The sequence below is a fragment of the Lynx canadensis genome, chromosome A1 (assembly GCF_007474595.2).
Source record: "Lynx canadensis isolate LIC74 chromosome A1, mLynCan4.pri.v2, whole genome shotgun sequence".
NCBI classification, from domain to species: Eukaryota; Metazoa; Chordata; class Mammalia; order Carnivora; family Felidae; genus Lynx; species Lynx canadensis.
In genome coordinates, this window is record NC_044303.2 from 128041020 (window position 1) to 128329377 (window position 288358).

At 37.7% G+C, this 288358-nt stretch overlaps 1 protein-coding gene and 1 pseudogene across 1 annotated transcript; one reads left to right on the forward strand and one right to left on the reverse strand.

Moving 5' to 3' along the window:
* Nucleotides 1-11549: 11549 nt before the first annotated feature.
* On the reverse strand, nt 11550-182900 carry LOC116737743 (cAMP-specific 3',5'-cyclic phosphodiesterase 4D-like). Its single transcript, XM_032593193.1, has 2 exons — nt 182769-182900; nt 11550-12155 (listed from the first exon to the last, which is right to left on the reverse strand). Exons 1-2 carry the CDS (start codon nt 182808-182810, stop codon nt 11922-11924), a joined length of 276 nt encoding a protein of 91 aa, XP_032449084.1. The 5' UTR covers nt 182811-182900; the 3' UTR covers nt 11550-11921.
* LOC115526536 lies at nt 83880-83978 on the forward strand (annotated as a pseudogene).
* Nucleotides 182901-288358: the final 105458 nt, after the last annotated feature.

Consider the following 288358-nt stretch of genomic DNA (forward strand, 5'->3'; position numbering starts at 1 on the left):
AAGTTTTTATTATAACTGGAAAATAATTACAGCTAAATATTAAAAAAAAAAACCCAGTTGTTTAACATAGAATAATACTCTGACTGAAAGGTAAGACACATTAAAAAAAAAGATCAGATCCTTCACCATACTCCACAGCCTATATCTAGGACACAGCTGAGTAACTTGAAAGACGCAAAATTCCCCCAAAACCACAAGCTGCTGCTGTTTCCAAAAGATGAAAGTCCTGAGAAGCAGTGAACGCCATTGTGGACCTGATCATTTGGAGTATGACAACCTCAGTGGCCTTTCCCAAAAGATTAGTAACTATGCTACACTTCTGCTTCCCTGAATCTGTCAAAGGACAGCTGGACAGATTCTTGAATGCATTTTGGAATTCAGCTATAATAATCAAATAGTCAGAGAACCACCTGAGATAGAAGATCTTCTTCTCTCTCTGTGTTCTTCCAGTTCATTATCCTTACACTGCTCTATGATTCTCTCCCCCTGTTCAAATGACTATTCTTGTTCTTCACAAGTATTTCAATTTTTCTAGAAACCTCTTCCATGGTAAACAGACTTCCATTCATTTTCAGCCTCACTGATGACAGTTGCCCTACATACTGCCTTCCTCCCAACTTGGTTCTTCACAGAGGAGGTCACTTCCCTGCAGTGCAACCACAGAGAGGCTGCTCTTGTTTTGGGGGCCCAGTGCCTTTCCCCGAGATGGGTTCAGTGCTCTCCTAGATATTCACGTTAACTTACTGATGTTACTCTTCCTCCCTTTTGTGAAGCCCTGCTTTGACATTCATGCCAATCAACTCTGCTTCTCAATGCCTTCTGCCAGTCTCCCTGGTCACTATGTCCCATTGACTGAAAAGTGTCTAACTTTTTAGCACTTTGACATCCTGAATCTTGCTATTTGACCTCAGTGTCCATGTGGAAGAGTCACCTCATGTCTAAGTCTCTCAGTTCCTCAACTGTTTCTTTCCCACTGCAGCACTCTCTTCCCTAGCATCCCCCTACATCTTGAAAACATCTTTAATTACCCTCAACATTTAAATCTTAACGTTCAAACATGCTGTCCTCCAATCTAACTTCCCATCCTTTCAGCCTGTTCAGTATTCTAATTTCACCTGTTTGGTACCACAGGGGCCTCAAGAGACCTGAACTCTTTTTATATCTACACCTTCTTATATTCACTCATTTCCATTTCCAGCTTAGTTGCCACAATTCATCACTTCTTCATTCTCATGCAAATACCCGCAATTCCCTTTCTCTATTTTTCAAACACTGCATCCCCACTTTCCAATTTGGGTCAAACCAACTCCTAGTTGGCACCTATACTTGGATGCTCAGTACTACTAGAGAATATTCCAAACACTCAGATGTTGGTTACAAGAAAAATTAATGGTAATGATTATTAACTGCAACCTTCAATATGACGAGCTTATCTAACCATGCTAAAGATTTAGTTATCTGAATGCAAACACTGCTTCCCTCTTGTCCCTAGACTGTGTCCCTACTGTTCTCCCTGCTGGGTACCATCTCCTTTTAGATCTCAGCTAAGGTGTCAGTTCCTCATAACCTACATTAGTTTGCTCCCCTATGATACCTCATATTAGACCCCATGTCCTCAGTCATTTTGTGTTTTATGTCTAACAAACAGGATTGTAGTTACCTATTTTCTTGTTGTATGCCCTACTGGTTCTAAACCCTATGAAGGAAGAGACTATACTGGTCTTGTGGAGCTTCTCATCTTTAGTTCATAGCATGGTGTATAGCAAAGTACAGACACTAGCTATTTATTAGATAAATGTATAAGTGTATACATAAGTACATGACTAACAGATGATTGCATAAATGAACATATTCATCAATATAACTCGTGGTTATTCTTTTATATTTATAAAATTAACTTGATTCTATAACATGAGTGTGAATATATGGCTTCAAGAAATAAAATTAATGTGAATTAATCATATTAGGAAAAAAAAGAAAGCCAAAGTCAAACGTTAACTGGTTCAAAGGAATAAAGAGGGAGAATACTCTTGACAATATATGACCAAAAAATGGGAAAGTTCCAGAAAGTCAATTGTGAAATATAATATTTATTTATTCTAAAATGTATATTCTAAATTTTATTTATACATTGTAAATTAATATTTTAATTATTTATTTATACTCAAGTTTTGAATATCTGTATATAGCCTCCACATAACAAGGGGTGTGTGTATGTATGTGTGTATGTTTATTTACTATGACATTTAGCATTAACTGTAATTTTTTATAGGAATCACATTGGAATATCAGTCAGAATATCCTGAGATAGAACTCATCTAGAAATGGTGGGCAAAAGTCTTACCTTTCCCAGGCTCAAACCTACCAAGTGTAATATAAATGATGTTAATCCACTAAAGCAAATACATCATCCAGATAAATTACATAAATGACATCAAACAACTTAACCAAATGGCATGCTACTTTAGTTGAATTCTACAGATTTGGAATACTCTAAAAATGCCTGGCATTGTCTACCTTCTGTTAAATGGATATAAGATTCTAAACAAATGAAATAAATAGGTATGACAAATGATACCTAAGTCTTAAATTGTTAAAAAAAAACAACTTCTAACCATCTTGCCAGGATTTTCAGCAAAACAAACCAAGCAAACAACAACAGAAACACAGATCATATGTTTCCTAGTTCCTTTCCTATATACAGTTTTATTTTAATGAAATCTCTTTGATCTTTGGTAGTGCTCATTGCGGGGGGGGAGGGGATATTTTTATATTTTGGTCCTTTCCTAAATTTTAGCTGAACACATGTTCTTGTTCTGGATTCTCAGAGTAGTGCTCTGCAGTCATTATTAAATTTGAATCAGTGGATACATTATGCAGTAATACATAATAATTAAACGAATGTCACTAAGAGTGTTTTCACCGAGGTTTTTTTTTTTTTTATGAACACAATATTGCAAGTCAAAAGAATATGACCTTTTAAAGAATGTCAACTCTCTCTAAACACTTCAATGATGAATAATTCTGGATTATGTAAGAATGGTCAGGCAGGGGGATGTTTATTGGAAACAAGCTATCTGAGGAGCTGAAAATTACAATTCCTGAACAAAAATAAAGTGCTGTTATTCAGCTCTGCACTTTGCAGGCCATAGTACTGTGTTCTTCAATCAACTTTTCATAGCAAAACGAATACTTCACTGGGATCATTTTGGGGAAATACAGAATTCCCAACCAATCTATACAATAAAACAAGTAAAGTTAGCATAAAAAGGTTTGGAAACACGTGCAAAGTCAGCACCCTCTTTAGTGTTTTTAAGAACGTGAGAGCCTGGTGACATAGAAATTTGACTATAAACATAAACCCTTCCTTGGTACATGTTACTTTAGTGACATACATATATAGAGTAAAATACTGTGGTACAGTGTCAGTCCATTGGGGTATCTGTAATTAGAATGCCAGGAAGTACTACAAGAATGAAAAGGTACTATTGTAGTCCTGAAAAGAAATTGGAGTTTGATAATTATCTTATTCTTTTGTAAATTAGGGCATGACAGACTTCATAAAACATTCAGAGATTCTATGATGTAGGAGGAATAAAGTCAGTGTTATTTAGCTGTTTATTTTAGGTTAGATCCAAGAATTGCTACTGATTCTGGAAAAAAAAGATGTGGTTCCTCAAGATACTATATATTAAAGATAAAGTGTTCTATCAGTCTTACAGTCTAATTTTAATCTTGAAAATCACCAATTTCAAAGCAAAATAAAACCAGATTTAATTACACAGAGCAAATGTTTCAGAAACAAAAGGCTTGCAATATTTTATGGGTGTTCTGGGAAGTTTTGACAAACACTATGCCCATAAATTACACTTGAATAATCAAAGACAAAGGAACCCAGTTTCTTTCTCACAGTATCATCAAGACTCTTGGAAGTATTGCTTCCCAATTTCTTTGCATTCATTACTTTTAACTCCAAATCTAGCCCAAGAAACTGTATTTCTAAGGAATATTTCACAATCACAATTATGTGTGCCCATTTTCAATTTGAAAAGTTTTGCCTATAGATCTTCCACACAGCTTTCAATAAGAACTTACCAGATAAATGTCTCAAAATTTGAGCACAGATCCAATATGAAGGTGCAAGTCTTGTGGGTACACTCTGAAATACAGCCCTTTAGCTTCTTAATTCCTTAGATTCAAAATATTCCAAAGATGGAATGTCCACTGTTAATACCTTCTTAAATTAAGATCAAATTTCAAAGATAAGATATGTCTCCTGAACTAGGCTTCTGTTTTTCTTTGTTTGGATTTCTTTTGTTTTCTGTTTTCCTTTGTTTGGATTTTGATTCAGTAACAAATACAGAAAATTACCTTTTTTATGTTCACTCTAATGTACTGTGTGTACTCAAGAACACTAGATGATAGGTAGTTCATCCGAAAATCAATGTTTAACTAGCATCTGAGACCAGCTCCTCTGCGAATAGCACATACTCATGTAAGTATTTCTAGAAGATCCTTGTAAATGAACCCTTATTTGACTAAAGTAGTCTTTCTCCCTGTGTTGGTGAGTCTGTTTTATTTCTAAGAGTGACCACTTCTTCCCTTAAATTCTTTTCTTTTCTTTTCTTTTCTTTTCTTTTCTTTTCTTTTCTTTTCTTTTCTTTTCTTTTCTTTTCTTTTCTTTTCTTTCTTTCTTTCTTTTTTTTTAACACAGCAATACAAATGCACACAGAGTACTTCTCTAGACAGGTAATCGGACACTAGTGATGAGAAATTGTTTCTAATATTCTCTACTCACGCATATTCCTGCATATGCATCCATCCTAGGGATGTGTCATCATGTCACAAGGGTTAAAACTTGCTCACTTGGTTCTCATTTATTATAGCTGATGCAGTAGTGAAACACAGCTAGAGAGATTTAACACTACTCCCCCGTACTAGCCCTCTGCTCCCACAACTTCTTATCTGTGTGCAGGGAGCAATCTCCACAGGTATGGCAAGCTAAACCCTCCTCAAAGTATCTGGAGGAACATGGACCACCCAGGGAAAGTTAAGTCAGGGGTGAGAGATGCAACCAGCGAAAGCTCTAATCTTGAGGTTGCTGGCCAGAGAAATATGTAGAAGGCAGTAAGGGTTGTTACCCAATTGAAAGCAAGTAAAAAGAAGAGGAAACCAACAAATGCAACAAAAACAAACATGATCTCTTCTAATATTTTCCTAAATAAGTGTAGCAGTAGCAGTAGCTGATGTTATTACATATTAGGTACTTATAGTACTAAGTATTTTATCCTCACAGCAAACCCATGAGGTAGGGACTTCCATTATTTCGATTTTCCCTTGAAATATACAAAGTTGGAATGGTTAAGTAACTTTCCCAAGGTCACAGAGGTAGTAAGTGGTGAGGTAGAATGCAAATTCAACCTGTCTGCATCCTAACCACTTACTACTCTGCCACCACAAAAATGTCATTTACATTCTCCATGTTTCTGTGCCTGCCCCGTTAGTACATTAAGATGTCCCATTTGCTACCATCCAATGTTCAAGGGACAACTGTCCTTGTCTCTAAGTAAAACTTCCCTTCAGGTTAAGAGTCCTTCTTATCACCTGTTTCCTTTATTAAGCTGTGTCCCATTTCCCCTTCCATTTTCCTCTCCACCTTACACACTGCCCTCTTTTCCTTTTCATCTTTTCACTTTTCCCCTTCATCTGCTTATTCTCCTTTCTCCTTGGTCCCACTCCATTGCCATCTCTCTTATCCTCATTCCTTGACCTCTCACTATTACACTTTGCCCTACACACACACACACACACATACTCACACACATGTGCACACATTTCAGAGGTCCTTACTGTTACCACCATTAGAAGTAAATAGAAAGTAAAATGGAAGCAATGGTCTGAGAGAAGATATTTTATAATGCATATATTCAACAAAGGATTCTAGAATATATAAACAGCCCCCAGAAATCAGTAAGTGAAAGAAAAGCTGGATAAATTTTTAAATGGGCATAGCATAAATACGTTATTCTAAGTTAAATAAACTATTAGTAGCTAAACAATACTACCTGTCATCAGATATATAAAGCATAGTAAGATACTGTAAGATAATATAAAGCATAGTAAGATACTGCTCACTACACATTCACCAGAACTGATAAAAATGAAACATTAAGAACACCAAGTGAGGTTGAGGATGCAGAGCAAATGGAACTACCACACATTGCCAGTGGGAGAGTAAAATAGTATATCACTTGGAAAATTGTTAGGCAGTAACTAAAATAAACATATGCTTACCTATGACTCCGACATTACGCCCCTAGGAATATACCAAGAGAAATAATTGCGTATGTCCACCAAAAGACTTGTATGCAAAAGTACACAGCAATTTTACTCATAATCATGCTCCCCATACAAGAAATATCTCAAATGTCCATCAATAAGAGAGTGTGGATAATAAGTTATGGTATGCTCACACAGTGGAATACTGCACTACAATAAAAAAGAGCAAACTATTGATACATACACCAACATGGATAAATATTCAAAAACCATTTTTAAGGTTGATAGCAGCCAAACACAAGAATGCTTACATACAATCCCATTTATATGATGTCCAAGAAGGGGCCAAACTAATTTTTAGTGATAGGAGTTAGCAAACTACATGGTGATTACATGGGTGTATAATACATAAAATTTATATCGAGATATATACTTAAGAGTTGCATATTCTACTGCGTGTAAACTATCCCTTAATAAAAAAAAAATTTTTATGGCGCATCTGGGTGGCTCAGTTGGCTGAGTGTCTGACTTCAGCTCAGGTCATGATCTCATGGTTCATGAATATTTAGCCCTGCATCAAACTCTGGGCTGACTGCTTAGATGGAGAGGGAACCTGGGTGGCTCAGTCAGTTCGAGTGTCCAATTTCAGCTTAGGTTCATGATCACAAAGTTCGTGAGTTCAAGCCCCACATTGGACTTGCTGCTGCACTACAGGAGCCTGCTTCAGATCCTGTCCTCCTCTTTATTTGCCCCTCCCCCATTCATGCTCTCTCTGTCTCTCTCTCTTTCAAAAATAAAATCTAAACATTAAAAAATGTAAATGGAGGAAAAAACACTTAAGAGGAGAAATATGAAAATCTATGACATTCCAAATTATTTCTTTGCCAAATTCATAGCATTTCTTTTTTTTAATATGAAATTTATTGCCAAATTGGTTTCCATACAACACTCATTGCTTATACCAACAGATGCCCTCCTCAAAGCCCCATCAATGCCCATCACCCACCTTTCCCCTCCTTCCCACCTCCACCCATCAACCCTCAGTTTATTCTCAGTTTTTAAGAGTCTCTATGGTTTGGCTCTCTCCCTAACTTCTTTTTTTCCTTCCCCTCCCCCATGGTCTATTGTTAAGTTTCTCAGTATCCACATAAGAGTAAAAACATATGGTATCTTTCTCATATGACTTATTTCACTTAGCATAACACTCTCCAGTTCCATCCACATTGCTACAAAAGGCCATATTTCATTCTTTCTCATTGCCAAGTAGTATTCCATTGTGTATATAAACCACAATTTCTTTATCCATTCATCAGTTGGTGGACATTTAGGCTCTTTCCATAATTTGGCTCTTGTTGAAAGTGCTGCCTGTAAACATTGGGGTACAAGTGCCCCTATGCACCAGCACTCCTGTATCCCTTGGGTAAATTCCTAGCAGTGCTATTGCTGGGTCATAGGGTAGATCTAGTTTTAATTTTTTGAGGAACCTCCACACTGTTTCCAGAGTGGCTGCACCAGTGTGCATTCCCACCAACAGTGCAAGAGGGTTCCCATTTCTCCACATCCTCTCCAACATCTACAGTCTCCTGATTTGTTCATTTTAGCCACTCTGACTGGTGTGAGATGGTATCTGAGTGTGGTTTTGATTTGTATTTCCCTGATGAGGAGTGATGTTGAGCATCTTTTCATGTGCTTGTTGGCCATCTGGATGTCTTCTTTAGAGAAGTGTCTATTCATGTTTTCTGCCATTTCTTCACTGGATTATTGCTTTTCAGGTGTGGAATTTGGTGAGTTCTTTATAGATTTTGGATACTAGCCCTTTGTCTGATATGTAATTTTCAAATATCTTTTCCCATTCCGTAGTTCATAGCATTTCAAACCATTAACCGATGTCCTTCTTCTGTGAGAGTCAATACACAGCCCTGAAGTCAGAGTGACCCTATCCCATATGGAAAGCTAACTGATGGATACATGAAGGTTTTCAACATCTCAGATCTTACAATTCTGTTTTGTCATCCTTGAAAGTTTGTAAAGGTTGCTTAATCACAATACACAAAAGCTCAGACACGTTATAGAGAGTTGTTAGACGGCATACATTTGAACACATTTAAAGCACCTGGTCAAACAACCCAAAGTAGAACTGTGGAACTGTTCATTCTAAAGGCTCTCTCAATTCAGTATACTTGACCCAGGCACTTCATTAGGAAGGTAATAGCTGCAGGCCAAAGTTCCCTTCAAAAAATAGTTACTCTTGGGGCCACACTGTGTCTTTCTAAAGGGGTTGCATAAGCCTCTAGACCCACTGTGTGATACCTGACAGAGCAAGTTTCTGGTGTGCTGATACACAGGAAGAAAGAACAAAAAATTATGATGTTAAGAAATTAAGGAAAATAAATCCAAAGGACATGAAAAGCCTCCTTTCCCATCAAAGATTTACAATTACCAGTGTCTCAGTGTAGGTTGATGAAGAGACCTGGTGGCAGGCTTACCTTCAACAACAAGGAACTGAGACAACTTGGCTAAAATAGTCTCAATTCCCCATTAGCCCTTTCTCTGAAGGAATCTGGGGGTTTGGTTAACTGAAGTGGCTACAGGATGTAAGCCCTAACTTTACCTTCTGCTTCCCTTCCAAAGCTTAGATATTCCAGAAAATTATACACCTGATTTTTATAGGTCTCAAATACTCAATTCACAAATAATTTTTGCCTCAGAATGTAATAATAGTCCCTTTCATACATTCTTAGTCTTTGTTTCTTGTTGGTCACGCTTGTCCATGGTTTCTCCTGGATGACTTCATGTACAAATTACCCTGGTTTCACCTTTCTAAAAGACAAACTCTTTCCTCCAAAATACTGAATAAGTTTGCAAATGGTAAGCACAATTTCACTTACACTTGATTCTTAGATTCTTATTAAGAAGGAAACAAACTTTGAACCAACGTAAGTATAACCATACTGACAATTCTCTATTTGGCACTTAGAGACTATTTGTTTTTAGCAACACATTTAAATGTAATTAATTGAGTTAGGTTTTTACCTAAGAATTTTAATTATATACATGGCCAACTATATAGAGATATATTAGATCTATTGCATTATTTTCTTTAATAGCAGATATAACATGAGGTTTGAATGAGAAATCATGGTTAGCCATCGAATTCTTTTAAATTTTTTTTTTCAACGTTTATTATTTTTGGGACAGAGAGAGACAGAGCATGAACGGGGGAGGGGCAGAGAGAGAGGGAGACACAGAATCGGAAACTGGCTCCAGGTTCTGAGCCATCAGCCCAGAGCCTGACGCGGGGCTCGAACTCACGGACCGCGAGATCGTGACCTGGCTGAAGTCGGACGCTTAACCGACTGCGCCACCCAGGCGCCCAACCATCGAATTCTTTTAGATATCAAAGTTAAATGAATGCATCACAGCTGAAATTTATTAAATTTTAACTATATTCTCTTCTTACTCAAATGTAGACAAAACAGATAATGATTCTAAGATAAACCTGCTGTGCAGAAAAGAGTTAACATCAGTCCTGTGACATTATCTTCAGAAAAGCCTGTTTGAAAGTTTGCCCTTGGCTGGTATCTAGAAACTGGGATTTCAGGAGACTGCCCACCATTCCCTAAATGGTAAGACATTCACTGTGTCTAACCTGGTTCTAAAAGAGAAAAAAAAAAAGTGGTTTGTGCTGAACAACTGCTTTCCCTCTGGGAATCTGAAATTTAGGCATAGGCTGGATAGAGGGTGCCTAAGTGACCAGCCCCCAGTAAAAATTCTGGTCACTGAGTCTATTTTTTATTTCCTGGGTTTTTATCTTGCTTTTTTTTTTTTTTAACTGTGGTAAGAACATTTAGCATGAGATCTCCCCTGACCAATTTTTAAGCGCACAACACAATGTTGTTCATTATAGGCATAATGATACAGATCTCTAGAGCTGATTCATTTTGCATAATTGAAATGATATACCCATTGAATAGCAATTTCCCATTTCCCTACCCTTAGCCCCTGGCAACCCCCTTATCTTTCTGTGAGTTGCACCGTTTCACATTCCTCATACAAGCACCAAGTCTTTCAGAGGTTTTTCTGGTATAAGACTTTTCCGGTGACACATTTCACAGGTGTTGTCACAGCTCACTTCTAGAGGAATTAAGGGCATCCTGTCTGACTCTACTGTAATTGGAGACTCTAGGAAGCTTCCGGCTGCTTTCCTCCAGATTTTGCCCATGTGCCTTTCTCTTTGCTGATTTTGCTTTGTGTTCTTTGGCTGTAATAATCTCAGCCATGAATAGGACTATTGGCTGAGTCCTGCGAGCTCATCTAGCAAATCATGGTATCTAGGGGAAGTCTTGGTGACCCCTGACTCAATCCCTGATATCTGGGAATCCTGCCCTATACACAGATGAACAGTAGTAGTTCATCTTTGATCCCAAAGAGAGGGGAAATCAGTTTTTTGAGACAGTATTTTTCAATGTTCAGGTCAAGCTGCCATATAAAATTCCCACTGCTCAGTGTGTTTGATCAATAAGTGTACAATCTTCCTTACATACATGGTTCATCAAAAACAAAAACCAAAGACAACTAGACACATATTTCCACTTTCCATTTCTTTAAGAATTTGGTATATTCTTACTTACCTAGTAGTAATTTCTTCATACCTTTTAATAACACAAGTCCTTTGAACTGGTCTGTAACAATTCAAACTAAACTCAGTATCACAGAGGGCAGTTACTAGCAAAATTTCTTCTAATTACAACTTTTCTAACAACTTCTAGGAAAATCCAGAAGCACCTTTCCTAGACATGCCTTCAATTTGGCGGAGAATGGGAAGAATCACATTTGTCACCTAACAAATTGCTTTGTTCTCATAATCTTAGCGAATGCTCTAGAATCTTTCCAAATATGGGCCACTGGCTTCTTCCTTTCTTTCCTATTCAATCTTCTTATAAATGCAGCTGACCAAAACAGCAAAGAATGGATGTGCCCATTATCCATACTTTCTTTCTCAATGTTTACCTGGCAACATTGCTCTTAAAGAGTAAAATCTCCATTGCTAAAGAGCAGAGAAGAACAAAAACACAACTATTCTGCAAAGTCAGCAATACAAAAGTTATTGAATGATGGAGACAGTGACTGTGCGTGATCCTTCCATAACTAACACTATATAAAACCACCTCCTTTTGGGAATTGAAACAGTATTCTGGTAAGCAACACCTTGATGTGTCAAAGGCCAAATTACTAGGCTCCTGAATATAATTGCTTATTTCCTTGGATTCTTATTACATGACAATCTATTCTTGATTCAAAATTCATTTTGTACCAGTGAACATGACCTACTGTTTCCAGATATGTATGCCTATGTATTAATGTGTTAATTAGTTCTCATGTATTAAGAATTTTTTTTATTAAATCACATATGACCAATATTAATTTTCCAAGTCCAAGTCTCCTTTCTTAGATGTTTATTCTCATTCACCAATACCTGTTCAACTCCTCTGTGTAAAACCGTTTGACTAAAACAGCTTCTCCTGTAGAGGTAGAGACATTTTCCTCCCAATCAAATCAGGCAATGAGCCACAAAATCTCAAAAGACCAAAGATAACATCACCATCCAAAATATAAAACGGGAAAATGTTGCCCAGAGGCACTCACCCACTGGAGTCTGCAGAAGTGATAGCAATCAGTGGTAGAATCTTCAGAGGGAGGCTGGTCGGTCTGGGAATGTTCTCTGATTCACTTTTCAAGTCTGCTTGTTCCAACTGTCTGAAGGCAAGAGGGGGAAGCTGAACATTGCGGCAAGAAAGTCTCCGTACAAGATAGGGTTCCATTCCTCGGAAAGGGTCTTCCTCTTCATTACTGGAATGCAGTGTTTCCTCAGAAGCCTAAGGCAAAAGGTGAAGAAAGTACAGTACTCAATAATGATGGCTTTACACTTTTGGAGAGAGAAATTAAGGGAAATTATATGTGAAAAAATATTTATTTTATTTTTTATATTATATAATTTGTATTTTATTTTGTGTGTGTATATCTATATATAACATTTATTTTGTTATATATATAACATTTATTTTGTGTGTGTGTGTATATATATGTGTTATATATATATATAAAACAATGAAGCAACAATACTAACAGAAATATTTTATGAAAAGATCAGAACTAATAACTGAAATCTAGATTTATTTTCAAAAGAATAAATTTGTTCATCAATATATTTAGATAAGGATCAGTGGTTGCAGTTAACTGATCTCCAATAATATTAGAATTTATTAACTCCGTGCATGAATTCTATAAAATCAAGGGCAAGTCAAAATAGTTTTCTACCTTCTAAAAGATGACTTATAGAAAATTAATATATACATATCTTCACATATGACATAGGTATACATACATGCCTATGAAGAACAAGGGAGAAAATAAGTTATATTCTTTTTCTTTTCATACTTAGGGCCATAGTTATAACACATATTTTCACACGTTATGTGTCACTTGGATAAATATTCTATGCAAAGTTTTATAGTAAGATTTTTTAAGGGGAATTAAAAAAAGACATGAAAGGAAAGCTGAGAGCCCAGCAGATCATAGCTGAATTTTGCAAATTAGATCCTTATTATCCATATGCAGAGGCAAATCAAGCTTAGAATAAAGTAGAAAACTTATTATTTTGATGCTAGTTGGAAAAAATATAATGTTCCATGAGCAATTCCCAGTGGTTGGAAAGTCTACTCGAGCAATGTTTATTATATCCATGTATTCAGAATGACAGAATCACCGACTGTTACCAGATAACATGCTGGGTTCTAGAGTCTTTGTGTTGCCACATTCTCCTCATATTCTTAGAGTACTGCTGAATCTCCCTGTGTTTTCTGTTTCTTTATTAGGAACATAATAAAGTATATTGCTCACTACCTGCAATGTGATACACAATCATAAATAGCAGTTTTGTTTCCTTCTGAGTTTTACAGGTAAAGAAACTCTTCCTGGGAATCAAAGTACTTTTCCAAAATTTAGGCTGTCCATTATATGTTAAAAATGGACTTTGGAGGCACCTGGGTGGCTGAGTCAGTGTAGCATGTGACTCTTGATTTTGGCTCAGGTCATGATCTCACTGTTCGTGAGCTCAAGGCCCACAGTGGGCTCTGCACTGACAGCGTGGAGCCTGCTTGGGATTCTTTTTCTCTTCCTTTCTCTCGGTTCCTCCCCCACTTGTGCTCTCTCCCTACCTATCTCTTTCTCTCAAAATAAATAAAAAAAATTGTGTTTTAATAATTGACTTTGAAGATGTGTCTGGGTAGTTCAGTCGGTTAAGCATCCAACTTCGGCTTAGGTCATGATTTCATGGTTTGAGTTCAAGCCCTGCATGGGCAATGTGCTGTCAGCACAGAGCCTACATCAGATCCTCTGTTCCTCTCTCTCTGTGCCCTTCACCAGCTCACTCTGTCTCTCTGTCTCACTCAAAAATAAATAAACATTTTTAAAACTTGACTTTGGAGAGCCCACCCCTAATTTAGAGTTACTGTTGCACTTCTTATTATACTAATACCTTTAGATAAGTAAGGTCCATTGTCCTGTTGAACACAGAGGATAGTGATTTTTACCACTCAAAGTTATTGTCTGGACCAGAGATACGAAGTATTTAAAGCACCAATAACTAGCGCAGTTTGCACTCAACAAAATGGCAGCTAGTATTATTATAATCCAAGCTAATTTCCTTTATATTTTCAGAGCACTATACTGCCTTTGATACTTTATTTCCATATCATTTCCATATAGAGAATTTGTCTGTTTCTGGTTTAGACCTTGAAAAAGGTGAAAAGATAGGCAATAGCGTACTCTGTTCACCCATGGATTTTATTATCTAATTTTATGCGTCAGTAGAATAAAATAAGGGCAACAAGAAGGTCAAGAAAAGGTCTAAGCTAAAATCAAAGTTCATTTGTTCAAACCTAGATATGAAGATCCAGATTCTGCGAATCTGTGCTTTGAGGACTCTACTTGCTTTGCAGAACAACATTAATAATAATAATGGCCTTACAAAGGAGGCAGTCTTGCCATTTCTAACAACACAGATGCACCTTGAAAGCATTATGCTAAGTGAAATATGTCAGAAAAAACAAATTCTGTATGATCTCACCTGTATGTAGAATCTAAAAGAAAAAAAAAACTCATAGAAAACAGAGGTCAGATTTGTGGTTACCAGAAGCAGTGCAGGGAGGGGAAATTGAATGAAAGAAATCAAAAGGAACAAACTTGCAATTATAAGTAAGTACTAGGGATATAATGTACAATGTGGTGAGTTTAGTTGATATTGCTATATATATATATATATATTATATATATATATATATATATGAAAGTTGTTGAGAGTAAATCCTAAGAGTTCATTATGAGGATTTTTTTTTTTTTCCTTTTAGTATCTATTTGAAATGATGCCTGTTAACTAAACTTATTGTGGTCATGATTTCACATTTGTAAGTCAAATCACAATGTTGTTAAACTTATGTACTTATATATGTATGTCAATTATAACTCAGCAAAACAGAGAACAAATTTAATAATAACAATGACCAATATTTACTGACTCCTTATTAAATGGTACTGTGTTTTACATATACCAACTCATATAAATTTTATTGAAATTTTCTGAGTTGGGTCCTATTACTTTTCCCATTTTACACATAAAGAAACAGAGACCTATAAAACAGCATACCTTCAGCCTATGATTAGTAGGATAACCCTTCCAGTTTGCCTGGCATTGTAAGTTCCATGTCTGCAGAAACCCCCCAGTCCCAAACTAGGATGGTTGAATACCCTACAAGTCAAGATCCAAAACCAAATCTCTTTCAGTTAAAGGTGCAACTACTAACAACTATGTTTTACTACTTCTAACAAGTATGATATGGCAGGGTGCAGACTACCAGAAAAGAACATATATGCTCATCGACCAAAATTTAATAAGCCTCACATTTTCATTAAAATAATAGTAATAGTAAACAACAACAACAACAACAGAACTGAAATCAGGACAGCCTATTAATAATAACCCTTGTTGGGGCACCTGGGTGGCTCAGTTGGTTAAGCGGCCGACTTCGGCTCAGGTCATGATCTCGCGGTCCGTGAGTTCGAGCCCCACGTCGGGCTCTGTGCTGACAGCTCAGAGCCTGGAGCCTGTTTCAGATTCTGTGTCTCCCTCCTCTGACCCTCCCCCATTCATGCTCTGTCTCTCTCTGTCTCAAAAATAAATAAACGTTAAAAAAATTTAAAAAAAAATAATAACCCTTGTTGATTAAATCATGAGATAGAGTTTCCTGGCCCAACTTTGCCATTAATTACTTTTAGGCTGTTCAGAAGTCACTGAAGCTGTTGGGCTTTAATTTCCTTAGACATAAAATTGAGAAGTTGTACAAAATGACCCTTAAGACCACTTTCAGTTTTGAATACTCTGATTTTAAATCGCCAATGGCAAAATCAATGTTTAGGGAGACGGCGATAACAGAAAACAAAGAGAAAAGGTATACATGTAACATTCTTAGCTTTTACATTGAGAAAGTGAGCCTCTGTGTGTTTGTGAAGTTCTGTGTGTTCATCTAAGGACACAAGTGCAGAATGAACCCACATTCTGGGATTGCTAACAGGTCATAATCTGCCTTACACATTTCTCAAGAAGTTAATGACTGAAGTGTATAGATACCCTTCTTCAGGATGAACACAGAAAAGAACAAAGGATGAGTCTAGCAGAGCTGAACACTGAATGCAACTGGCCAAAGCTAATATATTTTTATAAGTGCTAAACTACCCACTCTGATAATAGCATTGCTACTGCAAAAACACTCTATATAATCCAGGCTATCTGATTAAAGACTTAATGTTTGTGACATTGTCTTTTAGATAAAACCACCTCAAGAGGTAACCTCTTTTGAGAGAACAACCTATATTAAAAATAAAGTGGTGTTTTTATCTTGACAATAAAAATGATAAAACAGTATATGCCTGTATCCTAACATTTCCATTCAAAAACAATATGACAAATGTTTTTTTAAAAATTCCAGATCCATGTGCATCAATGATCTTTCAAAAATAAAAAGAACAACTTTATCGGGTAGAAGACAGGAGATTAAGTGGCCTTATTCTGGAAAGCAATGTAAAACTGACTACTGGGACAACATATATCTTATTGCTGGAAAATGGCATTTTTGCAAAGGCTGAATGGATAAGATAGTATTATAATATCTCTAAGCAATCACTTCTTAAAATGTGGTGCTCAAACCCCCTGCATGAAAATCACAGACAGTGCCTGTTAAACTTCAGATTCCCAGGCCCTGTTCCAGATCTGCATAATGAGAATCTCTATGACTAGGGCCTGGGAGTCTCAATCAGTCTCAAGGATGATTCCTATGAATACTAAAACTTGGAAGCAATAATTTTGCATTTTAGACATAGTCCAATAAGAATGGCAAAGATCCAAGTACAAAGATGTTCACTCCAGCTTATGTATAATAATGAACAACTGGATGTAATGTAATTGTTGTATTGAAGGATTGGCTTAATAAATTTTGATTTATCATATTATGAAATACTAGGAGGTTGTTAAGGCACAAGCATATGTGATTATGGTTATAACATTGACTAAGAAAAACAGATTACAAAGTGATATTATTTTTGTAAAACAAGGCTCAAACAAAACAATAAAAATTTAACATATAGTATTCATAGAAAATTATGGACAGATATATCCCAATTTTCTAAAATGGCTTTTTGAGTGACAGTATTGGCGGTGATTTTCATATTTTTGTTTATTACCGCCTCTTATATTTTCCATCAAAAATGTAATATTTAGGGATTAAAAGTATAGTGAAAGTCTCAGTAATAAAATAATATTTACCTTGTTATTGATTCAACTCAGAAATATCACTTACTTAGCTTTAAGATATACAATATCAAAAGAGAAAAAACACTACAATGTTTGAATGAGTTTAATGCAAACCTGTTAAGTTGTAATAAAATGAAATTCCCTTTGGTAATTAAACAATTTATTTGAAATAGATTTAAAAAATAACTTCGAAATAATTCTTTTCACTGTTAGGACAAATATGCCTCTGAAAGGCATACCGAAAGAAAGCAAGCCCATAATAATTAACACTTACAATAACTGAGTGAACATTAAATATGTTGTTATTATTATCATTTTATTATTTTCTTCTTTGTTTTCTTCAGCTTCTGTGCAGAGTATTTAATTAATTTCTTTGTTCTCTTTTTCCATCCCAAAGTAGATGGCAAATCAGTTTGCAACGCCCTAAGAATGGGGATCTACACATAACTGGTGTTAAATAAATTGCTATGATTGCTGATAATCTCATAGTTTTTGATAATTGTTTCATTTGTGTATATAAAAATGAAGTTTTCTAAAGAGAAATTACAGTAAAATGTATATACAGTGGCATTGGAGGACAGAATGTTTCTTTCTGGGCACACAGCTACATCACATTTCTAGACTGGGTTGCAGGTAGTTGTAGAGGTATCGATGGTGTTATATGACATGCAACAGTTTACACAAGCCAAGGAAATGTATGCCACTTTCACATCCGGCCCATAAAAACTGTGAGAATAACCCTTCCTTTGTCTCACCATCTGTAATCTCTTGCCATATACTGAAGATGGTGGAGACAAAAGATGGAAGTCACGGTTCCTAAATCCCTCTTCACAGGAGAGTCACTTGACAATCAAAAACATTTAATGTGGGCTACATGAGCCACACATAATTTTTCCATCTAGGAAGCCATTAAAATTGGGGGTTTCCTTATTACAGCTAGTGTTATATGTAGAATCACATCTTTATTCTTTGAGTTCAATTTATCTTAATCATGACATCATCCTTTCCTAGTTAAATTCTTGAATTAAGAACTGATGAAGTCTCTACTACCTTCCATGTTTGTGTAGGGAGCTGGAAATACAGTTGAGTGAGGCACTTCCTCTCCCTTAAGTGCAGACATTCATTTAGGGAGAGAGATAAATAGACAATAGCCAGTAGAATGACAGCTGCACAGAAGTTAGGGCCCTTTGGGGATACAGAGGTAGGGTGACACTTTTGCGAGTGAAAGAGGTTTCTAACGCAAGTAGAAAAGTCAGACTTTCTGAGGCAAACTGAGCTCTACGATTCTACTTCCCCAAAATGTTTGGTTGGGGGATCTTCTGTCTCTTACATCTTAGCAATGCCCTAAGGCACTCTCTTTCCACAGTCTTTCTCCACATCTGACATACTGCTGGTTGAAAACCTCAGGAGTTTCCTGGGTGAATCTGAAACTGTCCCCACTCACAAAGAGGGCAGGGAGAGAGAAGCGGGAGACACAGGTCCTCCCCAGTTAGCAGGACACAGGCAGACCCAGCCCGGGAAGTTACAGGAGGTGGGTGGTGAGCGCTGCCAGCAGCCGTCACAATCTCGAGTTTATGCAGACGCCTCACCTGAGCTCGGTCACAGATACCCCGAAGTTGTCAACAGCACATTGCTCCCTCAAGGTTGCGCCCTTAAAGTCAGCTCCTGCTGTGGAAAGCATGTGTGGAAGGTACCCATGGGGTGAGGAGCCTCTGAGCGCCCGGATCCAGCCGGCGGGTCAGCTGGAGGTCACGACCTCACCATGACCTCCTGGGACACTGCACCGGTGGGGTGGCTGTCATAACCTCTCACACCCTCTTCCACAATGAGCCCTGAGCAGTCATTAAGGGGTTCCCCTCTGAGGGAGGCAGCCTTTTGGCGGCAGCTGCACTGGGGGCAGATCACATAGCAGCAATTTGGCACGTCCAAGGAAGACACACATTAAGATGATTCCCAAAATAAGTTTTTCTGTCAAGAGTCCCATTATCCAAACCACTGATATATTAAGTCCTCTAGACTGGGGGTCTGATCACTCAGAGCATTTACTTGTGTCCTCATGTGATTTAATAAAGATGATACATTGGTAGGCCAGTCAGATATAAACACAGATTTTGTTTAGATAATGGCACAGGTGTCTCCTTAGTAGGCAGTAATAATGTCCATTCTATTTTGGAGGACAGCTTTCCTCATTATAGATAGTTCAGTGTTCACAAAAACCAGACCTTGTGACCATCATTTAAGTCATATTTGGTAAATTTAATAAGGGCTTTTATGTGTGTTTATAATGTCTTCTGGGCCAATGGAGAGGACAAAGACAGCAGGCAAATGATCATACAGGTGGAAAACAGAATGTGCCCATCTGGCCTGGAGGAGACAGAGGTTGGCAATTTGTGTTACTGTGGTGTGGATTATCCCCTGTGGCCAGGGAAAACCAGTGTGCAGCAGCCCAACCACTAACGTGGAAGCCACAAAGATTGTGCCATACAACCATTGGGTCCCAATGAGGGATATCCAAAAACACCTTTCCTGCATGATTAGTCAGTGCCAAACCAGTCACTATCCTTTAATGTGACAGAGTAACTACACAGCTTTGGTAATATCCATCCCATATCCCTGAAATAATTGGGTTGGTTCTGTGTAGAGTGCTATTTCTTTTCCTAACGTAGGGGTGCCTAATGTCCCTAAACCGGGGTGAGCCAAATGAACCTATCCCAAATCTGAGTACAGGCATCCATGGCTTTGATGGTGGTGTTTTTAGGACCCTTCCAGTCAAGAGTCTGATAGGCTGTCTATACAGTTTGAATGATTAACAAAAAGAATACCCATGCCCAGTCTTATTGATAATGTGTGCCACAGGCCAGGATTTTGGATCAGTATTAGTAATATCAGATGAATTGTAAGTAAGAAACCTAGGTTGTTCTTCCTTAATATACTGCTTTAAGTCCCTTCAATCCCTGTTCTAGAGTGGCTATACCCACCATAATAATCCTAACAAGCTAGAGAGGGGCAGTTGCCCACATACCCAAAAGTTGGGTTGATTCCTTTGCCAGGCATACAAGTGGGCCAATAGAAGTAACGTATTTCCATCAGGTGTCCATCTTGTGACCAGACATCCAAGGAAACAAAAGTGCAAGGTTGAAAAGACAGATATGTAGTAGGAAATTGTATGGGAAAATATTCACCTTGTATAAGAATTACATTTGTGCCCTGATCATTAGATGTTAATGTGGCTGCAGCTTCAGGAATTTGAAATGGTTGTGCTTACCCTACATGTAGGCCAGCGGAAGACAGCACTGTTAGGTAAGAAGAAATAGACTAGGAACAGGATGCACCAACCCAGGATTTCCATCTTTTTATTTCTTTAAATGGTATGTGTTCCATTCCCATTATAATGCATTTCAAGAGATTCAGCTTGCAGCAGGACAATGGGGGTACCAGTTGATCTTATGTAGCTCCTCCTCACTCAAAGGTCAGAGCAACTCACCCATCCTTGTAGGATATTCCATTGCAAATTCCAGTAGAACACACCTTTGTCAGGCATGATGAGGGTTGCTGTCCTTAGCAGCACAGAATGTTGATCCTTGATGAGAGTCAGGGCAATAGCTGTCTCCCACAACTGTCATAAATGTACAGTATTAGGTGTTTTCACAAGGGTCCCCCGTCAGGCAGATGGGGCAATAGGCCCTAGAGTTGGTAATTCAAATGTTTTAAAGCCTGGGACAGTACTTTAATCCACCCAAAGTGGTTTTACCGGTTAGTAATTTAATTGCTGCTTTAATATTCCATTTTCCCTTTATACCAACTGTACTGCTGGGGTTGAACCTCTATTCAGTATCATGTTCCACATCATCACCTTGGAAAAGTGACCCCTGATAACTGTCTATTCAATGATGGTATCCACTGAGCTTCTCTAATCCCCTAATACTGACATCGTGGTTTGTACAGCAGCAGAGGAAAGCTTGGGTTAGGCTAGACACAGTGTCCATACAACCAACGCATAATGAAAACCTTTTCTTGGAGGAGGCGGCCAATATAATCACTTCGCCAATCCCTCACTGAATGGGAACTTCTGTGCATGGTTCAACATTCATTGGCAGTTGCCTTAGGCATTATCTAGGACACACAGGACAAGGTGTTAGTGCATAACTAAGTTGCTGTATTCCAAAGGTAATCTGACATCCTTGGCAAAATGCAATCCCACCCCGGTGCTATAGTGGCCACTCTTTCTATGACTCAATCCGCTATATCTACTAAAGGGTCAGTTGCTAAAGTTTGTACCCTAAGCTAGGGCATCAGCTTCCGGATTGCCAGGGGTTGTCATTGCCTTGAGCCATAAGGTGAAAGACCTTGAATACTACCACAGGCTCTTGTAGAAGAGCCCAAATATCTTTCCACATAACCTGACCCTAAAAGGGCTTAAGCATAATCATCTACTTCTTGGCTTCCCACTGTCCATGCTGTAGGGTTAATCCCTTTATAATAGCCCAACTGCTTATGCAAAGGGTTAAAGGTTAGGGATCATAAGTGATCACCAGCCAAATCACTATTAGTTTAGCCCACTGGCTTCTGGACTTGTTCCTGTTTTCATCCAGATGGTGTCAGTGTTGGGCTGAATAGTTACTGTAGCCCATGTGGGTGGGTTGTCCATCTTTATATCAGGCATTAGCAGAATTTCCCCCACCCCATTTTTATTGGCCATCACAAGAATAGGGGTAGAGGCATTTGAAGGATCCACATACTCCACTGGACCTAGGAGCACACATATTTCTAGTGAGAGCGAGCTATCACATTCCAGGTATCATTCTGTTGCAAAAAGTCTTGCCACTTACTCACTGTGGGAGTTTGAACCATGGCAAAGGTGGGTGGATGGGACATATTATCAACCCCCCTTAAGAAGAAAGGGAGTACTCACCATGATATACTTTTCCTTCATGAGAGGCTCAACCTAGAGGAGTACTGCATACAATCCTAGGAGCCTGTTGCTCTATGGGGCTATTTCTGTTCCCTTCAGAGGTGGGACCAAAATCCAGGGGACATTCTCTCTTCTTGTTGTCTCTGCCACAGTGTCAAACCCACACCTTCTGGAGTCACAGACATATCTAATTCAAATGGTATCTTTGCTTGGGAGATGTCCAGAGCTTTAATCTACTTCACTAGTACTTGTGTATTCTCAAAGGCAGCTTGGTGTTCTGATCGCCAGTAACATATGTGCCCTTTCTTTATCAGGCAGTCTGAGGGACAGAATCACTGTGCCAGGTGAGGAATAAAAGTCCTATGAAATCACAAAATCCATACAAAATATTTTTCAGGTTCTTAGGAGTAGGATACACTCATACCTCATTAACCACAGCTTTTGGGACAATGTGCAACTTACCCAACAACACAATTCCCAAAACTTTACAGCAGTGTCTGGGCCTTAAATTTTCTGTGGGTTCACTGCTCATCCTCTCCCTTGCAGATGTTCCAGCAAAATCTGCAGAAGTCCTGCAGCAGAGGCAAGTCTTCACATCTTAACACGATATCATCATAAGTGTAAAGAACCCATTTTTCAAATGTGGGGAAGGAGAAAAGAGACAGGTCTCAAGCTACCATCCCATGACATATTGTGGCACCACGCAGATAGCTTTGGAAAAACACTTTAAAAGTCCACTGTTGCCCCTGCCATACAGAGATATATTGATCTTATGACTCAGTGGCCAGGAGTACACTGAAAAAAAGAATTTGCTCAGTCGAGTACAGCATGAGACACTCCCAGGACTGTGGCCCAAGTATCTAAGATAATGGCAATGTTGGGCATAGCCCCATAGACGAGGGAGTACCACCTTGTCCAATTGTGCATAGGTCATGGTCATCTACCATGAGCCATCTGGCTTTTTATCATCCATACCAGACTGTTGGAAGCACTATGGGCAGGGAATACAATACCCTCTCAATGCAGCTCTTGAATAGTTTGTCCTATTTCCTTATGCCACCCACTCAATTTATATTGTGTGACTGTTACCATCTTCACAGGGGTTGACTGGTTCTTCGTTGCTGTTTCCCTTCAGCACAGGTTTCATTATTCTAACCCAGAGACATAATTCGCCAACAGAGGTTATAGATTTGGCTTTGTAGGATGTTAATAGCCAATATGTTCCCTCATATTAGAGAGATAAAAATCTCATATTCTTACAGGTATGAATACCCAATTTACAGTGTCAAAAGGACCTTCCTCACCCTAGCCATTTGTCCCCCATAACCACTGATGGCACTGAGGGGGCAGAAGATTTCTGAGGGTCACCATGTATCAGAGTACACTCAGCTCCAGTATCAACTGGAGCAATCACTTATATTTCTGAAAGACCAGTGAGGAGCTCCATGGGAGGCTCCAATTGTCTCTAATGGCCCTCACCTGGATGTAATATTGGCTTTCATCTTTTATCTGGGCCTTGTGATTCACCTACCATAGATAGGAATGTAGCCCTGAGGCCTCTGCTCAAACAGACAGAGCATCAGGGATGGTAGGTGCAGTCCCAGCAGCATGTGGTTAAACCATATTATTTCTGGATTACGTTTACTGGGACCTTTATAGCAGCCTGAGATAGCCATTTGTGAGTTCCTGTTACATCTCAGGTCTTTCCAATAACCCTTACTCATTCTCAGAATTTGTCAGTTTTCCCCAGATCAGCAATAGATCATCTGACATCATAAATGTCATGTCTCATGATTAGGCTCAGACTAAGTATCAGCATTTCATACTAGGTGCCTAGAGTATCTTAGCTTTCATTCCTGCACTGAATATGCACCAATAAAAGCCTTCAAAGACAAGGACACAGATGGCCTGTCTCATTCCCAACTCCTTCATAACAATTTATTTTATCTTCTCTATAGATTTCTAATGTTTCGTGTGACCAGGGAGAGCCCCATCATTGGGTCAAGAATGCCTGTAGACGAGAACAATTATATCTGTAAGGAAGTGAGTTCCTTAAACACCCCAAACACCAGGAAGGAGCTGCTGCTGGAGAAAAGGGTATATGATGATGTTGCTCATTTTCTCTGCCTCCTGCTTAGTCAGAGAACTCCAGAAGCTATCCCCTGCACACCCTCCCCCAGTCTCATAGCCCTACAAACCATGCCTGGATACTTCCCTGGCCTTTTGCTGAAACTTGGCAGCTCTATCAATAAGCTCAGTGGGCATGCTCTCTCATCATGAATGTTTCCTGAACTAAGGGTTGCCCTGCTAGCTGGAGTTGTAGCTAGGGTTGTTGCTGTTCTTAGTATTAGGGGTCAGACACATGGGGTTTTTGGTCGGTTTCATTGTCACTTGCCACAACATCCTCCTCCTTGCTCCTCTCACTTTTCTATTAATTCCATCTTTTAGCATCCTAACCAGGTTTTGTCACAAGTGCTAAGACCTTAATTCTAAGCAGCTTGTGCCCCACCTCAGTTTTGCAAAATGGAACCTCAAGGACTCCAGCTTATCATCCTGCTCTCCCACCTTGTCCTCCAGCCCCAAAGCTAGCAGAGTAGTACACACCTGAATGTCCTTCTCTTACCTCAGCAATTCTTCTGACTTGCTAACAGGAGCTTCAGCCCCTAATTGGGATCAGTGACCAAATGAACTATCCACCATAGGGACTGGACCACTGTGGCACCCAGTCATTTCCCTTCACTGATGCAGAGCACTATGCATGAGTCCTCAAACAAGTATGCCAAACCATAGAGCATTTTTAGGGTATTCCCATATTCATGTGGTAGCCCACAAACATCTAAATATGGGCCAGTTCTCCCCAAACAAAGATTGATGACCAACTTAAGATTTCCCCTATAGATGCCTCCTTCCTAAGACCCATTTATTGAGTCTTCTGGCTGCTTTGCTAATTATTGCTTCAAAACCTCAGGAGCTTCCTGGGTGAAACTTGAAACTGTCCCTTGTACACAGAGAGTAAGGAAAGACCAAAGAGTCTACTCCAGATTGGCAAATGGAAGGTTTAATAAGCAAGGGAACTTACATAAAAGTCTTGTCTTGGGTGGCTGCAAAAAAAGTAGATCTCTTTATCCAGCCACAAGAATCTTAAAAGTTTATAAAGAGGTCTTAGCTGGGGCGCCTGGGTGGCGCAGTCGGTTAAGCGTCCGACTTCAGCCAGGTCACGATCTCGCGGTCCGTGAGTTCGAGCCCCGCGTCAGGCTCTGGGCTGATGGCTCGGAGCCTGGAGCCTGTTTCCGATTCTGTGTCTCCTCTCTCTCTGCCCCTCCCCTGTTCATGCTCTGTCTCTCTCTGTCCCAAAAATAAATAAACGTTGAAAAAAAAATTAAAAAAAAAAAAAAAGGTCTTAGCTGAGTTCAGTCACAACTGAGAGTCTTAAGAACACATTGTTCCCTCAATGTTATGTCCTTGAAAATACCTTCCACTGTGGGAATGGTGGGCAGAACATACATTCTAAGGACAGGGGCATGGAGGAGAAACCTCCAACTGCCTAGATCTGACTTGCGGGTCAATTGACGGTCATTTTCTCTGTCAGTGACCTCCTCCTCAACATGTTTAAAGTATTATCCAAGACTATGAAAACAAATAACTCAACCTTTTATTACCTTAAGTCAGACATCAGTCTGCCAACTATAGTGAAATGATTTATGTGTCTAGTCCCTTCATTAGCTTGCACACATCTGGAAAGACAGGATGCCTCCAGCACGCAGCCAGTGCCTGGGATAAAAACATATGCTAAATAAACCTTGTTGGAAGAATCAGTGAAGAAAATAGATAAACCTGACTCTATTCCTTCAACTTCAAGAAAGTAGGAAACGAGGGGAACATCTGGGTGGCTCAGCCAGTTGAGCATCTGACTTCAGCTCAGGTCATGATCTCACAGTTTATGGGCTTGAACCCTGCATCAGGTTCTGTGCTGACAGCTCAAAGTCTGGAGCCTGCTTCAGATTCTGTGTCTCCCTCTCTCTCTGCCCTCTCCTTGCTCATGCTCTGTCTCTCTCACTCTCAAAGATAAACATTTAAAAAGAAGAAAGTAGGAAATGAGAAAACAGCATTAGACATTGGTATTAATAGTGTTGTGTTTATAGGTATTCATATAAGTTAGGTTAACAACTGTTACCTTTTGCAATGTAAGAAACATATTCACATGTTGTAGGGGCTCCTGGGTGGCTTAGTCAGTTAAGCATCTGACTTCAGCTCAGGTCATGATCTCGCAGTCTGTGATTTTTAGCCCCATGTTGGGTTCTGTGCTGACAGCTAAGAGCCTGGAACCTGCTTTGAATTCTGTGCCTCCCTCTTTCTCCTTGTTCACGCTCTGTTCACACTCTGTCACTCTCTCTCTCTCTCAAAAATAAACATTAAAAAAAAGAAACATATTCACATGTTGTGAGGATTTAGGACACAGATATCTTTGAGTACCTTTATTCTATCTCTAGCATATATGTTCTCTTGTCCTTCCTTTTGGGGCAAATTTTGAATTATGAAAGGAGAGGCAGGAATGACTGTGATGGCTGGGATTTCTCCCTTCACTTCTTTCCCATTTTGTTAATTCAAGGACTCCCAAACTTTATGACTTCTGCTATAACAGAAATTTGACATCTATTTAACATTCACTTTTCAGTGACACTTTGTATCACTCCTTAATGTGGCTGCTTTGTCCTCCCTTAAGACTATACCTCCATGCTCCTCCTGGGACTACTATAGTTCCCCTACTCTGAACTGTGTGGTTCAGCTGAGGTTACCAATCTAAATCCTCCCACACCATAGTTATAAGCATGTACTTGTGACCCAAGGAGGGAGAAACAAACCCTTTTGGAGATTCATATATTGCTGAACTGGAGGCATGGAAACCTATTCCTAACCATTGATGGTGAAAGGCAAAATGAACTCTGGAAGAATCTGTGTCATGTCTCCCAACCATTAGAAGAAATTGGCCTGTGATAGGATAGAATGAAGCTAAGCCTCAGGGGAACAAGATGAACAAGATACATAGGAGGTTCTTTTGGCAATTTGATTCCCTGAATTTATGTGAGCTAAAGACCAACCCCATCTCTTTATTTCCCTGTGATTGAAAGCAAACACTGCCTTTGTTTGCTTTAGCTAACTTAAATTGGATTTCAATCATTGGCAGCAGAAACATTCTTTATTAATATAGTCTTATTCTGAGCTAAGTGCTAGATTTACAGTATCCCTTTAAATTCTCAAGACAACAATAAAATATAAACAACAAAATAGCTTAGTGGCTGCAACATATAAAAAGGAATTTCTCTTAAAACTCCAAAATGTTAATCATTCAAATAGCTTTTGTATCTCTACATTTGAAATTTCTTTCAAATATATATCGTTAGAATATGTATTTTCACCTAACTTTTTAAATAAACATTAAAGATTTTAGGCACTCCATGTTTCCAGAGTACCTATGCTAGGCAAAGCTCTGTAAAAGTTGGAATGTTAAACAGTTGCATGGATTTTCAGGAAAAAAACAAACCAAGCTTAAGATGTGTATCGCTTCCAATGTTACATTCCTTTTTCCTGTGTTATTCATTTCTTCCAAAATTAAGTTCTGAAAAAATACTTTCCCTGTGTCTCAATTTGCAGTATAATCAAGAAAATTTTTGAAAACTGAGCCAATGCTTTAAGGATTAAAATACAATTTAATAGGTTACTATCACAATAAATTGAAAATCATATAGTTCAAAAGGACTATATACAAACAGTAGACATTTTTCTATGTATATTGTACTGCTATGTCTCCATGAAATTGTTAATACATAATCCATTTTCAAATGGATAGTTGTAAACTGATAAAAGCACTCTTGCAAAAATGAATTCCATATAAAAATGATAATTTCCACCCCAGGTTAACACAAAGATACCAGATAGATCTCTAACATCCGCAGAACATAATACAAATATAGGCTGTGATTTCAAATTGATTAGAAAACACAGAAATTACTGAAGTCTTTTTAAAACCATCCCCTATAACTCATTCATCAAAACTTGTAAAAAATTCATAAAAGGAATAGACAATTTCTCATTCAGCAATATTCTACCATATATTCTCATCAAAAAGAAATTCTGAAACTACAGGATTCAATCAACTTTTTGTAAATAGCATTGTACCTTTCCTGGATGACCTTGAACAAGGAAACAGATCCTATTTTGTTAGCAGGGGAAGGAAAGAAAAGAATTAAACAATAATTCTGGAACTGAAAAATGCAATACCTGAATTGGACAATTCACTAGAGGAAATCAACATCAAACTTAAGCAGAACAAAGAATCAATGAACTTAAAGACAGGTCATTTGAAATTATGAAGTCAGAAGAAAAAAAGAAAAAAGAAAAAAGAATTTTAAAAGTGAGAAAACCCTAAGGGGTTTATATGTAAATTGTGAGAGTCCCAGAACAAGAAGAAAGGGAGAAAGGGGCAGAGAGCTTATTTGAAGAAATAATGTTCGAAAATTTCCCAATACCAAGGAAGGAAATGAACATTCAAATTTAAGAACAAAAAAGACTCTGAAACTCAAAGAAGCCTCAAGACACATTAAATAAGTAGTGAAAAGTCAAAGACAAAGAGAAAATCTTGGAAGCAGCAAGAGAAAAGTGACTCATCACATAAAAAAGAGCCTCTATAAGATTGCCAGTGAATTTCTCAGCAGAAATATCACAGGCCAAAAGAGAGTCGGATGATATAGTCAAAGTGCGGAAAGAAAAACACTGCGAACCAAGAATGTCATAGTCAGCAAAATTGTCCCTCAAAATGAAGCAGCTATAAAGAATTTCCCAAAAAATCTAAGGGAGTTCATCATCACTAGATCTGCCTTAGAAGAATTATTAAAGGGACTCCTTTAAGTTGAAGCAAAAGGACACTAGACAGCAGCACAAAGTCATATGAAGATATGAAGTTTTCTGGTAAAATATAAAAATAAATATTTAGACAAATACAGAATTCTGTGGTACATAAATTGTTTTAAATTCCGGTACACATTTAAAATATTGAAGCATAAAAAACTATAAACCTATGTTAAAGGATACAAAGTATAAAAATATATAACCTGTAAAACCAATAAAGTGAGGAGGATGAAAGGAGTATCATTTCTGTGTATGATGCAAACTATCAGTTTAAAATAGATACCTGTAAGTATAAAATGTCTTATGTAATCCCTATGGCAACCACAAAGAAAAGACCTATAGAAGATGCAAAATGAAAATCAGAATATTTTCAAATAATGTACCTGATAAGAGGTTAATATCCAAATTATATAAACATCTAAAACTCAACAAAAGTCAAATGACTCACGTAAAAATGAACAAATAACCTGAATAAACATTTCTCCAAAGATAATATGCAAATGAACACTAAGCAAATGTAATGATGTTCAACATCACTAATCACTGAGAAAATACAAACCAAAATCACAATGATAATTTACCTCACATGCATTAGGGTGACTACTATCAAAAACAAAACAAAACAAAACAAAACAAAATCAAAGCAAGTGTTGGAAAAAATGCAGAAAGAAAACCTGCACTATTCCAGGGAGAGTAAAATGGTATAACTGCTTCAGAAAATAGTATGGAGTTTCCACAAAACAATTATTTTGTGTTAAAAATTTTATTTAAATTCTAGTTTGTTAACATATGGTACAATACTGGTTTCAGGAACAGAATTCAGTGATTCATCACTTACATACAATACCAAGTGCTCGTCATAACAGCTGCCTGCCTTAATACCCATCCCCCATCTAGCCCATCCCCCATCCCCCTCCCTCCATTAACCCTCAGTTTGTTCTCTTTATTTAAGACTCTTTCATGGTTTGTTTCCTTCTCTCTTTTTTTTCTCCCCCATCCCACATGTTCATCTGCTTTGTTTCTTAAATTTCACACGAGTGAAATTCCCAAGAAATATTTAAAAAAGAACTATCTTATGATCTAACAATCCAACTTTTGAGTAACTATCTGAAAGAACTGAAAACAAGATCTCAAGAAGATATTTGTATACTGATGTTCACAGCAGCACTATTCACAATAGCTATGAAAATCTAGTGGTTACATCTAAAATTAGAGGAGATAATACGAAAGAAACTTTCTGAAAAGTCAGTTTGAAGTGTGCATTAATAGCATTAAAAGTCATTCAAGCCCTTTAGCCTAGTTATACCACTTCTCTGGAAATTAATCTAAGGAGGTTCTTAGCAATGCAGCTCTAAGTTTTTAATAAAGATATTTGTAACATGATTAATGCTAAAATCATTGAAACAACCAAAAATTGTCCAGGTATGAGGAAATTACCTTAAAAATACATCTATGTAATACTAAGTAGCTTCTAAAAGGAATTTACTGAAGAAATTTAGATAGTATTCTGTCAAATGAAAAAAAGTAAGAGCCAATTGGATATATATGCATGTTCTCAAAATGTCTCTCTGTCTCTCTCTGTCTCTCACACACACATACACACACACACAAACTAACAAACTAGAAGGAAATATAATGAGTATCTTAGATTGTTATCTTAGGGTTACCTAAATCACCCACATTCAAAACCAATTTCATATAACGTAGAATTTTTAAAACCAAAGAAGCAACTAGTGAACATTACTGCACTCTGAGACAAAAGGTGTGATCACTTCCCTGACTTGCGGTCCCCACACATCCCCTTGTCTCCTATCACTCTGCTCCTCCCTCTCTCCACAATATTAGCAGGAAATGTTAGGGTAAATAGGAAGGAAAAGACTCAAAGAGACAAGAAAGGACAAAGAGAAGGCACAAGAAGAAAAACAATTTAAGAAATCTAAGGAGAAATGTTAAGACTATGAAAAAAGAATTAGATGTGGTAAAACAACACTGAAAGCAGTAAAAATAGCTATGGCTAATGTCTCATGTCTCTACTAAATAAAAATTTGAGGAAAAGCTAAATTTCAAAATATATTTATGTCCCCCCAATAATGAAATGTAAGTCATTTATCAAGTCTTTAGATTTAACTACTAATTATAGAAAATTTAAGAGACAGGTGACTATGTTGAACAACACCATAGGGACACAATCAGCAAAATCCAATCTGTGAGAAACTCTATAAGATATATGACCCAGTTTTTAGCAAAGAATTACAGAGAAAGAGAGAGAAGAGAGAAAAGAGAAGTTTACTGTCTAAAATAAAACTAAGAATAATTTGATCTATTAACCTTGTTTGGAACTCATTTCAAACAAACCAAATATTATTTTAAAAGTCAGGCAATTTTGGTATTAAGAGATTATCAAGACAAATTAAAGTTGTTTTCCTGTTATTGAGGTAATTTTTTAAATCTATTTTAGGTACATACTAAAATAGTTACAGAAAAAGTAATATCATATGTTGGATTTGCTTCAAAATCATCCTAATAGAGGGAAATGTGGGTGGGGATGCAGATTAAACAAGAGTTGGCTGTGTAGTTAGAATTCCTGAAGCTGGGTAATGAGCATTTATGGTATATGCTTTTGCCCTATTTGAAGATTTCCATTATGTATATTTTTAATATAAAAACTCATAAAGATTTTCTCCTTTAAATCAAGGAAGGAGAAATAAGATGCTGTGCAAAGAAGAGGGGAACCCACAAGCAGAAGACTCATTGAAATAAAATAGTGTCTATATCACCATTTTACCTAAGGTTTGCTCTAAAACTGGGGTTAAAGCTATGTGTTCACCATGCCCTAAGAGGAAGCTGTGGAAACTAATTAAAACAAATTCATACACTGCTAAATTTTCTCAGAGATAGTAGCTGTGTACATTCAACACATGGTGATGATGATGGTGACAGTGATGGCAGTGACGGTGGGGATGGTGACGATGATGATAATGGTGATGGTAATGATGGTGATGATGATGAGGATAAACACTACAACTACATAGGAGTCTAAGGTTATTGGGTATCACTCTGTGACTGGAATCTCTCTATGATTCCTTATCTGGTATAAAACAATGATTCATAGCTCTAATCTGACCACCAAATATCCACTAAACTTTACACAATTAGGTGATGATTTTCTTTGTCCTGAAGCCAAATACTCACAGGATAATGTTATCCCTTATAAATAGCATTTTGCAAAAATCAATTACCATATTCCTTTCAAATAAACTGAAAGTTTCCCAGAATTTAATAAGCTATTGCTTTTCATAGTTAGCATACACCCCTCAAAACTGCATTCTAAATACATTCATCCCTGCCACTCAAAATCAGGGCTTTAGACTTTTCTTTCCTTCAAGGTTATAAAGTAATTTCTCCTTTTTTTGATTTTGAGAAAAGTAAAATTGCTAGAGCTTCACAATAAAAAGTGCATAGAATTTTCACAACAAAGCATTTAAAAACTAGATACTTTTTTTTCCTTTGGCACATTTTGGCCTCTAAATGTTATTTTCTGGGTTAGTTATAAGATGATTTTTCAGAACATTGCCTTCAATAACCACCCTGAACAATGAAAATTGAAATCAGGTCCCAATGGTTTGATTTATTATCTTCGTTTCCTTGAAGGAGAGAATAACAAATCACTCCAAACCTCAAGGCAACATGGATTTTATAAGTTAGATTATAAATATTAGGGGATAAAATGTATTTTTACCACATGGGAATGATTAATAGCTAAAAAGCAGAATAAACACAGACCTCAATATGGGTATGAAATGTAGTCAATATCAGAAAAATCTTAAATAATTGATTATTGCAATTAAAAAGTTCAGCAAATCATTTTATTCTCTATACTATAAATAAATAATTGGCTAACTGATTTGCCTGTCAGGTTTGTTACTAATATACACATTCTACTTTACTATTACTATGTTTAATATTTGACGTAAAAATGCATAATTTCATTCCATGTCACTTGCCTGGTAGATTCTCAGGGTTGGAATGACTTTAAATGCCATCTAGCTCAATATTCCCCTTATTCCATGACCTTCCACTATATAGATAATTGATTTTTCCTACAGTACAGCAAGTATACCAGGATTCTATCCTGAATACTTCATTCATGGAATGTACACATATTTAAGGAGCACCTACTATGTGCTTGTATGATTTAGGTACCTACATAGAGCTACAAAAAAATGGACAAAGATCTTTGCTCTCAGATAGTTTACATTCTAGCAGTTCTTGGAATGTGATTCACCATTCACATGTTTGTGTCAGAAACTCTTCTCAGCACTGATGAACCAAAGAATAAGACACAGCAAGTCTCAGGTCACTGTGAAAAAGTTATTCTATATATTGGATGAGAATGTTCTAATTATCACCAGTGTTCAGCATTCTGGGGTCACACAGATTAGGTGTAATTGCTCTGCCCTGTGAAAGCTCTTTAGATATTTGTATCTCCCCCATCTCCAACCTCAGTTTACAGGTTATGAATTCCCTGGGTCTTTTCTTTCAGGTGCCAACCACTCAGATGAATACAGAGACCAGGAATTTATCAGATATATCATTTGTGAATATCATATCCCATTCCATAAACTGCCTTTTAATTGAGAGATTCACTGGGCAGAAGTTTTTATTTTGATGAGGTCCCAATAATTCATGCTTGTTTTTGTTTTCCTTGCCTTCAGTGATGTGTCTAGTAAGAAGTTGCTGTAGCCAAAGTCAAAGAGGTTGCTGCCTGTTTTCTGTTCTAAGATATTGATGGTTTCCTATCTCACATTTAAGTCTTTCATCCATTTTGAATTTATTTTTGTGTATGGTGTAAGAAAATGGTCCAGTTTCATTCTTCTGCGTGTCTCTGTCCAGTTTTCCCAACACCATTTGTTGAAGACACTGCCTTTTTTTCCATTGGATATTCCTTCCTGCTTTATCAAAGATCAGTTGACCATATAACTGTGAGTGCAATTCTGGGTTTTCTATTCTGTTCCATTGATCTATGTGTCTGTTTTTGTGTAGGACCATACTATCTTGATGACTACAGCTTTGTAATACAGCTTGAAATCTGGAATTGTGATGCCTCCAGTTTTTTCTTTTTTCTTTTTAAGGATTGCTTTGGCTATGCAGGGTCTTCTGTGGTTCCATACAAATTTTAGGATTGTTTGTTCTACCTCTGTGAAAAATTCTGGTGGGATTTTTGTAGGGACTGCATTAAACGCGTACATTGCTTTGGGTAGTATAGACATTCTAACCACGTTTGTTCTTCCAATCCATGAGCATGGAGTGCTTTTCCATTTCTATGTGCACTCTTCAATATCTTTCAGAAGTGTTCTATAGTTCTCAGAGTATAGATCTTTTACCTTTTTATCAGATTTATTCCTAAGTATCTTACGGTTTTTGGTGCAATTGCAAATAGGATCAATTGATTCCTTGATTTATTTATCTGCTGCTTCGTTATTGGTATATAGAAATGCAACAGATTTCTGCACGTTGCTTTTATATCCTCCAACTTGGCTGAATTCATGTATTAGTTTTAACAAATTTTTGGTAGGTCTTTCGAGTTTTCTACATAGACTATCATGCTGTCTGCAAATAGTGATAGTTTGAACTTTTCCTTGCTGATTTGGAGACTTTTATTTCTTTTTGTTGTCTCATTGCTAAAGTAAGACTTCCAATAATATGTTAAGTAGAAATGGTTAGAGTGGACATCTTTGTCTCGTTCCTGACCACAGGGAAAAGGCTCTCAGTTTTTCCTCATTGAGGATGATATTAGCTGCGGATGTTTCATATATGGCCTTTATGATGTTGAGGTATGTTCCATGTATCCCTACTTTGTTGAGGGTTTTTATCAAGAAGGAATGCTGTATTTTATCAAATGTTTTTTTTTCTTCTGCATCTATTGATAGGATCATATGGTTCTTACCCTTTATTTTATTAATGTGGTATATCATGTTGATTGATTTGCAAATATTGAACCAGCCCTCCAGTCCAGGAATAAATCCCACCTGACCATGGTGAATAATTCTTTGGGATTAAATTGTTTGCTAATATCTTGTTGAGAATTTTTGCATCCATGTTCATCAGGGATATTGGCCTGTAATTCTCCTTTTTAATAGGGTCTTTGTCTGATTTTGGAATCAAGGTAATGCTGGCTTTATAGAATTATTTTAGAAGTTTTCCTTCTATTTCTATTTTTTGGAACAGTTTGAGAATAGATATTAACTCTTCTTTAAATGCCTTGTAGAATTCTCCTGGGAAGCCATCTGGCCCAGGATTCTTGTTTGTTGGGAGATTGTTGGTTTCTTTGCTGGTTAAGGGTCTGTTGAGATTTTCTATTTCTTCCTGTTTTAGTTTTGGTAGTTTGTGGGTTTTTAGGAATTTGTCCATTTCTTCCAGATTGCTCAGCTGGTTGGCATATGATTTTTCACAGTATTCTAATTGTTTGTATTTCTGTGGTGTTGGTTGTGATCTCCCCTCTTTCATTTGTGATTTTATCCGCTTGGGTCCTTTCTCTTTTCTTTTTGATAAGTCTGGCTAGGGTTTTATCAACTTTGTTAATTCTTTCAAAGAATATTCATTTTGAAGTATCTGACACTAAATCAAATTTCTTAAAAAACTCCGTGTAGGCCATATAAAACACATCTGAAGGCCACAAGTTTGAGATACAGCTGCAGATACCCTTCACATGATACAGTTTTGACTTTTGTCCATAATGATGACAGTTTTTAAAATACTGCAGCTTTTCAATGTCCTTCTTAAAGTGCATTTCCCAGAACTGACATCACAGTTCTAGGTCTGTGAGAACCAACACAAACCAAGAGAAAAATATTTACCTTTGCTGTTTTAGATCCAGTTATATTCCTGAAACCCCAGAAAGAATGAATATTTTGGGAGACTGGGGACTTGTGTCATATACTAATTCACACCTAACTTTCAACCATCTTAATCTCCTGTTGCTGTTAAACTAGTTCTCACCTCTGTCTTTACTGCTTCTCAAACAACATTAATTAGTACTTCTCTCCTTGATGTTTTAGAATTTTATGTTTTCTTTTTTTTAAGTTTTATTATATTTACTTCTCTCCTCCAGTCTACCAAATACTTTTGAATGCTGATTTTCTAAATGACGATTATTAGTTATTCCTTCCAGTTTTGCCTCATCAGTGGATTAGCTCCTTTTGTCATTAATGCCACTACGAAATTAATGATAAAAATGGTGAACAGGAGGAGCACCTGATTGGCTCAGTTGGAGGAACATGTGACTTCTAATGTCAGGGTCATGAGTTCAAGTCCCACGTTGGGCATGGAGTTTACTTTAAAAATATAATATAATATAATATAATATAATATAATATAATATAACATAAAATAAAATACTATTTTTTAAATGGTGAACAGGAGAGACCTAAAGACCAAATCTTCTAGTGAGTAACTAGAGGCCTCTCTATAAACATGTCAATTTATGAGTATAGCCAATCAATTACGGCTTTGTGTATTGGTACCATGAACTGCCTTTCTCCATCTTAGTCCCAAATTTATAAGAAAGATTTTATCAAATGCTTGCTTAAATCCAGGTAGACAGTGGACATAGCAGTCCTCTGATATACTGGTCCTACAGGAAAACGAAATAAAGTTTAATCTGATATATTCTACTATTAGTGACCTAATGAGAATTCCACATGATCACGACTTTCTTTTCTAATGGCTCACAAAAAGTTTTTTAAAGATTTATTTTAGAACTTTATCTAAGATTAATCAACTGATTGATTCATTCATTCAACAATTATTTATTGAGTGCCTATATTATGCACTAGAAAGATGTACTGACAAAAACTCCTGTGTAGAATTTCACTAGTGTGGGGGAAAAGAAAATAAACAATATAAATAAGGGAGCTATACAGAATGTTGGACAGGGTCAAGTGTTCAAAAGAAAATAAAAGATGAAAGGTAGATATAAAGTCTGAAGTGCGGGATTTGGGGTAGTTTTAGACAGGCATCTATAACAGTCCTCTGAGAAAGTTTTAAAGGAAAATTTGCAAAAAAAAAAAAAAATGAACTAAATGAAATAATAATAAGGGAACTTCTCCCTAAGGATATAACTGAAGGGAATTCACTTTCCTCCTCTTCTTGAAAATTGGGATTTTTCAACCGTCTCTAATATACTGTTATGTATTTCCTCAAAGACTCCAGCAAGTTATTGACTCTATATTTCACCTCCTTTGTGATGTGGGCATGAGAATAGTGTCCACATCATGCAGTTATCATTAATATTCAATGAGACAAAGCATGCAAAGAGTTCGCAACAAGCACTTGGCACATAAGTAAAATGTATTCTGCTTCATGTTCCTGTGTGAAAACAAATTCACAGAGAATTAGTAAATTCAAGATTAATGCCTATATGCCATAAGCATTTTTTTTTTACTCAGACAGGATTTTTACCAGTACATTATTTTCTCACGAAGTCAGAGCAGTCAAATACAAATCAACCAAGAAAGCTGTATGCAGCACACTGGGGAGGAAAATAACACTGTATATGACATCTCTTCACTATCTGTAGTTCTTCTTGCCTCATTTTGATCACATGCTCCATATTGGAAAAGCCTAGTGCATGGACCACTTAGTTATTTGTGATTTTGTTTTTGCCTTTATAGCACTAATTTTAGAGGTGTAGTAATCATATCTAAAAGTTCTTTCTATGTCATTCCATTTATATCAGGCAGGCTCTTTGGTGGGGAGTGGGTGGAGGTTCATCTAGTTTAACTTTTCTTCCTTACCATGTCTATTCTACTTTTTCTTTAAAAAAAATTTTTAACACTTACTCATTTTGGAGAGACAGAGAGAGACAGAGCATGAGCGGGGAAGGGGCAGAGAGAGAGAGACACAGAATCTGAAACAGTCTCCAGGTCTGAGCTGTCAGCAAAGAACCTGATGCGGGGCTCAAACTCACAAACTGTGAGATCCTGACCTGAGCTGAAGTCAGACGCTCAACCGACTGAGCCACCCAGGCGCCCCTTATTCTACTTTTTCTAATCTGAATATATCAACTTTGGCAAAGGGCCATTTTTATTTCCATGCCTCCAATTTTAATATGTATCATGAATAACTTAAGAAATCTCTTCTTAGATATTTGGAAACATTGCAAATGATCCCAATACTGTAGGTGATTTATGTCCTATTTCAAAATTATACATGAAGGGACCAATTATATTTTTATACTTCAATTGCAACAAGTAATGAAGAAGGAAACACAGACAGACTGTTAGAGTCCCGATTCCTTACTCTGAAGGTCAAAGAAAGAACCTAGAGAATTCAGGATGGTATCTTAAATTCACATTTCTAAGAGTGTTTAACTTTAGATAAACATCTATATAAATATACAGCTTAACCAAAAAACCTAAAATCACCGTATCTAAAGTCAACGGATTTCTTTATCAGTCAAGATTAAATACTAAAATGATCTAAACTGGAAATATCAAATGATTGAAGATCATTAATTCCCCAAACTCATATTCATCTGTATTATTTTTTTTAACTTTTGAAAGTTCATGGACTCAAAGGCAGATTTGACATGATAAAACACTGCCATTTGATAAAAGCTATATAATTTTCTCACTTGGTATCATCTTTTATAAAGACATGGTGAAATGTCATAGTCTTTTTAAATAGTATGATATAGAATGAATGTTTTTCTACAACATAGTGTAGCCAACTAATGTGCAATTTTGAGATTAATTTTTAGTTTTAAATTCTTTTTATTTTCTTGAATTTTAAGATGGTATGATTTCTTAAGCCTTCATAGTAAGCACTAGTAAAACATCCAATTACTAGTAGTATCTAAAATAAATTCAAAGTAAAACCTCTCAATACCATAATTATACAACAACAGCACAAAGTATGCTCTGTATGACACAAAGCTAAGTATATAAAAGACAGATGCTTCCTGCTGAATTGTATCATTTCACAGGAGGAATTTATCTCAACCTGCATGGAGTTTCAGGGATATACTTGTGCAACACAGTGATAATGACGACAAGATTATAATTCTGATTCCTGACTCCTGTTAACACTGAGGAAAACAGGTCTGCCAACATAAAAGTTCCAGCAACCATTTCACAAAGATGTCATTTTTACAAAAAAAAAATGGCAAACAAAAGAAGGTGGAAGCGACTCCAATCTACTGGCCCTATTGGATATGAGACTGCAAATAACACACGTCTGCTCACCTGTGGGTTAACAACCTATATAGAGACTCCTCATTTCAATACCCATTTGGCATAAGAGGAAAGGACAAGGCATTGGATTTGGCTGGTGGGCTGTAGCTTGGTAACATCTGTCTTAGACTCTTTCTGTATGTGAACAAATTATGGTAAGAGAAAAAAGAGAGCCCTATTTACAAATGGGGTGTCACTCGTGAGGGCAAGGAAAGGGGACCCAACTCTCCAAAAGTTTTCATAATAAGGTTTCCTTTTATGCATTTTTAAATGTTATGCCAAAGAAACTGTATCAAAGTTTTTATATGGCCTATCTTTTTCACTCATATGATACGTTTAAAACAAGAGTCTGTGTAGATCACTGACCCCTAATCAGTAGAAATCACCCTTCCTGCTTTTGTGCCATATGGAAGAGTTATGTATTTGTGACAGAGAATGGCCTACAAAGCTGAAAAATTTACTAGCAAGCTTGTTACACACAAAGTTTTCTCACTCCTATCCTAAAACATAAGCAGCATTGGAATAGAGTGAAGATATCTTGTTTCCATAGTGATGACTTGATCATCAAAAGCATCAGTTAGAGCAATTTTTTAAAGTTCACTCCAGTGAACAGAGTCTTCTTAGAACCAAGGTCCAAAAAGAAAATGGGTGGTAGAAAGAAAATAAATGCTGACTAGATGTCAAAAAAAATTCAACCTACATATTTAGGTGCTGTAGATCTGCCAGATTACTGATGGTTACAGTTGCCTAACAGAATCATCACTGTAACAATTGTACATGAAGGTAGGACTGACATAAATTTGGCGATGGGGTAGAAATACTTGTGTGCTCATGTGCTGCTAAATATTCTCAGAAAAACCTATAAAAATAGGTATTATACAGAAATAATAACATTTAAAAATGCCCCTATCAGTTTAATATCCAAAATCTATAACATCCCAAACTCAACACCAAAAAAACAATAATCCAGTGAAGAAATGGACAGAAGACATAATAGACAGTTTTTCCAAAGAAGACATCCAGATGTCTATATGGCTAAGAGACACATGAAAAGATGCTCAACGTTGCTCATTATCAGGAAAATACAAATCAAACCACATTGAGATAACCACTTCACACTAGTCACAGTGGATAAATTAACAACTCAGGAAACAACAGATGTTGGCGGGGATGTGGAGAAGGGGAACCTTCTTTCACTGTTGGTGGGAATGCAAACTGGTACAGTCATTCTGGAAAAGAGTATGGAGTTCCTCAAAAAATTAAAAATAGATTACCCTGTGACCAACAATAGTACTACTAGGAAGTTATCCAAAGGATTCAAGAGTGCTGATGCATAGGGGCGTATGTAACCCCAATGTTTATAGCAGTGCTATCAAGCATAGCCAAATAATCGAAAGAGCCCAAATGCCCATCAACAGATGAATGGATAAAGAAGATGTACATATAAAATATATATATATATATATATATATATATATATATATATATACTACTCGCCAATGAAAAACAATGAAATCTTGCCATTTGCAACAACGTGGATGGAACTGGAGGGTATTATGCTAACTGAAAAAAGTCAGTCAGAGAAAGATATATATCATATGTTCTCACTCATACATGGAGTTTGAGAAATTTAATAGAAGACCAAGAGGGAAGGGAAGGAAAACAATAGTTTACAAACTGAGAGGGAGTCAAACCATAAGATACTCTTAAATACAGAGAACAAACTGAGGATTGATGGGGGGCAGGAGGGAGAGGAAAATGGGTGATGGTCATTGAGGAGGGCACTTGTTGGGATGAGCTCTGGGTGTTGTATGTACTGATCATTCATGGGAATTTACCTCCCAAAGCCAAGAGCACACTGTATACTCCATATGTTAACTAACATACAATAAATTTTATTTTACAAAAAAAAAACACATTATCTGATTACAAAATAAAAAAATAAAATAATTCCTATCAAATGGCTACCATGCATTCATAATCAAAATCTTTAAAGTAAACTTAATTGTATTTTTGTGATAAGTCTAATGGTAAGAAAAGAACTATCTTTCCCATCACTTGAATTTCATGAATGTATGCTGCTATATTTAAGAAAAATGTATTTCTTTAAAATGCCACTCTAATTTTTTTCCTTTCTAATCAAAAAATGGACTTTGCCTAAACATGATTTTAAATGATTCTATTTCATTCTATCCAGAATATTTCAATGAAAAACCAAAGTACAAAATGACTTTATAAGATACATGAGCTTTCAGACTAAAATAACAATCAGCATAAGGAAAAATAAGATGTTCACAATGATTCAGAAAAATCTTGACTTCTGCAACTAACCTCAGACAGTAGTATTGGTAATTCCAATTTCCCTCTGGGTGAGAACACATTCAAAGAAGATTGCTATAACCAAAGAATGGACTATTCTGCAGTTGGAACAAAAGATGGTAGAGACAGCATCATTCTTTTGAGCCATATGGCTACTACAAATGTAATAGACAGCTTTACAGTCTGATATTGCTTGTGTGGGAGGCCTCTCCTTAGGAAAACATCATCTTCCCAAGCAGATAAACACAGGATCATTGAAATAATTGAAGGAATGAATCTCATGAAAATTTAAAAGAATGCCAGTGTTAGGTGCCACCTAACTAACCTGCACTATCCCTATTCTAACCAGATATCTTTTTGCACCTGCCTACACACTGACACCAATTTCTACTTTTGGCTGGAATAACATTTGGCATCTTTGACGACAAGAGCTTTGCAAATTACGACATTTCTCTCTCGCCTCTGGGACCCATAACTATTTGCCTAAATATATTGTCTGTATTCTGAGTCTTGGTTTTCTGGATTCCTGACCTGCCTCCCCAATTCCTACCTGATTCCCTAAGCTTCTATATCTGATTTAAATTCTATAAGAATTTCCTGACCCTGCCTTTTTGGATCACATCAAATCCTGACTTATCATCTGGCTCCAATATTCATTATCAATGTGCATTCCCATGCCACCTTGAACCTTGGTCTCACACTCCCATTGCTACCGAGGTCAACAGATTTGGCCATGAGCTTATCTTTTCTTATGTCCACTGGTCCTTCCTAAAAGGTAGTAAATATTTGTTGAGTACTGATGTAGGTCATGTGCATATACGTGTGTCTATGTCTTATACACAGTCTCACAAAGATCTAGTAATATCTACATCATATTTTTCATTTTACAGGCAGCAAGCAAGAAGCCCAAATGTGCAGCAATTTGCCCTAAGTCACACCATTTAGAAAAGGTAGAAGAAGGTGACAGATCTATTTCTTTCTGTAAATAAAATAAATATCTGGAGACTGTTACACGGATATCCTTAGTAAATACTACCCTCCTGTCATACCTGCCCTTATGTAGTCTCTCCCATGCTGATTCTTGCTTAGCTATATGAGTTGCTTTGGCTCAAGAGATACTGACAAGGGTGACACAAGCAATGGCTAGATAAGCTCTTGCACATTGGACAGGCTTTGTTCATTTAAAATACCTGCTCTTATAGCCAGCTAACATATAAAAATTATGACCAGTTTGAGTCTGCCACGCTGCAAGGAAGCCCAAGCTTATTAGATGCAGAAGCCACATGGAAGAGCTTACAGGTGCCAGGTATATGAGTGAAGCTTCTTGGACCTTCCAGATCAGACCAGCTACTGATAAAAGGCAGCCACATGAGTCACCTAACTACACCACACAGAGTAGAAGACTTTCTCAGGCAAGTCCTGCCCATGATAAATAAAAAATTGTTGTCTTAAGCCACAAAGTCCAACCCAGGTCCTGCTAGGTTATAAAATAAATTACTCATTTTCAGCCCTTGATATAGCAAAAGGTTCTCAGCATATGAAGTTGCTTCTGATCAAATACAGAGTGCTGCTCTAAAATGTGGCCTCGAGGTAAATGTCAAATCAAGGATGTGGCAGAAAGCTATCTCTTAAACCCTTGTAAGATTCCAGCCAGAAGACAAGAAATTCTAAAATCCTTAAGTATGTTGGTCCCTAGCATCTTGACTCTCAGAAAAGTGCAGAAAAGCAGAAAAGTGCTTTAAGAAATTTGTGCAAGTATCTTTTACTTACTAGTCTAGAATATAATTAACTACATGGGAAAACCACCAAGTTTTTAAAGGAAACATACATCTTGGACTAAAAGGGAGAGAAGCTGAGGAAAATGAAAAGAGCCTTCCAAACTTTTACTGGCATAAAAAATGCTGAGAAATCTACTTAGCTGCAAATATGGGCCATTTCTTGTGGAAAATGAAAGATGACTTAGAGGACAGAGCCAAGATCAATAAGAACAATGGAATAGAAAATCACATCCAAGGAACTGGGTTCCTTTCCAAGAAACATTTCTTGTCCCTAGATTTAAGCGACATGGTAACATGTTTCCAGCTGGATTTCAGAATTGTTTTGAAATAGTGACTGGTATATGCTCCCCATTTCCCTTCTTTTCAATGCGCCACGTGCATTGCCATAGAAACATAATCTCTGTCTCATCAATGTGTGTTGCAAGGGGAGAGGGATGTAAAGAGATTGTATTAATCTCTTGAGAAATCAAGTCTCTGGAACAAGAGAAGTAGTAGCTGAAGAGTCTCAACTTCAGATGTATCTCATATAGATGATATGATCCTGGACCTAAAATATGAGAACTAAATCTGTAATGCAATGAAACCTTCAGGGAAGGACATGAATCACTTGGCCAGAAGGAAGACTGTGATGCTAGTCAGCACCATTCCTCTCTTCCCTGTGCACATATGCTGCTCTTTACACCATACAATATCCGGACTTCTTCTCTGGACTACAAGCTAGACTTATGACTTGCTCTGACCAAGATAATGCAAAAGAATGATATCCTGAGACTTCTGAGCCTAGGTCTGACAGATTCTACTTCCTCTCTCTGGGAAGCCAGCTGTCATGCTGTAAAGAAGCTTGGGCTAGAGTACTGAATATTGAGAAACCACATTGAGAGTTGGATGGTGAAATTTATATAGCAACTTGACTAGGTCACATTACCCTGAGTATTTGGTCAAACACATCTGGATGTTTCTTTGAAGGTATTTTTAGATGAGATTAACATTTCATCAGCAGACTTTGAGTAAGTGATTATCCTCCATAACTGGATGGGACCCATCCAATTAGCTGAAGGCCTATAAGAAAAAAGTAAAAAGAAAAAGAAGACTGATGTCTCCGAAGAAAAAGGGAATTCTTTCAACAGTCTGTCATCAGACTCAAGAGGTAATACCAACTCCTTCCTGGGTCTTCAGCCAGGTAAATAAAACATCTCCTTTTTTTTCCAGCCACTCACTCTCCCATCTTGGGCAGGGAAGTCCAAGGGCAACCTGTAATTTGCAGTTTGCCAACTTCCAATCAGTGAAAGCACAATTTTATTCAAACCAATTATTTGGGATCATATTTAATTCTGTATAACAATCATTTGGGGATTTTTAATAGGTAGACCAGTTATGTGGTCATCTTACAGTATTGGCCTTCATTTAAAGGCCTATTTTTAAACATGCTAAGAGGGCTAAACCCAGACAAAGATACTAGGGGAAAAGGAGGCTCAGCCCTCTTACACAATAATCCATTGGCTCCTAAAGTACCCAAGTCACAGTGAATTCAGGAATGGAATCATTGGAATGCAAGACAGGCTGCCACGGGTGTCACTGAGCCACGCAATGACATGCAACAAGAATAATTGGACACAGATTTACAGCCCAAGAGAACAGTATTAGTGAATGGGCACAACCACAGAACCCTTTGAAAATCTAAGAATAATGAGGTCAATTAAATCCTGCCTATCTGTGTTCTGAGAAAATGTCACACTGTAGCTACCTTGAGACCCAGGCTCAAGGTACAGGCAGTACCACAAGATGTGACAAACAACACGAGTGGAAGCAGACTGCTGTGCAAAGCTGCTCAGAATAAAAATTCAGTGTAATTTTGAGCATGTGATCCATCTGTCAATGCAGAAAAATAACACATTTGAGAGTATATTTATGTGAATAGTACAAAAACTTGTACTCATTAGCACACTGAATAAAAGGCTGAAGTCAAATTTCAAGTCAATTTCTGGAGCTCTGTGGTAGATACAAGAGTACTAAATGCACGAGGCACACTTGTTATTAACACTTCCGTACACCTAGACATTGCCCTTCCCCCTCCAACCCCCTCACATCTGTCCTCAAAAAAGTAGCTGACTCTGTCTTTAATGTCTTTAATGTATTGGTAGATCATTTCAAGTTCATCATCTAGAAACATATACTAGTGGTGAATATTGAATACTTTCGTATAATAGGATCAAACATCTCTCCCCCTTTATCCTTGGAGTTGTATTAATGGCTGGTGTTTTCCAGCTGTGGTTTTGCTAAAGATTCTAGATTAGGTATCTAAAGTCTAGATACAATAGCTTGAAAAGTCATTATGGGACTGGCTCTGGCAGCTTCATTTCCCCTAAAAAGAGTTCTTTTTCCAAGACCAACTTAACCTAGAAGATGGAATAAAACAATTCTTGAGACAGACTCCTCTGCTATCTCCACACCTCCTAGGTTCTGCCTAATCTCTGAAAAACAATAAAAGTCACTGTGTTTATTGAATTCCTGTAACATGATAAATACTGCAAATAGGAGAAATGGGAAATTAACTGAAGATACGGAGATTGCCTAGACTCATGAATTTTATAATCTTTTAAATAAGGTCTTAAAAGTCCTTCTTTTAATGGTAATGCACTAAAAAGTGTTCAAACCCACTATAGCTGCAACTTTCTGCCATACTTACTCTCTTATGTTAAGACAGAGCATCCCAGCTAGGAAGTCACAGTGACTTATTATACCCCAACACACTCTTTCTCTTCTACTTATGGCTGCAAAGATGACAGCATCCACCATAAATGTGTTTCTTTACGTGTGCTGCCCCCCCCCATTGCTATTTGGTAATTACTGATTTCCTCCCCAAGTGACTCTCTATCACATATCACACAGTGATTATTCCAACTTAATACATTTTCCTTAGGCTTCGCTTCTGTTTCCCTAGTCCTCTAGCTAGTAAGATATTCTTTCTGTCTCTGGTGGAAGCCATTATATTGCCATACCTTCCCTTTTGAATTTCAAAATACTTTCTCTTCATGTATCCTCATCTCATTCCTTCCCTCTGATGCTGATTCCTCAGTGCACCTGTAATATGATTCTGACCCATGACCAGCTCAGAAACATTAACAGTCCATTGAATGTCCCTTTCTCTCTAGCACAGAGTGGCAGTATGATGAAGTAGTTAAGATCAAGTGTGTGGAGCTAAACCATCTGGTTTTAAATCCTGACACCATTGCCTGTTTCAATGACTGGGCAAGTTATGGAACCTCCTTGTGCCTTAGTCTCCTCACCCCAAACATGAATAATAGAAGTACATAGTAAGTAGTCAATAATGTTAACTATTACTACCTTCAACTTTACTTAAAAGCCTTTCTCTACCTCACCCTTTTTCTTAATTCTTATATGTCCTTAAGCATCTGTGCTTTTTGTCTTCATTACTGCAATGCCAATCTTCTTTTGAAAGAATGGTTAATATTTATAGTTGAACTTGCTTCCTAACTCATTAACTCCTGTTAAATTCAGCTGCAGGCCGAACAACAATAATATCCTAGAACTTGAGCTTCCAAGGAATCTATTTGTTCTTATCTTTCTTCTTTTCTCCACTGACCACTGCTCCTATTTTTTTTTTTCAACGTTTATTTATTTTTGGGACAGAGAGAGACAGAACATGAATGGGGGAGGGGCAGAGAGAGAGGGAGACACAGAATCGGAAACAGGCTCCAGGCTCTGAGCCATCAGCCCAGAGCCCGACGCGGGGCTCGAACTCACGGACCGTGAGATCGTGACCTGGCTGATGTCGGACGCTTAACCGACTGCGCCACCCAGGCGCCCCCACTGCTCCTATTTTAAACATTTCTTCGTGTTTCACCTGCATCACTCTGGATTCTCCTGAATTTCCTCTTACCTTCCAGACTTTTTTCTCTGGTTTTCTGATTCCTTCCCTCCACTCCTAATTCAAGATACTCTCTGAGATTTGTCTCTACTCTTCCAGCATCTCTGTTTCTCATACTGGGATGCATTCCAAGGCTCTGCAGTGAGCAAAAGTACATATACAGCTTCAGAAAGAAAAGGTATGTTTGAACATGTTTGAACCAAATCAAGGTGAATTCATGCACTGCCATGATCACACGTGGCATGAATATAACTCCTGACCACAGAACTGAGTAGTGCTTCTCTAAAAAAGGTCATTTTTTGAAAGAAAAAAAGTTTTTTTTTTTTTTTTAAATTTTTTTTTCAACGTTTATTTATTTTTGGGACAGAGAGAGACAGAGCATGAATGGGGGAGGGGCAGAGAGAGAGGGAGACACAGAATCGGAAACAGGCTCCAGGCTCTGAGCCATCAGCCCAGAGCCCGACGCGGGGCTCGAACTCCCAGACCGCGAGATCGTGACCTGGCTGAAGTCGGACGCTTAACCGACTGCGCCACCCAGGCGCCCCAAGTTTTTGTTTTTTTAAACAAACTAGTGTGTTAATTTCATTCTAGATTAAACAAACACACACAAACACACACACAACACCAGTGGCTCCCACCAAATGATTATAGCTCCTACCACAAATATATTTGGACAAGTGTTCTATTTACAAACATGAAACTGTGTTCAGTTAAATATCACCTTGATGTTAGTCTGAAAATACCAACATATCCAGAGATTCTGACTTTAGAGGACTAAGTGCTACTCTTCATTTACTGCTTAAAAATATATCTCTTTTAAATTATAATTTCAGTTGGAAATAGAGGTGGTCACAAACAGTAATGTTCAGACCAAAAGTTTGTAAGTAACAAAAATGCAAAAGATAACAAGGGAAATGCAGAATAATCTTGAAGCAAAAGGTGTACCACAGAGAATTTGATGGCTTAGAACATCATAGCGTAGTCCCCAACCATGACTAGGAAACTGGAAGTGAGCTGGCCACAAATTTATAAGGTGTATTTTGATGTTTATATAAAATTTAGGTATTTAATCACTATAGACATGGAAATGAGCCTGACTTGATGGGCAGCGAGTGGAAAAATCCTGAGAAACAGCTCCATGAAAATACCTCATTGAATATATAATATTTAAGACAATTTTAGAAATAGTTTGAAAGGTAAAAAGCAAGAGCGAAATCTTGGCTTTGAGCAATGCTTCAAAAGCACAATCAAACGGAGAAAAAATTGCTTGAGGTGTCATCAAGGTTAGCTTCAGAATCACCATGGGAGGCAGAGTTCCTGAGACAAGGGCAGTTTGGTGGAGCATCACATAGCAGGGTGGGTTGAATCTATTTTAATTCAAAAAGAGGCAATCAAGATGACCAAGTGTATCTTCACAAGGAAAGGCATTGTTGCATAATCAAGAATCTAAAAATAAATTGCATTTTTACCTAATATTAGGGTGAAAACACAGATATGAATGATATTAACTACTTTGTTGGTCATTCACACTGATAACATAGTCTGTCAAGGAGTGTTATTTGCCAAAGTACTTGAAGGTAGAACTGGTGACAAAATTTTCAACAAAATATAAGGATCTTAGCATGATACTAACTAAGAAAAAATGTTGGACTCAAATCTGCGTTAGGCAAATCTTTGAATCACTAATATGCATCAAACACATCAAGTCCCTACTTCAGCAACAATGATTTTATTCATTCATCAAAAAATATTTTTGAGGCCATCGGTCCAAGTGTTGGGGCCTGAGGTATCCTCCTAATCCCTCCCACTCCCAGCACCTCCAGCAAGAGACCACTCATCAAGGATTTTGTCTCCTAGGCCCAAAGCTTTGATACCCAAGATGACAAACACCAACATGGATGCAGTTGATGCTGAAGATCAAGTGAAACTGGAGGAAAAAACACAACTTACTAATTAATCAAGTGTTGGAATTTCAACACACTTGAAGATATCTCTGCAAGAGTAGGGGCAGTTAAGGAAGAAAATCTGAAACTAAAATCCAAAACCAAGCTCTTGGACAATATATAGAAAAGGGATTTATATTCTTTTTGTGTTACGGAATTGTGGCTGTTGTTTTTTTTTTTTTCTTTCAAACTTGCATAGATTAAAAAGTTATGGTACTTTTTTGTTTGTGGCTTCATTGAATATTTATAAAGATAATGTCAAATCTATGCAAAATTAAGAGCATAACAACACTTACGAATTTGTGTATTGTGTGTTAGTCTATGAAAACATGCAAATGTATTGCAGAAAATTTATAATTATAAATGCATATATTTATGAAACTTCAAAATGAATGTCTTACCAAATTTGCTTTGATTTATAGGTTTAGCACTGTCTTTTATTAGAGGCATGGTAAGAGATACAAGAAAATAACTACTGTGCTGCGAAAAGTGACCCAAATCATGTACTGAACACACAGTTTTATGTACCCTATCCACCATGTTGTGCCTCTTCTCCACTGGCTTCTTCCTTCCATTTCACTTCTTTTAAGGGAAGAAAATGGTTTCACATTTGTAAAAGTAATTTCAATAATTAATGAACTGTGACAGTAACCTGAGCTTGAATTGTTGAAACTTAACCAAAATAAGGTACTTTCTAAGTTAAGGCTTGTCATAGTTAGTAATAAGATACGATTGTTGTTTTCTCTTTAATCATTTGAAAACAGAAGCTATAAATTTGATGATTTTTCTTTGCAACTGAATTGCCAAACTGGGAAGGCTTGTTGTTAAAACTTCCTTTTGCACAAAATGACCCACTTGGTATCTAAAAAGATGACCTCTAGTTATACATTTGAAATAGAAATTTTGAGAAAAACAGTAACAGGAAGGGAAAAGTACTTGGCATATACTAGTATCCAACCTCAAATGGTCTTACTCCAGATCTGTGTGATCTGTGGCAGAGACTAGATCTTTTGGAAAATATATATATGAAAGTAGATTTAATGTAGCTAACCCCATGTCAACTACATCTAGAAGAGAACAGTCACAAAGAGTTTAATCTCAAGGTTACTTGTCATACCCAGCAAATCAACTTTTGAAAAACCCCATTAGAATACATTAGCATCAGAATCATGAATAAGATGGGGGAGTTTATATGCATACTGGTTGATAGTTTCTCAGTATTTTAATCTCACTACGACTCCCAGATTTCTGTAAACTTAACTACATGGTTGTCAGAGGTTCAGTCACTTTTCGACAGTTTCTAAAAAGTTAGTTTATTGATTCCATTTGGTAAGACAATTAGTTATCAGAAGTAATGTTAAAATGTTAAATAGGAAAAGACATCCACCAGTATAGCTTTGGTTATTAGATTTGGGCTACTTTTAATCATGGAACAATCTTGTTTGTATTGGTATAAGATTCAATGAATGACTTTAACTGGATGAATATGAATTATACTGTAAGCATTCTGCATCCCTTTGTGACCTAATTTACAAACATTTAAAATTGTGTTGCAGCTGTGCTTTGCTGTCTCATAAAAAAAAAAATTTCAGGAAAAAAAAAAAAAAAAAAAAAATATATATATATATATATATATATATATATATATATATATATATATATATTTGAGGTCCTACTGTGCCTACCTCTATGCCAGATCCTGGGGATTTCACCCTGGATAAAGGAGACATAGTCTTATCCTTAGGGTATTCACATTCACAAAGAGACTACTTCAAACATTTTGTTCTGTTTTGTTTTATTTTCCTCAGTTTTTCTCAGGGTGCTTAACAATTTAGTAAAACTAGATAATTCTGCAAAATACAGCATTTTTAATGTTCATTCTTTTAGATAAAATTGCAACACAATTAGAGGAGAATGAGAAAGCTTATACTACCACCTAGATGCATTCTTGCTCAAAGGAACAACAAAGAATACTACTCACAGAGTTTCCTAATTCAGCCATAAATTTATTTATTTCCATGGAAATAACAAAGCCTTTGCCATTAAAAACAAAGCTAAGTATTATGAGTTAATTTATTTTTCATAATTCTAACAAAATAGGTCACATGGGATTGTGTATTGAGACAATTTCCCTTCAAAGTTGGAACATCCTCATTCAACTCTTTGGAAGGTAAAAATACAGGGATGGTTTTCAGAATGAGAGAAATTATGACATGGGATAGAAGCCTGACAGTTGAATGGAGATGTCAGAATTTGAATAATTTGAAACTCACCTCATTTACATTTGACAAAAATTACAGCATCAGTCACAAAGCAAATATTTCTTCATTGAAAATGTCCTTTGAGGGGCGCCTGGGTGGCGCAGTCGGTTAAGTGTCCGACTTCAGCCAGGTCACGATCTTGCCGTCCGTGAGTTCGAGCCCCGCGTCAGGCTCTGGGCTGATGGCTCGGAGCCTGGAGCCTGTTTCCGATTCTGTGTCTCCCTCTCTCTCAGCCCCTCCCCCGTTCATGCTCGGTCTCTCTCTGTCCCAAAAATAAATTAACGTTGAAAAAAAAATTTTCAAAAGAAAATGTCCTTTGTGACTATTTCCATGCGAGTGTAAAAAAAAAAACTAACCAGTAGATCAGAGATTCTTTTTATCCCCTACTAGACCAGTAGGCAAGTGAGCCAAAAAAGCAGAGAGGAGATGAAGTCATTGAAATTTTTGGCAAGAATGGCCTGACAACATGGCATTATCTTTTCATTTGTAATTCTGGCTTTCTCCTCCTATGGGATTCCCTGTATACAGCTCATCGTGTCTTTAAAAATGATTTTATGAGTAACCACATGTACTTGTCAATTTATTTCCTAAGAATAAGTCAACACGAAGAAAAAAAGTACAGATAAGCTGAACTCAGCGTATGCGATTAGCTGTCTTTAATTCAGTCCAATTTGTACATGAAAGTGATGTAAATGAATAAAATTTCAGGCCTCATCTTTTGGTTATCACTTTTCCCTCAACACCTCCATGAATTCATCAGTCATTCCCTTCAGCTGTTTTTCCAGTTTTTACTTCTGGCCCCCTACAACCCATTTTCTACACAGCAGGCAGAGAAATCACTTAAAAATCTACATCAGATCATTAATCACTATGTTTAAAGTCCTCAATATTTTGCTGGGGCATTTAAAACACAATCCATTTCTTGGCATGGTCTGCCAGGACACTGCTCACTCTTTTAATTCATTTTGTACCGTAATTCCCTAGCCCTCTTTTTCTTCTCCATAGTAGCTTCCTCATATCCAAAGGCCTTACCTGTATGGTATTTTGCCCAGGTCGCTTGTCCCCCACTTCTCAACTCAACTGTAGCTCTTATTTATTCAAGAGCTTCTTTGATCATATCTTCTTGTTCCCCCACCACTCTTGATTTTATTATGTTTTGCTTCCATCATAGTTCTTATTTTCTGAACTATCCTGTGTATTCATGGAATTACTTGCCTATGATCTGTCTCCCTACACTGTAAGCTCCAAGACAGGCTTTGTTTCAATCATAGGCACATCCCCGGCATCTGAAACGGTTTCTAGTACATGATGGGTACTCAGTAAAGCACTGTTGATTAAATAGATGAATGCGGCAGATTCCTGCCCATCAGTGAATGAATCAGGAAGAAATTAAGTGTGATTATATCATGGAGTAGAATAAACAATCTACACAATTAAAAAATAAAATAAAACACATGATGCTAAAGAGATGTTGCACTTTGAACTAGGCCTCCAAATAACCTGGATTAAAATTTTGGTCTCCTCTGTTATTCTGCATATATTAATAAATTGGAAAATTCTGCGGATCTGTGCTCTGTATTCTTTCCCTGATAATATCATGTCCTCAACTGTCATTCATTCTGAGCAGAGGAATCTTAAATATTTCTCTTATTTTTCATGCTCTGCCTAAACACATCATCCTTCCTCAGAGACAGACCCTCTTTCTCTGCTCCTTATCTTGGTCAGGCTGGTATCCTTCCAGGAATTCTTTGCCTCTTTCCTTTATTTTCTGTGTTTCTTCCCCTTTCCTCAACACACACCTTGGCACAATTCTTCAAATCTGACCCTTTGTTCCTACAGCCACTACCTTGAGTCAAATGTCCCTCATTGCTTGCCTAAACTATTGTTAAATTTTTCAAAATGGTCTTCTTTAGTATAATTGTTTCCTCCCTCCAATCCATCTGTCCCTAAATCATAGTTCTATTCATTTCACTCCTCAACTCAAAATCTTCCATGGTTGCTAGTGATTGCAGAAAGTAATCCCAATCTCTGAGCATAAAAATGAGCACACTCCATAAAATGCCCCGACAGATGTTTCTAGTTTATAATCCTCAACCACCCACTTTCCTCCCACAAATCTTAGCATTAAAAACTCTCCATGACTCAACATTCCACAAACAGCCTCCATATTTTTGTCACCACTGATCTTTGCTCTCTATATTATCTCTATCCAGTGTGCCCTTCCCATGATCCCTGCATTCAAGGCACTGAACACAGATTGAATTTGCTGAGTAAATAAACCCCTGTCCTTCTTTCAAGGCCAAGCCTATGGCAACTCCTGCGTGAAATCTCCCCCATTCCCTCCAAACAGATTACTCTCTCCTTCCCCTAAGCTTCTTTTGTACTTGATAGCTCTATTTTAGTATTTTAAGCATACTCTGCTTTCCAGTACAATTGGTTGGGTACAGATCTGTCCTTCCCAGTAAATGATGGTTTTCTTTTAGCTAGGACAATTATTAATCCATGAAGAATTCTTCTGTAGTACAGATTAGGTTAATTGAAGGTGATTGTTGAAGTTAGGATGAGGGTAAAGTGTTTGTGGAGGTGGTGGTGAGAATTCAAGGTGGTGAGTATGTGGTAGATGAGGTGATTTGTGTGATAGTAGTGGTATGGAAGTACCAGCATTACCCTCAGTGATATAGAAATTTCTCACACCAAGAATTACAGTTTCCACTTTTGGCTACCAGAATCCTTAATCAATCCAAGCTTAGGCACCAAGATGCTCTCATACCATAAACTGAGGTTCTGTAATCATTCCAATCATCATCCATTAATATCTAAAGTGCTTGGTGGAAGCCTTCAGCAGAAATAAAGAGCAAATGATATAATTAATCCCCCTATCCTAAAGCCCTAACTATGCAGACCTCCCTTCAATAACCATGATCCAAACTATGCTCCTAGAGTATGTTAATACCCAGGTCAGAAAAACTGAAAACCGTAAATCAGATACTTGCAGCAAAACATTCATGCTTATACTCAGATGAAAAATATTTATTCACAGTGTGAGGTGTGTATAAACCAAATCTTAAACAGCTGTGTAATTTTCAAAATAAACACAGTCCATAATCATATTTTAGTTATAGATAATGTGGTATCTTAAATTCTATGCCTTTATCAAAAATGGATATAAAATAATGTTCTGTCTCATGTTTTCATGAAAATGTAATGCACAACTCAGACTCCTTCACATTTTATTTCTGAAATGAAAAATATTTCCTTATATTCAGAGATATGTATCTTCCTTGACATCTTCAGTGCCTCTGGAAATTTGAGGGAAGGGGTAGTGAAGATGACCATCCATGACTGAAGAAACTGCTTTATTCCATAGATACCAGAAGAAACCTTTCACTCTAACAAAAACAATTATGAACAAAATTTTTAAATTTATTTTATTTTAGAGAGAGGGAGAGAAAGAGCGCAAGTGGGATAGAGGGACAGACGTAGAGAGAGAAAATCTTAAGCACACTCCACACTCAGTACAGAGCCCAATGCTGGACTTGATCCCACAACCCTGGGATCATGACGTGAGCTGAAATCAAGAGTCGGATGTTCAAGGGACTGAGCTATCCAGGTCCCCAAATTATGAACAGATATTTTTTTAATTTTTAAAACTTTATTTAGTTATTTTTGAGAGAGAGAGAGAGAGAGAGAAAGAGAGAGAGTGAGCGAGCAAGCATGCAGGAGAGGGCCAGAGAGAGAATTCCAAGCAGGCTCCTTGCTGTCAGCACAGAGCCCGATGCGGGGCTCAAACTCATGCACTGTGAGATCATGACCTGAGCCAAAACCAAGAGTCGGATGCTTAATCAACTGAGCCACCCAGGCGCCCCATGAACAAAATTTCTAAATGTATTTCATGTGGCAAATAGGTCTTAGAGGAAAATTAAACATTACAGGGGCTATTTGCTTCACTTTATTTTCTCTACCCTATCAGTTCCCATCATATCCTGACATTTTAGGTAAACGGAAATAAGAGCCACAAAAACATAGTGGCCAAAAAAGTGAAAAATAAAATGGCGCAAGTCTGCAGGCTGCTGCAGAAATTCAGAACAGCAGTACTTGAGAAACCCAGGGATAAAACACATGTACATTCTTCCTCTAAATCTGTGTCTGAGTCATGGGGAAAAAAAGTTTATGTTTTTTAAATCTACCTTTTAACCTGCTGCTAAATCACTGACCTTCTAAAACTGAAGTTCCACATTTAAAAACTATGAGGTATTTATGGTCAGAAAAAACTACTCAAATACCCAACCAAATTACACCAAATCTAGATCTATAATGAGGACAGATAAAAGCAAATAGTGTGTCTTACAATAAGAGAGAGAAACTGTCCATCATTCACTACAGGTTACAATAAGTGGAATTATTTAGTTCATAGATAAAATGGTCAAACCTGATATAATCACATATATAAGAAATATTATACTATATAATATCAGGGAAGTCAAAGCAAATTATAAGAATAATAAAAATCTTTACTTTCTAGCTATAATCTTGAGAAGCTATAAGGAAGTATGTTATTATCAGCTGGGCAGTGACAGGCATTATAAATGGTCTTTTAAATAGAGCTTTGGAAATAGAATTTTATAATTCAGGGAAATACAGTAAAGTCTTATTATAGATTAAGCTACATATAAGAAAATTGATGGCTCTAATGAAGATCGTAGCCAGGAGAACTAATGACTTACTGGAGAGAAATCTATTCTTTAGACTATAGTAAGTTGACATTTACCTATTTCACTTGATCAATGTGTATAGTCACACTGAATAATTCTGGCTTTTTACTTTGGTGAAACTTACCTCATAATTTCTATTTCTCTATAATGTTCTTGTCTGTAGAATTACAATACTATTTTTAACTTCTCTCTCATGACCTCAAAACATTCTATTTTCTAAAGCATCCCATAACTAAAAAGGGTAAGACAGTGTACAGAGATTCATTCACTTGTTCTAAATAAAAAAGATGCTCATTCCTGTGATATGCTCCTTTGGTATCACATAAAATACACTGGTGGGCTTTAGAATAGTACAGACATGTGTTGAAATCCTCTTCTTCTAAGGGAAGTCATCTAACCTCTGTGAACTGAGTCCTCTGTACAATAGGGACAATTTACTGGTTAAGATAAGTGTGAGAATTAAGTGGCATAACCTATGCGCAGCACCTGCCACAGAGCTTTCCACATGGCAGTCATTTCAAACCTGTTATTCCTGTCCCCACCCCTTGGCTACTGTGTCATGAGTGCTTGTAGATGAGCATGTTAAGCAAAAGATAACACATAGGCTTGTGAAACATTGTTGCTGTCTAGAATTCCTCAAAAAGAAAAACTACATCTGTCTTTGAAATCCATGTTGCTTACTTTTGAAGAAGTGCAGCTCTTCTTGCAAAATCTTTACGTCTTTGCAGGTAGTTCGTCAGAAAACTTAACATACTGTGGATAAGCCACGGTGGTCAACACCAAATAAAACATTTCTGTATCAAGCCTCTGCCTCCTATGACAGTGCTATCATGATTAGAAATTATCTCCAGATTTGGCAAAACAAATGCCTATGTCCAAATCTGCACAACATGTCTCTCCCAGTACACTTTTAATGGAGTTTACACCTGCTGAGATCTACAGATCACTGCTAAAGTATCTCACCTTTTGAGTTTGAGTGAACCACCAATTTTCCTTGAGAGACTGGCAGCATTTCCTTTCACTGTCCAAATTCTATCTTTAGTTGTGTACTGGGAACCAAAATACAAAATTCCTCAGCAACTTATCATCAGTGTTTGATAATCACCAATGATTCCTTTCGGTTTGAAGAGCTATGCATTAGAAATTAAAAAAAAAAAAAAGACATTCATACCTCTCTTCAGAAGTCATTATTGACGCTTCTACATGAGGGAAGTTTCCTTGGTTACCCTACTATTCTTACATTCCAGGAACTCGAAACATAGTCTCAAAAAGAGTGAATAAAATGGTAATTTTTATGTTGTCCCTTTTTTTACCATAATAAAAAAAAGAGTGAATGATACTAGCTACCTCTAAAATCTCACTGTTAAAAGTCAATTAATTGCCATTAGCCTAAACCATGAATCTCAGTATTAAGTAATTTTACCTTTCTGACAGGTAGATGTGCTCTTCATTCTTGGTGACACATTAAGGACTTAGAGATTCTGTCCCTTAGTATGTTGAAAACTGGTGTGGGCTTTCTGAAGGGGAGCATTTTCACACCATCTGGATGAGTCAGAGGGTCATGTCACATCACAGTTATCCCTAAAACTTCTAGAATTCACACTGTGGAAGTACAACACAGAGAGACATTTGGCAATAGGCTTGGGGGAAAATCAAAGAGGGTTTGCTCCTAGTTTTTTCTTCTCCACTAAAAATATTTCTAGGGTGTAGTTCTTGGATAAATTAAAAATAATACATTATCTCAGAGTCCTTTTCAGGAGTTATAGAAAAAGGACTACCAGGTTTCAATGAAGTCTTAAGACTACACTCTTCACTAGCAGATTTTATCCTATAAATTCTGGTCTTCCCTCTCAGGAATAAATAAGGATAAGTAAGAATATTCTAGGTAGAGAAGGGTTATTATCTAAGAGTAATATTGAGGGAGGGGAGGAGTGAAGAGGAATAGCATATATACAAAAGTAAGAACCATGTAAGTGAAGGTGAATTTCAGGGTAAGAATTCAACATTTTTAGAAAAAGCGTTATTGATGGGAAATGTATGAGTTTCTCATTGCCTCTATAACCAATTACCACAAACTCAGTGGCTTAAAACAGCAGTTTCATTTTCTTATAGTTCTGGAGGTCAGAAGTCCCAAATGAGTCTCATGAGGACTAAAACTAAGATTCTGGCAGGCTTGGTTCTTTCTGGAGAAGTCAGAGGGTGGAATCTATTCTCTTCATCTCCCGGCTTCTAGAGGCTACTAACACTCCTTGACTTGTGGCCACATCACACCAATTTCTACTTGTGTTGTCACAGTTCCTTCTTCTGTCTCTCACCTCCTTGTCTCTCTTATATAAGGCGTCCTCGGATTATATTTAGGGACCACTGGATGATTAAGCATTCTCTCCTATCCCGAGATCCTTAAATTAATCACATCTGCAAAGTCCTTTTCGCCACAAAACATAATATATTCACAGATTCCAGGAATCAGAATGTAGACCTCCTTTGGAGGCCATTATTCAGCCTACCATGGGAGGTAATCAAAATTATGATAGTATCTATCATTACTACATGTTATTCATTACACTAGGTGCTTTACATCTATTATATAGCCATAACACCATCTCTCTCTGCCTCTCTGCAATATGGGAATGATTAAGGATGATATTTAAAATATTTAAAAACTTATACATTAGGGCACTGACCAATCATATTGGATTCCAGACATAGTCCTGGAGCCCTCATTGCTATGTAACTGAGAGAGTTCCACATGGTCCCAGGAGAGCATTCTGGAATGCCATAATGTACAAATGTGAGTCAATTGATTAAATTACCAGCATGGGTAGTAGCTTACTGAGCACCTACTAGAGGCAGGCCCTCTGTAAGGTATTTTACATGTATTATCACAATCAATCCTTACTGTAACCTTCTTGAAAAGAGACTATTATGTCTCTTCCACAGATGAAGTCAATAAGACTCAGAGAAGCTAAATGACTTTCCATGTTCATAGTGAGACTCACTGTGATAATCAGGAGCCAAACTGTGTGATTGTGACTTCCCTTTTCCTTCCATCAGGTTACACTGAGCCTTATTCAAAAATCTAATATCATAATCTAGAGGTACTTAAGGATTATCCAAACAATATAATGGTCTGTACAATGAATAGGTATTAGATTTGTGAAAATAATGTACTGAGCCCTTCTTCAATGACAGGAGTCAGTGTGGCCACCTGTACTCCTCAACGAAGAGGATCTAACATCCTCTCGAATGACTCACTCAGTTAGTTGTTGAGAGGGGCCAAGAAAGGCTCATTCTCATAACTGCACTGCCAAAGGAATCTAAGTGGTATCATGTGTGCCTCCCAAGCAAAAGGCTTGGCATAAGAAAGTCTTTGGTTGTCTAATATCACTACCATTGTCTTGTCTACCAGCACTGCATATCATTCCCCACGTATTCAATCTAATTTTTAAAGTTATGCAACAGTAAAATTAATTATACTCTTCTTAGTTTGCTTCGGCCTACAGAATTTAATAGCCGCCAACTATATAAGACATTGACTGATGAGTTTTGAAATAAAGTTTGTCTGGAAATATCACAGTCATCAACCCTCAGCATTACTTGGAAGTATCATATTCATTTTTGTTTGATATGTAACAAATGAATTCATTTATGTGAATCTGACAGATTTTCTGCTGGTTTTTGGAGAGGATAATTATTTAAAGAAACCATGAAATCAACTTCAAATTTATAAGATAAACATAGATTAAAATATTTCAAATAATAGGCTACCACTACTAATAGTAGGCACGTCCTACTATTCATGTGCATACCCTTGTATAGACACTCAGCACATGGCAATTTAACACACCAGTCAGCACCTTCAAGTTATTACCAGGAGGAAGTTCTGTTTGTTTTCAGTAACATCTGGTCCCCTGACATACAGTAATTCCTATATTTGAAGAAAAGGATATAAGCTCATCAGCAGAGCACATCACAGTAACTCAAACAGGGTGGCCGATGAGATAGGGTAAGGTGTCGGAAAATTTACACAGGCCATTATCCTAATCGTTTATTCAACTTTCTCTGCAAATTCTCATGAATATATCCAAAAAGGATATATATTCATACCTTCAAAATCTTGTTAAAAGAACACTGGGGAATTAAAACAATTCTTGAAATTTTGGGGGGTCGGGGAATGAAAATGAACACATTCTGAGTTTCTATTATGAGCTAACACTGAAATCAATATTGTTGCCTCACCAAAATAAAAGACCAGGCAAGAGCTTTTGTTACCTAATTACCCTCATGTCCTCACAGGTCTGGATGCCTACACTGTGGAAATGAATTCAATCCAGTAAATGAACCCTGACTTAGACACTTCAGGGTCTACAGGTTCTACTCAAAACAAACAGTGCTTTGTTTTTAAATGGTCTTAGAATTTCATTCATTCCTTGATGGTGGGGACAAGGAAAGGAGAGAGGGGGAGGACATGAAACACACACAAATCCTAAATGCATACTATTTCTAAGCATTTTAACTTATGACAAACATCCGTGTCAACTCTTGCTGCAAGGATGGGAATTCGCTGTGAGATGCTATCAGAGACTGAAAAATCCCATGCGCTCCAATTACCTGCACGCTACATTAATTCAGATAGGATATTACTTATGGTTTTCCAACATAGCACAAAGACAAAGCCAGAACCTAGTCATGTTAGTGCTAATTTGTTGATAGAGATGGGGAGAGAATAGGCTATTATAAAATCCTGAAGCTTAGGCAATCAGAATATACTATAAGCATTATAAGTTAAAATGTTTAGTACCTATAAATTCATTTTTAATAGATGTATAAAGTACAGAACTAAAAAGCTTAGGTGAACATTTTTCCAAACCATTCTCATAAGATTTCAATGGAGAAATAAAGGATGAGCACTGTTATTTTCATTTTAATTTTATAGGCCCTAGATCTTTGCAAAAAGTTTATACTTTCATAAATTGTCCCCTATTTGTTTTAGTTTAAAATTAGAGAATAACTTATTAATTTATAGTTGGCTCTCACTAACATTTACATCTTCTAGTTTGAGGCTGTTTATTTATTCATTGATTTACTCATTCATCAATCCTATTAATATTTATGAGTACTACTTTGTGCTGACGGCTATGCTACATCTCAGAAATTCAAGAGCGAAGAAGAAGAGTGCTCTCTGCCCTCATGAAGTTTCTAGTGAAGCAGAGGAATCATATTATGAATAATTCCAAAAACAATTGGTTAAATAAAATGAGTATTATAAAGGAGACGTACAGCACATTCTAAAAGCATATAACTCCTCACCTTTTTATGTACATTATTTCTTAACTGAAGAAATCAAAGCTAGTACTGAAATATGGAACACAAGGGGCAAGCTTTTATTCTGACAGTGTTTTATTTTTTCAAGTGATTTCTCAAGCAACACTAAAAGATCTTTTTTATTTTATTTTATTTTAATTCCAGTAAACATACAGTCCACTACAAGATCTCAAGACAACTAGTTTCAGTATTACACATATTATATACATATTGATTATACATATTACCAAACTGATACAAGATGAAATTTAGTACCAAAAATTAAACAATAATCAAAATGAAATATAAACGATATATTTACGTCACCCTCATTTTGAGGGTTTAGAGGAAAGGTTTTGAGGATTTAGGAAGAATTAGTGGGTTCCACATTTTTCTTGCAAGTCATATCCATTTTTTAAAAAGCCCATACACTACAAGCGTCTTAGAATGTTTGTCTAAGATATCTCTGGCCCTGAAACCATGTAATCCTGTGTCTTTAGTTTAATCCACACCAACATATTTGTGTATAATTTCTGATTTAAGATGATATTTGAGGCTTATCAAAACCTACAGATGTCCTTTCTTGAGCCGTAAAATTATACCCTGAGAAACTTGCACCACTGGATTGAAGCTTCTTTTGTTCTCTTCTGTATGATGACAAAGAAAACCAGTTACAGCACAATGTCTACTCAGGCAGCCACACTTAATATTCCTGAATATACTATCTGTTGTAGAAAATAAACCCTGATTACACGGTAAATGCTATATTTTATCTTTCATTTAGAAATCGATTTGGAATGCCAAAGCTACTCTATTCACCAAATTGGCAACACTTCCTTTTTTCAATACACTTAAGTATCTTTATTTCTTTTGTTGTTTGTTGTTGTTGTTGTTGTTGTTGTTTGTTTGTTTGAAGTTTTTATTTAAATATGAGTTGGTTAACACTGATTACTCAGTGTAATCATGGTTTCAGGAGTAGAAATGAGTGATTCATCACTTACATACAACACCCAGTGCTCATCCCAAGTGCCCTTAATACCCATCATCCATTTAGCCCATCCCCCGCTTATCTCCCCTCCAGCAACCCTCAGTTTGTTCTCCATGTCTTTACTTCTTGAAGTGAATCCTTTAAATTTCACTAAGTACAGCACTGGATTCATTTATCTATCTATATCTTCCACCAACCACGGGTTTCATATTTCATTAGGATCTAAGCATAATTTGCTTTTGAGTTTTTCTAATATAAAGACTTATAGCTCACCAGAAACACACACACAAAAATCAATACCTCTTTTTTGGTACAAGCATATTGTTGTATAGAAAGACTAGAGTGCTAACGTCACCAGCAGGACACAAGCTGCAGCCTGCTTTTCACCTAGTGAAGTGGGATTTTGTGATCACCTGTCTCTATCCTCTCACCCATTTTTTTCTGTTAATAAAAAGTAAATGCTATGAGCCTGCTGGGTGGGTGGAGAGTCCACTTTTTGACACAGAATGACAATATCCTAATTAAAGTTGTGTATGGCTACAGGCCATGTCATTTATTTGGACCAAATGAATTAATCAACTTTCTTTTTGATTATATCCAACTATTAATCAGAGCCTCACATTTTGTGGTATTTTATCCATCTTCTTAATCATTTAAATTGCTATTTGGTGTGTGAGTTAATACTCAAAGAACAAAATAGCCTATTATATATTACTGGTATAGGTTATATTACATGTGTGCTCATTCAAAACTAATGTCACCTTAAAATATAATGACCTACTTCTCCACAATGCCTGAGTCAGTCCCTAAGTAATATGTCAGATAATAAACACTGGCATTAACTCTCTCAGTACCTTAAATGTGTACTTTTGTTTTGTTTACTTCAAGACTTATGAGGTAATACTTTAAGCAATAAGGAGGGTTTTTTTTTTCTTTTTTTGTGTGCGTGTGTTTTTTGTTTTTTGCTTCTTTAAGATTCCTACTGACAATTGGGTGAACCTGGGGTTTCTTCATAACTGTGAAATTTCATAAAGAAGAAATTCCTTCTTATTACAAAGTAGAATACTTTAATTATTTCAGTTGATTAAAGTAAAAGCTCATGAAAGTCTCACTGACTCTGATTATTAACTTTAGTTTTATAATTCAACTCTCATTGCTAGCTCCTTTAAAAACACCAGTCATTAAGTCATAAACTGCTCTGAATTTTTATTTTGAGAAGTAATTACTGCACAAATAAAACTCTAGGATTATGAGATATACATATGGTGTCTGTACTCCACTGGTTTAAAAGTGAAAATGGTGATTCATGGTCTTGCATTTGGCTAATTTCTTCATAGAATTGTGTACCTATAATCACAGTTCTACGTAGTACTCTTAGGGTACTTTTGTCTAAAGCTTCCCTTTCTCTTGGGGAAAAATATGGGTCATTCCTTATCACGTCTCAGTCACCCTCTGAGAACAAGCCATACATAGAGGAAAGCATAGTTAATTCTTTCAGGTAACCAGAGACCCTGCCAGAGAAAAGTTATAAACCTATTACATGGAATACAATTTTAATGGTAACATTTGAAAATAACTGAATTCTCAACCAAAGGATGCTCATTAAGACCTATAGCCTTTTTTTTTTTTTAATTTTTTTTTTTCAACGTTTATTTATTTTTGGGACAGAGAGAGACAGAGCATGAACGGGTGAGGGGCAGAGAGAGAGGGAGACACAGAATCGGAAACAGGCTCCAGGCTCTGAGCCATCAGCCCAGAGCCCGACGCGGGGCTCGAACTCACGGACCGCGAGATCGTGACCTGGCTGAAGTCGGACGCTTAACCGACTGCGCCACCCAGGCGCCCCAAGACCTATAGCCTTTTAAGTTTAAGTAGTCTCTCCTAAATAAGAATATTTTGCTCTAAATCAAATGCTATTATTCCCTTACCTAGATATTTCCACCTGCAGGAAGCACACAAAACAAAACAAATTAAAAACAAATACTCTGGGGAAAAGGAATAAAATTGAACACCTAACATATTCATAGGAAATTTCAAAGTTTAACTCTGTCCAGAGTCCTACAATATTCACAGACAGCAAGAAGCAACTCAACAAACACAAAGAAATAATTACAGATGTGAAGTCAGTATCAAGGAGTAAGGAGAAAAAAATGGTTCAATCATTTAGGAAGTCACAAAGATCAATGTCATCAACAGCCATATATTCAAAATTGCGTATTACTCAGCTTTCCCAGAAGACTGGGAGCTCCTGAAGGGAAGAGACCAGACCATATACCTTGTGATTTAGCAGGATTATTTTACAGTGTATTATAGACTGCAAATATCTGTTACATTCATTTAATATCTGAAAAAAGATGTAGTATAAAATCACAAACAAATAAAACCTCATTAGTCTACAAATGAAATTTCTGTTGACACAGAGGTACTTCCCTCCAATGCTTCATATAAGCAGCAACTTTCAGAAACAATGACAAATTTGCATAGGAGTCTGCACAGAGGAGGGACAACATTAGCACTCAGTGTGGCTAATGTCTCTCAGGTGTGCACACATCTCTGTGGTTCACTTCCTCATACTTTTCTTCAAACCGAAGATAAATAAATTATAAAAAGTGGTTTAGAACAACCCAGACTATTCCTCCTTCCATTAACATTAAATAGATAAGTTGCACATATAATAAATAACACATAAATAGTATATTTCACATGATGTATTATATACAATAAACATACATATATTGTACATATAAAATACCTAGATACCATGCCTTGTTCTAACCAGTTTCATATATTTTTGTCCACCCATACAATAACTCAGGTGGTAGAAACGATTAACCAGTAAGACATAAGAAATTAGAAGAGCTAGGTGGTTTCCCCAAGGTGAGCTGATTACTAGCTGGCAGATCCAGGACTCAAAGCCAGGTGGTCTGACCACAGAGCCTGTGCTGTGAACCTCTACTAGCTCCATGTGCAATGAACACCTCAGGGTGGAGGAACCATGGAGAGAGGGTGGTAAGAGAAAACAGCAAAATCACTTGCAAGTGGGGTTGGGGGGGAGAAAAAGCTTAATCATGAAACCAAAGTCTAGGGGAACTAAGAAAGGAGACATGAGGAAGGGAAGGGAAGAAAAGTGATAAAAGACAATACACAATACTAACAAAAGAAGGAAGCACCATGAACTCCTATGTCTTCACTGTATGATTTTCTGGATGAATCTGTAGAGTGATGAGAAACTCTTCAGTGAGCACTCATTGCCTTTCACCTCATCTCAGCATAAAACCTGGGTAACTGCCGTGTCAGAGAACTCATAAAAGAAAATACCAATTTACATATGAATCATATTCCCATGTCTCTTGAACATTGCCTGATTCTTTCATTGTAAGTAAAATATTGAGACCCCCTGAATGAAGCCATCACAGCATTTTCTAATTCAATTCAGCAGCACAGAGCCCGATGTGGGGCTCGAAACCACAAACTATGAGATCATGACCTGAGCCAAAACCAAGAGTCAGACACTTAAATTGATTGAGCCACCCAGGCGCCCCTGTATGTTGTCAGGGCAGGGGCACCAAAAATTCAAAAGACCACTGGCTTATATTAAACATCTTTTCCAAATGAGTCTTGTAGGCAATACTGAGAATTAGATGCATTAACCCTTCAAAGAGAAGTTTATACTGAAAGTCCGCTCAGATTGTCTGTCATATGAATGATAAAGAGAAGCAGCACTGGTAGTGGTAAAATCCATAGAAAAAGCATGGTCAACAGAAGTGATTAGTGTGCATGCTATGTGAATTTCCCTTGCAAGAGAGCAGCGTGTTTGGCTTAGTGGATGGTGGTGTAAGTGAGCTCTGGATAATCATAGATCCTTCTTGTTCTATGATTCCATTGATCTATAATTTGAAAGCACAGTGATATATTCCAAAAGAGAAGGTAAGAAGCTCAAGCTTTGCGCTCTGCTCGCAATTTTAGGCAACTGACCTTACCTTTCCGGGCCTGAGTTTCCCTATCTTTAAAACAAAGGGTCCTTTTCAGCGTTTAGAATCTATGACTTTTCATTTACAGCTACATTTGGTGATCACCATTTTCCACATACAAGCCAGCATATGTGCACAGGTGCATACATACACACGCGTGCACACACACAAATTTCTAGCTTGATATTATTATGACTTTCTATGGCCAGGTAGAACTTATACCTATTTTATTTAAGACCAGTGTTTATCTAACCTCAAGATTTCTTTGGATAGCACACTTAACAACTAAAAAACCTGTTCCAATACCTCATGACACCAAATGAAAGGAATTTTCTCACATACATAAACAATTGTTTGAGAATTGAATTTTAGCCATATATTAAGGTGAATAAAAATAGTAGGTTCTTCAATTACTTAGATATGTAATTGAATGCCAGCTTTACATTCCATGAAACCAAAGTCTTTGCACAGAGGAAAGGGGAAACGAAGGGACATTTAGATGATAAAAGTAAAAGGTATAAAGACGTTATGCAACAGGGAAATAAACACCAGCAATCACGCCAGTAAATATCCAAAAGTTTAAAACTTGAGGAGTAACAAAATACAAGTGTTAAGATATGCTTCTCTTCACATACAGTCAAATGGGTCATCTGCAGGGAGGCATCTGAAGGCTTACGTGCCTTAGAGGCCTAATGTACACTGGTAGAATTTAGTCATGAGAAAAAAAAAAAACTTGAAAGAGGGATATGAAGTCAACCGAAATAAGCAGCAAAAATTTATTCAAAATGAAATGGAGGCTACAGATCCTGAGACACCAGGAGAGTAGTTTCTTGCTCTTTCTACCAAGAATGTTCTACAGGGCTCTTCTCCTGCCACCCATCTATTACAATTTAGTGCTCCTAGGATTCCAGCGCATCTCACTCTCATGAAATAATCTCACTCACTCTTAGGGGGTTAACAGCAGCTTATATCTGATGACTTCTAAATACATATCTCCAGCTACAACTTGTACAACCTGCATGTCTCACAGGAACCTCCAAGGCAACATGTTCAAATTTAACTCACTATCCTCCCCCTCTGACTAGAATGCGCTCCTCTGTTTTTTTTTGGTTTTGTTTTTGTTTTTGTTTTTAAGATTTTATTTTAAATAATGTCTACACCCAGCATGGAGCTTGAATTCACAACCCTAAGACCAAGAGTTGCATGCTCCACTGAATGAACCGGACAGGAATCTCTTGTTATCCAATTTTCTTATCCCCTTGACAGTACAATCATCCAGCCAGGAAATCAAGCTAGAAATATAGACATCATTCCTGACTGTCTCTCACTGTCAGCATCCAACCAGGCAGCAATTCATGCTGATTTTTACTTTCTAATTTTTTAGAACTATTTATCTTGTCTCCATCATTACTACCTTTAGACAGGTTTAAGTCCTATCTTTGGCTATTAAAGTAACATTTTAGTTGATCATTTGCCTCTTAAATTTATTCTTTGTGCAGCTAACAAAGTGATCTTTGAAAAATACAATCCCATCCATTCCTCTCCCCTGTTAAACATACATTAGAATCTTCTTTTTTTTTTAATATAATTTATTGTCAAATTGGCTAACATACAGTGTGGCAAGTGTACTCTTGGTTTTGGGGGTAGATGCCCTTGGTTCATTGTTTACATACAACACCCAGTGCTCATCCCAGCGAGTACCCTCCTCCATGCCCATCACCCATTTTCCCCTCTCCCTCTCCCCTATCCACCCTCAGTTTGTTCTATGTATTTCAGAGTCTCTTATGATTTGCCTCCCTCTCTGTAACTATTTTTCCCCTTCTCTTCCCCTATGGTCTTCTGTTAAGTTTCTCAAGATCCACATATGAGTGAAAACATATGATACCTGTCTTTCTCTGACTGACCTATTTCACTTTTAGCTTATCCCACCATTAGCGTCGCACACAGGATTATTCCCTTGGGATCTGATCCCTTCAACCAACCCCTCCAGGCTCATCTCTCATTGCTTGGTGACTTATTTGTTTTGTTTTAGCAGCACTAAAATACTTGGATTCCTCTACATATCTGACCTTAGGTAATATGTTTGTAATTTCCCTATGCATTCTTTGTCCAAAAAAAAACCCATGACACGACTCCTCTTAATCTTTTCTATATCAACCTAAATAAATCCTTCAGCTCTGCCAACACCTCCTCTCAGAAGCCTTTCCTCAGTCACTTCCTGCTCAATAACCACCTCCCCCTTGTGCTTCCCAACCCTGTGGTACTATCACTACCTTCCACTTAGAACATTGTATTGCTCTTACTTTCTTATTTCTGGGTTGGTCTCTCTCACCAGCTAGCTGTGAGATCACTGAGGTCAGAGAATATATATTATTTGACTAGTACACTGTCTTGTGGTCCATAAATACTGAGTTAAATACTGGATTCCTAACTTTAGGGTTTTGTTCACATATGGGGTTTTGTTCACAAATGAGATCTGGATATAGGTACTTATAACTAAAGCCATTTTTTCATTTGAAGGAAATAGATATTCAGAGGGAAGTTACAGAATTCCAATCTCTAGCTTTGGAAGACACTATTATAACTGACTGCAATCGTGTTGCTATAAAATGTTTGTGTAAGTATGACTGTTCTGAAAACTTATTAAGGTTATCCAAATCTGCTGCTTCATAGTTTGTTGTATTTAGATCCTCTGTTTAAAGTGTAGAAAAATGACAAGAAAATATCCTACGATTGACCTTCTGGTTAGCCAAACCCACGGAAAGCAAGGGGCCAAAAGTTGACATTTAATGGACACTTGAAAAAGTGGTGAGATTTTGAAGGCTCCTGAATGTATAACTAAAGCTTTGAGCATTTTGAGTGATGGTGATTACTCTCACTCCTGTCTCAAAATTATTAAAACTCTACCTCAGTGTGATAAAAATGAGTAGTGCAATAAACTCTGGGTGCTCTTGGTTTTATTTTTATTTATGTTTTTGCATTTAATCTGCTGCTTTTATATTAGGCTAAGAGAATATTATTCTACAAGTGGTCTCCCAAACCAAAATAATAAAAAGCAAAAAAAAACAAAAAAACAAAAAAAAAACAGAAAGCCTTCAGGGTTAAATGATAACATCCCCTTAAGAATTATTAATACTTTGCAAAATCTTCCTTCTTTGTTTTGGATCTTAGCACTGTTATTGTGAAGACTGTCTATCGAAACTTATAAAGACATAAACGAAAGTAGTATCCCTGGAAAATGCCCATCTATATTCTTAGTTTGTCTCCTGAGGGAAGTGAAGATAAAATAAACTTAAGACCTACTAAAAAGTCTTTCTAGAAGAAGCTCTTTTATGGAATGAAGCTAATGGAGAACTGGTAAAACAAAACAAAAAAAAAGATCATAAATATTGTAACACCCCAATAATAACATCTGCAAGTTTACTATTAAAATACAATAAAAGATAGTTTATACTGCCAACCTCTTAATCCCCTATAACATTTTAGAGAAAAAAAAAAACTGCAAGGCAGTATTGCCATTCATAAGATAGGTGTCATATGATAATACCATAGTAAGAAAATCCTCCTTATTCATTTTTATGAAGAAAAATCAATTCCAGGTCATAGTTATTTATTGTTATAAAATCCTGAATGGTTACCTTAACTCAAACCTTTATGTTGAAAAAAGTGTGTGTGTAGACACACACACATTTTATTGAAATGTGTGTCCAATCCTGGTGCATTGCTTCTAGCCTCTTTAGGAAACTAGAAAAACCAGTGACATTAAAAATTGTACCTATTCTGGCATTATCTAATATCTACACTATTTTTTTAATAAGAATGTGCTTCCTCTTTTCTGAATGATTCTGTAATGGCAGATACATGGCATTATGCATTTGGAAAAAAACCGTAAGTCACTGAGAATTTTGCTAAAAAATATCGACTTTCATGTTGTGGGCATCTAGAACACTAGGGGCAACTGTCTATAATCTTTGCACCTTCTCGTTTCTTAAATTTTAATAGCAGCTTTCCTGATTGCCTAACTCCAAGCTCTTGGAATAACTATGTAAGTTTATAATTACTTGTATTCTCTACTGTCCAGTGTGAAACTCCTAGAATATGGTCATATATATTTATTACCTCTCTCATCACAGATGCCACCAAAGGGGAGAAATGTACAAAACCATAATGTTCAGAAGGAACTGGAAGATCCATCAGAAAACAAATGTATAGGAGCCAAAAAAGATAGAGAAGTGATAATGAAATAGAGTAAAATAAACCACAGTTTGAAGTGTCTAGAAGGGATATAAACAAGAGAGAGAGAGAGAGAGAGAGAGAGAGGTTGCCTTGTCCAACCAGAAAGGCTCAAAATTCCAAAATATCAAGTACAGTGAAGTCAGGAAAGAGGACAGGAGTGAAAAGAGGAACTGATAATAAGAAATGCAACTGTAGGAGCACCTGGGTGGCTCAGTCAGTTAAGCATCTGACTTCAGCTCAGGTTATGATCTTGTGTTTCATGAGTTCAAGCCCCACATCAGGCTCTGTGCTGACAGCTCAGAGCCTGGAGCCTGCTTCGGATTCTGGGTCTCTCACTCTTTCTGCCCCTCCCCTGCTTGTGCTCTCTCTCAAAAAATGAATAAATGTTAATTAAAAAAAAAAAAAGAAGTGCAACTGCAGTCTCCAAATCTAGAAGCAGCCACTACCCATTCCAGTCATTATGTCTTACTGCCAGAGTGAAATATTTGAAGACTTTTCACTAAAAACAAAAACTTCATGGATATAAATAAATAATGGAAATACTAAAAGCTCCTCATGAAAAGTCTCCACAATCTGGCATGTTCTGATCCTCCATAAAACTGTTGATTCAGTCCCATAACCCTAAAGCAAATTGCAAGTCATACTGGAGTGAGGTTTTGGCCCTTGAACTTGAATAAAAAGATGACTGTGGTTCATCAGGCATCTGTAGAAAATTTGCCTTGAAAGAGAAAAAGGAAGATAAAATGACCCCAAATGAAAAGATAATTTGGAGAAAATTCATTAATACTTGCAATTACTATCCTAAAAGAGATTTAAGAAAATATTCCTTCACTATAACAAGATCAAGATGTCATGGTAATGTAACAATCAGAGAATAAGAAAGAGCTAATAAAAATTACAAACAGGATTGCTCAAATAAAAGATTCAAAGGAAGGGTTAGAATACAAATATGAGAGAAGTTTGTAAAAAGTTCTTTTTTATAGAATTTCTTTAAAAGATAAAAAATAGGGACTCGACAGGAAGATGGCGGCGTAGGAGGACGCTGGGCTCACCAGGCGTCCTGCTGATCACTTAGATTCCACCTACACCTGCCTAAATAACCCAGAAAACCGCCAGACCATTAGCAGACCGGAGTCACCGGACCCAAGTGCAGACGAGAGGCCCACGGAAGAGGGTAGGAAGGGCGGCGAGGCGGTGCGCCCTCCACGGACTGGCGGGAGGGAGACGGGGCAGAGGGGCGGCTCGCCAGCCAAGCAGAGCCCTCGAGTCCAGCTTGCAAAAGCAGAGGGGCCTGACGGACTGTGTTCCCACAGCAAGCGCGACTTAGCGTCTGGGAGGTCATAAGTTAACAGCTCTGCTCGGAAAGCGGGAAGGCTGGAGGACAAAGGGAGGGTGAGCTGCGGAGCCCCCGGTCGACAGAGCTCAGTTTGGCGGGGAACAAAGGCGCTCGCCAGCGCCATCTCCCCCGCCCATCCCCCAGCCAAAATCCCAAAGGGAACCGGTTCCTGCCAGGGAACTTGCTCGCTCTGCGCAAACACCCAACTCTGTGCTTCTGCGGAGCCAAACCTCCGGCAGCGGATCTGACTCCCTCCCACTGCCACAGGGCCCCTCCTGAAGTGGAGCACCTAAGGAGAAGCGAGCTAAGCCTGCCCCCCCTGCCGCCGTGCACCTTGCCTTCCCACCCCAGCTAATACGCCAGATCCCCAGCATCACAAGCCTGGCAGTGTGCAAGTAGCCCAGACGGGCCACGCCACCCCACAGTGAATCCCGCCCCTAGGAGAGGGGAAGAGAAGGCACACACCAGTCTGACTGTGGCCCCAGTGGTGGGCTGGGGGCAGACATCAGGACTGACTGCGGCCCCGCCCACCAACTCCAGTTATACACCACAGCACAGGGGAAGTGCCCTGCAGGTCCTCACCACACCAGGGACTATCCAAAATGACCAAGCGGAAGAATTCCCCTCAGAAGAATCTCCAGGAAATAACAACAGCTAATGAGCTGATCAAAAAGGATTTAAATAATATAACAGAAAGTGAATTTAGAATAATAGTCATAAAATTAATCGCTGGGCTGGAAAACAGTACACAGGACAGCAGAGAATCTCTTGCTACAGAGATCAAGGGACTAAGGAACAGTCACGAGGAGCTGAAAAACGCTTTAAAGGAAATGCAAAACAAAATGCAAACCACCACGGCTCGGATGGAAGAGGCAGAGGAGAGAATAGGTGAACTAGAAGATAAAGTTATGGAAAAAGTGGAAGCTGAGAAAAAGAGAGATAAAAAAATCCAGGAGTATGAGGGGAAAATTAGAGAACTAAGTGATACACTAAAAAGAAATAATATACGCATAATTGGTATCCCAGAGGAGGAAGAGAGAGGGAAAGGTGCTGAAGGGGTACTTGAAGAAATTATAGCTGAGAACTTCCCTGAACTGGGGAAGGAAAAGGCATTGAAATCCAAGAGGCACAGAGAACTCCCTTCAGACGTAACTTGAATCGATCTTCTGCACGACATATCATAGTGAAACTGGCAAAATACAAGGATAAAGAGAAAATTCTGAAAGCAACAAGGGGTAAACGTGCCCTCACATATAAAGGGAGACCTATAAGACTCGTGACTGATCTCTCTTTTGAAACTTGGCAGGCCAGAAAGAATTGGCACGAGATTTTCAGGGTGCTAGACAGAAAAAATATGCAGCCGAGGATCCTTTATCCAGCAAGTCTGTCATTTAGAATAGAAGGAGAGATAAAGGTCTTCCCAAACAAACAAAAACTGAAGGAATTTGTCACCACTAAACCAGCCCTACAAGAGATCCTAAGGGGGACCCTGTGAGACAAAGTACCAGAGACATCACTACAAGCATAAAACATACAGACATCACAATGACTCTAAACCCGTATCTTTCTATAATAACACTGAATGTAAATGGATTAAATGCGCCAACCAAAAGACATAGGGTATCAGAATGGATAAAAAAACAAGACCCATCTATTTGCTGTCTACAAGAGACTCATTTTAGACCTGAGGACACCTTTAGATTCAGAGTGAGGGGATGGAGAACTATTTATCATGCTACTGGAAGCCAAAAGAAAGCTGGAGTAGCCATACTTATATCAGACAAACTAGACTTTAAATTAAAGGCTGTAACAAGAGATGAAGAAGGACATTATATAATAGTTACAGGGTCTATCCTTCAGGAAGAGCTAACAATTATAAATGTCTATGCGCCGAATACCGGAGCCCCCAAATATATAAAACAATTACTCATAAACAGAAGCAACCTTATTGATAAGAATGTGGTAATTGCTGGGGACTTTAACACCCCACTTACAGAAATGGATAGATCATCTAGACACACGGTCAATAAAGAAACAAGGGCCCTGAATGAGACATTGGATCAGATGGACTTGACAGATATATTTAGATCTCTACATCCCAAAGCAACAGAATATACTTTCTTCTCGAGTGCACATGGAACATTCTCCAAGATAGATCATATACTGGGTCACAAAACAGCCCTTCCTAAGTTTACAAGAATTGAAATTATACCATGCATACTTTCAGACCACAATGCTATGAAGCTTGAAATCACCCACAGGAAAAAGTCTGGAAAACCTCCAAAAGCATGGAGGTTAAAGAACACCCTACTAACGAATGAGTGGGTCAACCAGGCAATTAGAGAAGAAATCAAAAAATATATGGAAACAAACGAAAATGAAAATACAACAATCCAAACGCTTTGGGACGCAGCGAAGGCAGTCCTGAGAGGAAAATACATTGCAATCCAGGCCTATCTCAAGAAACAAGAAAAATCCCAAATACAAAATCTAACAGCACACCTAAAGGAAATAGAAGCAGAACAGCAAAGGCAGCCTAAACCCAGCAGAAGAAGAGAAATAATAAAGATCAGAGCAGAAATAAACAATATAGAATCTAAAAAAACTGTAGAGCAGATCAACGAAACCAAGAGTTGGTTTTTTGAAAAAATAAACAAAATTGACAAACCTCTAGCCAGGCTTCTCAAAAAGAAAAGGGAGATGACCCAAATAGATAAAATCATGAATGAAAATGGAATTATTACAACCAATCCCTCAGAGATACAAACAATTATCAGGGAATACTATGAAAAATTATATGCCAACAAATTGGACAACCTGGAAGAAATGGACAAATTCCTGAACACCCACACTTTTCCAAAACTCAATCAGGAGGAAATAGAAAGCTTGAACAGACCCATAACCAGCGAAGAAATTGAATCGGTTATCAAAAATCGCCCAACAAATAAGAGTCCAGGACCAGATGGCTTCCCAGGGGAGTTCTACCAGACGTTTAAAGCAGAGATAATACCTATCCTTCTCAAGCTATTCCAAGAAATAGAAAGGGAAGGAAAACTTCCAGACTCATTCTATGAAGCCAGTATTACTTTGATTCCTAAGCCAGACAGAGACCCAGTAAAAAAAGAGAACTACAGGCCAATATCCCTGATGAATATGGATGCAAAAATTCTCAATAAGATACTAGCAAATCGAATTCAACAGCATATAAAAAGAATTATTCACCATGATCAAGTGGGATTCATTCCTGGGATGCAGGGCTGGTTCAACATTCGCAAATCAATCAACGTGATACATCACATTAACAAAAAAAAGAGAAGAACCATATGATCCTGTCAATCGATGCAGAAAAGGCCTTTGACAAAATCCAGCACCCTTTCTTAATAAAAACCCTTGAGAAAGTCGGGATAGAAGGAACATACTTAAAGATCATAAAAGCCATTTATGAAAAGCCCACAGCTAACATCATCCTCAACGGGGAAAAACTGAGAGCTTTTTCCCTGAGATCAGGAACACGACAGGGATGCCCACTCTCACCGCTGTTGTTTAACATAGTGCTGGAAGTTCTAGCATCAGCAATCAGACAACAAAAGGAAATCAAAGGCATCCAAATTGGCAAAGATGAAGTCAAGCTTTCGCTTTTTGCAGATGACATGATATTATACATGGAAAATCCGATAGACTCCACCAAAAGTCTGCTAGAACTGATACATGAATTCAGCAAAGTTGCAGGATACAAAATCAATGTCCAGAAATCAGTTGCATTCTTATACACTAACAATGAAGCCACAGAAAGACAAATAAAGAAAATGATCCCATTCACAATTGCACCAAGAAGCATAAAATACCTAGGAATAAATCTAACCAAAGATGTAAAGGATCTGTATGCTGAAAACTATAGAAAGCTTATGAAGGAAATTGAAGAAGATTTAAAGAAATGGAAAGACATTCCCTGCTCATGGATTGGAAAAATAAATATTGTCAAAATGTCAATACTACCCAAAGCTAGCTACACATTCAGTGCAATCCCAATCAAAATTGCACCAGCATTCTTCTCTAAATTAGAACAAGCAATCCTAAAATTCATATGGAACCACAAAAGGCCCCGAATAGCCAAAGGAATTTTGAAGAAGACGACCAAAGCAGGAGGCATCACAATCCCAGACTTTAGCCTCTACTACAAAGCTGTCATCATCAAGACAGCATGGTATTGGCACAAAAACAGACACATAGACCAATGGAATAGAATAGAAACCCCAGAACTAGACCCACAAACATATGGCCAACTCATCTTTGACAAAGCAGGAAAGAACATCCAATGGAAAAAAGACAGCCTCTTTAACAAATGGTGCTGGGAGAACTGGACAGCAACATGCAGAAGGTTGAAACTAGACCACTTTCTCACACCATTTACAAAAATAAACTCAAAATGGATAAAGGACCTAAATGTGAGACAGGAAACCATCAGAACCTTAGAGGAGAAAGCAGGAAAAGACCTCTCTGACCTCAGCCGTAGCAATCTCTTACTTGACACATCCCCAAAGGCAAGGGAATTAAAAGCAAAAGTGAATTACTGGGACCTTATGAAGATAAAAAGCTTCTGCACAGCAAAGGAAACAACCAACAAAACTAAAAGGCAACCAACGGAATGGGAAAAGATATTTGCAAATGACATATCGGACAAAGGGCTAGTATCTAAAATCTATAAAGAGCTCACCACACTCCACACCCGAAAAACAAATAACCCAGTGAAGAAATGGGCAGAAAACATGAATAGACACTTCTCTAAAGAAGACATCCAGATGGCCAACAGGCACATGAAAAGATGTTCAGCATCGCTCCTTATCAGGGAAATACAAATCAAAACCACACTGAGGTATCACCTCACGCCAGTCAGAGTGGCCAAAATGAACAAATCAGGAGACTATAGATGCTGGAGAGGATGTGGAGAAACGGGAACCCTCTTGCACTGTTGGTGGGAATGCAAATTGGTGCAGCCGCTCTGGAAAGCAGTGTGGAGGTTCCTCAGAAAATTAAAAATAGACCTACCCTATGACCCAGCAATAGCACTGCTAGGAATTTATCCAAGGGATACAGGAGGACTGATGCATAGGGGCACTTGTGCCCCAATGTTCATAGCAGCACTCTCAACAATAGCCAAATCATGGAAAGAGCCTAAATGTCCATCAACTGATGAATGGATAAAGAAATTGTGGTATATATATACAATGGAATACTATGTGGCAATGAGAAAAAATGAAATATGGCCTTTTGTAGCAACGTGGATGGAACTGGAGAGTGTAATGCTAAGTGAAATAAGCCATACAGAGAAAGACAGATACCATATGGTTTCACTCTTATGTGGATCCTGAGAAACTTAACAGGAACCCATGGGGGAGGGGAAGGAAAAAAAAAAAAAAAAAAAAAAAGGACGTTAGAGTGGGAGAGAGCCAAAGCATAAGAGACTGTTAAAAACTGAGAACAAACTGAGGGTTGATGGGGGGTGGGAGGGAGGGGAGGGTGGGTGATGGGTATTGAGGAGGGCACCTTTTGGGATGAGCACTGGGTGTTGTATGGAAACCAATTTGTCAATAAATTTCATATATATAAAAAATAAATAAATAAATAAATAAATAAATAAATAAATAAAAGATAAAAAATAAGATAGGAAAGATAAGAGACAGTGAAATTCATCTAAGAAATTCTATATCCAATATTCCTGGAAGAAGAGAATAGAGCATATTGAAGATAATATATTGTCACAAAAATACCATAAGATTATTTTGCTTATGGATCCAAGTCTGGAGACTGAAAAGACCTACAACAAGGGTAGCGGTTGCACCAATGAGCTAAGGCTGCCTGAGGAAAACTGTCAGCTATGAGAAGAAGTCACTCCAGGTATGATAATGAAGACCACTACAGCCACTGCTTTCATTTTACTCTCCTGGAAATATTTCATTCATTCTCACAAATTTAAGTACAGTCTACAGGTGTTTACTCTCAAATTCTTATCTCCAGTTGCAACTTTGATACCTCAAGACATGCCAAGTCTGCCCTACCGACATACCTTACAGGAACCTCAAATCTACCGTGTTCAAATTTGACTTACCATTCTCCCTCTTCTCCTTCTTCATTCCTCTTGTTCCTGTTTTCCCTGGATGATGTAGGGGCCAAGAGTGGCCACCCCACTTTAGCATGCAGATTATTTTAAGATGAAAACAATCAAGACCCAAAGACTTGTGAAGAAACTTTAACCTTCCCCCCTAATTGCCTAAAAAGAATTTAGATAGAGGACCTGCTCCCGTAAGACAGCTGTTACCATAGATAACCACATTACAATTTGAACTTGGGGTGGCAGACAGGGAGGAATTTAGCAAAGTCTGTTTGTTAAAATTTTTGCCTATGTTCCATTGTTTCTGACCAGTCTAGCAAACATTTGATTACTAAACATTTTCTCTTTTGCACCTTTCCATGAATTGCTTTTCTTCCCTGTGAAGTTCCAGACCCCTATCTCCTTTTCCTTAGTTCAGGATGACCTATATTCCTTGTTTTGCCTGACTGTCTTTGGAGTCTCATGTTTATGCAAATTCCCCACTCATATGAAATTACACTTGATTTTCTCCTGTTGATCTGCCTTGTGCCAATTTAATTCTGAGTCCAGCTAGAAGAATCTTGAAGAATGGAGAAAAAAAAATTTTTTTCTCTCCAACAATAAGGCAATCATCCATCAAATAGAAACAACTTGATATTTGGGAGTCACCCTTTATTCTGTGCTCTCTCACTGTCAGCATACAAATGGCCACTGAGATCTGCCATTTTCACTTGCTTTAATAAAAACTCCAATCCATCTTCCCTTTTCCATTCTCACTTGCCTTATGTAGAGTCACATAAATTCGCAGGAATCAAAGGGAGTATTGGCAAGGAACTAGATAAATTATAGAACAAAATACAGGTCAAAAACAGACCATGCAAATATGAAAAATTATCACAACAACATGGAAATTTTATGATTGTCAAGGTGGCATTTCAAGTAGATGAGGAAAATATGACTATTTTAGTCTATGGTGATAGAATCATTGGTTATCTATTTAGAAAAAACAGTTATGGGACCCTTGAGTGGCTCAGTCGGTTAAGCGTCCGACTTCGGCTCAGGTCATGATCTCACGGTCCGGTCCGTGAGTTTAAGCCCCGCTTTGGGCTCTGTGCTGACAGCTCAGAGCCTGGAGCCTGCTTCAGATTCTGTGTCTCCCTCTCTCTCTGACCCTCCCCCATTCATGCATTGTCTCTCTCTGTCTCAAAAATAAATAAACATTAAAAAAAATTTTTAAGAAAAAAAAATTATATTCCTTTATGACATTACCATAATCACAATTATAGATGGATTTAAAATTTAAATGTAGGGGCACCTGGGTGGCTCAGTCGGTTGGGCGACCGACTTCGGCTCAGGTCATGATCTCACTGTCGGTGAGTTCGAGCCCCGCATCGGGCTCTGTGCTGACAGCTCAGAGCCTGGAGCCTGTTTCAGATTCTGTGTCTCCCTCTCTCTCTGACCCTCCCCCATTCATGCTCTGTCTCTCTCTGTCTCAAAAATAAATAAACGTAAAAATAAATAAATAAATAAATAAATAAATAAATAAATAAATAAATAAAATTTAAATGTAAAAATCAGAGCTACGTAGGGCACCTGGGTAGCTCAGTTGGTTAATTGCCCATCCAACTTCAGCTCAGGTCATGATCTCACCACTCTGTGAGTGCGAGCCCAGCATCGGGCTCGGGCTCTCTGCTGGAAGCTCAGAACTCAGAGCCTGCTTCGAATTCTGTCTCCCTCTCTCCTTCCCTCCCTCCCTCCATCTCTCTCTCTCTCTTTCTCTCTCTTTCTCTCAAAAATAAATAAACATTAACAAAAATTAAAAAACAGAACTATGAAAGTATTAAAAAATAGAAGATTATATTATAAAACTTTGGATTAAAGACTTCTTTAACAGAGGAGATTAGGAAAATATAGTATGCAAATCACTGAACACAAAGCAGTATAGTCTACTATCTTTGCACTGTGGTATAACAATAAGAATTATGAAAACTGTTTATAAGCAAACTTTTCCCAATGCGTTGTTTTTCTTTGCTTCATTTATCTTTCTATACTCATCCCATTTAACTATTTTAGAACCTTGCTCTTATTCTCTGAACTTCCTCACCCGTATCATCACCATCTTGATTCTCAAGCCTAAATGCTCCAAACTGGGTCAGCCATCACCTCCATGCAGCTTCTCCTACCTCTTTGTCTACCAAAAGCAAAAACTCACAACTGAGTTATAGCTCTCCCATGTAGCACTCACTGTATTTCAGGCTTTGTGCCAAGCACCTTACCTACATCATTTTTAATCTTCACTACAACTTTTAAGGGAGTTTTTGTTACAACCATTTTGGCATAATTGCTTCAATCCCAGTCTCTTTTTCTTAGGAAAACCACTTTTCTAAAAAAAACTAATGCATACTTACCTTAATTTACATATAAGGAAAAAAATAAAGATGAAAGTAAAACGGGCAATTGTACAATTTCACCACCAAAAAGAAAGCATAAACATTAGGTAAACATGATTCCAGACATCTTTCTAAGAATGTATTATGATATATGATAGATGGTGGTGGACAGAAAGATAAATGAGAGAAATATTTTTCTAAAAATGTGAATTATATACTACTGTTATTTTTATTTAATATTATTCAATTTAACTGCAATTGGTGTCAACAGAAGAAAATAACCTGAAGATATAATTGTTAAACTTTATAAAATCACAGGACTTTTTATTGGATGGGTGCATGAATGGCTCAGTCAGGTAAGCATCTGACTCTTAATTTTGGCTGAGGTCATGATCTCACGGTTCTTGAGTTCAAGCCCCATGTCAGGCTTGGAATTCTCTCTCTCTCTCTCTTTCTCTCTCTCCTCTCTCCCTCCCTCCCTCTCTCTCTCTCTCTCCCAATATCAATAAACCAACTTAAAAAAAAGACATTATGTTGGATAAATAAGACAACTGACTCTCCTTTTTTGGAAAAAAAAAAAAAAGAGCCTCTTAGTGTTTTCACATTGTCTCCTATCCTCCCTTCCCTTCCTCCCATCCTCCTCTATCTTCTTGTAACCGTTATTCTTTCAGGCACAGTCACTCTGCAATCATAATTCCTATTGTTGTTTGTAACTCATCCTATAGATGAATTTATTATAGAGCAATTACTCTGGAATATTCCTTATAAGATTTATCACTGTTTGGAAAATTGTACATATATGTGTGTGATTATTTGATCAGTGCATTTCTTTTCTCCCCAAAGACTTAAGTTCCATCAAGGCAGGGACTCTACTTCTTTTTATTCACCACTATCACACCACACCTCACACAGTGCCTGACACAGTAAAAATATTCAATAAATATTTGTTGAATGAGAATCAAGTGTGTTAAGGGCTCATTCATCAAATGAGCACATAGTACAATAATGGGGACTCAAAAGAGGGTGAAATACTCAAGAAAAACTTTATAGAAGATGCTATCTTTGAGGAGCACTGGATTTTGTTATATGATAGTGCCACAGGTTAATCTGTGTTATTTTAGGGGTGGAATGGACTAGGAACCAGCGGGAGATTGGCGCCATGAGATATGTGCCTGACATAATTTTATGAATTATGCGTGCTTGATATACAGAAAACTGTCTTGAAGGATAATACCTAAATGTTCACTATAGTTATCTGACGATAAAGTGATTCCAAATAACTTTTTTTTCTTCTTTATTCCTCTAAAATCTATCTTTTCCATAATAAGCACATTTCTTTCATAAACAGATGAAAAATAATAAGGCTATTTTTATTTTGGAAAAACAAATATCCATGACAATTAACATCTATGGGGACTCACTCGGTGCCAAAAAATGCCCTAACATTAACAATATTCATTTCATATTTGAAACAAAATTGTGAGGTAAGGTTTATTGTTGTGCTCATTTGATGAATGAGGAATATTAGAACCAAGAAAGCTTAACTACTTGGCTCAAGGTCACACAGCCTTTAAGAAGAGGAGCTAGCACTGAAACCAAGCTATCTAGCTCTAGACTTTATGCTACTACCTGTAACTACTTCTCACAGCAGAGCAAAATTTTGATAATCTGAGCTCTCTTTGTATTATTTCAATTAGAAGAAATCCAGGCAGCATTAGTGACAGGCACAGACAACCTGCACTGTGCAGTCTCATTTTCTACTCTTCCTCTTTAAAATAGGATAATCTTTGAACTTGTTCATCTAACTCTCTCCACCAAGAACGGGCCACACGAACAGCCAGAAATGTGTCATTCAAAACCTGGTAAGATGCAGTCTCCTGAACAAGTTACACATGAAATCAAATCCCTCCCATATTATTTCTCCATCCTCTTTTCTTAGATTAAATCAATGGATAATTCATTATCTCTCCTCAAAGGGCCATTTCCAATGCCTTCAATTATGTTAGCATTTCTTACCCCAAAATAAATGTCATGCCTCATCAGGGTCACACAATGAAATGTGATGTGGTCTATTTGCCTGAGTTTTCAAGGGCGTTTGGTGACTGCTATTCTGTATACAATGCATCATTATGCACCTACTTGACTAAAAAAAGAGCAGGAACTGCAGGTAATTCTTACCCTCCAGGCAAAGTCCATGCCTTAATGTACGGTGGAAAACTAAACATACTAGTGAATCAATCCTAATAAACTTTGAACACACACTTTGCATTGTGACTTCTGGGCCTTTTTGGTTTCCTTTTTTGCTCAACTCAAAGAGATTCACAAAAGTGGGTTTCTAGTAAAAGCTTCTTTCTCCAAAGAAGTTCTTTATTCTACTATTAAGAAGTTGGGTAAGTCAAATAGAATCTATGTTTAATCATGACCCCTTAATAGTGAGGTGATTGTAAATACATGTGTGTGTATGACCTATTCTTTTTTCATGTATGAAATTTATGTTCTACATGTGCATTCTATATCTTATGGTGATTAAGGGCATGTAAGTAGTTTACATGACCCTAAAATTTTTACCAATACTTTAAAAAATATTGCATGGCCCTGTACACAGTATATTCTTGCACAGTAGTCTACACAGTTCATGGAGATGTTTTTGAGCCATCTCCCAATAGCACAGTAGTTTTTACAATCAAATCAGTTCACTGAAACAATGTAGACAGTTGACCTAGAAAATAGAAATGAAATTTCAATCCGGGGTCTAGAATCATTTAATTCAGCTAACCGTATCATTATCAGCTCTTTATCTCAGTCCGTATTATGTGATTCCTTTCTAAAGCATGAAATCACCTCACAAAAATGACCAATAAAATCTAAGATGAAACAACACGTTTTCTCATTTATGCTTTTATTAGGTGAGTCATCTCTTTTGCAATCACTACTCCGGCTTGGTCTATGCTATTTAAGTTCCTTCCTTTAACTAATCTCATTTGCTTCCATCTATGCTGATCTGCATTGTTTTCTCCTGAGACACAGTGAAAAGAAAATTGTTGTGCTTTTATCTACTCATGTGTTCTTTCTATAATCCAGCAGGGAGTTCAGTACTCAATACAGCATTTTACTGTCACACGATTACATCGTCATCCATCACCATCTATAATTTTTCCAGAGAAACCACTTGGCTCTTCTGTAATTTCTGATGCTTCTGCAATGATCACAGACAATAAAATAACAAAATAAAAGAGGAAAAAGCAATTTCACAAACAAGAACATTAAGTGGATAGCATTCTCTGCTCTCTTTTGACACAAATAAATTCAGTCCCCTGACATCTGATGTATTCACTCATATATGCCCACACTTCACTTATTCATGTTCCCCAAGTGCTAGGAAAAAATGCTGAGTTCTTGCATGCTCCATTGCTAAGCCCTACTGCTTGCCTCCTCCTTAAGGTATGGCATGTGTTCTTTTAAGTGACTCTGGTGCTGGCTTTGGCAGCACATAGACTAAAATTAGAATGATACAGAAAAGATTAGCCTGGCCCCTATGCAAGGAGGACATGCAAATTTGTGGAGTGTTCTGGGAAAGGAAAGGAAAGGAAAGGAAAGGAAAGGAAAGGAAAGGAAAGGAAAGGAAAGGAAGTAAGGGACAGGTAACGTTAGGTAAGGAATGTCCCTTTCCGTTCCTTTCCTTTCCTTTACCTTTCCCGTCCGTCCTTCCGTCCTTCACTTCCCTTCCTGCCATTCCCTCCTTCCCGCCTTCCCTCCCTTCCGCCCTTCTCATTCCTTCCTTCATTCCTTCCTTCCGTCCTTCCTTCCGTTTCCCTTCCCCCCTCTCCCCCCCCTCCCTTCTACCCTGGGCAGACAAAAACAGAGGGCAAGAAGACTGGATGGGCCCAGGCACAGGTCTCTTCACCTGGCTTTGGAATTATAAACTTGGGCTGAAAGAAACAAGGAGGAAAGTTCAACCTATTTTCTTGAAGGTCAGTAAAGAAGACACACTAGAGTTCTCTTTTATTATTATTTTCTTAATGTATGGGTTTTTTTGAGAGATAGAGAGAGAGGGCACAAGTAGCGGGAGGTGGAGAGAGAGAGAGAGAGAGAGAGAGACAGAATCTGAAGCAGGCTCCAGGCTCTGAGCTGTCAGTGCAGAGCCCAACGCGGGCCTCGAACGCACAAAATGTGAGATCATGACTTGAGCCGAAATTGGACACCTAACCAACTGAGCCACCCAGACGCCTCTAAAGTTCTCCTTTAAATATCCTTATAAATCGTTCTAGGTCTCAAAATAGTAAATGAACTGTTATTATTTGTGTAAATATAAAAACAAACCTAAAATTTATAAAACCTAGTAGAGCTTAAGAAACTATATTACGATATCACTGTGTCTTGATAGACCCCAAATTTCCAAAATTTTGAGAAGTTCAGTACCTCACTGATTATTTAATTTACTTGCATGGTTTTCCCACCCTCCTTTTTCTAAAAATGCAATAGTTTCTTTTAGTAAATGAAAGATCATTTTTATTACTTCCAAGTACCCCTTAAAGCAGATTCCTCCTTCTTCTCCTCTTTCTTCTTTGAAGCATCATATAACAAGTCAGTAATCCATGTTCTAGGCATAATCCTGGGTGCGTGCTACTTTATTATTTTAATTTTCAAGAGTTCTGCAAGGTAAGTATTGTTCATTTTCTTCATTTGCTGAAGAATAAAACTTAGTGTTGGAGAGGTTACAATAACTTGCCAAGTCCTGGCAGGTAGTAAATAATGCAGCTAGTATTCAGAATCGGGTCTGACTGGCCTGATTCTGACCAAACTTGTGATCTTGCATTCTATAAGTCCAAGGTGTATCAGCAGGCTTAACTCTAATCAGAGACCTCCCCAGTCAGTAGAGAGCTATAGCACAGAGTTGTTTACAGGTGGGATGGGATAAAGGAAACTTTCAACATTTAATGTTTGTGGGCCCTGCTCCTGGGCTCCCAGGGAAGCTACACTTTTACATCCATGAAGGTCAGAATGCCTTAATTAACCTTCAAAGTATGGGCTCTATTCTTGCCCCAAGCATACAGTGTACATCTGCTTTGTTGGCAAATGACCTAAAAGAAACATTTCAAACTAAAGATAGCAGTAAGATTTTCCCTAAGTTCTGGTCCCATACCTCTGAAACCTGCCACCTTGTACATACTAAAAGCATAAGATAAAGTTTGTAATTTTCTGGGATGTCCTTTGTCATGATGATGTGTGACTCTTGATGTAACTAAAAACATACATAACCTGGAGCGCGTGGAGGGCTCAGTTCGTTAAGTGTCCAGGAGCTCTTGATTTTGTCATGATCTCAGGTCATGATCTCATGGTTCATGACATTGAGCCTTGAGTCAAATTCTCTCTCCCTCTGTCCCTCTGTCTCTGTCTCTCTCTCAAAATAAATAAACTTAAAAAAAATATATATATATATATATACATATATATGGGATATATATATATACATATATATGGGATATATCTATATAGATATCTCTCTATATAGGTATCTATATATATAGATATAGATATATCTATATATACCTATATAGAGAGATATATATATCTATATAGAGAGATATCTATATATATGGGGGTGCCTGGGTGGCTCAGTGTTATGCATCTGACTTTGGCTCAGGTCGTGATCTCACAGTTGGTGGGTTCAATCCCTGAATCAGGGTCTGTGCTGACAGTTCAGAGGCTGGAGCTGCTTTGGATTTTGTGTCTCCCTCTCTCTATCCCTCCCCCACTAATAGTCTGTCTCTATCTAAAAAATAAACATTAAATTTTTTTTTACAAATACACACACACACACACACACACACACACACACACACCTGTATTAAACATTCCTTTTCCAGAGTACTCCCTTCTTTGTGAAGATTGAGTATTCTGGGCAGCTGCCCTAACTTAGGCTCAAATAAATTCTCTTCCTTTTTAAAGAAATTCTAAAAGGTTTGTTCATTTTGCTTCAGCAATTTCTTGAGGCAGGTAAGAGAATATTCCAGAAGGAAGGTTAAGTATTCCATATCACAGAGAAGTTACGACTTCTGTGATAACAATTATATACACTGTTGTCCTAAATGTGCCCAAAAAGGAATTTGCAATTCGGCTATTTGCTGTTGCCGCACTATATCCGTGGGTTGATTTGCACAGCTAGTTTTACTTTGGAAGGTGAGCTGGGAAGGAGATTGATGCCTTGGATTTGCAGTTGTCATGTTGAAGTGAGAGGAATAAGAAACAGGAGAATAGTAGGTGCTGTGGACAGAATTGTGCCCCCCAAATTCATATGCTGAAACTCTATTCCCCAAGGGTACTATATTTGGCTATATGGCCTTTAGGAGGATATCAAGGTTACTTGTGGTCCTAAGGATCTGGTACCCTTATAAGATGAGGAAGACAGAGCAGAACCCTCTCTATCTCCCATGTGAAGATACAGTAGCAAGGCAGCTGTCTGAAAGCCAGAAGAGATATCATCAGGAACCTGACTATGCTGGCACCATGATTTCAGACTTTCAGCCCCCAGAGGAGTGAAAAAATAAATTCCTGTCATTTAAGCCACCCATTCCATGTGATCATGTTATGGTAGCCTGAATTGACTAATACTGTAGGGGTTTGGGGAATGTCATGGTGTCTGTCACCTTTCTTTCTAAAAAATATTGGATGCCCCTAAACACAATACATTCACAAATGATAGCTTGGCTTTTAGCCCAAAAGAATAGAGGGGTTATCATGAGATGATCAAGAAACTATATTCATTAAAAACAAAACAAAACTCTGAGCACAAACAGGGTACAGGGGACAAAATACAGCATGGAGGTCAGCAAAGAGCCAGTTCCTCCATCATCTTAGACATATGGATGTCAGAGACCACAGATACGTTATCCACAGAGAGAGGGATCGGGCACCACTGAAGGGTGGCCCTGCCTAGAAGGACAGCTTTCCCATGTATGACAGCAAGGAGACAGACTCAGGTGAGGGATGGCAAGGAACACAACTGTTTACAGTGCATGTGAAACATTGGAGACTCTCAGAAATAAACGGAGGATATTGGAACAGGAAGACAAAGAGGGACGACAGGAGTGACTGAGGAGACGCAGCCATGCAAAGGAGGGGGGGAGGCAGACACAATGAATTAGATCAGGCAACACTGTTAATGGAACCTCATTGTATTCATAGGTTTTGAGTGATCTAGTGACATTTTACAATATACATTATTTGCCTTTTATATAACATATTTATCATAACAAACTTTTGAAAGTTTTGCCCGAAGTGTAGTAATAGTGTACTTGGATTCTTTTTCTTTTCTTCATTCCGTTTTATATAAGGAACTGTTTTATTACCCATGTCACTTACTTTTGCCTGAGATTTTCAGGAAAAGCTGTGACATGCTACTAAAAAAGCACAAATTCTTATTTTAACTTCCATAAATGTTTAGTTCAGTCAGACATTTCTCTGCTTCTAGAAATATGTATCTTAATGTAAAATGATCTTCCCAGGAATAAAAAATTGCCAGAAAAACATACTAACTGACATGATGCTCACAAGGCTGGTACCTCTGAGGAAAGGCCTAGAAAGAATCTGACAAATTACTGTCAGGTAGCCCATTTAAGAAACACTCACTAAACGACAGTGGAATCAAATTCCTTGACGCAGCCAGAGTCAGTTTTTACAGCAGTGATCCATGCTTTCCAGGTTATTTCATATGCTTATCTATGCCTACACTAAAGTTTATTCATCACTACTGAACACCTTAGATAAGAGACTAGAGCAGGACAAGACAATGGTCTCAGTGGCCTTTTATATAGCAGCATCTGTAAGGTCTAGGAGAAAAGAATCCCCATTCCCAGAGGGAATCTAGGTATGGGAGCATGGAGAAAACTCTGTGCTTTGAGAAGCAAGCAATGTGGCTCATGCTACAGGAAGCTAAAAAATGGCTAAGGATTCCTAGAGGAAAGATTGGCTCTACAAAAAAAAAAAAAAAAAAAAAAAAAAAAAAAAAGGAGTTGAGACCGCTGAATATGCTATCAGTTTCCGTCATCTAACTGCCCCTTTCTTTCCACACACACTTGGCAACCTACCCTAAGGGCTTCCTTGCCCTTGCTGGGCAACATGCACTCCAAGGACACTGGGTGACAAATGGGTCTGGGATTCGGATTCTTGCTTTCTGCAATGCTGCACTGATGAACACAGTGATGTTAGAGTCCCTTCTTCAGGTAGGGCATGAGAAGCTGGAGACCACAGACCTGCTTCTATTTGGGGTAGTAGGAAGCTAGGCTCTACTCAGTGCACAGGTTCTTTAATGCTCCCCAAACTTTCTTCTATTAGCTTTCAGAGACAACCAACCCTATCAGAGGCAAGGTAGGTGAGATGGAGGTAATGTAACTAAGTAAGTGAGATATAAGTAACTGAGATGGAGATGGAAGTACCACCTTCCTAGTCTCTCCCATGTCACCTTGTCATGCCATCACCTGTCTTATCTATGCAAGGATGTCCCTGCTGAATAATCTTTCCAACACAACAATGAAATATGGGGTAATTGCTTGCTTGGGGCCAAGCCCAGGCACTCCCCTGCCTCAGATGTTTGTATAAAGGAAACATGGCTAACGTGTAAGTGCAACCCATTCACTGGGGTGCAGGCCACCAGGTCTTACTTGAGGAAGAGACAGAAGGGTCCCTGCTCTGCTCATCCAGCACTAAGTCACAGTCCTCTCAACTTCTGCTCCCCACACATCTTTTTCTATTACCTTTTCACCTCCTACGGATTATTACTTATTTTTTAAAGCTTTTTAGTTTGATTTTCTTTCACTTCTTTAGTTCTACATTTCTTTTCTTAATCTTTAATTTCCTTTACATATTTATTTTCATAACATAACTCTACTCTTTTAATACCTTATCTGCTTTGATTTTATTTCTAACCTTTGGCCTCATTTGTCTCTAACTTTTTTTTTACTGATTTAAATCTAATATATTTCATCCTACCATGAATTTCCCAATCATTTGTCTTTTGTTAGGATGTTAGTTCTTTTTTTTTTTTCCCTTTCCTTTCTATTCTCGCTTTCAGCTTAAAAAAATCAAACACTTCTAACCTACTCTTCCCTATCTCTTATTTCTAAGTTGGATATATTCTCCTCTTATTTTCTTCTCTTTCTCCCATAGACTTGTCCACAGAATAGAGACCTTTCACTATGACCTGGAAGGTACAAGGCCTTTGTCCCCAGTCTTTTCCATCGTGCATCCCTCCAGATATGTATGCTCACCTTTCCAAGGACATCCCTCCAACATTCTAACCTCAAGAAATTAAAAGGACTATAGGTTAATAATTCTCATCAGGGCTATAATTCTCAATAGATTATTGTTGCTGCTAACACTTTATGCTATCAAGTCCATGCCTCCAATCTCTATGTATTTTTAGCATATCTGATGATCAAATATGGGTTTAACTATGGCTACAGTTGGCAATAGTCTCTAAGGATTTTTAGAAAGGAAGTCAGATCTGGGAAGAAACCCTCAATTGCCGGTGACGATCAAACTTGAATTTTATTTTATCTAAAATATTTTGCTCGGTTTGTTTGTTTGTCTGTTTATTGAGAAGGTGCAAGAGCTGGGGAGAAGCAGAGAGAGAGAGGAAGAGAGGGAATCCCAAGCAGGTTCCACACTCATCATGGAGCCTGACACGGGGCTCAGTTTCATCAACGATGAGATCATGACCTGAGCTGAAATCAAGACAGATGCTTAATTGACTGAGCCACTCAGGCACCCCTAAGATATTTTTGATTAACTATTATTCCCTCATATATTTTAAAGTCAAATTTATTTCTTTTCATTATAAGTTTAAATATTTGCAAAATAAATAAATAAGTAAACAAGCAAACAAATTCCAGGAATGGGCAACCCACTGTAAAATTCACATTTTAAAATAAAACTGTTAAATAACTTCCTTAAACTAAATGAAATCTAAAGGCCATGGCAATTTGGTCTCCATTATTCATTTAAAAAATTTACGAACCAATTCTTCATTAACAACCAGAAATTTAATACTGTTAACATTTCTCCTTAAACTTGTATTTCCATTCTATTTACTTAGAAATTATCAAATTCGTAATGTATTTTAAATTTTAATGCATTTTATAGCCCTATCAAATGTCTATGCAACAAAAAAGCATGTAAGTGGACATTTAGTTGTTAAAAAATACACTGCAACCATAATGCTTCAAATATTAAAATTTTCCTTTTAAATGTAGCTATCATTATAATCACACAGTTTAGTATATAATTATTCGAAACATGTTATAAGTTTAATAACTGTGAAATGTAAAAACTAAAGTTTCATTGGAAATTCATCTCTTAATGAGATAAATGGTCTTGAATTTCTCAATCTGCTCATTTGTGAGTGAATATATTTTACTGCAGAATAAATTATATTCCTATATTTAAGTTTTATAACAAGTGCTATAAATAAATACATATATGGGAAAAGGGGTAAGTTTTGGTACAAATGCATCATTAGTTGCCTTGCAACGAAGACACATGCCAAAAAATACTCCAAAACTGAGGATGTAACATCAAACATCATTCTCAACTATCTATCAGTTGTAGCCTTGAAATACATCCTCCTTCGATTTTGTTAAAAGCAAAGAATTGATAATATTTTTTTTGGCACACACACACACACACACACACACACAAAATGTCGCTCAATCATTAGAGTAGTTCACTTTTTCATACCAGTCCCAAGATAGTATTTCAAATAGTCCTTTTGATTTCTTTCAGAAAATTTTTTGGTATTTTTCATATCAATGCACCATAGTGAAATTTGGACTAGGAAAGAGGTGAAAGTTTCTTTGTCAAGTGGGAGAGGAACAATTATGAAAAGAGAAATTGGAAAAGAGAACTTGTAACTTCATCTGGATTCATTATCAGGCAGATCTGTTTCAGGAAAGGGAACACATGTTAACTGAGGGTTTGAAATGATGTTTTCAAAAGTACACACAACCAAGTAACTTTGTAATGCCTTTGCATACTGCAGAATTCATACACACAGTTTGAAGACCGCAGCTCCATGAAATGCCCCTGGGTCTGACTTTAGGAAGGCACTGTGAAGTATTCAATCTTTTCAAAGATGTTAATGGGAGAAGGTACAATATCACATTTCCAAGTGGGCCTCAGGTGTAGCTCTACACCAGGTGGAGTCTAACATCTATTGAAAGATGGGGGTCCCCTGCCTTCTTGACAGGGTCACAGGTCATGAGTTCTGCCCAAGCAGCAATGGCCTTGGGCTCCTCTGGAAATGTCCTCAGTGTGAAAGAAAGTGACTAATACTTTATTATTTATTTCTTTATTCCTATGAAGCAATTAGAGTCTCAGAAGGGTAACTACACCAAGGTCATGGGCACTACTTCACAGCCCTTCCTTCTTCACATTGAGAGCACATTAATGCCATTCACCCTCCACCCCCCATTCCAGCAGAACCTACTATGACATTACACAACATGATTTTTACCTTAATTCTGCCTCTGCAAGTGACCTTTCTCTCTTCTTCCTGACCTCTGGCTCCCTTTATGTATCACCCAACACTTCCTCTTTGTTTTACTGATAGCTAAGAAGTCCCATGCCAGTGCAGAAGTGATGCAATCTATTACCAGCCTTATTTTAGGAGTTCCTAAAAGACCAGAAAGTTATACGCATCATTTGTGCTAACAACTCCCTGGTTAGGTCTAGCAGCATGTCCCCACAGAAACACAATAGTAACTTGTGTCTGCACACTTGGTGAACTTCGCAAGGGCTTCCAAGAAGTTCTCTTTCTTCATTGCATCCCATTCTCTCTCTCTCACTCATTTTACCCATACTGGCCTTCCTTCAGTTCCTGAGTTGACCTTTGCCTGTACTACTTTCTCTACTTAGATTTTATTTCGCTCACAATTGCTGACAACTTGTCATTCTACAGGTCACTGCTAACATATTTTCTTCCCAAAGAACTTTTTATAACATCTCCCTTCTCACCATCGGAGGTAACCCCTTCTATTACTTTTTAAGCTCTCTGATCTTTTTTTTCCCCCTGAGCTCTCATGCTCACTTAGAATTATATGGAATTATATGGTTATTTACTCATCTGATTAGTTCACATCAGTCTCCTCCAATTAACTGTACATCAGGTCCATTTTGCTCATTGCAGTGAACACAGCTGATGCCTAACTTACAAATGCATAGTAAATGTTTGTTGAATACATGAATTAACCCAGGACCTTTGAGGGATTCATCTCAAGTACTTTCAGAAAAAAATTTCTCCCTCACCTGATACCAAGTGAATTGCACAATTTTGGACACCAAATATGGGGTTAGTGCTACATTTGACAAGGTATGTTGAATAGCCAAAACAAAACAAAACAAAACAAAACAAAAAAAAGGCAGGGAAAGACTCAGCTAAAGTAAAAGCATGCAAAAGGGAAAATATAAGCCACTCATGAGTTGGATAAGGTTAAAACTATTAAATTCCATATTCTTGCAAAATAAACTCAATACAATAAATTTATATAGGCAAACCTATATATTTTCAAAATAGAATTTTCAAAATAGAATCATTAGCCCCATTATGTACAATCCTTACTTACTCACTGCCTAAGCCTCAGGATTATTCTTTAATACTGTATAGCTTTTCTTTAACAATTTCAAGATCAACAGAGCATACAGCATTTGAACTGTTCAAATGAAGTGCCCCTAAAACCGCTTAAGATTCAGTCTTAATAATGGGCTTGTTCCTTGACAAATGTTTACCTCTAATAACTCTAAGGATATAGTCTGGCCTGGCTAGTGCCTAAGTTTAGACTTTACCATTGTTAAAAGAGACAGCTCTGACTCCACTTGACTTGTAAACTCCTGGCTTGTTAGAAATCCCCTCTAAATTTTAGGCTAGTTTTCTTCATTATAAATTGCAAACTGAAACTTTTCTAGCTACTGTTCTATAAAATCCGACAAGCTTCAGGCCCAATTATCTTTGATATGGAGCACTGTTTCGTACCTTATCACTCTGTGGAAAAATTCATGAGAACTAATACAAGAATATGTGTAGTTTTTACCTACGAGTTCATGTGAACCAGAATTGGTAATGAGCTAGTTAAATGAAAACAAAATAAATCCCTCATTTGATGATTAATATGACTGCAGGAGTAAGCATAAAAATGGTGTTGTAAGCATTCAATGAAGAACCACAGTCATGTGCTATGTATGATCCCACCCCTTTTTAAATGGTAGCCTAATTATTTGGCACTACTCTTATATGAATGAAGTCCCTAGGCAAGTTTTATTCTTCCCTATTGACAGAAATTATGAATATAACATTTTATGACAGTGATTTTTAACATTTCATTGGGGTGGGGCATTTGAAAAGCTGGTAAAAGTGAATGATTTTCTCCCAGAAAAAAAAAATATGCATATATCATTTATCCACCAAAATCTGCATACAATTTTAAGAGGTTTGGTGACCCATTTGAAATACACACAAGGAAAGAAAAATTAAAACAAAATAACAAGAAAACAAGCTACAGAGCAACTGTTTTCATCTTCAGTTGGTGTCCCAAACAATTCTCTTCAAGTCAGTTACTCAAAGTAATTCTCTTATGTAACCGTTAATCCTACACACTTATATGGTAACCCAGGTTGGAAAGTCAGCAATTCCACATAATTGCAAAAAATATGAAGATAGTAAGTTAGAAGTTAGTAAGTAGTTGCTGCTTTGAGTTTCCTTGAATCCCTACTGATTCAGTCCCCAAACCACCTAGGATCCTACCACTGTCCAGCAACCAGGAAAATGAAGCTTGAGTTACAGCAGGGGCCTCCAGGAAACAGTCCCGACGTGAATATCAATACCAATTCTGACTATGAAGTGCCCATGCCTTACGTAGGTTTCATGAAATATCATTAAATAACCCCTGAGTTGATTCATTTAGTTTTTCCTAAAAGCAATAATGTACCTAGAAGGACAAAAAGGACAGTACGGACTTTAGTCCACTGAAATTTTAAGTAGAACGAAGCTGTTACTTTTAAGTCTTTGAAGGGGTAGGAGACTGAAAAAATTAGTTACAGGTTAATTTTCCAGTGGAAAAGCAAGAAAGCAGAGTGGAAGGGAGTTTGGGAAGAGGACATTTGGGGTAGGCTGGGTCAAATGGTGAGTGAAATGGCATATAGCTTTAACTTGTGTAGCCAGGTGTTTATGACTGCTTAGTCCTCCTGTCCTTTGGGAAACCATCACACTCTGATTTTACATGAGTCTGGAAGGGTTTCTCTGCCTACTCTTCACTTCCCAATTTCCAGGAATAACCAGTTGTATTATCTCATTGTCCATTTAACAGTAATGTGTCCAGAGAGTGGTCATGTAATCCAACCAATCAGCCAAGCAGAATACTTCCCTATATTGACATACTGATGCTGGGAGAAAGAAGTTCTGAGCAATGGGAGGTTGTGCCACCCATTTCAGGTGGAGAGAGCCAATGTGCGGATGAAGCCAAGAAGAGGTACGAAAATGATGAAGAAAAAAAAACCCACCAACGATGAAATAAATCTCTGAGGTACTGGCTATAAAGTTATTCTTTTTTATCTGTAAGTCTTCAAATATTATTCCAGCTAAGATGGTTCATACATTGTCATCATTATTTTTATTATTCAAATTACTTAACTTACCTTGAGCTGGACTTCTTTGTAACCAAAGAGTTCTGATTAATTTAGAGGACTAGGCTAGGGGCCACATCTACCTAAAAAAAAAATGGATCTGAAAATAACGTAATTATTCTAACAAGATAAAAAATTCTAAATAGGAGACAGAGATTGCCAATATTAACACAGAGACTTTACAGCTGTGATCATTTTTAAAAGCACATGTTCTGATAAGTTTTTAATTGCTTAGCAATAATAGGGCAAGAGAGCCACCTATTATATTCATTGAAAATACTCTGCAGTTTAGAAATGCCGCTTTTATTCTGATAGCAAAAATACACAAACACACACTTACACATTTACATACTGATTAAAGGTCAACTAGAATATGCACATTTTTCTGACAGTCTATGTTAAGAAAGCCTTAAATATTTCGGGTGAAACAATAGGGAGACTGAAGTGCAATTTCACATAGATTTTCTAATAACATAGAATATGTGGAAGCTTATTTTTAAAAGAAGACATAGGCTTTCTGATAGAAAATCAAACGACAAATCATCACTTTGATTATTAACTAATTTCTTCCTCCATCTCCAAGGAGCTTTAAAAGCAAAAGAACTGTTAGATACTATGAGTCTTTCACCTATAAAATTTTCACATTCAAGAATCAATATTCTAGCCTTTCTAATAACAAAATGAGACCATGAGTACATTTTATGAACCAATACATAATTATTCCTATTCAGTAGAGAGAGTTATTAAGCTTCATAGCACTTACTAAAAGCTTTAACCATGAGAGGAATTTTCCATAAGAGTAGAAAACTTGTCACAATGATCTGAAAAGTAGATCATAAGGTAGTATAAGGACACATGACTCTAAAGTGAAAGAGTTGCAGTGATTCCATCTGCTGCCTAAGGCAGACACACAACTGAGAAACTCACGGAAGGTGCTAGAAACAGAGTCACAACCTTTATACTCCAAAACAACCTTCAACAACCTCAGTAGCAACACCACAGAAATCTCACTCGTTCTGTAGTGGAGTTCCTCTAATTCTATTACAGTGAGTGCTGGAACTAAGGCCATATGTACCATGTGAACAGACTCTAGGTCCATTATAAGCCCTGGAGCAAGACACATGGGCCTGGGCCACAAGTGACTGGGGCTACTGTAAACAACCAACTCTGCAAGTCGTAACCAGCTATGCCACTGCACCCAGGCAAGCCAGACCACCTCACCATGAAACACAGCCTGCCAGGTTCAAGCATTTTTATCAGGACTGATTCTAGCCTTACCACGGCAAAGTGTTGCGAGTCAAACCTCAAACCAATTCATTATGAGTGTTTAAATCTAATGGGCTCAGGAGAAGACAATGTTGGGCTAAGTGTGTAAGTCACATAATATAAAAAAGCACAATTGTGGGACAGGTGTGAGATATCCCTAGAGAAGCCTTGGAATCACACTGTGGTCAAACAAAAGGAGATACTCAGCACAGATCCTGTCCTCAGTTATGTGCTGGGTGTTACACATCTGACATGATTTAGGTTCTCCTGGTCATCCTCTGAAAAGATTCAATGGGTTCTCTAAATTCTGTAATAATCTAGATATGGTGGCCATGGACACAACGGTCTTCTAGTTTCTCCTTATATTTAGGAGAGTGACTGCAGAGTTTCTCCTTATTGTTGCCTCACATTTTGGGGTGGGGTGCGGGCTTTCCCCTGAGAAATATCCCAGTTTTTATATCAGTGGGAGAGGATAGAAAGAGCTGCTTATTGAAATATCTTCATGCCTAGGTAGAAGTCTAGGCTTCAGAGATGAACCAGAGAGTGAAACAAAGACAAAGTGCTGGCTGTTGCCTTTGCCCTCTCTCTGTCCTGGACCACTCATCCCTGGGGACTCTATGGTAGGAAGTAAGAACAGAAAGTTTATTCCAGGGGCAACTCTGTAGGCTTGTGCCATATTCTCTCCAAAAGAATCCAACAATGAAAAAATTCTTATTTCAAATAGTTAAAATAATTCTTCAGTAAGATTAGGGTGATTTTTAACTTGGAAGCTGATTTGATATTTGAAAAGTTTTTGACAAAGAACTTTTAGTGATACATATGTAGTTCTATAGATATAAACATATAAATTGAATTATAAAAATGTTTATACGTGTGTTCCAAAAGCTAATATATAATGACTATCTCTGGAAGGTAAAATTATATGCAATTTTAATATTCATCTCTATAATTCTGGGAGATTTTTTCCTCTAAATTTTCTTCAGTGAGTACCTGCTACATTTGCAATCTGGAAAATCAGTAATTTTTTTAGTGAAAAAGACAAATAGCAAATGAACATTTTAAAATACGATATTGTTGGCCATGCCAATAGCATTAACTTTAGAGTCAATGACACATAGAATTGGATTCCAGCTTGGTCACATTCTAACTGTACGACTTTAACAAGGCTGAGTTTCCATATATCACAAGTCTCAAAGTGCACATTACTTCATCTCAGGGAATGATCTGTCAGTGGAAGAGTGAATAATTAAAAAGAGTCCTTAATGGGGCATTTTATAAAACCTCGAAAACAAAGCTGAAGATTAACCTGAATGTTAACAAAAATGGAGAAACCCTTTTTGTATGATTCTAAATAGTTTGACTAAGAAAGCATTTAGCATCATAGGACTCCCAGGTTAAAAGGGAAAGAATGCTCATATTTAAATGGTTACTAATATGGGTTTGAATTGTTGTCCCCCCAAAATTCGTATGTTAAAGTCCTCATCTCTACTACCTTAAAATGTGACCTTATTTGAAGATAGGGTCTTACAGAAGTAATTACATTAAAATGAGGTCATTAGGGTGAGCCCTAATCCAATATGACTGACATCTTTATAATAAAAGGGGAAATTTGAACACAGATATGCATAAAGGCAAGACGATGTCAAGAGACATAGAATATGGCCTTCTAAAAGCCAAGGAGAAAGGTCTGGAACAAATCCCTTTTTCAAAGCCTCAGAAAAAAATGACTCAGCCAATACCTTGGTTTCAAATTTCTAGCCTACAGAACTGGCAGGCATAAATCTCTATTGCTTAAAGCCACTCAGTGTGTGGTGCTTTGTTACAGAAGCCCTAGGAAACTAATACAATTACTTTATTTTGATAAATACTTATATTTTGAGACACCTGGATGGCTCAGTCAGTTAAGCACCTGACTTTGGCTAAGGTCATGATCTCACAGTTCCTAAGTTCAAGCCCCTCATCCAGCTCCGTGCTGACAGCTCAGAGCCTGGAGCCTGCTTCGGATTCTGTGGCACCGTCTCTCCCCCTCCCCCACTCATGCTCTGTCTCTCTCTTTCTCAAAAATAAATAAATTAAACTATATATATATATATATATATATATATATATATATATATACACAAACACACATACACACTTGTATTTTTGTATACATACCAGTCATTTGTTTTCACCCTCATAAAAGCAAAATTCACAACGAGAAAGCTAGCATTTATGAAAACACTTGGCATAAAGCAAGAAAAGCAAAAGCTACATAACAGAATTTCTAAAAACCATTATTTAATCCAATTCTCCCAGAGGGAATCAGAATAAGCTACTCATTTTCTTTCAAAAAGAAAAAACAAAACTTAGAATTTTATAAAGTCAAATTGTTGCTCTGTGACTCAACCTTACTGTATATTAAGAATAAACACTACATTGGAACGCCTGGGTGGCTCAGTGGGTTGAGTGTCTGACTTCAGCTCAGGTCATGATCTCATAGTTTGTGGGTCTGAGCCCTGCATCAGGCTCTGTACTTACAGCTAGGAGCCTGGAACCTGCTTCAGATTCTGTGTCCCCCCCTCTCTCTGCCTCTCCCCTGCTCATGATCTGTTTCTCTCTCTCTTTTTCAAAAATAAACATCACTAAGTAAATAAACAAACAACAAACACACACACACTATATAGGATGAAAAGGGCAACCTTAAATCATGGTCCTTCTCATGCCATATATTCATTTGTATGTTACATACAGGCGCAAAAAGCTATCTAAAAAGTTTACTTTTACAAGTCACTGAATACTAATGCATAATTTTAATGAGACTAGAAATATGCTGGTCAAGGCTGAAATCCTGAAAGCTAACGACTGAGGCAATCAAGATGTTTCCAAGAGGGAATAACAGAATTCAGAGCCTTTATGGTATTTAATTACACGGCTTCCAGGCCATTAGTTTATAAGGAAAAATTGAGTTATTTCAATCTCATTCCTAAATCTTTTTTTTTTTTAACCAAGTCTCTTCTTTCTTTCTTTCTCAATGCCTGAGGAAACACTATTAAAATGCGTGTGTCTTGGGGCACCTGGGTGGCTCAGTCGGTTAAGCAGCCGACTTCGCTCAGGTCGTGATCTCGCAGTCCGTGAGTTCAAGCCCTGCATCGGCCTCTGTGCTGACAGCTCAGAGCCTGGAGCCTGTTTCAGATTCTGTGTCTCCCTCCCCTGTTCATGCTCTGTCTCTCCCTGTCTCAAAAATAAATAAATAAATAAAAAATTATTTAAAAAATAAAATAAAATAAAATAAAATAAAATAAAATAAAATAAAATAAAATGGGTGTGTCTTCATTTAGTGAGGCTCTTACTGTGCTTGTGGACCAGGTCATAGACCAACAATCTATTTTGAGGGTTTGAGAATTGTCAACTCTTATTGATATTCATTTCGACCAAATAGGATGTGATGTGTTTAGGTTAAAAATGACTGTGACCCAGTAATGCTCTTATTCTGAAAACCAGAGCCAGAGAATAGAGTTCTGAAGAGGGCAGAGAGTTTAAAATCAGTGGAACAGAACAAGTGCTTCCCAACGGCCATGTGTTACATGCTGCTTCATTGAATGCTGTGAGGTGCTGTGATCTCTATCTACAAATGAGAAAACAAGGGCTTAGAAAGATTAAGTCTTTTGCTGAAGGACAAATAGAGAGCAAGTGGGGAACTGCCATGAAGCCTTGTCCTTCTGATTCTAAACCCCATTCACATCTGAAACTATACACACAGTATCTACAGTCCAAGTAAAAAGAAATTGTGAACTGCTTTTCTGACCTTATTCTCCATAAATGTCAGATTATACAGTGTTCAGAGTATGCTTATATTACTGGACTTAATTGTCTTACCTTTTTGATATATTTTATATTAGAGTATTTGAGATGATGTAGTAAATTTGTATATAATCTAAAGTTGATACTTGCTTTCAGAGATACCTAAAATCCATAATTCCCAGAACAATAAAGTGATATTAGAGATTCAGTTAGTAGCCATTTTCCTGACTGTTATCTATTTCTTTATTTATTTGATGTATTGTGTATACATGTGTGTGCATGTACATGTGTGTGTATCTGTGTGTTACATCAAGTGTTGTGATGGGCATCAGGAATCCAGTAACATAAAAGTCAGAAAGGGTCTCTGTTCTAACGTTTACAGACCACTGAGACCCAGACAGAAATCAGATATATACTTGCTTCTATATGCTAATGGAGATAAAAAGAGACTAGAAACTTCTATTTTAGTCAATAGTTTCAACCTCACTGGATGTGAAGTATAATTACTCACTTGAGGAAGACTGCTTACTTACATAAAACAGTAGGGAATGTTTCTTACTTAGGCCCTAAATCTATCTCTAGCACCTAGTACCCAATCAATGCCTGTTACCCTTAGCTAAACTGAACTTCTTTCTCACTAAACCTTCTATCACAGGTCACAATCAGACAAGATGATTTAAGACTGACTTCCACTTACTCCTTGCCTCAGGCAAACTCGCAGCCTAAAACTGTCAACACTCAGGCTAAACCGAACAAATGTAAGGGAGCATAAACCGTCTTTGAATAATTAATTGAAACCTGAGTAGAATGTTAATTCCTAAGTAGGAAGGGTCAAGACTGATTTGTTTTCACCCAGGGCTTCTGCTTTTTCTCACTTGAGTAGAACACCACCTTATTCCACTAGCCAGTCAATTCCTCTTTATCTCTGACAAAGGTAGCTGGTGTGAGAAGGAAATAGGACAAACTACTGATATGTTGTGGAAATGAATCACAGAATCACACAATGTCATAGGTCCCCATCCACTATAAATGTGAGAGTATCTGTGGAATACGGAGGGACAGGTAGGGTTTATCCTGACAGAAGATGGCAGGAGGGAAATGAAAAACTGAGAATCTTGCTTTCTCTTCTTTACCTTTCAGCATTTTATGTCTTTAAGGAAGGGTTGCTAAGTTCCAATTCTTCTCTTCAAAACTAGCAACAAACAGAGGGAAAATCACCCTTTCCCCCTCAACACACACATGCGTACACACATGTACATGTGCACACACATACGCACAACATTTTTAGCAAAATTAGGAGACAGGAAAAAAAAACCAATATTAAATTGCCCGTAAGCATGCACCAGGCCCAACACCTCAAACCAGGCAAACTTGCAAGAGGTGGGGGCAGGTGGCCCTGAGTGCTGCATGTGTGGTGGGTGGGCAAAGGAGAGCTGCTCAGGGTCCTGGTACTGAGGTAGGAGAACATCTGGCTACACAAAGGCACCATCTCGCTGCAGAAGTGGGAGCCCTTAAGCTTTGACACTGAGGAAGCTATTCTAACACCTCCCATTCTCCTTCACTGGATCTTCCTCAAACTGATGAAGATTGAACTTATTCTAATCTAGGGTTCCATTTTAGATAGAAGATCATCACATTCATACCAAGGTACCGCTAAAAAGAGAAAAGGAAAAGATCAGCAAAACCGCCTGCAGATGAAGAAAACAAGTCAGAAAAATGGTCCAACAGCACAGAGGAAAAGTGTAACCCAATACTGCAACGTGAGTTTTTACAGTATCAAAATGATTATGAATCTAAAAGAAGTGAAAACAGAGAATTCAAGGAAAGTTTGACAGAAAAAAGGAGATGAAGTGATGCCCAAACAACAGAAGATGTGAAATGACACTAAGAGAATTCAGGAAAGAAACTGAGGCAGAATGAAAAGCCATCTTTAGAACAAAAGATTCAACTACAATGATTACCACATAAAATAAACATAATAGGAACCACATCAGACACAGAGGGAAAAATGAGAAACGTAAAGAAAATCAACAGGACTAAAGAAAGGATTTTAAAATATTGAAGTGATAGCTGAGAATTCCAGAAAACAAAGGAGATGTGAAAAATCACAATTAGAGTCACTTTAGAAGAAAGCAAAGATGATTTAAAAAAAACTTATTTGTAACTTACCAAACCTTTCCTTCCCCCAAACATTTCCCAGGTTATGTAATATACCTAGGAAAATAGATGGTAAATACTAAGATAGTCTCCTAAAAATGTTAAATCTTAAAAGTAAAGGAAGAATCCTTGAGGGCTACATAACTAAACTCTCTAGTCATAAATAAGGAAAATAGAATGAGCTTTGCCTACACTTTGTAATGTAAAATTTCAACAGCAGAAGACAGGGGAGAGGCGCCTAAAAGGCAGTCATGCAACAAAATTTTAAGCCAAGTTGTCCTTCAGTATAAAAATCATAGACAGGCAGGCATTTATGAATATCCACAAACTCAAGGAATATTGTTCCAATAAGCTATTGCTGAGAAAACTAGAAGGGGATGACTGGAGAATTTGAGAGAAGAAATAAATGATGGACACTGACTGAATTTAATTACAAAAGGAAAGGAAAGATATGATTGACAGAACAGCATACAGTTGTAATATAAACTGACAGTATGGAAGTAATGCAACTCAGAAACTGGAAGAAAAGGGGGACGGAAGGAAGACGAGTTATTCTCACTGAGATTTTGTGTTTCTCAATTATTAAAAAATAAGTAAACTGTGAGAAGACTGAAAAATAAATAATAAGGCTTATATTATAGATACATACATGCACATTAACTTATGTTCTCCAATAACAGAGAATACTCCTGCCTTTAAAGTGCTTTGAATATTCATGAAAGTTGATAACATATTAGGCCTGAAAGAATACCTCATAATACCAAGCAGTAGATGTAATATAGACATTACCTATTCACAATCCAAAAACTAGAAATGATAAAATCAGGGAACAAATCAGAAATCTCTTACACCTGAAAACTCTAAAAATATCTGTTAAATAATTTTTAGGTCAAAGCAGAAAAATGAATTTCAATTTCGGACTTTCTAGAAAATGACTATAATGAACATTTTATATATTATAGCCTATGGAAGATAGCTAATGCCTGCACTCAGAGGAAAATACGCAGTCTTTAGTATTTATGCTGATAAATAGAACAAAATAAAAAAATGAACGAAACATTTTTAGTAGAAATAAAAAAGAGAATGGGGCACCTGGGTGGTTCAGTCAGTTAAGCCTCAAACTCTTGATTTCTGCTCCGTCATGATCTCATTTTTCAAGAGTTCGAGTTCCACAAGGGGCTCCACACTGTCAGTATGGAGACTACATGGGATTCTCTCTCTCTCTCCTCCATTTCTCTCTGCCCCTCCCCTGCTTGTGCTTGCTCTCCTCTCTCAAATAAACTTTTCAAAATAATTATTAATTAAAAATAATGAAATAAATAGAAATAAATGATGGAACAAATTAGGTCTATTTATTAAGAAGAAATAGGAAGGAAGGAAGGAAGGAAGGAAGGAAGGGAAGGAAGGAAGGAAGGAAGGAAGACTTTGCTTCTTTTAGCCTAAAGCCACTTGGTTACACTAACCAATGTTATCAATTGTTTCTAAGAGCATTTTGCCACAATTCCTAGGTAGATCTAGTTTATTTGCACTGGTTTTTACTTCCCTCATACACTCTTCCTTCACAACATGAAATAACACCAATGAGTCAGCTACACATTTGACACCATTGTGGAAACATGGCTGAAAATATCCGAGACTCCTATTCCTGCCTTCCTTCAAGAGCTACAATTCTTCTCAGGGTTCTTCAGTCTCACCCTCCTTCAGACGAGAGAATACCTAAATTACAACTAAATTATAGATTCTCTTGAAAAAGGCTGATATAGCTTAGACACAAAATATTTCATCATTTATCCAGAGCACTAAAACACACACACACACACACACACACACACACACACACACACATAACACCTCTGTTCTAAGAACACCACTGTTCACACACGCACAGTGGAGCATGAGCATTTTTTATTTGTTTGTTTTTATTATTTTCTAAGTCAAAGCCTAAGCCTGTGGCATGTGCTCAGGCCAACTTCAAGGAGTTCTTGTGAGACCTCATAAGGTGGTCTAAAACAAACAACAACAACAACACAAAATAAAACAAACAAAAAAAACTTATCAGTAGGGCCTATGATGGCTCCACATATCCTAAGCATGCCCTGGACATTATCAGTGTGCTTTCCTTACTGCAGAGTAGAAAAGTATTGTGAAACTATTGAAGGTACCAGCAGAATCAGAAAGTTAAATTAAAAAAAAAAATGAAAACATTTTTTGAAGAATACAAAAAATCGAAAGAATGAAGAAGCATATTAAACTTCTGGTTGTCTAACATACTCAGCAATCTGTGAGAAGTATTTGCAAAAGGTGATTTGGAATTACAGCTTTCTGTGACTCGGAGATTTGGCAGAGACAGGACTCATGTACAAAGTGTCCAAGTGATCATGTTCCGAAGAAAATAGGATCATTAGCAATAACAAGGCCAGTCTATCTTGCATTGTGGGGTTGAGAATGATGGGACATAAATTAGTACGGCTACTTGTGTGGTCCATCAGGAAGGCAGAAGTCAGGGAATCCTCACTCTAAGGACTCCTAACAATCTCCAGGGGAGTAGGCTCTGTTATGCATCAAAAACTCAGCAGAGAAAGAGGAAGGCAACCATCCTAGGGAAATGGAATAAACACAGATCTAAAATTCAAAGCCTGGGAAATCTGACTCAAAATCTAATTGCACCTCTGCATTCATTCATTTTCAAATGAACTTGTTCATAATTGAGAAGACAAACAAATTTTTATAATGTAGACACTCCTGCTTCCATTCTAAATCTAAGGGTACAACATCTTCTATTCGTTCATTTACCTACCACGAGCAAGCCATTGTATTATAGTCTAAAACACTGCTTCTGAATTATTTTGATCACCTCCAGCCAGAAGATGGGCCGGTGAATTTTTCCTGCCAGTAACCAAGAATGAGAACTTAGGCCAGGGGGTTATATTTCCTCACGTAAAAAATAAGAGGATTTGGGCTATATGCTAAGATGCCCTAAGAAGTCTATGGTATTATTTGTATACTGTTCAGAATAAAATGTTCACATGCCTGAGTTGAACCTTGAAGTTAGGAACTGAATCCTGATCATTTAGTGGAGTAATTGTCTCTGAAAATGCTAATGGAATTTCACAAATGCTTCCTACCACGCCCACATCTTTTTCAGAGAATAGAAGATGAGAGTGTGAATTTATGGTAATAGAGCAAACACCCAACACACTGCAGTTTAATTTTCCTTATTATTATATTTTTAATTTACCTGCAGATGACTAACACTTATAGTATTCTTTTCTGCTGCCACAGACACTGGAAGCTGCTTTCTGTCTGAGTCTTGCCAAACCATGAAAGTAACAATTCTTTAAAATATACACAAATCAGGCAAGAAAACTGGGAACAGATTTTAACTGAGCTTGAAGCTACTGAAATTCTGATGTGCTTTCCATTTACCTTAGAAACCTGATCTAGATAGGTATCACAGAACTAAAAAATAATTAACTTTTAGAATCACAATATACTATAAATCACCTAACCAGGCTTTCCAGTCTAGATGGCTTTTAGTTTACCAGCAAAGTAGATCACTGGAACTCTGATTATAAACTGGGGCTTTTGAATTCAGTCTGTGGTGAAGAAATCCTTTGAACAGTCCAATGCTGCTAAGGAAAGTGTGTGTGGAGTGGGGGAAAGGGGTAGAAGTGAGGGGGGGGCGGATGGGGCATAGGTGAAAAATGTTGCATAATAATACTTATGCTTTCACAAACAATGCTTTAACTGAATCCACAGTATCACATTTTAACATGGCTGGCACCCTCCAGAGGGATCTTAAAACTCTAGGACTCGAGTGGCTATGGAATTAGCTTATCGGTAGTCACCATTTTCAGACACACCGATGGAGGGCAGACAGAGACAAAACAACAGTAACAACAAGATGGAAATGATGGCCTGAAAGGTTGAAACACAATATAGACAGAAGGTTGTCTTCAGTTCTAAGGATTACTAACAATAGGAATGACTGCCAGGGAGTCATAGTCAATATATTTTGCAACCAATATCCTTGGGCACAAACCGATGAGAAGTAAGGCCATGGACTAACCTGGGACTTTGGTTGTAAACAGCCAGCTGAATATCAGAGCTCTACAGTCCTACTAGAAAAAAAGAAACTGTCCTCACCCTAATTCCATCTTTGGCTCCATTTCTACTTGTAATCTTCATTTTAGTAAAAAACAAATAACAAAGAACAGAAAACATCACCCACCAGGAGGTAAAGGTATTTGTAGTGTAGGAAGTTCTCAGAGCAATTTTGTGCCATGGGTCTCATTCATTTATATGTCCCTGGTGGTGGGGGGGGGGGTGGGGGGTGTGGGCACTGTGACCATTACAGCTCCTAGAAGAATACTTTCCAGAAAGACAATTCAGTCAGTATTGCTCTCATTGCATAACATCATAGATACACCAGCATCAAATCAGAGCTCCTGGAGTCATGTTTCCTGGTGGCATTCAGATTTATAAGTGATGATTACTGCTTCCTCTTGCTTTTAGGTGGACATGAACTGAGTAGGAATATCAAACTTCTGAGCGCATTCAGAACCACCCCTTTCTGCTAGGCTAAACAAGAAGAGATGTATAAAAGAGGAGGACATCCAGGGATGAACTGCTTCAAGGATGAGGGGTAGTAAATTCCCATGCCCAGGTTCCTATTATGTATTACTAATGACGGATGGGATTTATTAAATAAGAACTAAGAATATGCAGCCAGGCCCCAAGCTGAACCACACTGCTATAATTCATACAGGTCTGGACACATATGGTGACCTGGCAGGCCTCCACAATTTCATTTTGTAGCAAGGAACAAGAAACTCCACAGAAGGAAACAAACTTAAGGCACAACAAAGACAATCACAGCAAATTTTGACTTAGAAGCAAGCTTTAACTATTAAAGGGAAAGGATGATTTGGAATAAAGCATTCTATCACTTTTGTTGAATTGAAAGAAAACATGGTTTATAAAATACTAAAAGGGAAAAAAATCAAATTTACTTATATCTAGCATTAAGATGAATATTGAAATGTGAATTTAAAAAACTAAGTAAAAAAACCTATTCATCAGGGTTGGTTGGTTTTCCGGAAAGGGGGAAGGGAGGGCAAATACCAAAGCTATTATTTAAAGAAAATAAAAACTATCTGACTAGGATATTTCGGGTTTATTTCAATGTCAACAGTAATATTAGTGATACTGTAAGCACTAGGCAAAATGATCCCCAGGAAATTAATTTGGGGCATTCACCCAGAAAACAAAAGTAGTGTGCATTTTGTTAAATACCTTACCTAGAAGTTCTTGTATTTGGAAACATTCCTGGGGAACTGAATAGTTTTCAAAATCAGTATTATTAGCCATCACCATAGAAATGTGTTTTATTTCAAACTTCTATTCAGAGCAAATGTTCTAAACAACACTCACCACCAACCTCCCCTCCACATACTATATGTAACTAACTAGCATAAGAACAGCATATATATATATATATGTATATATATATATAATATATATATATATACACACACAGATATATATATCAGCAATATATATAACAGCAATATATATATTTATTTGATATATATATCAAATAAGAACAGCAATATATATATATATTTATTTACTTGATAGATTTCATAACACATTTACAACTGCATTCATTTTCTAGACTGCATATCTAAAATTAATCAACTAGCCACACAGTAATGTTATTAGCTTTTCTATAAAGATGTAAGAAAACTGTATCATGTGAGAAAGCAAATTAAAATGGTAATGTTATTTAGAAAAACTAAAATTCATAAAATTGTTAGTTTTTTACCTCACTGGATCTAGGGAGGATAGATAATTGCTTCATGCATACACTGTATTTTACAAAGATTCTTTACCCAAAATATATGAAATTATTATTAATGCTAATTTACTTAATTTAATTATGAAATATTTTTACCTTCTTTTACTTCTATAATATCTACATTGATCATATGGCTACAAAGAAAGTCTAACTTATGGAAATCTATGATTCCACAGTCCATTTCTTTGTGCTTTACAAGGAGTATTCAAATAAACCTAGATAAGCCTTTTATCAATCCAGCTGCTTCAAGGAGACTTGGCTAATGGAAAAGGAGAACAGTTACTAATTTCTAAATTTCTGTGTATTTTATACCAATACTGATTAACGCTACTATAACAACACAAAAAATAGCCTGACAATCCAAAGAACCTTTCCATTCTAAAATATCAGTTATTCACTAATAAAAGTGAATACTTATGTATTCAGTTTCAAAAACTGTAACCAATAATATGCATTGCTCATTTATACTTGACAATCTTTGCCACATCTTTCCCAAACCAGTCTAGTTTGAACTCTGTGGTACTAGGTTTAGCAAAATTTAAGAAAATAATATAATAAACCAGCATGACTTAGTTCTGATTTGTTACCAAGTTGTTTGCTCACCTTGATCCCATAAGGACCATGTAAACTTTCAGTCACACTTGAGTGAGTCCTTTTATTGTGTTTTCCTACTTAGTCCAAATAGCAATCCCTGATCATATTATTTTGAAAACTATACTTTAGGGCAAACTTACACTAAACTTATAGCTAAGAAGTCAAAAAGATTACTGTGATCTTGTCATAAGATGATCTGATTATGCTCTTTTCTCAAACCATACTTTCAAGATGGGTATTTACACCCACTGCAAAGTATGAGTCAACTGAGAATTCTTAACACTCAGCGCTGGTCACCAGTGCATAAGGTATTAGGTAGAACACAGAGAATAGCTCCGGGATTCTTCATGTTAGGAAATGGAAGAGGGTAACTTGGTTTTCCTTTATTTTATTCCTCCACATCAAATCTCCAGAGCATGGTAGATTCCCTCTTTTTATTACCCTGAGTCATCTGTATACTGTTTTAGAGGTATGAGGGTCAGACATCACATCCAAAGAGATGAGACATAGGCGAACTTCACTGGAAGAGTTTTTCATTGATTACCTTTGAATCAGTGTATGAATAGGTCCAATCACATATTTGTAAATCTCCATAATTGTTTAAGTTATATGCTCCAACCATCAGTGCCTCTGTAGCTTCCAAATCACACATTAAAAAATGTAACTTTGCATCAACTAAAGTAAAAGCCTGTCCTAAGCAGAAAGGCCAACTATGAATTATTACTCCTCTATCCCATTGTGTTTCTTCTTAACCAACTATGTGCCCATCCCTTTTCAATACAACAAATAGCATGAACTTATGTAGCACCAATATTAGGACTGGGTTGAACTCAACAAAGATCAGAAAGGTGAGCATAATAGAGTTTGCCTTCAAGAAACTTTCAGATAAATTTTCTGCCATCTAGCCCCACACCTAACATTGCCATCATCTTATAGTCTTTTTGCTGCTGGCTAAGAAAGAATCATGGTAGCACCTTATCTAGGAGTCAGGCAGAGACCTAGGTGCTGAACATTTCCAGACACATCTCCTTTCATATTATTATCAATACACACTATGTCCAGTTCCCTTAGGGCCATACATGGCAAGAGCCTGAGTCTCTACCTTTCCTCCAAGACGATGGACAGGACACCATTCCCCTGATTAAAGGTGAGTCCCTTAACCTGTTCTATGTAGATTCCACTCACTTCTGCCTGCCCAGAGACCTTGCCAAAACAATCAGGCCTTTACTCTCCCTTATGTCTTCAACTTCTCCTTTTGCACAAGCATTTAAACATACAGTATTAAACAACAATGACAAGGATAAAATGATCCCTTGGCCCCATAACCTCTTTGGCCATCTAAAACTTCCCTGTTGGGGTACCTGGGTGGCTCAGTGGGTAAGCCTTCTTCTTCGACTCAGGTCATGATCTCACAGCTTGTGAGTTCAAACCCTGCGTCAGGCTTTGCTGATAGCTCAGAGACTGGAGCCTGCTTCAGATTCTATGTCTCCCTCTCTCTGCTACTTGCACACTCATGTTCTGTCTGTCTCCCAAAAATAAATAATATTAATATTTTTTTAATTTTCCTGTCTACAAGTGAACCCTCAAAGCATCAGTAGCACCTGCACATAGTTGAATTCCAATGATACACCTGGCGTCCCAAACTGTTCTGTAACATGGCAACCAAATTTACGTAATTATGGAAGCATATAGACTGCCTACTCTCTGTCCCTAACACCTATCACAGTACTTCACACATGGGGGATATTTGATAAAAGTCTGTTGAAGTGAATTTATACAATTGAACCTGTAATGGAAGTAATGGATAATCCATGAGAATAATGGATGTGATGCTCTTCCTGATTTGGTGAATCTCACATCCTCATAGTGACAAGAAGTAGGTCAGAGACTCCACAAACAATAGAAGTTCTCAACTTATTAGGTATTAATTTATCCTGTTTGCAGATTATAGCCATGTACTCATTTTTACAAGATGGCAACTTAGTTTTTCAAATGTAACTTATGTGGTAGGGCAGTCATGTTTTAAACGTAAGAAGACATCTGTGTAGGAGTTAGAAAATATAAAGCACTTTTGTAAAACTTCTCTGATTTCTAATTGACCATTATGTACTTTGTAATGTTTTAATGGCTAAGACTATATAATTCAGATTAGCTTTATAAAGATCCCACGGAGAACCAGTCAAAACATCTTCAATTTCCTTGGCCCTGCAGAACTTCATAAAATACAATCAGCTTCTCTCAGAAGATATGTTGTTTCAGAGCTGCAGAACATTATGGACTCAAGACATTATGCTGAGTATAAGCCAGAGGACATAATTAGCAAATCTGGTTCCCAGGGGTACATGGGGTGCACTGAAGAAAAATAAAGATAATTTCATAAGTTTATCCCTGATGTTGCCCCAAAATGCTTTGCTTTGGATTAAGATGAAATCTCACTCAGCTGCAAAGGAATTTGTATCTGTTATCAGTTTGCTTACTAAAATCATACCAAAATAAAATAGAATATCAGAGTAGATGAGAAACAGTAAGTAATGCAATAGAGTTACCATTATATTAATCTATATTTAAGCCTTATAAAGGTATTATATGTTTGTGTATGTGTGTATATATATGTGTTATATATAAACACTATATATATATAATATTATATATTATATTATATATATATATATATATATAATGATGGATTGATGGAGGGAGAGAGATAAAGAGGCAAAAGAAGAAAGACAGAAGGATGGGGGAAGGAGACCTATCATGGCCTCAGAAGAGTTTCTTAAAAACCATTATATAGGAAAAAGGAGAAAACTAGTGACTAGATTGAAATGGAAGATCATATTTTCTAATACTAATGTCTACAGGGTCCAGAAATATTTTGAAGAAACTTTCCCAGGGTACTGATAGAATAGGGTCCCTCTATTCTTACGTAAGATCCACCTGTTAGCATAGAAACAATTTCCTACACCTTCACCTGAGAGTAGCCATCTTTGTATGTAGTTATCCTTTGACTGCTCTAGTTCGTAGGCAACACAGTGGTGATTAGGAATCACTGCCATATTCAGAATCACCACTGGGGTAAAAGTTGCCACCATGTTGCCTCTTCAGCAAAAGGAGGTCTCTGAGTGAATCTGATACAGAAGCATCCTCAGTGGCATCACTCATGAACGAATGATTAATTAAATGTAATAATTAACTATGTAAGAGAATGAATGGAGACACTAAAAAATGATGATAATAATTTTATAAAATTTACTTATCTATTTTGAGAGAGAGACGGAGAGTAGGGGAGGGTCAGAGAGGGAGGGAGAGAGAGAATTCCAAGAGGCTCCATGCTGTCAGTGCAGAGCCCACTGCGGGGCTCTAACTCATGAACCATAATAAGATCATGACCTGAGCCAATATCAAGAGTCAGAAGCTTAACAGACTAAGCCATTCAGTTGTGCCTCATAATTATTTTTTTAAAGTTAATATTTTTGTGCAATACTATGTGCCAAATACTGGAAAAAAGAACCTCACCTTCATTATCTTATGTAATTCACAATATAACCCTATGAAACAAGTATCCTCTACTCCTCAATGAAGACCCTGAACTTATAGAGCTTCAATAAAATCTACTTGAAGAGTCAGTTCATGATAGATCTGGGATTCAAACTCCTGGTCCTTTGTATACTTTGTTTCCATATTTCTGGATTGAGGGTCTTTAATCACTTAAGATCTGCAAGTATGGAGAATAGATCAATGTAATTCCATTATATTAAATACCAATACTTATATATTACTTTTAAAAGTGATATGCTTCTTCCTACAAAAAAAAGTAAATTACTGATCAGTTCACTGGCAAAGTGATGCTAAAGGCAGAGAGAAGGATACCTCAGATCTCATTAGCTCTCTGTCCTATGCTCATCTCTATACTCACAATTCACTAGGGAGGATTTAAATTGGAAGTTATACTCTGCAGTAAATAACATATTTATGAATGAGAGACAAAACTTACAAAAGACACCAGCCATAATTCTTGTTCTAAATATCTTTAAGCCATCTCCAGAATAGGTTCTTCTTTATAGCATAGTCCCCAGCCTAGCTGTTAAAATGTAGGTCTGTGGGAGGGCAAACAATGGATTGTAGACAGAACGTGAAGAATGACACATAACCCAGCAGCCATAAGCAACCGTGACCAACCCAGGCAGTGTTATATGTGAACTTCTGCCCACAGACAAAAGGTGGAGATGCAGAGTGCTATAGGCAAAGCAATAGCATACAAAAATTCTATGTTTTTAATTCTGAGCTTCCAGAAAATGTTGATGAGGAAAATGTGCTCCTGCCTGTTGGTTCTCTCAAAAGCCACATGATGCCATCAGCACAACATGATACTTTGGAAGCCTCCCAACCGTTTCTAAAGCCGCTTATATAGGAATTTGACCAACATGTTGTCTTGGATGGGGAAAATAAGGAAAACACATATTTTTTAATTCTGTCAGTTTTACAAGTATCTAATGATGCAGAAACTATACACAGTCTGTAATTGGGTTAACTATTTGTAGGAAAATAATTGGCTTAATGAGATATTTCTTTATGGGAAAAGTTGGCTGGTGCTGCCAAAGGGAAGAAAATCAAGGACTTTAAAGATACCAAAAATTAGAGCAGGAAAAATTAGATTCTTACATTTGGGAAACTGCAGACTCAGGGCTCACAGGAAATGACATCTGGAATGCACAAATAACTTACTACATTATAATCGACTGAACAGCAGTTTGCATCTATCATGTCAATGAGCACAGCCACCTATGAAGAATGGTATGAAGAGAGCAAAATCTTTGTTAATCCCTTTTCAGCTCAACAAAAAAAATGTGGAACTAAGAGATCTGAATATAATATCTAACTTTCTACAGGGTGAACTAATGTGGCCATACTTTAAAGAGTTCTGCCATAAATTATTACAACTCTAGCAGAAAAATAATTTAACATTATACAATATTATGCAGTTCTTATAAATCATATTTCCTTCCAATTCTTACCCATATTCACAAGTAATCTTAAATAGTTATAATTATAGAAATGATAAAATTTTACGTTATCTTTTTTTTTTTAATTTTTTTTTCAACATTTATTTATTTTTGGGACAGAGAGAGAGACAGAGCATGAACGGGGGAGGGGCAGAGAGAGGGAGACACAGAATCGGAAACAGGCTCCAGGCTCCGAGCCATCAGCCCAGAGCCTGACGCGGGGCTCGAACTCACGGACCGCGAGATCGTGACCTGGCTGAAGTCGGACGCTTAACCGACTGCGCCACCCAGGCGCCCTAACGTTATCTTTAACACTATGTTTTGGTTTGATAATACATTTTCTAAGAGTGTTAGAGAGTGAGTGTTTGCATCCTCCCATAATTCCTATGTTGAAGCTCTAACCTCTAAGAGATGATATTTGAAGGTGCAGCTTTTAAGAAATAATTAGGTTTACATGAAGTTATGAGAAGGGGGTCTCACCCAAGACAGGATTAGAGTCCTTACAAAAAAGAGAGACTTCTCTCCCTCTCTCTGCCGTGTAAGGACATAATGAGAAGACAGAAGCCAAAAGAGAGCTCTCACTAGAACCTGAGCACATTGGCACCCCAAGTGGAGACCTCCAGCCCCCAGAACTATCAGAAATAAATTTCCAGTTTTAAGCCACCCCATTAATGGCATTCTGTTATGGCAAGCTCAGCTTAACTAATACAGTAACATTTTTTTTTCCAAACAAAGAAATGATTTTGGTAAAAATGGCAATACTGGTCATTTTTCTGTTTATCCTCTCACCTTTTAAATGTTATCAGTCCACTTCCTCCTACAAGTCCTACTAGCTCACCTTTTCTCTTTTAGTATCTTTTAGTGCTGGATATGTTCCAGATAACTACTTTCTTGCAAAGTCTGCAGCAAACACTTTCCTTTTCATTCCAATCCTTTGTTTAAGGTTTTCATTTCCTTACTCTTCAACCTACCATTTACTACCAAAATATTAATGTCAATATTTTGTAAATCAGTCCATATTCAACTATAAACTAAAAATACAGAACTATTATTATCTTTATTTTCCTTTTCTTTAGAGGACTAAACTAACTCTAATAAATCTGAATAAAATATCCTACCTCATTTTCCTGGAACATGATTTATACTAACTCCAAAGAGCCCCTGATTCCATAACACATGATTCACTATCAATCATCACTTTGCTCCCCTATCCTGAATATTCTTGAAGATTTCCTTATTTACCTCTCTGGTAACTAGTCTTCTCTCCCAGATGTTAACAGGGGACCTACAAACCATGAAAAATTCATTCTCTAATTTCCTTGGCAGTTACCAACTCTCTTTCTCTTCTTTTGCTTCCAAAACCACAAAAGGAGAAATATAGATAATATTCAACCTGTGGAATTCCTTTTCCCATTCCTTACTTCTTCAACAGCCCCCTAATCTAACTTCTGCTCACATCACTTTACTGAAAATCTTTCACAAAGATAACCATAAACACCAAATGGCCAAGCAATTTATCTATTCTCAATCTACATGTTATTTGATCTTTCTGTATCTCATGGCAATTTAAACACATGCTCTGAAAACCACTCAGTTCTTTTCTGCTTCAAGGTCACTGTATAGATGTCATTTCCTACCAGTTCTGTGGACTATTTCTTCCCTAGTTTCTACAAGTTGGCATTACCTAAACAAGTTTTTTGTCACAATTCTCTTATCTTCCTTGCTTGAAGCCATCCAATCCTAAAATGACCACTATTATAAACGTTGACTCAATCCACATCCCTAACGAAACTGCTCTGATGACCTCTGTTCTGATGGCCTCCTGTTAAGGAGGGTTTACTTATGCTGGCTGCCACATGGCCGATCTATGTTCCAGTTGTATCCATTTCCACCCTTGAGATATATGGTTGAGGTTCCTCCAAGGAGTCTCATGCATTTACCACCCTAGAAAGCTTCTATGTCTGTGCTTGATTGCTTTTCCTCAGCTTAATTCTCCCTGTAATATTTGTCAAGTAGACTTCACAGTTCTTAGCCCCTATACAGAAAGTTTTCCTGTTTTCAGGGTGGTTGGAGACTATGTATGTGTGTGTGTGGGGGGGTGGGTCTTCAGTGAAAATCTGTGGCTCAAATAGCCATTCTGAATTAAATTCCACGGATTACTTCCCACTAGTGTAGCTGAAGCCATTTTTACCTTACACTTGTATTAATCCCATAACCACTAGATTAGTGTTTTCAAGACACCTACATCATAATCTTCCAGTGTGGTGTTTATTAAAATGTAGTTGTGTACACTTTAGTTGATTTCTTTTTTTTTTTTTACTATGTAATTAGTGAAATTTAATAACTCTCGTTCATAATTTCAAGGACTTTTCACTTAATATTCAGGCCATGGCTATTAAAACAAAATAGAAAGTTCAAAAATATCATGTCCCCAAACTTAATGAATGAAAAGTATCTTTTACATGGACAATTGTCACATATTTTGAAAAAAAAAATTCAATATATGTCAGGACTGGCCTGATTTGCATTCATAATTAAATGATGAAAGTAGCTTTTGGATCTGATTTTTTTTATATGAAATTTATTGACAAATTGGTTTCCATTCAACACCCAGTGCTCATAGCCCAAAAGGTGCCCTCCTCAATACCCATTACCCCCCTCCCCTCCCTCCCACCCCCCATCAACCCTCAGTTTGTTCTCAGTTTTTAACAGTCCTCTTATGCTTTGGCTCTCTCCCACTCTAACCGGTCGCTTTTTTTTTTTTTTTTCCTTCCCCTCCCCCATGGGTTCCTGTTAGTTTCTCAGGATCCACATAAGAGTGAAACCATATGGTATCTCTCTTTCTCTGTATGGCTTATTTCACTTAGCATCACACTCTCCAGTTCCATCCACGTTGCTTACAAAAGGCCATATGTCATTTTTTCGCATTGCCACGTAGTATTCCATTGTGTATATAAACCACAATTTCTTTATCCTTCATCAGTTGATGGACATTTAGGCTCTTTCTATAATTTGGCTATTGTTGAGAGTGCTGCTATGAACATTGGGGTACAAGTGCCCCTATGCATCAGTCCTCCTGTATCCCTTGGGTAAATTCCTAGCAGTGCTATTGCTGGGTCATAGGGTAGTCTATTTGTAATTTTCTGAGGAACCTCCACACTGCTTTCCAGAGCGGCTGCACCAATTGCATTCCCACCAACAGTGCAAGAGGGTTCCCGTTTCCTCCACATCCTCTCCAGCATCTATAGTCTCCTGATTTGTTCATTTTGGCCACTCTGACTGGCGTGAGGGGATACCTCAGTGTGGTTGTTGATTTGTATTTTCCCTGATAAGGAGCGATGCTGAACATCTTTTCATGTGCCTGTTGGCCATCTGATGTCTTCTTTAGAGAAGTGTCTATTCATGTTTTCTGCCCATTCTTCACTGGGTTATTTGTTTTTCGGGGTGTGGAGTTTGGTGAGCTCGTTATAGATTTTAGATACTAGCCCGTTGTCCGATATGTCATTTGCAAAATATCTTTTTCCCATTCCGTTGGTTGCCTTTTAGTTTTGTGGTTGTTTCCTTGGCTGTGCAGAAGCTTTTATCTTCATAAGGTCCCAGTAATTCACTTTTGCTTTTAATTTCCCTTGCCTTTGGGGATGTGTCCGAGGAAGAGATTGCTACGGCTGAGGTCAGAGAGGTCTTTCCTGCTTTCTCCTCTAAGGTTTTGATGGTTTCCTGTCTCACATTTAGGTCCTTTATCCATTTTGAGTTATTTTTGTAAATGGTGTGAGAAAGTGGTCTAGTTTCAACCTTCTGCATGTTGCTGTCCAGTTCTCCCAGCACCATTTGTTAAAGAGGCTGTCTTTTGTCCATTGGATGTTCTTTCCTGCTTTGTCAAAGATGAGTTGGCCATACGTTTGTGGGTCTAGTTCTGGGGTTCTATTCTATTCCATTGGTCGTGTGTCTGTTTTTGTGCCAATACCATGCTGTCTTGATGATGACAGCTTTGTAGTAGAGGCTAAAGTCTGGGATTGTGATGCCTCCTGCTTTGGGTCGTCTTCTTCAAAATTCCTTTGGCTAGTCGTGGGCCTTTTGTGGTTCCATATGAATTTAGGATTGCTTGTTCTAATTTAGAGAAGAATGCTGGTGCAATTTTGATTGGGATTGCATTGAATGTGTAGCTAGCTTTGGGTAGTATTGAACATTTTGACAATATTTATTTTTCCAATCCATGAGCAGGGAATGTCTTTCCATTTCTTTAAATCTTCTTCAATTACCTTCATAAGCTTTCTATAGTTTTCAGCATACAGATCCTTTACATCTTTGGTTAGATTTATTCCTAGGTATTTTATGCTTCTTGGTGCAATTGTGAATGGGATCATTTCTTTATTTGTCCTTTCTGTTGCTTCGTTGTTAGTGTATAAGAATGCAACTGATTTCTGTACATTGATTTTGTATCCTGCAACTTTGCTGAATTCATGTATCAGTTCTAGCAGACTTTTGGTGGAGTCTATCGGATTTTCCATGTATAATATCATGTCATCTGCAAAAAGCGAAAGCTTGACTTCATCTTTGCCAATTTTGATGCCTTTGATTTCCTTTTGTTGTCTGATTGCTGATGCTAGAACTTCCAGCACTATGTTAACAACAGCGGTGAGAGTGGGCATCCCTGTCGTGTTCCTGATCTCAGGGAAAAAGCTCTCAGTTTTTCCCCGTTGAGGATGATGTTAGCTGTGGGCTTTTCATAATGGCTTTTATGATCTTTAAGTATGTTCCTTCTATCCCGACTTTCTCAAGGGTTTTATTAAGAAAGGGTGCTGGATTTTGTCAAAGGCCTTTTCTGCATCGATTGACAGGATCATATGGTTCTTCTCTTTTTTTTGTTAATGTGATGTATCACGTTGATTGATTTGCGAATGTTGAACCAGCCCTGCATCCCAGGAATGAATCCCACTTGATCATGGTGAATAATTCTTTTATATGCTGTTGAATTCGATTTGCTAGTATCTTATTGAGAATTTTTGCATCCATATTCATCAGGGATATTGGCCTGTAGTTCTCTTTTTTACTGGGTCTCTGTCTGGTTTAGGAATCAAAGTAAATACTGGCTTTCATAGAATGAGTCTGGAAGTTTTCCTTCCCTTTCTATTTCTTTGGAATAGCTTGAGAAGGATAGGTATTATCTCTGCTTTAAATGTCTGGTAGAACTCCCCTGGGAAGCCATCTGGTCCTGGACTCTTATTTGTTGGGAGATTTTTGATAACTGATTCAATTTCTTCGCTGGTTATGGGTCTGTTCAAGCTTTCTATTTTCTCCTGATTGAGTTTTGGAAAAGTGTGGGTGTTCAGGAATTTGTCCATTTCTTCCAGTTGTCCAATTGTTGGCATATAATTTTTCATAGTAGTCCCTGATAATTGTTGTATCTCTAAGGGATTGGTTGTAATAATTCCATTTTCATTCATGATTTTATCTATTTGGGTCATCTCCCCTTTTCTTTTTGAGAAGCCTGGCTAGAGGTTTGTCAATTTTGTTTATTTTTTCAAAAAACCAACTCTTGGTTTCGTTGATCTGCTCTACAGTTTTTTAGATTCTATATTGTTTATTTCTGCTCTGATCTTTATTATTTCTCTTCTTCTGCTGGGTTTGGGGTGTCTTTGCTGTTCTGCTTCTATTTCCTTAGGTGTGCTGTTAGATTTTGTGTTTGGGATTTTTCTTGTTTCTTGAGGATAGGCCTGGATTGCAATGTATTTTCCTCTCAGGACTGCCTTCGCTGCGTCCCAAAGCGTTTGGATTGTTGTATTTTCATTTTCGTTTGTTTCCATATATTTTTTGATTTCTTCTCTAATTGCCTGGTTGACCCACTCATTCGTTAGTAGGGTGTTCTTTAACCTCCATGCTTTTGGAGGTTTTCCAGACTTTTCCTGTGGTTGATTTCAAGCTTCATAGCAGTGTGGTCTGAAAGTATGCATGGTATGATTTCAATTCTTGTAAACTTAGGAAGGGCTGTTTTGTGACCCAGTATATGATCTATCTTGGAGAATGTTCCATGTGCACTCGAGAAGAAAGTATATTCTGTTGCTTTGGATGCAGAGTTCTAAATATATCTGTTAAGTCCATCTGATCCAGTGTCTCATTCAGGGCCCTTGTTTCTTTATTGACCGTGTGGTCTAGATGATCTATCCATTTCTGTAAGTGGGTGTTAAGTCCCCAGCAATTACCACATTCTTATCAATAAGGTTGCTTCTGTTTATGAGTATTGTTTTTATATATTTGGGGGCTCCGGTATTCGGCGCATAGACATTTATAATTGTTAGCTCTTCCTGATGGATAGACCCTGTAACTATTATATAATGTCCTTCTTCATCTCTTGTTACAGCCTTTAATTTAAAGTCTAGTTTGTCTGATATAAGTATGGCTACTCCAGCTTTCTTTTGGCTTCCAGTAGCATGATAAATAGTTCTCCATCCCCTCACTCTGAATCTAAAGGTGTCCTCAGGTCTAAAATGAGTCTCTTGTAGACAGCAAATAGATAGGTCTTGTTTTTTATCCATTCTGATACCCTATGTCTTTTGGTTGGCGCATTTAATCCATTTACATTCAGTGTTATTATAGAAAGATACGGGTTTAGAGGTCTTGTGATGTCTGTATGTTTTATGCTTGTAGTGATGTCTCTGGTACTTTGTCTCACAGGGTCCCCCTTAGGATCTCTTGTAGGGCTGGTTTAGTGGTGACAAATTCCTTCAGTTTTTGTTTGTTTGGGAAGACCTTTATCTCTCCTCTATTCTAAATGACAGACTTGCTGGATAAAGGATTCTCGGCTGCATATTTTTGCTGTCTAGCACCTGAAAATCTCGTGCCAATTCTTTCTGGCCTGCCAAGTTTCAAAAGAGAGATCAGTCACGAGTCTTATAGGTCTCCCTTTATAGGTGAGGGCACGTTTACCCTTGCTGCTTTCAGAATTTTCTCTTTATCCTTGTATTTTGCCAGTTCACTATGATATGTCGTGCAGAAGATCGATTCAAGTTACGTCTGAAGGGAGTTCTCTGTGCCTCTTGGATTTCAATGCCTTTTTCCTTCCCCAGTTCAGGGAAGTTCTCAGCTATAATTTCTTCAAGTACCCCTTCAGCACCTTTCCCTCTCTCTTCCTCCTCTGGGATACCAATTATGCGTATATTATTTCTTTTTAGTGTATCACTTAGTTCTCTAATTTTCCCCTCATACTCCTGGATTTTTTTTATCTCTCTTTTTCTCAGCTTCCTCTTTTTCCATAACTTTATCTTCTAGTTCACCTATTCTCTCCTCTGCCTCTTCCATCCGAGCCGTGGTGGTTTGCATTTTGTTTGCATTTCCTTTAAAAGCGTTTTTTCAGCTCCTCGTGACTGTTCCTTAGTCCCTTGATCTCTGTAGCAAGAGATTCTCTGCTGTCCTGTATGCTGTTTTCCAGCCCAGCGATTAATTTTATGACTATTATTCTAAATTCACTTTCTGTTATATTATTTAAATCCTTTTGATCAGCTCATTAGCTGTTGTTATTTCCTGGAGATTCTTCTGAGGGGAATTCTTCCGCTTGGTCATTTTGGATAGTCCCTGGTGTGGTGAGGGCCTGCAGGGCACTTCCCCTGTGCTGTGGTGTATAACTGGAGTTGGTGGGCGGGGCCGCAGTCCGACCTGATGTCTGCCCCCAGCCCACCGCTGGGGCCACAGTCAGACTGGTGTGTGCCTTCTCTTCCCCTCTCCTAGGGGTGGGATTCACTGTGGGGTGGCGTGGCCCGTCTGGGCTACTTGCACACTGCCAGGCTTGTGATGCTGGGGATCTGGCGTATTAGCTGGGGTGGGTAGGCAAGGTGCACGGCGGGCGGCAGGGGGGGGCAGTCTTAGCTCGCTTCTCCTTAGGTGATCCACTTCAGGAGGGGCCCTGTGGCAGCCGGAGGGAGTCAGATCCGCTGCCGGAGGTTTGGCTCCGCAGAAGCACAGAGTTGGGTGTACGCCCGGAGCGAGCAATTTCCCTGGCCGGAACCGGTTCCCTTTGGGATTTTGGCTGGGGGTTGGGCGGGGGAGATGGCGCTGGCGAGCGCCTTTGTTCCCCACCAAACTGAGCTCTGTCATCCGGGGGCTCCGCAGCTCATCCTCCCTTTGTCCTCCAGCCTTCCCGCTTTCCGAGCAGAGCTGTTAACTTATGACCTCCCAGACGCTAAGTCGCGCTTGCTGTCGGAACACAGTCCGTCAGGCCCCTCCGCTTTTGCCAGCCAGACTCGGGGGCTCTGCTTGGCTGACGATGGCGCCCCTCCGCCCCGGCTCCCTCCCGCCAGTCCGTGGAGCGCGCACCGCCTCGCCGCCTTCCTACCCTCTTCCGTGGGCCTCTCATCTGCACTTGGGTCTGGTGACTCCGTTCTGCTAATCCTCTGGCGGTTTTCTGGGTTATTTAGGCAGGTGTAAGTGGAATCTAAGTGATCAGCAGGACGCGCGGTGAGCCCAGCGTCCTCCTACGCCGCCATCTTCCCAGAATCCTCCACTTTAGTTGATTTCTACTGAAACAAAATCTCAGGGGATGGGTCCCGGTGTGAAGCTTTTCAGGATATAATAACAAGCTTCCTTGGGAGATTTTGACATACACAGAACCTGGAGAACCACAGCACGAGACTAGAGAGAAGAGCTCTAAAGGTCTTGACATGCCTTAAAGTTCACAAAGTGTCCACACATGGCTAACTTATTCTTCCTAAACATGGTTTGAACTTTATGTCATTCTTTCAATGCAAATTGTAATGCGGCCAGCAGCACAATAAAGCTCTCTATCCTTGTCAGGCTGCCGCTTTAAGTATTCCACAATCTAACTCTCATCTAGCCTTGTCATCATTACTTGGAGACACAACACAAACCTTATGTTCACATGTTTCATCTATGACTTTAGAGGTCTCAGTTAATATTCATATGAAAAATATGATTAATACCATTCATTTAATAGTTTCCAAATGCAAACACCAAGAAAGTTCTGTAAGATTCAGGAATTCACAAAAAGCAGTAAATAGTTGTAAAATATATCATACTTACACATATATGTGTATATATATATACACACACATACATGCGTATAGATATATATATATATATATATATATGTCTTAGGAGAGAATGCTTTCTCTGCAAGGACAGTCTGTATATCTTTACACAAGAAATACTTGCTTCAGTTGAGATTCAAAATGAGAAGAGCAGTCACTGTGGAAAACAGTATGGAGTTTCCTCCTCAAAAAATTCTAAATAGAACTACCATATGATCCAGTAATTCCACTAATGGGTATTTACCCAAAGAAAATGAAAATACTATCTCAAAAAGATGTATGCACCCCTGAGTTTACTGTAGCATTATTTAAAATAGCCAAGATATAGAAACAACCCATAGATGACGAAGAAGATATAGCCACAAAACAATGAAATATTGCTGTTTCCAACAATATGGATGGATTCTAGAGGGTATAATGATAAGTAAAATAAGTCAGTCAGAGAAAGACAAATACCAAATTATTTCACTCATAGGTGGAATTTAAGAAACAAAACAAGCAAACAAAAAAGAGAGTCCTAGATATAGTGAACTAGTAGTTGCCAGAGGGGAGGTGGGTGAAGGGGATCAAGAGTTGATTTACCATGATGAGTAATGAGTAATGTATAGAATTGTTGAATCACTATATTGTACTCTGGAAACTAATATAACATTGTATGTTAATTATAATGGAGTTTCTAAAAGAAATAATTTTTAAAATAAAATTTAAAATTAAACAAATTTTAAAAAATAAAAAGAATTTAAATAATTCTTACAGGCCCTTGTCTTGCTGAATCACGAAGTTTGAAAAACTTCCTTCAGAAGTAGATTGTCATGATTCAAATCCCACCTTTTTAATTGACATTGGATAAGTTACTTAATATCTTTGCCTCAGTTTTTTCATTTGTAATATGGACATAGTGAGAGGACTTATTAGGTTGTTGTGGGAAATTTATAAGTTAATATAGAAAATGAACAAAGGATAGTGTCTAACATCCATAGTAAGTATATGTGATATATTCACACACATACATAAAAACACATGCATATGTATAAGTAAAAGAAATACTAAACTTAATGTTATACTTAAGAAGTTGGAAGTACTTATGGCACGTTCAGATATAAAATCAAAACCTGTAAATCATAAAAGTTTTCGTATTTGGTCAAACAGAAAGAGATTTGGTGTCATCAATATATAAATGGAACTCAAAGACACAGACTTAAATGAGCTGACCCTGAGAGAAGATGTAAAGAGAAAGAATATGAGAAACTTTGGGACAGAAGCTAAAATTAGAACCCTTAGGCAGATCCAAGCTCTCTTATTTAGTGGACTTGGCATTTAATGTGACAAGCATTATTTCTGGTTCTAAAAAAATAACCTATGAGCAAAGAAACCCTTCTTAGACAAAAATAACATTGTTATGCATCTCAGTGGTGCTATATAGAGACATTAACATTATTTACACTCTCATTGTGTAGCTGTTCATCAAATCATTCCTTCATATATACCCACTGGGTTAGAAACAATTCATTTTTCAAGACAAGTTATGAAAAATAACTGATTGTGCTTCATGAAGAGCACTGATAGGCTAACAGAAAAGATGGTGCATCTGAATAACTCCAGGAAGGAGCTGGGGTCTATAAACTTCACATATCTATGGAGGACAGTGACCCAGGGTTCACAAAGTGAGGAGGGCCACTCAGTAGGAAGGCATGGCCCACAAGCCACATCTGCTTCACAAAAGTGCTAGCAATGCAAGGACTACTCCTCAGAACCAATGGGATGTGTGGACACTGGGTGAACTATAGCACCAGACCCATGTGATACTCAGAAAGATTGTTCTTTTGAGTCCACTATGCCCCTGGAAACATGGAGACAAGTAGGCAGCTTCACTCTCATGGGCAGGCTTCTGTCAGGTGGGCATGTGAATCTTGAGGTCAGGTTTGATCCATAAAGTTGTCCAGTTCCCCAGACAGAGAGCACTGAGGCCCTGACCAGGTATCATGTGTCTGCATTCCTGGCAACTAGAAGTGCTACTTGCACACCTTCCCACCTGGCAGTGTTGGTTGTGTTGTCTAGTGATTATTTTTATCCACTTTTTGAGGATGAGAAACAAGATTCATTTAAAGGTCCAGGAAAGGCTGGGAAATGCTTGACAAGCATTCATTTGAAATTATTTCCAACTCACAGAATCACCTCAGTATGAAAATGTCAGTTAGATTCAGTAACCATGGAAAAGATGAAACAGGCATTAAGACACACAAGGAGATGGTCTGAACCCTAACGAGTAAATATGGGCTAAACATACAAATTAGTCAGTCTTTGGCATATAAGCAATGATTGAAATTTGAAGCATGTAAGGTATAAGGAATAAAAAAAGAGGATCTAGAACCAAGTTTAAGGATTCCAGTGCTAATGGCCAAGCAGAGTTGAAAACGGAGATAGACAAAGAGCCAGGGATGAAAAAGAAACCCAGTAGAGAGGGATATAATTGACACCAGCAAAGAAGAGCTGTCAGAACACAAAGAGAGGAAGAGACTACATCCAACTAGTCACCCTGTGAAAGGTTTTACTTACTGCCTGGAAGTTGGAAAAGATCTGAAATAACATAAGTTAAAGTTCTGAGATTGGACTAATGTGCCCCAAACTATAATCCTGCATCAATAAAGATGACCTCAGGACCGATCAAAGTCTCCTGAATGACATTGTCCAAAAGAATAGGCACATATTATAAGTATAATGTGGATGGAACACGTTTTAAAGGAATCTAGAAAGAAATTAATTTGTATATGGCTCAGTGTCACTTGACCAGAGAGTGGCAGGGAGTCAGCAAAACCCAATCTCTCTTCCCTGGGACCACATCTAGACCACAATGCCATGCAAGGACATATGAATAAGGGAGAAATGAAGATACTCCAGCGACCAAGTAGGAGGCAACCCCCAACGGGAAATATCAACTAACTTCACAAAGACAAGAGATAAACTTCAATTTCTCTAGCTATTGGAATTTGGGGAGTTGTCTACTACAATAGTCTGTATTTTATATTAACTGATTCACTGAGGCTGATGACTTTGGGCGCTACTCACACAGACAGTATTTATCACGCAATCTACAATTACCTTCCACCCCTTGTTGATTCACTAGTGAATTGTATTGCAAAGATTAGGAACAGAATGTCCAAAGCCAAAGGGCCATAAATTTGCTACGAAGAATTTCCTTATATGTAGATGGGTCAAAATAATTTAAAGTTTTCTTTTCCCGGCAAACAGTATACTTTCTTGAAGTAAATTCTAGCTAAACTACACTCTTACCAGAAGAGGAAACAAAGTTCCATTTTTTCCTTTGGCTGACAGTTAATTAAAAAGCAAATTTTAATTTTGTCATCAATATTGTGTTATAGTGATTTAAATAGTAATTAAGCAAAATGTAGTTATCTCAAACCGAAAAAGAAAACTCCAGATTTTTAAAACATGTATTCTTTGCTTAGAAGGACACAAATTCATTTAAAATATGTGTTTATGCACTCATATGCAAAATATGCAAATGCTCATATGACAGCTTGGCAAAGATGCTGGGAATCTTTAGAGAAAACCTAATGGATATTGCATATTCTTAATCAAGACTTCTTTTTTTAAAACCTTTGGAAGGAAATAAAAGACCAGTAATGGTGTGGGGATGGGATTTGAAAAGGTGCACAGGAAAGAAGAATGTTGAATGCAAGAGAGAAAGCTTGCTAACATGATCGAGATATTTTCTGGGTTCTTAGTATTTTTTAGGCTAATTTCAATTTCAGGCTATGTGATGAGTAATTCGACGACGGTAATTTGATTTTTATCTCTCTTTTACCTAGGATCAGCTACATCATTCACAGGGCCCATCTAAGTGTGGGGCCCCATGTGAACACACAGGGTGCACAGAGCCATGAAGTGAACCTGCCCCTCTATCTCACTGTGAAAAAAATTCAAAGTAACAAACCTAGAGTCAATATTTTTCAAGTGTGGTGAATGGAAATATTGGTTGTAGTTGTTAAAGTTTTGTATTAACTATAGCTGTTAAGCCATGTTGCCCCATAAAGACTCTGATACTTGTATAAAATCCTTGGTTTCCTGCCTTTCTTTTTATTGTCATGTAGATAATAAAATGTGACTAGAAAAAAAGGTCTCTAAAACAAAACAAAGCAATATCCTTCTTTGCCCTACACTTAAATGACACATGAGAGGAAACTGCGCTGCCACACTTGCCACAGCAAGTTCTGTGGTTGTAGAGTTCAGCTGTGGTCCAGTATGAAAGAGATGACACAAACATGTGAAAACTGGGAGGTGGGATCACTGACAGCCATCTTGGAGGCTGCCTAAAACAGAATGTTTCTTCTGATGCCCATTTCCTGTTATGCTGATCATGAGGGAGGCTATGCATGAATGGTAGCAAGAGTTATATGAAAAATCTCTATACCTTCCACTCAATTATGATATGAACGAAAAGTACTCTTAAAGAAGTCTAATTTTTCAAATATCTTTTAGATTTTTGCTGCTTATTAACTTATATACCATCCTATCCTGGAAAGAGTTTACAACATGATGGATTCTAAACTAATTTAAACTAATGTAGACAACTTCCCTCATTATCAATAAATGGTAAATTTAACTATAATTATCTTCAGTGGAAAAAATAGAAACAGCACATTATAAATACTCAATTACCTGATGAGTTTAAGTAAGAATTAAAGAAAACCAGTAAACCAGACAATTATACTCATTTATTCATGCTTTAGGCACGTAATTGGGGTTCACAATCTGCCACAGATGCTTGCTGGTGAAACCAAAGTGAGGGAGACATGGTTATTGAAACGGCACATTTGAATTTCTAATATAGTAATACAAATATACTAAAGGCACAAATTTTAGTACTGGAAAGTTCATTCTTCATTACATTTAAAATACTATTCAAGTAATTTTAACTTAAGGAATAAGTGTACTAACACAGGTAAAGACACTTTGAGAGGCATCTGTTTGTCCAAACAAGTAGGAAGGGATTATATACTGTGTCCCAAACCATAATGTCTTTTATTACTTCTTTCTCCAGTTGCATTTCACGTCTACCAACAATAAAATGCATTATGTTTCCACAAAAACAAGGCATCAAAATCCAAGTTCTGGCTCTGCTACAAATTGTGTAACCTGGCACAAGTCACCTAATTTCCTTGGATTCTCAGTTCTTTCATATCTAACAAATGAAGGGGATAAACTAGGTGATCTCCAATTCTCTCACCTTGCCAATCAGCCCCCAACACTACCATCGAAACAATTTCAGTCATGAGCTAGACCTACATTTGAGGCCATAACCTACCACTTCCTAGCAGTAAATTTTGGCAAATCCCAAACCTAAACTGTCTTATCTATAGAGATAACCTCCTGGAACTGTTAAGATCTTTTAAAAATTGAGATAAGTTGCTCCTAATCCAGTGTTTGAAACCTAGTAAGCACTCCAAAGATGTTAGCTAACACGAATTAGTGTTATACTACAAAATTCTAAATTCTTCTGGTTATTCAGCTGCTGATTCTTTCCAATGATAGGTAGACCACTATTTCATGTGAAACTTCCTTCCATTTGAAGACAACTCCGTTATAGAAGTTTTTCTTAATAAGCTTAACCCTGACTCCTTGCAACTCTATGTTCTACCATTTATAGCAGTGGTTTTTAACCTGAGGTCCACAAAGATATCAGGAGGTCCATAAATATGGATGAAAAACATTATATCTATATTTTTACTACTTCTAACTGAAAAGTAGCATTTACTTCAATTATGAATAGAGTCACTAAACCACAACAGTTTGTGTGACTTTGTCACTAATGTTTTTCCATCTCATTAGAGATGCTGTAAATATTCCAAAATAAAGTATGATAGATATACTACACTTTGTTATTTCATGAATAAATATGCACACATATATCAACGTGTTTTAATATTCTTATATTTTATATTAATATAATTGTTTTCCTTTTTAATCCTATAATTTCCTTTTATATTTAAAAATGTGTTGAGAAGGCATCCATAGACTTTTCCAGTCGGCCAAAGGAATCTAGGTCACACACATATACAAACAAAAGGATAGGAACTCTACTAATTAAGTCTACAGTAACTAGAATAATTCTACTCCCTTTCTCATTGATGAAACCCTCAACCAATAAAAGATAAACATCTGATTTTCAGATGCCTTGTCTTTCACTATGCCTCTTCTAAACATTTCTTTTTTTTTTTTTTTTTTTTTCAACGTTTATTTATTTTTGGGACAGAGAGAGACAGAGCATGAACAGGGGAGGGGCAGAGAGAGAGGGAGACACAGAATCGGAAACAGGCTCCAGGCTCTGAGCCATCAGCCCAGAGCCCGACGCGGGGCTCGAACTCCCGGACCGCGAGATCGTGACCTGGCTGAAGTCGGACGCTTAACCGACTGCGCCACCCAGGTGCCCCTCTTCTAAACATTTCTAATTGAGCATGCCTCCAGGTATGTCCCATGGAACACTAGTCTGCAAGTTTATCCATGAAAAAGAAAACAGTCCTTTGCTCAAAAATGAGGGGGAAAAGATGGGGAAAGCCTCAAATACCAGAAGCAATAAGAGGAAGAAGAAAGAAAGTAAGTACCTGGAGAAAGAAGTAAAGTTAAAATGTTTTTTTGTGGAACTTGTGTCTGAAGAAAGAAGTGAAAGAGTCATTAGAAAAGGAAATAGTCTAAATAGTGGTGTAAGAGATGATGTTACAATTATAGTCCTATAAGAAGGATGAGGGGATCAAGGTAGAATCAAAGTACAGTAGTTTAAGGTGAATACAAATTATTTCAGGACACCAGAGTAGGACATTTCCTCCAGGCCTCCCTGTGAACTCACCTTGGACAGCCACAATGCATACTGGTACATTAAAGACAGAAGTAATTCCCAAAAGATGTCTGTTGAATTTGCTTAACAACTCATCCCTTCCAAGCTTCTTTGACTCCATACCTTCCCTTTTCATAATACCCATTAACATTCTAAAAAGGTGGTCTACAGGTTACACTCTGGAAAACTGCTCAAATTTATCAATGAACAAGACAATCCAGAGGTGGTCTATTATTAGAGCACAATGAGTGACTGCTAACTTTCTTGTCTGAGCAACAACATTTCACTTAAAGTTGATTCTCTGTCACAGAAAGATTCCATTTAGAGGATTTAGACAAATTTATCACACTGTCGGTGGATAAAGAACTTCCTATTAACTACTCTTTTTTATTAGAACTGTCCATACAGTAAAGTCTTTTTCATCCTATACTTCAGCTATTGTGGGTTTTTTTTATTATGTCTAAATCAGAACTTGCATTTTATTTCTATTAGATTTTGCCTTGTTACTTCTTGCCCATGGAATTCATTTGTTGTCAAAACAAAGAACTGTCACCTAGTCCTTTCAACTTTAAATACTATCCACAAAGTTGATTAGCATTGATCTTTGCCTTTTTGTTTGTTTCTTTGGTTTAAGAGAGAGAGAGGAGAGAGAGAGAGAGATGGGCAGAGGGAGAGAGAGACAATCTTAAGCAGGCTCCATGCTCAGTGTAGAACCTGAGATCTTTATCTTAAGACAAACCCCTCTTCAAAATGTAAGGGTGCCTGGGTGGCTCAATCAGTTAAGTGTCAGACTTCAGCTCAGGTCATGATCTCACAATTCCTGAGCCGGAGCCCCACATTGGGGCTTAGAGCCTAGAGCCAGCTTCAGATTCTGTGTGTGTCTCTCTCTCTGCCACTCCCCCTCTCACACTCTGTCTCAAAAACAAACATTAAAATTTAAATAAATAAGTAAATAAATGAATAAATAAAATGTTGAGCAGGATATAGCCAAGGGAAAACATTGTGACACATCAGGAACTAGTCAATGTGTGTGCTATGCTTGTTTAATCTGCTTCATACCTATATAATTTTACTGAACTACTCCCAATTTTTCCACCACATTTCGAATGCTGGTAGCCCTGTAATTACGTATCTACAGTTTCCATGATGATTACTTTTCTCTTTTTTGGAACCTGGAAATGTCTGCAGTTATTCTAAGGAATGATTTTCCTCCATATAACACTCATGGAGTGTGACACATGCAAGTTTAAGTCATTGATAATTGGTCTTTGAACTAAATACTTTCTGACTGAAGTGTGTGTGTGTGTGTTCTGTGTGTGTGTGTGTGTGTGTGTGTGGTGTGTGTGTTCTCTATAGCCAAGATATCTAGGCACTTTTTTTCCTTTTTTATTTCCCTAAAGAATTTATTGTTCAGTCATCTCCACACACAACATGGGGCTCAAACTCACAAACCCGTGATCAAGAGTCACACGCTCCACTGACCAAGCCAGCCAGGCGCCCCTAGGCATTCCTGAAATGTCGATAAAGGTGAGCCAAACTTTGCTAAACCGTTCTGTGTTGTTTGTGTAGCCAAGGTTAAAACTGCAATAATTAATATTGGTAAAAAATACTAAGAAAAATGTATCAGTATATAAGTAATGTAAGTACCTACTTCCAATTATTGGTCACCATTGTAATGTTGACATCTACATTCACACTGTCGTTTTTAATGGATCAAATAAAACTGTGTTCAGGATAGTGAAATTATGCCATTAAGGGCTTTTAATGCTGAAAGCAGTATTGTATTTTAACTTAGTAATTCCACTTCTGGAAATTAGCAGTCTCTCCATCTTAGTACAACTTGGCTCACTAAAGTCTTTGCAATGATATCTTGGAAGCTCTGACAGTTTTAGGATCAATATATTTATCCCTGAAGGTAGAAGTTAAAAACTCCAAAATGATGAAGCTGCTGTTATACACTGCTGTAGTTTCTTCATGATGTTTGGCTCCTTGTGTACAAAATACAATTCAGCGCTAAGCCAAAGGGTTTCCTAAATAGACCAGTTCACTCAAGATAATTGAAGCTTAGGTTTATTACATGAAGGATTAGTCACAAAATGGCAGGGGTACAACCATCAGGTTTTTCTCAAGGATTTGAAAAGAAACAATAAACCAGTGATTAAGGGCAATTTATAACTCTTTTAATGCACACATTCCAAGTTCTTAATGGGAGGCATTATACATTATCATACATACTAGTTTCAGTGAAAATCCCTTAAGTAGCAAGACTATTCGTAAAGGATATAATGTGCTCAGTAAGTGTAAGCCTATTCAAGGGCCACTGCCACTGACATCTACAAAATTGTAGTGCCAGATTTACTGCTACAAAAGATATTTAATGTCATGGAATACAAAGGCCCATAAAGAATAAATCAACATAACAGCTATGCATTCAAGCACGTGGGCAATTGAAGGAAGAGGAAGGAAAAAGGCTATTCATTAGAAAGTTATACAATGTTTAGGTTCAACTACCTCAGCTTTTCTCAAACTGCAAATGTTGAAGTGTTCTAAGAATAAAGTGTTCAATAACAATGTTTCTTCCAAAAAATATTTAATGTACTTAAACACACTTGTATAATTATTATTATCATATAAGAATCTGCATTTAAGAGATTGAGAGAAACCCAGGAAATTGCATCAATGACCAACACATGAAAAAATCTAAATATCAATGTTTCCACAGTATTTACCCACAATTGTACTGATACTTATTGCCTCTTAAAACCATTGCTCTTTGCTATGGAACCTGTCGTATTTCAACTATTTTCATCTTTTTAAAAATTTTCCCCAATAGAAATTAAAATTAAATTCTCTATTGAATTTGTATTATTTTGGTCCTATAAATGAGTTACTATATGAACTGATTTTTATTATTGATTGAAGCAATTAATTGTCATAGACCATTTTTGTCCTCTTTAGTTAAAGTGCAGATTATATACCCATGAGCTATTTCTGGTGTTCTATGGATAAACAATCATGTAACAAGTATTCCATAGTCAAGTAAGTCTGGGAAACGTGTATTCTGAACAAAACTTCGAGGAATTTGTAACATTACATGGTATATTCCAGAATGGGGACACAATCACTGAACTTCAAATTTTTCATACCGGAAAGGACTTGGATATGGTCTCCTCACTTAAAGCGAGACCCTGAGAAGTTAGATGGACTGGGTTCAGTTTATTCATAAGTTGGATGAAGATGTGTAATAACCAATTCTTTGTTCTTCTCTATGATATCAAAGGGATGGAAAGAAGGAAGGAAGGAAAGAAGGAAGAGGAAGGAAGGGAGGGAGGGAGGGGGAGAAAAGAAAAGAAAAAAAGAAAAAGAAAAGAAAGAAAGAAAAGAAAAACAACGAAAAAAGAGAGAGGAAAAGAGGGGAAGAAGGAAGAAGGGATGAAGAAGAAGGAAGAGGAAGGAAAAGGAAGGAAGGAAGGAAGGAAGGAAAGACTGTGTATCCACCAAGAATAGAAGAGTTGACCTAGCACAACTACTGCAGAATTGAAATACTAAGTGAAATGCGTTTACTAGGCAACCAAAGTATTTAAAACATCATAACTCTATAAATAATCAACTATGTAAAAGAGACCTTAAGGACTATAAAATACACCCTAGAGATCAAATGTAGATTCTAATGGAGAATGGCATTATGGGGACTCAACATAGATTAGTGACTCATCTTGAGCAAAAGTAAATTAGTATTGATTTTGAGAATGGTTTAAAAATTAGTTAACTCTCTCAGTTAGAGGACTGTTTGGCCATAACAAACAGAACTCTCTCATGCTAGCTTAAACTAAAAGGAGGAATTTATTAAAAAGTTACAAGATTATTTTGTAGAACTCAAAGCTAGGGAGGCAGCTAAGCTTCCTGTGGGATTACAACCCAACTGAAAAGCTGTCAAAAATCCAGGCAGCTGTAACTCTGTCTCTTTTTCACCCTGGAGTTTATAGTCTCTCATGTATGTGTCCCCAGACACATCAGTTTCACTCTCTTCCTTCTTTGGGAATTTGCCCTCCCCTGTTGAGTTCCAGTAAATAGAGCAGAATCAACGTGTCCCAAATCAAATTCAGGGATAGAACCTGTTTTTTCATCTTGGGTCATGAGTGGGAGCAAGCAATGTAGTGATGGGACTCCTGTCCCCTCGACAGCAACTATGGAAGTAGACCCTCTGCAACAGTCTCATTGGGATAATCGCTAAGAGAGTCCTACAGGTGCAGAACATAATCATTGTCAGAGGAAGCATGTAGCCTCTTTAGAAGGTAACATCCCTTGGGAAAAGAGCAACTACTGGCCATAGGAAAGTATGAATACACAGATATAAACTGAAAAGGAGAAGGAAGGAGGAATCTACAACTAGCCTCTTGCAGGGTCACTGACCTGTTCCAGTCCTAAGGTTGCAGCCATGGCAGCCTTTGCTTTAAGACTTTTAGGACTCTAAACCGAACATGAGAAGAGTATAGATGGGGTAGTAACCAGAGTTTGTTTACTCCCTTCACTTTCTGGACTGCTCTACTCAGTCCTAGTCCTTTCTTCAGAATTCCTTCTTGCCAACTTACTGCCATGTCTACATCTTGCCTTCCTGTTGCCCTAGGACACAGAATATAGTGAAAAAAATAAGGATTATCTCCAATGATAGCCACCAGGCAAACATGATCTTAGAGACAATCTAACCAATGTTGGTATACTAAAATAGCATCTCCTTTCAAATTGGAGAGGCCTGGGTTTGAATCCACACCTACTGATTAGAAGCTGTCTCACCTAAACTAGTTATCTAAGTAGACTCTTGATGTCTCAAGATTATAAAGATTTCCTCAAGTCTATCTATTTTGGGTAAATAGAATAATTTTAAATGATGGTGATGATAATTATACCACTAGTACATTAGCACTGAAACCTTTGGATTTCTGTTTGATATCTCTTCTGACCCTGATCATAACTTCTACAGCAAGTGATGAATACTGGGTTCTTTCATGTAAAACAGGTACATGAGTGCCTACATGTTCAGAGCATTACCATAAGCATTGTGTGGGAAAATGAGAATTTATCAGTCGTAGGACTCTGCCCACAAAAAAATGACAAAGTTACAATGGACAATAAACAAATAAATAAGTGGAAGGAAGGAAGGAAGCAAGGAAGGAAGAAGTTACAAAGGTAGGAAGGAAAAAGGAAGGAAGGAAAAGGTAAAGAGAAAAAGAAAGACTATGAAAAAATTGTCTACTGTGTATTGGGCTCTTTAAGTATATGATCTTATTTACTCTTCTCAAGCCACCTTTTAGGTAGATATTATTGTTCCCATTTAAAATAAGTGAACAGAGAAAGAAGGATTAAGGGACTTTTGGAAATATTTAAAAAGTGGTCTATGGGTCACCTGAGTGGTTCAGTCAGTTAAGCATCTGACTTCAGCTCAGGTCATGATCTTGCAGTTCATGGATTAGAGCCCCACCTCAGAGTGTAGAGCCTGCTTCAGATTCTGTGCCTCTCTGTAAAATCTGCCCCTCCCCCATTCACACTCTGTCCCTCTCTCCCCAAAATAAAATAAAATAGAATAACATTAAGAAAAAAGTGGTCTAGATCAAGTGTTGTAATGAGATCACAGTAGGAAAACAGTGTTTTTAGCTGTGAAGCTCATGGTTTTACAAAGGAGATGAAATTTGAGCCTTCTATGCTGTATAGAATTTGGGCATTGGCAGAAACACCTGCATGAGTGAGGGTCCTAAGAACAGGGAAAAAAAAAAACCACAGCCATGTCTGCACACATTTGCAGATAACTGAGCAGCTAAATCAGTTCTGCAGAGCTGTGCACAAATGGGAGCTGTCTTCAGAAAAAGGTCTGGAGCCAGATAATGGAAAGCTTCAATGGCTGACTGATGTGCTGTGATTTTCTGTGGGCAGTGGAGAACCACAAAAGATGAGTGAAGACATGATACCCTAAGATCCTCCAGCTAGGGGCTCTGTGTAAGAAAAAACAAGGTGGACACTATATGACAATCACCAAGGAAAAGAGAGTAAGAGTTTGATAGTGACCACGAGAATGAGAAATAATGAGCATGTAAAAGGAAATTGTAAAGTAAGATTCAACAGATCTTGCATATGACTGAATGGTCAGGAGAAGAACAGCTAAAGATGTTGTGAGTTTTGAGAATAATGGGAATGAACAGGAATCAGACTCCTCATTTCTACTCTCTGGGCTTTCTGTTTAACAGGAGGCTAAATTTGAAGCTGTTTCTATACTAACACATATGAAGCATATTGTTTTTATAAACCTTTGTAAAATCTCTGGAATGTTTGCAAATAATTCCATGGTCCCCAGACAGTTTATATGCAACATGCTTCACATTACTAACAGAGACATCACTGAAAAAATTCTATAACAAATTTATGAAGGCCATTCCTTAAAAGACTATTTTTAAAATGGAAATACATTTGTTGAAAACTATTAACAATTTGATACTTACTTACACATGAGATGTACATATATTTTCACCTACTGCAAGTCTGTGTTTATTATTTATCCTTAAGACATTTAAAAACACTGGTTGTTAACTCTAGGTGCACACTGGAATCACTTGCACAGCCCTAAAGAATGCTGATGCCTAGGGGCACCTGGGTGGCTCAGTTGGTTAAGAATCTGACATCAGCCCAGGTCATGATCTCAAGGTTGGTGACTTGGAGTCCTGAATCAGGCTCTTTGCTGTCAGCAAAGAGCCCTCTTCAGATCCTCTGTCTCCCTCTCTCTCCCTCCCTCCTCCTCTCTCTCTTGCTCGCTCATTCAAAAATAAATAAACATTAAAAAAATTAAAAGAGTGCTGATGCCTGAGTCCTACACCCAGGTTCTAGTATGATATACCTGGGAATTTTTAAAACTCTTGAAGTAATTCTAATGGTGAAGCCAGGAATGAGAAGCACCGGAAAGTAAGAAGAAAGAAATGATTGCTTATGTTAGAGACAATTAAGAAGTTTCTCTTGCCATCAAAACAGGCTATCAGCTATACTTAAATAATTTGTACACTATGGTGCCAACTCATTTTTATCCTAATATTAAATGAGGTATGACATCACACTAAATAAGAAAAGTTCTATCAAGAAGGAGGGTTTGGTAAGCTGAGTGGTCAGAATTGGGAGAATAAGTAAATAATCAAGAAAGATGTAAAATATTCTGACTCCTGAAGCATTTTGTTTATTCTTCTGACTCAGCCTTAACCCAGGAATATTACAACAGTGAAAGCTCACCTTGGCTTCTCCCTGGATCTTCTGCAAATGTAGAGTTAGGAACTCGCTGACCAAGAAAGAGACTCCAAGTTCCTCCACTCAGCATCCCAATATGGCAGCTGCACTCTCCAGGGTGCAGAGGTAAGATAAGGCTTTTGGACCCAGTGAATCTGTAAGAAACTGGAGAGGAGCTAGCTACTGACCCAGCTTCTTTGTATCTGGAGGGATGCTGAAAGCCCTACTCTTTCCAAATCCTCTCCCTCTTCTCATACACAGACTAAAATGTCAATTATCTCCTTGGCTTAAGGCATTGTCAAGAGAAATCCCATATTCAATCTGCCTAATGCCTGGGAGGAGTAAAGCATTTCCTTCTATTGCTTTTCATTGCTAAAGAAAAAACTGCTTCCCTCTCTCTGGCAGGCAGGGCTGTGAGGGAACAAGACGAGGTGCAGTGACAGCCCTGGGGAATTTCTAGGGAACATCACAGTTAAGATAGCCTCTGGCTGTGCCGAATTGCTCACCACTATTCCATTCATAAGCTTTGTTCTAGCTAGATTCTGGCCATAATGCATTTTATTGTTTTTCCTTGAAGAGCCCTTCTCTCCAATGGTCACAACTGGAATTCTATCCTTCTCTCAAATCCCACTTCACATACTCATCTACCCCTGACCACACCTATTTAAATCAATCTTCCTTTCCTCTCTCAGCTTTGGAACTGGATAATTTTGCATTTGTTATTCTTCTTTACCAGACCCCAGCACCTCAAGAGACAGAATTTTGGCTTTGTCCAAATGTATATGCCATATAGAACCAATTGCATACTTTGGGCATAATAGGGACTCAATATATCTGGTCAATACATTAACTGGATCAATTTAAAGGTCATTGCAGATTTCAGACACAACTAGAATTTTCCCAATCTTGAAATAACCAGTAAGTCAGAACATGCATGTGGTGAATGGTTCAAGAGCCTCCCCTGGAATAGAGATCTACAGAGGCATTTAATTATTCCACAAAAAATGGCCTCGCATCTGAAAGCAAACATGAATATTCTCAACTAGCTTTATCTTATGGGATTATGGTTGTTCTATCATGACTCTTTAATAGTAGCATATGTTCTTCCCTGACACATGATTTAAACAAGCTTGGTTTATGCCAAGCCGTGGTTGTCACTCTACATAATTGTACCACTGCAATCACTGTAATTCTTCGTTTAAAGAAGCTGATCTATTTTCTGCCGGGTGACCAGAGGGTCATCACTTACCTCTGAGCCTGCATGTAGCACACTCAAGAATGAATTCTCTATCTTTAGGGACTGGCAAGCTGTATGTTTATTTATGAAACCTTGATATAAACCATCCCTGCTTCCTAATTGCTGGGCAAGCTACAGGGAAGAGACTTTAATTATCAAAGTCCTCACCAGCTCTAATTTACTTAAGGGTCATTTCTACATTGCTCTCACCACAGTCTATGGAGTATTAGCATGTTTACAATTACTTTGCTTTTACTTAAGAATCTTTTTTGACCCAAATCAACTTTTTTCCTATCTGAAATTTTCACAAAATTTGGGTATTTCAAGAGTTTGTTGCCAGACAACCTGCCCCCAAAAATACCTAGCACAGAGCCTTTAAAGCTGGTACTCAGTATGGCTGGTGAAATAACAAGTGAATGAAAGAAAGTGTTTACATTTTGCCAACAGGAATACTTGAAGTCATAACGGAAGATATTTTGGCATTTGGTTCAGAAAAAATGGCCAAATCTTGTAATTTCTGGATGAAAAATCTTATTTAAAACCTACCTAAGTATCATGTAAATGAGACATTCACTTGCATTTATTATTAAGTATCCTTTGATATATGTTTTCTATCTTTCAAATGCTTTATAAATTATGGAATAATTATATTTCTTGCTCAGCACAAGACTTTACACCTAGCAATAGATGCCCTATAATGTGTGTGGTCAGTTAATATACTTCTACATTGTACAGAATTTCTCCCTTGGACTCATATCCTCACTCCCTTACCCCCAGGCCTCCAAAATAGTCTGCAGAATGAGACTGTAGTTCCAAGATCAGTAAGAGCCATTCATATAAACATAATGCCAAGGCCAGACCCTTGGGAAAATTGCAAAGTGACGAAGAATGTTCCCACTGAGTCTTTTCTTCACCATTTTTCCTTCTCCACCAAGCACTCGTTGATCCTCTACTCCAGGAAAGAATCCAATTCACTCATCGATACAAAGGTATATCACCAACTTACTATCACCCCTCACATGGCTTTAACATTTTAAAAGAGGTCCCAAGAAAAACAATGCTCAACTCAAAGAAAGAAGACTACTGATAACACTATAAGCTCAGAGATTTGTTGTGATGATGACTGTGAGGTTGGCTGACCTTAGAACACAGTCACTTCTATGTATTTCTTTCTCAGCATCAAGTGCTAACCAAATAATCACCACAGCCCTTCTGCATTCAGATACTCCGTACACTCACTAAGACCTACCTTCTACAAAAGGGGGCATGACCCTTTATTCCTTAATGGGCTCTAATGTCTACTGCTGGACAGCCAGCATGAACTCATTTGCTGGAAACTAGCTTTTGCCTAAGAGGCTCCATCCTGGTTCCCATGAATCACCAGCCAGTCCTTCTTGGTATTTTCTGGTGTTCTGCCTCAGATGGACTCGGAAACAGTCCCTCCAGTTCTTTAGCCTTGGTACCTCTTTGAGAATGACTTCCATTATCTTGAGTGCAGCCTGCTCCCTCTGCTCTGAATGCTCCCTGTCCAGGCTCATGGAAGCAACACCACTTTCCTTTTGTGTAAGGGTCCGTCGCAGTGCCTCTCTCCACTTGCTAGAAGGCCTAACATGTGCCTTTTTGGGCCTAAAAACTCTATAAGTACTGCACCTTCACTGGCTACCAGCGCCATAGATTACAAGTGCTGCTTGTTCCTGGTCACTGCCATGTGTCCAGGAACCACATCAGCCCATTCTCTGTTTCATAGACCAGTCCCAGATCTTCCTGGCAACAATGAAAGGAAAAAGCTCCTTGCTCTATATACACCACCCTGCTTCCAAATGGTACATTTCATATGGACTGGGAACTTTCTAGAATGGTTGGGAGCAAAATATGCATTCTCTTCAGGAAAACCTACTCTTTGCCTGTGAGGTATTGTCATCCTTGCCCATCCACCCCCCCCCATCATGAAATACATGACCGCCTATTTCTAAAAATCCAGATTTTATTTTTCCATAACCAAACGTTATACAACAGGGACTTTTGAGCATTCTGACTACAAGCCACAGTAAAATATACATTTTATATCTCTGTACTCCATACAGATATAAAAATATACAGATAGTTTTAAAACAACCAAAAAAATTACTTACTGTATTATGTGTTACACTCTGAAATTTTTATTCTACTTAATTTCAAAATAATATTAAATCAACTGATTAGTTGCATCTTTCACTAATGAGTCCCTACAGTTTTAAAATACTGTTTTAGAAAAATGCCCTTGGCAGCCCAAGAACTGAATCAATTGGGTTCCTAATAAAGAAGGAACGACAGTCGTAACAAGGAAAAGATAACAATTGTTGCTGTTTGGAGAATCCATCCATTTTATTAAGCTACTTTCACTGAAAACAACAGTGCTTGTTTTACTGGATATTTTGGTTTTCTTTACTCTTCCCAGTAATCACTGAATTGAGCCGTTTTCTTCCTTTATCCACTTGAGGTTGAAAGTTTCTTCTTTGCAGATTGCTACCAACACAAGCAGCATCCAAGTGTGCTACCATTTAAGCAAGCCACCACTACTGTAAACTAACAGCTGTGAAACCTACTGAAAAACTAGAAGAGACTTACAGCTAAAAAATAAAATAAAATTAAAAAATTATGTCAATACCTCCCATGATCACTGGCAAAGCATGAATTCTCTGTTGAATTGATTATGCTCAGAAGAAATACAAGATTTCCTCAGGATACATTCGAAAGCTGGTACCTTTTAAAAGGAAATAAAGAAATCCCTTAAAAGAAAACTTGTTTATTTCTGTCACAGGTTGCTCCTTGCGGTGTGGACCACAATGGGTACCTTCTACTGGCTATGAATGGGCCACAGTGCACCATTTACCAACAAGAGGAAAGGAGGAATGGCTTGCACATTCTTATTTCCAACTCTAATTTCCCAGGACTAACAGAGAAGATCAACATTTTACAAACACAACATTTTCTTCTAATCACTTTTGTTTCTATCATGATTAATCAAGGTAATGTGCATTAGGTATCTAGGTATCAACTGCTGTGTAACAAATTATCCCAAAATGTAGCTGCTTAAAACAGCAAGCATCTCACACAGTTTCTGGGGACCAGTAACACAGCAGCTGCTTAGCTAGGTGGTTGGGGGTAGGGTCTTTCAGGGAGCTTCAGTCAAGGTGCCAACCAGGGGAGCAGACATCTCAAGGCCCAACCATGGCTGGAGAAAGTTTCCACAGTCAATCATGCAGTTGCTTGCACATATTTGTTCCTTGCTGGCTGTTGGCCTGAAGTCTCCATACCTCATCACATCAGCTTCTTCATAAGCTGTCTAAAGCCTCCATGATTTGGCAGCCAGTTTCTCCCAGAGTGAGTGATCAGACAGCATGTGAGTCAACACTCAAGATAGATGCCACAGTCCTTAATAACCTAACCTCAAAAGTGACATACCATTCCTTGCTGTATTCTACTGGTCACAGACATTAACCCAGTACAATGTCAAAGGGCATCAGTAGAGACCAATTTGGAGGCTGGTTACAACAGACTGTGTCTTTAGATGTCCATTTTCTATGATGCATCCAAACAGTTTGATGTTCAAATGGCTACTTTATTGCCTCCCACCACCAGAGAGCAGTTCTGAACTTTTCTTTAGGAGAGCATATGGAGGTAAGGCCTGTAAGTCCCTTTAAGTCACCAACAAAAACTATGAATGTACTTCCAAGGGTAATGTACAAAGGCGTTATTACAATTTTGTACACCATTTCTGAGCATCCAAGCATTCCTTAAAAACTTTCCAAAGATCTCAGGTTCAAAACTACTGTCCTCAACAATTACCTTCTTCGTGCAATCATTAAGTGCAAGGACCTATCTACTGTCAGGAACTTGATACTCACAGTTGAACACTAGCATTTAACCAGAAATTCAAAGAGCTTCATATAGAACATGGCCATATTCTGAGTCAGCCATTAAAGACACTCCCAGATGCGAAATCCAAATCCTTCCTTAAGTAGCAGTCCTTGAAAGATAAATAAGTGTTAGGAGTGCTGATTCTTTCACAACAGGTTAAAGAGAGATAGAGGGATTTTTCTATGGAAAGCCTTTATGAACAAAAATATAGTATTTCACGAGGATTTGAGGGTATCTAAGCTCTGTCTATGTTTAAAACTGTGGTAAATAAAGTTGAGCCTAATTTGATTTTTGTTGTCTATCCCTGTTCCCTTTCTTTCCTTCTCCAGGTTTACATTTTGTAATCTGGACCCTGAACCATAGCCACTCACCTTTAGCCTAAGAGGTCCTTTTACTGACTTATAATCTTCCTTTTCCACTTACACAGTTTTCAGGAATATTTCTTAAATATTACTTTCCTCTTCCAACTGGTTATCTAGAATATATAGATTTTATTTTCTGGTATCATTTAATCGAAGACTTCAGACACAGAGTAAAAGCTTATATAAATCCATAGTCCTGTGGACTTCCTGTGTATTCCCATGGCATCCTATGCATATCCCGAGAGAGTACCAAGGAGAGGATAAATACAGGTGGTACTTTCTGATTGTCATTGCTCATTGGTCCGCCCTTCCACCACCAGCTGTGAGCTCTACCAGAACTAGACTGCTTCTACCTTGTTCACCATTGTATCACCAACATCCAGCCAGTAAATATTTGGTACATCATATGTATTGAATGAATTAAATAACAAACTAACTCAATAATTCGTATTCCATAGTCCTATATCAAAGATAAATACAAACATGAATCTTACAGAGGTGGAATAAAATAGAAAGAGCTCTGGGCTGAGTTAAAATGCCTGGCCTTGATATGTCTCAGCTGTGTGAATGAGGCTCAAACTCTTGAGTCTCAGTTTCCTCCTTTATAAAATGATATTTTACATGACATGACCACGTGACAGGCTTTTTTAGAAGTCCAATGGGAAAATTAATGTGGAAACTATTTTATAAGCCATCAAATACTAAAATTCATCATGGATTACTATTGTGGTTACTACATGATACTGGATAATTGACAGAGATACTATGTAACATGAAGAATTGGTGAAAGTTTTTTTAAAGTATCTCTCACAGAGAAATCTATACTCACTGGCCTGACAGTGTCAGAAGGAGTACTTCTACAAGGTAAATAAGCAACCATTTCTGTTCTGAAGGCTGATTTCTGTGCTGTCATTATAAAACCAGTTATTGATCTTGACAAGTACAGAAGGTACTTTGCAGAAAATAGCTATGACAAGGTCCCTGACTACTAGGTTTGCATCTAAACAAGGGTAGAAAACTTGGCCTCAATAATAAAGCTCACATACCTCCTTTGGAGGAGGCCAAGCATTCCTATCTTTTTCAACTATATTCCTGAGGGTTGGGAAAACTGAATACACAATAAACAGCAGCTAGGCAACCTTATGAGTTTGTTATCTCTATGTAAATAGGTAAAAATGTAGGTGTATTTATGCACCATAGCCTCTTATCATAAATGGGAACTTGTAAGTAGCTTATTTAGACACTTTGCAGGATGTAGTAGCACTGACAAATAAAGACGTATGTTTCTAATCTTAAAACAAAAAGAAAATGACCATTTACTATTTTACAATGTAGAGTCATGTGTCAACAATTCACAATCTGTATTACGTGGTAACTCGCTCTATTTCATAATGGTGTTACTTTTGTTTCCTCTGACAAAGTCCAAGTTCCCATCCCAATGTGACTGAGAAGGCTCAGCAAATAATTAAACTCAAATATAGAAAAAAAATTCAAAAATCTTTCTTCAAAGTAAGCTATTTCCCTTTGTTTCCTTATGGAAAAAATCTATTTCTATTCTGCATTTAAAACCATCATAAACATTTCAGGCAAAGGATTTAAGATGTGATGCTTCCCATGCCATCATGAGATCACATCAGAAACACTGGGGCTACATTTATAGGATCACATGTTAACCTCAATATCAGGATTTTGTGAGTTAACTGGAAAATAATGATAAAAATTCTTTTAATTTTTCCCTGAAGAATATACATACAAAAAAAGTACATAAAGCATAAGCATACAGCTCTATAAACTTCTGCAGAGTATACCACATAATTCGTAACCAGATCAAAAAGAAAAAGAACATTAGTACCCCAGAAACCCCCATATGCTCCCTTACAATCAATCACTAGTGCCCCTCCCCAAAATAGCTAGCACCAAAAACTAGTTTTGCCTATTTTTGCACTTTATGTAAACTAAATCAGACAGTAGGCATTCTTTTGTGTCTAGGTAACCTTAAGTCTAAGAGATTCCTCAATATTTTCTTATGTACCTGCGATTCACTCATTAAGGCTGATTAGTATTACACTATGTAAATACATTAAAATTTAGTCATTTTTTTTCTAATGGGCATTGAGTATTTCCAACTTTCGTCTGTTACAAATAGTGCTGCTATGAATATTTTCATAGTCTTTTGATGAACAGTTGCATGCACTTGTGTGTGATGTGTCCCTACAGGTAGGCAGGTAGAATTGCTGGATCATAGGATACACACACACACACACACACACACACACACTCACCTTTAGTAAATGCTGCCAAATGGCATTTACAAAGAAAACGTGTAATACGCACTCTCAGACAGTGATTGAAGTTTCTGGTTGCTCCACATTCCTGTCAACACTAGGTATTGTCTGTCTTTTTTATTTTACCATTTCTTATGGATTTGTAGTAGCACTGAATTGTGATTTTGTTTTTCCTTTTTGTATATGTATTGACCATTTGGTTATTCTCTTTAATGAAGTATCTCTTCAAGTCTTTGGATCACTTTCCTATTGGGATGTCTGTCTAATTCTGATTGATTTATAGTAGTTGTTTACATATTTTGGATTTAAGTCAGGAGTGAGTTTTGTATTCTTAAATCATTAGTATAAGGTGATTGGCTCCATTTCATGAATGAATTAAAACCAGAAAAAGTGTGTGAAATTCACTTAATAAATATTTATCAAGCATCTATTACATGCCAGACACTGTGCTAGGCTATATGGAAATGATTTATAACACTTAGACTCTTGCCTCAACAAATTATAGCATAGTAGATTATAACTGCAGAAGTTCAGGTAGACTGCATTTTTTTAATTGCATACCTCCTCTATCTCAACACACAAGCTCAGTTTCAAAGTCCTTCCACCTCTAAAGGTCTGAAAAACAGCCCAAGAAAAAGGGCACATTCTTGAACCAAATCCAATAGCTCATATAGTTTTGAATTAAATAAATGAAATTATGAGAAAACCTGCTTATTAAATGTTTGGCTTTGGCTCACTGCCCTAGGGTGCCAGCTGAGTTTCACAGTCGTCAATCACACATATCATGAGAAAATGAGGAGCTTGTGTGGTCAAGCTCATTGATTTAGGTATCAGGGATGCTGGAGGCAGATCCAGAAATAGAAATGTGCCTAACAGTCCAAGAATCAAGGGTACAGTCTTTAAAGCTTCTAAGAAAAGAGGCCTGAGAGAGCTTTCTGTCTGGAACCTAGACTAGCCACAAGACAAAACCATAGTAATTGCTGCTACTTATCATTTCCTGAAAGATCCTGTTGCCTTCTGATCCCATATAGTTCAGGCCTCTTGCCCTGGTCTCTCCATTAAACTCAAATACCCTTTGCTAGTCTCTGCCCAGGCTTGCTCAACAACCACATCGTCAGTCCCAAATTAAGAAAATATATCTGGTTATTAAATCCAAGTAACTCATTTTTTTTGCATTGATCAGAATTCAAAAATAAAAACATATTTGATTATTGAAAGGATATGCTAACACTCCTTAGAGTTTAGATCTTTTTACTCCTATGGTGGGCATCCCCCTCAAAGTCCCAGTGATGTGCTAAAATTTTACTTAGAAATTAGCTAAGTTACATGTGCATTCTTAGACAATAAAGTAACTATATTCATGTCTTCATGTAACCCATAGGTCCATACTTTAAAACATAATCAATTCTAGATTATTTCCAGTCTAAAAAACAAGTCATTTTAGAATATTTTAAAATTATTTTTTAATTATAAAATTTCATTCTAGAAATTTGAAAAATAAAAGTATAGAGAAATATGAAAATAAAATCACCTATAATTGTTATCTGCCCTAGTCTCTAATAATATCTTGACATAATTTCTACCTACTATTTCTATGTTTGTTTTTAAATTTTTTTTAATGTTTATTTTTGAGACAGAGACAGAGTGCAAGTGGGGGAGGGACAGAGAGAGAGGGAGACACAGAATCTGAAGCATGTTCCAGGATCTGAGTTGTCGGCAAAGAGCCGCGACATAGGGCTTGAACACACAGACTGAGAGATCATGACCTGAGATGAAGTTGGCTGCTTAACCAACTGAGCCACCCCAGGTTCCCCTATGTTTGCTTTTTTTATTAAATTTTTTTTTCAACGTTTATTTATTTTTGGGACAGAGAGAGACAGAGCATGAACGGGGGAAGGGCAGAGAGAGAGGGAGACACAGAATCGGAAACAGGCTCCAGGCTCTGAGCCGTCAGCCAGAGCCCGACGCGGGGCTCGAACTCCCGGACCGCGAGGATCGTGACCTGGCTGAAGTCGGACGTTTAACCGACTGCACCCACCCAGGCGCCCCTCCCTATGTTTGCTTTTAAAATAACATCACATAGTCAGATTTCCACATCATTTAAAAAATTAATTTAAATTCATGGCATCAAATTTTCCATGTTTAAAAAACTCTTCATAAACTTAACTTCTAATATTGATATAATATACCATGAGAATAATACATTCTAATTTATTTAATTCTCCCCCTCCCTTTAGGCAGTTAAGGTTCTTAAAATACTTTCACTGAATAAATAGTGTTGAAGTAAGGCTTTCAGCTAACAAACGCTACTTTTTAATTTTAGATTTTTTTCATGAATATATTCCTAGAATTAAAATGTGGTATAGAAATATTTTTAAAGATATACATATTTCCAAAAATACTTTCCAGGAAAATGTTTTTCTATTTTTTATGAATGTCTGTTTTCCTTCATCCTCATAAGAATTGAGTATATTTTTGTGTGTACATTTCATTTAGTGAGAGATGAAAATGTTAACTGTTTTTACTTTCACTCAGTTCTAGCAAAGCAAGATGATTTTTCAATTATTTATTAGCCATATGAATTTCCTTATTTATACAATTTAATTATCCAAATATTTACTGAGCATCCACTAAGTGAGAGGCAGTGTTCTAAGCTATAGAAAACATCAGTGAACAAAGCCAAAATATTCTCTGGCCTCACAAAGCTAGTGGGAACAAACACTACATAAACAACTACCATGAAATGTCAGTGATCAGTACTACAAGATAAAATCAGGAAAGTAAAGAGTTAGAAGACAAAGGAAGTACTACTCTAGATAAGTAGTAAAGGAGAATTCCCTCTAATAAAATAAAATACTCAAGAAAATTTATGTGTAACTTTTCTGTTCATTTCCTCTCCTGGTTCATTTATAGGAGTCTTCTCAAACTGTTATTGAAAAAAGATAGTCAATATCTACAGTCTTTTGGCACTAAGAAAAGCAATATAACTTCTTAAATTTATTAGATTTTATTTCCTTTCTTCTCAGAAAGCATGATGATATTTAACTACTGGCCATCTACACCTCACTGCTCCTGATACACTTAGCTTTTTTCTTGTAAATAGTAATGTGATATATTATTATATGTATACCCAGATAATCTTAGCAAGTTGGCTTTGCCATTTACACATATATGAAAACTAGTCTTAATTATTTAATATTGACCACTAAATTCAGTTTTTCTCTGAATATGCAAAACCCAGATGGTTTGGGAATCAACCCTATGAAGAAAAAAAATGGTGCTAATATTACCAACCTCAAAGTTACTGTAGAATTCCACGAGTTCACTACATGTTTAGCTGGGTACCTGGTACATATTGTATACTCAGTAAATACCTCAATATTTCATTATTAACTTATTTCACACCATATACTACTTAGCAGGAAAAGCAGCCCCTCAGTCTCATCTTTCCCTTATACTGGCTTCTTGGAAATTGAGCAACAAGTTATTAGGAGAACATGATTGTGATGTTGACTTCCATCTAAAATTATAGCAGTGTAAAAATCCAGTCTGCTTCCAAGTTTCTTTGTACAAATGAGCACCATTTGAAATGTTAGAGATTTATAGAAATTTAGTCATTTCTCTATTTTGTAGTCCTCTGAAAGGCTCATGCAAATTTGCTGTGAATCTGTTCATCGAAGGTAGAGCCCTGTGAGCTGCAGGGACTTTTAACTGTTTCACACAAAATACTAACAAAAACTATATACGTGTTTGGAAAAGGGGAGAAACATTTTAGCTGGACCATTCATTTATTCAAATATTACTGAGGTGACTGCCTCATTAATCATTATTTTCTCATTCTAATGTCATTGCTTCATCTCATAAAAGTTTCTTTCATCAGAAATGTAAATTTCCAAATCAGTTTCTCCAGTATCTTCAATATTATGACCCTATCGACAAGCCCCTAGCATCTTCTTCAAATCTCTTACTCTCTGACCTAAAAGTAGATATTAACAAATCAAAGTTTAAAGACACTATTCTTTAAAGGGCCGATTTGAAATTTTCCTAAGTCATTTTTTAAGTCCAATGAAAACATCTTAAATTTAAGAGTGGGTCAATAAAAACACTTTGAAGCACAGCCCAGGTAACATCAGCAATCAAAATTCATCATGAAGTGCTTGGCACAAAAGATTTTCTTAATGAATTATCCATTAAGATGTCAGATAAATTACTTGGCATGGACTTTTCTAAGAGAAAGTGGAAAGAGAGGGGAACAGTCAAGTATAGTGGATGCTAAAGGAAAACAAAAGGCATTGAGAAGGAAGGTTGCCAGTAACTGTCCGTGGCTCCTTTCCACTTTCTGGACTTCCATAAGCTTCTTACTTTGTTCTCACACCTCACATACTTTCCTTACTCTTCTGGAAAAGTATGATATAAGTTGATTTTGGAGTCAATTTTGGCTTCTGATCCTAAATGGGAATTTTATTTTAATAAACAAAATCTGCAATATTATATTACATGAACTTGATCATCCATGTGCCCCCTTCTTCCTTACTATATGGAATTGAAGAAGAAATTGATAGTCTGGCCACCTTAAGAGTTTGAACTCTATGAAAAGAAGGTATCTTTTATCACTTACTTTCAGAAAAACATTGTTGAGTATAAATCACTTTACTTGAAACATTATTTTCCCCATATCTCCCAACTGGGTTAGAGAGGAGCTAGAAAAAGAATAGCAGAGATCTAAAGCATGAGAGGGACTCAACCTACTGTTGCTGACTTTGAACAAAGAGAAGGGCCATGAGCCCAAGGAATGTAGTGGCCTATGGAAGCTGGGAACAGATTTCAGATGATAGCCAAGAAAAAATGGGGATCTCAGCCCTACAAATGCAAGACCAAATTCTCCCAACAACCCAAAAAATCAAAGAAATGAATTTTCCCTTGGAGCCTCCAGAGAGGAACACAGGTTGGCTGGTAATACTTTGACTTTAGTGTAGTAAGACCTGTGTCAGACTTCTAACTTTCAGAACCATAAAGATGAGTTTGTACTGTTCAAGCTGCTAAGTTTGAGGTAATTTGTTACAGTAGCAATAGAAAACTAATATAGAAGAGATCTTAAAGATCTTTTGAGCTCTATCCATAATTTTAATGAGAAAATTGAGTCCTAGATATGCTCTAGAATATTCTTCCCTGTCCAACTGGCCTCAAGTTCCACTTGGATACCTTTTCCTCCAGGAACTTTCCTCTGGCCCTCCAGGACTCAGTTAGGTGTTCCTGCTCTACAGTCTCATATCACCCCATTCACGATTTACCTCACTCTCTAATTCCTGAAACTGCCACTAATTTTTTTAGGTCAAGGACTTTGTCTTTCCCAACATAGTATCTCCTAAACATAACATATTCCCAGCAGTTATAGCTCAACAACACTGAATTAAAAAAAAAAAAAAGCAGAACTTATGTTTCCTAGTTACAAATTCCAGATTCTTTCCCCAAAGTGGTAGCATATTCTGCTAAAAATGAACAAAACATGGCAAACAAGTCAGTAACCTTCAAATGGCAATATGGCTCGTTTGTTATAAGCATGGGCTTTAAAATCAAACAAATCAGGTTCATTTCCTAGCTCTACCATCTATTAGATGGTCTTTGACAAGTTTCCTTAAAAGTTAATTTCCTTTAGTGTTAGTTCCTTGTTTGTAAAAAGAAGATTGTAACTGCACCTGCTCAAACAACTGTATGAGAATTCATTGAACATTGAAATAATGCTTGTAAAAAGCTTAGCCAGATACCCAGCACAGAGGAAGAGCTAAATAAAAAAATGACCATTATTATTACCATGAAAGAAAGAGGGGGGGAGGGACAACTGAGGGGAGGGAGGGATGGAGAGAGGAAGGAGGGAAGGAAAGAAGGAAGGAAAGAAGGAAGAAAGGAAAATGCTCTTTTCCCACTCTTCAACTGCCCCACCTAATGGCAAGAGACATGAATCACAGCCATTTTCTTTCTTTTTTAAATGTTTGTTTATTGGAGAGAGAGAGAGAGAGAGAGAGAGAGAGAGAGAGCGCTTAGCAGGGGTGGGGAGACAGACAGGGAGAGAGAGAGAATCACAAGCAGGCTCCTGCTGTCAGAGCTCAACGCAGGGCTTGATCTCACCCACAGGGGGATCATGACCCAAGCCTAAATCAAGAGTCAGATGCTTAACTGACTAAGACACTCAGGTGCCCCAGGAGCCATGTTCTTGACTCTATGGGTGAAGAAGCCCAGCAAGGATTTTCCTTATCTGTGCAAAAGTGCAGCCTTGTGATTACCACACAGACTAACCTCCCTTTCACAGTCCTACACCCCACTCCAAGTCAAGTGCTAGCAGACAGTTCAGGACAAAGCAAACACAAGTAAGGCAGAGAGCTCAAAACCCAGCTCTAGCTAGTGAAAAGAATATGGTTAGAATTCAGGGCTGCCACTTAGAAGCAGCACCTATGCAGGTACTAGGAAATCCATCTTCTTTGTAACCAGTCTTGATGACATTCTTTCTCACCAGAGATGAAGGTATACATGCGGGAACATGAGGTATACATGCGGTAACGCAGCAAAGTGCTCAGCACATTCTCATCCTATTATGAGAATTATAATATCTATTAGCATTATGGAGGACCACAGAATATAATATCTATTAGCATTATGGAGGACCACAGAAAGTCCACTCTCTGCTGCCCCTCTTTTACAGAGGAGAAGACTGAGGTACAGTGAGGTATAATGACTTTCCAGAAATCACAAACATCATTAGTGGCAGAATCTATGTCCTTGAGAAAGAGGCCTATTCCCACCTTGCTGCATCCACCTAACACTTATCACCATTTCCTAAAAAAAAAAAAAAACCAAACTGCCTCAGTCTCCTACTTCTATCAAGTAAAAACTTATATGATGCGCTGTAGAAGTTTAGAGGGAAAAAGGAGGGACATATTTTTAAACTAGAAACTTGTGTTAGGACTAAAGAAATTAAAATATATACTCAACAAAACACAGCACAGTATTACAAAAGGAACTTGAGCAGAATAGATTTTCCCAGCAAGCCCCATATATGGTGGATTAGCATACTGTGTAAAGTTGAAAATGCTTTCCAGAGCTCGCCGTTTGGTGTCAATAAATGAAATTAACTATGGTCCTTTGAAAGGTTTTCCCTTATTATCAACTCAGAGCTGTCCTTTTGTGTCTCAGCAGTTGGGGTTGATCAGATTCCATTGTGTCTCTAGGAACCTATTGAAAATCCATTATCGGGTTTTGCTTTGCGTTGAGCCATTTGCTTTGTTGTTATATTAATTGGGTTGTTCTGGGGTTGCGTGTGCGCGCGCACGCGCGTGTGTATGTGTGTTTTCATTCTCACAAACAATAGTTGAGCTACAGAATATGTCCTGAATTTACCTCCCAAATCCATGATACAGATTTATTATACTAAAAAAAAGCGCTGTTAGTCTAGTCCAAGTGGGGTCCTTGGAATACCTACTGCGTCTGAATCACCTGGGGAACTATTTAACCGTGGAGGTCCCGCACTCTTCCCAGACAGACTGATCAAAGTCGCCTGAAGTGAACTTGGAGAATATGCATTTTAAGCACTTATTCCTGATGATTCAAATGCACGCTGTGCTGTGAGAGTCACTGCCAGGATCAGAAAGATGCCCCCAACCACAAAGAGCAAAGAAAAAATTAATTTGCTGCTTCTCTCAGAAAGCCCAGCTGCTGGCATCCTTTTCACCTGGTACTACAGACTGAATTTGTATGGCTCCTTAAATTCACAAGAGGCTTCCATAGAAAGATTTTTAATGATTTCTTCCTAGTCCCTGTCCTGAGAACAAATTACACAGAAACACAAACAGATGGTTTTCAGTTATCTGTTTTTTAAACAACCTAAGTAAACTGAAAAACACAATGTGTTATTATCAAGTAACAGCTGCACCAAAATCTACCCAACTAACATTCAAGGTCATTTTGAAAGAAGGAAAAAGAGATATGCAGCCTTAATTATCTGTTTTTAATTGAAAGCCTGGCTTAAATTCTGGACTACTTGTATTGTTTCATAAACTGTTTGGGTCAAGTTGTTATAAAATGTGAAGCATGCTTCCTTTTTCTCCTTTCAATCATTATCATTCTCTTCATTCTTCTATTTCTATCCCTCTTTCCTTGCCGTTTTATTATTCTATATCTTTACCTCTTGAGAAATTATTTGAACCTACTTCTACATATTCTCCCACAGGTTCAAGTTTAGCTACACACCACTCATTTGCTCAGAGAGACTTGGTTCTTTTGAGTAATTTTTCCTGGTAGTCTTTGCTCTTTCTTTCCCTTTCTTCTTTTTTTAAATGTTTATTTATTTTATTTTGGACAGAGAAAAAGAGAGCACGAGTGAGGGAGGGGCAGAAAGAGAGAGAGAGAGGACGAGAGAGAATCAGAAGCAGGCTCTATGCTGACAACGCAGAGCCTGATGCAGGGCTCAAACTCAACAACCATGAGATCAGGACCTGAGCTGAAGGCAGAAGCTTAACCAACTGAGCCACCCAGGCACCCCATCTTCGCTCCTTCTGATAGGAACCACGACTGTACACTTACCCAGGTGCAATGGCACAGGTGCGTCTGATTTTATAGATAGAAAAGGCAGATGGGAAAAAAACTGGGTGATCCTGAATTGTACTGTATCTTTTCTCTCCAGGTAATTGTAATAACTATCCTTCTCACTTCAGGTACACATAGGCCTCAGGTGTAGCAGTGCTATGGAAAGGGAGAAGGGTGAAATGCAAAGTGGTTAACCACACTGAGACTGTAAGAAGATACCTCCTTTAACGAATGTACTCTTAGTTAGCATTGCCAACCCTGCAAGCTTATTTTTTCCAATATTTAGTGAAAGAAGGCACTATTTCTCACCTCCTCCCGAGCCTTGAAATAAGCAGGAAAGAGATAAGCTGGGGAAAAGAAACTGAATAGGAAAGAGGAGAAGATGACTGGTCCTAACGCATCCTCACTGCCTTGCTGGAAATAGGGGCATACCACAGTGGAGGAGAAAGTTTCAGAGAGGAAAGCATTCTAGCAGCAACCACTTGGTGGAATCTGATCTATTGTTTGGAGAAATCTTTTCCTAGGAATGAAGGTATGATTTACTTACTATATTAGCTTCAAAATGGCTCAAAGTTGTCTCTAATACCCTTCAGTTTCCAAAGCCATTTATTCTCCACCTCATCTTATTATTCCTTTCCTTTGTAACACATAATTTTTAAAGAAAATTATCATTTAATAAGAGTATTTTTTTCCAAACTCTTACTATGAAGATGGATCAAGCAATGGGTTAAGAGAGATGAACACTGAATGTATTCCAAAATTATAAATAATAATAATAACACTAAACATAAAACATATAAAACTAAATGTTCAAAAAAACCAGTTCACAAGATATCCTTTATTTATACGTAACAGGGAAACAACCCATAGACAGCATTTACCATTTGAACCTTGATTAAAACAGAATTTTTCACTGGGACACCTGGGTGGCTCAGTCAATTAAGGGTCCAACTCTTGATTTCAGCTCTGGTCATGATCTCACGGTTCATGAGTTCAAGCCCCACATCAGGCTCTACAGAACTTCTTTATGTGACAAAACACCCAAATCTAGTGAAATCTCAAAGTTAATTATTTTCCTTTTTCCTTCCACTTCCATTAAAAAGACAGATTATTCAATAAATGGCGAAGAAACAAAGGGATACCGGTTTGGAAAAAAAGTATGCCTGAACATCTACATCACTCTTTATGTGTAAATATCTTGACTATACAGGGAAACAAAACACTAAATGTAAAAAACTAAAAACATGTTCACAAAATGATTTAGTCAACAAGAACATACAGTCAAGGAAGATGTGACAGCAATTTGGGCTCAATTAGACCCATGTCTACTTTAGACCCAATTTAGACCATGTAGAGACTCCAAAGGAAATAGAAGAGGATGTAAGTGGTTTGATGTAACTCAGCGCCACAACCCAGTTTGTTAATAGAGGCTGTCACTGGATGGTGCACAGGATTCATATTCCAGATGGTTGTACCATCAGGTCCAAAGCCCTGACATGGAGTTTCTGTCATTCATGTTGCAACCCACCCTGGCTACATGAAAGGTCAATTGTTAGGGAATGAGGCAAGATGTGGGCAACTCACACCCAACAAAATAACCAAACAACCAAAAGAGCTACCCACCATTTACCAGAGTTAAAAGCAAAACCTTGTAAAGAGGAGAGCTATCCTCATGGAAGGTTTGGGGCAGAGTTTCTGCAGGGCATGGTGTCAACTGGAACAAAACTTTGGTAACTATCTTTCCAATTCTCTTGCCCCTGTTTTTTCTCATCTCTCGCTGGAAATAATCCATTGGCCCTTTTCTCACCAATCTTCCTCCTTAGTCTCCTCTCTCTTGAGACATTAGTGACCTCTTGATGCCACGTCTTCTATGAACCCCCTGCTGCTAAGGCAGGCCACATGACCTCATATATGTATAGTTATATATTAGTACTTAATATGATTGCTGTACCTCATGCAACATAATGGTTAAAAAGAAGAAAAAAAAGGAATGTTATTTTTTTCTCAGTAGTTGTTTTATCTTTGTACTTGTTATCACTATGTCTTCATTTCTTTTCTGTATGATAACTTATAAGAATATGTATAAGACTTCCCACCATGGAGGATTGTTGATCTTCAAAAACTGTTTCAAATAGCTATCATTTCAGTATCTAATGCAACTGAAAGGAAATGAATTTGTTTGCCAAGTTTGGGGGGAAAAAGAAAAACCTTAAGAGTACTAGAAATCATGGGTGAAACTAATGATACTTGGAGTAGAAAAGCCTTGCTAAGCAGAATACAAAAATGAGGAAGCTATAAAAGAAATGATCAATTTAATTTTTACCTCCACTGCTTATTAATTTTATCATAGAGTTATACAATATTTAGGGGGAAATATTACATGAAAGCTCAACTTTTTTCAGCTGAAATATTTTATTACCATCCTAATACCACTTCCCTCACAAAGGACACAAGGAATTCTTTGCTGAGGTTGATGTCCGAGTCCATCTATGTGATTGAATTCATTGCTAACATAGGATGGAGAAAGGGAAAAGCTGAATTAAAGTATGAAATAAAGAAATGGGACAGTTTTCTAACTCCATGTTTTTTATTAATTCATTAAAATTCACCAGTCAGTAAACAAATATATATTGTTTTCATTAAGTCCCAATTAGATCAGACATACCTATGTTGAGTGAGATATAAACATAAAAACTTTCCAAATCCAAATGAATTATTTTGGTGTTACCATCCCTCTGTTCCCCTACATAAATGCAGAAACAGATTCTGAAGAAAATGAGAGAAGGCAGTCACAACAATAGAATAGTTTACTTTATTAGCTTCTACTCCTCTGGATTGGGACACAAACTTGTATCACTTAAATTTTTTGTGAACAAATTATTTTTAATTTGCACTATCCTACAGAAACTCGATTTCACATTAGTTTCACAGAAAACTGCTCAGAGTTTTCACTCTATCCTGCTTTCCTCTCTCTCTCGCGTTCTGTCTGTCTGCTGTACTTTCACCTTATAAAGTACCCTGACTATGATTTTTTTCAAAGAGTCTAATCTGGGTGAAAGTTCATAAAAACTTTAAAATTTCAGAAGAAAGAAAGATTAGGTGGCAGTGTGGGGAAAGGAAATCTAGCCCTTATTACACAACAATTATAGGTGGGATGGTGCTGGACACGTTAACATGCCTTATCTCATCTTGTTTTCCTAACAACCATATGATGGATTTATTATAATCTACATTATTTTGGATGAGTCAACTAGGGCTCAGCTTAGTGGAGCAATGGCCAGTAATTGAGAGGCTGGCCTTTGATCACTGGCCTGCATAAGTCCAAGGATTGAGAAGGAAAAGGAGCAAATCAAAAAGAGGAACATAGAGTAAACAGATCTCAGGGTTTAGATTTAAGAGTCATCTGTTCAAGGGACGCCTGGGTGGCTCAGTCGGTTGAGCATCCAACTTCGGCTCAGGTCATGATCTCACAGCTTGTGAGTTCGAGCCCCGCATCAGGCTCTGTGCTAACAGCTCAGAGCCTGGAGCCTGCTTCAGATTCTGTGTCTCCCTCTCTCTCTGCCCCTAACCCACATGCATTCTGTCTCTCTCTCAAAAATAAACAAACATGAAAAAAAAGTTTTAAAAAAAAGTCATTTGTTCAAGTGCCTCTCCATTACCTGATAAAAGTGTTTTCCTACCTGGAAAAAAAGATACTAACAGAGCCTAATTTACAGGGTTGTTGTTAGTATCAAATAAGTTAACGTTTGTGAAAATCACTTTGTAAACTGAAAAGCACCATACAAACGTTGTGTATAGCAATTATCACAATGAGGTCTCTGTACACACACACACACACAAAGAACACTTGATAAGGGAATTAAAATGCTCCAGAAAAACTATTCAGAGAAACACAGAGGATGACAAAGATGATCTATAACGATATAATAGACCAAATAACAGAAGAGAACATCCTACTAAATTATGCTAAACTGTTTATAGAATTCTGGGAATACATTTATCTCTGACTCTTTAGTTTCTCATATTTGGTAATGGAAAGAACAAAGGAAAATACTAGGTAGTTGTATTTTAAAGGAGACAGGAACTACAAATGCTTAAGCAAAAACAAAGCCATGAAAGATAGAAAGCATAGTATGTGACAACACATTTCATTGTCATGACTGCTGACATAAGTTATTTTCTAGATGCTGCAATATCACATTAACTTCAGAAGTTAAACTATAGGGGAGTGTGAGGCAAAGAATATGCCATCTCTCCAAGATGAAATTGACATCATCAGGTGTTGAGGTATGTAGTGGCTCAATGGAGAGGTTAACCAAAAGCAAAGTTACACAAATCAAACTCGGTTGCTCCTGTTTAAATACAAAATAATAAATTATACAGGAGATAGCAATTGTTTGCAGAGCAAGACAAAACAAAAAAACCCTATTTTAAGTAGATACAGTTCATTCCTGAAATTATATTGCGCAGAATATGTAAAGAGAAACACCTTTTACAGAGGGGGAATGGTGGTCTAGACTATGGTTGAGGTGGGTTAGAAGGAAGGGTTAACTCATCCAAGGAGTAATTTCAATAAAATCTTTCACTCTTCCAAAACTCACATGTGCTTTGTAAGTCTTTTAGCTAGGAAGGGTGAAAACCTATTTAGCCCCCTAGACAAATCCACTCAAATCCAAAAGACTATGCTCTAAGTAGAAACGAAGCATTTGGGAAAACATGTTTAAAAGGCCATATGGCCCATATGGTCAACTATCTTGGAGAAAACTGCTATTTGCACAGGTACCATCTTAAAATCTATTTAAAGTGATAAGAAAAGTAACTGAGTAACTTAGTATTTTCCACCCCTGCATCTAGACATCAAGTCTCAGATCCACTTTTGATCAATATATACACATATAATAACTTCATGCTTTTAAAATGCCTCGACTATTAAGTTTCACTATTAAAACCTACCTAGAATTGTTGGCATTTTCCTCATATTCTATGCTATTATTCCAAATATTGATGTTTTGGGTATCTCAGGCATAAGTATCAGCTCCTTTTTGTACCTCAGTTTGTTCATCCATCAAATATGGATAATAGTACTACATTATAATAGTTTTGAGGATTACATAAAATGAGTGAATATATATAAAGTTTTGGTGGTAAGTGCTGAGTGTGGGTGCTCAATAAATTTTACCTACAAAATATTGTATTATCGAATTATTTTTTAAAGGTTATTTATTTATTTATTTATTTAGAGAGAGAGAGAGAGAGAGAGAAAGCATGCAGGTAAGGAAGGGAGGGGTAGAGAGAGAATTTCAAACAGGCTCTGCGCTGTCAGCAGAGAGCCCAACACGGGCTTGAACCCACATAATTTGAGATCATGACCAGAGCCGAAACCAAGAGTCAGACGCTTAACCACTGACCACCCAGGTACCCATACCAAATTATTTTATAAGATAATTTGAAATAGCGAGCCCTATGCCAGGTTCTCTATTACCAGTACATACGCATACATGTATGTATGTGAATACACACACACACACACACACACACACACACACAAGATTTGAATGTCCCCAAGTATTGACAGTTCTATGGGCAAATGAAATTAACAAAGCCCTCTTCCCATGTAACCATGCAATGTTCAGAACGCTCCCCAGTATTTGTGGGCACACCCAAAGGAAAGGCACTTCCATGTGCCTAGGTGACACTTGTCACACCTCCCTCCACCAGCACTAGACCCCCACTCTCCCCTGCTCCCTTCCTTCCAGCTTTGTCTCAAGTAGGAATTCAGCCCTTCTCCTTCTCCTCACACCCCAGGACACAACTGTTACAATATTGTTGTCATTACAGAAGTTTAAAAAAAAAAAAAGGTTTGGAAAAAAAAAGAGAAACAGTGCAAACAAAACTTTTCAAACCTATCACCTCAGTACAATAGTCCCCCTTACCCACTGGGGATTGTTCCAACACCCCAGTGGAAGCCTGACACCACAAATTAGCACCAAATCCTACATCTACTGTGTTTTTGCCTCTACATTCATACCTATAAGGTTCAATTTATAAATTTGGCACAGTAAAAGATTAACAATAGAATGGAACAATTATAATAATACAAGGTAATAAAACTTATGTGAATGTGGTCTTTCTCTCTCTCAAAATATCCTATTGTACTGTACTCACCCTTCTTGGGAGGATGTGAGATGACATAAGGTCTACGTGAGGAGATAAAGGGAGGGGAATGATGTAGACATCGTGACATAGCAGTAGGCTACTACTAGCCTTCTGATAATACATCAGAAGGAGGTCCAGCTGCTTCTGGACCAGGGAAAGCAAAACCGTGGATAAGAGGGAACTACTGTACTCCTAAACTGGCTATAACAGGCCACTGCTGCTATGGGGATGACTGGTAGTCCCTTCTTCTGAACCCCACCTACTGTCACATGACTCTACCCCTACCGAGGCTTTCACACAGCTATGCATTTCCCAGAGTCCTCTAGGGCACTGCCTCTCCCCAAATTTTATCTCTTCCAAGCAGGCAGGGGACAAATTAAAAAGTTCTAATCCTGTCTTATGCAAAAGAGTCTACCTTCCTTACAATATAACCCTGCTTTCTAACAAAAAACTCCATTTGCGGTCACAGGAGAGAATGCGAAACATTGGACTTCACAATATAGCATTGTTGTCCAACTGGATATTTAGCCATAATACAGATTCTAAATGATATGCTACAATTTATTTTCAGTAAGCACGTTGTGTAATGATGCATTAGTAATGAGCGATGCCTCCAGTAACACAGTTACATGTGTGAGGCTCCATCGCATGGTGACCAGAGTAAGGAATGTGGAGTCAAAGACCTGTAAGTCCATCTAAGCCTCTCTATTACCGGCTATGTCATCGTACTAACTCACTTAGACTGACTAAAGCTGTTGTGAATCTCTGTAAAATGAGGATAAACATAACTGCCTATCCTACCTCCAAGGTTCTGTCAGGAAAAAAAAAAAAAAACAAGAAAATGTTGGGACAGAATGTTGAAACTTAATTACCTTTCGCAATTATAAATTATTATTAGTCACATTAGCACATATATTAGGCCTTAATTTCATTTTATATTTGGTAAAAAACCTAAGATTTCACCCAATCTGCTCATACAAAATCACCTATACATAATCAACCTTTCCTATAATTATTCTTTAAAAAAAATCGATGAGGGGTTCCCTGGGGGCTCAGTCCGTTGAGTGTCGGACTTCAGCTCAGGTCACGATCTTCAGGCTCCTGAGTTTGAGCCCCGCACAGGCTCTGTGCTGACAGTTCAAAGCCTGGAGCCTGCTTCAGATTCCGTTTCTCCCTCTCTCTCTCTCTCTCTCTCTGCCCCTCCCCACTCTCGTATACGTTCTCTCTCTCTCTCTCTAAAAATAAACATTAAAAAAAATTAATGAACAATGATGATGGCTATACTAGAAACTACACACACACACACACACACACACACACACACACACACACAAATGCATACACATAAGATCAGCTTCTACCTTTGTTGTGAATTCAGTTTTTAAGAGCTTCCTTAAATTCTAATTCAAACCCAATGTGAAAAGACACAGATTCAAAATAAGACTCAGTAAACTAATAGGAAAAAATAAGAGTTGCCACAGAAATAGGTAATATAACAAAGGTTAATAGTTTCCCTCTACCACACTTACAAAATGTTACTAGTTCTCACTAGTTCATTTTATTCTGATGAGACTCAGCTTGGTAAGAAAAAATAAGGTGATGTCCAGGTAGTGGACTTGGGATGAGAAGTGCTGCATACTGATATATGCAATAATATTTGTTGCTTCTTTAGAGGTTGGGAGGGATTATGAGTGAGTGGGTTGAGGAAGGTTCTAAGGGCTCTGGCCTAGGCCACTGCATTGATGGCTGGGGCAGCAAATACAATAGGGAAGTGAGAAACAACAGCATGTTTAGAGAAGAGGAAGGATGGTGGAAGAATCTAGTTTGGGAAATATGGTGTAAATGTAATCAAAGTCCAACCTACAACTGAAAACAGCTCTGAGATTAAAACCAGAAGTCTGAGCTAAATACAGAGATTCAGAAACAATCAAACAGAAGACAGTCCAACACAGGAAAAGAGATAAGATCATCTTAGAATATCATGTGGGTAAAGGACAGAACTTTGGGGAACAGCACTGTTTAAGGGACATACAGGCCAGAAAGAAAGTACAGAAATAACCATCAGAAAGAAAAGAGAAGTACCAGAATTGTCTAAAGAGACATTCATGGTGAGCAATGTCTAAAGCAACTGGAAGGTCTTCCATAGCCAAATTAAAAGGAAAATAGAAAAGAGGTAAGTGAATGGTGATTGAGCTTGTAGGAGAGAGGAGGTAACTACCTAAGTTCTCTACAGAAATAGATGTGTTGGTCTTCAGTGAACATCTTTATCCTCTCAGACATGAAGAAGGTAAGCAGAAAATACAAGAGCGTATGTACATTACACATTGAAGATCTTAGAGAGGATAGGAAGCTGAAATGGTTCACTCTGAGAAAGCAGCTTTCCTTTATATTTTAATTATCATCTTTCTGAGTTAACAGGTTTTTTTTTTCTTTCAGTACTTTAAAGAACCCACTTCTTTGTCTTCTTGCTTGTAAAGACTCTGGAAATGTCTGCTATAATTCCTATCCTTGTTTCTCTGCAGGTAAATTGTCTTTTTTTAACTTCTGATTATCTTCAAGGTTTCCTATCCTTGGCTTTTTAGCAACTTTAATATGATATTCCTCTGTGTCTATGTGTCTGTATGTATTTTGACATATATCTTATTTGGTGAACTTTGAGCTTTTGAGTCTGTGATTTGGTGTCTGTCCTTAATTTTGGAAAATCCTCGGTCATTATTTCTTCAAATATTTCTTCTCATTTTCTCCTTCTATTAAATTATGCATATGCTATGTCATCTAATATTACACTGTAACTTTTAGATGCTCTTCTTTGCACTGTATGCCTGCCCACCCACCCTTCCTCTCTCTCTCTCTCCTATTTTTTCTCTTTGTATTCTAGTTTGGGTACTGTCTACTGATTTATCCTCAAGTTCAGTGATTCTTTCCTGAGCTGTGTCAAGCCATTACTGAACTCAAATACATTCTTTATCTCCGTTACTGTGGTTTTTTTTCCTAGCATTTCCATTTGATTCTTTCTTTTAATTTCAATCTCCCTGCTGAAATCATCAATGTGATCTCACATGTTGTCAATCTTATCTATGAGAGATTTTAACATATTTTTAAGTATTTATTTTGAGAGAGAGCGCGTGCAAGTGGGGGAGGGGCAGAGAGGGGGAGAGAAAGAATCCCAAGCAGGCCCCATGGTATCAGCACAGAGCCCGACATGGGCTTGATCTCATCAACCTCGAGATCAGGACCTGATCCAAAACCAAAGTTGGACGCTCAACTAAATGAGCCACCCAGGCACCCCAGATTTTAATATATTAATCATAATTCCTTTAAATTGTCGTCCACTAATTCTAACATTTGTGCCATATCTGAGATGATCTTCTATATAATTTTATGTCTTTGGAGTATTTTCTCTTACCTTTTAATATGCCTCAATTTTTGGCTGAAAACTGGATATCTTGCATAGGACAATAGTTCTGAGGGAAATATACTTTCATACTTAGAATGACCATGCCTTTCCTTCTGCTAGGCTTTTCACATGGGAATTTGAATTAATCTAGTCAGGAATTAGACTAGATTTGAGGATTTCTGTTGTTATGGTTAACCTCAGTGTATCACAGGTTTCAAATTGCTCTAGTGATACCATGTGGGTAGGTTGTAGAATGGCTGTCCAGTGGTTATTTTCTTAATGTCTGTTCCACCCTTAGTTTTGAGTCCTCCCTTTGTGCTGAGCCTCACACAATCTGCCTCTTAGAACTCCCGCAGCCATATTCCACTCTTAACTTTGCTCAGTGCTTGTTAGGACACTAGTTGGGGGGAAGAAGAGGAAGAGTGTTCCATGATGTTCTGATTTAGCCTCCATATGAGGTAGGCACTGGGTCTCTGTGTCTCATAAGTGCTCCTGCCCGTTCTCCAACTGTCATGCTGGTGGTCCTGGTACATATTCTTACCCCTGTTTATTTTTCCCCTGTTATGTTCTTCATCAATGGGTTTACCCAGTACCCTAAGTCAGCAGTCCCTGTTTCTCTTCCCCTTTGCAGATTAATTTTTATTACACTGGGGAGATTGGTCTAATTTCAGTTGTGGCTGCAGTTCTCAATCTGCCCAGTGAGCACCTAGTGAGGTTTGTGGAGGAAAAGCCCAATGACGGATACCTCCCCTATTTATGTAACCTCCAGTGTGCCCATGCTCTAGTGCTAGCTCATGCTCAGGCTTTAGCAATTCACTGTAAGTTTCAGCTGAATCTCCTCACTAGTTTATATGCCATCTGGTGATGTATGCCTGATGGAAACAAATGATGGCATCTTCTTTCTCCTTCTTGACAAGTGCCTGTCTCTTCGTATATTTGAGGATGGTTGACTGTCTTAGAACCTCAATTCTCTGATGGGTTTTTTCCAAGTCATCAGTATGTCATTTGTTCAGCTATTTCTTGTTGGAAAGGAGGGAGTGGCAGTCTTTGAAGCTCTATACATCTGGGAGCTTAAGACAGAAGCTAGACAGTTCACTCCAGAATTCCTCAATATTGTAAAATTAAGAAGTTGAGGTGATCTTATGGGAGCAATACAAGTGATAGGGACATGATGAAAATGGTGACTGTTCAGATGTTCAGTGGAATGAGAGTACTCTTGGCTGAGATGTGAAACTGATGTGTTTTAAGGCCTTAATGAAAAAATCTTGGAGAAGGTCCAGCAAGTTTTCCTTTAAAGGAAAAGGCTTTGAAGAAAGTTTGCTTCTTCAGTGTGACCAAGGCCAGGCTAAAGTCCTTGCCTAGAATGTATATATTCCAGTTACATTGCTCTGAATAAAAGTGTAGAAGGAGTTTTCATGTGGGAAGAGTTGTACCTTTGTAAATTATTATATTTTCTTAGACATGGAATGAGGAGTTTCTCCTGGCACTCGGTGGAGTCCAGAGCCTGGACACCAGGTAGGATACAAAAAACAGGCATTTCACTGTGGGAGAGAAGCAAAGCAACTGAGAGGTAGGTCAGTGACTAAGGAGAAAGGATTTGGTAACAGGCCGTTTCTGTTATTGACAGGAATGATCATTTCTTATATTCACTTGTAAGGGTTTTCATTTCTGGACTGTGGTTTCCTCCCATTATGTCTGGCATTCAGTATAGTTTGGTTGCATGTTACAGCCTGGAAATGGTTGTGCTTCAGGGACTTAAGAAAGAAACCATACTGTCCACACTTGGACACAATAATTGAGAGATCTCTCTGCTAACAGAGAAAAGACAGACTTGATGTGACCACAGGTGACCTGTAGGGGTCAAATTGGTGGCAATCAGCAGAGAACCAGGCAAAGTTAGAATATAAAGTAAAAATAGAATTAGAATATAAAGTAAAATTAGAATTAGAATATAAAGTAGAATTAGAATACAAAGTAAAAATATTTAGATTACTTTAAAGCAGAGCCACCAAAATGTTACAACCTTCTTTTTACTTTTCCATCGGCAACATGGGCAGTTACAGGATTTATGTTCAAAGCAGCAATAATTTTACATAATTCTTTTAATTCTCAGTAAATTGAGGATCTTTTCAATTCCATGCACTCTGTTTTTTATTTATTTTGAGAGAGAAGAGAGAGTGGGGGGGGGAGGGCAGAGACAGAAAGAGAAAGAGAGAGAGAGAGAAAGAGAGACAGAATCCCAAGCAGGCTCCCTGCTACCAGCGCAGAGCCCAATGCAGGGTTCAAAAAACCCATGAAGCCGTGAGATCATGAGCCAAAACCGACTGAGACACCCAGATGCCCCTACATGCATTCTTTAAGGTCAGAGAAGTCCAACACAGACAGTGTTTTTGCAAAGGTAGCAGATACTTGATAAGCTCAATTCATTAATCAGAATTATGTTTATGTTTTGGATGGAAAGGAGAGCCAGAACCTATACTTTGACTATAACCATAATAATGTGAAAAATATTTATTGAACCTGTTAGGATAAATATATCATCTTAAAAATATAGTCATAGTCTCAGAGTTGAAAGAAAATTTTCAATTCATTTACTTTACTTCTCTCATTTTACAAATGAGTAAAATATAGACGAGCAATCTAATTCACTCAAGGTCACGTAATGGTAAGAATTTATGACATTAAAATGCAGAATAATTTAATGAATGATATGTGTTGCTTTAATGCAAGTATATAACTTTGGTTTCAAATGAGCAGATGTCATGTGCCTGTTGGCCATCTGGATGTCTTCTTTAGAGAAGTGTCTATTCATGTTTTCTGCCCATTTCTTCACTGGGTTATTTGTTTTTCGGGTGTGGAGTTTGGTGAGCTCTTTATAGATTTTAGATACTAGCCCTTTGTCCGATATGTCATTTGCAAATATCTTTTCCCATTCCGTTGGTTGCCTTTTAGTTTTGTTGGTTGTTTCCTTGGCTGTGCAGAAGCTTTTTATCTTCATAAGGTCCCAGTAATTCACTTTTGCTTTTAATTCCCTTGCCTTTGGGGATGTGTCGAGGAAGAGATTGCTACGGCTGAGGTCAGAGAGGTCTTTTCCTGCTTTCTCCTCTAAGGTTTTGATGGTTTCCTGTCTCACATTTAGGTCCTTTATCCATTTTGAGTTTATTTTTGTAAATGGTGTGAGAAAGTGGTCTAGTTTCAACCTTCTGCATGTTGCTGTCCAGTTCTCCCAGCACCATTTGTTAAAGAGGCTGTCTTTTTTCCATTGGATGTTCTTTCCTGCTTTGTCAAAGATGAGTTGGCCATACGTTTGTGGGTCTAGTTCTGGGGTTTCTATTCTATTCCATTGGTCTGTGTGTCTGTTTTTGTGCCAATACCATGCTGTCTTGATGATGACAGCTTTGTAGTAGAGGCTAAAGTCTGGGATTGTGATGCCTCCTGCTTTGGTCTTCTTCTTCAAAATTCCTTTGGCTATTCGGGGCCTTTTGTGGTTCCATATGAATTTTAGGATTGCTTGTTCTAATTTCGAGAAGAATGCTGGTGCAATTTTGATTGGGATTGCATTGAATGTGTAGATAGCTTTGGGTAGTATTGACATTTTGACAATATTTATTTTTCCAATCCATGAGCAGGGAATGTCTTTCCATTTCTTTAAGTCTTCTTCAATTACAAATCAAAACCACACTCAGGTATCACCTCACACCAGTCAGAGTGGCCAAAATGAACAAATCAGGAGACTATAGATGCTGGAGAGGATGTGGAGAAACGGGAACCCTCTTGCACTGTTGGTGGGAATGCAAATTGGTGCAGCCGCTCTGGAAAGCAGTGTGGAGGTTCCTCAGAAAATTAAAAATAGACCTACCCTATGACCCAGCAATAGCACTGCTAGGAATTTACCCAAGGGATACAGGAGGACTGATGCATAGGGGCACTTGTACCCCAATGTTCATAGCAGCACTCTCAACAATAGCCAAATTATGGAAAGAGCCTAAATGTCCATCAACTGATGAATGGATAAAGAAATTGTGGTTTATATACACAATGGAATACTATGTGGCAATGAGAAAAAATGAAATATGGCCCTTTGTAGCAACGTGGATGGAACTGGAGAGTGTAATGTTAAGTGAAATAAGCCATACAGAGAAAGAGAGATACCATATGGTTTCACTCTTATGTGGATCCTGAGAAACTTAACAGAAACCCATGGGGGAGGGGAAGGAAAAAAAAAAAAAAAAAGAGGTTAGAGTGGGAGAGAGCCAAAGCATAAGAGACTGTTAAAAACTGAGAACAAACTGAGGGTTGATGGGGGGTGGGAGGGAGGGGAGGGTGGGTGATGGGTATTGAGGAGGGCACCTTTTGGGATGAGCACTGGGTGTTGTATGGAAACCAATTTGTCAATAAATTTCATTAAAAAAAAAAAAACAAATGAGCAGATGTCAGTTAAAATATGTGTTAATCTTCTTCATTTGTGTCTACATATACACTCATTTATGTTTATGTATTATGTCCCTATATATTTATACCTAACTATACATTATAAACATATTTATAAACTTAATAGCAATAAGTTAAAAAGAATAAATTAAGATATTCAAGTTTCTTATAAGTCATAGTATGGTATTAACAATAATACATATTTGAAGAACTATAAAACTTGATCAGAACTTTGAAAGATCTTGTAAGACCATCTCATCATCTCCTCAGAAAAAAACTGTTCCAACATTAGAAAACCCTACCAGAAAGTTTTAACTTACAGGTGTTCTAAATAGATTACCCACTGTAGGACATGCTTCTCTCTGATTACTCTGCCAATTACCTCAATTACTTTGGCTGTGGAAATACATGTTTTTTCTGAATCCCTGTGTGAATAAATGGAGAAAAAAATCTTTTGCTCTTTCAGTTTTTATAGGCATACATACTAGGACATTCTCATTTTTTTTCTCAACTCTCTTGTTTATCTTTGAATATTCCTTCAGAGACTACTGTTTCTGAGCAATGCCTCGGTCTCTCTTGATATGAATCAAATTCTGCTTAAATGCACCCCTGCTGGTAAATTAATGCTAGGTAACGGCCTCTTCTAGAAATATACAAACTGATTATTATTACATAAAATTAATATTTCAAAGCACATGCAGTAGCAGAAATGAAGACCACTAAAGCTTGTATCTTTTTGTTTTCAATGAGTTTGTGGAACAGATAGTTTTCATTGTGGCACTGCAGTGTTATCATTGGTTTTTAGTAGCTGTAAACCATTTGGCTTTTAAGGCTCAGGGATCCAGATTCTCTGCAAAGCTTAAATCCTAACCTGGATATGAATTGGTGGAGGGTTAACTATCTGAACCTCTGGGGGACCATCTGGTACACAGCTCCATGGGGTATGAATGTTGTCTTGCAGGCATATAACTGGTAAGAGCTTAATAAATGCTGTTGACAGAATTAAATTCAGGATTGTGAGGGCTATAAACATGCCCAAATCATTGACACAGAAGCAATATTGCCAAAACAGAAGTCTAGACTGCTACAACAGTAAAAATGGCAAAGAGAAGGACAGATATGACCTTGAGTCACAAGCAAAATGTCATTGTCACATTGTGCTATAAATGGGGCTGTGCCTGCAGCTCAATGTGTGCAGTATATGACCCAACCTCAGCAATAGAAGCAACTGGAAAACAGGGTTGGGGGCCCCAACTATACAACAATTAATCTTTCTTGGCCTTGGCACCATGGCTTTTACTGTGCAGAATTTAGGAGAACATGTGAACTGACAAGAATGACCTTTTTAACATAGTTGAACTATGTAACAGATGTTAATCTGTTTACTGATGGATCAATTCTATTTTTTAAAAAATCCCTAAGACTTAAAGCACTTGGTTCAGAAGCCTATGTGTGACACAACTGAATATTGTATAACATTATTTTGGGAGTATGTTTTGTTTGGTTGGTTTGGCTTTTTGTTTATTTTGTAATGTGTTTTCAGTACTGTTTTCTCATTTTTCCCTTGAAATGATCCTCACAGATACTGGGAACATTTGATAATAACCTACCTTTTTATAGTTTTCTCATCCCCCTTTCCCTACCACGACATAAATATAAAGTGGCAAAGCCCAGACTACAAACCAAGACCTTAAGACCATGTCCCCGCTGCCCTTGAAAGTAATGATGATGGGAAACCACGTAAACACAACAATAATTTTAAATGAAATCATTTTTAACCTTCAAAACATTTGCTTGCAGGTAGCCATTTCAATAACAAAAAGCAATATTTAATCCTAATTTCAAAAATACAGAATTGGCTATAGTTAAAAAGAAAAAGCCTTAAAAGTATTTTTTTTCTGGAGCAAAACACTACTAGCAGAAAACTCCACTAAATTATTATACTTTCTTCATAATTTCACTTTGTTATAGAGCGATACTGCCTGGAGGAATCATTCAATAGCTATTATCAATTCAATAAGACTTCTCTCTAATTTTATGTGTCTTTGGTGTTTACATTGTTAAGTACAACGTATGTAATTATTTCTTAGACATAATCTTTGAGAATTCAACTCCAACTTGAAATTGTCCAAAAATAAAAGAGCGAACACATCACAATATCGAAAAAAAAAAGTGGAGTTTTTTCTAAGGCGACAATGTAATGATGGGCTTTGGCCACTAAAACTGTTGTGTGATTGATTTCAGAGGAAATGGTTGGTGATCAGTCCTTATTCTTTCAGATCTTTCCTTCATACTCACATTCATTTTACTCTCATCTATTCTTGTACTGATGTTGATTATCTGAGAAAGATTCTTTTTAAACGCTCTAAAATAATCTATGTTTCTGCAACAATGAGCGTAATTGACAATTATGGCACATTATTCACAGCTCAAACTAACTCTGCCAAACAAGTTACCAAAACATGATGAACACAAGTACACGGAGGTGTGAGAAGGGCACAGTTTTATAATCCCTGGGAAGAACTATAGATTAAAATAGGATAGACTTCGGTGGTTAGGGCCAGGGTGATATAGGAGGATAAAGTAAGAGAAATAAAATTGTAAAAAATATACTGTTTAATTGTCAAATATATTCTACAAAGGGAGAGACCATAAATATTTTACTCACCCTTAGCTAGCCAGAGCCCAGCACAGTTCCTGACACACAGTAACCATTCAATAAACATTTGCTGAATTTTGTAAAGAAAGAGCACAAGCAGCAGAGAAGGAATAATAACAAAAAGAATGAAACCTCTAAAACTACAAGTTCTTATTTCAGTTTGTTGCCAATAGAGACATAAGCAAGAATATTATTTTGGTTCTACTTTGTATATTGTACTTTTCAAAGCAGTTTTACATAAAGTATCTCCTCTGACCTTCTTTGAACTCTGATGAGTGATCACAAGGGAAAAATCCAGTTTCCATATAGTTAACTTTATCAGGGTTCTAAGTTGTGACAACTTTTGCTTAGGTGGTGATTGATACATTAGAGAAAGGAGGCCAGTCTGGGAAGGGAACCATAATTTTTATTTTAACCATAAAACTACCAAAACAATCAATCTTATAAGATAATTGTGAAGAATAATGAATGCGGATACCTCTGCAATGCCATACAAAACGTATCATCCTTCCCAAATTTCTTTTTGCTCTGCCCTCTTCAGGTAGGCACCAATGGACTGAAATGGTATAAATTACTCACCCTGGTCCATGAAAACATAAATTCCTTCCAAAAACTCAGGAATATAAAAGTATGGCTGCAAAAGGGTTTTTGTTTATTTTTTTTAAAAAAGCGTAAGATAAATCTGGTTTACAAACTTGGAACAACATTTTTAAATTCTTCTGTACAAAGAGGCCATTCTAAGAATGCTGAGGGGCATATTTCACCAGGTAGGCTCTTCATTAGAGGCCCAAAACTGACAGCCCATTTAGGTATGCTTTAAATTCAGTGTGCAAAGAATTCTCTAGACACCATGTACCCTCCAAACACCCAGGACTTGTTTCTAGTTTTGAATAAACACTAAACAACATTTCTGTCAAAAAAAAAAAAAAACAGGGAACTTCAATTAAAAGACATCTGGTGAGTGCCAATTTTATCCAAATGTAGAGCATCCAAAAGAATCTCAAGTCAAACAGAGGGCAATTTCATCAAGAAACTAACAAATCCAATTGAGCAGAAGAGATCTTGAATCTCTCCTACTGGCAGGAAGAAAATGATACAGGGCACTCACTAGGAAATTGAGAATTTAATGTAAAATACTACAAGATACTTTAGAATTCAAAACAGAAGTGATTAATGAGGAATTGAAATTTATCCCATTCATTCTCCAGATGAGAAAATTTATAAAAATTCATGAGTTCAGAGAATATCAACAGAAATATTGTAAGGAAAGTTACTTAAAAAATTTTCAATAACTTTTATTTAAAAATATACTGTAACTAGGGGCACCTGGGTGGCTCAGTCGGTTAAGCGTCCGACTTCGGCTCAGGTCATGATCTGGCGGTTTGTGAGTTTGAGCCCCGCGACGGGCTCTGTGCTGACAGCTCAGAGCCTGGAGCCTGTTTCGGATTCTGTGTCTCCCTCTCTCTCTGACCCTCCCCCGTTCATGCTCTGTCTCTCTCTCAAAAATAAATAAATGTTAAAAAAATTTTTTTTTTTAAATATACTGTAACTATAGCCATTTGTGTGTCTCTCCCTTTGACTGTACATTTATGGTTAGCATAAAAGCAATGCTATGAGTAAAGGGAATGACTCAGATAATCAGGCCAAAAGTCTGAAAAGTTAACTCAACTGGTATATCCCCCAACAGGACAAGGAATTTTAGAGATCTAGGTCACTGGACTGGATGTAATAACAAACAGTATTTTAAAAGCCAAATAAGAATAGTGATGGAAGAGGGGTGCCTGGGTGGCGCAGTCGGTTAAGCGTCCGACTTCAGCCAGGTCACGATCTCGCGGTCCGTGAGTTCGAGCCCCGCGTCGGGCTCTGGGCTGATGGCTCAGAGCCTGGAGCCTGTTTCCGATTCTGTGTCTCCCTCTCTCTCTGCTCCTCCCCCGTTCATGCTCTGTCTCTCTCTGTCCCAAAAATAAATAAACGTTGAAAAAAAAAATTTAAAAAAGAATAGTGATGGAAGAGACAATGTTTTCAAATAAAATTAAAATTAGCCCAAGATCCATAAAGAGAATATCAGAACCTCAAAAATCATCATTGGGTTTCACCTACATAAAATATAGAAAATAGTAGAGGAAGAGAATGATATTCACCAGATAATTTTCAGTGTTATCCAACTGAGAGAGTATGTGAAGCCCAGAACATCTGTCACCATCCTTAGGGCATAAATAACATAATGACTTATTCAAATCACCCCTTAAGAATATCAAACTCTAGGAATTTATCCATTCCTTGTAAGCTGTCCAATTTATTGGTATATGGGTTTTCATAATACTCTGTTACAACTGTTTGTATTTCTGTAATGTTTACTGGATTTCTCTTTTCATTACTGATTTTGTTTATTTGGGTTCTCTCTTTGTCTCTCTCTCTTTCTCTCTCTCTTTTGAGAACTCTGGCTAGAGGTTTATTTTGTTGATCTTTTCAAAGAACAAGTTTGTAGTTTCATTGATCTGTTCATCGTTCTTGTTATGTTTCTGTGTCATTTATTTTTGCTCTAATCTTTATTATTTCCTTCCTTTTATAGGATTTGAGTTTTATTTCTTCTTCTTTTTCTAGCTTCTTTTAGGTTTAAGGTTGTTTATTTGATATTTTTCTTATTTCTTCAGTTAGACCTCCCTGTATTGCTATAACCTTCCCTCTTAGAACCACTTTTGCTACATCCCAAAAGTTTTAGACCATTGTGTTTTCATTTTCATATATTTCCATGTACTGTTTGATTTCTTCTTTGATTACCCATTCATTTTGTAGCAGAAAATTATTTAATCTCCATGTATTTGGGCTCTTCCCCAATTTTTTCTTGAGGCTGATTTCTAGTTTCATATAACCCACAAAAACCGAAGCCATAAGAAATAGAAATTTTGGACAGACCAATTACCAGCAATGAAACTGAATGACTAATCAAAAACTCCCAAAAAACAAAAGCCCAGAACTGGACATCTTCACAGGTGAATTCTAGCAAACATTAAAAGTAGGGTTAATACCTATACTTCTCAAATTATTCTAAAAAATGGAAGAGGAAAGAAAACTTTCAAATTTACTATGTTAGTCCAGTATCACCATAATATCAAAAGCAGATAAAGACGCCACAAAAATAGAGAACTACAGGCCAATACTTCTCATGAATATAGATGCAAAAATCCTCAACAAAATATCACCAAATCAAATCCAACAATAAATTTAAAAAATCATACAGCACCTTCAAGTGGGATTTATTCCCAGGATGTAGGAGTGGTTCAATATTCACAAAAAAATCAACATGATACGTCACATCAATAAGAAAGGATAGCAACCATATGATCATTTCAATAGATGCAGAAAAAGCATTTGACAAAGTGTAACATTCCTTCATGATAAAAACCCTATGCAAAGTAGATCTAGAGGGAACATACCTCAACATAATAAAGGCCTTACATAAAAAATTACAGTCAACATCATACTCCATGGTGAAAAACTGAAAGCATTTCCCCTAAGGTCAGGAACAAAACAACAATGTCTACTCACCACTTTTATTCAACATTGTACCAAAGCAATGAGAGGACATAAAGAAATAAAAGGCATACAAATAGGTATGGAAGAAGAACAACTCTCACTATACTAAGACAACATGATACTATATTCAGAAAACATTAAAGAGTCCACCAAAAAACTACTACTAAAGTCACAAGATACAAAATCAATGTACAGAAATCTGTTCCATTTCTGTACACTTATAATGAAGTAGCACAAAGTGAAATCAAGAAAGCGATCCCATTTACAATTGTACCAAAAACAAAAGTATCTAGGAATAAACTTAACTGAAGAGATCAAAGACCTGTACTATGTAAACTATAAAACACTAATAAAAGAAATTCAAGATAATGCAGAGAAATAGAAAGACATTAAATGCAAATGGGTTGGAAGAACCAATACTGTTAAAATATCTATGGTACTCAAAGCAATCTACAGATTTAATGCAATCCCTATCAAAATACCAATAGCATTTTTCATAGAACTAAAACAAAACAATTCTAAAATTTGTATGGAACCACAAAAGACCTGGAAAACCTACACTATCTTGAAAAAGAAAAACAAAAGTGGAGGTATCACAATTTCAGATTTCAAATTATATTACAAAGCAGAAGTAATGGTACTGGCATAAAAATAGACACATGGATTAGCATAACAAAACAGAAAACACAGAAATAAACCCATAGTTATATGGTCAATTAGTCTTTGACGAAAGTGGAATGAATATACAATGGGAGAAAGTCTTTTCAGCAAATGGTGTTGAGCAAACTGTACAGCCGTATGCAAAAGAATGACACTGGACCACTTTCTTACACCATACACAGAAATAAACTTAAAATGGATTAATGACCTAAATGTGAGACCTGAAACCATAAAAATCCTTGGAGAGAGCACAGGCAGTAATCTCTCTGACATCAGCCATAGCAATATTTTTCTAGATATGTGTCCTGAGGCAAAGGAAATAAAAGCAAAAATAAACTATTGAGACTACACCAAAATAATAAATTTCTGCACAGCAAAGGAAACAATCAACAAAAATAAAAGCAACCTACTGGATGGAAGAAGGTATTTGCAAATGACTTATCTGATAAAGGGTTAGTATCCAAAATATGTAAATAACTGATACAACTCAACATACAAAAAATAAATAATCCAATTAAAAAATGGTCAGAAAACATGAACAGACATTTCTCCAAAGAATACATACAGATGGCCAACAGACACATGAAAAGATGCTCAACATCAGTCATCATCAGGGAAATGCAAATAAAAACTCCATGAGACATCACCTCACACCTCTCAGAGTGACTAAAGCAAAAACACAAGAAACAAGTGTTGGAGAAGATGTAGAGAAAAAGAAACCCTCATGCACTGGTGGTGGAAATGCAAATTGGTTCAGTCCATGGTGGGAAAAGTATGGAATTTTCTCAAGACATTACAAAAAGAATTACCCTATGATCCAGTAATTGAACTACTGAGTACCCAAAAAATACAAAAAATGCTAATTCAAATGGATACATGAACCCCTGTGTTTATTGCAGCATTATTTACAAGAGCCAAACTATGGAGGATTCCATCAACAGATAAATGGATAAAGAAGATGTGGTATACATCCACAATGGAATATTATTCAGCCGTAAAAAAAGAATGAAACCTTGCCATTTGCAACAACATGGATAGAGCCAGAGAGTATAATGTTAAGTGAAGTCAGTCAGTCAGAGAAAGACAAATACCAAATGATCTCACTTATATGTGGAATTTAAGAAACAAATGAGCAAAGAAAAAAAAAAAGAGAGAGAGAGAGACAAAGAAACAGACTCTTAACTGTAGAGAACAAAGTGATGGTTACCAGAGGGGAAGTGGATAAAATAGGTGATAGGGATTAAAGAGTATACCTATCATGATGAAAAAATAAAATAAAATAAAAAACAATATCAAACTCTGTTATAGAAGGCATGTTTGTGTCACACCCCAAATTCCTATTTTGAAGGCCTATAGCCCAGTGTGATAGCATTTGGAGATAGGGGCCTTTGGGAGTTCACAATGAGAAAGCCAAGAAGAGAACTGTCATCAGGAACTGAACTGTCCAGCCCCGTGATCTTAGAGTCCCCAGCCTCTACAATTCTAAGAAAATACATGTCTGCTGCTTAAGTCACATAGTCTACCATATTTTTGTTAAGGCAACTGAACTAATACACTCCTTTGCCGCAATGTCTTGATTTTGTATTTATTTGATAAATGACTTTCAATTCATTTTACAAATGGACACAACATGACTGAGAATCACAGAAATTCTTAACTGGTAGGAAAGAGAACTCTCACCTAGTTTAACCACTCCTCTTATGGCTGAATCCTGTGTATAATAAGAAAACTGGCTAAAGGGTCTTGGAAACTATGCTTGCACCTCTTTAGTGAGAGGAATATACTTCATTTCCTGGCATTTCCAAGTAATTCTTTTCTGGGCCAGATATTATCACTCAGCTCTGTAGCTACCAAAAAGCATCCACAACCCTCAAGATAGAATTTACCAACCAACTATTATATGAAAGGAGATTTCCCCTTCATTATGATATACTTTTTCTTTTCTATACACATAGGCACTAAGGCTCAGAAAAAAATAAGTAACTTACTAAAGGTCAGATCTTTAAGCACTAGCGGATTTGAGGACTGAATCCAGGTATCCCAATCCAAAAACAATGATCTTTTCACTGCAAAGAATGGCCTCTAAACTATTTTGATTACATACCCCTATCAGGAAAAATATCTGGAATAGATTTTCCCAATTTATATATGTATCGATTGTACACATGTATTTTGTACATTTATCAAACATAAACAAAAAGTTGAAATTTGAAAAAAGATCACATTTGAAAGTAAATATAAACAGAAGTCCTAATAATTTCTTTTTGAAGCCCAAGTTTGAGATTGCTGCACTTGATCACATTGGCTTCCTTATACCAGGAAAACAGTAAACACCTAGATCAGTGAAAGAACATCATAATACTGAAGAGAACCTAATGGTGGGCTATCGTGATTAGAGCTCCTCATACCAAGAAAGAGTAAATCTATTATTTTTAAGATTATTTTCAAAAGAAATACAAGCTGCTGGAATTAAATCTTTAACTGCAGAAAAATCATACTATATCAATATGTCACAGGAGAAATGCCAAGGAAAATTTGAGTCATGGATGTGATGCTGGGGTCACTGTAAATGGTTCCTTTCTCTCAGGGACCAATGGATTGAAAAGAGCTGCTACAGCTAACAGTAGTTGTTAAAGGATTGGGATAGAGCCTTAACCACTGTAACAAATTAAACTATTTAATTAAAAGCAAAGTTGTTGCTAGAGTACTTTTTTGTGAAATTTTCTAACAGCTTTAAAAAGCATATTCTTTGTTAATTACTTTCTTTCTGTCCTAAATTGTTATGCTATGTAGGTAAAAGGAAAAAATTCTAGATGTTTACAACTAAATGCTGTTCTAGAATAAAATTAGATGACTTCATGAAAACATATTTGAGTCAGGAGAAGGCAAGCTTTAAACAGAGGGATCAGCTGATCCATTATAATTCAGAATAGTAAACAAAAAGAAGGCTTCCCTTCTGCATGGGATTTTCCTGCTTACACTATACATGTATATGCTCTATATACCTCACCAAGCCTCATTTTACCAATTATAGTTTTAAGATAAGATGGTTTTATAGAAAAATTCAAAAATCTGTAATTGTTGTACAAGTGAGACTTGTGCGGCCCCAATAAAGCAGAAGGCAGAACAGCCAAAGCTGTCCCCAGCTTCCACAGATGGCAAAGACACTTCGGAAGGTTAGAACAGACAGAAACCAGCTTATGCTTTTCCCTTTCAGCATATGGACAAAGAAACAGCACCCAGAAAAAAACAAATGTGATCTTAAGCACTCCAAGAGGTATACAACTCCAAGAAGTCACAAAAGAATGTCGAACAGACCCATTAAAATGAAATGTCAGTCCACTAAGAGATGGCTCCAAAACTTTAAAGAGGTTAAGCATGCATATCATAAAACTTCTGGAAGAATCTTCTACTCCAACACTTCCTGTTGCAAATAAATACTTCAAGAAAAGGGTTATCTGCCAGATGAAGGTTTTTCCTTTCCTTCTCTTTCCTTTTGTAATTATTAATTAAATCAGAAAATCCAGAGTTTTTAAATAACAAATGCTACCCACATAATCATCTCTTTATTTTATGATATTTTTCATTTGTTTTTCCTTGAATGCCTTTATTTTTATAGGACTTCATCTGGACACCATAGTTTTTCCAACACTGGAGCTTTTCAGGCACTTGAAATACGTTAAAGGAGATAAGAGATAGGTATTTTTTCTTTTTTCCCCCCCCATCTTTGACACATTTTAAGAATCACAGAGAGGAAAGAACACAGATGGTCTCTCTCACTTATAGGCTAAGGTGGATAGAACTTTCTAATGAGGTTATCTATACCTTTGATGTACCAAGCATTGTGTGTTAGTATCATTTCCCTAACACCCTTTAGAATACCACAGTCAGTAACTTATCAAACGACCCACAGCTGGAGAGTTGAAAGAGCCAGATTTTGAACCCAATTCTATATGACTTTATTTATTTATTTATTTATTTATTTATTTATTTATTTATTTATTAAGTTTATTTATTTTTTATATAGACACAGAGAGAGGGAGAGGGAGAGGGAGAGGGAGAGGGAGAGGGAATATCTCAAGCAGGCTCTGCACTGTCAGCACAGAGCCCGATGTGGGGCTCGAACTCACAAACCATGAGATCATGACCTGAGCCAAAACAAAGAGTCAGATGCTTAACCAACTGGGCCACCCAGGCACCTCTGTATGATTGTAAAGCTCACACTTTTTTTTCAACTACACCAAGCTACCTCTTAGGCAAGTCGTTTATTTCATCTCCCCAGACCTCTGTTTCAATTTCCTTATCAGCAAAATAAAACGGCTGGGTTAGAAGATCTTTAAGTTATCCTTCTACTATAAGGAGACATTATATACCAGAAACTCTATAAGCCCTGTGAAATTTGCTGAAATTCTTATTTTATGACAGATAAATATTAATACCATGTATTCTAAATACAAATGATGCAGATAATTGGAACGGTTATGGAAGTCAGGAATGTAAAGCTTTAATTATTTGTTTTTGATATTTTCACTTGATGTGCAATATATCGGTCTTGCCATTTTTTAAATTTGTGGACTTCTTTAAACGTCATAAGCAAATCTGTGAACCACAACATCAAAATTTAAAATGTTTCATATTTTAATAATCTATGATAAAGAATTGATTTTAAGATTTTAAAATTTAGGTCCATTTATTATAGAAACTTTTATGTAAGTTCATCCTAATATTATTTGATAATATTAATGATATTTGACTCTTTAGACATTTTCACTTAGCAACATAAGTGCTTTGATTTACTTTAAATTAAGGTAGTTTATGCTATTTAAATTTGAATTCATTTTTAAGAAAATAATAATTAATAAATTTTAAAATTATATTCTACTTGTTCAGGAATAGTATAAAAGTACAGATCAAAATTAACCACATTATAATATCAGAAATAGTGAAGAAAAAAAAAGACACCTGTTTTTATGAGCTTATGTTTGAAAGTGTTCAGAAATCAACTAGTTTAAGTCCTGTTTTGTTTGTATCATAAAGAAATAAGAGGATATAATTGAGGCTGCTATTTCTCAGAACTTCTCTACACATAATAGTTTGCAAGAATGGATGGTCTTTCTTTCCAGTAAATTAAAAACCAAATTAGAAATAATTGTCATTATATTTCCCTTGTAGATTTGGTGAAGACAGCTTGAGGTTAAACTTGCAGGATTTTTTTTTTTAATTTCAACTAAAGTGTCCCTCTATTTTCTACATTGAATTAGCAGTTTGGAGTATAAATCCACCTGTTGTCTGAATTACAAAAAATTGCTCCCCAAACTCCTGTATCTTGAAACATTCTCATGTCAATAGCTGTGGACTCAGGCTTAGCCTCTCTCCATTCCCTCCCAGGTTTACACCCAGGCTCTCCACCACAGTGGAAAGACCGCATCTATTTTCTTAAGTTAACTACAAGCCCAGGAGTCACCTTCTATACTTTCCTCTCCCCTAGATCCTACCTCCAATACCTTTCCAAAAAAAGCACTATCATTTTTCCCCTCCTAAATATCTCTTAAATATGTTCATCTTTATCTATCTCTCTACAGTTGTCAGCAGATTATTCTAGCTTTTGTTCTTGAACGTGAAGCCACCACATTCCCTAACACTACAGTCTTTACACACCAGGTTAGCTCTGTCTGGAAGCCCCCTTTTTGCCTTAGTAGGCTAAGTCACCCTTCAGACCACAGACTACCCTGAAGATCCCCTTTTCTCAGGAAAGGCTTGACTGACCTCTCTGACTAAGCCACGTCTTTCTATGATACGCTGCCATTATACTAGGATGCTTCTCTCAGCAGATAACATGGGGTACCCATTCACTCATTCCATTACCACGTAATTACTTACTTGCCTCTGTCTCAGGAAATTTACATTCTAGGATGGAGAAAGAAGCCATTATGTATGAAGACAGGTTGAAAGCGTTTGCCCTACAAAAGGTAATAGGTTGGAGAAATACTGCTTTACACATATGCGTGTGATTCTTTGATGCACATCTGTCTCCCACAGGAGACCTTAAGGACCAACAGCCACTGGGGCCAGGCCTCACTTGGGTACTATCCACATGAGTTCCTCCCATTTTTACTCACTATAACCACAAATTATCCTCCCAAACCAGCAAAATATCACTTTAAGAAAAAAGGTCTTTATTTATATTTTTATAGCTAAAAGTTTTCATGGATCGCTTCCAAATAAATGAAGAATCCAGAGCATTAATCATTAAAAGGGACATTGCACCAGATCTTGAATGTGACAGAGGAAAATATGAACACTCTTTAAGTGTTCAGGAAAAAATGAAGCAATTGTCTAATGATGATCTTTTTTTTTTCCTGCTCTTTTGTACGCCTGAAGTTTCCCAATGACACATACAAGACATGCAGAGACCTGCAGAGAGGAGCAGAGGCTGTTTTAACATTTAGAACATTCTCTTTGGATTTTTAAATGTCATAATGCCAAAGAGAAACATTCTCAAACCCTAAACCAAATTAATTCTTAAAATTTTCCTCATCAAAAATAGGAAACATCTGCCTCTAAGTGTATAACCTTGGATTTTGTAATGGCAAAAATCTAGTGGGGGGGTGACTTTTTCAGGCCAGTGCAAAATGAACTTTTGAAACTCTATGACAACTTCTAACTAGGCAAAAAGTGTAGCTCTTTTCTCTGAGAAACAGCAATCTCCTACCTGCAGTCTTTTAATTAAGTGGAAGCACTTTCTTTATGCCAGTGGATTTTCAAGAAGCCAAGATGCAGTGAAATGAGAGCTCTCTGTTTACATTTAGACCCATGTAGGCAACTCACGTTCTCATAATCTGGGAATCGTGAGGCTTTCCACCAAGACTAAAATTTTTGCACTAAGCAAACCTAAATGGGAAATCTCCTAGCATCATTAAGCATTCACAGTTCCTTAAAGTCACGACAGTTAATCATTTGCTTTTAGAATGTTTTCCCCCCAGAACAATGTTTAATGATCGATTTTTAATTCTCCGAAATATTCTCCCCTTTGGCTTTACACATTTTTTTCGTATCACAAGGCAGTGAAATTTAATGAAAGAAAGAAGGATTATGTAAGTGGTTTACATCCATATTTAACATAGTAAGAAAAACTCAGTCACAGGGGCACCTGGGTGGGTCAGTCGGGTAAGCATCTGACTCTTAATTTCAGCTCAAGTCATGCTCTACGGTTTCTGGGTTCAAGCCCCACATCAGGCTCTATGATGACGGCACAGAACCTGCTTAAAATATTCTCTCTCTCCCTCTTTCTGACCTGTTCCGTCTCTCTCCCTTCTCTGCCTGCCTCTTTCTACCCTCTTCCTCTCTCTTTCAAAAATAAATAAATAAACTTTAAAAATTAAAAAAAAAAAACAACTCTGTAACAGAAAGATGTGTTGGCAGTTCGGTAATTTGTATGCATGTCACCTCCTATTTTAATGAACAAATATATCATGACCGAAGGAACTCCCGGATCCAAGCCATGGCCCTTTATTTTATCTAATAATCCATACAACCAAACACCAACGAGGAAAACAAATTAATTTAGACATTCGCTTGAAGTTTGTTGAATTTCTGTGGTCAGTTATTAAACACACTCGGTACTCCAAGAACCGGCACACTTCTGGGCACCTTCTCATTTTTAAGAAACCCTACTGAGCACACTAGACTTCCCTCTCCACACACTCCAGCATTGCTCACCCTTATAAGTCTGCTAGTTATTCTGTAGAAAGAATCTGAGATGGCCTTGGGCCATCACAAAAGAATCACGGGTTGCAACACAAAGCATTCTCATTCTAGAGAAATGTGTTTGCATTTGTGGTTTTTCTGATGCCTTCAAATAAATGTTCCTACGTCACAAATGCATCTGTTTGGATGCCTTCCCCCCCTCCCTCCGGGTAAATTAACAAAGGGACATGTTCTTAGAGCTTGCCTCATAGAAATTAACAGTCTACTTTCATCCTTGCCTTGGGTAGCTTTCTTCGGGTTGCTCTATGTGCTTATGCTTTCATTTATAAGCTAATACAGATCTAAAAATCATCACTAATTTGGCACCTTAAGAACAATAAATAGGTAACTGGAAAGGAGGCTTACTCTACCTCAGGGCCCTGAGGGTGTTCACTTAAAAAAAATTCTGAAGGAAAGAAAATTAGAGACATAAACTAGGGTAGACAGCTCATAGAAATCATGTCTTACTGATCAAGTATTCACATTTATTCACCATGTACGTAAACTTTTGGAATGTGACTGACTGAAGTACACAACGACATAAACTCAGTTTATCCTTTTGGAATTGCCCAGAAAATTCAGTATACTAGACTTAACTGTCTTCAGTTTCAATTTTTAATCATAGAATTTCTGCATCAATCCAAATATCAGAGTTTCCAACATCACATCATCAGGCTTATACAAATGAATGGTAAGGCACATAAACTGGCTGAAAGAGAATTCTCATCAAATGTCAACTAGGCCACACAGAAGAACAAGTCTTCATTTGTTAATAATCTGCATACAGTCCCAAGAAGCGAAAGTTAACCAAAGGTTCCCACAAGCCTGATCGTGACAACACAGTATTAAAATCTAAAGAAACAGTAAAATATATATATGTGTGTGTGTGTGTACACATTTTTAGAAAAGAAATGAAAACAAAAGGTACTTACACTTTTGCTCCGAGAAAGCAGATCACAGGTATTTCTTTTCATGGTGGTGTTTTAAGTAATTCAAATGGACAAGAGTCGCTTCCAATGTCACTGAGCTCACTGCAACAATTATCCACTCAAAAGCCAACTGGATTCTGAAGAGAAAGGCAAGGAAATGTTTAATCAAGTATATGATTAACATGTGCACTTTGAAATGCTGTCTTAGATTAGGACAATAATTCTTAAAGTATTCAGCAGAACAAGCTAAAATGGTGCTGTGTTTAAATCAACAAAAGTACACACAAGCAGCATTTCCAAAAGAGCTTTTGTCAAATATAAGTTAGAGATTTCAAGCACCATCTGTTTTCCATTAAGTCTTCCAGTCTACATTTTTTAGTGGCTTACAAACCAATAGGTACAGTGGCCACAACTTAGATTTACACGTATGAGATGAAGATGCAGGCTGAACTGTGTGCTGATGCCACCTGGTACAGCGCCCCCCCCCCCACCACCACTTGCCACTCAGGATTCATCAAGGTATGGCCACCACCAGGGGAATCTTAGCACATCTGAAAGCCCTCTGACCACGGCATGGTGGCTTCCTGTATCACCTTTAGCGATAACCCACAGCACAAAGGTTCTTCAGTCAATTTAGGGAGTTCTCTACTCTTTGGCTTCCAAGATGTTGCAAGAAACAGTGGGAGAAACAGTCTACCTGGTCAAGCAAAACTATTGTTTCTAAGAATGACACAATAGCCTTATCACCTTACCTTACTTCCCAGGAGACACTAAGAAAGAGACTCTCTATTTCAAGTTTTGAGGAAAGAGCAAATAGAGTATCATTCTGATATTCAGCTAGAATCTGGGCATGATGTACATATTCACAAGGTATATTTGCATGTGGGCTGAAATGCCTTTTAGGAAAGAAGTCACACTAAGGGAAAGGGGATAAAGCAAACAAGCTGGACCAAAACACAAACATGCTGACGTTGTAGATGTACACTGACATTGTAGGAGCAGACTGATTCTAACAAAAGCATGTATTCTATCATTGGGATTTCTTCTAAATTTCTCAAAAGACTCATGTCTGAGATTTAAGGAAAAGAATAACAGTGAGCAAAGTCTGAAGGAGTTTGTTTTACTAAAATGATTGAAAAATCTCAAAGTGCAGAAGTGTGTGAGTTATACATACAAAAATATAAATACATTCAAACAAAGTAACTGTGTATACTTTAAACACACACACACACACACACACACACACACAAACCCAAGGAAGACAGCTTCTAGGAACACAGCATCTGTGCAGTTCCCTAGAGAAGGCCAGCCCTCAGCAGCAGGGGAACCCACTGGTCCCCCCTACACCACTGGAGAGGAACCTTCCCCAAAGTTTCCAGCAACTGCACTGGCAGACTCGTAAGCCTCAAAGACTTGTTTTGAACACGTGTGAATTCTCCCTAAAGACGTATGACCCTAAAAGGCAGATACTTTCAGGGAGGCCAGAGATCCCTCAACGGCGAGGTACTGCTAGAATCAGAGAAATCCAGTTTATTACTACTAACAATGTCCCAAGGCACAACTGGAGAGACCCAAAGGGCACTGAGGCACAAAGTCTTCTTCCAAGATTAATGAAAAGGCTTGCCTGAGGTAAGCGAAACGTGCACAATCAAATGTGAGTTGCTAGATAAATACAGTCTCTTGGAATGTGTGTGGATTATTTTTAAGGGAGTGGGGGAGGGCAGGAAGACATGATCCACAAATGCAAATTTCCCAGCTGGTATACCTCCAGGAATTTAGTCACCCTTCCTGACTGGTTCTAATCCCAAGCATTTTATAAGTGCTCAGAAAATGTGAAATTGTATTACCCACCTAGAATTAACTTAAGAAGTGGACAGAAATAATATAAACTGACAACTAAATATTCCACACCTAGGGAGAAAATAAAATCCAACTAAAAGCTGTGGGAAGCATATATGCTCTCAGAGAAAAACTCATTCAAAATATTTAATTACTCAGTATTTAATGAGTACTCTTAGGGGCAACCAGGGAATAGTCAGCTGCCCCTAGTGGGCTAGTAACTCAATGGTTTTAAATTAACAAATCAGTCAAAACAGACAAATCATGGAATTGACCTGATAAGATCTGATGAAATAATCAACTTGTTAACAAATTTGCTTTGACATCACTTAAAGACTTTCCTATAGAAATGTGAGTAGGCAAATGGGTTTAATTGAGAACTGACTGCTGATGGGCTGGACCTTCTCAGCCTGTATATTTGGGAGGCAACATGGTCTGGCTAAAACAGTAGGGGCCTCGAAACCCAATAGGCGTAGGTTAGGGTTTCAGCTCCCCAAAGGCATTCTGTGTGGCTTTCGTCAAGCTACTTAACCCCTCTGATCTTTTTTGAGATCTACAAAAGGGAGGTAATAATATTCATGTGTGTTTGAGTTTAAATGAGCTAATGTGTATAAAACAGTGTCCAGATGAATGCTTGGCTCACATCATCACCACCATCATCATCATCCTTCCTCTCTTACTATCAAACGGCAAATAAAAACAACCCATTCTTTTTTCTTTTCTCTTAAATGTGCCAAACTCCCTCAAATAAGACAGACCTAGGCAGATGTACTTTCAACTAAACAGTAATGAATAATGTATCAGTTAAGATCCCAGGAGTAAATAGACAGCACACTCATATTAGGATCCTTCAAGGAGGGTTTGGTAAAGAGACTATTTAAGATGATGGTAGGGTAGAAGAATCTACAAAGGATAAGTGAAGTTCTTGGAACAAGCAATAATAGAGTTTCCACCACCCTCAAAAGGGACAAGGATAGGGGTGGGTCCCTGATACAGGAGAAGAGTATCACAAAGTGGGTTGCCTTGGAAAAGGTTATTCTCTGGGACACCACTAGCCTCAGTTGACTCTGAAAGGAAGGAAATAAGGACATGAATATGATCTCATCCTCCTCTGATCTCCTGCTGGGACTCCCCACTGGCCAAATGCAAAAGAGCCAGAGGGCAAAGGAAGCTGCTGCTGTCCACCTCACCGGTCAACCTGCTAGGGCAGAAAGTGTCCTAGAGAAGAGTGAGGAGGAAAGCAGAGCAGGAGGGGACATGAGAGACAGGGCACACAAATGGGATCTAGAGTCCAGGAAGAGGATCACATTTTTCTGCTCATTTCATCATAAGACAAATATATTTTATCTTTAATCCTCCCAATAACCCTGTGAGGTAGATATCATTAATGCATCATCCCCATTGGACAATGGAAGAAATCAGCTCCAAGAAGTGAAATGCCCAGTAAATAACAAAACCAGGATTCAAACTTGATTTCTCTGACTCCCATGATTTTGTCTATGCTGCCAGCATGCTATGCTGCCAATACCATGAACCAGTGCGCTTTAATGACAAACAAATGGTAAATTTCTGCAAATAGCTAAGCTGTGCCCAAAGAATTTTGGATTTAAAAAAAAAGCTTTCTCTCAGGAAGGGAGTTATCTGAGTTCCTACAAATTCCTCCCTCAGCAAAGATAATGCCGTGAGACAGCAGAAACGCTTGCTCCCTCCAGGTGCACTAAACAGAAAACCAGGTGAGAGAACACTCGCACACGCAATTTCATTACTATAGGAGTTTCCACATAAAAGTTAATTAGGGAGAAGGAAGAGTCAGCTCCTGCCGAGGAAACACTCAGAGACAGAATCTGAGCTAGCACACCTGTATAAATTCCTCTGCTTTGATGAAAGGATAAGGGAGTTAAGACAGGTTCTTTCCTAGAGATTAAGGACTTAGAGAGTGGAAAAAGCCCTGAACTGGCCATCAAAAGAAAGAAGTTCCACTTTCATCAATGTGTCATATACACATGCTGGGTGGTATTTGGAAAATCCCTTCTCTTTTTTCCTCTATCAGTGGCTTGCTCCTCTGTAAAGAGGAGGTAACAGTATCTCCACAACCCATCAGGGGGTTGTTAAGGGGATCGATTAGATAGTGTCTCACAAAGTGAAGCCTGCTTGGAATTCTCTCTCTGGTCCTCCTCCACTCATGTGCGCACTCTGTTCTGTCTCAAAATAAACAATGGTGACACCCTCAATGAGTGAAAAGGTACTAATTACTTGCAAATGTTAGAGAGACTGCTGAATATATTTGATGGAGTTTAGAGGAGTTTTTTTTATTCTTCACCTCTTTGGTAACTAATATTTTTTCTTCTACAGAGTAAGTAATTTCATATAGTGACTGGTGAATTATGCAACCACTCAGATGCATTAATTTAAAAAAATGTATTGGGGATCATGTATGTGCCAGGCATTCTACTAATCTTCAGACAACCACCAAATTTTATAGATTCAGAGAAGGACAGTTTGAATGCAGATGCCTATGAATGATCAAAAGATAATCAGTTAAGTTTGTCTCCAACTTAGTCTCCTCAACACCTCAGCAAGATCTATTTTTCTGGGACTATATAAATTAAACATCAAAATGAAATCAGGATAGAAAGTCTCTTTCCTGGATTAAACTCTAATCCAAAAAGAAAAATAAGTGGATATGGCATGCTTTAAAAAAAAAAAAAAAAAGAATTCTGATCACTGTAAAAGATAACCCAAAGAAGTACAATAAAAACAGACTCAATTTCTCAAGGATCATCCACCAAAATATGTACAAGCAAGAAACTGGGAGGCAGCAATTCAAGAATTAAATACTCAAAAAGTTAAAAGAAGCTTATAAGTAAAAAGCAGATTTTTCAGAGGGAAGTTTGACCTAATTCCATAGGCTTCTAAGTGCCTACTAATTTTACCCTGTCCGTACAGAAGATAGGTAACATGCATACTCGCCCCAGTGTCCTTTGGCTAAATCTGCACAAAGACAAAGAAATAAAGTCCCTTATAGTTCCTCATACCTTTTAAAGATATAAATTAACAGAAAGGACTCCTTCTTGGAATAGATCTGAGGGTGACCACAGAGTCTGCCTTCTATTTATACCCTGCCTCTTTTCTCCAACGTGCCCTGTGAAAGCTGTGCCTTACTGAGCTCTGGCTAGAAACTATATAATCTGATATCTACAATGAGCTTGTGGTACAAATGAGTAAACTGAGGTACAGGAAGGTAAGTAATTTGCTTAAAGTCACAGGACTACCTGGAACAACACAGGAATGCTGCCTTATGCATTGATTTTCCTAAAACTCACTCCACAGGGCAACTCAGAGTGCCCAATAGAGTTCAACAGCTTAGCTCTGGCAGAAGTTGTACAATCTGTTGGTAACACAAGCATGGCCCTGTAGAGTTAGGTTGTAGGTCAGGCTTTTCAGGCACCATTCAGCTACTTCACAGAAGCCAGGGTGATGGGTCTCAACCAGAGGGGTCAGGTGACCTGTGAGGTACACATTTAATATGATCTCATCTCACACTCTATGTCCCAACACCAACCCACAAACCCTCCACCCTAGTCTGAATGGTTTAATCCTTCCAACAAGTGCGACACGTTCATTTCCCCTCCTAGCCCTTAACTCTTCTATTCTTCAAAGTCCAGCAGGTCCTTCTTTCCAATGACAACTGACATTGCAATTCACCTAGCTTTCTACTTTTTCTGAATTCTAATAATAAAGGCTACGTTGTGCCATGTTATCATCTGCTATCTTGCCTGGTGTCCCTAATTGTTTTATGGGTTTAATCTTTCCTTCCACAACTGTAACTTGAGTAAGGCACATTTTAAGGCCTTTTCCATACTGCAAGTTTTATAATTATAAAATACAGATTACTAAGGTTGAAAGCAATTCATTATCATTCGTTTGCCTTCTCCACAAGGCTAAGCGTAACACTGAACCCCTAGAAACCACTCAATAAAATATATTAAAAATAGAAGTATAAGTCCATTAAAAATCATTTTAATAGGTGGTATAAAATTTGAAATAAAATTTTATCAAAATGTGGAAAATACTCATTTTTAATATTCATCAAAGAAATGAAAATTAAAATCCCAAGATTTCTGCTGTATTGCCTACAAATTAACAAAGTTAAGGGTTTGGTTTTTTTTTAAATAAAATACTTAAGGGGTGCCTGGGTGCTCAGTCAGTTGAGTATCCAACTCTTGATTTCAGCTCAGGTCATGATCTCATGGTTCATGAGTTCGAGCTCTGTGTTGGGCCCTGTGCTAAAAATGTGGAGCCTACTTGGGGTTCTCTCTCTCTGGTCTTCCCCCACTCATGTGCGCACTCTGTTCTGTCTCAAAATAAACAAACATTTAAAAAATTAAAAAATTCTTGATAATGCTGTGCAATATGATGAACTATGCATTTCATATATTGCTTATAAGCTTTCTGTAGAAAGAAATTTGATTAATTACCAGAAGTTATAATGGTGCTATATATTTTTACATAGTAATTCAGAAAAGCAACCTGAAATATGTCAAGTGCTTTATATGCAAATGTGTTCCCAACAATGGTACGTACAGTAATGAAAATTTAAAAACAATTTAGATGTCCAAGAGTAAGGGAATAGCTAAATAAAATATGAGAAACCTCATAATATACTATATAATTAAAAATATGTATAGCACAAGATATTTTTAATTACATGGAAAAATGTTTTTCTGCTATGTTAAACGACATAAGCAGGATTAAAGTTGCAGATATAGCATATTTTTATAAAAAGTTATACACGGAGAAAAGACTGGAAAGAAATATAGGAAAATATTAGTGGCAGTATTTAGGTTTTAGTATCACAGATGTTTCTACCTTTCTTTCTATATCCCTTAGCTTCTTAAATTTTCAACATGTGGGAAAAATTAACACTTAAAAGTCAAGTTAAAAGAAAGTACTTGAGTGAGTTTGGAACAGGTCATTGATCCTCTCTTCCTACTTCAAAGCATCCTTTAAGTGGTAAGCTTTTGTTGGTGTAATTGTTAGGAGTTTAGTGCACTGCATGTCCATTAATTTGAGCATTTGTTTTTGTACGCCCAACTATGCTCTTTTATGCAACATGCTAGACGTGGCCTTTTGAGAATCTATAAACTGGGAAGAAGCTTAGTTGGAAAGGGATGGCCAATATTAAGTTCTCGCTCACTGGCTCTGCTATTTCTTCTTCCATTTGGGTGTCAGTTGATCTCTTTTGGCCTCAGTCATGGTGACTATCACACACACACACACACACACACACACACACACACACACACACACACCTCTTCAGGCTCTGCTTCTCCTAGAAAATCAGTTACTGAGGTTCCCCATATGCTAGTTTCCAATAATACAAAACAACATACGGAACTCAGACAAATGCAAATTAGGAATCCACAAACAAGAGATTTGGGTTTTGTAGGACTGACAAGAGCTCAAGCCACAAAACATTTTCATTTGCATTATAAATTGGGGAAAAAAGCATGGGTGAGGAAATGCTTGTCACTATTTGCAATAAAAATATTCATAAAGTAATAAGTGAATGGTTGAACTCTTTACCTCAGATGAGCTTCAACAATCTTACCTTTTGAATGATTTAAAGCTTCTTCCTAATGTCTTCCTAAACATTCTATCAAACACTCCATCTCAGCTTCCTGTCTAACCCCATCTCACCTTCACTTACCTCTTTGAAAGGATGAGGTGTTTCTTCTCTCATGTGGAGTTGTGTCTTCTATCTACTCTCTACCTTCCATCCCCCCCCTTTCTGCTGTAGCTGCCTTCTTCTCTCAAACTCTAAATATTCTCTTGAGTCTCTCCTCTCGTTAAAAAATAATCTTCCTTAACCCTATATTCCCTCCCTTCCAAATGTTATTCTTTCTCTCCATAATCAGATGATTTGAAAGAATGTCTATTAAAGTCACTTTCTCCACCTCTTTACTCCTACTTCCACCACTCACACCACTATATCCTAGTTTCACTCCTTCTACTCTTTAAATTCCTTCTCTAAAGATTCTAGACCACCATACTGCCAAATATAATAAACACTTTCCAAATTCTCTGACTAGAGCTCCCTACTCTAAAATTGCCCCTTGTTCATTCTAGAAACTCTCTCTTTTGTCTTTTGTGATTTCACTCTCTGCTGGCTGATTGCTTGACCTCTTACTACTTCATGGAGTCTTTTTTTTTTGTCCACCCCTTAAACATGGGTGATACCACTGCTCTTAGTCTTCATCAGTCTTCCTAAACAAGAGTGTGTATCAAAATTAGCCAAGGAATTCCATAAAATGCAGATTCCTGACCCTCCACTAATGAATCAGATCCCCCAGGATGTGGAGGAATCCACTTTTTTTCAAGTTTATTTATTTAGTGTGTGTGTGTGTGTGTGCGCGCGCGCGCGCGCGCGCACTTGTGTGTGTGTGTGTGTGTGTGTGTGTGTGTGAGAGAGAGAGAGAGAGAGAGAGAGAGAGATTAAGTGAGGTGGGAGCAGAGAGAGAAGGAGAGAGAGAATCCCAAGCAGACTCCACACTGCGAGTGCAGAGCCCCATTGCAAGGCTCCAACTCATGAACCATGAGATCATGACCTGAGCTGAAATCAAGAGTTGTACACTTAACTGACTGAGCCGCCCAGGTCCCCCTGGAGGAATCTGCTTTTGAACCAATTCTCCATATGATACTCAGGAAGCTTTTAGAGCACCTGATGGTTGATCAGCACTTGGGAATTTCTGGTCTACATAATACACCTAGGCAATCTATTAGTTTTCATTGTTTAGCCCTATGTATGCTAGCAACTTATATGTATGTTAGTCATATAAATACATACATATGTATGACTTTTCCTGAGCTTCAAATCTGTTCATCTCAACAACATTCCTTAGAAGATCCATAAGTATCTCAAATACATGTCCATATATGAACTCAGCCTTTTTTCTTTCTTCAAACTCAGATATGTTCTTCTTCTCCCTCCCCCCACCCCCGGCTCCCTCTCTCTCTCATTTAATGGTACCACCATCCACCCAGGCCCTCAAGCCAAACTCCTGACCTCTTCCATGATCACGAATACTCAATCAGTGATCACACCCTACTAGCATACCTGGCAAACATTCCTCAGCTCTATCTTGCAGGTCTAGGACCACCAGGGTCTTTCCAAATTTTTATCTACACCATTTCTGTAGGTACCTGCTAATAAGTCTCCTTGACATCAACACTGCCTACTTGTCCCTCCACACATTATGTTTCACTCACTTGTTATACTGAACCATTTGTAGCTGCCTACATGCTCCATGCTGGCTCCCACTTCCATGTCTGTGTTGTCCATTTTTCCCCTTCCTCTTTCCCATATCCACTTTCTTCCATCTTTACTTGGCTACTACTGCTTCAAGGTTCAGTTAAAGTGCCAAGTCCCCCTTAAAGAGTTTCCTGATTCGCCAACATCCCCAGCCCCACCCTCATTGCCAGCCTGAACCAATGCCACTGATCTCTCCTTCCATTAATGCCTCCAGGATGCCCTCAATAGTATATTTGCCAAATTATACTGAAATGATCTCTGTTTCTGATCTCTGTCTCACTGCCACTCACTGCCACCCTGGACTCCAAGACTCTTGAAGGCAGAAAACATTTCATGTTTATGTAGACAATCACAACTGAACATATGCTCAATATATTTTTTTACTGAATTGTACTGAATTGAACTGCTTCCCTTGACTACAATTACAAGAAGCAATGCACATTTTGTCTCTAGACTAGGAAGAATCAAATATTTTCTTTTGTAGTTTATACCCATACAAAACCATCATCCTATTCCCTTCTCCTCCCACAATATGTTAACAGTAGTCCCTCTTACTCATTCACCAGGCATTTACTAGGCACCTGAGGTATGCAATGCACTGTGCCAGGGTCGAGGGCTACAAAGATAAACATGATAAAATGTCTCTCCACAAGGAGCTCACAGACTAGTGGGGGAGAGAGAGAGATAGTACATTTCACTAAGTGCTCTAATGGAGGCTCAGAATAGCTGGTGTGGGACCCAGAAGAGGCAGAAAGTGATTCATACACCTAATGGCTTCAAAGTCTGTTCTGAGTTATTCTGCTGTTACGAACACTTTGCTTTAAGTTATTCAAATGCCATTTCATAGACTGATATTTTTCCCCAAGTAGAGGGAAAGCAAAACTACAGTAGGGACTGGTAGTACCTTTCATCTCTTTTGTACAACTTGTCAGATCTCTGTCCCTAAAGACAGGTGGCTATAGAATTCTACACCCAGAAACTGTTGTGCAAATGCCTGTTGAATGAACACGTGCAGGTGATAACCCTTACATAAGAGAACAGAAGCCACTTTTAACTTCAGCATAAATTTATGATAAAATAATCAACATTTTGGAAGATAGAGTACATCATGTGGCTCCCAAGGTAACCCAATTCTTCACTTCCAAGGGTATGGATATGTGAAAATTTCAACACTCGCCTTATTTCAAAATAGTCCAGCTGAGTCATTTAGCAGCAAATAAATTACATTTCTTTTTGGATTCCATGCTTTGTGGCCTTTCCCACCCCCCCCCCCACCTGAAATAATTGCAGCTCTCTAAAACACAAGTTTTCACCCTAAATAAAGGGCCAGGGACTTTGCAATTCATCTCTCACAAATGTTGAGTTTGTTACTTGAGCATACCTTGCTCTGGTTTGAGCTCCCTGCTGTAGTGAGGAAAGTTACAACAGAAGCGTCTTTTCAACAACTTTCCTAACTGTATCCCTCCCACTCCCTCATTAGGGTGCTCTTCCAGGCCCGGGCAGTGGGAGGTGACTAGAGTAGTTTTGTTGTGTGAATCATAGGACAGCATAGTGCATAGTCTGCTGGCCTGAAGCCAAGAAAGAAGGACCCTTTGGGATGTGTCATTGCCAGCTAAGTTATAACAGATCCATTGAGAGCCTCAGGACAAAAACCCTTGAGTCATCAAGAGGGAAAACAAAATGATGGTAAGACAATCCCCACAAAATCTCCAGTTTTAAGTAGTCACTATCTACAAAGGATGGAGTTCACTGAAGCATTGAAGCTTTTTTCGTTTTAAGTATTTTCTTTCCCACATCAGATTAAAATAAAAGCCTACCACCATCTGAGTGCTTCTAAATTTGAGAAATATTTGAGTAATATTGTCATTGAAGGCTGTGGGATATATGCACAGACAGGGAGTCTACAAATCATGCCTTACAAATCACAGTCGGTACTTTCCATCATGAGATGAGCTCAGTTGTAAAAGATAAACTATTCCATCCCACTGGTTAAAACAAGAAAAACATTATATAGATGATGGATCAATTGGTGATAGGTAGGTAGGTAGTTGGGTAGGTAGATAGGTAAGAAAGACACAGAGAGAGGGAGCTGAGAGGTGACGAAGAGGAGGAGGAAAAGGGAGAGAGATCCAACTCATAGATCCTGGATTCTATTATGTATATGGCTTTCTCCATCTGAGCTGCAGAAGCAAAACTATCATCTCTAAAGAAATAAAAGCCAGATATTTGCAGAACTTCCTTTTTAAACTAACCCACCCATTTTTACATTAGCTGACTCCATTTATCAATTAGCAATGAATCCTACTTCTTATTTTTCTGCAAAATCTACATGGTGAATAGCTCCCTTGAGCAAAATTACAACGTCCCTATTTTAATAAGTTACTAGGGACCTAGTAATACTACTATTTTAGATTATGTGGTATACAATGAGAATTTGAAAAAAATAAACCAAAGATAAAAAGACACGGGAAAAATGGACAGAGCCTCATGCAGAGCTTACTTAAGGCAGGTGATGAAAGTTTTTCTAATGAGACTTCAATCGAACAACTTTTATCCTGACACCAAGTAACTCAGTACCCTCAGGCTATCATTTCTCCCTGATTAACAATTGCTACCGAAGGAGTCATACCCTGCAGGCTACACAAACAGCAGAAAAACAAGGCAGAAAATGAAAAAGTTCATTGTTAATTGAAAGAAACATAAACAAGGAAATTAACACAACCAAGAAACCAAAGACTAGAAATAAAACCCAAACTTCTCAGTTCTCCACCTCTTAGACAGGGACAACCCACTTAGCATCCTTCAAGGGAATGAGCCCACTGTGGAACTGTCATTAACACAAACACAGTGAAAACCGTACATGCCACTAAGTTTCAGTGGGAGCCAAGGAACAAGTTTTTAATCAAAGGTAAAATGCTCTTGTCCTTTTATGTTAAAATTAAAACAACAGCAGAAGGGGCGCCTGGGTGGCGCAGTCGGTTAAGCGTCCGACTTCAGCCAGGTCATGATCTCGCGGTCCGTGAGTTCGAGCCCCGCGTCGGGCTCTGGGCTGATGGCTCAGAGCCTGGAGCCTGTTTCCGATTCTGTGTCTCCCTCTCTCTCTGCCCCTCCCCCGTTCATGCTCTGTCTCTCTCTGTCCCAAAAATAAAAATAAACGTTGAAAAAAAAATAAATAAAATAAAACAACAGCAGAAGAGAAACTGGACAAAGAATTTGAATTTTTTTTTCTGCTCAAGAATTTTACTATTTTACCATTTCATGATGGGTGTTAATGGTAACAGGCAACAATGTCAAGATCTATTAAGGCAGAAATTATAATACCCTTCTGCCAGGGGACAGTCATTTTCAACATACTCTTTCTCTTTGCTATTTGCATATTCATATATATGGGAGACAGAAACAAGTCAACCCCTCAGTAGGGTTCCTTTTTCTTCTGTTTTCATTCCTGAAGAGGTCTTTCTTGCATTGCATTCCAAAAGAAGAGATTTTAAGATACCATCTGAAGTAGAATAATTTACATTATAAATGTTTATTCAGAGAAGAAAAGGAAAGGAACAGAATAAATTGGTGGGATGTCAGGAATTTTGGAATTTCCTGATTTCGTGACCTTGAGGAGTAAGGTAACCCTTTTGAATGTCAAGTTCATGGTCAATATATATGGAGCTACTGAAACCAATACTGCAAGGCCACTGTGTAGACTAAACGAGAAACTGGGGTCAGCACATACTAAGCATCATACCTGCATGAAAGGAGGTGTTTCCTAAACACTAACTTTATTTCACTTTGTTTAGCCTCTACTTGAGTAAGCAAGGATTGGTTTTTTTAGGAAACTCAGATTTTACTAATGTTGCAAAACTGTTTAATTAACAATAGATTTTTTTTTCCCCAGGAGTATTATTCTGCAGTTACCCTGGAACAGATTAAGGACCCTGTCCTAATTCTCAGGACACTCAAATATAGTGCAAGATTTAATCTTTACTTTCTATGTCCAAGCCTAAGCTCTTCCACAGCCCTTTCTAAGGTCAAATGGACATTTCAAATCTTACTTTCAGAGGTTTTAAATCCTTTTCACTCTGATACTTTCTTCTTCAGTACTCGTTGAATGAGCTTTAAAATGAACTCCATCACTCTGCCACAAGAAGTTAATTGTAAAACCCACTCTCAACTGCAAGCACTGAGCAGCTCTCAAGTTTCTCAACAAATATGAAAGCCCCTGAGTGTCCTGAAAGGACAAGCAGAGGACCCTAACGCACAGAAGAGAACTCACCTCTGTTTAGCAGGATCCCCATGATTACCCAGTAGCTGCTCAGAGCTTAGTTGCTCTAATTGGAGCCTGTGCTGAATCACTGCCATTCATGTAAGTACCCATCTGGCACCTGAAATTAGATTTTGTTCCCTTTTCATTTATAATGGTGATGAGTGATGGAAGTACCTAACAGCAAAATCCCTAAAAGATTATTTTGCTAATAGATGAATTTCTCAGTGGAAATGGAAATGGCAGTTTCTTTTCTAAGGATCTGGCTATCTTTTATCACCCAATGGTTTATTAGCTCAATTTTTCAAAAGGACAATACTACTTGGGACACTGGAGTTTTTATCTTTAAAAATCTCTTTAATTCACTGAAGAAGTAATATAAGGTAAAACATATAATTTGCAAAATAAAATCAAATTTAATGTCTGAAATCTAAGTAGCCAAGGACAACACATTTGTAGTAAAAAAGGTATTTAAGTTTCCAGCTCATCTAAAACCTTGTCATCTGAAAATAGTATCACTCCATACCATACTGTGCCACAAAGATATTGTTATTAATCATTTTATTCTCAAATATTATTTGGGAAAGAGCCGGTTAGACCACAACAATAGCTAGAATTCTCAATATTTTGGGGTGACACCAGTTTATCACTTATATTTAGTATAAATCACTATATTATAGTATCTCAGAACCTTAAAATATTACTATTAACAATAATTATTATTTTTATAATTTATTTTTGCCTATTCAGCTTTTAAGGACCAAGACTATCCTGGCTCTGTTACTTATTATGTGACTTTGAGTAATTTACCTGACCTCTTTTTCTAACTTAGTTTTTTTTATTTGTAAACTAGAACTACAATATCCTGATTCATACCCCTGTTGGAAGGAATACAAAATTCATAGAGATAAAGTGCTGGAAACTGTGATAGCACATAGCAAGCACTCATTAAATATGAGGCATCATCATCCTATTTCTTTCTTAGTATCGAGAAATTATAATTTGTTTACAGTGAATGCACAGTAAATATATAATGGAGACCATTGTTTTGAAAATAATAATCCAATATATTTTTATTGCTTCTAAATCATGTTGCTCTGAAGATATCCTACACTAATTAAATCACTTACTTTAGCTGATGAGGGAGAAGAGAAATTTTTAAAACACCAGGTATGCTGAGGGAATAACTAATCCATTTTAAATTCCAGAAGAAGCATACCTCCACCACTGAAATTCCTCACATCAACATAGGGCAGAAATACTGTTTTAGGCAGATGGGAGTCTAGGATACCACCCAGAAGACTCCCTGATGGGCCAAGTGATGTTAAAGGTAACCTAAAACTCTTATATGCCCCTAGTAGGAAAGGGGGTGGCTGACAGTGCTGGCTGGAGAGCAGGACTGTGATGGTTAAGAAAAGGTGCAGTGACACTAAAGAAGATAGTCGTCAGGAGGATTTCCCTAACTGGGGATGAAATAAGAATCCCAGCCAGATTTAAGGAAAACCACAGCTCCAGCAAGGGTTGGGTTTCTGCTCAGTGGGCAAAGAGATCTGTGTCCCCTAAAAGCAATTCTTGTTCTTTGCTCATGAAAGAGGACAGAACAGGAGCATTAAACCAGTTTTAGGGAGGCCAGAGGGACATGGACTATATCATTGCAGAGATGAGTGATACAAAAACACTCAACTGGAAAACAGCATATGAACCAAAGCTCCCTTTCCCCAATGCTATGAGGACAAGAATAATTTCATTATTATAATCACAAACATGTACCAGGAATTTACTGTGTGCCAGGCAACGTGTGAATCACTTAAAATATATTACTCATTCAATTCCCACAAAATTCTATAAAATTACTACCATTTTGATGCCTAATTTGTAGATGGAGAAACAAAAAAAAAGGGGGGAGACACAAAAAGTTATTTAACAGTCCAAGATGCCATGGCTAGTAACCTGTGAATTCAGAAAACCTGTTTCCTCCTGCACCCAAAAAGCATTTTGTTTTTTAGGTAAGGGGCAAGAACTAATTGAAAAGGAGAAACACAATCTTGATCTACAGCTAAACTTTGAACTGAATACTTACCCAACAGAAACCATTCTAATGCCTAAAAGAACTAAAATTAAGGTTTTTTTTTTTTCACCTTTATCAGCGGGAAAAGTACTCCTAGAGATAGAAGACTGATTGTAGGAAATAAGCCACAGTGTTTCTGTATCTAAATTATACTGAGTTGGGGCACTTGGGTGACTCAGTTGGTTGAGCATTGGACTGTAGATTTGGGTTCAGGTGATGATCCAAAAGTCATAGGATCAAGCCCTGCAGAGGGCTTCACTCTGAGCATGGAGCCTGCTAAACATTCTCTCTCTCTTTCCCTTTGCCTCTCTCTCTAAAATTAAAGACAAAACAAAACAAAACAAAAAAAAGTAGTGAGTCAATAGTGACCCTATAATAAATGTTAGTCAATATAAGTACACCAAACTTCCAATATAAAGTGGAAATTTCACTCCATTTATTTCATTCACTTTGCTCCCAAATTCACTTTGAAGCAATCATAGGAGTGCAGCAAAAGAAAAATCAAGGAAGGGTGCCATCAATTTAGGGAATTTCTGTAAAACAGTCCACAGAATCCAGACTGTCCACTAGCCTATACACTCTGGAATGTGAGACAAGTTTAATAAGAAGAAATCTATTGATAAAATTTGTCATATCAATAGATCAATGAAGAATCCTCTCTCACAATCTGAAAAAAGTCAACAGTGAGTTCTGATTTTCAAGCTTTAATGAAAGAGGAATATATGGCATACCTTCCTTAAATACCCTATGTCTTGCTTAGTGGTGAAAGCCTGCAGACATGCCCATGAAAGTCAGGAGCAGGAGAAGGACACCCACAACCATCACCCATAGTTAACAACATGTTTCAAGTGCTAGGTGATAAATACAACAAAAGAGTCATACATATTGAAAACGAGGAGGCAAATCTATAATTATGTTAAAGAAATTAGAAATTAAAAATACATGTTTAGTAAGGTGATTGATTACAAATCAATATTTTCCTAGACCCAAACCATTGGAAATGTCATAGTTACCAAAAAACCCTCGAAAACAATAAGCATGAAGATTTGGGGGTTTTGTTTGTTTATAAAAGTAGAGGGGATATATGAAAAAAAAAATACCACTTTACGGAAGAGGATAAAAGGAGGCAAGAAAAGAAATAACAGGTTTCTGAGGAGGAAAGAACTGCAGTTTCAATCATCTACAGTTCCGACTGAAATAACATTTTCCTATTTATTTCCACTTAGATTTTTTATTATAGAAACATTCACAAATGCACAAAGGCAGAGAAGATAGAGGACCCCAGGTACAGATCATACAGCAAACAGTATCAATGTTTTTCCCATACTGCTTTTTCTACCCTCAACATGCACTCCTCCCAATCTCCCTGCTTGCATCATTTAAAACATCATATAAATAAACATATACATTTATCTAGAGAATTTCTGAAAAACAGTAATAATGAAGGAAGAATTTCTAAGATAATTAAAATAATTTATTCTGGCATAAGAGTAGAAGAAAACCCACTGGAACTGAATAAAAATACCAAAGAGACACAACTATAATAAGAATTTGATATTTGATAAAGGTAACAATGTAAATGTTTAAAGCATGGGTTAATAAGTCCTTATATTGGGGCAACTTGATAATCACTTGGAAACAAAGCCTAATACATAACCTTCATATCGTAACAATAAATTCCACATGAATTCCAGGTATGATTGTGGAAAAATGAAGTCATGGAAGTACTAGAATAAGATACTCATAAATATTTTATTTCTTTAAGGGCAAGGAAGGTCTTTCTAAGCATTATATATGTCAGATTCATTGCTAAGTGTGTAAACTAAGAATATGATTGAACTAATTTTGAAAATTAAAAAATATGTATCAAAATACTTTTAAAACACAAAATACAAACTAGGAAAATATCACCTATTTTATGGAGTTACAACAGGAAGAACTCTTAAAAATCAGTAAGAAAAATATTTATTCAAAGGATACAGGAGTGCTGATTTGAAGGGACACGTGCACCCCAAAGTTTATAGCAGTGCTATTGACAATAGCCAAAGTATGGAAAGAGCCCAAATATCCATTGACTGATGAATGGATAAACAATATGTGGTATATATACACAATGGAATATTACCGGGCTATCCAAAAGAATGAAATCTTGCCATTTGTAACAACGTGGATGGAACTAGAGTGTATTAATGCTAAGCGAAATAAGTCAGTCAAAGACAAATACATTATTTCACTCATATGTGGAATTTAAGAAACAAAACAGATGAACATAGGGGAAGGGGATCAAAAAGTAAGATAAAAACAGAGAGGGAGACAAAGCAATTAAGAGACTCTTAAATACAGAAACAAACTAAAGATTGCTGGTGAGATGCTGGGTGGGGGAATGGGCTAAATGAGTGATGCACATGAAGAAGGGCACTTGTTGAGATGAGCACTGGGTGTTATATGAGCACTGGGTGATGAATCACTGAATTCTATTCCTGAAATCATTATTACACTATATGTTAACTAACTTGGATTTAAATAAATAAATATAAATAAATAATTTAAGAATATGTCCCAGTAGAAAGGCAAATTCACAAAAGGTAAATTGAAATTTGAAATCAGTGTATAGAAAAATAAACCTCACTAGTAAACAATATAAAAAACCAAATAAGGAGATATCCTACTTTGTCCGTCAGATGGCACATTAAAATTAAAAAATCACACTGAGTGTCGGAACAGTCATTTACTGCCAGTGGGAATATAATCAGTACAATACTTCTAGACAGGTATTTGGCAAATATATCAAAAACCTGATAAACATGCATGCCCTTTGAATCAGCAGGAGAAGGAGATCCACAGATGCACATTCAAAGACAATGCTCAAAGCATGGTTCGTAATAGGAAAAAAAAAAATGTGAACAAAGTAAATACCCAACAACGGAGGATTATCTTAATTAGGATTGCTGTAAATATATAGTGGAATATTATGAGGCTATCAGAAATAATGATGGAGATGTGTATATAAAGATGTTCATGATAAACTGTTAAGTGAAAAGCACAGGTTACAGAACTGTATTTATAGTATGATCCCATTTCTATGCATATACCTACATAGAAAACAATCTCAAAGAATATACATCAAAACATAACACAGTTTAGCTCTAGAATTACGGAAGGTTTTCTCCTTTTGTTTCTGTGCCTAATGTAAACTAGTTTTTCTACAGTGAAAGTGTGCTATTTGCATTATAAAATTAACTAACAAAAAAAGTATATAGAACTATAGCTTTAAGTATAGCTTGCAACTAAAGGCCAAAGGTGTAGGGAGAAAGAGTAATAATGGAACTCTATAGTCAGGATTGGGTTGATGCTTCTAATGTGAACAATGATGCAGAATATCCCCCACTTGTCTGCAGATCATATATTTCAGATTGCTAACTTGTATACCCTGGCTGCTATGAAACATGAAGCAGGCTTTGAAATTCAAGAATCATTTTGAAAATCAAGTATCATATAGAAATTCAAACTTACGGCCATTACAGTTAGTTCTCCTGAGTATCCACAAAGTTAGACAAAACAAGGAATCTTAAAAAATAATAGATGATGGACATGTTTATAAAAATGCACAATTTTTTTTTAACTTGTCAAGTATTATTCCTGAAGCAAGCATTAGTTTACATGTTTCAGATACAAAGCTTAATGGACTTAACTGTATACAAAAGCACTTGCCAAAAACATTTTTCTGTAAATTAAAAGAGGAGCAACCATATTGGTTTTTTTTTTATGTTTATTTATTTTTGAGAGAGAGAGACAGAGCACAAGTCAGAGGAGGGTCAGAGAGAGAGGGAGACACAGAATCTGAAACAAGCAAGCTCCACGCTCTGGGCCTCTGAACAATGAGCACAGAGCCCAACGTGGGGCTCGAACCCACAAACCGTGAGATCATGACCTGAGCCAAAGTTGGATGCTTAACTGACTGAGCCACTCCAGCACGCCAACCATGTTGTTTAACGTGAACAGGCAGGAAGCCTCCAGGTGCCACACGGCCTCTCTCACAGCCTGCAAGATCCTTGATCAACTGGAGCCTGGCCTAGCACTATGCCCAGGAGCAATCTGATTCCAAGTCAAGAGGCATTTACAGAGCTCTACATTAACAAGCACTTAGAGAAAAAGAAAACAGACATTGAGTGAGGGGCAGCTTCTTGCCAGACACCACGTTATTAGCTTATACCTCTTACTCAACTTAGTTCCTCAAAATCTGTGGAGGGGGGGGTGGCATTACCCTCATTCCGGAGATGATAAAACCAAGCCCAAGAAAAATGAAATTTTCCCAAAGTGTCACAAGTAACAAGTAGTAGAAGAGAAATTCAAACCCAAATCTCTCTGGCTCAAAGCTTTATGCACTATTCAAAAGGCTGTAAAGACCAATTTGATTCAGGCACCCTAAAGCAACAGGAGGTTGGAAGGTGGGGAGGTTAAGCAAACAAGACTATTAAGCCAGAATGCCCAGGCTGAAGTCCCAGCTCTGTCTCTTGTTAGATGTGTGGCCCTGTACATGCTTCTCAACCTGTACTCAGTTTCCTCCCCTGCAAATTAGGGGTGATAGTAGTATCTGCCTCATAAATTGTAAGAATTCATAAAAGTTAAGTATAAGGGATTAGGGATTTTTCTTGACATGTAGTAAGCATCAGTGTGTGGGGCTTGTGTGGTCACTTCACGCTCCACTTTCCAAAGTTGGTCTTCATTGTATTCCCCACTAACCTTGTCTCCCAGCTTTCTCCCTGAAAGCTCCTTAAAGACCATGACTCGGATCCCCAGCTCAGCGAATGGGCCCCTGCTTGATGCCAACGCTTCCGGAGTCAGCTGTACGCAGGCTTTCTGGAGTGCGAAATCTGCACACATTCAGACTCTATTTTGCTGTGCTCCAGCAGCCTATAGAGTGCCCCCCACGAGCCTCTGCAGGACCTCGGCAGTGCCGCCTCCCACTTGTCCCCCCTCTCAGAGTACACTGCTCTGCTTGCAAACTGGCAACAAGCACTCCTGTCTCTACCAGTGGCACCTGCCCTTCTTGGAACAGATCCTACTTCCAGATTCTGGAGGTATAAATTTGAAAATGCACCCACTCTGACGCATAAATGCCCACTAAGCTTACGCTTGCACTCAGAGGGAGACAAAAGAGAAGGTTTCTCAAGCTAGAGAATGCGTGCCCCTTCTCATGTCCACAGTACCCTGAAAAGATGGGAACTATAAAGGTACTTCATTTTAAAAACTGAACAATCTGGGGGAAAAAATCAGACCAAATGCTCAACATTCAATTCAGGCCAGTGAGGTATGTCCAAACATGGTACGATCGTGCACTAAGAAGTTACAGAAATTAGTATATGAGACAATGCTTCCTATACACCCTGGCTCTGTCAGCTTCTTTCCTTTCTGCCAAAATACATTCACGAGGGCTGTACGCTATGGCAGATACATCCTTCAAAAAAGAAGATTTGCAGCGTAATACTTGATTTGAAATCACCTGCAGATCTTTCACTGCTTTTTGCCGCCTCTAATCTTATGTTAATAAGTGTTTAACGCTCCCTCAGAAGTTCAAATCCATCCCAATTACCTTTAATGCTATAGGCATCTCCCTCAAGGAAACAGCAAAGTATTTATGAGAACACAAGGCTGTAAGGAAAAGTAAAATATACTGATGCTTTAAAGGACACATCACCCAACTTTGCTAGTGCCCTAGAAATGGAACAAATGACTTCTTTGGCCTCACCGTTTATCCAAAATTTCTGTGCTTTGTTCTGAAATTCCCAATTATTGGCATTTTTATTTTGCTTTTTGAAGATGAGGACTTTGTATCTACATTCTGTCTTTCACCCAGTCCTCAAAACTACATTTCACAATGTGGTAGCTGGCATTCAAATTTCAGATATCATGAAAGGGAAACAAAACCCAACAGTGATTTTTCAAAAATATATCTGTAGACAAGATGCATAGAGCTGTTGTTGGATTGTTACTGGAAGGAACCACTGTTGGACAAACCACATTTGATTCTCTGTCCCAAAATGATGTCATGATTTCCAGCAGGACTCAATAGATATTCAGGATGAAAAGCCAAGCATTTTTTGAGCATCTCCCAAAGGTGTAAAATCTACCCTAAGAAGTATTTAAAGGAGAAAACAAGTATAAGGCATAAATCTCTTTAAACGCTATCTTGTTCAGATAACCAGCCTGACACTAGAAACAATTACAGAACACTACAGTCTATAATTAGAGCTTAATACATTGTGTGGTACAGCTAATAAGTTCAAAAGTAATTAAGAAAAAGAAAAAAAAAGAGAGAAGCTGTTGTAGGCTAGGATCAAGAAAAACAAAACGTACAGTTTTCAAGTAGACCTTTAAGGGTGTTAAGTGTAAGGATGAGCAGACAAGGAAGGGGATGGCATCCATGCCCACAAGGAACAGCATAGGTGAAATAGACATGAAATCACTGAAGAAGAGGCAGAAACTAGTACATAGGTATATAATAGGTAAAGTGTGGCAGGTTACAAGGGAGAAAGATAGTCTTCTCTACCAGAACACAGAGAGGATGTGTTACAAGGAATAGAGGGAAATAGCCTGGGATCATTAAGTGGAAAGGAGATGATGGGGGGGGGGGCATTGGGTGCCAGTTGGGCCTGAATGATATAGCAGGGTCCTACTTTAAGAGGTATATTCAGGGACACCTGGGTGGCTCAGTCAGTTGAGCATCTGACTTCACCTCAGGTCATGATCTTCTGGTTCATGAGTTCCAGCTGCAAGTCAGGCTCTGTCCTGGCACCTCAGGGCCTAGAGCCTGCTTCTGATTCTGTATCTCTCTCTCTCTCAACACCTCTCCTGCTCGCTCACTCTCTCTCTCTCTCTCTCTCTCTCTCTCTCGCTCTCTCTCTCTCTCTCAAAAATAAATAAACATTAAAAAACTTTTTCAGAGAGGTATATTCAACCAACAGAAGATGAATTAATGGGAGGTGATCTGATTCACTGGTTTGTTTTCCCACAGAAGTCCTTATTTTACAGCATAAATTGTAAAGATCAGGTCTTCTCATTATTTCTGAAACATGGAGTGATTACAAACATTCAGAATCTCAGTTCAAAGAGCAATAGAAATGTATTTGTTACATTGTTTTCATAAGAATTAAATTAGGTTTTGTATGAAAATTAATATATAGAAAGCACTTTAGTAAACATCAATTCTTTTCCCCAATAAGCTACTTCAGTATTTTAGAAATATTTAAAGATGAATTAAAAATAAGATTCTGAGATCTAGACAAAGCTGATACATACAAATGTCCCAAAGAATTACAGAACAATCACACTTTGTTTTTAATCAACTGTCTGATCTTATTTTGTTGTAATCAACATAAATCCAAGACTACTTCTCATTCCCAGTGACTTCATAAATGAAAGAGTATACTGAGTTTTGACTCCAAATTTAGATGAGAAAATTATAATAGCATCTCTGCTGTTTATATAGACTCCAGTTAAGCAATAGATATATCTAGTATGGGGCCTCCATCCATTCATGTTTTCTTTAAGAAAAATTTTTTTTACTGAGCACCTGCTAAGTGCTAAGCAGTGCTCTGGGCATTGGGAATACAGCAGTGAACAAAAAGATCAAATCCCTATGTTTATTTACCTTCAATTCTAAAAGAAGACAGATAAAAGAATAACATGTAAATAACATACAAGTAACATAAACAATTAATGATTAAAATATTATGTGAGATAGTGATATGTGCAAGGCCAAAACCAAAATGTGTACGATGAGTAAGGGATTGCAGTTTTAAGTAGAATGTCCTGGAAGAGATTCTCAGAAAAGATAACATCTGAGTAAAAGCCTGAAGCAGTGTAGGAGTGAGCCCTCTAAGTGTCTGCCAGTGTCCTGATGTGTCTGCAGCACAGTCAGGGTAGCTGGGGCTGAGTGAGCCAGGGGCTGAGGAGTAGAGTGAGACGAGTTCAGAGAAGTAACAGTGTAGTTAGAGTTCTGTAAGGCATACTACAGCAAATCTCTGAGTATATGGCCCCTTGTGGAGCAGGAAAGCGTAGCAGGTCAGTGGTTGGCCCTTAGAGGACACACAAGTCCTGGAAGAGGCAGAAAATGGCACCATGCTCCAACCTAGCAACAGCCCGTTGTGCCCTTCCAGCCATTTTCAGTGGCTGCTTCCAACACCTAGTCTCAGAATCCCCTCTCACATAGTATACTAACATGTAGCAACCATGAGGGATATAATAAAGTAAAAATATGATGATGGTAGGATTGAACATCACCAACAAATCAGAGTACAGTCCACAAACTAGCCACACTACAAACCACCATTTGAGAATCACTATCCTAGAAGTGACAGGACATTCACTATCCAGCTTGCAGGAGATGCCAACGGGGCAGAAGGTGCCAGCGAGGACAGATGGCATCTGCAGGAAGCATCTCACTGGGGTGAGGCAGCCAATGATAATCGTAAAATGGTGAAGAAAGAGGCAACTTGAATTTGATAAATTAAAACCAATTTCTGAGCTCCTCCCCTTTCCATCCAGGGATACAAAGCCAGGCTGGTTGGATTCATTTTCACTGACTACAGGAAGAGAAATTTGTGCTGGAAACCTCCATCTAGAGGCAGATAACCCTGCCAGGAACCATTAGAAAGCCTGCTTTCCCCAAAGCAAAATATTTTTCTTAATTAGAGTTACTGGCCTGGGCACCTGATTTGCCCCCTCTTATGTACTATAACTCTTATACTTTAAGTAATTAATAAGGAAACTCCTAAGGATATGAAGCCTCCCACTTCTCGGTGATGACCAAAGATAATCATACTGTTGAAATATTAAAAACATGGTCATGTCATTATTTTCTCTCTGGGTGACAATGGGGATTTTGGGAAGGCTTCCTGTTGACAATTCTGGCACTCACCTAAAACACAGAAATGCTAGAAAAATGTCAACATTTCAACCTCACAAAGTGCCTGTTGTTGTATGGTATTATATAAAATAGAGAAACAACCAGGACGATAATGTCACAGGACGATGAAATATCACCGTTATCTTATGGCAATTCCCTCAACATCATTTTATGGTGGTATTTTTTCCCCAAAAGTAGTTTGGACATAGCATTTATTTCCTGAGATGGGTTTGGAAGTTACTGCACTTTTACTGAGACCGAGTGCCAAAAGGAGGGAGAGGGACAAAAAGAAAGAGAAATTGGGGGAGACAGAGAGAGGGAAAGAGACCAAGACTGCAGACATAAACTGGCTATGTTTTTTTTTTTAATTATCTTCAACCTAATGAAGTGTTTGCTTTAAATTGGGAACTTCTTGCAATAATTACCTTACTTGAGAATTTAATCAAAGCTACCATAACATGATCAGAAAACTTCCTAAGTACATCACTTATTTGTAAGTAATTACTTCCCTACTTGTGCAGCTATAAGGTAAAATGCACTCAAAACAAAAGAAAATGCACACCAGTTCAAATGCACAGCAAGTGCAAATTTTGAGATTCATACTTAGAAGCCACAAATGTCAAAGTAGCTTCTCACTTGAGAAAAATAAGTAATACTGCCAATTTCCTTAACTACTCAACAAATGGACCCAATCTGATCTTAACCAGAGTTTTCAGTAAAATTACTAATTGTGTAAGTTACAGCAATATGTAGGGTTTTCTTAAATCCAGTAATTCTGGCAAAGAGAAACAGAACTGAAAAAAAGTATACGTAAACCCTCAAGGTTTTCAATGACTTCTAAAAAGAGATGTTCCTTTTGTTAAAAAAACCAAAGCTTTTTTTAACCTCATTTTTATTTTTATTTGAAAAAAATACTTTTATTTTAAAAAATACAGGCTCATAAAATTATAAAATTGAACTTAAAATTTGAAACAGCAAAGTAACAAAACCCATAAAACCTTAAGTTCTTAAAACAGGGACAATGAAACTGCATTCCATCAGGAACCCAACTAAATTATTTTAGACCTACTCCTCTGACAATTTAGCAAAACAGTGAAGTCTTCCTCTACAAATGGATCTATAATTGAGGACAGCCCCCCCCCCCCCAAAAAAGAGGTACTTAAAAGCTATTTGGTAACTGCCCAAGAAACCAGAATGACTGTTTCAAACACCATTTCAAACCTCACTGCAAATACTTCACAGCATAATATCAGTATTATAGGGTTTCTTTGGGAGAGCGGGGGTTGTTGTTTTTCCTTTCTTTTGCAGAAAAATTAGATTACGGCGACGATTTTCTAGGGGACTAGAATGTCAGAAGGATTGAGGGGCAGCCTGGGTGACCAAGACCGGTTTCACTTCGGTGCTCCTTTTTCCACCAGCTGAATTTCTAGTGGACGATGTTAGGCACAGCTGGGTGGCCGGGTCGGGAAATGGCCCAAGCTGAGCAGTGGTGGCGCCACAGCGGCTAGCAGCCGCACCGGCAGGGCCAGCAGGACGCAGAAGGAGGGGCCACGCGCACCTGCCGCTCTCCTCCTGGGCGTGGGCGTTGATTCCTGACCCTGCGGCCGGCCGGGCTCAAGCCACACAGGAGCCCTCCCTGCACCAGAAGATAGTGTAGACCCAGACCGCTAACAAAACCGTCTTTCCGGAAACACTGCACCTAATGTAATACTCTGCACTCGGGGACCACTCAATAACAGCTTGCAGGTGCTAGGGAGGCAGTTCTTTACCGGAGACGCTGAAGCACTTATGTGTGGACACTGAGCATTTCCCGCGAGGGAAGAAGACGACAGGTCAAGCAGCCTCCATTTTGCAGACAGGAGAACTAATGCACCCAGCAGCCCCGTAGCAAAAGACTAGGATATATCCAGAACCCGTTTCGCGTGGCACAGGTCTCTAAGTTGTACTGAAGGGAAAGCTACTTCCTTCAGAAATCGTGAGGAGTTTTGGGTGTATATGTATACGAATATGTAAATGTATATCTGTACATGCATGTATACATGCATATGAAACCTATACACATATGTAAATACACATATATGTAGTTTCCTCTTTCCATATTATCATGTTAAACTTTTTTCCGGATTTTCTACCGTATACACACAGAAGAGTTGAAAACAGGACAGAATTAGAAAATAAACTAATGTACTTATTATGTAATGTATGTGAATCCCTATTCCCACCAACATGTGGCCTGTTCATTTTTGCCTAGTTTCTAGATGAGCAATTTGGGTCCTAGTAACATCACCCACCTTGAGGGTGCAGTTTTTAAATACTAGCACCCCCAAAACTACATGAGTATGGGTCCTGTAACATTTCCTGGACATTTCTTTATTTAATAGGCCCTGAAAATATGCTTAGGCTACCCGTGGACTCCATGAGGAACTTGCAATTCTTCAGACATGCAATTTGTGTTTTGGGGATGTCAGAGTGACTGAAACAGCCTCACAAATTCACAAGCTCCCCAAGCATTACTTGTAGAGGAAAAATGTCACTATACATCATTTTAAGAATGTAAGTAAAAATTATTCTCATGAATTTAAAAAACAAATTCATTTTTAAGCGTCACTAAATTCATAGTGGTTTTTGTCATTATATATTCCTCAAGGCACACATTCCAAAAATATAATTACCCTCATGTGTAACTGTGGGCTGGATTTAAGGCCTGGCTTCTCACAGAAAAGTATAAATGGTTTGGGAATTCTGAGACAAACCGATTTAAAGTTAACCCAGGATTCCCCAGGCAGAGACCCTGGTTAATCTGCATACCTGCCATCCTTTCTCTCTTTTCTGGAATCAAAAATCTTAACTTCTGGGGCACTTGGGTGGCTCAGGTGGTTGAGCGTCTGACTTTGGCTCAGGTCACGATTTCACAGTTCATGGGTTCGAGCCTCACATTGGGCTTTGTGCTGACAGCTCAGAGCCTGGAGCCTGCTTCAGATTTTGTGTCCCTCCCTCTCTGTGCCCCTCCCCCAATCACACTCTGCCTCTCTCTCTCAAAAATAATAAATAAATAGTAAAAAAAATTTTTTTTTAAACTTTAACTTCTGATAATTCTCAGGGGGATACTTTTCCATGTTTGACAGCAGAATATAGGCCTTCCAGAGACTAAAAAATCTGTACCCCAGTAGTGATGTGGGGATCCTGGAAGAAAGAAAGAGACTATACTTTGGGTATCATCAGGGGTGAGCAAGAGCTAAGCCTCCTTTTCAGAGTGCATTTTTTTATAACTTCATGAAAAGAGCCTGCCTAACAACATTGCCAATATAGAGGATGGGCAAGCAAAGCCAAAAGAGGTAGTGAGAGTGGTGTCTGAGTGGCTCAGTCAGTTAAGGGTCTGACCCTTGGTTTTGGCTCAGATCATTATCTCGTGGTTCAAGAGTTCAAGCCCCTCATCAGGCTTTGTGCTGACAGCATGGAGTCTGCTTGGGATTCTCTCTCCCCCACCTCTCTCTACCCCTCCCTCATTCAGGCACACACACTCTCTCTCCTCTACAAAAAAATATAAATAAACTTTAAAACACAAGAAGTAGTGAGACACAGGCTTAGGTGAGTGACACCATTTAAACGTGTCACTAGGGGCACCTGGGTGGTTACGTTGGTTGAACGTCTGACTTTGGCTCAGGTCATGATCTCAGGGTTCACAAATTTGAGCCCCTCACTGAGCTCTGCACTGACCTGGTGGAGCCTGCTTGCGATGCTCTCTTTCTCTCTCTGCCCGTCCCCGACTTGTGCTCTTGCTCTTTCTCAAAATTAAAAAAAATAAGTAAACTTAAAAAATAAACACCTGTTACTATATTTGTCCCCATTCAACTTAAAATTAGGTGAGTCAAGGAGCACCTGGGTGGTTCAGTGGGTTAAGCATTGGACTTTGGCTCAGGTCATGATCTTGCGGTTCATGAGTTCGAGCCCCACATGAGGCTCTGTGCTGACAGCTCAGAGTTTGGAGCCTGCTTCAAATTCTGTATCTCCCTCTCTCCCTCTCTGATCCTCCCCCCAGTCAGGCTCTTTCTGTCTCTCAAGAATAAACAAACATTTAAAAAAATTAAAACAGTTATATGAATCAACAAATTCATTTTTTGCTTAAATTACTTCAGTCTGCTTTTCTGTTCCTTGCAAAGAAAACCTTGCCTAATACTAGAGGTAAACAAGATGTTTGTCACTGAAAAGATCTCATTTAAAAAACTGATGAGTGGGGTACCTGGCTAGCTCAGTCAGAACAGCATGTGACTCTTGATCTCAGAGCAATGAGTTCAAGCCCCACAATGGGTGTAGAGATTACTTAAAAATGAATTAATCAACATTAAAAAAATTGATCAAAAATTGAAAAAAATGGATAATCACTGCGCTACAGCATTTTCACACTGTTACCCATGTCCTTATTCCTCAGCTTTTCTCCTTTCTTGGTTGCCATAATGCAACACTCTGTTAGTTCTCCTCCTAACCAAGACTATGGTCGTTCCATCTTTGTCTCCCCAACTGTCCCTCAAGTGTGCATGCTCTGGGTTTCTGTACTCAGCTGCTTCTCTTCCCCATGTTTTTCCCCCTTCAGTTTCATCCAGGGGCTAGTTTCTTATTCCTTTCCTTGTTGCTCCTGAACTCCAAAGGTTCAGCGGTCTCCTGACACCTCACCAGTCTTCTTGGATTGTCTTGTTTTGGGAGTCGTTTTTAGACTCTCCAGGCCTTCCAATGCTTTCATGATTCTAGAAAAAGCTAGATGGAGTATCTGTCATCCAGTTTCTCTAGAATTCTCCCCACTGACAACAGGATACCATTTAAAGCTTTTTCAACAGACAAGAAGACCTTGAGTACCACAGCCACTACTTTCCAGGGTAGCTTTATCTCCTGCCAGTTTCCTCTTCGTACTTTGACACACTGACAAGTCAGTTCTTTCCATGCCTCTGTCAGAGAATATATTCCTCTATCTTCCTGCACCACCCTCTCCCTCCTGATTGCCTGGTAAATGTCCATATAGCCTTCAGAGACTCCTCCAGAGATATTAGCCCCCTTGTTTGTAGACACCACAGGACCTTATGCTCAACACTTCAGAATTATCAGGTTACTATATTATAATTTCGTTTTCATGTTTACCTTCCCACTATAATTGAAATTCACTGAGGGCACACGTAGTGAATTTTTCTTGGCTCCCCCATGCCTATCATAGTATATGATACTTAGATAAATAGAAGGAGAATTAAATCTTCCCTCAATTTATGAAATGTTGCAGAGGCTTAAATGCATTTCCTTTCAGCTCCATCTCCTGGGAGAAATGATAAGATATGAAATAAAATGTTTCTGCCTTGAAAAGGCAGCACTTACATATGAAGACTTTATTAATACCACTTCCTACCTAGCTTCACAACCTTCCAACACCACCCAGAATCACTGTAAGTCATGGAAAGACAAGGGAACTTCAACTATTTCCTCAAATCCACACAACCTCAGTTCTACCCCATAACCCAGTGCACATTCCCATTCCCTTCCTTCAATTCACGGAAAAGTGACAGACTACTTTGACATTCTCTCTCATTCTCAATGCTTTAAATTTTATATGCTTATATAACTTATATAGAATTCCTTTTTAAAAAAATGTATCCCACAATTGTTACCTGGAAATAAGGTGGTGGGCAAAGAGACTTTTTTTTTTTTAATGTTTATTTATTTTTGAGATAGAGAGTGCCAGGCAGGGAGGGGCAGAGAGAGAGGGGAACAGAGGATCCAAAGCTGGCTTCACCCTGACAGCAGTGAGCCCCATACGGGGCTTGAACTCACAAACCCTGAAGTCACAACCTGAGCCGATGTCGGAAGCTCAACCAACTGAGCCACCCAGGTGCCCCAGGCACAGAGACCTCTCAAACTTAATAAAAATGAATTTAGCGAAACTACCAGACTCCATTTTAATAAGGCTATTATTCTTCTCCGTACTTGGCAGCAAGAGTTCAAAGTTACGTGTTAAGTGCAAAAGTGCAAACTGGAGGGTGAAAGAGTGACATTAGCAGGGATGCCACACTATCATGGTATATCACGGCTATTTTAACCACAGGGCAGGGTTCTTCACTAGATAGAAGACAGATGCCTTTGGTGATCTGTAATACTAATTTAGAAAGGAGAAAATACCGCTTCACAAACAGGAGTTGGACTTAATAGCTGGTATTTAAAACCCGAAGTCTTCAAGGAAGAAAACCTCTGAGGCCAAATCTCTAAGCCCCAGAGGTCCTCCAGGCTAGCAACACTTAAACTTCCCTCCTTTGAAAGGAGAACAAAGCCATCACCCGAGGCAGTCATTATTGTAGAATCTGTCCTTGTCCTCTCCTTCACACCACTCAGCGTGATCTCCTCTTTGCCAATACTGGCCCAACACCACTACCAAAAACAAAGCAAAGCAAAACCAAACCACTCTTTGCTTCCAGATTTTAATGTCTAAGGTCGGCTAACGGTATTTCTCGGTTAGGGCTGATGGAAGGACAGTGGTGTGATTCAGTCTCTGGCAGTAGTTCCTATGACTCATTTGGTGACTGAGTCTGAAGCGGGCAGAATGTAACATCACCCCTTTCAATTTCGGTTAGAAATGCTGTTTGGGGACATCTGATTCCCGGGACACACACAGCAAGAACACAAAAGGAAAAGAAAAACAAACAAGGAAAACAGAAAATCTCATTAGGCGGAGCAGGTAAGAGATTTTAGAGCAGAGGTGAAGATTACTTGCAACTCTCCCTATGAGTTATCCTTACAGCTATTTATAAGGATATTATTTTTGTTTCCTCTACAAACTGTATGACCTCCAAGAAATTAATTTGGTATATGGCTCTGCCCTCACCCTAACCCTCAAAGGAAGAAAACTGCAAAAGTTAATTAGACAGCAATTGCTTTTGTTTTTATAAGGGCTCTTTATTTTACAAGGAAAAGAAGTTTTCTTCAAATTACAAATTTCCCTACTGAGTTAGAATATGATGTGAAGAGTCTTATTCTTGCCTCAATCTGGGGGAATGTCTCTTCTATCTAGTTCTTAAAATGTGGACCCTGAACAAGCAACGGCAGCACAACACCAGAAACTTATTAGAAATGCCAATTTGAGTCCCATCCCAGACCTACAGATCATACACTCAGGGTGGTGGATCCCAGCAATCTGTAGCATAACAAGCCCTCCAGGTGATTCTGATACATTTCAAAGTTTGAGAACCTACAGATCCCAAGAAATATTTTGGGGATGGAATAAAGATTGAAGAAATAATGAGTGCCCTAAGAAGTGCTTACTGCTAAAAAATATTCCATTTGGTGATGGTTCAAAAGCAACCATGTTGTATATCTGCCAAATTTATCAACTGTCTAAACACTATTATCACCATAAGAATTCTAAACCCATGTTGGGAAAACTTTGGACAGGAGAGGGGTCGAGTCCTGAATGACTTAAAACAATGTAATATAGAGGATAAAGACTTGGGAGATTTTGGGCCCCGTGTTTTACCCCAAGGAGCATCTCTATGGACCAAGAGGAAGAATCAAAGCAGAGCTTTGTTCAGACCTGTGTAATATAGAGATCTACAAGGGACCTTGAAAATCCCTGAAAGCCACTTCCAAATAAGAGCCTAGAACAGCATCTTAGATCCCTGATTTCGCTTAGGTCTGCCATGATCCTCTCTAGACCTCCAGTTCTAAGAACAGGAGAAAAAAGTTTCTGAGATCCTCATTATAGTTCACATTCAACGTATAAGCATTGTGTCTCTACCTTGTACCAGGTACTTTCAACCAACTCTCTGATAAAGACTTTCAACAACCAACTCTTGTAAGTCAGGCATTTTGTTCCCTTCGTAGTATAGATCTATTATTTGTGTCTGCCCAGCACCTTATCTCCCTCCTCCTGGCAAGAGCATAACTACTTCTTTGTAGGAACTATTCCCTTCTTTATTTCAATCCAGGGTTAATAATAATAGCTTTTCTCTCCTCTTTGTTCACATAGGTAGACAGATGACTCCCCAGAATCTTGTTACATACCTAAGTGAATGGGACAGAAAATCACTTTTTTTTTCCTTTTGAGATGCTCAGCTGGGGTGTTCTAAGCCTGAAGCTGCCAGTTGCCATGTCTCTTTTTACATAAAACCCATCTGCTGTCAGTGAGGAAGAGGCCAACACAGAGCAAAAAAGCAGAGATAACAGTATCATGTGGTGACGGGCCCCTAAGGTCTCATATGTGCTAACAACGATTAGGTAGCTCTTCTGATTATAGGACCTACCCTCCAACCAGATCAGCTTTTCTTGCTTGAGCTAGCTTAGTTTTCGGTCACGTGCAACTGAGTGAGAGTCCTAAGGTATCACATTATGAATGATTAAAAAGATGTAAAGGATTAAGTATATTGCCCAAAGTACATACTTAGAAATTGGAAAGACAGGACACCCAGCGCTTCATGAAGTCTTCAATATGTTCCACTATACCACAGAGAGTAATTTTTAAAAATAAGCCTAGGGTCTAACTCAATACATTATGCAGTGACTGGTTTTTCAAGTCACATATTTAAACAGAACACAAAAAGCATGAACCATAGAAGAAATCGTGGGAAGTTGGATTTCATTAAAATTAAGAACTCTGTTCATCAAAAGAAATATATTCACATATTTATCAGAATACATAAACGCACATCAGTAACAAAAAGATAATTAACAGTTAAAATATTTGAACAGGATTTCATAAAGGAGGTTTCATAAAGGCCAGTTAGTATATGAAAAGGTACTCAAACATCATTATTTATCAGGAAAATGAGTACTAAAACTGTAATGACATACTACCACACATTCACCAGAGCGACTAAAATTAAAAACACTCACAATACAACATATTGGCATAAATGCAGAGGAATGAGGTCTCTCATATATTTTTGGTGGGAAAGAAAACTGGTACCACCCCTTTGGGAAAACATTTGACAGAAAGTAGTAAAGCTAAATTATTCCTACCTTATGAACATGCAATCCTAATTTGCGTTCTAGCTACTAAAAAAAAATGAGTACATATGGCCATCAAAAAACTTACCAGATATTCATAATATCTGAAAAATGAAAACAGAGCAAATGCCCATCAAGAGGAGAAAAACATATTCATATAGTCAAATACTATACAGCAAAAACAGTCAAAACCAAGCTAAGGGAAGACAAGTAAGAATGGTGATAACCAATGGTGAGAAGGATGGTTTTTAAATCTTGCTTTGTATCTTAAACCAGGAAGTAGTTACACAAGTGTATATATATGTAAAAATTGCTGAACTATACACTGAAAAATTATGTACTTTTCTATTATACCCCGTTTAACAACAACAAAGAATTGGGGTTCTCGGGTGGCTCAGTCAGTTGAGTATCCAACTCTTGATTTTTGGCTCAGGTCGTGATCTCACAGTCGTGAGATTGAGTCCAGCATCGGGCTCTGCATTTAGCACGGAGCCTACTTTGGATTCTCTCTCTCTCTTTCTGTCCTTCCCTCACTTTCTGTAAGTAAATAAATAAATAAATAAATAAATAAATAAAATTAAGAAAATGCTACAAACATACCCTAATTGTCTATGGTTTATTATTTTTAAAGTTATCCTTGAAGACTCCACAACATAGAACCCCAAAAGGGAATAGAATTGAGATCATTTCTAATGAGTTCCAATTTCTGCCTAGGTAAGTTGTATAACACAATAGAGTCTAGAAAGTCTTTATGTATTTCAGGGTTGTTTGTGGATAAGGTGTGATAAACTGATGAAAAGAAATAATTTACACACTGTTAATTCACTTTTCTTGATCCACAAACTCACCCCAAGTTTAATTTCAATGCTCCTTGAAAATAGGGGAAAATATAACTCATCTCATTCAGCTTCATAAACCCTTCCTATGAACTATAGATACTGGGCAAACTCTGTTTTGAGGAGTACTGTGTTATTAAATTACTATTTTATTAATATACCCACCTCTTCCAAAAGCACCCTCAAATAATTATATTTTCTCTGTGTTTTCAAATGACCTTAGAATAATCCATAAATGACAGAGCATTAATGTAAGAGAATATACAGCAGCCTTATTATTTCTAACTAATCATTAAAGTGCAATAAACATGACAAAAAGCATGTCTAGGCAAATATACACACTCACAAATATTATCCAATCTCTTTCCAAACCTCCTGCATACTGACCTTATCAACCCAATTAGATGGTTTCCCATTTCCAAAGCAAAGTTAAAAAGCAGTAAACATATCATTAAGAAAAATGGGCAAAGGTTAGCTTCCTGCAGAATTGTTCTTAGAATAATTGTATGATTTTTGTCAATTTGTTTTGAGAAGTGACAATTGCTACTGGAAAATAATCTGTTTTATGCTTCTCTCACTGACGTAATAGAGCAGGCACTGCTGAATATAACATTACGGAACTGGAAGGGGTCATAGAAATAATTCTTCTTCCTCATTCAAAAAGTGAGAAAAACAAGGGCCTGAAATTTTTAATTATGTGCCCAAGACAGATATTTGAGAGATACCTAAGTTTCCTTACAGATATAATGTAGAATCAGTCTATGAGCTCCAAAATGTAAATGAAAAAAATATATACACCATAAAGCAAATTTTACTTTACAAATTGTGAGGAGCCTGGCAAGGTCCTTGATTTTTACAACCAGTGATTTATTTTGAGAGAGAGAGAGAGAGAGCGCGCATATGTGCATGCTAGGAAGCGGGGGAGGGGCAGAGAGACAGAGGGAGAGAGACTTCCAAGCAGTCTCCTAGCTGTCAGCACAGTGCTTCATGCGGGGCTCCATCAAAGGAACCATGAGATCACAACCTGAGCCCAAATCAAGAGTCCAACACTTAACAGACTGAGCCATCAAGGTGCCCCATTTTTCTAAATGATTCTTTGGGATGATCTTCCTAAAGCACAAGTTTTACCTTCTAATACAATCCTCACTGCCTATTTTAACTGAGTTTCCTAGAAACAGTTGCTGACACTAAGAGTCGTGGGAAAGGCATTTATCAGAGTTTCTAGGAACTACAAGAACAGGAAGTAAGAAGAAAAGGGAAAGGAAGGAAGTCAGGCAAGGCTGAAAGATAAAACCCCATCCACAATAGATGACACTGGCTCACTAATGCAGGGGCAACCTAGAGACGGAAGTCCGTGCTATTCAAAGTGTGGTTTGTAGATCCCTGTGGTCTGAGAATCAAGTGTGTCTATCAGTGATAAGATGCTTGCAGCTAAGTCACTAAACCCACTGTTTATTTCAGCTGACATTTCTTGAAACTGTTTCCTTGGGAAGGAAGCAGCATGTAGGTTTCCATTCTGCCACAAACTGATTGTGTCCTGGATGGTACGAAGTTTGCAGATTGGCTACTTTGAGCGCACTAGTGGAAATCACACCTGGAAATTGTCCTTATCAGGGGAGAGGAAGCTGCATTATTCATATCCCATCATCATCAATCAGTGCTTAAGGACTTGCCCGGGGGTATAGAGTGAAAATGCCAAGGCATTTCCAAATCTTAGTGAGGAGAGGGAGAAGCTCCCGCAGGCTGAGAGCAGCCTGTCCACAAGGAGATATGGTACTCCCTGTTTGCTCGGAGTAAAGCAACACCTGTGCAAGGAAAAGGCAAAAGACTCCAGGGTGATAAGAGAAGAACATGAACACTGCTCAATTGCCTGGAAAGTCCACACTTTGTCCTAGAGCACGATGCCTGCTACATCCAGTCTTCATCTTTTCACTTTTCTAATGACATCCCATCCCAATCCATCTTAGTCTGCACTAGTGGTTTTCAATTTTGCTTACACACAGGAATCACCTGGGGAGTTTTTAAACTACTGATGCCTGAATTTTATACCCACCCATCCTGAGTTTATTGGTCTAGTAAGGCCTAGGTGGTGGGATTTTTAAGTTCTCTCCCTAGGGTGATTCTGTAATACAGCCAAGATTGAGAACCACCACTCTAAGCTTTTATATTAAACTACTTGCAATTCCCTGGGTTTGACATTGCACAGCTCCGTCTGCCATGCCACGAACGCTGCAGAAATACCCTTTCCTCATCCTTGCCTTCTGAAACCCAATATTCATTTAAATTTCTATTCCTCCTTAAAGCTCAATTAAACCTCCATTTTCTCAGTTATAATGGTTAATAAACACATGGCCAAAGCATTCAGTGTATTTAGCACCTAACCAAAGTGAAGGAAATGTCCTTTAATATATTGTATTTGTATACAATGATTTTAACCCTCTAAAAAACAATATGAATATGTGAATCATAAGCTTTTATCAGGATCATTTCTAAAACCTCAGGATAAAGAAATAATACCAAATACCAAAGAAAAAAAACCTTTGTGTATAACTCCACTGCATTCCTTAAATGAGGAGAAACCACCTAAACGTTCATCATGAACGGAAGAGTTATATAAACTATGTCATAGTCCTACAGGGAAATATATCAATTGAAAATAATACTTCAAAAGAGTTTTTAAAAATCCGGGGAACTGTTTATACTGTGACCAACCAACCACTTACATATATATTCAGTTTATAAAATTGTGAATACAAAACATTCTTATCTATTTTCCAAAAAAGCATTTAAAAAGATGGGAAGACAGACAAAAAATAAATCAACTATTACTCTGAATGATAGTATTGTGAATACAAAAATTAAGATATCATTAATATTTTCCTACAATTGCTATTTTGACTTATTTAAAAATTAAGACTATACCTTTAATATTTCCCAAGTATTAATTTCTCTTATTAATTATAACATATCACAAATGTGGCCCTTGGATTACACTTTATATATTTTTTATTGTTTGCTTATTTTTGAGAGAGAGAGAGAGAGAGAGGGAGGAAAGGAGGGAGGGGCAGAGAGAGACTGAGACACCAAATCTGAAGCAGGCTCCAGGCTCTGAGCTGTCAGCGCAGAACCTGATGTGGGACTGGAACTCACGTACTGCAAGATCATGACCTGACCTGAAGTTGGCCACTTAACTGACTGAGCCACCCAGGTGCCCCATACCTTATATTTTTAATTGGGGTTTAATTTACATACAATAAAATCTTCAGAACATAAATGTGCTGTTGAATTGGTTTTAACAAAGTTGTGAGAACAGTTCCACTACCCAGAAACCTTCCTTATAGCCATCCCTTCTCAATCTACCTCCCACCCCTATAAGAAGCAACCACTAATCTGATTTACATCAATTTAAGTGAGTTGTGCCCATTCTAGAACTGCCTATAAATGAGATCATAGCCTATGTACTTTTCCTTCCTTTACTCAGAATATTTTTTGAGATGAATATTATTGCATTTATTAGTGGTTAGCTCCTTTTCATTGGTGAGTCATTTCCACTGTGTGAATATACCACAGTTTGTTTAGTCAGACTCCAGTTGATGAATATCTGGGTTGTTCCAGTTTGACTATTATAAATTAAGCTCCTATAAACATTCTTATACAAGTTTTTATGGGCATTTGTTTTTATTTCTCTGGGATAAATACCTATATTTTAGGCAGCCTCCAAGATGGCACCTAATGATCCTTGCCACGATGCATCCCTACCCCCTACTCCATATACACCCACTGAATAGGGCTAATCTATGTAATCAATAATATATTAGGAAAAAAATAGACACGAGCATGGTTTTTAAGGCTACATCATAAAAGCTGCCACCTTGCTCTCTCTAGGATCATTCACTCTGTGGGATGCCAGCTGCAAGGAGGACACTAAAAGGAGGAATACGCCAGAATCCATATGGCAAGGATCTGAGGTCTCTTGCCAACTGCCACCCTCAACTTGTCAGTCATGAGAATATGCCATCTTTGGAGCAGAACCTCCAGCCCCAGTCCAGCTTTCAGGTGACTGTGGACCTGGCCAACACACTGACACCTCATGTGATATCCTATGGCCAGACCACCTAGCTAAGACAGCTCCTGGATTCCTGACTCTCAGAGACTGTATGAGATAATAAATATTTACTATGGTTTTAAGCCATTATGTTGTAGTAATCTGATGCAGATAACTAATACAATCTAGAAGTGGAACTCATGGATCATAGAGTACATATATGTTCAATGTTTTAAGGGATACTAAAAATTTTCCAACTACACTACCATAGTTAGGATTTTTCCCTATTTTCGCCAACACTTGGTATCATCTGTCTTTTTTATTTAGCATTCTAGTAGGTGTGTAGCCATATGTCACTGGGATTTTAATTTAGATTTCAGAGATGACTAAAAATATTGAACATTTCACATGCTTATTATGTATCTTATATTTTATGTATTATTGATACACGTTTTGTAAGACTGTAAAAAATACCTTCCATGGAGCTTGATAGTAATCAGGGATTAATAAATGCTTTATTAAAAATTAATAAACAGATGAACAGGTTTTTCCCCTCAAAACTTATGAACAGAAGTAACCCTGAGCTATTTCAAAAATAGGAATTATAAAATGCACAATATAATCTATATCTTCATTACTGGGTGGTAGAAATTCACAATGAGATGTTCAAAGTTTCTCTTTCTTTCATTTCCTAGGAGAAAATATGTTGTCGTTCCCCTTAATTTTCTATTAAGGATTTTTCTTGCTCAGTGCATTTGGCATTGCGCTAAAAGTCTTACAGTATAAGCTAGGAACAGAGTAACCCTGTTAGGCAGAACATGGAGGCAACCATGAGTTATGAGTTAAATTAGTAAAATCAACACAAAGTAAATTAAATCTAGTATCTGAAGAGATGGCCTCAGAAGATGTTAACAAAGACAAAAAAACATGCAGACCTTGAGCATAATCTAATTAACAACATAAATATATCTACAGATACAACTTGCCGTTAATGGTGAAATGGTCATATTAGAAAGAGATAAAAGGTAACCAGGGAGCCAGAATTTGCTGTAATTTATTTAGTGTATAGATACTACAACAATACTGAATGAGGTGCAGGGAACAACACAAGAGTTCTAATCACTATAAAGAGGTGTTCTCCATTGTGGGGCAGAGGTCAATCATCAAGTATGGTATCATGGCCCTGATGACAGAAGTTCTCCTTTTATCTTTGTTCAGACCCCATGACAATTTAGCTTCCCACAAGGGTATGCACTGGAGCAGACTTGAGGGTTCAGATCCCAACACAAGAAACAGTTCCCACCATAAAACAATAAACTGACCCAGGAAGAGATGAGCTAATCAGATAATTAAGACATTCTACTCGGGTTACTGGCACGATTTCACATATTTAATTAATATGGCAAATAATGACTTCACAAACAGCAAACTTGTTGTGCTAAAAAAAATAATAACTTTTCATTTTTCTATTACCGTACTTAATTCTTTTCTTAAACACCATTTTTCTAGTTGCATATAACAAACCTAGTCACTTCAAGGTATTTTTCAGTCAGATCATGGGTTCCTCTGTCATATGAAATGAAAGCAATGTCTTCTCTCGTGTCTGTGTGTAGCGTCTGGTATTTACAGAATGGAGGCCTGGCAGAGCTGCCATATTGTAGAACTCCAAAAACACCAATCGTGGCAGTATTAAAGCTTCTTCTCAGTCAACATTTCTCTGCTCTAATGTCCACTGCTTATGAGAAAACAGTGGGTTTCTCCTGTCAGTACTTAGGAAGAGACATTCCTCTCTCTCAGATTCTTTGAAGATGATAATCATCTCCACACAAATTATCCTGTGAATTCTCCTCTGACCAAAAAGCTTCTTTGGGTCAAAGTTAGACAACTCTACCTATTTCTACACCATTCTGAGGGCATGTGAAGAGCTGTGTAGTGGTTACCCATTGTGGTAGAAAAAAACACCCAAAACTTAAAACAATAACATTTTATTATGTTTATGATCTGTAGATCCAAACTTCAAGGGCTTGACTGGGTATTTCTTCTGCCTCCCCTGGAATCACTTGGTGGTATCTGGCTGGTGGCTTGACTGGTTTGGAATTCCAAGACAGAGTCACTCACATGCCTGTTGTCTTGCTGGGATGGATGGTAGGCTCAACTTAGCTGGCCCCTGCTCCCCTATCCAGGCAGTCCTACAGAGGCTCTCAAGCAGGATGGTCCAACTTCTTCCACAACAGCTGGCTTTTCCCTGAGGGAGCATTCTAAGAGATCCAAGTGAAAGATGCTAAACTCATTAGCTAGCTTGGAAGTCACAGAAGCTCACTTGTGTTGCATTCTATCGGTCTGCTAAGCTACTATAAAACCTTCTTTCAAGGGGAAGAGAATTAGATTCTGCCTCTCAATGGGAAGCAGAAAAGACTTTGTGGCCATTTGTAATCTGGGTTGGAAAGGAAAGAAGCAACGTTTCCAAGCCTCTGTGGGGATCATAAGAAACTCAGTAAGGTTAACTCAAATTCTCCTGGCCTTCACTACCATCTCATGCCATGCTATATACCATCATCCCTTCAAATGGTGTCAAACCATCCCGGATGTAAGGAGATTCCCACCTGGGAATCCAATTCTATCCTCCTCAGCTCTTTTGTTCTACCCAAGGTGGGAGGACCCTCATCTTTACCCAGCAACCAGGACAAACAGTCCTCAACAGGATAAATTTTCTTGTTGTCTAGAATTTATACCAGGACTTTATAATTCAAAATTCAAAGGCTATTAATGTTTCTTTTTTTCCCCTCTGTGGTCTACTGAAGCTTTCCTCTGAGTCAGAGGAACCAAAATCTAGATCAAAGTGGCAAACAGGACTACAGGTAAAAGATTGCAGGAGGAAAAAAAAATCACCTCAGTACTTGCTTCAAAATAATTATTCTGTCACTTTTATAAATGAGCTTTCTGGCTTTTACATTAGTCACTCATGAGTTTATTTGTTCAATTCCTTCTCTCAGAGTCTGTGAGCTGATTAAATCTAGGAGCAATGATAAAAGTCAATCACTGGACCTGCAAAGAACCCAGCGCACTTCACTGAATTCTAACAAGGGCACTCTCCAGGGCTCTGCTTCATAATATTATTAATTAGAAGCTCCCTTTTATTTAGTTGGCACCCTAATACTATACAAGGTGCTTTACCCATATTACTTTATTTAAATACAGTGAGAACCCTATGAGATAGGTCATATTTTTTTTCTACTTTATCTATATAGAAACTGAGACTAAGAAATTAAGCAACTTGGAAAAGATTCCACAGTGACAGAGGTACTCTAACTTAGGTCACTGAGCTTTAGAGTTCAAACTCTCAACCACTATGCTACTGATGCTTTAATGTATGTTTTATAACCGCAACAAAGTGTAATTCTATTATTGTAACTACTTTCTGAATAAACTTTGTTTTGATGACACTAACCTCTGGCTAGAGTCATGTATATTGACTGAGGTTGAATTTTAAACATCTAGTTTTCAAAAACCTTTTGCAGCACACCAACAAGGAATTTTAATCAATCCGTATATGGATATGAAGATTTAACTAGGAAGAAAAAAAAACAGTAGATAATAATAGTAAATCCATAAAATATAACAGGATATACAAAGGCAAATAGCCTACATGTCAGTTTTACCTATTATTTGAATATAAACCTCAAAAACTTTTTTTTTTTAAAAATAAGACCAGGTGAATATTATGACTTGGCTTTGTATTGACATGAACAGTGTTCTTTAAAGTGATTATGCTAAGAAATCTCTTTATTTGTATCCCTGTCACATCTGGTGACAGCAAAGGTTAACTTGTTAATTCCCAGTTGTGGACTATAAAAACGTAGCAGACTTCAAGAGAGTAGAGCTATAATAGTAAAGTACCAGTGAATCACGCATTCCAAGTCACAGATGCTCAAATAAATAAAATATGATGCCCCAGAAAACCCGAAGGATAAAGTCAGTTGGGATCAACTTTCACAAAAATGTGAGCCTTAATGCACTGTGTCTTGACTCCTAATACTTTTGCAAATGTAGCAAAGATATCTTAAAATACAGTCACTTAATTTTTCAATTAAGACAAGCTCTTCTTTTAAATGCACGTTAAGCAATCCTTTTTTACAGTGCGAAGAAAATGAGATATAGACAAAACTACACAAATGCCAGCAACTAGAAAAAAAAAAACAGGCGGGAACCAGAATAAACCAGCCTGAGAGCTCCCCAAAACTTGTACATAACTTCAAGAGTGGTACTGGTTTTAGGTTCTGTTGTAAAATACTCTCCCAAACTCCCTTTATCATCAATGCCATCTGGCACCCCTTAATCCTTAGCTGTCCTTTCTGGACATATGTAAACTCTGTTAAACTGATTAATTCCAACTTCATCACAAGACTATAAGCTTGAAGATGGCTGTGTTGTAATAACTTCCAATCACTCTTTGAACTGATCACCTATTTTCTGACACAAAAAGGGAAAAATATACAAATATATAGACATACATAGATACATACACACAAGTGTGCATTCTTTATAAATGCATAATCACAACTAAACAGTTGAACTTGCAACCCAAGTTTTAATAGAAACATATATATATATATATATATATATATATATGTGTGTGTGTGTGTGTGTGTATGTGTGTATATATATATGTTGCTATAATCATAATTAAAGATTTAAAATGGCAAAGTCTCCCATCTATGCTAATAAGACAGCATTATTAAATGAGATAATACTGTTGTATAAGTGGATATGCTTAACATATGGTTGCCATTTGGTAAATGTCAGTTCCCTTTCCCTTTCAGTTATGCAGAAAATATAAATATTAAAAACTGGGAGGAGGTAAAGAGGGATAGTAAAACTCCTTCACACAATACCAAAGATATACCTTTCATGAGGTTAGGGAATTGATTTTATTGATTGATGGATCCTTGACACCTGGCCAAAGTAGCATTCAATAAATATATGCTGATGATTATGCAATAGGAAGGAGGGAAGGGAGGAAAAAAGGAAAGAGTGGGGGAGGGAGCAAGTCTGACTAATAAACTGTGTAACTCATACTATAATATTCTTTAACAAGATCAGTGATTCTGATTCAAAAGCTAAGAAATCACTTTTTTTCCTCAGAAATACCTAAAAATGCAATGTATTCACTCTTGCTCTATAGGAGAGTGGTTAAGCTCATGGACTGGAGTCAGACTAGAGTTCAGTTCAAAGCCCACTGTATCCCTTTGACCTACGTGACCTTGTTCAAGTACCTTAAACTCTCAAGACCTCTGTTTTCTCATCTGAAAAATAGTTACAATAAGCAATGCATAGCATTTAGTATCTGTTGTGGGCTGAATTATGTCCCCCTAAAATTCTTATGTTGAAGCCTTAATCCTAAATGTGAATATATTTGGAAATAGGGCCTTTAAAGAGGTAATTAAGGTGAAATGAGCTCATAAGAGTGGGTCTCTAATCCAATACAAGTGGTGTCCTCATAAGAAGGCAAACAGACACCAGGAGGGCACACAAATGGAGGAAAAGCCATGTTAGGACACAGGAGAAGGAAGCCATTTAACAGCCAATAAGAGAGGCCTTAACAGAAACCAGTCATGCCAACACCTTGAAATTAGACATACAGTCTGTATCTAGACCTAGGAGAAAATAAATATCTGCTGTTTCAGGCATCCAGTCTTTGGTATTTTCTAATGGCAGCCCAACTGACTAATACAGCATTTCATAAGGCTGTTGTGAGCACTGGACTAGAAAATAAATGTAAGAAGTGTCATGCCTAGCACATAGGGGCTGCCTATAAAACCCACCTAATATTGATTTGGGAGACAGTTCTCTCTAAGTCTTTCACATTTCTGCACATCTTCTTAGCAGAGATTCTGAAAGCTCTGGGTCAGAAGTCTCTTTTCAAAGATGTTTATAGAGCAAAGAGCCTTAGAAAAGAGAGAGAAAAACAGTGTTTTCATCTGGAGCAGAGGGAAGGTGTATTTACTGCCCAATATCATAATGACAATGTTTTGCTCCAGTGCAAAGGTTGATCAGCTTTGCTGCAGCCTAGTAAAAAACATTTAGGTTCCCTAAGCTCAGAGTTCCTTGACTGAGATGCAAACCCACTGTGTGTGTGCACCATTCAACTTGGCTGCTCCATTTTCCCTCCAAAGAACTTCGGGGCAAGGGCAAAGGGAAAATGACACAAACTTAAAGCTCACATTACCTGTAATGCTATAACTAACCATGTCCTTTGTCTCTGACCTGAGAGACTCATGTCTTCTGGGAGCATTCCTTAAACTATGTCAAGCCAACAACTTATAACTAAGGCAAAACACAGATCTTTCACAGTTCTTAACAATTACAAGCATTATTACTCTTATTCCTACTCTTTAGGAAATAAATGCACAAAACAAAAAATGTAAATACAACCTTAGAAAAGGTAGCCACTTCTGTATAAGGGCTTGCTAGTTAAGGCAATTACCAAAGAGAAAGCCTATGTCCTCCTCAAACCAATCCTTCTAGTTGTGCTCCCATACTCTTTTCTCCCCCATTATCCCTTCTGTCTAATCCCTGGAAAACCTCACCTCACCCTATAACCACCTTCCACCTCTCTCCTACTCATACCCAAACCTCTTTTAAAATTCACGTTCATTATCCGATTTTTTCCCTTTACTGTTTCTTCACTCTTCAGTAACCTTAATACAGCATACCTCACCATCTCTACTCACACAGTTTTGGAAAGGTTACCATGAACTTTTCTTTGTGAGTAAATGCAATGGGCATTTGTCATGGCTCCTCTTACGTGACCCTTCTGCAACATTTAACATTGCCATTCCATGCCTCGTTTTTTAAAATTCTCTTTTTGATGTCTGTAACATCATACTCTTCTGAATTTCTCCTACATTCTCTGTCTCAAGCTCCTATACTCAAGCTTTAAAAAGTTCAGTTCCTCAAGCCTCAGTCCCAAGTTCCTATCTCTTTTGAGGGTGGTACTGTCTGTCCCTGAGTGATCCCATTTGCACCCATAGGCTCAGTCATCAACAATCAATCACAAATGTAATCTCTGAACTAGATTTTTTTTCCTCTGAGATCTAAACTCCTAGATCTAAATTCAACAACCCTTCGTGAATTTCTTGAAAGTATCTCAAATTAAATATATGAGTCCAAGATTGTGTCTGCAGCTCTCTCTCTCTTCCTATGCTAACATATAGAAATAACACATGCCATTTGAATGAATTAATAAATGCTAAAGCAGGAGACTATTACTTTGGTGTCCCCCAATAAACCATGCTTCCTAGCACCATATTCTCTTGTCATTCTCTTCTTTTGAACCTGAGAAGGCTCTGTATACTTGTTCTAAGCAACAAGTGCTACAGACGTAACTCTGTTCTGGTTTCCAAGCCCAAGCATTACAAAGGCCTAGAAGCTTCTACTCCAGTACTCTTGAATATCCTGAGCTGCCATGTAAAAGTTTCTACCAATGGAGAGATTGCATGAAAGACCATGTGAAAACAGAGAAGCCCAGTCATTCAAGCATCCCAACTGAGCCTAAGCCCAGGACATGGCTGGCCCCCCAGCTGAATATAGCCACAGAAGTAACCACCAGCAACACCATTAACCCTGATCCATGTTTAAGAATCATGAGAATAGTAATAATGGTTATTTTTTACGCCACTAAGTTACAGGGCAGTTTGAAAGTAGTTATAAAGAAGCATCTACAAACTAAGAATAATTAGGTATCAATTATAAAAAATTCTATAGAAGTTCACTGATGCATCTGTAGTTTTTAATATCAATTTTATTTTTTCTGCTCAAAATAAAAAGCCAAAAAATCCTAAGTATAGAATTCTGAGACTCTACAAGATTGTAATTTAATAGTAGAAGTATAGGAAGCTCAGCGCTCGTGAATAATACACATTCTAGCAGTTTGGATATATTCACTTCAGAACTTCAGGTATCTTTTAATCTAATATTTGTCTAGTATTACTTTTTAAAGTTGATGATGCACTGTTTGCATAGAGAAATGTTAACTACAAAATTAAATCATTTCTTTCACAAGGTTAACAATTACACTTTTCTTATAAAGTCGTATGTTTGTCAGTCACAATGTCTTCTCCTGAGATGAGGCCATCAGAGTTGCTTGATTGCAAAATTCTTAAAATATAGGTAAAATAAAGCTATTTTACAGTGAAGGATTATAAAAGAGACATGTAGACCTTGAACTGAAGTTTCAGATTATTTCAGAGAAGTTAAGAAGAGACAAGTAACCCTTTATTCTTGATTTATAAAAGATCTTCTAAGTTCTGAAAGATACCATTATTTCCCAAAGGCTAATGGAGAAATCCACACGATCAGACAGATCTCTTTTAATAAAAGTCATAACGATGAAGATGCTCACATCCCAAATGATGGTGCACTTACTAGCATCAAAAGTAAATTCCCATTTAATCAACTTCTCTGAACAATCACTTGGGTCTGGCTTTTAGAAACCTGGTTTTAAAAGAGTAGATAAAGTAGCAAGAATCAACACCTGATTTTGAGCACTTCCCCAGCTGCAAGCATAGCAGTTATTCAGCAAAGTTTCATTAGAGAAACCTGAAATTCAGCCCAATCATTTTGGACAGAAATGGTCTTACATAACTCTTCTTCAATCTAAAGGCAGTTTAGCCTCCTCTCAGAAGAAGCTATTGCTGCTGAAGGGACATTTTCACTCTATTACATTAATTGTTTGGATAGTGCTGACCACATAACACCCAAGCTCCTCAAAGGAAAAAAAAAAAAAACAGCACAACAAGCATCGTGGGAGTCTATGCTCTATCTACAATGTAGACTTAGTGCTCATGGTTTATTTGTTTTTAATCAACAACGAACTATGAAAGGTAAGAATCTAACCAAAAAACCCTACAGCTTTAAAAAAAAAAAAAAAACAAACACTGAAATGTGAACTAAAAATACTTAAACACTTCCTGAGGGCTTTATTCATTTCCAAAATAGGGGGTTTGGGGACATCATTTAGGTTCAAAGAAAAAACAAGCCACTATTCCTGAATATTACAGTCTTGGTAAAAAAAAAAAAAAAAAAGGAACAACATAATGTCTTTTGCAATGGAGAAATTGACTCTAGTGCTCTGTTTCTCATTCCTTGAGAGCCACCCATATCCTGAATGTATGAATCATTCTAAGTCTTTCTCTGCCATTAGCAGAAGCATTCTCACCACTGGTGTAACTCACTATTGTTTTAGCAAAAACAACAGTGGGGGACAATGATTTCAATTCTAGTTGACATTAGAACAAAGTAATTAGGAAACTTCTTTCCATGTAAAAAAAGTATTCCTTGACTGTCAGGATGTTTTATTAAAGAGAAGAACTTCCAGTCAATGGGAGAGAAGAAAATGTGAGGTTGAATGAGTAGGATAAAACAAGAAAAGGTCTTAGCCTCTACTATGTTTACAAAAGCTTCCTTGAGGAGTTTTCCAAAATCACTTGGCAGCCTAATGTGAAATGAAGCTTGAAAAGCAATGGTATGGTAAACACCATCTATCAGAATTAGGCAGGCTTTGGCAAAGGCTCTGGAAGATGTCAGATGAAACAGTTGGTTCTGGCATGAACAGGGTTTAAGGTTTGTTCTTTTCCCTGGTCTCTCATTGTTCCTACCTGTTTTCATGGAGAGTGTGGGGATGACCTGGGGGGATGATAAAAGGTACAAGCTTGCTAGAAAGGAAAGAGAATGCATGTTCATTAGGAAAAAAAAGCAGACAAAAGTGGGAATAGTTCATAAAAGTAGGAACAAATTAAAACTATGGATTTTTTGGAAGGGGGAACAAATTCGTTCTCCCACCCTCCAATGGTGATGTTATGATTTAACTTGGGGTAACCACGTTTCCCCATCTCAGGCAATCATGGTGTAGGACCCTCCCCTGACCACAGACATTTGGTCAATGATGGTCATGTGACCCACATGAGATTCCATCCTGAGACTTTCATTAAAACTACTGGAACAGAGAAATTGTTATTTTATTGAGGATTCTGAAGCAATAGAATGTAAATCTCATGGCAAAGTACATAAGTTGGTAACAAGTTCATGTGCATGGAGTCTGCTTGCATGATGCTAGTACAGAGGAAAAACTAGTTGTGTGACAGAGAAAAAGTCCAAATGGTATGTCTGAAGTCCTGACCTACCGCCTGGGCTTTTCAATGATCAGATCCACTTAAGTTAGATTACCATCACTTGCAACCAACAAAACCCATACCTGAAGCAATACACCAAAAAATGCCAGAGACAAAGTGAGTAACCAAACATTGTATGAAAAGATACACACTTCAAACAGTCACAATAAATTATTCAAATGAGACTGTTATAATCCTATGGAGCCATTCTATGCCGTGATTCCAGCAGTGACCTCTTGGAATGAAGATCCCAAATCCTTCTGTCTTGAGCCCCTATAACACTGCCAGCTCTGGCCTGGGCACTATGAGGTCCAGCATAAAATCAAGGTCACAGTTAAGCTGTGGAGATGAGATATTAATAATTGAAGCAGTTGCATAACAGTTTAAGTGATTATGTGCCAAAAATGACCTTTGCAGACACCATAGGTTGGAGACACCCTGATGTGAGCTGACACAGTGTGTGAAAAAGGAACTCCCTTAGTTAATTCATTGTTTAATAAATTCCCTTTAATCATCCTCTTGTCCAAGGTTGGTTTCTGACAACAAGGATCTATAGCCAACTGTTTCTTAACTATGTAATCTATAAAAAAAAAAAAAAAAAAAGAACCACTTTGACATTTTAGGGCCTCAGACACAGAATGGCTCAGTAGGATATACAAATTTAAAGGGCTTTAACAATTAACGCAGTTTTGAGTAACTGAGACATGATGGTGTCTCGGAGCCTGTGCTCTGAACCACTGTCAGCCACTGCGTCCTTTTACACACGTATTTCCAACAAGGGAAACCACAGGGATTTCTCAACCACATGTGTGCTAAATTGGGTAAAGCAGGTTATTTCACAAAGATCCAGGAAGCAGAATTATTACTAAGCATTTTCAGACCCATCAGCGAGGAACAAACTGTTCACAACACATGAAGAAGCCTTAGACTAGCCCATGGAATAGAAAGGGTAAACTGAAACCTGCTCTGTGGAGCTAATATGTACTCAGGTTTCTCTCCAAGAAATAAAAACACCAGGGCAGAGGGTAAAACAGAACAAATAAAATTATTTAAAAGGTCTTCAGACACTGAGAAAAAGAAACATTAAAATTTTAATGTGACCTTGGAATTCAAAATAGTGAACAAATTCAACAGCAGCCATACCATCAACAAAAACAAACAAACAAAAAAACATATACTCAAAACTGAAGGAGGGGGGTATTAAATAATTCCACTTATCTGTTAATACTTGGAGGAGAGGATTTCTGAAACTCAACTAAAAAATCAGAACCCATATAAATATGTCAAAGCAAAATCTCATAAAAAGAAGGTGAGCAAAGAACAAGTAAACTCATACATATTAGATGTATCTATATAGCTTTGAAGGAGAACGGCAGGAGGGGTCATGGCCAGCCACCCAGGCACATGCGCGCACACGTGCATGCGCACAAAGTCATACACTCCTGATTCTCTTGTGTCATTCACTCCAATACATATTTACTAAATCAACTATGTAATAAGTATTTTGCTAGGCACCTGAAGGTATATAATACCCTTCTAATATTAAAATGTTAGATGCATGTGGGTGGCTCAGTGGGTTAAGCATCCGACTTCAGCTCAAGTCATGATCTCAAGGCTTGTGAGTTCGAGCCCCACATTGGATTCAGTGCTGACAGCTTGGAGCCTGGAGTGTGCTTCCGATTATGTGTCTCCCTCTCTCTCTCTGCCACTCCCCTGCTCATGCTCACTCGCTCTCTCTCTCAATAATAAACAAACACTAATATTAAAACTTTAATGGTTATTATTTTCTTAAAGCTGTCAGGTTCCAAGGACCACTGACTAGAGATTTAGTTCTTAAACCAGGGGTTCCCAAATTTAGGATTTTATGAAACAATATAATTTTTACATTAAAAAATACTCTCAGGTCAATATAGGAGTGCCAACATTTTATTTTGCAAATTAAAGGCCATACAACGAAAGTGCCATCAACTACAACTGTCATTTCCTTTTTTTTTTTTTTAAGCAAAGGGAAATGTTAACAATGTAAAATAGGAAGGTCAGACACTCAGAGGAAGAGACAATTCCCAACGAAGAGATACTGTGGTCTTCAAATTGTTTTTCTAGTCCATTCTCCTCTCTGTGGTACTCCAATTATGCATATGTAGCTGTACTTAATGCCATCTGATATTTCTGTGAGGTTCTTTTTACTTCTCTTCGTTATTGTTTCTCTCTGTTCTTTAGACTGCATAATCTCTATCAATATATCTTTACTGAGTTTTTCTACTGCCAGATCAAATCTGTTGAACCCCTCTATTAAATTTCTCATTTAGGTTATTTTAATTTTCAACTCCAGAATTTCTATTTGGTTCTTTTTAAATAATTTCTATCCCTTTACTGACATTCTCTACTTGATGAAATACTGTTAGCATACCTTCCTTTCCTTTTTTAAGTATGATTTTCTTCAATTCTTTGAATATATAATAGCTGTTTTGACATCTGTGTCTGGTAAGTCTTACACCTTGTTCCTTTCAAATGAAATTATTCTTGCCTCCTTTTTCTAGTCTATGGGTCACACTTTGTTTTTTTGCATGCCTTGTAATTTTTTGTTGAAAACTGCACATTTTAGACCATATATTCCAGCAACTCTGGATACTGATCCCAAATGCCTGGGGCTTGTCATTGTTGTTTGCTTGCTTTGTTTAGTAGTTTGGCTGCACTATTTCAGAGAAGTCTATTTCTTCTGCAGTTTGCAACCTCTCCCATCACTCTTCAGAGGGCACAGACTTGGACACACTCACAATCACCTTTGGATGTTAGTTTTAGCATGACTCCCTGTGACTACTTATTTCCCTGATGTCTAAGTTTTTTGGTAAAATACTGGCTATGGGCTTCTGCTAATTGCTGGATGATTGCTCTGTTGTTTTCAGCAATGCCTGGGTGATAAACTGTTCCACAATCTAAACCAATTAAACTTGGGCCTCTTCTAGGGGTGGTATTTGAGACTTGATTCAAGTCTTGTTGCAAGCCCAGAAGGACTCTTAACTATCTTTCTCTGGTACTCTCTGTGAAACATCTGACTGGTCTACAAATTCTCTTTTTGTTGTCTTGGAGTAAGCAATCTTTTTCCTTGGGGAGAACTATATAGTTCTGTCTTTCCCCCTGAGAAAAATCTCTGCAACACTGCTCTGGATCAGGGGTAGAGACAGTGGCCTGATTCTCTGAGTAGCCCTGCCTTTACAAGCAGGGTGCTGAAGAGGAACAATAACCCGTGATCTTCTAGGTCTTGCCTCTCTTGGTGTGGAAACTCTCTGTGCTAGAAACTGGTGTGGTGATTGGAGCCCATTAACCTTAGTCGGCCATGCCTAAGGTCAAGCTTTTACCCTACAAGACAGAGATGAATGCTTCAGACTTCTAAGTCCTCTTGTCTCAGAGTTCTACAACACAGAGCTGGGGATGAGGGGAAGGATTAGAAACGCTGGTGGACGGTCCCTCCAGGGGAGATTCTGTGACCCCAGAATGGAATCTTGGGGGAGAGGGAGCCCCATGCTTTGAATGCAATTACCTGGAATGCAAGATTAGTTAGGATAAATTGGTGGGGCAGAAGAAGGGGAATGTGTCATGGCTTAAATGCCACAAACTCTGTGGTGACCTCAGTCTAGTCCATTTTCTTGAATACAGATTTCTCCATTTGCTATATACCCTTGGGATAATTTCCAGACTTAAACAGTTAGGTTTTTAGAATAAGTTGCACCAGTTACTGTTGTTTCACTGAGGAGCCAGTCCACGGAGCAACTCAGGCTGCCATATCAAAAGCTGATTTCTAGTTTGTTTGTTTGTTTGTTTGTTTGTTTCCCCTCATTGTGCTGTATAGTCTGGTGAAAATTTTATAACACCTCTACTAAAATCAATGTCTTACAAACTATGGTATACTGCTAAATTTGAGGGATTAACATCAAGATAAGGCTATTCACTAAGATTTTCCTAGGATTTCATCAGTTTTTCCACTAATGTCTTTTTTCTATTTCCGTATACTACACTGCCTTCAGTCTGGGATGTTCTTAAAATGCAAAGTCTTCATTTTATACAATTATACCTTCTATACTATTATGATTAGTTATAAGTAGGCAGAAATGCACCAAAGTTCTTTGAAATACAAGGCTTTTTGTTAACCATGAACTTCTAGTTAATTATGCAGCCTCTACTTGATTCTTTACACTATAAGCAAGAATGACAGCCTGGATGGCTCTCCTCACCTCTTATTATAAACTCAATGATAAGTACTCATCACATACTCTGAGCATTAGTGTTGCAAACGGCTCTAGGAGGTCACCTAGAAGAGCACTCTTGGTTCACTGAAAGTAAAACTGAAGCCCAGAAAAGAACAAAACTTTTATAAACCTCATACAGCTATTAATCTCCAATCCAGTGTGATTTTCTTATCATCACACCATCCCCAACTCTCCCAACATTTTCAGACTTGGAGAGTGCAAATGCCCCCTTTATATGTTATTATTATCAACTATTTCAATGCAATAAAAAAATTTTAAAAACATACTATTGTGCCCTAACTCATATTAAAACGTAACAGTTCATGGGGCACTTGGGTGGCTCAGTCAGTTGAGCATTCAACTTCAGTTCAGATCATGATCTCACAGTTCATGAGTTCAAGCCCCACATCGGGCTCATTGCTGTCAGCGTGGAGACCTCTTTGAATCCTTTCTCCTCCTCTCTCTGCCCCTCCCCCTCTTGCGCTATCTCAAAAATAAACATTTTAAATAAATAAATAAATATTTTCAAGCAAAACAAAAATCTTAACAGGTCATTGTATCAATTCAACTCCAAATGAATATGACCAATGTATTTGTTATCAAAGATTGAAAAGTCAGTCAATGGAGGAAATAATGTAGGCGCTAGAACAATCCTACAGATATCCATAGGTGAAAAATAAAAAGAACCCTGATCCAAACCTTACCATTTACTAAAAATTTAACTCAAAATGGATTGTAGACCTAAATGTAAAGTGTAAAACCATAAAAACTTTTAGCAGATAACAGGAGAAAATCTTCAGGGCTTAGATCTTACTGAAATACAGAATAACACCAAAAGCACTATACATAAAAGAAAAATATCAGTAACTTGCACTTCATCAAAATTAAAATCTTTTGTTCTGTGAATGATCCTGTTAAGAGGATGAAAAGACAAGCTATAGACTGAGAGGAATATTTGTTAACTAAAGATTATAAGACCCATAACTATAATTTTTAAAATACCAAAAAACAAAAAAGAAAGAAAGAAAGAAAGAAAGAAAGAAAGAAAGAAAGAAAGAAAAAAGAAAAGCCTTCTCAAAACTCCACAGTAATAAAACAAACAATCCAATTACAAAATGGTCAAAAGACACTGACACTTCACTGAAGAGGATATATGGATGGCAAATAAGCACATGCAAAGATGCTCAACATCACTAACTATGGGAGGCAGACTAATACCCCTCCAAAGATGTCCACATCCAGCCTCCAGAATCTGTGAATATGTTACATTGCATGGCAAAGGAGAATCAAGATTGCTATTTAGCTAATCTTAAAATAGAGCAGTTATCCTCAATTACCTGGGTAGGCCCAATATAATCTGAAGTCTTTAAAAGTCCTTAAAAGTGGGATCCTAAGGCAAAAGAGGTCTGAATGGATGTTTGAACACAGAGGAAGGGGGTCAGGAAACAAGAAATATGGAAGCTGGAAAAGGGAAGGAAGTAGATTGTCCTCCAGTACCTACAAAAAGAACACTCTCTGTCAGCACCTTTATCCAGCCTTGTGAGACCTGTGTAAGATTCGTAATATAAAGAACTATAAGATAATATTTGTATTGCTTTAAGCCACAAAGTTTGTGGTTACTTGTTACAGCAGCAAGAGAAAAATAATACACTACCAACTAGAGAAATTTAAAGTAAAAATATGATGAGATCACTAGTTACTCATTAGAACAGCTAAAATTAAAAACAGTGATACCAAATACTTGCAAAGATCCAAAAAACCGTATCTTTCATACATGGTTGGGGGAATACAAAAGAGTACAGTGACAATCTTGAAACAATAAAATGTTACAGATATGGGAAACAAATTAGATGGTTGCCAAATTAGTTTAGGGACCACAGGGGAAAGGGAGTGGATGTGATTACAAAAGCATAGTATTGGAATATTTCATAATGATAGAGCTGTTCTGAATCTTAATTGAGATGGTGGTTACACAAATCCACGTGTGATAAAATGACAAAGATCTATATACACACAATTGACCAATGTCAAACTCCTTGTTTTGATATCATACTATGGTAATAGGTATAATCATCAGGTAAAAATGAGTGAAAGGTAAACAGGATAGGTACGTATTATTGTATAATCTATATTATCAAATAAAGAGTTGAAAAGAAAATTCGTACAGATTTAGAAAACCCCTTGAAACCCTCTCTCGCTGATCCCATTTCCATTCCTCCTTACCTCCCTTCACAGAAGTATCCTAAAATTAATGTTCAGAATTTCCATTCTTAAAATTGTTACTACCTATTAATATATTCTTTGAAAATAAAGAACACTGTTTTGCATGTCCTAAAATTTAATGTAAATGATACATCATTAATTTTTCTGTAACTTGTTTCTGTTTTTGTTTTTCCTTAATTTTCTATTGTTGAGATCAATCCATGTTAATGCATCTCATGGAGTAATACTTATCTACTGGACTCCAGTCTACTATATAAATACACCACCTTTTATTTGCACATTCTTCTAATTATAGACATACAGAATTTTTTCTGGTACTATGCCATTATGGAACTATGCCAAAATAAACATTTAAGTGCATGTCTCCTGGTGAACATATATAAATATGTTTCAATGATAGATGCCTAGAAGTGGAATTTCTGTTTTAGGATATGTACGTTGTTAAATTTACTAAAATAGGTCAAACTCCTTTCCCAGTTGGTCGTACCAATTTATTCTTCTACATCATAGACAATATTTGGTATTTTCAGATTATAGTTTTTAACCCAACTGTTGAGTATGAAATGTAACTGTCTCTTCTGTACAGATACTTCATTTTAAGATAGTCATTATTTTTCTGCATGGTTTGTGTTTTAATGTCTGCCTTAAGAAACCCTTCCCTACTCATTGGTCAGAAAGATATTCTCATCCTTTCTCATACATTCTCATACTTTCTTCTAAAAATGTAATTTTTTTTTTTTACTTTTCCTTTCACTTTTATAGAAACATTAGGTCTAGGGTTTAATCTGTATTTGGAATGAGGAAGGGATCTTAGTATGTTTATTCCCTCCATATGAATCATTACTTCTCTATTTACTAGATCCTTTCTATACTCATTTATAATACATTCTCAGTCATACATGAGCCTGTTTCTGAACTTGGCATATTTATTAGTGTTGTTCCAATGTCCCAATTCTTATTTACTATACCTTTAGAACACTTCTTGGTATGTGGTATGACTAGTCTCCCTAACTTCCTCAACACAGTATTGGTTATACATTCATATGACCATTAGTGCCTCATAAACACTTTAGAATCAGCTTGTCAAATTTCCCCAAACAAATAAACAAAACCACCTCTGTGTAAATTTTTATTATAATTTATAAGCTAATTTAGGAAGTCTTAAATCTTTATGATATTAGGTAATTCTACTGTAAGGATGGTACATCTGTCAATTTACTTACATCTTCTTTGTACCTTAAGTACAATTTTTATATTATTATCTTTTAAAAAACTTGCACATCTTTTGTTAGATTTATTCCCATGTCTCCAGTTTTTGTTGATAGTTGTCATGGTATCAGCTTTTAAACTGAATTTTTTAATTGTTTATTGGTTGGGTATGCTAAGTTGGTTTATTTTATATCCAGCAATCTTTCTGAACTTTCATATTTCCAAGTTCTTTTCTGTCAAGTCTCTCCTATTTTGACAGTCATGTCTCTAGGTAATGGCAATTTCATTTCTCCTTTTTCTTCCCTTTGACTATTTATTTCTTTCCTTTACTTACTAGGCTACCTAGGACAAGTTATATATAAACAGAGATAGAGGCCATTATCCTCCTGTTTTAGATGTAAAGGGGTCATTTCTAATATATGACCAATAGCTGTAACATTTCCAGTATTTTTAAATAAATTTTTTTCTTACTCAAGGCTGCAAGAAGTTACCTACTTATCAGTCTTTCAGAAGACCAACTTTTGACTTTGTTTTATTAATTCTATTTCTTACTTATTATTTCTTTTATTACATTTTGTTTGCTGTTTAAGTCTTGAGTCTGATCTAACATTATTAATTTTTAACCTCGTTTTGTTCTCTGATACAGGCATTTACAGATGAAATCTTTTGTTTTAGCCTTAACTACCACTTTTATTGCTTCCTGTAAGTTTTATTATGTATTATTTTAAATAATGTTAGGGGCGCCTGGGTGGCGCAGTCGGTTAAGCGTCCGACTTCAGCCAGGTCACGATCTCGCCGTCCGTGAGTTCGAGCCCCGCGTCAGGCTCTGGGCTGATGGCTCAGAGCCTGGAGCCTGTTTCCGATTCTGTGTCTCCCTCTCTCTCTGCCCCTCCCCCGTTCATGCTCTGTCTCTCTCTGTCCCAAAAATAAATAAATTTAAAAAAAAAATAATAATAATGTTATCATTCAGTTTTAAATATTTTTGAATTTCTATTATGTTTTTTGTTTTGACTCATGATTTGTTTAGAATCCTGTTTATTAATTTGAAAGTCCATCTGGGATCTTTTTGGGTTTTTTGCTTAAATTCTTAATTTCAGATATGGTCTCTTCCCACTTGTCCCAATTCTCACCTTCTAAAATGCCTATTAAACATTCACTGGATTTTCTGATTCTAACATGTCTCTTAACTTGTCTTTCATATTTTCTGTTTCTTTCTCTTCAGTAACTTCTGGTTTATTTCTTCAAATTACATTACAGTTGACTAATTCTCTCTTCAGCTGTGTCTAATTTGTTCAACCCATTTGACAAATTTTTAGTTTATATTACTGTACTTTTCACTTTTACAATTTCCATCTGGTCTTTTTGCAAATCTAATTTTTCTTCTATGTATAATTTGGTTTTCATGCCTTAATTATTTTCAATGGTCTTATTTTATACTCTATGTGATAACTCCGTCATGTGGAAGTATTAAATTCTAACGTTACTCTTTTTTGTGTTTGATAACTTTTATTCATGGGGAATATTTTCTTATATTTTATAAATTATGAGTTAATATTTAGAAGTAATTTATCCTGTAAGAAACCTGTAAAACGGTTTAAATGACAATATCCTTCCTGAGAAGTTTGCAACTGATTCAGCCAAATGTCTCAGAGTTACCAGTTGCCTGGATTAATTTCTTTTGGGTTTATTTCTCAAGTTGTGATTCTTTTCCATACTACACAAATAATAAAGATTTAAATCCCAAACCCAAATGAGATACAAATCCACAGTGATATGCCTTTGGAGGAAACATTATTTTCTAAGATACAGCTTTCTTATCTCTCCTGTGCTGATGGTAGACTTTTTTTTTTCAATAGCCTTCTATTAAAAGGTCATAACTTTGTGCTTAAGATCTCTGTTCCAACACACAGAATCTCAATTTTCATTTCATGTCTCTACATGGTTGTTAAAACTCAAGCCCTTACTTTAGGGAGACTAAATTTTCTCAAGTGAAGTCATGGTATCAGTTCACATGTTTACCACCTAGGTTTTTAATTCCATCTTTATTTCTGACCCATGGTGATGCCCTTATTTCCTTTTAAGATCAAATTGTATGAAACAGATTGTTTATTTTATCTAGTATTTCTAAGTGTTTGTACAAGGTTTGGTATTAAGATTATCAGCCATGTTTCTAGAACCCAAACTAAAAAATAACCTCTTTTCTCTAATAAAAATCAACTTAGAGCACAACTGGCAAGATACATCCTTCTTAGTTCCCATAGCAGAAAATCACAGGAAAAAAATAATTAAGGTCCATACAAAGCCAAAATCTCCAATTACCTAGAACTTTACACTGCACTTCACATGGATCCAAATAAGTCTTGCCATTTTCTAGACTCTCATAAGCCCTTCCAATCATATTTTTCTAGAATCTCTAAGCCCAGATCACTTGCCATGTAAATTTTCTCTGCTCACTATCAACAAATTTTACTGACTTTTCTTCCTTCTTTCCATTCATTCAACACAGCTTTTCTAAGTATATGCAAACTGGGTACCTTGCCCAAAACAAAACTAAACCCTGGACCCACAGAGTTTAAATCTTAGTTCCAGGTGGAAGAATAAAAATATTAAACAAATTAATAAATATATTTTAAGCTAGAAGAGAAATAAATCAATAAATGTACTCTAGTTTGAACCATACGAAATGGCCAATATTCTACTGTTCTTGACTCACAGAAAAGGCAATTTCATGTAACTCAATCTAATAGAATATGACAGGTGGTGGTAAGTGCTATGAAGAAGGCAGGGCAAGTGGTTAAAGGGGTGGGGGGGCGGTGAGTGTGCTATTTTAGATAGCATGGCCACAAAGGCCTTTCTTGGTACTATTTGAACAGAGATGGGAATGAAGCAAAGAAGTGAGTAATGAGGATATCTGGAAGAATAATGTTCCAGTAATAGGGATATGTATGCGGAAACGTTCTGAGGAGGGTATGGCACACTCAAGGGAAAGCAAGGAGAACAGAGGGTCCTGAATGGAGTGATTAAGTATGATGTAAGATGAGGGCAGAAAGGCCTAAGGAGCAGGCCAGGAATGCCATGGCAACCACGGTAAAAACTCTCTGTTTCACTCTTTGTGAGATGTGAAGCCCTGGGAAAGTTTGGACAGAGGTATAGCAAAATCTCACTTGTATTTTCAGTGGTAAGGATGTCAGCCTCCAGGGGGCAGGATGGATATAGGGAGCTTAGGAGGCTACTACAATAGCCCAAATGGGAGATCATGGCATCATAGACTGGTGACAGCAGAGGCAATATGACTTTCACAACTCTTCCAATCTTTCTTTTTTTAAAGCATATCTGTCTCACTAATGTCTCATCCTTAAACACATACATTTTCAAACTCTCATATCCTGACTTTGGTTAATCCTGTGTCAAAATCACTATGCCTGCCTGCTGTTTGATTCCACTAAGAAACTTCTAGATCATTTTAAATTAAGCACCTCCAAAATATACATCTGCAAGAACCATAGCCTGATACACCAGCATCACCACTCTGGTCTCTAACCACTCTCAAAACAATGGCACCATACCTGATCAAGGAGGAGATGGCATTCACCATGCAAGGAGCACCATGAAAGAATGAGCATGTGGCTCCCAAGGCCACCAATGAGCTTCTGTCTCTTCCCACAGTCTCTAACTGAAGGGTGGGCTGGGCCTGAGCCACAGCAGGAAAGGGCTCTTCATGGCCAACTGTGATGCAAGGAGGCTCCTCTGAGCAAGAAAACTCCTCACTCTCTCCCTGCAGCCAGGCCCCTTCTTTAGAAGTTTCTATGCTCTGCAACTTCCCAAAGAGGAAGTTGTCTAAGGGGGTTACAACCTTTAGGGAGAAGCTGACCACAGCTCACTGGCATGTGAATGTAACTTCTGCAACTTCTGGCCACATTTCCCCCAATCCCTACAGAAGGCTAGATGTGTCCTATTAAACATTTCGGACCAAGTACAAAGTAACTAGCTGAGCAAGGTCTCAACACTAGGTCATCACAGCATGACTGAAATTCTTTTTTCTTTGTTTGTTTGTTTTTGTTTTGTTTTTGGTGCAATGTCAATCAAAAGTAAAGCTTGAGGGCACCTGGGTGGCTCAATTGGTTAAGTATCCAACTCTTGATTTCTGCTCAGGTCATGATCTCATGGTTCATGAGTTCAAGCTCCACATGGGGCTCTGCACTGACAAATACATCAACATTAAAAAAAAGTAAAGCTTAAATGTTTATAGAATACAGTTAGTCCAAGAGGACAAGTAGTGTCAAAGTCATTTTGCAATATATATTACACTTTAAAAAATCCTAAAATATAGGTTGCATGCAGTATGCAAAGGTGAGGATATGACATTAAAATGTCACTAAAATTACTGCCGAACTGTAAGGGTATAGGCTATACTCAATCACTTAAGACTTAACAGCACAGAGGCCATATAGTGTCACAACAGTACTAAAATGAATATTCAAAGTTATTTTCTGAAAAGTACTTTGCAAAGATACAACTAGACACACCTTTTTTGAAAAAAAAAATCTTCATTTGCACTAAAAAATAGAACATGCAGAAATCCAAATGTATTCATCACCCTGGTTCTTCTACTCACAAATAAAGCAGAAACTACATTTCTTAGTACTTGAGAAAATTGAACTAGATCTGAAATGATAATATTTAAGACTACCAAGGCAGAAAATTATAGCCTGAATTCAATCTGCTACCTAAAGCAACTGATGTCAGATAATGTAAAAGAAATTTAACATAACTATCGAAAAGTCCAGTGATACGACCTTTCCTTGAATTTCACTGCTGAAAATTTTCTGATAAAATTTCAAGGTTTCTTACAGAGCTTCTACTCTCTGACCCCACTAACTGAAAACCTACTTTTGCTGTAGATATTCACTCTACCATGAGACACAATGATTCTGCAGAAAAGTGGACTAAACTTTAAGAGATCTTCACAGTATGTCTATTTTTTAACTTACAAATTATCATTTTCTTTTCACAATACTGTGTGAATGATATAACTACTACAATACTGAAGAAAAAACTTTTTTTTTTAACTTTTAAGGTTCATTGCAGATAAAACCATGCTCTTCTGATGGGTCTATGTCAGGTCCCCAACCCTGGTCAGTGAGGATAAGCATCTCTAGAAGCAGGTGAGAAAGTGTAACCAAGCAGACAATAGTCTGGGTATGGCTTGCCCCAAAAAAGCAAAGATTTGTGCAGAAGTGACATATGTCCCTGGGCCTGCTCAATCTAGCAACTCTATTTTCAAATATTAAGATTAGATAGCTATCAAAGTTAAAAATCTATGGGGGGGGGAGTAGAGAATATGACATTAACATACAATTTAAACAAAAGAAAATCTACTTCGTACACTTATAAATGAAATATCTTCTTTTTAAAAGTACCACTTCATGGGCACCTGGGTGGCCGACTCAGTTGAGCAACTGACTCTTGATTTCAGTTCAGGTCATGAGGTCATGGCTCATGGGATCAAGCCCCACATTAAGCTCCATGCTGGGCACGGAGCCTGCTTGGGATTCTCTCTCTCTGCCCCTCTGTTGCTCACTTTCTCTCTCTCAAAAAAAACCAAACATTTTTATATAAATAAATAAATAAGAATACCATTCCACTTGACAATACTCACAATTCCATGGCTCTATTTTTGTTTTTTGTTTTTTTTCTTTTGGTCAAACATCAGCTGCAGACTCACACCAGCTCGTTTAGTTAGATTCTTTCTAATAATGTTTGAAAAACAGCTGAAGTTCTACTAATAAAGGAGAGCCTTTGAAATGCATGGTAAAGGAGAGACATAAGCTTTGGGGAGAGTTGAAAGACCTTGGAAAATATAGTGATGGCAATGGCAGAGGTATGGACTGAAAATGGGACATATAGAAACAAGGATGCTACAGCATTCCACCTTTTAGTTTTCAGATTTTACACCTATGGAAGTAGTAGAGAATTGGAGCAGATCTAAAAGAACAGGAACCAACTGGAAGAAAAGGGGCCTATCCCATCCCTCGGGCTTGCCCCTTCTCCTCTTCATGGATCCTTCCCATCAGTAAATAGTATATGTACCACTCCTAGACTCTATTTTGCACCCCATGCCACATCTCAGGGGCAAAGCCTAGATATGTAATGGCAGTGGGATTTGACTCCTACCACTTGGAACTTGACTAGGATGCTGAACAGACTAGATCACACATTGATGGATTAAGTCCATGCCTTGGAAGGCCAATAATCACTGGACTGTGAAGAAACAGCTTACCAGCAAATGGTTTACTAGGAGCTACGGACAGCAACTAGAAGACCAAAGGATGTTAGTTTCCAACACCAATTTATGGAAATTGTGAAGATGGCACAGAGTTAACCAGAAAGCTCCCATCGTAATACTGGTAACAGATGCTCTGCTGGTTTCAATCATTTAATTTTTAATCTGGGCTCCTATAGCACAAGCTCTTTGCACCTTACCCCAGAGATTCTGAGTAAGTACACTTTACTTTTAGACATTTTCATTCTTGACACAGGGCTCCACAAATATAAAAGAACAGGCCATTCTCCAGGCATGCTAGGGGTTGTTACTATCTCTTTCTTACTCTGTGGTCTCTTTGTAAGCATTTAAAACAACAATAGGCTAATAAATGTTTTTCTGGCATTGGCCATAAAGTGGGAATATGTTAAAAGGATTTCGTCTGCTTCACAGCATTAGATTAGTCCTTTCTGGAAAATCAGAGGTGCTTCAGAGTTGAAAGGCCATCTCAGCTTTAAAGTAAAGAGCTATCCTATGAGAAAGGAAGGTACATCTCAGGTGGTGTTTTTATTGGAAACACTGTTATTACAATTCTAGCAAAAAAAAATTGTGAAGAGAAAAGGCACAATTATGTTAATTAATACTAACTTATCTTTACAGTTATTCAGATAATAACATCCACCTGACATACCTGGAATTAGTACTGAAGTCAAGAGTATTAAATCTAAAGAAGCCACATGTATTGATTTCCAGAATAATGATTTAGAATGACCTTGTTAATATTTCAGAAACAATATGGCCCACATTAGCCTGTAAATGGACAGAACAAAAAGGAACCTGACTCAATGGTAAATAATTCACAGAACTATTAGTTTAATAAAGGGCCAGTTTAACAAGCCATAAAGACACTATGCTTTAAGAATCTTCCATGCTTCTAAAAAGAATCATCAAGCAACCTTGATTCCTTGAAAAGTCTCTTAGATAAAACTCTTTTTGCTATACCCTTCTAAAATTATTTGTTAGGTAGGCATGATAAGCAAAAGATAATATACCACTGCCAAAGCAGAGACTAATGTTTCTCAAAGGAGGAACATCGCTATGTGGGAAAGCAGAAATGATCTCTTTGTTCTTGGTTTAAGATTCCTTAAAAAAAAAAAAAAAAAAAAAAAAAGATTCCTTGACAACCACAGAATCCAAGGTTCACCCAGAATGTCAACATTACATTAAGAGGAAAAAAAAAAAAAAAAAAATTTCTTCCCATGATACCGTCATTATGCCATTATACCCTACTCATGCTCATTCATACATATGTCAGTATCCCTACCTCCTCAAAGACACAACTGGAAATATATTATTCTTTGGATAGTCAGTCAAAGATGCTATCTTGTCCAGCCCTGCAAGGTGCAGCATTATTTATTCCTTCCAGTTTACAGACGAAAGAAGTGTTTCACAGAGAATGTCTCTTGCCAGAACTCACCTATCTTTCCAACTAAAGTAAAAATAACTATAATCAGTAATAACACATGGCTTTTCTATGGTGTCCTTCCCTATAATACTGCAGCCATCACTTGATTGGGGCTTCAAAGCCATCTACTAATGCATGTGCAATATCATGTGTAAAATTATGTAGAAAACTTAAAGTGCAAGAAGCACTTTTATTAGTTGCTAATAATATAGACTATGTCATGGTGATGTTTAGACATAATCTGACTCAGCCAGTAATGAGATGTGCAGTCTTTTAATCTTTTTGCCTCCAGCTCCTAATCTGTGAAAGGGGAATATTAATGCTATCTACATTGGTGAGTCATTGAAAAGATTAAATCTTAAGGGGAAAAAATGATAAAAATAGAATTTAGGAAAGACTCTCCAAGCATTTCCACCTATTCTTAATTGTCCCACACAAAATCTCTGCTATTCAGTGGAAAGAGCTTTTCTTTTCTTTGCTGTATGACTATTTCCGTGGCACTAACAATACTCGAACTATTTCTGAGTGTCTCATGCAAGACAAAAAAAATTAGTATAAGAAAATATACAATCTGCATTATTTGATGTATTTTTTTCCAAGTTTGTCTTGTTTCACAAGGAGCCCTTAGAATGTTCTGTCTGAAGGCATTTAGCACTTCGCTCCCTCATAAAATGACAAAAGACAGAAATAGACTGCAGCGATCTTACATTACTTGTGTCACGTCCAGTGCTTTGGAGAGTGAAGCCATGCTACAGAAAGCGTCACTGCCAACAAATGCTGACAAAACTCAGCAGCCCCTCAGACAGAATGGACATTTTCTGTGTCAATACGGCCCCTCACCTCCATGGAGTGTCTTAAGCAATCCCAGCTGCGGTGGAATGTGGGTTGCCAAATACAGACACAATCTGTCCCCACTCCTAAAATGAGGTTGATTCTCGTTATTCTTAAGGAGTCACATACAAGCTGTTGGCAATTTGCTCAAGTGAAGAGCAAACCGTATTGAGTAGTTGAAACACTTCAGAATTCAGACAGCAGCACAAACCAAAATGTGCCCAGAGCCCCAATTTACTGGCAATTTCTGGGTCTAATAATAGCTGACACAAAGGGAAGAATGAAGCCTGGCACACACACCTCACTAGCCAAGACTGGCTTTTGCAATGCTAACCTAACGGAAAAGGGGGGCTGTTTAGTAATTCGCTCCCTCCCAGGTGCCGCATTACAAAACAGTCTCCACAGCAGCCTGCTCTGGCTGCCCACAGTGATGGCGGCTTCACTCTGCTGCTTACACATGCTCAGGCAACAGCTCAAACGATGTTGTGTGTATTCACACCTGCAGGAAATAGCACACTCTGTGGAACGAAGCATTCATATAATCCATTAAGAAAAATAAATAAAAAGGTGTGAATGGACGGTTCATAAAAGAACAAAAACGATGTGTAAAAAGCATAGGAGAATAATTGGAGCTCACTAATAAGACCACACAATGAAACAAAATAAGGAACCGTTTACCTTGAAAGTTAATCAATATTTTTAAAAGTTTAAAAAAAATATTCATTCTTGGTGAAATTGCAGTGAGTTGAGAATGTTGGTACACTGGTAGGTAGAGAGAAGAAATAACAGTATAAATTTTTGAAAAGCAGTTCACAAATAGTTACATTATGTTTTGAAAATGTTCACAAGGAAAACCAAGAAAGGGCTCATGCCCAAAATGCTTACCACAGCCCTTTCATATAGCAAAATAATTCAATACAAATAAAATGGAGAAAAAGCCTAATTAGAAATATTTATAAAAGAATGAATGCTTAAGAAACCCGTACACGAAAAATGTGAAAATTTTATTTGTGAAAATCATGTCACCTGGGACTTCTATGGTTTTTTAATTTTTCTTGTGAAATATTTCTTACATATAAAATAGTACATCTAATGTTGATCAACACTTTGTATCATTTCAAGTGAAAAAAAACAGGACACAAAATTATATATACGACACAATTATAACTCTATATGAAAAATTCCTCTGTATCCAGTATGTGTAGAAGGAAATAATCTGAAGTCTTAATGGTAGTTATTCTCTGGCAGTGGAATGATAGGTAATTTTTTCCTGTTTTTCCCTATTTTCAATGCTTGAACTTCTGCTAAGCATAAATTCATCATATTTACTATCTAACTTTCGATGATAAATTGGAAAAATGTCAAAGCCACCATATTCATCTATTAATTTTCCCAGAAAATATTTATTGAGTTCTTCCTGTAATCATAAAACACTATGTATCAAAGGAGAGATATATGCATATGAGACATATATTGAGCTCTCCAAAAACTTGTAAGAAATACAGCAGAGTAATGAAATAGCAAAACAGAAAAACAAACTCATCCTAAATTTAGTGAATGAAATTCCTAACGACACAGTGGCATTGTACAAGATCAGAGATGAAGTAAATTTCTTGGGGTCTTGTCCCTCTTTATGTATTGCTAATCTGGACTTCCAGATTAGTAATTCCATGCGCCCAGGAGGAATCTGGACTCGAGGTGATCAAAAACTTTATTCAAACCAAGGAAAGGAATTTACCAATAAAAACTGCCTACAAAGCTATACTTTGTCCTTTTCTAACCTATTGGAGGTTATCTATGAGTAATGTTATTGTGATACTGTATTTATAACCATAGGAAACTCTCATAAATTCCTGATCTTACATATCATCTTGGCTACAAATTCCATTCATTTCAAAAATCCAGTCTCTAATAACAATTTCTGTGACAAGCAGCTCAAAAATTTTCAAGGCAGTTTCTTCCATTTATCAACAGTTTAAATATCAGCACAGTTATTAAATATCTTGTAGGCACCAAGCACTAAACTAGACCCTCTTTATACAGGATGAATAAGAAAAGACCCCTGCCCTCATACAGCTCATGAAGCAAAAGTGGAACCACAGAATGCGTAAACTAGAGAGCTCTGAACACTCTTCTGGCAGTTTTATTCCCCTTTTAGGATAAGTAGTAAAGGGAGTACTTTGAACCTGGCCCAAAGTAGATGACATGAATGTAGTACTAAAGGGGAAGAAAGGCATCATAACTGGATAAATTTAGGAAACCTCTTCTGAAGATTTGATGATTAACAATGTACTTTTTTTAAAGACTCAAGTCTTCCAGTAAAAAAAAAAATCTGTTTGAGGAAGTTTAATCTTGTGCTCACCCCGGCACCATCACCATGAGCATCACCACCACCTATTTAAAAACTGGACCATTTCTTACATTGTATCTATCAACATTCCTTGGAAAACTCACTGAGAAACTGCTCTAAACCAGCCACACATTTAACAGTGATGAAATGAAACTCAAAGATACTTAGTAAAGTTACTCACCCCAAGTCATGCTGGTAGCTGTGGAAGAAACAGGGCTGGAGCCCCTAACTTGGAGTCATTCCCCTGCTAATCCTATGGCCTAGACATCACAGACAACAATAACATTCACAAATTTTAGGTATTGAGGACAAAAACAGCAAAATGTTAGCAGAGAGCAGAGAAACACTACCAATACACAGAGTTGGCAAAAACTGGGAAGGTCTAAAGAGCAAAGAAGTCAACAACACAACATGAATTTAAAAGAGAAAAGCCTGCATTCTCAATGTGGAGGAGACACCAGTCACAGAGAAGGGATCAGACTAGTTGTTCTCTAGGGTAGTAAAGTTCCCTGTTACTCTGTTTAAGCTCCAGAGACAATGACTTTATATGGATGCAACTCTGTTCCTACAAAGTTGATCATCCCAGAGGAGGCGATGAACAACAAAAATCAACAATAACAGAATTCTTCCCTGAAAACTATCTACCTTCACAATGAGTTCCTGAGAGGGCTCGTGCCCTCCACACTGGAAGTTCATTAAAAAAATAGGACAGATTATCATCCACTGGGAAAGATACAAACACAGTCCTGCCTAAAGGAAGAGAGATGGACTTGATAAAATTTCAAAGTCATTGCCAATCTTTCAAGACAGGCTGTGAGTCAGAGGCTGGCCATCCTTTCTGTCTGCTATCGAGAGACTCTGCCTCCTGTTCACTCCTTTGTCTCGTCTTTTGATCATTTTATTGTTTACTGGCACCTCTGTCTATCCTATGGGGAGACATGAAAATGGAAGAAGACTGGAAACAAGTTATTATACTGAGTTCTTTCCAAGAGAGATTTATTTTGGGGATGTAGGATACAACAGAAGAAGGTAAAAATTGTGGCTAAAGTATGATTTGAATTACATGTGCATTTTTGTATCCCATTTCTTCATCAAATAGAAACAACCCTGAATCCTGGGATGGTAACTGCTGACCAAGGTACATTAGAGAAGTGGTGCTCCAGTTAATGTTCCAAACTTTGATATTCAGAACCAATTTTTATACTCCAAGTCAGAATCCAGGAAGGTTTAACCCAATTCCTCTTCTCCCATGTACCCTTCCCTAAGTCTCTCTGTATAATCAACTGCTAAAAGGAAATGATACTGAGAAGGCTTTAGAGGAGTTTCAATGTGTAACTAACCTGTCTACCTTTCTATTCAATTTAACTTTACTTTAGAACAATATGAAAAGAACTACAGCACTAAAATCCCTCTCATTTAAAATAAGAATATGTAAGATTTTGGCTTATCCAAATTAATTAGCTCTAAAGGTCTCCAGATTAATTTTGCTCTTTATGAAACAAGGGGGTGGACTGAGTTTAACACTTACAACCTAAGGATAATGCCACAGGTTTAGAGGTTTTGATGATCCTTTAAAAATTAACTTGCATTGATCAAGCTTAAATCCTCTCGTAAGCACAAGCCAAAAGAAAAATATCTTAAATTAAGTACATAATAAGAAGAAATAGACAACTTTTGGGGCCCCATGTGTGCAGGAAATACATAAAAATGTTTCCACAAGTGGTTATTCCTTTGAATTCCCCCCAACCTACTGTCCAATATCACACACTCACCAGAAAAAGCTTAAGTTCTCCCTGTGTCCTCTTGGTGCTAATCATGCCCTGTCACTGGGTGGGAGACAGAACTTCAACTCCGTCTGCATAATCCTGGAATAGACTGCTCCACAAAGCTCTTTGGACCCCTCACTAACCTTCCTTCTTAGCGCAAGAAACAAAGCGGGGAAATATGCATGCTAAGGTTCATGTGATCTACCATCACTGTCCACAAAGCTTATCATCACCTGTATAGAGCAACAATACTAACTCATTATGGGCCTGAACACACAACATGAAATAGCACAACTGAAGAATGGTTAGCTAACTACAACTGAGATGGTTCTGACCTTCAAACAAAGGAAAGAACACCTGGTCTAATAACTAATTTCAATTATTTCGAAGTGGGGCTAAAAGACTTTGGACAGGAAAAGGGGCAGCACAGTGCAGCTTCTAAGAGTACAGGCTTTTGGAGTCAGGAATACCCAATGTCAAATCCTGACGCTCCCTTCTGGGTCACACACCCTGACATTTACCTACTGTGGGACCTTGACCAATGACCCTCAATTGCTTCCTATAAAGTCAGGATCATGGTAGTCCCTCATATGTGAAGTGTTTAGTAATTGTACCTACTATGATCATTATCTTCTTATCAGAAGAGTCCTTGGACAACAGGAAGCCATTTTTTATTTTAAATCTAATATCCTACAGAAAGGGAAGGGTTTCCTTGTCCTGTGATTTAATCTTAAAATATAATGATTTAACAAAAATATCAAAGACTCTAGGATCATCTCCAGTGTTCAGCAGAATAGAATGCAAGTCACATTAGTAAAACCAGAAATCACCTTCTAAAATGCACTTACATTGTACACTTAGATTTCAACACTACTTCTTAGCTTTGTCAGATGCACCTGAGAGAGCATCCCTCCCAGAGGATAGGGTGTTATTTCGAACTAACAGGGGTAATGAGGGGAAGGTGGCATAGAGATAAGTCTCACCTCTCATTCTGTAAGATAACCCTGGGGAGAATACAATGTAGAGACAAAATGCAGTTGGAATCAAAGTAAGATGCACCTCGACTTTCTAATTTTTTGTACTCCGGGACTACCATTTGTTATTTGCACAAGGAGAGACAGTCTGGATGAGGGTGGAGAAGGAGCAGGAGAGGAGAAATCACAACAAATTATAAACAAAAAACCAGGCATGGTGATTGACAGCTTCTCTTGGGACTTCCCCGGGGAGCCAATTAGCGCTGGTTGCTGAGGTGGGTTTGCTTGCTAACACAGAGGTGTTGCCTCTGTGCTAACCCACCTGTGCTACACCCACTTCATTCAAGCGACCAAGCCGCTGTTAATGAAGTTCAGAACCAGTCACCCCACAGAGAGAGTTTTACTAAATCTCTAAGGCAGATGTTTTAGGGTAACTGGCAGGGAAACACCTTTAACATCTACTGCCTTACTGGAAATCAAAACACTAAAATAACGATTTGGCTCATCCTCCCTGCTCCTCTTTTCCTTTGCTCCTTCTCACCAGAGGCAACAGTGACCACATGCTCTGTGTAAGTTCTAACTCACCGCACCCCCAATTGCTAAGCCCGTTTCCGTAAGTGAGAGAAGTAATGTTGCAAGAGCAGATTATAAATGCAGGCAAAGAACAAACGACAAGAAGAGTAATACCTCCAGCGTCGTCTCCACTAGCACTGGGAGACACGTTAACGTGAGCCCCACAAAACAGCTAAAACAGAATTTAGCAACATCTCGGAAGCTACCTGGCCAAACTGCTCTTGGAAGAAAATTCTTCATGGCGTTTCCACTGCTTCAACATACAGAGCACAGGATGCCTTGTGAATCCATTTACTGTGACGTCACACAACTCACACCAGTTTTGCTGTCTTGTCTCCTGATGAACGACCCCCACCCTCATGGAAGCATCCCTACTTGCTTCCTACTATCACACCATCAGGCAGCAAATCTTGACAAAGCCTATGACCAGAGTAGCGCTGTGAAAAGCACTCTGAAAGGAAAAGGAAATGCCTCCAAGTCCTTGGCTTTGGAAGGCAAAAATGAACAAAATTGACAACCTAGGTGCTACCACATGTGAAAAATAATAAACTCAAAAACCTGGGGTGTTCTCAAAGGGAAACAAAGAGATAAATGCAGGAAAGACTCCCCAGAGGAGAATAGACATGAGTTTAATTTTTTAAAGGTGAGACTTACATTGAGAAGGATGGATAAAACATGGGAAAATTTTCAGAAGTGGAAACGCACTAAAGATAAGCCCCACAAAATAAGACCGAGGATCTAAAAGATATTCAGATTCCCCCCAAGCTCAGATCTTCATGAAAACAACCAAAGGGTAATCAAGGATAGATTTCTCCAAGTATGAGAGAGGCCAAATTCTCCCAGAGATGGTTCTGTCCTCATCTGCCTGAGACAATTCTGTGTGCTAATTTGACCTCAGTACAAAACAACAAGATGGTACCTAAGCTAAAGAAATCACAAAAACGCTGGAATGAATGCTCTTCAAGCCACCCCCATCCTCTCTCATTTATGGGCACCAACTTGCTCCATGAACAAATTAAAATTGGAGAAGAGAGCCCAGGCAAAATGAAATTCAGAGAGACAGGCACTAAATTCCTTTCAACTTCATTAGGCAAATGGAACAAGATGCCTCAGAAGGTGGAAAGTAAAGCTGGTTGCCAAATCAGCAACATTAAGCAAAGTCTGTATCAACAAAAGCACATCAATCTGACACTGACTTTAAACTAAGGATGTGGGTTATGTCTTCAGGATCCATTCTTCCCTTTACTGGAATACCTGTGAGATTGGAGGAACTTGGAAAAGTTAGCAGGGGAGTGGGCACTTGGCTCACACCCCTACTCCGTCCTGCATCATGGAACTTGATAGATTGTTTAAACTCAATAGCTGGAGAGAGAGAACATATACTGTGTTCCTCACCTAGAAAGGGGCCTTCAAATGCACTCACTCTTTTATTCAACAATTATTTATCAAGTACATGCTCAGGGCCAGGCATCACTGTGCTAGACACCACGGGTCTAGTGATGACAATTACAGACAGGTTCCCTGTTCTGTGTAGTTTACAGAGAAGAGGGCAAATAGCTGGAAAGTGGAAACACACCTGATACATTCCAAGAATGAAAATAACAGGCACAGTGCATTCTGGTATTCTGATCACCTCTCCTTCCCTCCACTGGTGAGGGTGAGGCTTCCACCCTCGGGATACGGGGAGCACTGAACACATAACACCCAATACTGAGCACCTGAGACCCACAACAGTTCTCTAGGCACATTTGCTCATAGCCCAGGGCCGGCCACTGCTTGCCACACAAGGCCACACGGGGGTTCACTCAGGAACAGAGAGAACAAGCAGAGGCTATGGGAGACAGGTTTTGTAGTAACAGTCATAACAATAGGATGATGATGCCACAAGAGGATGGGACTGGCATGTTTGAAAAACTCCATAAGCTGGCAGGGAACTAAAGCCCACCACTCAAGGTGAAGCCGACTTTGTGCTCGGTTCATGTGATAAGAAAACTCGTTTGGCCAGAGTGCCTTATCCACAGGAGCACAATAGGAAAGGGAACTTGCGATTAGGGCCAGTTTTACCACAGGCCAAGGCAGGACATAATAGTGAACTTTATCACACAGGTGCACATAAGACAGTCCAAGGTCCAACCCTGGGATTACTAATGTTCCCTGGGAAAGCCTCCCTGTTTTCTTCCACTCCTCCTTCCCTGACATGGCAACCCGGCCCAGGCAAACGATGGGTCTCAGGAGCCACCCTATTAGACCTGTGTCTCAGGTCCAATGCTAACACACTGCTCCGCACCAAATGCTACCCTTGTTCTGGGACACCATGCCACCTTTCCAAGCTGAGTGCTGGGATGGCAGAGGAGGGTAAGGGGCTTGCTGAAGCAGCTTCTCTGACAACTGCATTCACTTCAAGTTAGTAAAGACACAAAGCCCCACTCACGTCAGTGAACATCACGAAGGCACAGAAGTCGAGAGAATGCTGGTCTCTCCTGAGAGAGCCGACAGCTTGGCACAAGCAGCTGCACACAGACACAGGAGGACGGGTGCTTTGCCTAACCAGGCTTGCTGAGAAGTAGCAGAAGGCAGGAAGTGGGGCGCTACATGCGACAGGAAGAACAGGCAGATGTTTCAAGGGTTGAGCCGACTGTTGACGCTCCAACTGGAGCAGATGCTCCTGCCTTGAACACAATGTTAACATCAGTAAACGGAAGGGAGAAAGACAAAACAAAAAAAACAAAAAAAAACCAAAAAACTATTTAGAGACATTAACATCTCTTGCAAACAGTGCAGTTTGCTTCCCCACAGCAGGCTAATGGAAAACCCTGTGAAAGCAGTTTCAAGAGACACAGAAAGTGGAATCAGACTACTTTTTCTTAAGATTTGTTAAGGAAGGAAATCCTAAAGTTCAAGAGTCTAGGAATCTCAAGGTTCTGTCGAAGAAAAAAGTCAGCCTACAGATAGCCTCTGTGTTTCTAATTTGTTCCCCTTTCTTACTCTGCACCCTACACCGTGGGCAGATTCCGAGGCTGCTGCACATTCACCGTCGGGCAGCCTGTGTGGGGAGGATACTCACGGCGGGGCTTGTGGGAAGGGCGAGAGACCCAGCTGCCTCCAGGTTTCTATTGCTGAACTATGACAGCATCCACACGATGTGCCAGCTACCCGCATCAGGCCTCCCTCTCTTACCCTGGCCCAGTCTTATACATACACAACCTAACTCAATAAACTTAAAACTTCATTTCTAAGAGGGTAGAACGAAGGGCTCTGAAAGTCACACCTATCCGTCTTCTTAGGATTCTCGGTGAAGCGGAAATACAAAGTCACCGGATGCATTTGATCTTGTATTCCGTGCCTACCCAAAAATCATCCCTCTGTTCTTCTGTGCTGCCGGCCAAATGATAATGTCCTGACCCTTTTCCTTTAGAGGCCACCAAGAGAACTGAAGAAAAGCCTACAGTATTATCATGACCCCTTTGGTTTCTGCCCAGACTACCCAGGGGCTGCTTCATTCTTCCTGCATCTTCTACCACCAGAAAGTTTGTATTGAAATGACAGCTGAAGAACATCACTCAACTAGGTGACAGAATGAAGCAGTTGGCAAAAAATAATTAATTATATTAATTAACAATTACGAATTAACTAATTAATGTAATTATACACATTTTAATTATACTAACATCAGGAATTTGCTTGGGGGAAAGGCCTGGGAAAAATAAATCTAAGAGTGTATTAACAGAGAGAAGAAAGGAAACCTTTATCAAGGCCCGTTATCCTACCAGGTAGCTACCAGGTAGCAGTGGACAGGATAGGACTATTGGGTGTACGCATGCACATGTGTATGCTTATGCCTTTCTGGTTTTTTTTTCTTTGCTTTTTTTTAATGCTTATTTATTTTTGAGAGAGAGAGAGAGAGAGAGAGAGGCAGAGAAAGAGAGAGAGGATCCGAAGTGGACTCTGTGCTGACAGTAGAGAGCCCAATGTAGGGCTCGAACTTACCACCCCTGACATCATCACCTGAGCCAAAGTCAGATGTTTAACCAAGTAAGCCACCCAGGTGCCCCTTTATTTCCTAACTTGTATTTTTTTTTAAGTTTATTTATTTGTTTTGAGAGGGGGAAAGCGCAGGGGAAGGGCAGAGAGAGAAGGACACAGAGAATCCCAAGCAGGCTTCACTCTGTCCGCACAGAGCCCAATGTGGGGCTCGATTTCACAAAAGTGTGAGATCATGACCTGAGCCCAGATCAAGAGTCAGCTGTTCAACCCACTGAGCCACCCAGGCACCCCTTAATGAGACTACAGTACATAAATAAAAATATTTCAAATATACATACACATAAAAGAAAATTAGGACGCTCCAAAACAATATGCCACCATATGGGCTACTTATTCTACAGGAAAAAAAACTTGAGCTGGAAGCAGATACACTCAGCTTAGCCTCTTAGCTGCGTGCCCTGGGACAAAACATTTACCCTTTGAGCCTCAGTTTCCCCATGTATAAAATAAGGATAGCACCAGGTACACTACAGCATTTCCCCAGCAGTAAATGTTACAATAACTGTGAAAGTACCTTTCCCAGTCCTGGTACTCGGAAGTACTAAGAAATGTTTATGTTCTCTTACCTTTTATACCACTGCTTTGTTCAATGCAAGGATTCCAACCTCTATTTTGATTCAAGGCTCTCTGCAGAGATTAGATTGTAGAGGGCTTAACAACTTGCAAAAAATTATCAGACAGCTGTTTCTAGATCAATGTTTGCAGATTTATTGCACCAAAGAAGATCCTGTCGCATGTAGCGCCCCACTTCCTGCCTTTATCTACAAAATCTGCTGTCTGTGGCAAGATTTATCAGGGCCCTTCAGGGCTTTCTGACAAAGTAAGGGCATCTCTCCCTTCATTCCCAGTTGAAAGGTAGGCTCTACTGAATGTGTTGCTCGTACTGGTAGTGTTTTCTCTTCACTGCCTAGCTGAAGGTTTTGCGAAGACAGAATTGCCCAAAGCCAGGGAAAGAGAGGTTTTTCTAGCCTTGTACTTTGCCGACCATTCAGGCACCAGGCAGGGCACTACTATGGCATCCACCACAATGAATGACCCAAGCGCAGAGGTCCTGCCCTGCCATCATTAACATGCTCAAGCTCACATAAAGGAAACTGCCAGATAAGAGAAGAAAACAAACATTGTCAAAGCAAAAGCCTATCACCGTGCACACAATAAAATCATAAAGTTTGGCCGGGAGGGCAGGAATAAGAAAGTAAAAGGTATCTAAAAGGTCTGTTCCCAGACATACATTATATATGCTTACTTCTAGGAGTCATCAATGACTCAGAAGCTATTCCCCTTGGTGTAATAAAACCTTGTCTCACAGGGAGGAGGAGCAGGGGAGCCACTCCCTTGAACAGCAGCAACCACAACCACCCTGAAGTCTCTCCACAGATGTAAAAGAGAACTTCTTCAAGTATGGTCTGGTGCCTCACAGCCTTCCAGAGCATCCATAAGAAGCATATAACTGGAAGGATACTTGTAATGTGATCCCAAGTCTCTGGAGAACTCAGTTTCAGGGCAAATGCTAAAAACCCAAGATCTAGTCTGGACTCTTCTTACAATTCCCCTATGGGAGAGTTGGCCAATCTTTACCCTGCATTTTCTCCTCAAGGAGAAAATTGTACTTTAAAATTTTTCTTAATCTGTGATCTAAAATCCCGCCAAAATTATATGACAAAATTTTTGTCTATGGTCAGATGTTCATTTTTCTGAGAAAAGTTCCTTACCATTCATCAGATCCTCAATGAGGTCTATGGTCCAAAAATATATTACAAACAACTAAACTAAATAATTCCTAAGTTCCCTTCCACATCCTGACTGTTAGAGAAAGTTTTTCTGATTATAAAAACAATGAACATTCATTATAGAAAATGTGAAAAATGTGGCCAAAAAGGAAAACATCTATATAAACAAAAATATTTTTTTGTATTTCATATTTATGACGGTATATTCAATATTATGCTCTGCTACATTTCACACACATTAAATATTCTTCAAAACCAACACCTCTAATGGTCAAATAAATTTCACCATAAGGTTTAAATTATGTTTTGTTTAATGAGCCCCCTGTTGTTGAACATTTATGTTGTTTCTAATGTGTTGCCATTATCAACAATGCAACGTTTTCCAATGAACAGTCTCCAAATTTTTATTATATTTTTGAAGGTAATAGGGACCTATAGCAGATTTTGATCACAAAAATAGCACAACTGCTATTTGTCTTATGACAGTGGAGGAAATGAAATATAGTAGGAGAGACCAAAGGGTTGGTGATTAGGTAAAAGGTTATTATCTGAAAAACTGAATGAAGTGAGGCTAGACACAGGGTCCAGAAGTAAAACCCAGGCCAAAAGGAAATTACCATGAGTCAGTAGCTCAGAGACAGAGGAGAGAGACCAAGATGAAGCGGAGATTTCTCATTTTCATGACTTGAAGATGAAATATACCACAACCAAGAGAGGGAAGTAAGGCTGAGAAGCTGGTCTGGAGATGGGAAAATAAGCAGTCTCATCTCCGAAAGATCACTGCAAAAATAATAACCACAGATGTGATTATTGAGATAGTTTTTTAATTGTAACAAAAGGGCAAAAAAAAAAAAAACGACTGTAATTTAGGACTCTAACTTATAACATAAACAGGGGGGCGCCTGGGTGGCTCGGTCGGTTAAGCGTACGACTTCGGCTCAGGTCATGATCTCACGGTCCGTGAGTTTGAGCCCCACATCGGGCTCTGTGCTGACAGCTCAGAGCCTGGAGCCTGTTTCAGGTTCTGTGTCTCCCTCTCTCTCTGCCCCTCCCCTGTTCATGCTCTCTGTCTCAAAAATAAATAAATGTTAAAAAAAAAATTTATAACATAAACAGGAAGGCAGGGCCAAGAGAACTCACTGGCGTATCATCTCTTAGTTTACAAATGTTGAAAGGTATTAGTAATAAACATCAAGTATAGAAGCTGGACAGTATGCTTCATTCAGACCAGAATAATGTTTCATAATCATGACTATATAACCCAGATTATTTTTAAAGCTCATACTACATTTTTTATCTTTATGTCTATTCTTATAACTTACTTTTCCTTATTATGGGTCATTTTAATCAATTTTATTTCAGATAAACACGGTAAGTGCCAGGGGAAAACAGAAGACAGAAGTCAACGTCACTAACATGCAAAACGTTTCTACATGTCATGGGCTCAGAGTGTTATTTCCCGAAGAAGGTCACCTAGGATTCTAATTCAGTGAAGATTTCTTTTAATCTTTCTAATGACAGAGTAAAGCCATTGGAAATAACAAGTAGAGATTCTCTCAATGGGGCCTCCACTTAACCATGCAGTCCTTACATGCAACTCCAAAACAGTAACTCTGGACTTTGATTTAAAATGTCATCTTTGGGGTGACTGGGTGGCTCAGTTGGCTGAGGATCCAACTCTTGATTTTGGCTTGGGTCATGATTCCAGGGTTGTGGGATCAAGTCCCACATCCATCCACTGGGCTCTGTGCTGAGCATGGAGCCTGCTTAAGATTCTCTCTCTCTCTCTCTCTCTCTCTCTCTCTCTCTCTCTCTCTCTCATATTCTCTCTCTCTCTCTCTCTCTCTCTCCCCCTCTTCCCTACTAGCATTCCCACTGTCTCTCTAAAAATAAACAAATTACTGTCATCTTCTACTTATTTACCATGTAAATATTTCTACATCATTCTTCTTTTTTTAATGTTTATTTATTTTTGAAAGAGAGTGCACATGCACAAGTGGGGAAGTGGCAGAGAACAGATCCAAAGTGGACTCTGTGCTGACAGCAGAGAGCCTGATGCAGGGCTGGAACTCAAGAACTGAAGCTGAAGTCAGATGCTTAATCAACTGAGCCATCTAGGCTCCCCTCTCCATTTACTGTTTTCAGAATACCAAAGAGAATCAGTGCTGTGCACAGTGACCAGTTGGCAGGGAGGCTACTGATGTTATTTCTACTTTATTATGAGGTTGCTAATTTTTTTTATAGCTATCCTCCATAATGTGATCAACCTATTTAGTGAAGGCATTTTTCACATGCCAGGCACTGATACCTACTAAGTGCTGATGGTATTAAGTTGAAGAAAGTGCAGATCAAGCTCAGAGAAATGTAATTGATCATATTCTTTACCTGCAACCGGGAATTAAAGAAACAAAGAAGCTAACCAGTTTCTTCTGACCTCTAATCTTCCAATTTCATTTTCTGATTTTCTTTTCACAGTCCCATACTGAGTGAGAGGAAGATTAACTACTTAATGAGAGTCAGAGAGGCATAATCCCCACAAAACAGAAAATCCCTATCAAGTAATTTTGAAAGCCAGAGAAAATGTCAGGAGAATGTTCTAATAACCCCAGGACTTGCCTGTGATAACCTGGTTTTCAGATAAGACAGTGGGAAATACAGTACAAAGAGTTTGATGTATCATTTCAAACAAAGCATGGCACTTAAATGGCTTCAAATTGAGTTATAGGCTACACTAGACCATCCTTTTACATACAAAGTGAAAGGAACGTGAAAAAATTTGAGAGTGCCACACAGTATGAAGAATGGCAAAGCATTTCAAAACTATGACCTATGCCCGAATTGTAGGAGAAAATAAAACTTGAGGTGAACCCTGAAAAAAATCATTTACATAAACAGAGATGTAGAAGGAAGAAATGGATTGGAGGGCGAATCCCGGGTCTAAGTGCGTAAGGAAAAGCCCGGAAGAATAACCACATCTAGTTCCCAAATCAGGGAGCAAGAGCCTGGGGAAAAACACCCCAGGGGCTCTCAGTGTGCCAGGCTCCCCCTATAAGACAAACAGTGACATTAATTTGTACTGCGATATGGCCTAGAAAGGGACCATCAATCCTCCACATGGAAGTCACCACCAAAACTGTGCTCTGCAGATTCGCTAAAGACTATCGGAGAAAACAGACATCAGAAGAAGCAGTGAAAGCCAGATGGCTGCTGGGGCACAGAATTCTAGTGAAATACTGACTGACAGAAGGCCTTGGGGATGCTAGGCCCAAGTGTCTCACCAATCCATATACTTACTCATTCACTGTATATTCACTAAACTTGGCATTATGTTACAAAATTTCCCTAAGCAAATACATGTACAGGAAATGGACTATAATCTTTTTAATCCTGGCATTTCCTTCAAAGTTTGCAATTACAGCTCCCTGGAAAAGGAGATGCCACAGATCTGTAGATCTTTTACAATGGCATAGGTTCATCACTCACTAAAGTAAAGTGTTGGCTCTGTCACCTGAATGAGTTTTATTCTCCTCTGCCCTAATACTAAGTAAGTGTATACTGGGCAATGTACCACAAACAACCCAAGAACCAGTAAACAAACAATAACAACAACAAAAAGGTGAGAATTCAGAATACAGAATTTTGTCAGTTAAACCAGAATCTCCATCTGGTTCTGGAAGAAAATGGAACATAAAAAAAAAAAGAATAAATAACTGCTGCAAGCATATAAATAACACAGTTGCTAACTAAGGTCCTTTTTAGAATTATGATACCGTGGAAGAAGAAAATATGCCATTCAACCTACCTAGACTCTTCCTCCCCTTAATTTAGGACATGTTCTCAAATATTCCTCTATAATAAGATGACAACTGTGATGAACAGAGAAGCCATTCCATATAATGTGATTTGTGTATTTCTAACAGTTCCAAATACCTGGAAACTGCTCTCTCACTGATTTGCCATGGTAAGCTCCTTTCTTCTAGAAAGGAAATTACTGGAAATTTTGTTTATTAATTATTATTAAAGATAGACTGTAATGAACACACTGGGCTTGAATCTAAGGACACAGTGAAGAAGACAGTCCCTGCACTTAAGAAACTGTTGAGGAAGATAAACAGGAGGGAAATGAAGTTCGGTGTGATCACTACAACAGTGAGCATAATAAAAGGTTATGTAGGGCCTTCAGAATGCTGGGGTCAAGGAAGGCATCTGTTCACACACAGTACCTTACCAAAAAGGAGAGTGAGGATTAGGTGCATGGGAGAATAGAAAGACACTAAGTAAAGGCATCACCTACCCAAAGGCTTACAGAGAAAATGCAGATGGAAAATGCATTGATCAAGATGGAAAGAATTCCAGGAAAGGTGAGCAAAGCACTGAAGGCTTAATGACTTTTACTTAGTTGTTTTTATTTGTATTTATTTTTTTTAGTATTTATTTTTGAGAGTGAGAGCGCAAGAGGGGGAGGGCCAAAGTGGGGGGACAGAGGATCTCAAGAGGGCTCTGTGCTGACAGCAGCAAAGCCAGACATGGGGCTCGAACTCATGCACTGCAAGATCACAACCTAAGTTGAAGTCAGAGGCTCAACCGACTGAGCCACCCAGGTGACCCTTCTTATTTATTTTTAAACTGAAGTATAGTTGACATATTAGTTTCAGGTGTACAGTGTAGTGATTTAGTGATTATATACATCACAAAATGCTAATCATGATAAGGGTAATCATCATCTGTCACCATACAAAGTTCCTACAATATTACTGACTATACTACTTATGCTGTACTTACTATCCTTGTGACTTATTTTAAAACTGGAAGTTTGCACATCTTAATCCTATTAATTATTTTTAAGTCATATTAAGGAATTTAGACTTAATTCTGAAAGCAATGGAGAGTCACAGAAGCATTTTAAACATGAGAAATGACAAGAATAAACATTCTAGATGCCACATGGAAAATAGGTAGCCTGAAGGCAGACAGGTAAGTCAGGGCACTGCAGTTGAAGATATCATGGCCACCTGAACCAGAGTAGTGGCTATCATTATGGGGAAAAGTGGATGAATTCAAGACTGAAAGAATCCACAGATTCTAACACTAAGTTCCATTTGGAGTAGAATAAAACACAAGAGTAAAACATGAGTCCCATTTACTTATCAATGAGATAGAGAATACAGAAAGAGAGACAGATATGGTGGAGAAAATGAGCTCTATTTAGAGCACAATGAGTTTGAGGCAACTTGGATAAATCTAAGGAAAGATGTCCAGTAAATGAGTGCTCACAGAGAGAGATCTGACCTGAGCATGTGGAGTTCAAATTGTCAGAACATGGATGTTTCTTGGTAACACTGAAACAGATAAGCACACCCAGTCAGAATGTTTAAAAGGAGAAGAGAATTCTCTAAACATATTGGTCTTACGGCATTGTCTCAAGATCCATGTTACCTTAAAGGGAAGAGACCTAACTCTCTCCCAATATGCTGGAATGATTACTCTATCCCACTAGCCAATTATTAGCTGGTAATGAAGAGGAAAACCATGAAAGATGGTGGGTCAGGCAGATGATGGTGGGGGGGGGGTGGGGGAGAAGAACAAGAGGAACATAGAAATCAGTATATTCATTATTTGTTCTGGGAATAGGGATGAAACCATCACAACTGGGATTCTTAGGCAACTGAAAAGCAACTTACATTCAGTGACCATTACTTTAAAGAGAGTAAGGAGTAAGTGCTATTCCATGACTCCACAATGTCAAGGGCAAATAACCTGGGAAAGATCATGTAAGTATCATGGGCTATTGGCAGTTCTCATCTTAAAAACTTGGGAAGTTTTTCTAAGTACAAATGTCTACATGTCCTGTAGAACCTTGTTATCCAACTTGTAGTGAACTACCATCATCATTAGGGTCCTATGGGAGTTTGTTAATAATCATCTCAGGCACCATACCAGACCATGAACCCAAATATGTATTTATGTAAGATTTTCCAGGAGATTTATATGCACATTAAAGTTTGACACACACTTACTCACAATTACTTGAAGAGCTTCTTAAAACACAGACTGCTAAGTCAGGAGTGAGGCTTGTAAATTTGCATTTCTAACAAGTTCCCAATTGCTGTTGCTACTGCAGGTCTGAGACCATATTTTGAGAACTTCTGCCACAGACCAATTAAATCAGAATCTCCCTACGTGGAATCCAGGCATCAGTATATTTTAAAGCTCTCTAAATGATTCTAAATTTGCAGCCAATGTTGAGAACTACTGGTAAAGATATTTTTTCTGCTCCTAATTACATAAATAAGAAAACATGAGTAGCAACTATCTTCTAAGCAGTGGCTTAAATTCATTACTAAAGTGTTCTCTAATGTAAGATCAATTTTGATTAATCAAAGCAGGAAGAAAAATACAGCTTCATCCTTAGTGATTCATTTCCAGAGACATGTTTGGTTGTGGTTGGAAAAAAAGGTCACCATGAGTAATTGTTATCTTAATCATCACAGACACCATCAACTCAAGTTATTAACTTCATTTACTGGTGATTCTTATTTAATTGGGTATTGGGACTTTGAAGGTCACAATATTTTTTAATAAATTTTATTTTTTAACATAAGCAATACTAAGTTGTTCTCCAATCAGCCTGCAAAAACCAATTCTTCCCCTCCTGCTGCTTGCTTCAGGTTGATTTTTACCTTCTTTCTCTAGGTTCTTAAAGTGAGACTTTAGATTATTGATTTGAGTCATTTTCTCTTTTCTAATGTAAGCATTTAGTGCTACAGATTTCCCTCTCAGGACCACTTTGGCTGTGCCCCACAAATTATATGTTTCGTTTTTGCTTTTATTCAGTTGGATTTGTTTCTTCATTTCCCTTGAGATTTCCTCTTAGACTCATGAATTATTTTAAAGCATGTTGTTTAGTTTCCAAGTGTTTATAGATTTTCCTGTTTTCCTTCTGTGAGTGATTTCTAGTTTAATTCCATTATGATCAGAGAACCACATTTGTCTCATTTTAATTATTTTAAATTGTTTAGCTTTTTTGTGTTTTCAGATATTATCTGTATCGGCGTAATTTCAATAGAGGCTGAAAAATGTCTTTTTTGTTGTTGTTGAATGGAATGTTCTTTAAATGCTGATCAGATCCTGTTGATTGAGGACACCGTTAACTTCTTCCATATCCTTGATGATTTTCTAAGTAAGGTATTCTATTACTTATTGACAGAAAGTTGTTGACATCTTTAATTGTGGATTTACCTATTTTTCATTTCAATTCTATCAATTATTGCTTCCATATTTTCAACTGTGTCATTTGCTTCATCCATATTTAGGAATGCTATGTCTTCTTGGTGAAATAGTTCTTCCACCATTACATACTGACCCTCTCTGTCTCTGGTAATTTTCTTTGCTCTGAAGTCCACTTTATCTGATATTAAGATAAACCTCCTTCTTTCCTTTCATTAAAGTTTACCTAATTAAATAATCCTTTTATTTTCAACCTGCCTGTATCACTATATTTGAAATGTGCTTCTTATAGACAACATATAGTTGAATCATACTTTTTATTCCATAATGTCAATCTCTGTTTTCTAATTGGTGCATTTGGATCATACACATCAATATAACCATTAATATGCTAAGGCTGAAGTCTGCCATTTTATTTTTTGTTTGATCTGTTTTTCATTTCTGTTCCTTTATCCTATCCTCCTGTGGGTTACTTGAACATTTTTTTGATTTCTATTTTGATTTATCTATAAAGCTTTTGAATATATCTCTTTGTAGAGTTATTTTAGCAGTTGTTGTAGGTATTACATGATGCATATATATCACAGTCCACTGGTGGTGTCATTTTACCAGTTCAAGAGAATTTCAAAAACCTATCTTCACATTCCTTTACCCTCCTGCATTTATAACAACCTTAAGATATTTCTTCTACATGTATTTAGAATCATATCAGAGTATTATAAATTTTGTCAACCATCAAACATAATTTATAAGACTTAAGAAAAGTCTGTAACATTTCAACATGCTCATCATGTTCTTTTTTCCTTCCCAATATTCCAAGTTTCCATTATTTCCTTTCTATTTAGATAACTGGACCATGAAGCCACAAAAAGCTTTAAACTACTGGTCTATGATTAACCTCAAGGGCCTTTCACATATGAGTATCATTTTCTTGTGAGTTAAGACCAGAAAAGTTTGGGAAGAACTAAGTTACTTAATTGACCAATTTGTGCATATGTAGATTATTGATGATAATGCCTAATTCAGAGGATCATCGGAAGGATTTACTATACATTAAAGGACTCCTAACTAGCACAAAGTCTCAGACATGATTAGCACTCAACAAATACTGGTCTTATTTATCTCCTTTTATTTTTTCCCTTTAAAGCCTTTTCTCCACTTTTGTGTTTTTTATTTGCTCTTTGGTTGCTTGTAAATATGCATCATTCATTTCTATATTTCTATTTCCTCTATCTTCTTTTTCCTTACCAAGCTCATTCTTACCTTATATCCTCATTCTATCCTCATTCAGACTACAGAACACATTTCAAATATGTGGTTTCCTCCATTCACTATGCATGCACATCAACACCACACCATCACACACAAGTATACCAATTTTGAATTTTGGTAAACTTTATCCAGAACTACTCTAAAATTTTTTTTAATGTTTATGTATTTTTGACAGAGAGAGAGAGAGAGAGAGAGAGAGAGCAAAAGCAGGGAATGGGCAAATAGAGAGGGAGATACAGAATCTGAAGCAGGCTCCAGGCTCTGAGCTGTTAGCACACAGCCTGACATGGGACTCAAACTCATGAACCATGAGATCATGACCTGAGCTGAAGTCAGACAATTAACTGACTGAGCCATGCAGGTGCCCCCAGAATTACTCTAAATGACACACACACACACACACACACACACACAAAATCTATAAGCATTTATTTTCAAAGAGAAAAAATTCCATTCATGATAGGTGTTTAAAAAAATGTTTATTTTGAGAGAGAATATGCACACACACATGAGTAGGGGAGGGGCAGAGAGAGGGAGTAAAAGAAGCCCCAAGAGGCTCCATGCTGTCACTACATAACCCTACATTGGCTTGATCTCAGAAACCATGAGATCAATACCTGAGCCAAAATCAAGAGTTGGAAGCTTAACTGACTGAGCCACCACCCCACATTCATGTTAGTTTTAACACAACCAAAAAAAGATAAGCAAAACAAAGGAGGAAATCATAGAAAAATAACAAAAAAGATTATATTGCAAAAAATAACACTTTCAAACAACATTCCTCCACATGAAACAACGAAATCATTATCATTCTTAGAGAATCTAAATTGTTCAAAATTTCTGTGACATAGGAATGAATCTTCTAGAAGAATAAGAGGAAGACCTAAAAATATATTTATTTCCCAAATGAGTCCAGAAACATTAATTACCCAAGAGGATTCAGGAAAAAAGGACTGCAAGGTGAAAAACGCCTGTGATATGCTGCATTTGATGTATTTCATCAATGGATACTGAAGACTGCATTTGCATATTATAGGTTGGAAGTCCTTTGGTAACTTGTTTAATCTGGTATAATATGGAGCCTCTAGGGTTGTCAGTGGCAGTGGAGTCATTCTATTTCTTTAAAGTAGCAGCTCCTAGAAATCATGAAGACCTCTGGTTTATAAACCACATGGAGACAATCATCACAAAAAAAAAAAAAGTGTCCTTTGATTCATCCCATCACTGAATCATTACAGAATGCTCACTATGTGCCATTCCCTGGGATAATGGGACATCTATGAACAAATAAAAACTCTTGCCTTCACAGAGGTTATATGCTAGTAGGCTAGAGGAAGACAACACACTTAATAATTAACTAAATATTAGGTTTGAAGATGGCAAGTACTGTGAAGAAGAAATAATACATGGAGATAAGGATTGCAATTTTATTTCATTTTTTTAATGTTTATTTATTTTGAGAGTGTGCATGTGCACAGAAGCAGGAGAGGGGCAGAGAGATAGCTAGGGAGAGAATCCCTTGCAGGCTCCATACTGTCAGCAAAGAACCCAATGTGGGACTCCATCCCATGAACAGTGAGATCAAGACTGGAGCCAAAATCAAGACTCAGGCACTTAAATGAATGAGCCACCCAGGTGCCCCAGGATTGCAATTTTAAGTAAGAGCTTAGAATAGGCCTTAAAGAGATTGTAACATTAGTGCAAAGACTTGAAGGAGATGTCAGATTGAGGCAGTGGATATCTTGTGGGGAAAGCTACCTGAGCAGACTTACAACCAGTAAAAATCTGCTAGAACAGGAATATGCCTAGCATGTTCTGAGATCAGAAGTGAGGCTGATTTGGCTGGACAGATTAAAGGACTAGAGTTATAGGATATGAGGTCAAGAAAGTAATGCAGATCCAGATCATGTACAATGTAATAAGTGAATTGTGTCCCTCTAAAATTCCTATGTTGAAGCTGTCTATAAGTTCCAGGACCTTGGAATGTGACTGTATTTGGAGATACGACTTTTAAAAGGTAATTAGAGGCACCTAGGTGGCTCAGTAGGTTGAGCACTGACTCTTGGTTTTTGACTCAGGTCAGGATCCCAGGGTTGTGGGATTGAGCTGCACATCAGGCTCCATGCTGGGCAGGGAGCCTACGTGAGATTCTCTCTCCCTCTCCTGCTATCCAACTCCATTCATGCTCTCTTCCTCTAAAATACAATTTAATTTTTTTTTAAATATTAAGTTTAAGAGATAATTAAAAATGAGTTCATTAGCATGGGCCCTAACCTGATTGGTACCCTTGTAAGAGGAGGAAGTTAGGGGGTGCCTGCAAGGCTCAGTCAGTTGAGCAACAAACTCTTGATTACTGCTCAGACTGGATCTCACAGTTCTTGAGTTCGAACCCTGCTTTGCGCTCTGCACTGACAGCATGGAGCCTGCTTGGGAATCTCAATCTCAATCTCTCAATCTCTCTCTCTCTCTCTTCCACTTTCTGCCCCTCCCTTGTTTGCATACACACTCTCTCTCAAAATAAATATACTTAAAAAAAAAAGAGGAGGAAGTTAGGATGCAAAGACAGAGCGACAAACATGTGAAAACACAGTGAGAAGGTGGGCTTCATGCCAAGGAGAGAGGGTGCAAAAAACCAAACCTGCCAACACTTCAATCTTGGACTTCCAGCCTCTAGAGTGTCTATGGTTTAAGGCACACAGTCTGTGGTATTTGGTTATGGCAACCTCTCCTTCCTAACTTCACAAAACCAAGCCAAAATTGTTTTTGCCTTCTTGTTCATTTTAATCTCCAGAGAACTAGGGATGGAAAGAAAGCTAAAGGAAAAAATTCCAAAAAAGAAGGAATACTTCCCAGCAAAAAAGAAACCCATCACTGCTTCCATCCTTGGTTGAATGGGAAGAACAACAAATCTGCTATGACAGGGGTAAGGAGAAAGCGGGTGAACTTGTAAAAATATTCAGCACCACATGTGGGCTGTAGTGAGGGATGAGAGCTGAGAAAACCTCATTCACAGAGGAGGCTGCAGCCCTGAACCACAGACATATAAGCCTTCCCTGAAAGAAAGGCACTAGCTCTCTAAAGTCTGAGGAAAGAGCAAGACAGATGAGCAATTGACTCCTTCATTAACCTTTATCATTTCCTTATTCTCCTTTTAATAACCGCTGAATCTGTAGTGATATCACCGCTGTCATTCCTAATACTGGTAAACTTGAGGCTTCTATTTTTTTTCCTGATCCATCCTGGCTAGTTGTATATATCAGTATCACTGATCATGTCAAAGAACCAATTCTTTTTTTCATTAATTTCCCTATTTTTCTCTGCTATCTAAGCTAGTGATTTCTGCTCACTCAGGTTTCGTTGTTTTTTTGTTTTTTTTTTTTTTTTTTTTTTTTTTTTTTGGTTTGTTTAAGGTAGAAGCTGGGGTCACTCATTTGAGACTTTCTTCTTTTCTTTTTTTAAATTTTTTTTTTCAACGTTTATTTATTTTTGGGACAGAGACAGACAGAGCATGAACGGGGGAGGGGCAGAGAGAGAGGGAGACACAGAATCGGAAACAGGCTCCAGGCTCTGAGCCATCAGCCCAGAGCCCGACGCGGGGCTCGAACTCACGGACCGCGAGATCGTGACCTGGCTGAAGTCGGACGCTTAACCGACTGCGCCACCCAGGCGCCCCTGAGACTTTCTTCTTTTCTAACACTGGCATCTAGCCTCCTAAATTGTTCCCTAAGTACTGTACTGATTCATGAGCATCCGACAAAATTTTACATGTTGTATATGTATTTTTAATTCATTCAAAATACTTTCTACATTCCCATTACATTTTTCCTTTAACCCATGGTGCATTTTTATCCTATGGTTGCCTCAACAAATTACCACAAACTGGATATATGCATGAAACAACAAATATTTATTTTCTCACAGTTGTGGGGGTCAAGAGTCCAAAATTAGGGAGTTGGCAAGGCCACACTTCCTCTGAAGTTTCCACCTGAAACTTCACCTGAAGATTCCTCAGTGTCTTGCCTCGTCCACCTTTAGGTGACTTCTGGTTATATAACTCATCTCTGCCTCTATCTCCGCAGGGGCTTCTCCTCCGTGTCTGTGTGACCTCCTCTTCTTTCCTTTATAAGGACACCTTTCATTGGGTTTAGGTCCATGTGGATAATCTAAAAGTATCTCATCTCAATATCCTTAACAATTAATTACATCTCCAAAGACCCTTTTCCCAAATAAGGTCATATTCATAGGTTCCAGGAGTTAAGAAATGGACACACCATTTTGGTAGTCACAGATCAACACACTACACATGGGTTATTCAGAAGTATGCTATTCAGTGTCAAGATATTTGGGAAATTTCCAGAGATCTTTAGGTTATTCATTTTTCATTTAATTCCATTGTGGCTAGAGAATATACACTCCAATACTCTTAAATGTGCCGAGACATATTTTTATGGCTCTAAAATATAATTTATCTTCATAAATTTACTGTGTAAATTTAAAATGGATGTGTATTTTGTTGTTAGGTGGAGTACTCTAAAAATGTCAATACGTGAAGTTAAATGATTGTGCCTTTCAAGTCTTCTATATCCTTACTGATCTTCTACTTTTTTTCTTTTATCAATTAATGAGGGGTAGTGACATTTCTGACTATGAGTAGTCTGTACTATATTTTTATATTTTTAATACTATCTACATCTTGTAACCCAGGTTCACTGATCTCTACCCAGGTAGATACTTACTAACATAGTCTCCCTCTCTTCTAACAGGAGTCCTGCTCATCTTTTGTCTTATTTTGATTATATTTTCCCACAGTTTGGGCTGATAGGCACAAGATAGTTGATTCTGCAAAAATTTCAGCTTCAGTTTTCACTCATACTTTAAAATTCAAAATATACTTTTTTCTTGTAAGTGTTATAAATTATGTTTATGTTCTTCATTTCATGAGCTGTCTGCTCCTGATCATTTGATGTAATTCTGGATACAATCAAAGCCACTTAAAAAGTTTTCTGAAAGGTACTAAGTGCTCTACTAAAAAGTTTTCAGTATTAAATATTTAAATAGAAATGAGAAAACTGGTAACATTTTTTTCAAGTATCAGTTAGCAAATTCAAAAAGCAGATTACTCTAATTACCATTACTGAGAAGTTACGCATCATGAACTCAAATTTCTCTTTATGAGGCTTAATGTAGCTTAACGCTTTACCTCATGGGAGTTACAATACAGAAAGGAGATATAAAAGATTTGGGTTGATTGGTTTATATCACAGCATGGCCTGCAAAATGTGCCAGGTCTCCCAGGGTGGCCACACTGTCTGAATAATTCCCCTCTGGGCTGTTGTTATATTTGAGAGAGGCAAATGAAGGTCCGTGGGCAACCATCTATCTACAGAAAAGGAAGAAGGCCAGGACTGCATGAATTTCCGATATACAGAGTCAAGCTCACTACCAGAAAAAAAAAAAAATCTTTTTCATATTCAGCTAGTTCTAAGAAACCAGCTGAATGAATACCTTGGAGTTCCATCTCAACTCCAAAATACATAGTATCATCTGTAACAGCTAGCACAATAAATGGAAAGATGAGACACAAGGCAGCAAAATAATATGGTAAAATGCAACTTGACACAGAAGACAAACTTCTATTACAATTATCATGCAAAAGTACAGACTATCCCCGTTTGGGAAACTGATTATTTATTTATCACTTGCTCTGGTTCAGGTGTTATGCTAGGTAGTATAGGGAGGCATTAATATGATTATTGTCTCATCTCCAAGAAATTAAAAATCAGTTGATGATAAAAATGACTAATGAAAGACAAGTTGGCCTGTATTGATGCTATTATAAAGTCTCTCAATAGGATTATCACCTGAGCAAGAGGTCAAGGAGAGAATCTGGTACCTAGGAAATTCCCAAGAAGTAGCACTTTTTAGGGACATTTTCTTTGGCCACCAGACTCTTCCCTATAGTAGTTGATTTGTGTGGGCCTTATCTATAATATTAAAGTTTGAATTAAGATATAAATGCAATAGATGAGAAGAAAGAAGTGTGTGATTTTCTCCTGGCTGAAGGTTTAGAATGACTGGTCATGTACTCTGGGGATAGACTCTGTCACAAAAAGGAGTTTTTAGTGGCATTTCTTCTGGATAATCCAAGGCAATAGGACACCCTCCCCATCTCCTATACCTGTAGAGACCAACTAAGGGAAATCTTTCTTCTGGATCCACGCTAGACAGGTTTACCTGAGAATGCATCTCCACTTAGGACATCTAGAGTTGTAAGAATCGGAAACAGCTGACTCACCTTTCTTCCCACATGTAAAAGGGAGAGCAGTTATTGGCTTTTAATTTATCTTCATGTTAGAAGCCTTCTTATCTGACTGACACATTCAGAATATGTAGTTGGCCAATATATTAAATAAATATACTGAAGTCAAGAATCTTTAAAAATAATACATTAGGGGAGCCTGGGTAGCTCAGACAGGTAAGCATGTGACTTTGACTTGGGTCATGATCCTACAGTTCGTGGGTTCAAACTCCATGTTGGGCTTTGTGCTGACAGCTCAGAGCCTGGAGCCTGCTTCAGATTCTGTGTCTCCCTCCTTCTCTGCCCCTCCCCTGCTTGTGCTTTGTCTCTGTCTCTCAACAATAAATAAATGCTTAAAAAATAATAGTAATGCCTTAAACATTCTTTATGAAAACATTTACATGCACATAGTTTGCTACTTTTCTGATGCAGGGCTGAGGCCTTTGCTTTATCTACAGATACTCTAGTTAGATTTCTACATCTTATTAAACATATCCATTATGCATCCTCTACCATTTCCATTTTTGTTCTTTGTAATAAAGCAAGAAAGCTTAAGACACTTGAGAAGCAGTCTGAATCATTCCATGGTTCTTAGTCATTCACATTTTTCATAATCTTTGATGATGGGTTTAGCCACACCTAATTCAATAATTTTTGTCTATCAAAGCACCAGCATTTTATTTTAGTTTTCATGTAAACATTTCTCTTTACTTGCATATGTTACATTAGTTGACAGTATAATTTGTTATATAATCAAAAAGCAAGTACAAGGGCCATCCACAGATTGGGGACTCTTAATAAATGTACACATGATGAGGGGACCTATAATAAACCAGTATGTATATAAAAGAAGAGCTTTCTAGAATGTCATAGACAATAGTATGTAGACTTTAAGGAGGCAAAAGAGAGAATAAGTTGATCTACTTAGCTGATTAAAAGCAGATGGGATAATAGAGATTTTGTTCTTCTTAAGCTGGTAGCTTTTGGAAAAGGCCTACTTATTTAGGAAAGGAAAAGGAAAAAGGAAAATGAAAAGGAAAGAAAAGGAACATGCCTTAAAAGTTCCCCTCCACAGCCAGAAAATTACCTTAATAAAAAGACACAAAAATAAACAAAAATTACAGAGGAGGAAAAGTTAAAGCTCTCTGGAGGTTAAGAATAAGAAAAATTAAGTTTCAAAAAAATCAAGACAGCAAAGGAGTAGCAGAAGAGGAAGACTTCTGTCTCACTGCTTCTCTTGAAGAAAAAGCTTGTGTGAATCCAACACTACTAAAGTGAATACAAAGAGATACCATGAGCTTCAGTGCTCTTCCATCCAAGTTCATAGAAAAATGTGGTGCTCCAACTTCTCAATGTCCTCAACAATGAATTGCAATAAAAATGATCTTGAGAATTCCTTTGAGGTCCATTTGTACAAATTTGGACAAGTGAATGGCACTTATAATACAAGCCAGCAGACCACATGACTGGCTTTGCAGGTTTATAAAAATGTTTAAATGCAGTCACCAGATTCCAAGATTTGAAAAGCATCTGAAAATACCTCACAGTGCTCTGATAAAAGGGACAGAATGATTTCAGTCTTTCTGACCAAACAAAGAGCTCTGAAGAAATAGTTAATGTTGATAAAGAAATTTTAGTTGGACAACTTCAGGTAAACAGGATGCTATTTCATACTAACTACACTTGCTCATTCCCTTCCCTGTGAGCTCAGGCATGGCTACAATCAATCTGTCAGAACATCCCAGAAAACATGATAATTCTTAAAAGTGCCATAAAGAACTATTTAAGAACCAGTAGAATTAGTCTGTTTCCACAATGACAGAGGCAATATATACACACCCTGGAAGAAGCTATACAATTATACCATTTCCATGAAATGTGATGAGCAATAGATGTTTAAGTGTATTTTCCAAAGATATCAAATTCCCCAATACTATTTATAATGACGAGACTAAGTCATAGCTTGTTTTTCTCATATTCATCTCCATAGATGTTCTTACTCCAAAGAATAGAGACACTTGCTTACACAAAATAGAACACTGTAAATTACCAACTTGGGTAAGATGTGTGTCAGAACACCTGCAAATGGTATCTTTCTAGAAACCACAGCATAATATCATGTGTCCACTGAGTAATTCATCACTGATTATTTTTGAAACTCCAGTCCATTACACTGAATACCATTATAACTATTTAAGCATGAAATGTTTGCCCTCATTTTTATTCATATACTTCATGGACCATTTACTGTCAGCTATAAAATCATTTGAAAGGTAATTGACTTTACAGCTGAGAAAAATAAGAAGCCTCCTCAACAATCTCAGAATACTGACTTAGTGTCTTCTAGGTAGGGATGAACTTAAATGTCAAATTGGGTAAAAGGGGACTTTTTAAACAAGTAATTTAAAAAAAATAAATGAAAAGAGTAGCTTGCTGATGTTCAGCTTCCCCCTCCCTTAATAATAATAAGCTTAGTGACAGAGGGAAGAGAAGGTGAAAATGCCTGCAAAGTGTTCAGGGTTCAAAAAATAATTACTAGTGTCATAAGTGGCTTCGACCTAAACACAGGCTATCACTGGCCTCAGCCACAAGACAAAGCTTTAAAAACCATGAAAGGCTGGATTAGTGAGGCAGACATAACACAGGGATAGGACACCGTATCTCACAGCAGGGCCTTCTACAAGATATGTTTTATTTTCCAAGAAATCCAGAACTTCATTACATTCAAGTCTTTAATGCCCACAATGGGTGCAAGGCACTCTTCTAGACACCACCAAGTAACGCAACATGATACAACCTAATTTTGTGTCCTTCAAGAACTTAAGGTCTGGAGGCAAGATAAATACATGAACAACTTCAGTACAAAGCTTATATTCAAAGGGTTACAAACAAGAACAAAAACAAAAAAAAAAGCACCCTCAGCTGGATTATGCAGCTCATGTAGCTGCCAGCTGGGCTGAGGAATGTTGACAATGAACCCAGTCCCTCCTGGCACTCTGTGTAAGAGAGGCGCCCCCTTCCGGCCTGAGAACACCTGTAGCAGGTGCTTTTGTACAAGGCTTATGCATACGCTTCGCCCAGTGTAGGAGGTCTTCTAAGATAAGAAATAAGGTTCTGATCTATCCTGTGTTCCAAGCACTTTGGTGTCTAGTACATAGGAGGCAATCAATAAATGTAGAATGTAAAAACTTAGTAAATTTAATTCCCGCAATCTAGAATGAGCCACACTTCCTCTCCTTCTTTTTCACTACGCAAACATATATCTAAATCTAAAAATCCAATCCAGCTCAAATGCCACTTCTTCCTTACAGCAGTGTCTTTTTTTGCCCCATTTTTCCACCCTAGAGAAAATGTTTATTCTTTCCCTGGATATTTCTATAATTCATAACCCACAAACTTCTGAAATGGTTTCAAATGGCTGGATTCCTAAATCGGTTATTGTCAATCCATCAGTATTTTGTAGGATTACTGCTATTTGTGTACCTTTATGTGTAAGCTCCTAGAGGGAGGTATCTGACTCTGACACCGCACATATGATGCCTTTGGCATTCTAAGGGAGCACACATTTGTTGGTCTAACAACAGCTTAGTTAGAATCAATCCTGTGCCTGAGGCTAAACACAATTTTGATTAAATGAAATTATACTTCTAGAAATAATTGAAAGATTCCAATGGAACAGAGGTGTACTTAACTTCTGCAACCTTCTGTCCTGCTAACACTGTGCTGTGTTTCCTCAATGGCTATTGACATTCGGGACATCCTACCACTAACTGCTCCAGGCACCATTTTCCTCTGATTAATCTTCCTCCTGGATAATATCAAAAGAACACATACCAATGACCCTTCATCTAGGTCTTATCTTAAATGAAATACACTTAGAGTAAGAGGTTAAAAGATCATTTACCCCATAATAGTGGGCAACTTCTACCTTTAGCTTCCAAAATTCTACACATTTATGCATTTTCATCAGTCCCTGGGTAGGGAATCCCCTACAAAAATCAACAAAAATGCAAATGTGCTTTCCCTACTTCCAAAGTTTCAGGTTTCTTTATTTGGTCTTTTAGTTCTCAAACAAAACAAAAACAAAATGAAAAGTGCATTAAATGCACAGCTTTTAGCACGTGCTAGGCACACAGGAAGGATCGGGCTAAAAATAGTGAATTGGTAAAACCTATCTATGCCAAGAACTTTTCTAAGTATAAGGTATCTTGTATATAACTAGGGATGCTGTTTCAGACACCAAAACAATATCTGTTTTCCTATTTTTCTGTTCTGTTTTTCTCATGTACTCTGAGAATTCAAAACTCAACACTCAGTGGGGTGCCTGGGGGACTCAGTCACTTAAGTGTCTGACTCTAGATTTCAGCTCAGGTCATGATCTCATGGTTTGTGAGTTCGAGCCCCACCTTGGGCTCTGTACTAACAGCACAGAGCTGCTTGGGATTCCCTCTTTCTCTCTCTCAGCAGCACAGAGCCTGCTCGGGATTCTCTTTCCCTCTCTCTCTGCCCCTATCTGACATGTGCTCCCACTCTCTCAGAGTGAATAAACTTAAAAAAAAACACCTCAAAACTCATAAAAGTTTATTCTAAAAGTTTGAGAGTCATGCTGAGCAGTCTATAGCTAGTATTTTATGTGTTTTCATTTTGAAGTTTCTCATTTACAAGGAATCATTCATATTTTCCCCAGAGAACATAAAGCATCTTTGTTACTTTCAATTCCATGTCAAATTCATTTTATTCTTGACACTACAACTATAATTGCGACTAGAACACTGAGGATCACAATAGTTATGAGTATTTCACTGAAGCATTTCATATTCACCAGACTATGTTACATATGTAACTTGTATTTCTGAGAAGTCGTTCTACAGAATCATCTTATAAATTGCTAATTTTCATAATAAACCAAAGCTGCTGATTCACCTAAGAGGAAACATCAAAGGAACACGTATAATTGTATTTGAATCAACAGCTGCTATGCCCACTAAAATCTTCCCCCTGTCTCACGCTGAAGACACACACCATCATGATGTTTGGGTGACTAAAAGAAGGTTGTTCTAAATGCAAACAGTCTAAGAATCAGTCATCTTACTTTCATGTCTTTCCACAGAGAGGTTTAACAAAACATGTTTTAGAAACGTGTACCATGTTAAAATTTGTCAGTTACTGGCAATGCTAACAAAATCCAATGTAGGGCTGCTTCTACAACTCCTTGAAGACCTAAAGAAATGTAAAAGAATCCAAGGTCCAGTATAATTGTGCTCAGTGTGTCTCTGGGAGCTCAAAGCAAGCATGACATGCTGCCCTAACTGGAAAAAAAATTCTGGCTTAAATTCCAGACAATTCGGGTGATCCTAGAAATCATAATCTCTTACCATCTGTCTCTTCTAGTGTCTCCATCCCTAACTCCTGTTCTGTTTTTCTCATCACAGCCCCAAAGTGCAGGGCCTGCTCTGAAGGTTATCATTTCTTTCCCCAACACTGTAGGGCAGACTTCCCTACTGCTAAAATAGCAATAAAATATAACTCTTGCCTACTAATTACTGAGATAGTTATAGAATCTCCTATTGGACCATCCTGTAGTTAAATGTTTAAAACTCAATTAAAATGCAAATTAACAGTAGACAATGTAGCAATTATGGCTATAGCATGACAAGAGAAAAGGTTGGTTTCATGCAAGAAGGTAAATTTTTGGAACTGTAACTAAATGTGTAGTTATTTCCATTTTACAGAATTTTTTATGGTCTGAAAAGGAATCAGGAAATCACAGGTAAAATAGTGTCAGATTAGGGCTTCCAATCCATTCAAAAATTGTCACCTTAGAGACACCACAATTTTGGCAATACATCTTTTAATTTCATGTCCCTAAATTGATTTTTTCTTGAATTGTTAGATTAGGTGGGTTAATGTACCAAAACTCTTTGAGTTCTTCAGGGAAAGATGAAGGGCACTTGGTGCAGTAATTTACTAAAGAAAAAGAAACATGTCTCTAGATGTTTTACAGATGACTGTTGAATCACAAAGAGATCTGTATCTGCCCATATCAGATGTATGAATGTAGTGATATCTATTAGTAGCTTTAGCAAAACACATTACATACATACAGAACATATGCTTATTCCATCTGGCTGGCCATTTCATACAATAGTGGCCCATGGTCAGAGTGGGTGGAGGGAAGTGAAATTAAAATAAGAAGACCAAAATCCATAAGAGAAAAAAGGAAGGCACAAAACATCAAAGAGGGAATCATATGAGAAGCAGATAATTATAAACTAACAGAATGGAGGCTGATTCATATTCTGAAGATCTCAAGGAGACAAAGTGTGAGCAAGGAAAAGAGGAAAGTAATGACTGGTGAAAATTAAGAAATGACACACACCAATAAGAAATGGCTGTGGAAGAGTAGAAAATAATTATGATTTGTCAACAAAGAATAATCCATATTTGAAAAAAGCTATACATTCACATGAAAAACATACACATAGAGTGACTAACGGAAGAGTAGGTAGACACACATAAGGCAAAGGTATAATCACTTATTAAAAATGTTTTTTTCTGGCACAAAAATGGACTCACAAACATATGGCCAATTAATCTTTGACAAAGAAGGAAAGAATATCCAATGGGATAAAGACAGTCTCTTCAGCAAGTGGTGCTGGGAAAACTGGAAAGCCACATGCAGAAGAATGAACCTAGCCCACTTTCTTACACCATACACAAAAATAAACTCAAAATGGATCAAAGACCTAAATATAAGACAGGAAGCCATCAAAATCCTCAAGGAGAAAGCAGGCAAAAACCTCTTTGACCGTGACCGCACCAACTTCTTACTCAACACGTCTCTGGAGGCAAGAGAAACAAAACTAAAAATGAACTATTGGGACCTCATTAAAATGAAAAGTTTCTGCACAGCAAAGGAAATAACCAGTAACTAAACAAAAGGCAACTGATGGAATGGGAAAAGATATTTGCAAATGACATACCAGATATAGGGTTAGTATCCAAAATCTGTAAAGCACTTATCAAAGTCAAAACACAAAAATCAAATAATCCAGTGAAGAAATGGGCAAAAGACATGAATAAACACTTCTCCAAAGAAGACATCCAGATGGCCAACTGACTCATGAAAAAATGCTCAATTTCACCCATCATCAGGGAAATACAAATCAAAACCATGATGAGATACCACCACACACCTGTCAGAATGGCTAACATTAACAACTCAGGCAACAACAGATGTTGGCAAGGAGGCGGAGAAAGAGGATCTCTTTTGCACTGCTGGTGGGAATGCAAGCTGGTGCAGCCACTCTGGAAAACAGTATGGAGGTTCCTCAAAAACTAAAAATAGAACTACCCTATGACCCAGCAATTGCACTACTAGGTATTTATCCAAGGGATACAGGTATGCTGTTTCAAAAGGACACATGCACCCTAGTGTTTATAGCAGCATTATCTTCAATAGCCAAAGTATGGAAAGAGCCCAAATGTCCATCGATGGATGAATGGATAAAGAAGACGTGGTGTGTGTATGCGCATATATATATATATATATATACACACACACACACACACACACACACACACACACACATAATGGAATATTACTTGGCAATCAAAAAGAATGAAATCTTGCCATTTGCAACTATGTGGATGGAACTAGAGGGTATTATGATAAGCGAAAGTAGAGAAAGACAAATATCATAAAGACTTCACTCATATGAAGACTTCAAGGGAACATAAGGGAAGGGCAACAAAAATAATATGAAAATAAGGAGGGAGACAAAACATAAGAGACTCATAAATATTGAGAACAAACAGAGGGTTACTGGAGGGATTGTGGGAAGGGGGATGGGCTAAATGGGTAAGGGGCAACAAGGAATCTACTCCTGAAGTCACTGTTGTACTATATGCTGACTTGTATATAAATTAAAAAAATAAATTAAAAAAAAGTTTTTTCTCCCAACGTATTAAGGGATACAAAATAAAAGCACAGACTAGTAACACAAATAGAAAAATAATAGTAAGTGCTGTAACATAAGGACAGAAGCCTGAATGTTTTCTAAAGAACAAAATGTTCTGGCCTGTCTCGAAGGAATGTGAGGAAGCATCACAAATTGTTAGGATCCTATTGCTGGGTCTCCCATTGGTCCAAACAGCAGCATCTTTAATGAGCAATGACCTAGGTACTGACTCAACATCTTGACATGACCACAAACCATCTTGACATTGCCAACCTCCATTAAAGACTGATAATATTGGTTCCAATCTTGGATATTTTCAGGGAAGTGGAAAACACTAACTTTCTACCTTCATTAGCTATAGTTTTAAAGCAATGATATTCCAAAAATAAAAGCCAACTATATGGCACAGATTAAATAGCAAACTACTAATGAGATCTCCTATTCAGGTAATATCAGTGTAAGATTACATTTGCCACAAAATAAAGTTCTTTGCACAAAATAATCAGTATCAAAGATATAACTTGACTCCATGAAAAAAATAACTTCTCTAAGTTAAATGTCAAAACCATAACTAAAAATAAATACCCAAACATAATAAAACCTGTTATTTTAAGAGAGATAAGAATAAAATCTTCAGAGAAGAGATTGTGTTAATCATTAAGAAAACGCTAAAGCCCTAAAAGACAAAGGCATGAACAACAGGCTTGTAAATTCCAACCTCATTAGTCATCTACTATATGCAAACTAAAACAATGATATTCCATCTAAAATAACAAACAGATTATAAAATATAAGTTTGATGAGTGGACAATGACACAAGCATATCTATATATCTCTACTTATAGAAAACTGCTTTTTTGGAAAGCAATTTGGAAGAGCTTCTGACCTGGAAGTTTCAAAGCTGGGAATCTATTCTAATAATCCAAAATGCAGATCAAAATGTATGCACACACATGTTCCCTAGAAAAACTATATAAAATACAAGGAAGTGTCCAACAAAGAAAGAATGATTATATTATGATACGTTCCTATTATATGGATAGTATTTTTAGTTACAGAGGAGAACATTTACAATAAAATGCTAGGTAGAAAAATAGGATTCAATATTTTATATTAGGTATGGTGTGAAACGCTGTGTGTGTGTGTTCAGGTCTATACCCAAATATACATAGAGAAAATCACATGCTGAAATATCTCTACAAAGAAGTATCAACTTTTAATAAGGAAAACACATAATTAAAGGAACAAAATTTTCACTCTTTTCCAATAATACCACGCAACCACAGCTAAATATCATTTTGGACTCAATAAATGTGGTTTAGAGAAACAGGGCTATGACAATCCAGACATGGAATAGGCATGGCTAAGTAAAGCCTGTCTTCACTACATATAAACAAGTCTTTTTTTTTTAAATTTTTTTTTTAATGTTTTTATTTATTTTTGAGACAGAGCTCTGAGCTGTCAGCACAGAGCCTGACACGGGGCTCGAACTCACAGACCGTGAGATCATGACCTGAGACGAAGTCGGACACTCAACTGACTGAGCCACCCAGGCGCCCCACAAGTCTTTTTTTAATATTTTTGAGACAGAGAGCACACACGAGCACAGGGGAGGGGCAGAGAGAGAGGGAGACAGAGAATCTGAAGCAGGCTCCAGGCTCTGAGCTGTCAGCACAGAGCCTGATGTGGGACTTGAACTCATGAACCGCGAGATCATGGCCTGAGCCGAAGTTGGACACTTAACCCACTGAGCTGCCCAGGCACCCCACAAAATAGTCTTTCAAACAAAACTGAAAGCCCAAAATTTTCAGGATATCAAGTAACACCTATGATATCAAGTAACACTTCAGAGACTTGCATTGTAAATGAATTGATTGATACTATTTATCAATGCCAAAAAAAAGCACGAAGGTTTTAATTTCTCTCACTTCTACAACAAGCTTCCATGATCATGTTGTCATTAGAACATATGAGTAACTCTCAAATGTCTCATCTGTATTATGACATGGCTCAAACTAAAATAGGTCCTGGTGGATGATGTATATTGAAGAATGATAAACTTTCCTGATGATTTGAGGTAGGGGGGAAATCTGTTCTTTAGTTACTGTGTCTTTCTCCTTAGCCATGTTCACTTTTAAGGGTATAACTTCTTTTTATTTTTCTCATCAGCAAAAGTGATGAACTATTCCTTAAACAATCCCTATTGAAGAATGATTAAGAAAATTTCTGAACATTGACTACCACTTTACTTTTACTTTTTGTTAAAATATTAAATAGACAAATAGAATTCCTGCACTCAATTTTATTTTGTATTGTATGACAATATGTTTATGTGATGCTTTGTAAAAGACAGTAACAATCAAATCCAAATACCAATAACAATAGGAGAATTTTCCAAGGTAAAAGAAAAATTAACAATATCCACATTTTGGAGAATTAATAAAATTAAGGAATATTACTTTAATTAAATGACATCTAATTTTGCCTCCTAAGGCCATTTGTAACTTTGAAAATACAACTATTAGTTCTATTAAAATGGATCTAAAGACAGACATTTTTTTAATGTTTTTATTTTATACTTGAGACACAGCGACAGAGACAGAGTTTGAGTGGGGGAAGACCACAGAGATGTCCTTATCAGCCCTTCTCTGTGTTCAGCAGGCTTCAGGCACAGAGCCTGATGTGGGGCTTGAACTCACAACCTGTGAGATCATGACCTGAGCCGAAGTCAGACACTTAACCAACCAAGCCACCCAGGCATCGCTAAAGGCACACTTTCTAACGACATTCAAATAATATTTTTAGAAAAACTTCAGTCCTTTAGAAATATTATAGTCTGTACAATTTTTATTTATCACATTTACTAGTTAATTTTATTATTTGATGCTACCTGCATTTTCTCATTTTTACATTTATCCTAGACAACTGTTTTAAACATGTGAAAGGTAAATTCAGAGCCAGGTGTCTATTTCCATTTGATTAAAGATGACCCTGATCTATATGTGAACAAGAGGCACATTAATAATTATGAACTGAATCATCAAAAATATTACATAAATTTTGCTTCTTAAGCAAAAAGGAACTTTTAAATGTTCTTGCAACACTTCTAGCTATTTAAGGGTTAAAGCAAATTCTCAAAAGCTGAAATTTGATCTAGCATTTTTCCAAGGAAAATTTAAAACAAAGCAAAGAAGTATATGCTTTTGTAAAATGAGAAGGAGCTTTCTATCCCATGCAGCTATTGTTACTAACATTTTCAAATGTTCAAGTAAAAGATAATGCAAAAAAAAAAAATCAACTAAATCCCCACAGTGCCATTGTGCCATACAGAAACACCTATGTAACCCACAGAAAATGTCCACCTCCCTTGAACATTCTCTCAAGTCCCGTTCTAGTCAATCTTACTTCAGAGAGGTAATCATTTTTTTTTAATCTTGCATTGGATTTGTTCTAGAACTTCCTAGAAATGGAATCATACAAGAAGTTGTTTTGGTTGTGTTGCTCAGAATTATGTCTGTGAGACTCATCCATGTTGTTGTGGGTATCAACAGCTCATTCATTTTTATTGCTGAATAGTAGTCGATTGCACAACCATACCAAAGGGCATTTACTCATTCTCTTGTTGATATACGTGTGAGTTGCTTCCAGTTCAGGGATATAATAAACAAAGCTGCTACCATCATTCTTAACAAGTCTCTCCTATATACAAATTTGATTTTCTCCTGGGTAACTTTTAATTTTAAGTACAAATCCTTTTTCTAAAGTAGATGTAACATTTAATATCCCTACCAGCAATATGGGAGAGTTCAGGGGCTGTTTGGGTTGCTGGTATTTTTACTTTTAGCCCTTCTAGTGGGTATGTAGTATTATCTTATTGTCCTTGTAAATGCATTTCCCTGAATGCTAAAAACATTAAGCACTCTTTACTGTGTTCACTGACCATTCAAATATGTACTTTTGTAAAGTTTTCCTGACACACTGGCAATTTCTTCTGTCTTTTTCTCATTGAGTATGAAGTTCTTTATGCAATAATGATTTGAGTGCTTTGTTGGACATGTTTTACAAATATTTTCATCTTGGTGGTGGCATGCTTATTCATTTACTTAATTTTGCCCTTTGATGAGTAGTCTGATTTATTCATTCTTGTGGTTATTATCTTCTGCATCTTATCAAAGAAATACTGGTGTACTCCTGTCACTTCAGGTTACTCTAACAAAATACCAGAAATAGGATGGCTTATCAACAACAGAAATTTGTTTCTCATACTTCTAGAGGATGCAGAATACAAGATCAAGGTACGTGAAGATTCAGCTACTGGTAAGGGTGTGCTTCCTTTTCATAGGCAGCTTTTGCTATGTTCTCACATGACAGAAGGGAAGAATTCTGGCCTCTTCATCCCGTTCAAAGGGCACAAATACTATTCATGATAGCTCCACCTTCATGACCTAATGATCTCCCAAAGACCCACCTCCTAAAACCATCACATTGGGGGTTAGATTTTTAATACATGAATTTTGGGAGGATACAACATACTGTCCATCACATAACCACCAATTTGAAAAATACTATTATACATTTTCTTCTAGTAGTGTTTTATTTTTATGCCTATGACCCATTTTGAATTAATTTTTATTTATGGCTTGAAGAGTGGAGATTCATTTTTTTTCCATATGGATATCCAGTTGTTCCAGTACCATTTGTAAATAAAACTTTGCATTTCCTGATTTGATTGCTTTGGTGTTTTGAAAAAATCAATTTACTATATAAATATGTGTCTATTTATGGACTATATTCTGTTCTCTTTGTCTATACTTATGCCAAAATTTCACCATCTTGATCACTGTACTTTTAGAGAGAGTAAGTACAGTGTCAGGTAAAACTACTTTTTTCAAGAGTATTTTAACTACTCTAGATTCTTTTCTTTTTCATATAAATTTCAAAACAAGCTTGTCAATTCCAATGACACAAAAGCTTTCTGAGATGAAAATTAAGATTAATTTTAATCTATAGATTAAACATTTAACAATATAACTCTTCAAATCCACAAACATCGTATTTCTCTCCATTTATTTAAGTCTGCTTTAATCTCTCAGTAGTATCTTACGGTTTTCTGTGTAGAGGGTCTGCCCATATTTTATTCAATTTACTTCTAAATATGTTATTTTTGACATTATTATAAATAGAATTTTAAAATTCTATTTTGAGGAAGTAGGTGAGACACTAGAGAATGTAGTTAACTTCATCAGAGAGATGTTTAGTCAGCTCAGGGCATGGAGGCTTGTGTTTCCTGAGCTGCAGCCCGAGTTGCTGGATTCCACTAACTGCTTACACCCAAGTCCATTAAGAGGATCTGACTCATTATTCTAGGTGCCATACTTCTACAGAACCCCAACAATGAGCTTCAGGTCAAGATGTAGCAGTATCTCCCTGCAGAGGAAGTATTATCTGGCCCCCATGATTTCCAGGTCTCTCAGAGATGACACAGAATGACAACAGCCCTTCTCTGTGTTCGCTGTCCTGAAGTGTTAGAGCAAAGGCCTTGTATTATCTCACCTTCAATGAAGGTGATTACTTTTTAAGGACTCAGTAAATTCACCTTTTAAAGAGCCATGTTCCCTCTCTCCCCTCCCTTCTTCCCTCCCTCTTTTTCTAGGTAAGTATCATAAATGCTTTCCAAATATAACAAATGGTGACAAACTTCAACACATCTTATGAGACCCAACCCTACTGTGTGAGAGGAACAATGACCAGTGTGTCCCAATCCCTGTGATGCATGCTACTGCAAGGTCTGAGAGTCAATATACTGAGTGAACTTCCTAAGTTAAAAAATATACACAGTTACATTTTTTATATATTTTTTGTATCAATAAAATGCAAATAGGGATGTCTGGGTGGCTCAGTCGGTTAAGCGTCTGACTTCAGCTCAGTTCATGATCTCACGGTTCATGTGTTCAAGCCCCACATTGGGCTCTGTGCTGACAGCTCGGAGCCTGGAGCCTGTTTCATATTCTGTGTCTCCCTCTCTCTTTCTGCACCTCTCCTGCATGTTCACACGATCTCTTTCTCTCTCTTCCCCCCCTTTCTCTCTTTCAAAAATAATTCAATTAAAAATGCAAAGTAATTAAAAGTCACTTTTTCTCATCAAGTATTTTTATAATCCGCAGATATGAAAGGTCATAATTAACATTCAAAGTGAGGTTCGCCAAGTTCTGTGCATTAGAACAGGTTGAGAACAAGGATACTAGACAAAAGCAGAAATACAAAGTAATGAAATCCACAAGCATGGAAAAATAGGAATCTTTACAGTTTTCTAAAATTCACTATGACTAGAACTGCTTGACATAGATAAGAGAACAGTACTATGAAACTTCAAATGCTGTGAAAGAAAAAAAGCAGTTCGATGGAAATTCACATGTCCTTAAGTGTAGCACAGTGTCCAGAGATGTTAGAAATCTTAACACTGTCACAACGGCATCACCAAAATGGTATTTTTAACTACTCAGTCTTCCAGGGAAATAATTTTTCAACAGATTCCAATTACCTCCAATTGCATAATAAAAACCAGGTTGCAATTATTGAAATACACCTTATAATAAAATTGCTGATACTACTCTATAACCAAAGTCACTAGGTTCATCTTCATAGAAGTGGCCAAAGCAAGTTTAACTGTAAGATAATTTCTATTCCAAGCCAGTTATGCAGGAAATGCCAATAATAAGATTTTATTGTAAAATTTTTAACACAATCTAGCTTCAA

Excerpts from the sequence above, each read along its gene's own strand:
- LOC116737743 (XM_032593193.1), bottom strand. The coding sequence starts at position 182,810 with ATGAAAAGAAATACCTGTGATCTGCTTTCTCGGAGCAAAAGT. Across the intron at positions 12,156-182,768 it reads TGCTTTCTCGGAGCAAAAGT|GCTTCTGAGGAAACACTGCA; the intron begins GTAAGTACCTTT and ends CTTTTGCCTTAG.